This window comes from Patiria miniata, unplaced genomic scaffold (assembly GCF_015706575.1).
Source record: "Patiria miniata isolate m_02_andy unplaced genomic scaffold, ASM1570657v1 HiC_scaffold_15, whole genome shotgun sequence".
In the NCBI taxonomy this organism is placed as follows: domain Eukaryota; kingdom Metazoa; phylum Echinodermata; class Asteroidea; order Valvatida; family Asterinidae; genus Patiria; species Patiria miniata.
Genome location: NW_024037053.1, coordinates 4390127 through 4671598, shown reverse-complemented (window position 1 = coordinate 4671598; position 281472 = coordinate 4390127). Strand labels below are relative to the sequence as shown.

The window sequence follows — 281472 nt, the reverse complement described above, 5'->3', positions numbered from 1 at the left end:
TCTCTTTTCAGATTTGTTGTTGTTATTAATTCCTTACCAAATACAATGCAACGCAATGTCAGCTTACGCGGAAATATTATTATGCAAGTTAAATTATAAATGGCAAAGTAAACTCGATAATCTGAAACTGACGAATTCGGGAATTTTAGGGGTAAGTCTTACTTGATGAACAGAGAAAAAACAGAAAAATTAAGCAATTCAAACATTAAAAAAGAACGGGTATTTGGCCTTAATTTAAATAGCCTCGAGAGTCATATATTGAGATTTATGACGATGTTATTCCATCATCTTTAAAACAAAAACAAGGGTAGAGGATTTGTTTTCAAAATTTTATGACGATTACTATTCTTTGATTCCAACCAAATAGGAAATAACGACGATTGTATATCATGTCGGTATTCATTTCCTGTGTTGAAATTTTGTTTGTGGACAAAATTTAGAACCAAAAGCTATCAAAATTAATAGTTTCCGTAATTGTTATTTTTTTACAGGTACAACAGACTATACTCCCACACACACGTAGGCCTAAACCTGTGTTTTATATTTCCAGCCACCCACACAAGTCAATATTGTGCAGGCATCTTCCAGCGATATCATTTGTTTCTGAGTGGAAAATGGAAAGACAGATGTCACACAATCGGAAGCATAATCTCCGGTCCAAAAAATATACTTTTTGTCTGAGATTACATTCTTTTGGGTGTGTTTATCGTTTTTGATTTTTGTGTGTGGACCGGCAATATCTTGGAAAGGGAAGGAATATGTTATGGACTGTGTACACTATACTGCCTTAAGCTATTAAAAGTTGGGCACCTGATTTAAGTGGAAAGAAATGCGTTTTCATATCAGGTTTTTTTTTAAATTTAATCTGAACTTTAATTTTAACTGGATTTTTTTTATCACTTTGAAGACATATTCAGACGGAAAACGTTTTATGATGTGAAAGTATAATAATAATTGCACTAGCAATTCATTTGCACTGAAATTGTACATTTTCAAAAATAAGTTTAGGAATGAAAGTAGCAATCTGTGTATCTTATCGCGAGAAGAAAATCTTGAGTCTCAAGCAGAAGATTCAAAGTTTCTTCACTAAATTTTATATCCTTTGAACTTTCAGCATGACAAGACAAATACTCCCACAGACGAAAGACTATACACTCAAACATTTTAATACAATTCTATATCCTTCTATCACAATCATGTGACCAGGAAGTACACATGACAAAACTGCAAATCACATTACAATGCTCTGTGAAGGTTTGTTTCAAGCGGATAAACTCATTATACTATATCAAGACGAAATGCCAGCCCCGCTAATTCAGAAATTGGATAGAACGCATTTTTTGTTTTCAATTCCAATGGCAAGGTCAATCTTTTACATCGTTCACACATGAATAATTCGTAGACATTCAACTGTACAATTCCTCCTTATGGTACATGTACATCCTATTGATTTATTTATGCATTTTTCATTCACGTAGGCGCAGCCGAACGCATGCAGATGGCGGGAAAATGAATAAAGCGGAAGTTATCTCTCGCGTTCCCGCGCTCAATCGCTTAGCGCAGACGTCAATGGAAAGAAAAGACAACGCTGTCTATTTTTAGCACCGTGCGAGGATGAATTAACGGATCGTCGACTTTGCGCGTAGGGATGGTAATAAATTACTTTTCAATATAACTCATCATTTTCGCATTTTTTTTCAGGAATTACCGACTAGTATATGTCTTAAATTAGGGACAAGCTCAAATATGATTTGGCAATAAGCTTAAATATTTGTATCCTTACATTTTTTTTCAGAGAATATTCTTTATTTTCTTTTTAGAAATAAATAGTTGAACCCCGAGGCCGAATGGACGAACCAGTTATGCCGGCGCGATGTAAACATTCCCGCCCCCACAATTCTGTGGTTTGGAATTTTCAGACGTAAATGTTAATTATGGTGAATCGGATATTTTGAGCTCTGTATTTAGAAGAAAATAAATAGATATTTCCTAAAATATTGCCTCCAAAAAAGGAAATCCGTTGAAAAGACAAATTATACATTATTCAATAGCTTATCTTAAGTTCCCTCATAAACACTTTTTTTTATAGTTAATTCATAAATGTTTGTAAATGTACTCTTTCAAATAAAATGTTTTGAACAGGTGTTGAGCCTTTTAGTTTGGTAGGACTAATATTATGTTTCATGTTAAGTTCCATGTTTTCAAATGGTGAATTATAGTGCCTCAAAATTTGGCGGTAAATATCATTACTATATATACATCTTCAGAATGCCCGGAATATAATCATTGGTGAAAATATGGCTGAAAACGTCATTACATTTTCCGTTATTGACTGAAAACCTTTTTATGGATAGGCATCGATTGTATATCATCAATATCGATATTTGCGGAGGTCATTATGCGTTCAATAAAAAAAATAGCGGCAAAAAATGGGCAAAACAAGTCAGCAGACAGTAAGCCTAAAATACGGTTGAAGAAATCTTATTTGCCGTCTCAGATAAGATACTTTATTAAGGTAGAGTGCTCAAGATTTTAACAGCTATTTAGTTACTTTCGTAACTTTCGTTACATTTATGACTTTCGTTACATTTATGAACAAAAACTTCGAGCTCCAAAACGAGTGCATTGGGATTTATTTTGGGACTGAATAACAAACAACAGAACTGGTTTCGTGGAAATGACTCAAGACTATTTTATTTGGCAGTTTAGCATAGCTATATCAACTGCAATGTGCATCAAATTTAATAATACTTCTTGCAGATTGCGGGGATGATGCCACGAAAAGCAGGTTGATTTCACCCATGCCATGTAATCCTATCCCACACCTCCCCCTTCCATATGTGTTTACGAGTCGAATATTCACCTCTCCCCCTCAAAATAGCCATTGCGAGGCCAAAATTACGCTACGTCGCTCCCTCTGCTTTATGGTATCTAGAGGAGTGATGGTCATCAGATGCGTACCACATCTTGGCATCGGTCCAAAAATCACGAGACGTCTGGGTGTTAAGAATGCGACGAGAGAGACCAAGACGGCACGGGAGATGATAATTTTGATTCTTGAGATTTTTTTGTATACGATCTTCTCGGGCCGTCTGCTGACGTCATACGGCGCGCGCGCCCTGGACAAGACTATACGACTGTTTCCTGCAGTGAATTTACATAAGGATCAGGACAGATGAGAAAGATGAGCAGACGTACTTTGAAAGATAACCCGCGATTCATCTTCGTTACTAAGCAACCGATGTAAAGAAAATGTCCCTACTGGCGCGCATGTACAGATTTTGTTTCCCTAGTCTGGACATTATGTGATGGCTTCGTTTTGAGCGAGAAATTTCACACTTTTCATAATTGGTTATTAGATATACGGAGGGGGTACTGGACAGACAACTCTCGTTAATGACGATGTTGGAATGGTTCCAGCACTGCACTTTACTTCCACGTTCCAGACAGCTTTAGGGTCACGTGCTGCATCAAAACATTGGACAGAGTTCAAAGGAAATACAGTCAACGACAAAAGCACACATCGGAGTCACATGAGTATAGAGGAGTGGGCGGGGATTGGACATAAGAATTAGAAGGGCGGGTGTCTTTTTTAGGGGGGGGGGGGGCGTTGGGGACTGGGTACAAAAATTATGCAACTTGTAATAATGGCCAGATATATGATTCATGTTTCGTTGTGCAGCACTGTTATTATCGATTTCGCTCCAGTCATCGAACCACGCAGCATTTAGCGTTGCAGGCTGCATCAGATCAATAATCTCGCAGCGACAAGCCGATAAAGATGCAGAGAATTATGGACATCTGGCTGTAAAATCTGTCGGTATTTGTGGCATGATTTAAAGGCTAATGAGATCATTTGCATACCATTTTTTGTACCAATTCCGGGAATATAACAGCAGTCAAAATATTATGCAGGAAACAGCAGGATGTTGACAAAATGACCTGATGGAATTTTAACACAACATTGATATAATATCCGGGAATTATAGTTTTCAATAAAATAGTGTCCAATAATACCAGTTTCCAACTTTGAGACCCTGGATCAGCTTTTGTTTTCAAGAAAAATGTATTCAACGGGGTGTGATTTCCTCTCAATTTCAACCACATGAATTTGACTAAACAAGTTTTATTACAACCTATTTTTAATTTTTTGTTTTACTCTTTTTTCATTTTCTACCCGAGAATCTATTGAACCGATTAATCTATTGTATATACAGCGCACATCTCCCTTGAATATTTTACTTTCCATTTCTAAATTCCTTAAACAAAAATCTGACGAAATTATCTCTTGAGTTCTCTTTTTCACACCCATACAAGTATTATCTCTCACCTCGTGGAGCCCTGCCATTGCACTTTCACATTCAGTGTAAACCTTATGGCTTCATGTGTATATGTAAAACACCACTTATTATACCACCAACATGTAAAGCATATTGGACAATGCATTAATAACCCGCACACAAAGAAACATAAATCTCCCGCACCATTTTGTGGTTTTAGGGGAGTGGAACAGCGGTTTGGCATGGTAGATGTGTGAATTAAAATTCTTGGAAAATACCCATAAAAATTTGGTCGTAAAAGGTCACATTTTTTTTGGAGCACAGATGTTGAGGATTTTTGTATTAATTGCCGGAAAGCTGTGGCATTATATGATGAATGTCAACGGTTATTCAGAGGTTAAAATCGCAGGCCTGAACCGAACCATGAACAGAGGATTATACCAAACCTCCTTCTTGAAAAAAATAATCACGGGGCATTTTTGGCTTTAGTTTGATTAAATTTTGAAGTTCTGTAACTGGATAAGCCAACCCGGTTTTTGAAACAATACGTGGACGGAATGCAAATGATGTAAATGTTCCACCCACGTCTAATGCCTGGTTCAATATCTAGAGCTCCTGACTATTAACCCAAATCATATTAACATTAGATTTGAAATGAAATATTATCACTAAATGATAAATCGAGTGTTGCAAATGCTTGATAATAGAACCAGTATTTTTTATGAAGTAGTTTAATTGCTACATAGGTTGTTCTTTTGTCAGTTTTCTACGAAAACACTCCCATCTCGAATGAAATTTATGAATGAACTGGTGTCTCACTGTCATCTTTTTGAATAAATATTCTATGCGCATCACGCGGACTTTAGCTCTTGACGTCATTTATTTACTCACGTGATCGTACGATGTAACACCGGCTGAGTCAATCAGATATCGTGACGAGTTTCTCTTTAATGAATAACCATGCGATAAGTGTGAGTGGTGGCGACATTTTGAACGGGGGGACCATCCACTATTTTCATCTGGGATACTGAGTGACGTCACAAGTTTCTGAGTACTAATGACACGCGCGTGAAATCAATAAGCATCTTAAAATGGCTTTATTTTGAATTTAATTTTCACTTGATTCATTGTATTTGCCTCAGTCCAACATACCAATGACTGTACGCTGAAAGTATTACCGACTATCACTTACTAAACAAAATGCAGAAATGAAGACTTACTTTTGTATCAAAGCATGTTAAGACATGGTTCCAACAACGAAAAGTGTTACGCAAGAAAATGGGTGCAATAAAATTCATTTCATCTGAGCCTTACATCTTCATTGTTTGCGATTTTTGCTCCAGTTGCAATCAAGCCAGTATTTCAATATTTTAAAATAAATGAATTGTATAGGATTAAACAGCTTCAGATGTAATGCTTTAACATATTTCGACAGTATTAATTTGAATATAAGCTACAATTATAAGCTTATTATAATCTCATCGACATACCAGCAACTTTTCACAAACCTTGCGCCAACTTTCACAGACAAATTTCTAATTGATGTGTCATTGACACATGACCGAGTGATCATAAGCACGTGTGATTGATGTCACTGAATAAAAGAAATCAACCATAAATGTGCCAGGGCCTACCGTCTCGAAAAGTCTGTCTTTAACAACCAAAAGACAACGGATTTTACGAGGTAACAAACAAGTACAGAAAACACACAAACGCGTGATTAATGGAGACAATTTACAGGGGCTATCTCGCAAGTCGATTTCAAATGCAAAATGACGAAGGAACAGTGGCAAATAAGCGAAGCAAACACACGATGAACAAGAAAAAGAGGGGAAAATTGTCATTGTTTTAGATTTAATAACGGTCGCAAACACATTTCATTTAATTTATTTTAAGATATATTCAGTCATCTTTCAGGGTCTTTTGATGGACAAATTGCTCAGATTTCTGTAAATTTTCAAATATTGGAATGACAATCACTTACAAATCACCTGTAAATTTCTAAACAGTACCAAGAATTCAACTCACGTATACCGAATTGCTCGTAGAAGCAATGCCACAGAACTAGCGCATAGTATAGCGCATGGAGGCGTCCCCTGAATGGGCTATAATGCCCCCATCACTCGCTCGGATCCGCCCCCTAATTACCTACACTTCATCACTCAGTAAATTGATTATTCATGTTTACTTTGCATACAGCAATAGTGCGTATACAATAAATTATATTACTCTTTATTGACACCAACGATAAAACCTACTTAATCTATCTATAAAACGAAGCCTTACGCTAACTGGACCATTGATATATTAAATGACTCAGAATATTGTTGAGCACGCGCGTTGTTGACCTATTTGCAGTTAGATCACGTGATGATGCTGGCGTGATGTGGTTCGATTTGGCTTTATACTGTCAGGCGACATTTCAGTTATAGTAGAAACCCTTCCGACAAAGTAGATTCAATAAAAAAAAGTATGATCGAAATACAAATCGCTCAGCCATTTTCTAAAATTGCAAATAGTGTGTTATTGATTGATAATTATGAGACTTGCCAATGCATTCCTGGTCTATACAAATATAGTTTACACAGCATTTTCTTTCAAATAACAGATTTTTGTTTATTTGATGAAGTTCAAGCTAATTATGGGGGCTCAGTTTAAGGTGAAAAAACACCTAGGTATTCTGATAAATCACTAATGAAAAATTGCACTTTTATCTTAACAGAATCTTGTTCCAAAATTGAATTTATGAAGAAATCAGAAATGACTAGATTTTCGATTTTGGTTTTGTGCTATTCGAGATTTTATTCATACTGTGCAGTTGCAAATTAATTTTTAATGAAAGACAGGTTAGTTTGTCAAATGTAATCCATACGTAAAGGCGTTATAATCCATGCACCATGAACTTCAGCAATGACCTAGAAAAAAAATTGGTCTGTTTTATTTAGGTCTCTTTGTCTTTAGGGAATTAGAAATTTCAGGGTACGGGAAGACGGTTTATAAATAACCTCTTACTCAATGATTGAAATCCTTTTAACACAAACCATCAAAAGTGGTTAAATTTAGAAAATTGGGGACTTCAAAACCCTGACTCATGCATTTCAATTATTGTGATTTGCGGCCCCGTCCGTAATGTATAACTTCCCATTTGTTTTGCTTAAGTGGCACCCCCGTTTCGGTCATTCCCGTTCCCTGGCCCAGTTTCCCCTCCCAGACGGGGGACCCGTACTAGTCTGTGCCAGGCGCCCCCGAGACGCAGCACCTTATACATAATCGCAGACTTCACCCGGCCCAATTTTCTTGAGGCCCCGCGTGAACTGTTGAAGAAAATGATAACTTATGATGACATTTTGCCTTGGGGATGACACCTCCCCCCCCCCCCCCCAATATTGTTTTTGTCCTTTCACCAACGATCCGAATCGGATGTCGAAATTGTTAACGCATGGGGGAGACTTTTTCAAAATATCTTGCAAAAGCTATAGACCGAACGGTGCAAGAACCGATAATACGACGAACAGCCTTCTTGCAATGACATCCGTTGAAAACAGTCGCATACCAACTAGAAGATGGCTAAACACCTCATCTTTTTTTCTCAGATATTTGTTATATATTATTCCCAGATATTTTTGAATTAGGCCTATATATATACTTTTTAAATTAAGGTTTTTCTATACATGTACATGCGGAACATTATGGTCATGAATAGCCTACGACTATAGTGATGCTCAATTCAAAACGGCCTCTTTAAAAAAAAAAGGAAAACAACATTCCTACAGACAAACAAGTTGTTTGTTCTAGAAGGATCGATTTAGTGATGGAGAATTGAGATTAAGAACTCGAGACAGTTCGTCAGGCCCCGCAGCATCTCGGGATGAGACTAGGGTATCGAATCAAGGATGACTGAGGACAAGACACAAACAAGACGTCAATGGAGACGAGAGGGTGTCTTGAGGGGATGTGGAGGGGTGTGGTCAGTGCCGAGACTCATCCTCCAAGAGGCAAGGTTAAAGGAGAGACGGGCCGTGGAGATGGAGACGCGCTCTCGGTGAATCGAAAGTCGTAATTAAGACCGACGTGGTTTTGAACCTTTTGATGTGATTTTGCGAGATCAGATTTCATTTTTATTCGATGCCGAAGCTGTTCTTTTAAGGAAAACAAAACCAGTGTCGTAAACTTGTTGAGAACATGAAGGGTTTGACGATTTAGCAAAAACACATCCCACAATATCGCAAGGATTTCGAAAGGCAAAATGTTGTGAATCACCTTAGACTGCAGGCCAACTGACATTATGAGACGTCAGGCCAAGCTCGAATCCTTCGTCCTGTGATTGGATTGACTTTTGCTGACAAAGGCAAGTCAATGTCTGGTTGCGGCTGTTGTAATGATCACATTCATGTATCAGCGATGACGGGTAAATGTACTATCGCATTAAATGTTAAAAATGCACGCCATAGCTGATTTGTTAAATTTGCACAGCGTGCACACGGATCATCAATAAACTTGGCCTTGAACCGCGAGGCGAAACTGTACCGCGCGCTCCATCATGCGACATGCACCGAACGGCAATGACAAATCAACTTATTCATTCCATGATGTTCGATTTGTGTGCAGTGACAAAGAGGCGGAAAGGGAGAATATTGCTGCATGTACTGCAAAGAAAGAAAAAGGCAGACGGTCACGCGACGATAACAGCAAACAAAGGTGTCAGCAAGGGCGAATTACAAGTGCATTCTTGTCTGCATATTATGAATTATGAAAAGGTACTTTTGGAAAGGTTTGGTATAATCTCTCCTGAAGTAGTTTGGGAATCAATCTATAAAAACCGAGAGTATTTCATTTTGGTAGGGCCTATACTGATACATTTTGCATTTAACTCAAGCAGACCACTAATTTATAAAACGTAAAATCACCAACTGTCAAAAAGCTGTATCTGCTCGGACGAAATAACGAGAACGCAACGGCATCCTTGGGCAAACTAAAGAGGGCGATTTTTTGGGGGGAGGGGCTTTCGCCGGCCCACGCTGATCCCTTTACTTCTGGACACACAAAAAAGAAGCATAACAGGCAAGGAAGGCGAAATGTGCGTAGGTTGGTTACCGGCTCCGCAATTTAATACGTTGTAGACTGCAAAATGCGGCGGGTTCTTGTCTGAAAGTTCAAGCTCATACCACTGACTGGTTCGCGCGCGCTATTACTGCACGTTTAGTATCATTGCATACCAGCGAAGTGTCCTACATTTACAGAGAGATGTTTCGCATCATTCTTATCGCTGAGGGAGTTCGAGCCATCAGAGTCCACACATCTGTCATCAGCTCGTTTAATTTTTGTCGGATCACATTGGTCCTTTTTAACGCATATTATTACTGCCTGGTGTGGCCGCAACCTCGTCCCCAGGGTGTCGAGCAGTACGCGCCCACCACTACCTGCTCTCTCACCCTGGTATTGGATCATTTGCATGTGCAAGATTTTTGAACACGTATGCAAATGAGGAACAGTCTGGTGCCTGGATATGCGTTACACATTAGCGTTTGTTTTTGTATGCGGTGTCTGGGGTAAAAACAGAGTCAATTCGTAGCAGCGCGAGCACGGCGTGAGTTACGAAAACACGATTTTTGAAATCAAACTGTAACGATCTTATCGAGACAACATGCAGTATCATATTTCATATCAATATGAGCAAATTGGAAAAGAAATTAGTATTTTCAAGAAGGCGTGCACGAATGATCGCGAAAACACGTACTGCACGTTGGTGAATAATAGCACCAAGTACACGATAAAAATCCATTACTAGCCAATTGCGGTATCCAATCAGGATACAGGAAGAAAGTTTCCTATCCAGGCTTTACTATTGGAAACGCGGTTGGAAATAAAGTAAGCACTGGGGACGAGGTTGGTGTGGCCGTGAAACTAGGACATCGTCCCACAGAGGTCAAATGACGAAGCGTCATATGACATGACATCCTGGCGGGCAAATTACGGAGTTGTCAAAACAATTGACATAGGGAGACTCTGATGGTTGACCCAGGGGCGAGTTAATGAGATGGACGCCCTGTGACTTTACTTGATGAGGTCATATGGCAACCTCGTCCTCATGGCGTCGAGCAGTACGCTACCATCAGCAGCTGCCCTATAGCTCTCTTTACATTTTCAAAGTAGCAATGAGATAATTACGCCGTGCGTCCATGTTGCTGATATCAAACAAATTGCCATGGCAGAATTTGGATTGATGGCATAATAAAAGTCAAAATACATAATTCACGATTAAAAGTAAAGAGCAAAAGTACAATTATTCTACTGCGGCTAAGAATTTAAATGTAAAGCTTTATAGCAACCATGCCAGGGTCTACTACAGAGGTTGATATGGAGTAGGACCTGGGAATGAGGTCACTTTTATACCAACTTGTACTGCAGAACTCACAGACCGTGCTCCTACAAAACGAACATTCCAGTCACGCCTTGAATACCAAAATAATAAACACGTGACCTCTTGAAACTCGGTCAGCCTTGCCCTCGCCCAGTCCACACAATCATCAGATCATGCATTCATAAACCTGAAATATTTCTCAAGACATTTGACAAGCCTCAGGAATGTGTGATAAATTACCTCCCTGGGTGAACAGACGCCTACAAAAAAAACCCTGCTCCCCTGCATATAAAAGAAGAGTTTTAAAGGGATATAAACTAATTTTTTGGGGGGTGTAATAAAATGGGATTTAATTTGTCAGTTTCGATTCATTTTCAGCACTGGGAAAATGGGCCCAAACTGTGATTTCGGTAACTATTTATAACGACTGATGGCATTTGACCTGAAGTTTGTTCTGGGATTTAGGCCAAATCAGTTCTATTTTGAAATTTCTATTGATGCACATCTGCTGAATTCTTGGAGAATGTTAAAAAAGGTTCGTGTCCTTTTTTTAATGAAAGGTATTCCTATCGATCTAATTTTTATTTTTTAACAAAAATTCACGAAAGGTCTATACTCGTGCCATAGATTAACGTTATACGGAGCTAAATTATGGCGCAGGATAGTTTTAACCCCACTTTACCCAAAAGATGGGTCTCTGTATTTTGAGGAGACGAGTCCCCTTCCCCCGTGCCCCGGCCCGTACATCACTTTTCGCCGCTGGCCTAACCTTTAAAATTCGATATTTTGGGAAGACATTCATGCCACTCATCCGAGGCAGGCACGCGCTGGCGACATTTTCCTTCGATGTTGCATCATTCGGCCTAGCTCGCCAGTGGCTCAAGGGCCACAGACACTATAAGTCGACTCAGCAGTGAGCCTTAAAACTGACCTTTCTTGTCATTTTGTGTCCTCGGGTTATGAGTGTAAAGTCTGAAGATTTTACTTGCTGAGAGCGTTTGTACCTAATTTGGTTGATACTGAAGTTCATGCTGTGCGTGTAGTAGGGAAATAATTCACCGACAAAAAAACGCGCCATATCACACGATGTATACAGTATCGAGTCACGTCAACTTGAACTTGGCCGTCTGCCAAAAACCGCCTACGCACGACCCGAATGCGCATGCCCAACGGCGCGTGGGCGTCACGTAAATTGGAAATTAGATTATGCAAAATGAGCTGGTTTTCAGTCATCCCTGCCGCGGCTAGGCTTTGGCGCATAAAGCATAGCGGGGAGCATAATGTGCAGTCTGCTTGGGTTGAAAAGTTCAATTCGGCATGCCTGAATGATTCACAACATATACAAATTGATGAAAGCCAAGTGCATGCACAATTCGCAGGTGCCTATTTTGGGTTCGTACAAAATATGCTGTATGTGTGAACTCTCTGCGTGAACCACAAGCTATAGCTATTTTGTCTGAAATCGAGATGGGAAAAAATGCCGCCAAAAATGCAGACGGCATGTTTATATCTTGATATACGTTCTAGCTTTGATAAGGTTTCAAATCGCACATACCGCTATAGAATGCAGTCTGAATTCTGGTATACCCGGAAATGCATTGATCTGTACAATATAATGAAAGCATAAATTCTGAAATATATTTATTTAGAATTTATACAGTAAGATGTTCCTTCATAAGCAGTTAATTTTAACTGCATTTTATTCTATGCAAAAGAAACGCAATCTATATTTAATATTTTGGTATGAAATAATGCAATCATTGATCACAAAAATGGCAGTAATTGGAACATGACGGAAAACATATATTGAGAAAAAAATCGCTAAAATAATTATGGCGGGATTATGTGAACTATATTTAGATATTGTAGTATCCGTATATGATCAAGAGCAGACGGCTGGAGACGATCTTATTCAGACAGTCGAGACTATATGGAATACCACAAATTACTGTCTGTGCGACCGGGGGAGGCACTGCCAGAGAAATGTCGGGTACGACTACAAATACATCGCGCGTGCATGCAGGTTCTACAAACAAACGCGCGGTCTTGAGACCGCACATGTGCTTGACTTTTCCTTTCTTAACATGGGTTATTTGAGGTGGTTTGAAAGAGGAAATTACAGCGATATTAAAATAATATTCACTGCTTATTACAGCATTGAAACATATAATTATTCAGCAGTTATTAAAATATTCGGCGAGTAACATCAGCATACGTATGGGTTGTGGTTTGTTTTTTAATCAGGATCCTTTCTTAACTTCGACAAGAGTAACTTAAATTTCACAAAATATTGACAAACCAAAACGAGAAATTATATTCGACGTGGAAAACATAGATGACAACATTTAAGACATCAAACGAAATAAGGTAAATAAAAATAAATAATATCTAAAACAAAAATCAAACCTTAGAAGAACATAAAAGAGCAACGTAATTTAAATTTTAATCTCAGCAAACATTACAAGTGGAATCGAGTGAATGACGTTTTACTTTTCTTAATGTGACCATTCACGTCAAAATATTAACGACGCACATAAGCAGCCAGGGCGAGCTTTTTTTTGTGTACGGGGTAAAAACCAAACGACTATGAATGGGGCCGGGGACGAGGTTGAAAATTGCAGGTACGTCTCTCGAGATATCTATACATGTACATAGCATTGATAGCATTAGCCTAAGCCTACTCAGTCTGAAATAATGTCTTACGCCGAACGTCTCCTTGGCTATGGGTACATTAGAAAAAAAAGTAAAATAGTGAGCATTATTAAATATAAAGTATGATGCACGAAGCCATCAAACCAAAAGAAAAACAGATTGCGTTTACTGATTTTGTATGGTTTTGTGGTTTGTTAACGTATTTATGATTCCGCCTTCGATGTTAAAATTAACTATGTATCTACATGTACATTGTATTTATAACGCGTTTACACTTTCCACCGCTGGAGGGCGTACCCTCCGTCTGGGAGCTGCGAATTCGTTGTCGTGCCTTTTTGAGTAAAATTTTGATAAATCTGGTTAACACAGCTACAGTTAGCTACATCACCGATGTATATGCACATAAATGCACTAACCAGAAACCCTTGAAACTATAATATAGCAGGTACCCTCAAATAGCAGCTTGGCATCACTGTATAAATTAATGAACCCCAACAGTTACCATAAATATTTTTTTTCGATTGCGTAACAGTTATAGATAGTATATATATGCCTTAGTGATGGACGATGACCTCCCTAGCAAATAATGTATTATTTCTCCACTTTTGCTTTATATCTGTGAGATCCAACATGAGCATTGGATCGTCCGATTTGATAGTCATTGACCTCACACAGTCGGATATTAGCCTTGGCTCAAGACGCAATTCGATGTCGAGGTCATTGATGGTGCCCAGTGTACCGGCATTTTGCCTCGGATCTGGGGCCCGGGACAATTACATCATGCGGCAGCTAGTCTGTATGCTATATTTGCTTAACAAGAACAGCTCACCAGCCAAACGGTATATGCTTGTTACTGGTACCGAGCTTATTCGTATGATTATAATGCTTAGCACTCAAATTTGTTAAGCAAAATTTTCTACCAAAGCGGGCATGGAATTGGACCTTAGTGCAGTAGGGGATATCTAAAATCTGGTCTCGAACTAAGACTAGCTAGAACATCATACGATCATGGAGGCCTGCTGTGGCCAAATGTCGCCAGCCAATATTGTCGCTGCTATACGGGTCACTCAACCCGTGGCGCAAGGTGGTCTGATCCCGACCCTGGACACAAGCCTAGCAAAGCAGGGTCACGAGGGTGTGGTTGATCCATTCATCCACTGACACAAGGTTGTCTGACATCAACGCCGAAGTCATATTAGTACACGATACAAGGGTATATTTTTTGTCCGCATGGGCCTTTCCGGCAATTGACCATGATGATTATATAATCCCAGAAATCGTCAACTGACCGCATTTACCCTTGAGTATTTCTTTTCACCCATGGTCCGTTTTAGCTTAGCAAATTAGCTTACCAAATTAAGTGTACATTTTAGCATGTCCGATGAAACATGTCCCTGCAAGCCTGTTCCTAATATAACTGGAATCTGAAATAAAGTTTGCGTGCACGATGTGCAGGCTAATTTAGCAAGTTGCATGATTAATGTTATTGGTCAAACGAGCAGGGAGTGCGCGCGAACAGCCCACGCGCATGCGTTGTACCACCTCATTATGGCGTCCGTCTCTGTGATGCAAATTTGACTCCGACTGCGATCAAGTCTATAAATGCGTTCATCTGAGCAGCTGTTGTTCAACTTTTCAAGCGCAGCCGTGGGCTACCAGTACCACCTGTTACAACATCCGCACTGACGTCATAAAGACGTCATAACTCTTGTTTTTTTGGAAAGTTTTTGTCAACACGGTATTATTGTTCAATAAATTACACGAACGATTTATTATGTGCAACTAAAATGTGGCTACGGGCCGCGCCACGTGCGGCGCCCAAACGCCACCACACCCTCACAATAATGTGTATGATTAATATTTCAACAGAGGACGCTGTTTACAATAAGATGGATGTATTTAATCGGGTTGTGTGATTCAACCAAATGTTAATTAATAATTAACATCGTTAATAGTGACATTTTGATACCGCGATAATATGGTTTCCTGGCCAATATGTGCATGGGTTTTATTTATAAACAATCTATAATCAGCATCGGAAGTTAGTCAGATAGCGAGTTAAAATTAAATTCCGGCTATTGGTCTTTTGCGTTATGAGTTCTATTAAACCTTTCTTCTCGATTGGGATACTATTTGATAAACGCCGGATATTTGAAACCCGGCCATGAACTATGCCACGTGGTATTGATATTGAGAATTCAGTGTAAACGGAGTTTATTTATTAATTATATGTGTGCTGTTCTAAAGCTTTCGAGTTATTTTTTTTTGCGGGAAGAGTTTCAAAGGCCATTTTTATCCATTTATTGTACGCAATACAGCCTGCCAATTATAACATTCCTAAACAATTATTCCTAGACAAAATTAACTGGGGCGGGGCTCGAACTTGCGACGTTCGAAACACCATAGGCTACAGAAGTGTTGCCAATTTAGTTTAAGCATTTTTTTTTGGTTTATATGAAAAATAGATGATTCGTAATACAAAGTACAAGTGTAATTTGGCCTTCCTCCAAATTTATTTTTCTTCAAACTCTGTGGTTGGCAGCGGACCAAAGTTGTATTTTCGCACGGCAATTTGTATCAATAATCCTTAAATAAATGGGCAAATTTATGTTAATTGGTTCTACTGTTTGTTCTGCTAATGGGTATCTAGAAAAATCGGCCCTCGTAAGCCGCACTCCAATCAGTGTCAACTGATATGGTAGCCAGAATATTGTACATGAAAAAAAAAAATAATCCCATAATTTGTGTAAGGGATTTCCGATAAGTAAGTTTGTCACCGTTTTAAAATGCGATTATTTTAAGACACGGCCCTTTTAAAAGATACCGACAGATAACAATGATATTTACTCTTCCCGATTTAGTGAACGGTTTGTTTTGTAAACAAATTATAAGTGTTTGTATTTTGATGGACGACTTAATAATGGGGGCACCACTCCCGGAAAAGTTCAGTAGATAACTTGGAATATAAATATTATGAACAAAAACCCAACATAACTCGGCCGGGGCAATGCACTTTGTGAACATTGCTCTTCTTTATGTGTTCTAGTACTAGGCTATCATTTATGACATTTAATATAAGAATTCGTAATATCCTCTATTTCAACTTGAGATAAGCCTAATTTCACCATGGAGGTAGAATTACATACCTTTTGGTTTGAAGATGTCCCTTTGTGGCGTTCGTCGAAAGTCCTTGTCACTTTCCAAACAGTTCAATTCAACTCGGGTCTGTTCTTGCTGACGAAATTGCAACAACGAACATGGCGGCTCCGTCTTCACAACACACTAGAATTCCAGAGATTTTTTTTCCAATTTCATGGGATTAATTTTCAACCATTCCATTATTTCAGAGGTGCACATGATGGTAGTTTGTGGTTCTCATAGGTGGAGGGAACACACTTGCAAAATGTACCGCCAAACATGACGCCCTAAAGGCATAACACTACAGGATTGAAGTTTTTTCGTGTCAGGACATTTTTTTGAATCATTCAAAAATTCAAACAGGCAGGGTTCAAACTACGGTGGCCTATACATGACTTGGGGAGCGATTTTTAAGTAAACATTTTATCAACAAATTGATGGATTGGAATTTGAAAACAAACATAACACATGAATTTTCTTTATAAGTTGCTACAATACATCTTTATTACGCAAACGAACCATTGTAATGACATTATGTTCAGATTTTGTAAGTAGCTGCAGCACAATGTTCATAATATTTAACATCATTTTACATTAAACTAAAATTGGTTCTTGTTGTTACCCAATTAACATTTTAATTATGTAAAATAAACAAATAAAAGAAAGAAAATGGAATGTTTTTGATTGGAGTATTTTGACCACAAAAGTACTGGCCTCGCATACGTATACAATTAACTTTAAACAAAAAGTCAAATTTGATCTGAATACATTCCCGGCTTGAAGACAAATGTAGTGGCTTTTTATGACCCTTGGAAATTTGAAAAATTCTTCTTGAAACTCAGAAACCTTTCATGTTTTTTTAAAGAGTGTTTTTTTTTGGGGGGGGGTAGGCGCGTGGTACTATACAGACTTTTTAGAGACAACGGCATGTCATCGCGATGAAAGTACAGGCAAACGACCTTTTTGGAGGTCATTGTTGTTTTACTCCCAAACCACATATAATATTGCACAATTTGGATTTTATTTGGCGTCACAAGCTCCTAGAAAGCACAGGTATACACTGTTAGTGTTCGGAGAAGAAAATCCTGTTAAACGGTTAAGAATCATACGTACGTGTCTTCAAGTGACTGCAAAAAAAAAAAGAACCAGACAAAAGTAACACGACACAATAAAAAAAAAATGACATCTGCTAACAGCAAATGACAAAACTTATCAATATTACCTTCTTAATATTAAGAATTTGGAGGAAAAATTTACGGTATTTACATATTTGGAATAGGAATACACTAGGGTTTTCCCCAATTAATACTGATTAATATATAATTATACACCGTTAATAAGTCAGTGCCATAATGTCCAATTCAAAAATTTGAGTTAGTGAAAGTTACGGTCTCCCAAACCCCAGAGTGACATTACTTCGTCTCAGGCCTATAACTACTTACAAAGAACCAAATTTGTACAATTGAATCATCTGTACAAAATTTCATCATTGTTTTAACGTCTGGTTTTATTGCTCTAAATAAATACTAGTGGTGCCGAACAAACATATATATGAAGTGGTGTGTAAATACTAATAATAAACAACTTATTAAAAAAAATCTCCACTTCCCAATACAAACTAAAGATAAAATATCTGTAATAAATTAAAATAGAATTCTTCAACAACAACTACCATTTGAACACACTTTCTTTGTGTTAACCAGTTCACGTCAGATGATGTGCATACACACAAAGATTTTGCAGTATTCGGAACGGATGATGGATAAACACACAACGAGCAAGGCCAGAAAATATCTGTCAGCGACCCGCTCGCAGCGAGTGAGGCCGGAAATATCAGGGTGTGCTACCCGCAGATGCAGCCTGAACCCGTCTGGCATCGAGGTTCGTGAAAACAACCCCCGCCTGGGTCCGGTCAATGTCAAAATAAGCCTGGCGCAAACTGGTTGAGGACTTCTGAAATTTTTCTATTAATTTCAACGTGCAGTAAAAAAACAAGGAATTTCAAATCCCAAAGAAATATCGAGCCTGATTTGATCCAGCATGGATGTTTCCTAAACATATTTATAACTTCAAAAACATTCCCATGACTTTCACAATTCTTAAAAAAAAAAAAATTCCCACATGGGTCCTATAACTTGGGGTCCACATTTTGTCCTGTCCCTACATCTGACTTCTATGATTTTATAATTCTGATGACCTCCCTAACCCTAACCTCCCCAACTCCATCAAAATCGAGGACAGGAAAAAATGTCACACTTTGGACCCTGAATTTCGAGAATGATCCGTACGTTCATTTCTTTACAGCTAACATTAGTTTGCACTAAATCCCTTTTTGCTAGGAATCCTCCAAAATCATCCAATACGGAGGAAGCAATTGACTAATTCTTTGCACTTCACATGCAGCAGACATCAAGCATTTACACTGGGCTCCGTGCCCGAACAAGAGAGGGGGCGCTTGTTGCCACTTTCTCAGCCCAGATGGGTCAACCCAGTGGTTTCCCCCAACTCTCCCTTTCTTACCATTGAGGGGGTACTTCAATCCAAGGACACAATATATGGCCAGCAGCTGGATTCGGACCCCTGCCCCTCGGATAATGAGTCACAGACCCCAACCACTTGGCCTCGCTCCTCACCCGCCTTTTAAACATCATCAAATATTCCCTTCGCCCCTCTAGGTTTGCCCAAGCCCATGCTGCGCCCGATGGCCGTGTCTGATGAGTACCCGCTGGTGCTACGACCGCTGCTTGTCCTTCTGCTGCTGTAGTCCGGTAGGCTGTCCGTGAATTCTGCTGCACTCTCTTCGTTGTAGTCAATGGGCTCGCTGTCGCGGAGTAACTCCACACGGGAATCTTCTGGCTCTCGACGACTATACTTGGCTGTAAGGTTGTTTATATGGTTAATTAGTCTCAAATCCTTATAAGAATATCCATTAGCCCTTTTGAGATATGGTGGACACAATATAGGGCAAATTTATAACATTTTACCAAAACCAAACACATGTACTACTCTCCTACTCGACTATCTAAATGACTCATGATATATTTTACAAACACACCATGAAGGAAAACTGACTAATTGCATATTATAATAGTTTTTCAAAGTTGAACAAAGAAATTGTCTGGAGGGGGGTTTGAACCTGCGCCCTCCGGATTGGTAGAGCACTGGAACAGCAATCTGGAGGTCGCAGGTTCAAACCCAGCTCCAATCAAATTTCCATGATCAACTTTGAAAACTTAGACTCATGATATAGTTAACTTCAAATCAGAAGTGAGTAATGCAATGTTATAATGTCAAATGCAGCTCTATTTCATGGAACTGCCAATCAGGAGATATTGCAAATTTATGTTTTGAGCAAAAATCAGCTGGTAACCAAATCAGAAGCCATACACATTGCTTGGAATTTCAGCTGGTAACACATTTTCTGGTAAGCAAATGTTTTACTCGCTTAGCGGATTTCTGAGGGGGTTAAAAGTACATGTAGTCCCATCAACAGTGCTGTAGTCAAGGAACATGTGATGGATCATTCAAGTCATCCAGTCTAATGTTGAGACACAAGCTATAGACCTTTCTCAGGGTAAGCCATCTTGAAAACCAAAGCGAGGCATACAATGCAAACAAACATGGCGGCGTAAATAGTGCAAGTGATGAACGAGTGACTCTTGCAAAGGGGCGGCAGATTGGCAATTTTATTAATGGAGGGATAGCTCAAATTCCCCCAAACAGCAAACAACATTCTAGGTACATGTAGGTCACATCTCCCTGTACTTTTAAGAAGGATCTCATAAATATACAGCCCAAAACCAGTATTTTCGCCGCCATGTTTGTTTGCATATGCCTTGCTTTGGTTTTCAAAATGGCGTACCCTGAGAAAGGTCTATAGTTGAAATAAGCTTTGACAAAGGCATTTCTTTGTTATTGTTCCTCCCCTGTTACTTGTGACTGGACTTGTGATCGATCACAAGTACCACAACAACCAAGTCTGCTTACCTTTGGTACTGAATGAGCCAGTGCTGTGCCTGCTAGTGTCGCTATCACTGCCCCGTGGTTTAGGGCCGAAGCGACTCCCGCTGACCGGTGCTGATCCGTTCTCCCGAGATGGAAACTGCTCCCGGAAATTCTTCCTTCTGAGTTCACCATCAATCTGTCGTTGTCTGTTTCTCCTTTCTGAAAAGGAATTTTTTTCAATGATTCAAGAAATGTAAGAGTTTAAAGATGTATTGGTTCATACATAAAACTATTGGGAGTGCCCAAAGTTTATTGAAACTTTTAATAGTTTTGAGAAAGATTCAGCCTTTAGGAACGATCTTACTAGTTTTGAAGCAGGAAGCCCTTCTGATTTTTATCATCTTTTATTTCAAGTCAATCCAGTCGGTAAGTAGTTTGTGGCAGTCTTTTAACTACCTGGGTTTCCAGGAACCATCTCACATTTAATAAATATGACAACCTGGACACTGAAAAGTATTAACATGATTAAGGCAGAAAAATCTGAAGTATTTAATGTTGAGACCTCAGATTATTTTATGCTTCAATTTTCTAAATTTATGTCAATTGTTTCTGGTAATGAAACTCCAAAAAGCGCACAGGCACTATAGCTCAGACTGCTTTTGAAATCCAGAATGAGGAAACACCTGGTATGATATTACAAGAGTAAGAAAGGGACTCAATACCAAATCTGGGTGGGATCGAACCTGGGTCACAGAGAGATATGCCAATGCCCAAAAAATGTCCTCATCTCCTTCTTAGGAAAAAAAGATTCTACCTCTCTTGACGAGTTGTAAACCTTCATTCATGAGATCGGTCGTCATGTCCTCATCCCCCACAAACTGCTGAAAGCCAAGGAAGGACAGACACCGACTACCGAGATGGAAGTAAGTCGCGATGCAGAGAAGCACCACGGTGATTGGGTAGTAGATGTAGAAACCCGCCTCCATGAAGGGCAAGACGTCTATATGACGACCCATGATCTGTGAATAGAAGAGATAATGGAACAAGTTACTCCAAAATATGAACAGAAGATCTGCTTCATTTACCCAATAGCAACTGTGCTGCATGGTACTACATTGATAACATGTCTGCACTAGTAGCCAGGAGCAGTGATGTAGTCGAGTACATCACAAGTCCAGTCACAAGTAGATCACAGGTCCAGTCACAAGTAGATCACAAGTCCAGTCACAAGTAAATCACAAGTCCAGTCACAAGAACCAGTGGATGAACAATAACAAAGAATTTTGCTTCGTGGTGATGTAAATCAAATAAGGTTTTGCCCTTCACCAACATTTAAACGTCGGTGAAGGGCAAAACCTTATTTGATTTACATCACCATGAAGAAAAATTCCATCTATAGTTAATGCGGTACCCGCTGCTGTGTACATCAGACTCAAACCAGCCAACCGATCCCTTTAGCTCGGTGGTCGAGTGGTAAGACATCTGCACTAGAAAGCAGGAGGTCGTGGGTTCGAGTCCCACCCGAGTGATTTTTTCCAACTTTCACTCGGGAGGTAACACACTGAGTATACAGTGTTTAAACGTCGGTGAAGGGCAAAACCTTATTTGAATAACAAAGAAATGTCTTTGTCAAAGCTCATTTGAATAGCTTGTGAGTTGAATTGGGACTGGAGGACTTGCAGGGACTTGAGATGGACTTGACAACATCCTTGAGCAGGTCATGGGTTGAAGTCCCATCTCATAGCTTTTTCCCCCGCAAACCCTTAAAAAAACACTTAGTATGCAGTCCCTATGAAAAATTATTTTGGTGCAGGGTAAAACCTAAGATAGAGGATGAAATATAATTTTCTTGACTCACTGAAGTGTATGATGTCTCAATCATGTCTTCTTTTCCGGTCACATGACCATCCAGATGGATGAGACCAAGGAAGTTGAGGCAGAGAGACGGAGTGAGACGGCACAACATCCTATGGAAAAATACCGGAAAAAAAAAAAAGGAAAAATCTTTCTCAGTCAGAAGTCTAGTTTGGTTATTCTTAAATCGTTTGGTATTGTTGACAGAATTCAAATCTGACTGATGATACTATGTTATAGCCTCTTTGAAACTAAAAAAAGATAAGTGAGCTCATATATATTTTGATAAATTCACTAAGCTGTTAAGCATGTAAATCTGCTTATCACAAGAACATTTTGCTTAGATTTTTAAATGGTTCTTTGACAAATTGTACTTAGCAGAGAGAAGATAAGTCCATCGGCAAAATTGCTGCTTTGCATTATTTCTGACTTTGATGAAATTGGAAATTTTATTCAATATAAGAGGATCAGTTCAACTGATGTATGGTAACCAGACTCACGTGCCACAGAAGAGGAGGCTGTTTTCATCAGTTTGGTGGTGAGGAGCCAGGTAGTAATAATTGAAGACCCGGACTTTGAAGACGGTGTAGTAAGCACACCAGCAGAGATAGGCGATGATGATACAAGATAGGAGCTGAGAAGAAATATACAATGGCCATCAATAATGGCAAGCCAATACTGCGATCCGCTTTATTCCACTAGGGCAAATTGCAATCCTTTGCTATGACTTTTTGATGGTTTTGGTTATTAAAACAAATTATGCCACAAACTTGATTAACAGGAAAGCATACTAAGCCATTTTCTGTTGATATCAGCTACAATAAACAAACGTTAAAGGTGAATTTGATATTGCAACACTTTCAATGGTTGAGACAGAATTTCGGATCGACACATGAAAAATCCAAATTTTTGAAGGTGAGGTTTGAGTGCCTACTCCAGATTAGTAAAAAACTTGTTCAACAAAATTAGCACAATGTTGGCATAGAAAAGCGCTTGACAGATCAAATTCCAGCAACGTCTCACAAATTGAATGCATGTGCGGAATGCCACTAAAAACATGTAATGTAAAAAGTTTTTAAAATGAGCTCGAGAAACACGCATGTTTATGTTAAAACATTGAAGACATAACTATCAATTTGCAAAGGAAAGGAGTACAGACCTCGATGCAGAGATAGTTGTAATCTCTTGCAGCAGCATCGATGACGATTGCGAATAAGGAGAGTTCCGGCTCGATGCTGAAGAAGGTGACTTCCGACCAGACGACCACCAGAGAGAAAAGAAGAAGGAGAATGGCGACAACTTTAAGCACGGTGGGCATCAACCAGACGTACCAGTACCACTCCACGGTGGGGGAGCAGATGTAGCTGGGTAGGAAGGAGTAGTTGGGGTCAAAGGAATGCTTGAACTTCCTGTAAGGAGTGGAGAAATAATAAAAATATTCATTACGATTATTTTAATTTTTTTAACAAATTCCCCAGAGTTTCCCCAGTGCATCAGGCCATGAGATAAATTCTGATGCAGCAGCTCAAGATCAGCGCAATCTGGTCTCTACCCTCACAGGTATTCCTGGGTGAATAGGGGCAATTGTAGTAAAGTGTCTTGCCCATGAACACAAGCCCCACACACAGGCAGACACTGTAACTGAAGGACCAAGATTTAGGAAGGTAGAACTCGGAAGCCTTAACCTGGGGCTTGATCCCTCTCGATAGTTTAAAACAAAATAATAGGTCGTTGGCTTGCCAGACAGTGCAGGATTTCGAAAAGAAATCAGGATGGTTCCTAGCAAAATTTCTAAGGAGATATATAGGGTAACAACATTTCCCCAGTAGGGGTGGGAGTGGGGTTGGGATAGGAATGGAGGTGGGGATGGGTCAGGGATGGTGGGGTGGGGTCAGGGATGGTGGGGTTAGGGTCAGGGATGGTGGGGGTGGGGTCATGGTTAATGGGGTGGAGTCGGAGATGGTGGGGTGGGGTCAGGGATGGTGGGTGGGGTCAGGGAAGGTGGGGTGGGGTCAGGGAAGGTGGGGTGGGGTCAGGGATGGTGGGGTGGGGTCAGGGATGGTGGGGTAGGGTCAGGGATAATGGGGTGGGGTTGGAGATGGTGGGGTGGGGTCAGGGATGGTGTGGTGGGGTAAGGGATACTGAGGGTCAAGTCAGGGATGGTGAGGGTGGGGTCAGGGATGGTGGGGTGGGGTCAGGGATGGTGGGGTGGGGTCAGGGATAGTGAGGGTCAAGTCAGGGATGGTGAGGGTGGGGTCAAAGATGGTGGGGTCAGGGATGGTGGGGTGGGGTCAGGAATGGTGTGGCTGAGGTTGGGGTGTGGGTGGGGGAGACAGGTTTTGGGGTTGGATTGGGGAGTATCTCTCTGACCTTGTGTGATTATTCTCGTTGATCTGTATGTCTTCCAAGTGTAGTGCTTTCTCTATCAGCACGTCCCACTGTGCGTCAGTCCTCCGCTTTGCCAACGAGGCAAAGATGAGTTTCTGATGTAAACGGACCAACTCTTTCTCTGTAGGAATCTAAGAGAATCAAAAATGACACATATTGAACCAGGCACCATTCTTGAATGAAAATTTCAGTATGCAACACAGTGTCCGCTAAAAAAAAAGAAGTTATTCATGAACCATTAAAAAAAATGTATTTACCCGAGGTCTATTGTCAGAATAGTCCTTGAAGTCATCCAGATGTTTGGAGAGCGATTCCTGGAAGTTCTCAGGACATTTACTGATGATGGTGTTGACGTGTTTTCTGATTGGTTGATTGTAGCGTACCGAGTCCGAGGCTCGCCGAATATCCTAACAAAAATTAAAATCAAGAAATATTCATCTCTGCCCATCTCAAACAATCAGACAAAACATAATTGAAAACTAATGTTTTAGTTCACAATTCTTATTTTTTCCCATGTTTAAATTTCACAGGGAAGATGATATATTTCTAATTAGAATGGCAGTGCTCTGAGTGGAATGGTCCAAACTTTCCACATGTTCTGATATTCCTTTCTAAATATTGTCCCTGACACCACAAACTTACACCCTACAAACTGTTGTGTGCATAATTTTTATTAGTGTACGATCTTCATGCACAAGAAATCAAGAGGTCATTGGTTCGAGTCCAAACCGAGGAAGCTTGTAAATTTTTCACATAAGGTCTTGGACAACACTATTTGCAAAGTGAAAACAAATGAAGACAGCCGGACGTTGTAACTTGAGAAAATCTTCCTCAGAGGCAACAATGCAACGTGAGCTGCGTTAATTATTTTTATTTATATATTTAAGGTCAAGAGGCAGTTTGCAGCCATTTCATTCATTTTAACAATTGCTTATCAACTGATAGTAGTGAAGGGGAAAAGTTGCAAAATCTGAATTAACCTCTAAAAGATCTTCCAGTTCTTCAGTAGCTTCGGACCGCTCAGTGCTCAGCTTAGCGAGCTGGAAGTAAGTATAGTTGAGGAGGTAACCCTTGCGAGATTGCGCCCAGAACTGACGAGGGACTTCCACCAGGCCGTAGCCTAGAAGCAGGACTAGGAGGAACAGACCCCAGGTGTTGCTGGCTGTGATACCGATCACTTGTAAATTGTCACTGAGGGAGGAACATGATTTCAAGAATTCTTCAGCATCAATAGTTACTATTTACTCAAAGATGCATGCCCCATACCCTTAAAAAAATTCTTCCTCTTACATATTTTCAGTGTACATGCATATGATTTTGTTTTACCCAACAGTAATTTTTTCTTCCGATTTTGAGTGTCTGCAACTCTCTCTGTCGGGACAGAAACATTCAAATTATGTAGAGAAATAATTCAATAACTAAACGATGGCGGATTTTTTGTTTGATGTTGAAAAAGCATGGGCAATACATCTGCAAACTGTGTAATGTAATAAAGAGATTCGAACCAGCTAGCCAACCTAAGAAAGCTTTGTGATCGAGTGGTAAGACATAGATCTACACTTAGCATGTGATTTTTCCTCGCAAATTCTCAACTGTTCTGAATATACAGTGCTTTTCAGGGGGAAAAACAATCAAATATTGAAATAGCCCAATGTCCCTGGGACTCAACAGCACATTCTTTGCAAGTATCAAAGTAAGTGGCACAACAGCCTTGCGCCATCTCAGGTATGCCTTTCCATTGTTGTAGCATTTGTCCAGACCAAGGTCGGGTTCTGTAATGGCTAAACCTGATGATTTGGTTGAAGAACACTTACCCATCCAGCTGCAAGTTTGGGTTAGCGGCGACGTAAATCAGTAGCACACCGAAGATGAGCAGGTAGCTACCGTACCAAATGGCATTCTGTATGATAGCCGACTTGAGCTTACCGCTTATGGTGAAGTCGCCGGCATTGGCGTAGGACTTCATAAGCGGCATGATGATCCTGAAAAAAGAAGAAGAAAATATGAGTAAAATTCAAGTAGATGAAACTTTGGGAATGACTGTATTACCTGCAGTAACACTTCTTGAAGATTTCCTAGTAAACTTCAGAAATCACTATGAAAACTACAAATTTGTCAAATTTAAGCAAGTCCATCACAAGTCATCCAGTCCAAATCAATACACAAGCTATTCAAATGAACTGTGGCAATTTTGTCCACAAACTCACCATGTCAGAATGAAGGTCGTCCAATAGACGATCAGCCAGATATCGGGTAAGATGTTCTCTGGAATATAACTCCACGGTTTCTCACAAGGCACGTCATTCTGAGCCTCGCGTATTGTACGTGAGGCTGTGGCGTTCCTTATAGGCAGACTCTTGGTCGCGTTCACTACCGCGGCTGCCGTCGTGTTCACCGAGTGCGACAACGCATCTGTGCTTACGGTCGTTGTTTGGAATGTGGTCAGGGGTATGCGGGTGTGTTCATCTATACACTGCTTGTAAAATGTCTGCGGATATAAAAATTACATTCATGCATTTATAAGGGGAAAAATAGTAAAGTATTATTTTCTAACACAATTCATATATGTCTGTACATGTTTCCTTATATTGTAGGACCGTTTATGCATGAAATGGAATAAATTGTGCATAATTTATGCCCATTATGATAATACATGTCTATCAATGTAAACAGTTAATAAATTTAATCTGCAATCTAAATTTCAACAATGTTTTCAACTGCAAAGACTTATTAGACACCTGTAAGAATGTTTTGATTTACACCCTGTACTAACATGATTATGCATGTGTACCAGGGAATATAACGTACATGCTGCATGGTTAATGTACATGTACATTGGTACATGTATTATGTAAATCAGAATCTGCACGAGTATATGAAATTACGAGAACCATACAGGGTGTGAAGGAATTCTGTATATTCCCTTAATTAAGAAGCCTTACAGAAAACTGCATGACACCTGTTTGTAATTAAAGATCGCTGACATTAATTTTGGATTAATATTTCAGAAGAGAGGAACTATTAAAACCCTCTTTATTCAAATTTGTTTTAAATTTTCATATCAAACTCAGTTCCTCATACATAATTCCTACAAGTCTGACCACAAGACAACATCAAGTCTTCTTTTCTTTCCGACGTTTCTCGTTGAAGATGTCAAATCTGCCACTTGACAGTCTAGCAATCTTAAGTATTCTTATATCGCTGCGGGGATTCATAAACCCACAGACACTGCCGGTTAGATGAAGGAAAATGGGCAGAAATTATTCAGAGACTTTCAGACGTGTTATGCTTAGGTCACAAGTAGGGTTGAGCAATAGCGAATGTCTTGCAGATGACAGATTTGCAAGAATTGCAATTTTTCCTCAGGCTGTGGCATTATAAAAAAAATGTGTGTTTGCTGTCTGCATATAAAGGGCCAAACACTATCGAGTCTGCATATGAGTATCTGTAAGAGGGGTAACATTTTCTTGTGGTTTTAATTGAGTCTGTTGATTTTTGTGGTGCAGGAAAGTGCAGGACACGAATGGTGACAATCTAATGAATTATAAATCTCAGACAAATTATTTGTGAGCAACATTTCGTCTCCAAGAATAAATCAACCTCATTTGTTCATTATTTGTTCTAGATGGAGTTTGTTCCGAGGGATTTGGCCAACATAACTTTTAAAATTTATTTATTTAAGAAACCCAAATGAAGCTAAACATACCAGTCTTCATTTGATGAAAACAATTCTTCAAGAAAATTCTTAACGACCACTTTAAATTAAACTCCATGTGTTCCATATTTGTTCTAGATGGAATCTTTTTTTTTTTTTTTTTTTAGAGGACATGTATGGCCAAGATACAATAATTATTTCAGAAACTTAATGACCCAGTCTTTAGTTGCAGAAAAAAAATTTCTTTCAAACCTCCAGATTCCTGTAAATATATTTTTTTAAATCAATTGAAAATTATAACAGTAAGTATTGTTTGGTTCTTTTAAGGTTTGGCTGAGCTTAATTTTCTGTGCATTGAAAAATATTCTGCATTCGCATCACGTGTGCCTGGGGCAGTCCAGTCACTTATTCATGTTTACAATGCACAATTTATTCCCCTAATCATGTCCGGGGAGCTTGGTGAGTTGTTTACCGTTACGCCACGTCAGTGTCCTCCCTCGGGGCATTCATTAAACAGTCTCAGCAGCTGGGATTGCTGGCTAGAACACTTTGCATGCATCTACATTGTAGTACACATTTAGCATGGCTGTCTTCTTGAAATTCAATTTATTATAGCCGGTTCAGACTTAACCCAATGCGACATATTTATATTTTCATAATTTGTGGTTTTTCTTATAGAACTTCAATCAAATTTTGAAATGGGGCAATTTTAATCACCTAGCTCCAAAAGTATTTTTTTAATAGTGAAATATCAAGTGAAGCGGTTTGTTGAGTGCTGGTTACAAATTTTTTTTTTTAATTAACAAGTAAAGACGTTATAGCACAAATTTAAAATAACAAAATGATTATAATTTGAATAAATCTTCATTAAAAAAAGTTTTATGGCGAAAAAAACCTGGAAATAACATGTCCAATTTTGCAGCCAAATGGCAAAAAAAAATTGAGTCATGTTTCAAAAGGTAAAACAGGTCTTCAAAGTGTTAGGCTAAGTGCGACATTTGGGACTCTCGATACTGTGTATGAGAGTCCCAAATGTTAAGGTATAAAAAACATGCAATACAAGAAAATAGACTGGCACACGAAACAACCAGTCCAATACCCCTTTAGTACTGCTTCAATCAACTGTGTCAATAGAAACATCTGGTACCTAGTCTCTATTCTACACATCTCTCCATAGTCATGCCACCATGGCCAGCAGACTTCTGAATGGTCAATTGTTTAAAACAGTTGGACATGTACCAGTCTAGTCTTAGGCTTCAAATTGAAATCATGTGGCTTCACTCTCAGGTGCAAAATGTTGAAAAAAGTTTCCTTTAAAAAATGAAATTAAGACTTCAAACTTGGCTGGTGAAATACTGAGGACCTTGTCTTTGCCTCATGAAAATTGTGGAGAATTTTGTCTGTTGAGTGAGTAAAGTTGGCCTGAAGGAAAGATTTCCATATACGAAGTTCACTCAACACCTGTGTACAAACCCTATGAGATTGGACTGAAAAATTCTAAGTGTTTTCTAAGAAAATGCTTGTATTTTTTCACTGCTCAAATTGACTTTGATGACATGAAATTGCTATCTGGGGGCTTGTTAGTAAATACAGAGGAAAAAATAGTGAACTTGTATATGGAAATCTTTCTGGCCTGAAATTTCAAGGTCACAGTCTAGGTCAAGCCTATGATGTAACATACATACATTTTTTTGTACCACAAAAACCAACAGATTGTGATGCCTATGTTATGTCCCAACTAGACCACAGGTCCCAACTTAAGATGGGACTATCCCAACTAAGTGTTCCATAACTATAGTTGGGCCAATGGTCTAATTGGGACTTAACCATGCTCTCTAGCACATTAGCAAATATTTAACAGATTGATCGATAGAAAAACAATGATACCAACCGAGGTTACATCGAGGGGGATCATAAAGATGATGATGAAGGAGAAATACCATGAGACGAACGTCGTCACGGTAACCAGGACATGTTGCTTGCGCCAGTCTCCGTACTTGTGGAGCAAGTAGACGGAGAGCAGAAAGACGCAGGCGATCTCGCCGATGAGGGGCCCGACGCTCATGATGGTCTGTGTCAGTGACTTAGAAATCTCCTCAAGAAATCCTTGGTATTTTGAAAACCAATATGGTTTACATCACATAATAGGACAGGATTTCTGCAGTGATGTAGAATATGTGCAGAAAGCGTCCTGCAGTAGAACTAGGAGCCAAACTTGGGCAGATGATCAACCATGGTCAACATCGTGCTTGGTGATCGTGAAAGCTGATTTTTTAGCAGACTGCAGGATCAGGTTGGGCAGGCAACGAATCAAAGCATCAAGCAATCAAGAGTCAACGGCCCATCAGCGGCTATTTGAAGGAAAGAAACTGCAGGACAAATAGAAAGGAATGAACTTGGTTAAAAACCACTAACATTTAACAACCAATTCTCATATTAGTTTCATTTGTAAACAAGTTCTTCAATAAAGAAGAAAAAGAAATGTCGACAGCAGGATCCCATTATTAAAGATATCATGACCGAGCTTACTGTGACTTAAAAAGGATCATTAAGATTGAGGAATGTGTCTTTTGGCTTTGAATCCTCTTTTAACACTCCTCAGTCCTCACTGACGCAAAAATAGGTAGGGAAAAAGGAAAGATTCCCATATCTGGCCATCATTAATTTTTCCCTTAAATGACCTATCAGCCATCAGAGAGTGATAATATGCCCTAAAAAGTCAAAATAAGCAAGGACAAATTTTGGATTTTTACTGAGAAAACACTTTAAAATTTTCAGACCAGTCCCATAATTTATAGGGTCTGTGCACAGGGTGACAAGTGATGGACAGATATGGGAATCTTTCCGGGAAAAAAGGCAGTCTGAGGATCATTGACATGAAAAATCACCTTTTTTTAAACATTGGCATTTTTAACCAGGTCACATTCAAATACTTCAAATAATAATAGACTTTGAAGAGTGCACATTTTAGGAAAAGGGGCGGGGCAATTTTTTGGGGGGAGGGTCTTGGAAATGACTCAGAACTGGAAGCCAAAAAATTGGGTGTTCATTTCAAATTTCAATGCAGAGTTAATCTCAAATAAAATAAAAAAATCATAGGAAAATTGAATCAGGATTCCAACAAAAGTGTATTCTTTGCAAAAATCACTATTTTCCCCAGATTTAATTGACAATGAGTTGAATGACTGTTCACAGTTCAGCAGAAAATAAACATGACGAGATAGCTTGACAATTAATGACGTGGAACCGGCCGGCCAGCTCCGAAAAAATAATAATAAAATTTCGACACAAGTTTCTGCGAGAAAAGAAGGGTAAAAAATACGCTGTACTTGCAACAAATTGCCTAGCAACACGTACAATTAAATAGATTTCCGAATAATTAAATGAAAAATGTATAATTACCTCCTAATTCGGATGAAAAATGATTGAAATCTGTTCGTTCTCGTCACGACTTGCCTGGCCGAAATGCAACATATGCGCAGTATTGGAAAATGAATATTCATTACCACGTAAAGCTTACGTATAGATGGCAACAATGAACAATAAACTTGTCTTAGATTTTTTGGTTATATTTCGTGAAAAGAGAATAAAATGATTAAAATCAAGTTAAAAATTTCAAAATGTATTTGAAAAGATGTGATTCAAAGTTCAGATTATTAACAAACCCTAATTAAACCTGTTTTCTGAATAATGAAGGAAAGGATTTGCCAGAATTGTTCTAAATTTTATTTTTGCACACCATCATCAAATGCGAGGTCGAAGGTCAACATGGAAAACACATGTAGTCTGGTCCCGTTTACTCTTGATAAAATTATCAGCGTATGTGTATTTAAAATTTGGAAACCAGACTCCTCCACATGTCATGTTCAAAACAGCAATCTCGCACTTTTCCCCTTACTTTCCTACCCTCAGAAATGTATATCAAAGATCTATAGCAAAGGGTTTCCTAACAGAAGCAGGGAGGAGACACATGTGCGACGGCGGGACGAACGGAATGGCTCTTGATCGGAAGAATGATATGAAAAAGCGACTGGTTTGGGTCGATCTTGAGATGACCGGTTTGGACCTGGAGACTTGTCACATATTGGAGATGGCTTGCCTTGTGACCGACAGCGACCTCAACGTTGTGGCCGAAGTGCGATTCTTCAAATAAATATGGATTTTATTTTCCTTTTAAAGTCCAATTTGGATTGCAAACTAAGGATTACTTGGCTATGTCTGTTTTGAATCTGACATAAAACCCAAAATCTTGTAATTTGTTTATAATTTATTATGAATGAGGCATTAATAAATAGTCATACACTTGTCCAGAGTAATTTAATTATATTGTTTTGAAAAGTGGATAGCACGTACGTATCAAATATTTCCCAGAAAATTAAAGATTTATATTTTGACGCAATATTTTCTTCCTGGACAGATTTTGTTGAATGGAAGCTTACCCTTGATTTAACTTCCTGAAAAAAATCCCCGTAAAACAAGTGCAAAATGTCAACAAATATAAGGGAAGAATTCCATACAACATGGACATCACTAAATCTTTCCTGCAGTGACCTATCATCCATCAGAAAGCAATAACATGTCTTTAAAAAGTCAAATGTAGCAGGGCAAATATTGAAGCATTTTACTGTGAAAACACTTGGAATTTTTCAGACTGGTTTCATAGGGTTTGTGCACTGGATGTCAAGTGATGTCCAGGTATGGAACTCTTTCCAAATGTTCTCGATCTCTGATTACATCTGAACTGAGAGATTTGTGTTAAAATTCAGTTCTTGTTTACATTGCTTTCTTTGTAGGCTCCTAATCTCATCATACACCAGCCAGAAGAGACATTAAAAGCTATGAATGAATGGTGTGTCGAACATCATACCAAATCTGGCCTAGTTGATGCAGTTAGAGCCAGCAAGGTAACTTGTTCAACAAATGTTCAGTTTCTTTCCTTCTAATTAGTTTTTAAACATATTATTTGTATCTTTTAATTTAAGAAATATTAAAATTTATAAAATGTGAGTATCCCTCCCCCCCCCCCAAAAAATCTTGTATTGAAGTGAAACTCCGCAGATATTGGGTAGAAAATCCTAGTTGAAATATTAGGTTTTTGAAACTTGTTATATTTCCTGTAACAGTGGTAAAGATAATCGTTTGTGTGTATTTTATAGTGTGGCAAAATCTTGCAACTGTTGCTCAGAAAATAAATTAAAAGTTCCGTCTATGTAATTTCATATTCAGGTCTCCATTCAGCAAGCCGAGTACGAGATGTTGGCCTTCATTCGCAAGCACACTCTGCCTAAAATCTGTCCTCTGGCTGGCAACACTGTGCATGTAGACAAGGAGTTCCTGGCTAAGTACATGCCTCAGTTCATGGATCATCTGCACTATAGGATCGTGGATGTCAGTACTGTCAAGGAACTTTGCAGGTATGTTAACCCCGCCCACTTTGGGGCGTAAACCTCCAATGGACTGTTCCAAATCTGGTTTTAACTCCACCCACTTTGGGGCGTAAACCTCCAATTGACTGTTCCAAATCTGGTTTTAACTCCATCCACTTTGGGGCGTAAACCTCCAATTGACTGTTCCAAATCTGGTTTTAACTCCACCCACTTTGGGGCGTAAACCTCCAATGGACTGTTCCAAATCTGATTTTAACTCCACCCACTTTGGGGCGTAAACCTCCAATGGACTGTTCCAAATCTGGTTTTAACTCCACCCACTTTGGGGCGTAAACCTCCAATTGACTGTTCCAAATCTGGTTTTAACTCCACCCACTTTGGGGCGTAAACCTCCAATGGACTGTTCCAAATCTGGTTTTAACCCCACCCACTTTGGGGCGTAAACCTCCAATGGACTGTTCCAAATTTGGTCATAACCCCGCCCACTTTGGTTTGTGAACATTTCTCACAGTGCTCGTGACTGATTTTGACTGGGCTACTATGGTCACCTGATCAAAAGTCAGAGTCTAATTGGTCAGTGCGCACTGTGTTTGACAAGCAGGAAGAGTTCATTTCTTTTTCCTCTGTCAGTGATGCTGATATAATATCCTTACTGATAGTAACAAAATTACAAAGGCTTAAATTCTGTCAAGTAGTTCTCAGAAGACTGAAACACTTTCATTTTGTAATTTGCTTTTTCACTTAGACGCTGGTACCCAGATGAATTCAAAAACGCCCCTCTGAAGAAATTGACACATCGAGCTTTGGACGACATCACCGAAAGCATCAAAGAACTGAAATACTACAAGAAAACAATCTTTCAATGAATCCATGAAAGTATTGAGAGCAAAAAACTCTTTAAATACTTTTAGGAAGATTTTGCGAGGTTAACAGTTTGACTTTTTGGAAGTGTTTTCTTTTATTTTCCTTTTTACACCTCCAACATTAGTTTTCTCAGTATAGGAAAGAAATTAAAAATTGAGCTATTAAACTCACCGTGACCGCTAAATGGTTTAGCTTTTTCTGGGGAAAATATGCTTTGAACAAATAAATGCCATTCGCCAAAGCTTTACCATGCAAATTGAACTGTTTTGCAGTGGTTTCAGTCAATTTACTATTAAAGATTTGCATTTCTACATTCATTAATATTCACTCATGACTGTAAGAAACACGGAAAACAAGCAGAATCATACAATTTGAACACTGTTAACTTTAATTTGTTAAAAAGGGATTTATAAAAAGCAGTTACACTCGATAATTTTTTACAGTTGAAATGAGTTGTGATTTTGTAACAAACCAGAGCGATACATCAATTGGAAAAAGAATTCATGTGGTACTAGTTGCTGCAAGCGAGATTTAGTACTAGGGCAACAAAGACCAACAGGGGTACATACTGATAGAATTAGAAACTTTAGCAATGTATAAGCTTATGTATTATGCATATTGCCTTAAATGTTTGCATAGAAAGAAGTCACAATATGTAACAATTGAAAAGTATCGCTGTTGTATGCTAAATGTATTAAAAATGTACTACATACAATTTGTATTGCAAGCATAAAAGGTTATAAAATGAAAAACAAAATTGAATGAAACATTGGATGAACATTTTGGGAGAACAATATCACATCAGAATGAGCTTTAATAATAAACTTTGTTCCAGAGGAAATATTTGATATTGTGGTTTAGTAGAGTTATAAATTGACCTATCGCGGTAGAATCGCGTTAGAATTGCGTCAATGCAGCTTGTGAAATATTGTCCAATGACATGATATACAAATGGACGCAGAACGCGCAGAATCTGAGACAAACAAAACCTAGTGTACAAACAATCCATAGGGTTGTCTAAGGGGCGTGGCTAACTCGCAAACGGCGATAGGTCAATTGAGACAAACTTAAATATTTTCTTTGAATAAGAAATTATATTACTTCACACTAGTTCCCTGTTGATTTTTGCAAAGTGAATGCATAGATCAGCCGAATGTAATCGGGCACCAGTCGTGAGTTCGAAATAAATGTCTGCATATCTGTGAAAGGCACTGTTAATAATGTGAAATGTTCACTCATTTAGTTGTACATACATATACTGTCTGGGAACCAGACTGCAGCAGAAAGGACTAGATCACATCCTTTAGCAGGTGATATCAATCACCCTGTCAGGCAAATCCTCATTGAGATCCATAATAAACATCCTTTTTCAGATCCATTCTGTTGTAAACTTGACCCACCATGGACTAAACTGAAACCTGTCATTAGAGGGCGCACTTCATTTACTGAATAACTTCATACAATATAACCTCTTTAAAATCTGATATAAGGCACTGTAGTAGTCTTTTTCAAGAGTTTTTCTATCTGCGTTTTCAAATCCAAAACGACAAATACTCGAGATGGAAGAAAGTGGTTGATAACTTTTTGAAAGAAAAACTCACTCGTAGCACATAATTTCCCATATATTGCTGCGTTTTTTGGTGGTCGTTGGTCTCGCGATGGCCGAGAAGAGATAGATGTTGATCTTGACTCCCGGAAGGAGTTCCTTCATAGATTCCAGCATCTCGGATTCCTGCACCAAGCCGAAGACATCAATCGCTCGTAGCTGCTTCAGGGAGCCAAGTTGCCTGTTACAGAGAGAAATCGAAAAGACATTTTTTTTTTAATCTTCTGATGCAAAATCAGTCACTATTGTTTTTGTTTTTTTGGCAACATGACCAAGACTTTGTTGAAAATGCATAGGCGCTGTAGTTTTCAAGGCTGCAGTAACCTAAAGAGAGCAAATTTTTAGAAAATGTTTAGTTTTAGTGTCTGAAAGAAAACTATCAAATGAGTTTCCAGGGAAAACCTACAGAATATGACAGAGACGGAAAACCTGTTTTGGACCGGGCGGGATTCGAACCCGGGCCACAGTGGTGGATGGAGAGGAAAGTATCCCTGCACCAACTCCACTCTCCTTCTTTCGAAACAGAAAAAGAGGAATTTATTTCCTTTTCTGATATAATTTTGGTAGTTGTTGATTAGAAATACTCACACGAATGATAATCTGGGAATGCTGTAGCAACGACTCAATGCAATATGCTGTAGTTGGGTCATTTGTTCCGTGATGCTGTCGATGGCTGCAAAATCGATCGCTGTGGCGTCGCTAAGGTCCAACTCCTTCATGGTCGGGCATCTACACGCCAGTAAAACAACATCTGAACAAAAAAACCCAAAAATTGAAGAATTTAAAAAATGTTTCTCGGCTTGGCAGCGGCTTAAGCCCTTTCCCATAGACATGTGTGTTACTGCTAGCCGTAGCCTACCACAGCGACTGTCCCCTTCCTTACCCACAGATCTCAGCATCTGTCTGCAGCCACTCAGGTTGAGTTTCTCCAGACTCTTTGGCACGTTCTCCACGAAGACGTCCATCTCTTTACGGGACAGGTTGGCCCAGCCAAGATTTAACGACTGTAATCTGCAAGTAAAAATGACACAGTAAGGAAGATGGACCATATATCAGTTAGCAACTTAAGAGAAAACATTTGTTGGTTTTTAAGTTTCAAAACTTCCTGAACTTCCAAATTCCACCAAATTTCATGTTCTTTGCACTCAAACTTGGTTGGGGTATCGACTCCTGTAGTAACAGTGGCCAGGTTCTACATTCCTAAAACTTTCTAACTCCTACAAAATCATCTTATGGATTTTGATGGATTTGGGGGTGAGTCTAGAAACAAGGAAGAAAAAGTATTTTTGAGTAAAATTACGTTAACGATGAGTAATATAATCTTGTTTCAATTGCCTGCATGCTTTCACAATGGTAACAAAAATATTGGAAATTGATTATTTTACTCATTTTTAAAAACTTGACTTACTTTGTGCAGTTCTTCAGCACTGCTTTTAGCCCCGCCTCTTTAAGGCCGCTAACCATACACAGGTTGAGTTCCTCTAGGCTCCGCCCATGCTTAGCAACCAACTTCATGACGTCATCGCTCACGGTGCAACTCTCCAGACTCAGTTTCTTGATCTGGTTGCCAGGGCAACGGTCGAGAATCTCCACCAATTGTTCTGGTCTGGTGTCGGCTGCTGTGAGATCGATGTATTGCAGATGGAGGGTAGGCTTCAATGACGATTCAACTTGGCTTTTTGAACTTTTTGGGGGGGAAAAAAATTAAGTATGTCTCATAAGTTACACGGCATTATTCGTCCTTCCTGAGCACTTAACATACAATCATGGAATTGCTTTGTGGAAATGTTGCTTAGAAATCTTTTTGCCAAGTAAAGATCAGCTGGGAACCAGTCATATGTAATAAACATTACATGACATTTTGGTTGGCAACCGGTTTCAGCTAAGCAAATAGATTTCATGCTTAGGTTTCTGTGCTTAACTGTTTCCCAAAATGTTTGGACTCTACAGTTTAGGACAAGCAAATAGGACTGCAGGCTCAATCAGTCTTTGTTAAGCAAGGGTGCAATTTGCAGCCAATAAACGCATCTGAAAAACTTGTTCCAAAACTTGTTTGCGAAGGGAAACTTAAGCTATCCTAGCGGTGGTAATGTTGGCCAATGTCATATGAAATTTGGACTCCTATGAAATCTGGTCGCTTTTACCTTATATGGACTGTAACCAGTGACCCGTCACTGCGCTAATTATCTTCACTAAAAAGATGTGCAATACAATCAAGGAGTCTATATCTCTTAGAGTCCAAATTTCACATTGGCCTAATTTTATACTGGCACTGCTAGCCCAACAGAGTGAGAGACAAATGAAACTGACATTTCATTTGTAAATTGACAAGACTAAAATCTTGATGAATTTTAACTTTACTAATTTTTGAAAGCTGATGATAACAAGATTTTTACTGTTTGGCTGCATTTGAAGTTGGTCTTGTGACTTTCAGCGGCAATTCTGTGACGACGTCATCAAACACTGGTCCCTGTATGGCGCACCGGGATAGCTTGGCAGCTGTAGTGCCTCTCTGAAGAATTTGCCCCAGAATCCCGGAGGCAAAACTCTTACTAGAGAGATCAATCCGTCTCCAAAGGCTGTCATCAAATCTATAACGGAAAAAAGGAAAAATGGATTATGATACACTACCAATCTAAATTTGTTCATTATAAAGCAACTATGAAATAAGGTTAGGTATCAAACGATTGTTAAATTTTACTTCAACTTACACAAGATGACTCCAGCGTTTACAAACTCTTGCGCAGCGGGCGAGCGTCGTCATCGGCAACCACTGGAAGATACCTAGCATAATCTCGTCTGACAGGCAGGAGAAAGGATCTGTGTAGCCAATGAGAGACAAGGGGCATTACATCATGATTTTATGACAAAAATGGCACTAGGGCATCAGTGCCTACCAGGATAAAGCAGGTTTTGTAATGCATTTACCATTTTTTAACCAAAATTTTAGCAAATTCTGTATTGTTTTTGAGACAGCTGACTAATAATTGACAGATTTTAAAGATGCAAATTAAGGCTTATATTCTTCACAGAAACTTTTAAATCAAGCGTTTAAAGTGGCCGTCAACAAATATTGTGTCATTTGACATCATGGACCTTTCTCGAGACAGCCCCCATTTTTTGTGATATTCGATTTTGGTAAACTGCTCTTCATACGTTCGGTGTGTGATAGAATATTTGGACATTATTATTCGGTACATTTTGCACAGCCCTACCATACCTGATGGTTTTTCAAGTTGTAGTTGTTTTTTACAGCTGCAGGAATGACCGTTGTGGATATGAGGCTGCTCGGGCTTGAACTGATCGGGCGAGACTAGGTGACCTTTAACCTCAGCAGAATTGGGATCCTGGAGAATGGGATAAGAAAAGAAAAAAATTACTAGTTTTATTTTGGATGAGACCAGGGCCAAACTTACTAAAGTAACACAACCATTTGTGTCGTGTTGTGTTTTGCTTACCACCGACCGGTTGCCAGCTGACATCTGCTGAGCAGAAAAAAAAGAGCTTCCTTAAATTCTAGCCACATGAAATTTTCATTTGAGGAAATTTTTTGTCTTTCCAATTTTCAATTTTTTAGCATCGAAATATGCCTTATTTTCTGATATTATCACCATCAGAAATATCTTGTATCCTAATATTTGTTTTCAACATGAATGTGGGTTGCCATTTTGAGGTGAAAAAGCTTAGAAAAAAGATGCTATGGCAATTTTGAGAAAACAGTCGTCTTGGAAAAGAAATTGCTTGAAAGCGGTGGATGTTTTGTAAAAAGACCATCCGCCATCTTGCGTCTGTTGCTTGTAAAAAAAAAAAAAAAAAAAAGGCCCACATCCGCCTTTTTTTCAAAATGTTTGGACAAGAAACAATATTTTTTATTAGGCCCAATTGTTCCTTTACTATGGCACGCACTCACCTTTATTTGTTTCTTTGTTCTTTTGCTATTTGCTCCCTTGTTTGCTATCAATTGTTGCCCATCAACAGTGCCCTCTACGTTTATTTCTTTCACCCCGAGGTCATTGTAGATGCCCTGCTTATGGACTTTGGGAATGTCCCACGTGAAGGTCGGGGTTATGAAGTCATGTGACTGACGCGAACCACTTTTAGATCTTTGAGAGGAAGTTTGAGACTCATTTGTTCTGCTGGGTTTGGTTCCGGGCTTGCTTGGGACCGATGCCAGACCTGTTGGAGCTGTGCCAGACCTTGTTCTGCGCCTGCTGGAAAAAAACAGGGCAGAAAATCACAAGCATTTCTTAAATAGGCCTAATTATAAAAACTTATTATGCTATATAACAAGCTCATGTTTTGAATACTTTCATCATATGAAATGGGACTGTGCTGGTATGTGACTACAGTGGCGTAGCCACGGGAGGGGGGGGGGCCAACAGCCCGCTGCCCCCCCATGAAACCTTGTCGCCCCCTAGTCCGAGTAACTTGGACCCAACTTATCGCCTTTTTTAACATTTTGGATATGGTCTGGCGATCGCCAGACCATATCCAAAATGTTAAAAAAGGCGATAAGTTGGGTCCAAGTTACTCAGACTAGTCGCCCCCCCAGTCGCCCCCCCCCACTGAGATTTTGAGTTTCTAAAAAAATTATTATTGATCTACATGACGCCCCCCATGAAATGTTCCAGCCCCCAGCGCCCCCCCCCCCACTGAAAAATTCCTGGCTACGCCACTGTGTGACTATAAATGTCAAATCACATTACATGTATGAGGTAGGCCATATGTATAAAAATGTATCAATTCATATAGGCCCAAACCTTCCGATGATTTAACGCGTCATGACACTCAGCTTAGTTATTAAAAATATTAACCATTGTTAACTTGAAAAACTCCATCCCAAATATCGAAACTCAACACCCAATATTATGAATAAATATGCCAACCTGTACTCAACTTAACTCGATGTACACTGTGTAACTAGGAAGGGTTTTGAGATTCTGAACAGTCAATAATCTGATAATATTCAAATTAAAAGCCCATTAAATAAATTCAAGGTGTAGTTTACATTTACATAATTACAAGTACAAAATCTAATAATATAAACATGATAATGATATAAAGTAGTGTAGTGACGTGACTGCACCACTGCTGCAAAACACTTTCTCAGCACAGCTTGATGTCAGCCAAAGTTGTGCACACAATTGCCATGATTGCCTGTCATTTTTAGTGTCAATGATTTGTGAATGAACTACTTACATCATTTTACAAATCACAGACCGCCTTTCGATCAAAACCCTAGGTCTAAATCTCTAAGAAGCATCTGACACGGCCCAAAGGTATAAACCCGATTTCTGGTGAAGATCGTGGGAAAATGCGTACAGCGTGCAACCTCCTCCTATGTTCTGTACATGTATTTCGCGTTTGGCGGTAAACTGTATCAACTAGCCAATCACGCGCCTCGAAACCCCGGAAGTACAAGGCAAGTTGGCGGAAGCGCTTGAATATATACGACTGTTTTATGATTTTAATACAAACATGCATAAAACAGTTAAAAATCTATGTTTACAACCGTGAATTCTGTGACTGTTGTATGACTTGCTAAATTAAGTCGCCAAACGGTCGTCGTATTATCTATTTATAGAACATATGTAATCGTAAAGGGAATTCCCATTGCACAATCGAATGGCAACTCAATGTTGATTGGATTGCCGGTCAATATATAAACCAGACTCGCCAACATTTTGTCATTTGAAGACTTTAGGACTAGGAGATATTGTGTTCAACATGCCTAAACACAAAACAAAACCAGAGACAAGTAAAACAGAGTCGTTGAAAAAGAAATCGAAAATGACTTCAAAACAAAGTGAAACGACGTCCCAATCTGGTGGTGCAACCGTTGGCGAGATTGAAGAGAAATACACATTTTTCTACACCACGAAATCGCCGTTCAGCCAGCACCATCCTTCAAATTTCACCGTAGACGGCGTCAACTATGTGCATGCAGAGCAGTACATGATGCACCAGAAAGCAGGTACGTACGTGGAGGTATACATTGAATTTGGTCATATTGCTAAAACTACAAGTACAGACAAGTATTCCATGATATGCTATAGCCTGGGTCATGGGGTATTTCCCCGCCCCGCGTTTTTAAGGGGGGGGGGTGAGGGAATTTTACATTTGTATGCTTTATACTACTACTAGTGTCATAATTTGATTTTATTTTTTAAATTTGACAACTTAACTTCAAAAGCTTGTTTGAATTAATTTGAAACAGACACTAGCAGAACTCAAAGGGTGATAGGAGAGGAGGGACCCCCCCCCCCCCCTGTGCCCCCCTAGTATTTTTGTGAAGGCAAACATGGGCTTTTCTATACTAAAAACCCTTTGAAAAAAAAAAAACACCCAAGATCTCGATCCTCCCCCCTCATATTGAATAAGCACATTTTATTCAGTGATTTTCATTTAATTTTTTTTCACAGTATTATTTGGAGATGGCCCGACAGCTGATCAGATTTTGCTAGAAACCGACCCTAAGGCAATCAAGAAACTCGGACGGCAGGTGAAGGATTTCGACGAGCAAATCTGGAAGGAAAACAGAAGCAAAATTGTCAAGAAGGGCAGTTATGCTAAGGTATGAGGCCTTCTAATAACTTATTTGTCAATAATTCTTTTAAAACTTATCTTGTCTCAATAATTCTTTTGTTTCTTCCTCTTCCGATCAATAATCTGATATGAAAGGTTTTTTTAAGAGTGCACAATAGTTTCTCATTAGTGCAGATATCTTTGCACCCTTTGAACATTTGCTCTTTGAAAAAAAAAACATGTGCAGCTGAACTTGATAATAAAAAAAAATCCTATTGGAAAACAAGTGTTGCACACTAGGTCACATCTGTGGTTGGGTTACAATTCTTTCACAAGCAATTTGAGAAACATTCACAAAAACAAACTTTGGCAAAGCTTATTGCCAAATCCGGAGAGATAATGCAACGGAATATGTTTCTTCAACAAATTCTCTAATTTATACCTTCTTTTATCCCTAGTTCTCCCAAAACCCAGACTTGAAGGAACAGCTCCTGTCAACAGAGGGCAGTATTCTGGTTGAAGCCAGCCCCAGAGATACTATCTGGGGGATTGGCATGGGGGCCAACAATCCCAAAGCAAAGACCAAGAAAACGTGGAGGGGGTCCAATTTGCTTGGGTACATCCTAACCGAAGTCCGAGACCAGTTGATACAAGAAAGCTCCACAAAGGAGGAAACAAAATAGTTGTATAGACTGTTTGCGTTAGCAGCCATCTTTGAGAAAAAAAAGAACACCCCTCAAAATGACTGAGTTGCAAAGTACCTATTACTTACCAACAAAAGATGTAAGGTTTGGAAAATTTTCTTGCATTGGCGTATAAATTATTTTAGGAATAATTTGTTGTGGATGAAACAATAGACTTTATGCGTAGCAGCCATATTAGAGGGCAATGCCTTTGTTGGATGTGATATGCTTGAGTGAACCTTTTGTGTATTCATTGCTACTGAATTAAAATAACAAAAGACGCCCTCTGAAATGGCCGATATGCAACATGTCTATTTGAGGCCACTTTTTAATGTGGCTGGGTGATTTTTTTTATGGGAATGCAATTTTCATCAGCTGAGGTAAATAATATTTGATAAACTGAACTTTTTAAGGTACAATAAATAAGTTAAGACGATGATTTAGTACAAGTACTTTTGTAACAATAGCCAGTTTAAACGAACTCTGGATTCAAGCTGATATAGGAGACTGCAGGGCATTCATTAATTTATTGGAGCACTGCAAATTAAAAGTGTAAAATACAACAAATCTTTTTGAGTTGACAAGTAAGGAAGTTTGTGTAAAGGACTGTACATTGCATCCAAAAGAAGCACACAGTTCATGCAAAAGAATCACACAAAATCCTGGAAGATCAAATATATTTAAAATTCCTAATGCAGTGTTTTCCAAAAAGAAATATTACCAGTTATTTTCCCTGATTACAAATAAAGATAACGAAACAATTATAACTACCTATCAATTATAAAAGAATACATCTAATTCATTTTTACCATATATATTTATTCATCTTTATGTAAAATTAGATACTTTTAGATTTGATGCAAAACTTAAGCCCTGTAACCTTAATGACTAGTTTTCCAAAACCAATTTTTTGACCCAAAATAAATTGTACTGAAACTAAGTGCAGCATAATGTGTGTGACTGAAAAGTTTACTGTTTAAATCTTGCAGTGCAAATACCTCATTTTTCTTTCAATTCATGACTGTTTGTGCCTCCAAATCAGAACACAAAAATCTGAATATTCATATTTCACAGATGACTAAAAAACAACTTGAACCTCTTGGAGTTTTATAAAATTAATAACAAATCAAAATATTTAGAATTTTGGTTGTGAAATTTCCTCAGAGTGAAATTGTCTTTGGTAAAAAAAAATGGCAGTAAATCTTGTCATCAGATTCCATATTTTGGACCTGTTTTCATATATTTTTCACATTGTAAAATGCTTTAATCAAATAAACAATTACATTTTTATATGCCCAGATAAATAAAATAATGCAATGATCTGTCAATTTACAAAATAAACAAATCTGATTTGTGAGTTTAAAAAGAAATTCAACCAGGAAGCCTACAAAACACAAACAGTACACACAAAATAAACGAACAGTTATATTGCTTTAGAAGGAAAGACTATATATACGTACTTGAGTATTTTGCGCATTATTTAAACTACATACAAAAGATAAATCTCTACAATTTAGATCTTTAATATAACACTATAGCATTTGAAGCAATATTCCAGTAACAATCCTTTTTTATAAACCTAATCAGACTTTTGCATTAAGAAGTCAATTTGCAACTGCATTCGAAACATTCAAGTTATTAACTACACATTCGTGAGTGGTACATAATTGATAGAATCTCTAAAAGGTAATCTATGTACAACCAAAGCTCCCACAGCAGAAACTTATCAATGACAATCCTACCTACATTCGCAGCTTTACTAAATCTTTCACTGTACTTACATGTATTTGTACTTAACTTTCTAGGGACATCAAGTTCCATGTAAAGATATAATCGCTGGGCAGCACCTTTCACAATCCTAGAAAATCCTTCAAAATTGCCAAGTGAGTTTTGCAGGATTTCTAGAAATTCTAGAGAATCCTTCAAAATGTCCAAGTGGGTTTTGAAGGATTTCTAGAAATCCTAGAAAATCCTTCAAAAATCATTAGTCCAACTGGGTTTTGAAGGATTTCTAGAAATCCTAGAAAATCCTTCAAAAATCATTAGTCCAACTGCGTTTTGAAGGATTTCTAGAAATCTTAGAAAATCCTTCAAAAATTCCAACTGGGTTTTGAAGGATTTCTAGAAATCCTAGAAAGTCCTTCAAAATTTCCAAGTGGGTTTTGAAGGATTTCAGAAGGTTAGGTATAGGGAAACACTGATCTTCAGAAAGCAAGGTTATTATCATTAATTTTACATACAATATTAATATCACAAAGTTATCAGGGGCAATCACTCTTATAAACGCTGCAGTCCAATTACGTGGACATTTCTTGTGTTCACAAAACCAACTCAAGAGTTGGAACTTGAGCCAAAACTTTCAACTCTGCTTCACAACTTGTGGTCACAAGCTATGAGACATTCCCACCACACGCCAGGAGTATTGAGGGTAAAAAAAAATTGTGAACGCCTAAAACATTACACCTTGGGGGGAAAAACCAACATAAAGGCAGTGATCAGTGGTTACTTTTACACACTTACTTCAACCCATCTACGTTTTTGAAAAGCTACGCCATGTACAGTATTTCATAAGCACCATTAATTAGACACAAGAGGAAGGAAAAAATATTTGCCTTCAGGATTAGACAATCTATTAAGAGTTTAGCCACCAGCTCATCACATACCAGTAGGCCTATACTTTCCTTTAACAGTGGCAATATTAGTCAAAACACATCTGTCAACAATTCGTTCAGTAAATTGATTAGTTATTTAAGCTTGTTATTTCAAGTTCTACCTCCAAACATTTGACACACCTCGCATGATTTTATTAAGATATTCTACAGTTTCTACATTCAAGGCTGATCTAAAAATTTATGTCTACGTGAGAGTCGACACTACAGAGGGGCCAGACGTAAGGTATTAATCTTTAATTTCTCTAATAACTGGACAGTATAAAGCATGAAGTATTTCGGAAACTTGTACTCGCTAGTAAGTTAGAGGTGACAAAAGCTGTGAATTGGCCAAATAAAAATGGACATATTTTTTTTATAAAATAATCGTGGCCTCCGTACGTAAACAACAGAGGGGGCTCAGTAACCTATAAACCTATCCCAACATTTGAACTATGCTGTTTAATGCATGCTGTTTATCATTTATAAAATCTATGGCTATGGCTGGCAGTAACGCACAAGTCTATGGGAAGTGGCTGCAGCCACTAGCCAGTGGCTTCCATAGGTGTTTGTTCAGGCCATGGCCATGTGATTAGGAAACGGCCTAAATTAGGGAGGAAGGGTAGTCTGGTTCCCAAGATCTGCATCATTCACTTATACAATGAATGCAGGCAGGAACCAGTCTAATGAGGCGGGTTTACCTAATTATTGACCGATCACGTCAGTATTGCAAAAAGATGGTCCTTCGCGCTTTTTTCTTTTTTACTGTTGCGGGGGTACTAGTATGCGCATTCCATCCTCAAGGTGACCTCATTTAGCTGTATCTTCTAGTAACTTGTCGCAGTCGTTCAAGACCTCCAGTATGCAGCCCATGGACCAGGCCTGAGTCGGGCAACCGTCCTTACAGAACTGACCGTCAGAGTTGGTCAGTTCCGGCAGACCCTTCCACAGGGATAGCTCGACCTCGGTGTGGTGTCGCGTCAGCGTCTGACGGACAAAGTTGACCGTGGATTGGAAGAGGTTGTCCTGAGGCTCCGCCCCCGATGGGGAGGGGTCAGGGGTCAAGCGACGGGCAAAGTGGAGTTTGGCGCGGAGGAAGTAGCCAATTGGCCAGACCCATTCCTGGAAGTCGGCAAAGATTAGGTGATTACGTTAACTGGGTATTAAGCTTCTGCCGTTTTGTCCCAAGTGACTGTGACAAAAAAGTCACAATCTACTCGGGTGGGACTCAAACCCACGACCTTCTGCTAACTAGTGCAGACGTCTTACCACACAACCACTGAGCTTGTCAGGGTCGGCTGGCTGGTTCAAATCTGATATAGCAGCAGGTACCGCAACCAAATTATTCGTAAGATGGAGTTTGCGTTGGGGTGATGTGAATTTTATTTTCAGGGACACCTTCTCAAATTGCAGGGAAAAATCAATAAAAAAAGAACAATATTTTGTTCACTTACCGGGCCTTGGTGATAGTTGAACCCTCTCGCTCTCTTAGTCTCATGTCCATCGTAGGAGTTGTCATAATCGCCCACATATCCCCAGTCCCTAGGATGAAACCCAACAGAATTCAATTTTGATGAAAAAAAAAATAAAATTGTCTTCTTTTTTCACAAACTTAAAACATGCCATGACACTGCTTGTTCCAACCAAACTGCACCATATTTCAAATGCTGCATTTCGAAAGGAACAGAGACTTTCCTTAACCAGTTTATACACGCAAAGATTTTGCGGTATTCGGAACGGATGATGGATAAACACACAACGAGCGAGACCAGAAATATCTGTCTGCGACACGCTCGCAGTGAGCGAGGCCAGAAATATCAGGGTGTGCTACCCGCAGATCACTGCCTGAACCCGTCTGGCATCGAGGTTCGTAAAAACAAAATCCCGCGCTTGGGTCCGGTCAATGTCAAAATAATCCCGGCGCGAACAGGTTAATCGATTGGCTTCATTTTTGCTATATCAAGTGTTTGGGTGTCCTTAGCAATGTAAAGGGTATAAGTGTAACTTACGATGGATCCAGCGTTTTCATTCCCAGCGGCCCCAGCAGGAACTCCTCAGCCATTTCCAGTGCTGTCCAGGCTCTTGAGGGGGTAAACAACTCTGGTGCCTGTCAAGAAGGAAAAAGGAAACGAAAATGTCATCACAGTCTTAAAATATAACTAAATATACACAGAAATTGAGATACAAATATTTTGTGTCATGGGTTACCAACTCACCACCACCATTGCGATAGGGTAGTTTGGCCTTAGCTGGTAGTCCGCCCAGAACTGCGTGGCGCCTACTGAATCCTTGTAGATCCCCCGTCGGTTGATCAGCTCGTTGGTTTCTTTGTTGGCGTCGGGAGCGATCCAGAAGTTCTTTTCAAAGTTGGCCTGGAGTTTGGCATCCCATTCCTTGTAGCTCATCTGGGTTAGTTTGCCTGAAGGAGATAAGGATCCAACAGTTTTAGGAATGTTAGCTTCCCGCATCTTAGCCAGCCACCTTACCTCACATGAACTGCAAGATTACATAGCGCCCTCTATCGTGCACGCACAGAGCCATTAGGGTACGAACCAATCAAATCACTTACCATCCGGTCTTACAGTGACTCCACTGTGTGGGTAATGGCCAGCCTCATGCATCTTGGCCAGCCACCTCAACTCACATTGCAAGATTATATAGCGCCCTCTATGCTCATGCACAGAGCCATTTAGTACGAACCAATCAAATCACTCACCATCCAGTCTTACTGTAACTCCGCTGTGCGGGTAGTGACCAGCCTCGTGCATCTTGGCCAGCCACCTGACTGTCGCCTTGCAAAGTCCTACGATCTCAACAGCAGAACCATCTCTGTCAAATCAAACAAAAACGGATGTTTACGAAATCATGGCTTAGGCTCTGGCTTCATGACTTAAGTTTCCTGACTTCACAAACTTTGGAACACTACCCATCTATTTTCTGCCAAAGAGATACCAAATCCTGAGAAACAAGACAAATGGTTGATGTCGTTTGATTTGGATTTGAATGTACCGATACCATTATGAATCTTTGTTGTTATTGCGTACCTTGGGGTCGCCGGTGTTCCACGGTTCCCTGCAATATCCGACTCGCCCACTTTGTCCATCCACGTCCCACAATTCCACTTACTTCCTCCAAATGGGAACCCGGTCTCGTGGTCCACTCCGATGGTGACATTGAAACCTACAAGCCAGAAAAATATTGATTAAAGAAAAGAAATGACAGGGATGAAAGTCGTAGGACTTAAAAGATTTGTTGAAAGAATAAGTTGAGACACGAACCTTCGTGTGACATGTTCTGGTCGAGACCCTTTCCAGCATGCCTCTCTCGATATGAGATGCCCTCAACGTGACGCTGCATTGCTTCCTGGATGACGTCTGACAAAGGTTGATCCTGCAGACATAAAATCACAAAAAAACTTGTGTTTTGTATTATCACGATTGAAAACAAAGTGTAATTTACCCATGTTCGTGTTGCCCCTCCCCCCTCCACTAAGAGTCACTTTATTCTTTTGCCAATTTTTTTTCCGATCTCACAGAAACTCACCACGAATCCAGCAGGCTGGGGCTCATCCTCATCCCCAGGGAAGATCCTAGACACAGGGCATTCCAGTATGCTATATCCATCCTCCATCCCTTGGCAATAGAGTTGTATGCAGTATAACCACCACCAGACCGCGTCGCGGCAGTTGTAGCGGGCGTGGGAACCCCCGCCCAGGAGGTTAGGGATGACGCCATGGCGGAGTGTAGCGGCGTAGGCAAGGATCAGGTATCTGTGGCAGTAGAGAAAAAATGTTATGAGGATGTTTTTTTTTAACTGTCATGACGCGCTGAAGTTGTTTGCGTGTGTTCTGCTTGTGCGTTGCATGTAGAGTACACTTTCAAAATTCAATCCATCTAATTACATTATGTTCTACAAACACGCACATGAATTCAAAATGTCTGCGCCCAGGACGGCTTCAAAGCGTCTCCAGGCGCAAGAATGAGGAGTTAGCGCTGAAGTAATTTAATACAGCTCTATGGACAATCCTTACTTAGCATCATCCATTCTCCCCGTCACGATCAGCAATCCCGGAACCGCAATGAACGTGTCCCTCCCCCAGCTCCGCATGAACCCCCCAGAAAAGTGGGGCAGTCCGGCTGCCATGGTGACAGCGCACTGCTCCCTGCGGTTGGTCTCTTCGTCTGTCACCGTGGGAACGTCGGAGAGTTTAGGGGACAGCTCGGGCAGTGGGCACGTCTTGACGATGCCACACATCTGAACGGAGCCCAGGGCCAGAGCGCGGGTGAAAGACGATCCCTCAAAAACAAACCTGTAGTCAGGAGGAAATGGGAAAATCACTGACTAAAAACAAGCTTTTCTTCAGGATTTTGTTTAATAAGCCTGATCTTTATCCTTGATTCCAACATATTATTCTTAGGACTTGTGATCTTAGAAACATATCAAGATTTGGCAGAAAAAAGTTTCAGTGGCGGCAGGGTTCATTTCATCAAGTTTACACTTTAATTTATTTTCACCAGTTTTTGGACTCACATAAGTTTCAAGTCTACTTTCATGTTTTGGCCAGGAACAAAAAAGATTTGAATCCCCCAAAAAACCCAGCGTTAACTTGATAAATAAAGTGGCTCTTCAACTGACCATATGCAATAAGAATCTATCAGCTAACAATCATGTTGTAGTGTTGAATTTGGACTCTATGAAATGTTGACTCATCAATTGTGCTGCACCTGTCTTAGTGGACAGAATTAGAACAGGCAAATCTCTTGTGACGCTGAGAGTACATATTTGGTAAAACAGACCAGATTTCATAGGAGTGCAATTTTGTTTAGGACACCGGTACTGACTTGGACATGGACTGCCAGCAGAGGTCAAGCAAGGTCACGTAGGCTCCCACCAGGATGGCGTCAAAGTAACAAGGGATCAGGTAGCGCGGGATCAGGCTGAAGTTGGAGAAGGCTGCCTCGAACCACTGGCCAAGCTGGGGGAAATCAAAGAGATTATAATGTCAAAGTATCTTGCTTATGAACACAAAGAATGGGGTAATTCTTATAGAAGCAAAATATAGATTCAACAATGAAAGCAAGTAGATCTGAATAGTTTGTGTCTTTGTCAAATGCTGCCTATAAAAATCTGCCAATCTTTGAAAAATAAAAAGCAGTATTGTGTCAAAGTGCACTGCCTAGGGACACAAAAATTCTTTTTTTTCTCAGAGAAGCAAAATATGATAGATTCAACTATGAGAGCAAGTGGATCTGATAAAGTATTTTACATTGACAAATGCTGCCTACAAACATCTGCCAATTTCGGAAAAATTAACAGCAATATTGTGTCAAAGTGCATTGCTTATGGACACAAAATCGCTTGCTCCCATACACAAAAGTAGACGTGAACCCAAACGTGGTAGATGCAGCTTCATCAAGGCATTTTTTTTTCCTGGATGATTCCTGGCCAAAGAATACATTTCAAACAAACGACATGGCAAATAATGTTGTACTTTGTTAGAAATTCACAACTGAACATCACAACAGTCTCCCATAAAAAATGAAAAGTCTTGACGAATTCTTGAAAAAAAGAAAACTTCTCACTTGTCTGGTGCTGGCATGTAGCTTTAGTCTGTTCCCTACATACTGCGCCATCCAGTCTCCTTGACGTAGATTCTCACACAGTGAATGACCCAGGTCATTCTTGCTTCGAATTTTGTCCAGTGCCGACATAAAACCTGCAACAAGAAAGGTAGATTTGCACATCAGTGTTATGAAGTCCTGTTTGAATAGATATCTACAGCTATTGATGCAAGAAGTGCAACATCATTCTATCCATAATGCTCATTTCTATTTTTTTTTTCCATATAGGGAAAAACTTTCGCTAATGATCTTTGAGAATAAGTTCAGTGTGGAAATCAAGTCCATAACAAATCTGATCTTAATTTAATCACAAGTCCATTCACCAGTTGGATCACATGTAACAGAAGATAAACAATAACAAAGGTTTGCCTACGTCACAGTTCATTGGAATAGCTTGCGAGTTGACTCAGCACTGGCTGGCTTGTGACTGGCTTGTGACTGACTTGTGATGACTTGTGATCACTTGTGATCCACTATGATGACTTTTGATCCACTATGATGACTTGTGATCAATTCAAGATGACTTGTGATTCATCTGTGATGACTTGTGATCAATTCGTGATGACTTGTATCCATTTGTGATGACTTGTGATCTATTGGGATGACTTGTGATAAATTTGTGATGACTTGTGATCCATTTGTGATGACTTGTGATCCATTTGTGATGACTTGTGATCCATTTGTGATGACTTGTGATCCATTTGTGATGACTTGTGATTCTACTACAACACTGATCCAAATATTTTTTCCCTCCAAAAACCGAGTTGCTCAAGTTTTAACTTGTTTACCTTGCAAGCCGCAGTAGACCAGACTACCGTGCTGTGGGATATGATACCCCCCAGAGCCTTTGCCGTCATCGCGTTCCTCCACGTCGCAACGATACAGGACTCGATTCAGATCGGCCAGGGAGAGTTTCCTCGCGATGGTATGGAAGTTAGACGTGACTTGGTTCTGGTTGGGCGGGTTGCCGCTCAGAGTACGCACACGGTAACCAAACTGAGAGATGCAGGCTCGGAGCGCCGATAAGGCCTTGCGGGAGGCTGGGTTGAGAGTGACCCTGGAGTTTTTTATCAGAAAGAAAAATTAAGCAGACTTAATGAAGTTTTATACTTTGAAAATGTAATTTTCATGTTACTGATGATGAGATGAAACAACACACATGGGTCGGTGGTACATACATGAACAGATTAGTCGCTGTATTGCCCAAAACCGTCCTGCCTATAACTCCTAGAACCGCCCGAAACCACTTGAGCACTGATTTGATTAATTCTTCAGTGAATACAAATGTAATACACCTGGAAATGGGTAAAATACTCCTCCACCAATTAAAATCAAGGCTTCTATATTTGTTCTCAGATGAGATAGGACTTACTTGAAAGCAATGACGCTTCCTGGTGGGAAGTTAATGAAATCAATCTCCTGTACCGAGGACTGTTTCTCTGATCCGTGGTCAGCTAGCTCGACCATCTGACTGCTGTACAGCTGAATGTTGCTCTGCAGGTCCACGGTGAAGTGACCCAGACCGTTGATGTGGGTGTCACTCTTTGGGGGCGGGGCCTCTGCTTTCTGGACCATGCGGGCTTCCAGGATAATCTCTTCGACGACCCCTGTGGAGTTAGAAGAAGAAAACATGTGAAATATCTCAAAAGTTGGAATACTGTTAATGTTCCCAAAATATAGCTGTGTCTTCATATCAGGAATTTTTGCTGTGGATGTTGAATTTAAATTTCTGATGATGAGCCTTAAACTGGTTTAAATTCTAAACTGATTAATCAAATAAGGGAATTAACGTGTGCTCTGGAGGTTTTTATCACTCTGTTTAAGACCACTTAGAGTTTGGGTGCTGATAATTACCCCAGCCGGAGGCAAGGGTAATTATCAGCACCCAGACTCTAAGTGGTCTTAAACAGAGTGATAAATACCGACGGAGCACATATTTATTCCCATTCATAAATACCTTTTCGGTAAGAAAAAATCATATAATTCGTTCAAAACATCCTGATTTTGTTCAAGAAATTCACTTTATGCTTTCTGAAACATCCCTCTTGCAAAATAATGGAGTGTTCAGCTGGCGAGTAAGATGTAAACAACCCTTTTATGGAGATTGACGCGCGCGTATCGTGTTCTGCGCGATGTCGCGCAGAACGCACCTGGCGCGTTGCGTTTTGAATTTAGAACTATAAAATTCTGACTCCCTGGTAGTGTTGCGCATGCCTACGTGAGGATTGTGAACGTTCAACCAATGAAACGATAAGAGGCACTGGATTTTTAGGAGTCCACATTTTATTGTGACACTGGAAAAGTGTTTAAGACCAGCTAGCCATGTCTTTATCATCCGTTTAAGACCGGCCACGTGACGGGCTCTCGACCAATAGGAATAGCTAAACTGTCTGAGGTATTTATGAATGGCGGTTATAACCAGAGTAACATGGATTATATTTGCTACTGATGAAGATGCAAGACTGGAAAAGTAATTATAGCATGTACCAGGTTGAATGCTTAATTGGTACAGGGAGAAGTGGTATGTAACCAGCATAACTTGGATTAGTAGGATGACTAGTTGAGATTAATGAGTGTTCTCAACTGGTTTAAATCTTACCTGGTACAAAAAGAGTTACCAGTGTAACTCAGATTAGAGGGAAGTTTGAATGCTATGAGTGCAATGAGGATAACTGACTAGTTAAGTATTATTAAACTAGTTTAATATTTACCTGGTACACAGAGTGGTGGTATGTAACCAGTGTAACTCGGATTAGAGGGATGTTTAAAGGCCGTGCGTGCCATGAGGATAACTGACTGATGCGAGACAGGGTTGTGCCGAGTCACAGCTACGATATTCTCGTCGACTTGATCAACGTACACCTGCAAAACAAGACATTCAAGTGATTGGGTTTCTTGTGGCCATTAACAACTTTGTGTAGGGGCCGGTATGACTCTTCAATGACTCACTCTTAATCTAGGTGTATGCCGGACTGAAAACCTGGCTTGAAGCTTTGGTCCCTTTTTTGGGGGGGGAGGGGGGAGTTCGGGGGGGGGGGGGGGAGTGGGCAAGACCCAGTAATATTTTGTAAAAGCCTGTCAAGATCTGTTGGTTAATCACTCTCTGTTACTTAGGGCCTTAAAACTTCCAATTTAACTTGTAATTCACTTCACTCTCAAGTTTTATTTTCTAACCTGAGTGTAGCCTTTCGCTCCCAGTGTCTGATGCAGTTCGTTCAGGACTCGCTTGGCCTTGATGATTCCGTGGTTGTGACTGACTTCCTCAAGATGACAGACGTCTGCATCTTCTTTCCACGAGGTGTAGAGACGGTTCTCCTTGACCACGTGAATCTGAAGAAATGGAAACAAGATTTCTTTAACACATACTGGAGGTTTAAGATTTATACTGCATTCCAGGTTTAAGAATTATACTACTGTACATTCAAATTTCAAAATGAGTATTACTGAAATCTCAAAACACCTCTCTGCAGGAAGACATTTTTTGTCTTCAAATTAACTGTATTTCAATTAAAATAGCTGGTGTTATACTTACATGTTCTGGCACCAGTTCGTCATAGCCTCTACTGGAGCCGACAGCACAGCACGCCATGCAGACTAATGCAGCTGTAGGCAGTAGGTCATACACGGAGCGTGTCTAGATGACAAAAAACACCATTAAAATGCAGAGCATCATTTGCATTTTGTGTATTTTTTCTGTTTAAAGCAACAAAATTGCTCAAATCTTTAAGTAGGGTGCATAATAAATAATCTGTTGAAGTTTTAGCTCAGTAGCTACCGTACATTTTGAGAAACAGCAAAAACGTATTACGGGTCTCGTAACTGGGTTCCTTTCAAGGGCGGATCCAGAACACAATTTTGGGGGGGGGGCTAAAAAAAATGTTGGTCCCCCAAAAAAGTGGGTCAAAAAATTACGGCGTGGGGTTCGGGGCCCGCTTTAGGGCCCCGAAAAATTTTTGGATTCTAGATGCTCTGTGGTGCGATCTGAGGCAATTGCTGACCACTTTAACCAATGTTTTTTTGAGGAAAAGATGGTGGTGTACTCATTGCCTGCCTTTATTGCGATGTCACATAAAAAAAAAAAAAAATTGGTTTCGTTTTGGGGGGGGGCCATGGCCCCCTTTGGCCCCCCCCGGATCCGCCCTTGGTTCCTTTGCACCTAAAAAAGTGTGCCCGGTGGCACACGTTTTTAAAACCACCTTCAGTGAGTGTTTTCTTCCGAACTATATCATTTCAGGCAGAATACTTTCACAGGGTGTTTGGGATCAATCCTATCTTCACTTTCAGTAAGGTTTTTCCAAATTTTACTGGTACATCCGAATCCAGGTTATTACCAATGTTCCTATGTGTCTTTAAATACAAGAGTCTTGAGTACGTCACAAGCCATCACAATCCCTTAACAAGCCATCACAAGCAATCACAAGCCATCACAAGTCAGTCGCAAGTCATCCAGTGTCAAGTCTAGTCGTAGGCTAATGAACTAAGACAAAACTGACCAATCCAGCTTACCATGACGGGGCTCTGGTTGTCGTGGGTGACGTCCATCAGCAGGGCGTGGCTCATACTAGGGGTCAACGGCCTGACACGAGGTTGCAGGAAGGACCCGACCGCCTCCCCGCCAAACCGGTGAACGAGACGTCCCAGGTCGTGAGCATTGTAAGCATTCATTGCCTCTGCGGACAAGAAAAGACATCAAATAAAGCTGTAACGTTTAGTAAACAGGACGAGGCCTGGTAGATCTTGTCCCAGAATGCACCAAAATTCTAGTCAATTGATTCAAAATGGCAACTCACACAATTGACGTTATGAGGTAATCCTATATGATAGCACTGCCCGGCTCACAAGTGACAGACAGTCAATCAGTCAGTCAATCAGTGTGATAGGTGCAAAAAGGACACTAGACTGCCCCTTATCTGGGACCAGGGAATTCTCAAAATATTTCTGATTAACCTAACGGCCAGTTGGGGGAGACCCAGTCTGGTTCCCATTCCATCCACTGCTTAATTCAAATGATCCAAAGTTATTGGGAGGGGGGGCGGGGGAGACCATCGCAAGTTAATTTTCGAACGTATTTGCGCGCTGACGATGCCTGACGCTCACGCGAAGACGCTGTGGCTAATAGCTTTGGCATGTGCACATTCAGAAAGTCGCGCGTACTTCGCGCGCGAATCAGTACAGTACAGTATGCGCACGCTGTGTGTCTCATCCACTGGGCTCTCAAAAGTGGTAAAAACGCGCCCTCTTTTGTTGGCGCACGGAGCCCATACCGACACAGGATTCTTTTTTTAATTTGGGTTACAAGTGTTTTGTAGTCAATATTACGCTCCATATGGAAGGATTTTTTTCTTACCTCTAATAAGTGTGTTGATTCCAAGTCGATTGATGAACATGTTGTCTACGTGCTCTGACTGTGTGAACAACTCCGCTACGACCAAAAGGTCTGGACGTACCCTGCGTGCCTCATCAAGAAAGTACTAGATACAAAAATATTTTTCAAAACAAAAAGGAAATTCATAAATAACTTGAGACTAACACAAAAGTTTTGCTTGCAAGTTACAACCAACTGATATGAAGATTTATGTGAAGAAAATTTACGAAGTAAGACTGTCAAAAACTGGATAATTAGATTTTTTTTCAAAATTTTAAAATATAGGATTCAATTATTTCCTCACTTATTGTTTTTTATTTTTTATTGTTTTTTTTTTTTATAATATTATTATTATTTCTGAAAATTAAACCAAGAGTTCCCATGAAATCACATACCTCAGCAACGTGTACCGGAGTACTGTGGCAATTATCGATGCGTAATCCGTGAAACATACGCGCCATCGTCCGAGAGTATTCCAACATATGATTCCACAGGTAGGGGCAATCTTCCGGAGTCTCCCCGTACCGTAACTTGACTGAATCGCCCCAGACAATCAGCTCTCTGCGTAGGTAGACCTTGGATCCAGGCTCAGCAAAGTTCTTGAGAGGGTCGGCGTCCATGACCCAACCGTTGCCGATCTGGAGAAAGGGGGCTTTGTCGGAGTCCATGACCTTCTCCTCGGTGGTAGGGTCCGTATTTGGGCCGAGGTGGATGAAATACCTGTTTGTGAACACAAAAATGAGAAATTATTTGAACGATAATAATGTGGGGCTTATTTTATCTATTTATTTTATTTCTTTCTGGTAATGAAACCAAGGATTCCTCAAAAGTGGTAGGGACTGAAAACCCAATCCACATATTGGCCAGGGGGGATTTGAACCCGGGTCACAGCGGTGGAAGGCGAGGAAAGTACAGCTACGCCAACCTGACACCAAATGTAGAACTTTACACGCTGACAAAGTGTGACGTCACCTCCTCCCCAGGCTCATTTCCTCGACAAAGGTTCATGTGCATTCCATACCGACAAATTTCACATACGTTTAACAAACACGATCACCGACACAATTTTATGTCCAACTTTTATACAGCATTTTCACAAATTAGTACCAGAAAAGGGTTCACTGCCTTTCAGCAGATTGTCACCACACCAGTTACAACAACAGTGGTACTTATTTTCGCTTCAAAGAGGATCGAGCCAGTTATGAAACGGATTCACAACAGCCATGGCGAAACCACAGTGTTCACTAGGCTGTTACAGTGCGGGTGAACCAGTGATCACTGTTGCATTGAGTTGACCTCCGAGTGATGTCACAACGCATACAGAAGCGTTTTGCAATCGTTACCCCTGCTCATCAGGCCACAAGAATTATTTTCTGCAGCAGCTTCAAGATCAGTGCAATCTGGTCTCTACCCTCATAGGTAACCATTTAAACTCCTGGGTAGAGAGAGACAATTGTTGTAAAGTGCCTTGCCTAAGAACACAAACACAATGTGTCAATGGTAACAATGTGTCGCATAAGGGATCAAACAGCGCCCTCTATTGGTCCTACACTGAGTCCATTACAACGTTGGACTTACTTGGGTACAAGTGGATCGTTCTTGGTAACCTTCTCGCAGCGTGGCCCGTGTTCGTCCACGCGATGGTAGCGTACGTTGGCGCAGACATTGTGCAGCGCGTGGCGGATGTCTTCCGACATCTCATTGGCTGCCCGGTTGTTCCAGTACAGGAGGTGTTTCTTGAAAGCGTCGCAGGATTTCTGGAGTCTGTCTTCCTCATCTTCGGCATCTTTCCTGGGTTCCCAAGTTAACGATAGTCGTTAAAAATATATGATTTTTCCTTAGTGTAAAATTGTAGTTAAGTAAGCAAAGTCTGTCACGAGCCAGTGTGGCCCATCAGACAGGGAAATGTTTCAAAGAGACATTAGTTTCTGAAACCTTGTCTCTTCAATTTCAGAAAGCATTGGTCTATACCTCTGTATGTTGAAGCACTGTAGAGCTTTCTCCATATTCACTGAGCCACCTAATCTTCTAAACTTTGGATCTTTGATCAGCTTGACGTCATCTTCCTTGGAATCCTCAGCAGAGGAAACAGTCTTTGCAGCTGAAAAATTAAGAAAAGAAAAAAAATGTTAAAACATTTTTTAAAATTTATCATTTGGAAACAATTAAGGTTAAAGTCATCTGTAAATTAGGCGCAAAAACTGGAGGGACAAAAGTAATGGCACAGTTTTTATCCAGAAAACCATTTTTTCCAGACAGATTTGATAAAAATTTGGAAGTCGTCCAATATCAAATTTTAATTTCACCCTCTGGTGTATCTGTTTGAACAATGTACTGTACCCACATGCGTTGTTGTTTACCCTCATTTCTTTTGTTTTCCGAAATGATGTGAACAAAGTAAGGCCTTTTCTGTTTTGCGACAGGGTGAGGTGGAAATGTTGCTGGAAGAAATCATACCTTTAGCTGCCGTCTTGAACTTGTCTAGAGTCGCCGCTACATCTAGCTGGTAATATTCCTCCAGCTTGTACTTTGGTAGCACCTTGTCGACGAGAACACTGCGTATATTCTGCACAAAGATGTTGACAAGATGTTAAGGACTATTTGCACCTCTTTGTGCACCATTGACGATGCAATGCAAGACATCACAGTTGAAGGGAGACTTCAGATCAAGGAAAAAGGAATATTCTTTGCAAAAATGCATCAGTGGTTTTTTCAAACATCATAGTAAAAACACATACTGGCTAACGCATTTCACACTTTCAAGAAGTAGTTTAAAACGAGAAGTGATAAAAAAGGGGCGTGGCTTTACCTCAATATGTTCTTCAGATTTGATGATTGACGGTACGCCATGCTTCGTCCATTTCCCATCGATGACTTCCAGCGTGAAGTGCCACAGAACACGGTCCAAGACGTAGGCCGGCCGGAGATGCGGGGAGTTGTGGACGTTATAGGCGCACTCCGGGTGCTCGATGAGCCAGGGACTGTCAAACGAGGTGTGGTTCCAGACCACATCACACAGACTAAGCATGCCCCAGTCGTATTGGAGTTTGACCACCAGGGCTGAGATGTCGTCGTTGCTGACGGGTTGCTGGCCCTTGCTTGTGAAGAGGGGGTTGAGTTTATGCTGTAGAGTTGGAAAATTAGAAATGATGTATGCCATTACATTTTTGAGTCTTGGAGTTGTAAATTTGAATATTGGTTGTTTCTCATCGCCAATGAAATTTTACAGAACACGGTAAACTCAGAGCTGTTTGAGAGCTTGTAAGCATGGTGAGCAAGTTGTAAGGTCTGCACGAGTAACCAGGATGTCTTGAGTTCGAGTCCCTTCCAGGAGAACTTTTTCTTGCAAGCTCATAGAAAGCACCAAGATTCATTATTTTGTATGATGGAATTCCAAAATAGTAATTGATTGTATTTCCTTCTGCTGTATCAGATTCAAACCAGCCAGCCAAGAATGGCAAGCTCAGTGATCGAGTAGCAAGACGTCTGCACTAATAAGTAAGCAAGAGGTTATAAGTTTGGGTTCTACCAAGCAAGAATTTTTCTTGCACAGCTTCAGACTGCACACAGTAAGCAGTGCTTATCAATTTCCTTCAGTAAAGGGCACAGAACTACAGAGAAAGGTTTACAATCATCGTACCTGATCCCGAATAGAGTAGGAAGAATTGGAGGCTCCCAACTCCTGGATCGGAGTGAAGTGAAGGAAGTTGTAGCCAGTCTCCCTCGCTGTGGCTAAGCGCTGCTCCCATTCCGATAAGGGACCCAGACACTTCGTCAGTACGGTTTGTAAGGTAATGCAGTCCAGCTCCAAGATGTCTGTGTCGCTGGTTAACTTGAGGGTTGGGTCAACGACGAAATAGCCCGAACCCTGAGGTGCATTGCTAGGGAAAACAAAAAGAAGTTAGTCCTGTGGTGAGATGAAAATTGTTTTATCATGAAGAATTCTGATATTTACAATTACTGTTTACAAACGGTGGTGGACGAAAAGTGTGAACAAATTACATAATGTGGATCATCAAAGTGCTCCCATACTGCTCCCATGAGTACAACATACATACTGCCCTCTACAGTTCACGCACAAGCCTATTAACAATTTCTTTATCCAACAAATACCCATGTACCTCGTTCCGTGAGTGAAGTAATACTGAAACGCCCCAGCTAAGTGCAGACGCACTTCGCAGTACTGGTCCGACTTGTCCAAGCGCGAGCTGGACTCTGTCTTCCATTCCAACTCGTAGAACTCGCCGCGGTTGAAGGGGCGCTGCACGGGGGTGTGTCCAGGGGGATGGTTAGTGAAGACGTGAACCTGTTTGGATTGGAGGGACGGGCCCAGGACGAAATGTAGTTTCCATCCTGTACAGGGAGGTATGCCATGAACGCACATTAAAACCTGTTCATTGTACAAAGGTTATCGGTGTTATTCCAATGAAGGTACACTCAGCAGTCAATGCAAAAATGCAACTTTGAAATGACACACTTTCAATAATTTCTGTTAAGTAAATTTTCTGTAGCAACTAGACAGTTACAGATACACTGGATGGCTGCAGTGCAGGAATGTTTTGCAATGCATTGTGGGATATTTTGCGGTACAAATTGGAATTCTGTAAATTGCAGACTTTCCAACAATGCAGCATAACGTGCATATTCACCCACATTTCTGATCTGGCTGCTTTCCGTAAAACCTGGTTCTATGCCCACGCTCGATCATCAGCCCCAAATGAAAGTCTTGACCTTTGACCTTTGAAATCCTCGACCCCTGACCTACCTTTCTGAAGTCTGTGCAAGGTCGTATCTTTGTGTTCTTTGTCTCTCAGCGTCAGCTGACGAATCTCTTCCATCTTCACCTTTCATCAAATTTGAAATGCAAAGAAAACTCCAAAATTATTGGAAATATTTGTCCGTGGCAAATGTGCACAATGCTTTGAACATTTAAACATTTAAACCGGAAAGAATGCATGTTGGGAAAAAATGTTGCAACCTGGCACCACCTTTTTTCTTCATATATCATCTCAGTGAAGGTCAATCATTGCAAAAATGATGATAAGAAAACTGAGAAACCTTTCCAATTTTGAAAATACTTAGAACATGTTCTTGACTCTCCATAGCCCCATAAATGTGGCCTATTTACTGGACTGCCTCCGTAAACATAGGCCACACATCCACATGTACAAAAATCGTGTCGACTTTGCCAAATTTTGATTTTCACATTTAGGCTTACTTTGTAGGTTTTTTTGCTTTAGAAGCATTCTCACCCTCTATATAGGCTAATCAGAAAGTGCTGCCTTTTTCAGATGTATATTTTTCGTGAAATTTCCAGATTCATTTTTACACGTTTGCGTATCAAAATTTCAACATGAAATTTCACAAAAATTAGACATCTGAAAAAGGCAGCACTTTCTGATTAGCCTATATAGAGGGTGAGAATGCTTCTAAAGCGAAAAAACCTACAAAGTAAGCCTAAATGTGAAAATCAAAATTTGGCAAAGTCGACACGTTTTTGTACATGTGGATGTGTGGCCTATGTTTACGGAGGCAGTCCAGTAAATAGGCCACATTCATGGGGCTAGACTCTCCGTAGACTTTGTACACAACCGCTGAAGTGGCGTGCAGGTCATGAGGTTGCAACATTCTTTCCGGCCAATTTGAGTTTTCTGACTAACACCAAATCACGAATATATAGCTTGATGAAAAGGCTCATGACATAGGGAGATTCGCAAATAGACCTAGAAAGTGAAAACCGCATTCTAACTAAGTCATGTAAGCTGGTAAGTCGGCTGGATAATTCCAGCTCAGAGTCCAGTACTGCTGAGTGCTGTACAGTAAATTAATGGCGAATCTGCCCATTCCCGGCCATGACTCTGTCACGCCCCAACTATCGCATCGGTCCCAACTATAGTTGGGACTGTCCCAACTAAAGTGCGGCAGTTGGGTCGGCCCAACTATAGTTAGGACTGGAGTTGCGCCGGATGCTTCATGCTTGATAGATCTTGTTGGATTAAAATGTTCCGCGGCGCTGGCACCGTGTATTCGTCGTGCATGCATGCCGCAAGGCTGGCCGGTCACGTGGTACTGCCTAGTTGGATGAGTTGTCCAGCTGCTGGGTTTTATTATCCAGCAACATTTTGCAAAATTCAAAGATTGCCATGGCCGGCCAACTATAGATGGGCCCCACCCATAGCTAATGTCAAAGGTCCCAAGTCGGACATGTAAGCAGAGCTGTAGAGAATGTTTTATAGTCGTACATCAATGTAAACTATAGTTGGGACTGCCAAATAAAAATGTTGCGGTGGCCCAACTACAGATGGTCCCCACCCATAGATAATTTCATTGGTCCCCAGTAAAGTCAGATGTGTATTAGAGTTGTAGGGAATGTTTTATAATCGTACAACAATGTACACTATAGTTGGGACCGCAAAATAAAAAGATTGGGGTGGCCCAACTATAGATAATTCGCCCCATCAATAGCTAATTTCAGTGGTCCCCAGTAAAGTCAGACGTGTATCAGAGCTGTAGGGGACGTTTTATGGTTGTACATCAATGTAAACTATAGTTGGGACACCGCAAAATAAAAAGATCGGAGTGGCCCAACTATAGATGGGCCAGCCCAACAATGGAACTTACAGTTGGGACCGTCCCAACTATAGTTGGGACAGGCCCAACTATAGTTGGGCCAGCCCAACTGTGGAACAACAGTTGGGACAGGCCCAACTATAGTTGGGACAGGCCCAACTATAGTTGGGACCGATGCGATAGTTGGGGCGTGACAACTCCACATGCTCCATGAGCATTAAGCTTCCATTCCAAGCTAGAATTGTTTTCCTACCTCCATTGTCAAAACAAACGCATGCAAGTCGGCAAAATTACGAAAGCTGTTACTAAAAAAAATGTTAACCAATATCTGATATTTCCTATCTGTACTTGCCAGTGCAAGAATACGTACTTTTGGAGACAATTTCCGTCCGCTTTCACAGCAAAACAAGCTGCATAGCTTCCTCGACAGCTGATGAACCTAAATACGCGTGCGCACCAACACGGAAGGCGTGGCCACGCTATTTTCAGGATACTAGATAAAATACCCTAAACAAATTATATCCCGATCGAGGTATAATATGTAGCTTCGATGTACCACGGCTCCTGAAAATGAGATCGTTTGGGTGATATTCCTAATCGGAGTTTTTTTTTTATCGCGGCGTAGAGCAAGGACACACCTCCAGGATTGGCCAATCATAATTGATGTAAGAATTTTGCTTGTCATCTCACCCTGGATAGCACTTGATGAAATTAATATCACGTGAAGTCCAAATATTAATATTAAAATTACCTATTTAATAACTTTTACCTACCTTTTTAAAATTACATGAGGTAATTCGGGAGAGATTCCGTAAACAGCAATTGGGATACCAATAACGGAATTGATGTAATTTAACATATCAAAAATATCAACAAGAATTTTTATTACGAATGTATTTTTATTATTTATTTATTTATTTATTTTGGGGGGTGGGGCACTTTTCTTTATCGATAATATCAAAAGACAATTAAGACGCCCTCTATCGATAAGGATTGCATCAAATTTGTAACCATAAAAAAATATTGGGAAATATTTTGGAAGGGGAAAGTGTCATAGTGTCTGCTGAAAATATGGAAACTCTGAATTTCTGGCAAAGTCTGGCCACTTACCTCATATCCTATTTCCACACTTTTAAAACCAACCAGAAACTTTGTCCTTATTCATTATACCCAAAGCGATTTTTTTGCGAATTTTATTTTCACAAACAAAAATCCATGAACCATTGGATCCGCCACTGATCAAACCATGATTTTTTTTCATATTCTGACTCTTAGTAAAATTTAGAAAATAATTTGCGAAAGTTATTACCGGTAATATCAACACAAATGTGTAAATCGTTGTCAACTAATGGATAAAAAAAACATAGATCGGAATGAACAAGGTTTTACTGAATAGTTCATTACGGTTTAGAAAGTGTTTAACCCTAAAGGGGCCGGGGGCGGAATCCGCCCCCCCCCCCAACATTTTCCGTGATAGCCTCTAAAAAAAAATTTCGCGACCCGAGCTGTTATGACTTTTTAGCCTCGAGCTTTGCGCATCTTTTGATACCAAAAACATAAAAATCGGACCACGGGTTGCCGCGTAGCGAAAACTTTTCCGGCGCTACGCGCCGTAAAAACTGAATGTTGGCATATACGTCGTGTACACAGAGCAGAATTGCCATTCGTACATATGAATAATTAGTTAGCAATAATTCCAAAACCCTTTGACCTATAGTCATGAAATTTCTTGGGTATGTTTAGGAAGAGTTGCTCTATGCATGTGCCGAGTTTCAAAATTTTTCGTCACTCGATGGCCGAGATCTTAGGGGGGGGGCGGAACACCCCCCCCCCCCCTGAGAGATGGTCAAAATAACCCGGCCCCTTTAGGGTTAAAGCTTCAGAGTTTTATTTATGATCACCTGTTTTGAGATTTTTCAGACTCTGTAAAAGAAGACCGGGGTACTTAACCCAGCTGTTTTCATTGTAGGGGTATAACGCTCAAACTATTGTTCGTCACTAGTTTGTCACGTCGCATCGAGTAAAACAATTTTAACAATTTTCTAGCAGTACAAAGGAAAAAAAAAGGTCGGTATGCACTCGCAAGGATAATGTAGGAGTAACGGCATAAGCCGTCTGAGCCGGCATACCAAAATGTCATTGGGATTAAAATGTCATTGGGATTACAATAGGATTAAAATGGATTGGGCGCGATTGAGAGCCGATAAATGTGAAAACCATTGGAGAAAATTCCTTAGAACAGTAGTAGTACGGTGACGGCAAATGGAACGGCCGAGGTTAGGCTTCAGATGAGCCCATTTGGGCGCCTTTTCGTGACGCATTGTTGGTGCGCGTGGCCCAGCAATGTATTTAAACCCCTGCGCTACTGGCGGGAAAGCCTCTTTCACCGACGCCGTCTCTCTCCGGGGATCGTTGCCGCGAGCCACGCTTCAGACTCTAGCTGTAAATTCTGCCGAGTTGTGCACGCTTGGATCGTTCCTCACCAAACCTCGACAGGAAATTTTGCACTGGTTGAGGACCGAATCAGGTAAGATAAGCATGGTCGTTGATAGTGAAATGGGTGTGGTTGTGGGCGTGGTAATAACGATATATAATGGGAAAATTGAAGCTCTAGTTTTAAAGTTCCCTATTTTTTGGACGTTCATCCCAGAATTTCCAAGTTGTTTTTATCGTAAGTCAAGGTCTACCTTCAATTGGTGATTATAAAAGTATAATGTCTCGAGAACATGTTTGGAAAGGGTATCTCGTTTTTTCCCTTACAAGAAAAGAACCGTTATATTGGCATAAATTATGCACACGGCAATGAAAACAATTCGTATGAAGAGACCACAAGTTTCTTTTTTTTCGTTACATGTATTAAACTTTTCCCAAATTATTTATAGGAAGTAACCATGTCTCGGAAAGCCGACATCATCCTGTACGGAGGTGATATAATCACCATGGAGGAGCCTGCAGCCAGCCCGCCCAGCGGAGCCGATCCCCCGCCCAAGATCGAGGCCGTGGCTATCAGCGGAGATGCCATCCTGGCAGTGGGTACCATGGACTCGGTCTTCAGTCACGCTGGACCCAATACTGAAGTCGTCTTCCTGAACCAACAGACCCTAATGCCGGGCTTCATCGAGCCACACCAGCATGCTATCCAGTGCGCTCTCATGCGGAGCCAGTACATCAACATCAGTGCCATCAATTACAGGTATTTTAGGCAGTAAGAATGGAGGGTCAAGTGTCCAAAAAGTTAACTGCATGTCGTATTGGATTCTAAGATTACCACGACAAAGTTTAAGAAAGATTCCCATATCTGGCCATCACTAAGTTTCCCTTTAGTGACCTATCACAGTATCGGCCATCAGAAAGTGCTAATATGCCCTTAAAAAAAATCAAATTCCCAAATCTTTCCCTTTTCTGAACCACCTCAATCACTTTACATGTGCAAATTTATCAAGTTGTTTCACCTGCAGTTGACCTAGGGGTAACTTTGAATGTTGACTTTCTCTCCATGTCATATATTAACCAACATAGTACCAGTTTACTTTGTAGAACGTTGGTAAACATTTTGCCATCTTATTTATTTTCAAATTTTCAAATTATTTTTCAACCTTCTGTAATCCACAGATCCTACAATGATATCCGCACCGTCATGGTGAACAGGATGAGCGAGTTGGCCGCGAAGCCCGACAACAAAGACTGGGGCATCTTCTTCGGCTGGGACCCTGAGCTCATCTCCGACCTGCCAACTCTCAGCGCGGACTTCCTGGATGCCAACTTTTCCTCCACCATTCCGATTGTCGTGGTTGGCCAGAGCGGTCACGTGGCTTGGGCTAACCATCCAGCACTCAAGGCACCAAAACCAGAGGCAAGATTTTTAGAAGCTTTACTTTTCATGATTAAGAACTTGCTCTGGAAAAAGAAGTTCAAAATTGGTCAATTTTGAAACTTGGAATCACTTGTTAATGGAAAAGTCTGAAATAGATGGACAGTTAGTAGCAACTTTGCTTTACCCTTCCTTACAACTGTCCCAATTTCGTTTCTCAGATTGGCCCGAACTACCAGAGTCCATCCGGAGGTACCGTGGTCCTGGATGCCGAAGGCAAGCCCACCGGTCAACTCTTTGAGGAGCCGGCCATCATGCTGGTCGTGGGTCAAGCCCCACTGCCCAGTGAGGAGGCCATGGCCGAGTCATTCTATGAGCAGTGGAGAGCCTACGCCTCGGCTGGACTGACTACCGTGACTGACCTTGCTTACATGCCGACTCCCGAGATGGATGAGGTTCTCAAGAAGGCAGCTGATGCACCCGACTTCCCTGTTCGCCTTGGTGAGTTGATTTTCTCCAATCTCCAAAAGCATTCTGCACCCGGATTCTTCCAAAATTTCCCCCACAATCAAATCACTGTGCAGAAACTGCATCACATTTTTTTAACTTTTTAATTTTTTTAACTAACTGGGCTCTACCCTTTTCTTTGGTCTGTAGGTCTTTATAAAATGACCCATGCCGTAAAGGATGCCGACGTCAAAACCAAATCGGTTCCCACCACCCAACAAAAATGTATCAGCCAGCTAGCCCGCGTCCGACCCCAAAAGGAACAGCGCTCCAGCGAAGGCGGAGTTGGTAACCACAGCGCCCGTCTCTGGGAAGTTGGTCTGAAGCTGGTTGCCGACGGCTCCCCGCACTGCGGCACCTCTGCTGTCCGTGAGCCATACTTGTTTACCCCGCTGACCGAGACCCTGGGCTTCCCCAAGGCGCCCGGCTACGGCATCTTGAACATGGAGACGGATGCTCTCTTCGATACCGTCAAGAGACATCACCAGGAGGGGAAGCAGCTGGCAATTCACTGCCACGGGGAGCGGAGCTCTGAACAGGTCCTCAAGGTGTATGAACAGGTAAGCAATAGTTGAACTCTTGGTAGCCCTGCTGTTCACATTTGCTACTGGAGGTAGTCTTAAACTCTTCCTTTACTATAAAGACTTCCCTGAAGAACTTTTCCTTGAAGAAAAAAAATACCCTGTGTTTACTGACTGGCCAGAGGTGAGCAGCTACACTCCAAAGATCAAGTTAATCTTCCAACAAACAAAAAATGAGTGAGCATCACCTAAATCACTCCATTTCGAGTCGTTCCCAATTGGGATTTGTATCCAATACACGAAGCACGTTTGTGTACTTGGCTGACTGGCATACGAGTTAATAACCACTACAAAATAATCCTGAACATGCAATGCTTTATATTTTTCCGGTGAAAGCATTTTATAATTTGTAGAACGTCAAGCTAATGGAATAATTATTTTGATGTTGATACAGATCCAGACCCAGTTCCCGGACAAGAAGAACCGTCATCGTATGGAGCATCTTGGCCTGATGACAGTGGATCAGATCGCCCGTGCTGGCAAGATCAACCTGGCTCTCTCCTTCTTTGTGGACCATCTCCGTTTCTACGCCAAAGTCTACAAGACGGACATCTTTGGTGAGCGAGTCAACCGCTGGACTCCGCTATCTGAGGCAACCAAGAACGGGGTGACCTGGACAATACATCAGGTAAGCGGCAATATTATCTGGCCACACCCGCATTTGGCATATAAACTGTATTTGCTGTAACATATACAACTTCAAAACAAATTTCTAATTTTTTCTCTTAAAGGCACATGCCTTAAGAGACATTAATCTGACAAATTATATTGGCAGATACAGAAGATTGTAACAATGGGGAACTCATTATTTCAATTTCAATAGGATCATCCGACCTTCCCTGGAGAGGCCAACCCTTTTGCCAACATGAAGACGGCCATCACCCGCTGCACCAGGGACGATCCTACCACTCCCTACGGCCCAGAGTACCGCGTGACCATCCACGAGGCTCTCAAGTCCTACACCGTCAACGCGGCTTGGCAGCTCCACCTGGACCAGACGGTTGGAAGCATCAAGGTCGGCAAGAAGGCTGACCTGGTGGTGCTCTCTGCGAACCCGTACCACGTGGATCCGTTCGACTTGGAGAAGATCCGCGTCATTGAGACCTTCGTAGACGGGCGCCGCAACAACCTTGCCAACGTCAACGCCATTCCCAATGTCAACGTTAAGGTACTAGACCGGCCTGTGAAACAAGCAAAATCTGCCACCAAGTAAAACAAGATGACGTTTCTCTTCCAGTACCTAACCAGTTTCGTAAAAACAGTATTTTCAAACCAAGTGATTTAGACTGTACAAGTGATACAGAATGCAATTGTTTGTGACAAGCTATATTGAAATTAATTATGACAATTGTTTGTAACAAGCTATTTTGAAATTAATTATGACCAAAACAAAACTGAAGAAGTTCTTAAACAGGTTTATTTGCCAATTGATATTGCACTTGATTTGAAGATGGCATACGAGAACTATTAGATTTTTCATTTTCAAAGTAATATATTTCTTTGAAGGTTTGAAGTTTATCCTATTTAATAGGCCAAAATATATATATATTGGGCATTAAAATTTAATTTACCATGAGTTGAACAAAAAATTGAAAAAGGTTCAAATTAATATATTGGGATGACTTTTCACTGAAATCAAGTCGAAAGGATTTCAAATCCTGAAGCCTGCATATTTTTTCATCTTTAGAACTTGTTATTCTTTCGCGGTGTGGAAACTAATGAAAGGTTCGGCAAGATTACCATATGCGAAGTTCACTAATTTTCCTCTGTATTGACTAACAAGCCCCAAGATAGCAATTTCATGTCATCAAAGTCAATTTGAGCAGTGAAAAAATAAAAGCATTTTCTTAGAAAACACTTTGAATTTTTCAGTCCAATCTCATAGGGTTTGTACACGGGGTGTTGAGTGAACTTCGTATGGAAATCTTTCCACAGGATTTTCAAAGGAAGTGATTCAAACTGTACAAGTGATACAGATTGCAGTTGTTTGTAACAAGCTATTTTGAAATTAATTATGATCAAAAACAAAACTGAAGAAGTTCTTAAACAGGTTTATTTGCCAATTGATATTGCACTTAATTTGACGATGGCATACGAGAACTATTAGATATTTCATTTTCAAAGTACATGTGTAATATATTTATTTGAAGGTTTGGAGTTTATCCTATTTAATAGGCCAAAGTATATATATTGGGCATTAAAATTCAATTTACCATGAGTTGAACAAAAAGTTCAAATTAATATATTGGGATGACTATTCACTGAAATCGAAAGGATTTCAAATCCTGAAGCCTGCATATTTTTTTCATCATAGAACTTGTTATGCTTTCGTGGCGTGGAAATTAATGAAAGGTTTGGCAATTGAATAAAATTACAGTGCAAAAAGAACCCTTGGTTTTGCGTTTGTTTTCTTCTTGTCTGTCAATGGCACTAAGTGAAATGACTTATAATTTGTGGCAATAACTACATTTGAGTTACAATAATTACATTTAATATTTCAGTTTCCCCCATACCAGTATATATTCTAATTATAGAATAAAAATCCAACTGATGCATTTCATAAAGAGTTGTTTATAACAAACGTTGCCAGATAGATAAATATGAAAAAATACTTGGATTTTCCTCCCAACTTCTTCACCAAATGAGATTTCAACTTCTGTCTGCAGCATTGGTCTGAGCAGCTTGGCTTGAAGTGGAGCTGTCTAATGAATTCTGAGAATAATCATTGCATCTGGAAAAAAAAACATCAAATTTTTTTTTCACTTGTGTTATGTACACAATGTCGTTGGTGAAATATGCAACCAAACCTAAAATACAGTTGGCCGCTCACTGGGCTCTGTAAGCGTCTTTTTTTTTTCTTCACACCACATTTGCAATGGGCACATATCCAAGCATATCGAGTTGCAACTTGGGTTCTCGGACTTTATTTTCCCTTAAAAAACAAAATCCTCCAAACCACAAATCGGCAACAACAAAAAAGTTCCAAATGACTAAAAACCTTTTAAGAGTTAAAAAGAAGTAAAATAAAAAAAACGAAAAATCAGTGGGACTCGAACCTCTAACATATGGTCAACTCGTGAATATAGCCAATAGTCGCTAATGTGTGGTATGGAAAAAATAGGACGCCCTGTTACCTTGTGAGTTTAGACGAGTGGGCAAATAGTCCATGTTGCGGACTGCAGGTGAAATAGCGGACACTGCCTACTGAACCATCGTTCTTGCCTTCTGGTCGATCCAACTCGATGCCGTACCACCAACCTATGGTTATATCAAATGTGAAAGAAAATATTTCAGACTCAAATCGTAAGTTCAAATCGGCACCAATCAATTGATGACAATTGATCACTAACTAATTGATACTTTAAACCTTTGTGCTTTATTTCAACAGTTACATTTCTTTGAAAATTTTAGAAAAATCTACTAAAGTTGTGGGAAAGATTTCCATACCTGGACATCACTTGGCACCCTGTGCACAAACCCTAAGAGACTGGTCTGAAAATGTCTAAGTGTTTGCTCGGTTAATGCTTCAATATTTTCCCAGCTCAATTGGACTTTTTAGGACAACTTATCACTTTCTGATGGATGGCTGATAAGTCACTAAAGGGAAAAATTAGTGATGGCCAGGTATGGGAATCTTTCCAAGTTGTGCAAGTCAAATTTAATAAAATGAAACAATTTTGTTTGGATAGATTTGTCTTCGCATTTTTTCAAGTCTTGTACCTTGAGCAAACTGTGTTAACCCGCTATATCTCACGATGCCATGCCTGGGTACCTGACCAGCTATCGTTACCCTGTCACCAACAGATATATCCTCCTGCTTTATGCTGGCCACAGACAGTGTTCTTGATCGAAGCCCTACAGATGGGAAAATATAAATTCATGAAAAGTTGTTTCTGTTTTCAATTTCGGAATTAAAATTGCTGAAAATGAAGGTTCAAAGATGTTAATTCTTTAGGTTCAAAAGGGTTAATTCTTTACTTTTGTAAAATGTTGCAATTCCAAAGTTACATATCAAGTCAATTTATCAGCTTTGCAATTCATGGCTTACCCGTATCAACTTTGGGTGAGACATGAGAGACATCAATTTTGCCGTGAGACACCGCGATTGCACCTCCCCCAACAGACCTGGGTGTGCTTGGCCGAGGGCTCGTCACAAACTTGGACACTTTGGACAGAGGCGCAAAGATGCCTGTAGATTTGCAGAGAAATTGAATTTTGCTGAGAATAAGTTACGGAATTTTTTTTTTATAACATTCTTACTGTTTTAGGTGTCAGCTTTAAATATCACTCGTTTATATTTTGATTTTTATCTTAAATATGAAAAAGGTCCCCTAATTTCTTGACATTTTGTTTATGAAGTGCAAACCTTGGCAATTCCAAACTTAAGCACAGTTTTTATTTTTAAGCAACCTTCTTTCTCTCTCAATTTAGTGGGATATATCAACAAAAAGTTCACAAAACAATAATAAATATGGATCTTAAAAGTGGCATATAAGTACAACATGCCTACAAGCTGTTTTTTTTTTATTTAGAAACTCTACCCCCAAAAACTACCCAGAAAACAACTAGAAGGTTCTGTTAAAAGTATTAATCAAGGTGCTGCACTCTACTAATAGGCATATTTTGTACCATGATTTGGAGGGCACTTGAAGTACGCCACGTCCTCAACCGTTCCATCATGTTTCCCTATTGCTTCATCCAGCTCAATCCCCGCCCACACTCCGGGGGCAAACTGGGTGGTGCCGTAGAACCGCAAAGTTCCTGCCTGAAACAAGAAATTCAACAGATGAAATTTAGGGACTAGGAGAGGATGGAACTTTCACCCTGATTTTGGAACAGAGCATTTATCAAAATATTTGAGTCAAAGTGTCTGTTCATTTGCTAAAATTCCTAAAACTTTTTCAATGAAGATAAATTTAGATAACGCTTCAAAGTCGTGGAATATCAATTCAGTAAAGCAGCAGGTGTCTGTAAAACCTGGCCAAAAGTTTTCCACCCAGACAAAGCCGTGATCTTAGGGTATTAAACAAGAAAAGATTATCAAGAAAATGAAAGTAAAACGCAGAGGGCATCTTGAAATAAGTTGAATACCTTGGAGTCTCCAACGTACACCCTGTCTCCAAGTCCAAGTCCTAGGGAAGTTAGAAGAACCCTGCTGGGCACATCGTCGTAGTTCTGTGGCGAGTACCTGGGCCGTGTGAACTGTGAGTCTGGATGCAGCAACTGCCGGAGTTTGCCTGCTGTAACCTCCCAGCCGGACCGGGCGACATCGCTGGCGTCGGGCACGCAATGGAGTGGCATGCGGCCCTGCGCATCCCTGGCACGGCAGTTTGCTCCGAGTTGCAGGAGGCAGCGTGCCGATTCTAGGCAGCCGTTGCAGGCAGCGATGTGGAGCGGGGTGCCATTCTCAAACTCCCTGCAACTGGATTCCAGATCTGTTATACAAAAATTTAAATCAATGTTCTAAGGTGTTAAAATTCTCAAAGAGCAAGGGTTAAAGATCTATGATTTGACATACCAATGATTTAATTTATTCCTGTGAAGTTATCAGGGAAGGGAGTTGGGAGCAAGTTTAGACAACGTCCCCAAACTCAAAATTGCTTACCTTTAAACTGAGTTGCTTTCAAAAGGAGTCTGATCAACGGTACCACGTCAAAGAACACAGCGTAGTGGAGCACCGTCATGTCTGTCCATCGACTTCTCAGCTCCGGTGAGGCTCCACGCTCCAGGAGAAGTGATACAAGCTCGACGGCATCTGATCTCTCACCCACGCCCTCACAGCCGGCCTTGGAGGCGTAGTGAAGGAGGGTCATGTCTGTTAGGCCATCGCGGTCGTCAATGTGAAAGTCTCGTTGAAGTATCTGTGAAGCAGAATTTTTTTTTAGAAATATGAGGCAAGAATTTGACAAAGACAATTGCAAATCTGCAACACAGTTTTGCATGTTTTTTTGTTAATTGAAAATTGTAAGGACTGGGAGTCTTCAGTCCCAAGTCAAGTCACATGCTATTCAAATGAACTATGACAAAGGCACGTTTTGCTGTTTTTTGATTATGTTACTTTTGTCTGGACTTTATATCTGACATGATTTTTGTGTGATTGGACTTGTAGTGGACTAAACTACAAGACTTGTGAGTGATCTTAGTATATTCTCACCTCCTGGCCGATTGCCAGAACGCTGCGCTGTACCTGGGGCACCCATTGCCTCAAGACAGCAAACAGCTCCCCCACGGTGGTCCGTGGGTCCTGGGCCAGGGACCAACACCCTGGGCAGTGGGGGTCAAAGAAGGTCAGCCTGAGGTCCTTACACTGGGTGCAGAGGGGCGCGTCCCTGATTGGGTGGATTATGGGATGGGTGCGGCCAGAGGTACTACCAATGATGGGAGGTGACGGTGATGACACAGGATTCTTGTGTTCCAAATATTCAAAAGATTTGTCGTCTTCATCCATTTTCATGTGTACCTAGGGGATTTGAATCAGTTTAAAAAAAGTTGTAATTTTGATCACAATAATTCTTGAAGCACACATGGTGGAAAAAAGTGCCTCGCAAGTTGAGCACGTCATATGTTCATAAACGGTATAGTGATTGAAGCTTTTTTAGTAAAGTTTACGGATAGCCAGAAGACTGGAAATGTGCAATGATTATTTAAGATACAAGTCGCAGTTTGCACTGCACAAAATTCTCATTTTTAGCGCAAACTATCCCACAATGCAACGCAAAGTATCTTCATTGCTTCTAATCTTTCCCAAAAAAAGGTTGAGGGCCTAAGCCGGACTAACACACAGTAACACCATAGCTCCATGGTAACACTACCAACACCCCCCCCCCCCCCCAGCCAGAAGCATGAAATTTGTGGAAACAATTTTTTCTTTGACCAAATTATATTAAAATTCAATTATGCAAATCTTCAATACTCATATTCTTTCAACAATGTTCAAAAATGTAACTATTTAAATAACATTTTTTAAAACACATACCACCCATCTGTCAATATTCTACCCGACTGACCACACACAAAAATGCACAAACGCGCAGCAGCCAGCAACAATTTGTTATTATGAATAGCGCCACCAGCAGCCCAAAATGCGCCAGCTTATCTAAAAAATAATAATAGCGCCACCAATTGTTGAATAATTGCCAATGTTATTTACCCGAATGTCACGGATCGGATCGATCGGAGCGACTTGATTGCAAGACTTCAGCTTAGCGAAGTAGCCGCGTCTTGCATCTTTCTTGATCTGTGCAATCTCAAGGATGCTGCTCCTATGGACGGTTGCACTGAGTAACTGAGACTTGGGAGGACTTCTTGGTGTTTCGATCTCTGAGAATAGAGTGAGTTTACTTATCTCTTTGATGTCTTCGTGGATAGTCCGTTGATGCTCTTAAAACTTAATGAGTGTTTACAAAAGTTCTGTTGACCAGTTGTTTTCAGAGCGGAAATTTGTTCATTTGTTCATGTGGTGAAATTGAAAATTATTGCACATTATAAGTGTTGATGTAGGACTAAAAATTCAGTTTAAAAATAAAATAATTTAAATCGAAATTTTCAAATAAAAAAAAAAAAAAAATTGAACGCACAACACAAAAATTAAAATTGAGCTTTTTTTTAAATTTTTTATAAATAACATTTAGGCCTACATAGAATAGGTATGTGGCAACCCCATCACCCCTGCCCATGCATTGCCACTAATCTCTTCGGCCTTGGCCTCAATTTCGGGATCAATCGCAGTGGCGAAGACTGTGTAATTGTATCGCTTTGTTAGGTTTCACTAGAGGGCGTTTTTTTTGCTCAACCTAGGACTCTTTGTTCGATGACGTAGCTCAGGTATTCTTCCACCTCGTTTTCGAAATTTTTGTGAATTCGACAACTAGAATTTTAAAAATTTTTGTCTCGAATTTTGGTTCGTTCCTGCTCATCAAAACCATCGACAAGTTATACCCAAAGGTGATTAAAATACTTTACTAAATCACAATAATAATTTTTCTACATTTGTTTTCTAACTTTTGGCCAATTTTGATGGAGATTGGACGATTTGCAGACTTCATATTTTTTATAAAAATAAGATGCTTTCCTTTGTGGAATGAAAAAAAAAATATCGAAGTGAAAAAAGTTCAATTGTTAAAAAAAAAATTTTCTACCATCAAAATTTAATTTCTCTTTTCAGAATAATGAGCAAGAAAACCTGTGACTGACATTTAGTAACGGACGTCACCCCTACGATATCTTCCATGGAAGGCCTTCCTTCATCAAGCTCCAACAAGCAACAAGCCACAGACTCCAGAACGATGCTGTCCCAAGCCACGCCCCTTGGACCACACCCTTCCCCTTTCACCGCATCGACTAGTGCTCCGTTTTTCTCCACGCGGCGTGAACGTGAGCCGGCATTTGCCGTGGCTGCGTCAGAATTTGAGAAGCCCAACCTAAGGTCGTCGCACATTTTACAGGGTTTGGCGCGACTGGAAGGGGCGCGTGGTCACGTATCCGGAACGGGGGCCTTCCATCCTGTCCAACCGCATTCCGGCCAATGGAGCTCTGAACTGAACGGGAGCAATCACATGACTTCGATGGCCAATGGCAGCCATCCGTTTCCAAACCAGCACAGGACCATTGACGATTCGACAGAAGATAAGCGATTACCAAGACGTAAGTTACTTGATTCTATAATATACAAAAAATATCATTTTTGAAATATTCTGGCTTGTCTTATAATCTTGTTTTGGACATGATGGATTGCATTTATGTTTTTGAGAACCACCGCGTATAAAAACATGTGAAACTGAAAATTAAAAAAAAAACCAATGAAAATAAAGCGACTTTTCATTCATGTCATTCCATAACAGATTTCAAATGCTTGAAATGGTCAAACTCTTGCAAGATTTACCTGAGGCAAAAAAGAAAAAAAGTGTGAAAATAAATCTAAAATGTGTGAAGGTAAAAAAAATCCAAAAAGGACCCCCGTGTACCATCAGCGGCAGCATGAAAAGGACAAAAAAAAAAAAAAATCACCAGGATTTTAGAACAAATTTCACCCACCGACAAAAACACCACAAGCCGCAGGACAATTTCAGCTGGTCGTCGACCCTTAAACACAGAGAGAGAAACGTCTTGAATTAATGGCAGATTTTGTTTCACAAATATGTCCCCGTGGCCATATTGGACGAGCGGTGGTAAAACTGAGTTAGTTAAATGGTTAGCCTCTGGCAGTATTGTCTCATTTCTGCTGATGGTTTTTGTGTAGTTGTCTTGTTTTTTTATATGAATTTCGCTTCAGATTACAAGTTGTGTTTTTGATGTTGGTGTTGAAAGACGTGACTGTTAACTTCATTTTTACCACAATTGCCTGCTTTTTGGTTTATTTTCTGTTGACCTAACTTCCTAGGCATTTTGCTAGGATGCAACCTCAATCCTGCAAAATCCTCCAACTGCCTCTGTGTAAAAATTGCATACAGCCCCAAATTCTGCAAAGTTATCCGATATTTCTTGAATGTGGTCCTTGGAGGGGTGACCACTGCCTCAATCCTGCAAAATCCTCCAGCAATCACTGTCAATATGTTGAGGCAGAGCCAGTGACATCCTGAAGCAGTGCGGAGGATTTCAAGTATAATCCAGGCCTAACTTCGGCACAGCTGAGCATAAACAACACAAGGTCCGGCCCAAGACCTTGACACAGTGCATCCTCCAAAATCAACCACACATTTTTGCCACATAGCCTCAATCCTGTAAAATCCCCAATTTTGCAAAGAGGATTTTTTGAGGATTTTGGAAGGTTAGGGTTAATGTCTTACTTATGTGATAACTTGTTTAGATTTGCTAATCCGTACTTTGTCGTGGTTAAAAATATAACATCAATATGATTAGGACCAATCAGGTAAAATCCAAACAATTCCCCGATATTTAATTGAACCATATGTCATTTGATAAATGCAGTATCGAGTTTCCAACTTACATCTGATCCTAGTCGTGTTCTTCTTTTTTTCCCTAAAAAGCAGACTCATTTACCAAAAATCCTTCCGACAGCCAATTACCAGATCACAACCTGAGGGGGAGTAGCTTTCCTCTGGGGAATTTCACAATTACTGCCACTAACTTTGGGCCAGTAATTCCCCCTGGAAAAGCAGAAACAAACCCGTCATTTTTTCCTTACAAGTCGTACATCCCTTGAGGCATTCTGTTAGATGATATGTTCCTGCGTGGTGTAATTTGCATGTTAATCGGCTTGGAGTGTGTCGTTTCAAAGTGTGGATTTTGCGCTGTCGCGGTCACGTATTAAGTTTATTAACAGATCCAAGATGGTCTTGGACTTTGTGGTCATTTCGGAGCTAAAGTTGCTGCCAAAATGTTATGCAGGTTATTTTTGGCTGTAGGCTTAAAAACTGGAGAAAACCTCAATTGTAAATTGCCAATCGGACCTTTTAATGAATTACTAATGAAGAATTAAAAGCAAAAAAGTAGCAAAACACAAACCTTACTTCACTTAATAAAGTAATGATTGAAAGGAATTCAAGTACATAAAACTACTTCTTAGTTATAAATTGCCTAAGAGCTGATTGCAAATACTTCTATATTAATTCTGTTACTTAATTAAAAAAAAACACAAAGAAAATCAAATAGTTACAATTCCTCTTTCAAAATCCAGACGATTTTAGTCTTTATTATTTTACCCTGGGCTTGATGTACAATCGAATGTTTAATCTAAAGTGAAGCTTGAAAATATTGTAACCATTGAAGACCAAAGTTGTTACACATTTACCAGTCTAAATGGCTCAATTAACAAGCCCGCTTGCCCGGCCCCCCGTGGGTGCCGTTTACCAACCGAGCGGCTTTGTTGATGTTTCCGCGTTTCCTCTCGGAGTGAGCGAAGATGCATGGAAATGAAGTGTTGAATCTCGAGGGGGTGGAGGGGGAAAGATGCCCAATGAACTATTTTTTTTCTTGGTAATTTACTTTCCTCCCAGTGACATGTTCTGTAATGAAGATCGTTTCTCAAACCATTTTTAAAATGACGCCGCTGTGAATGTCTTTAACAACTTTTCACGAAAAGTCACGGTTGCTGGAATAGATTTCCTTTCGATGTCAAAATTCAATTTTCGGAAGTGTTGATCGGAAAAACTTCATGCAATGTATATTTTTTCGAACATCTTGATTTATTGATTTTAATAGTCAAGAAACGTGTAGTCGTTCTGTGTCATTGAGGCTGAGGTTTTGTTTCTACCCATAGATCTGTGCAGTGCTGTTCTCCACAACACTTTTCATTCTAACTTCCAAAAACCTTAATTTTTTTTTTTTAAGCCATATGACACTATTTTAATTTTTATATATGACAATTATTTGCTGAATAGTGCTTGAAAGAAGGTTTGAAATAATATGATAACTTAGACATCAACAAGTGTAAATTGCAAAGACATAAAGTGAGCGGAAGTTTCTTTTGTGACTTCTGAAAGAATTTTTTTTTTTGAAAATTGACATTTTCGGATAGTATACTCTACCTATCATCAGGACCAAATCTTATAAAACTTTGTCAATTGTAAATCCGTTTTCCATTTTTTGTCTCCTAAAAAATTGACATTTTCGGATAGTATACTCTACCTATCATCAGGACCAAATCTTATAAAACTTTGTCAATTGTAAATCCGTTTTCCATTTTTTGTCTCCTAACTAATGGAATAAACTCACTGTACCTCAAAACAAAAAAATCTTCGAAAAAGAACCAGGTAAATAGGTAATTATATTTTGTTAATTATTTTTAAAATTTTGTAGGAAAGCGTAAAGCCAGTAATCACGAAGGGTCAGTATGCACCATATGCGGAGTGACGGTTCGACCGGTAGAACTACCAGCTCACTACGAGATTGAAGTGGAGAGACTCAACAAGTTAACGAGGTCAGCCAAAATTTCAGAATAAAAGTTAAGGGGATTCTTAATTAAATACACGTACATGTACTTCAAAAGAAAAGTTGTCAGTTCAAGTAAAATTTTGTGCTGGTTTGGTTATTATTGACTCCATTTGTGAACATACGAGGGCGGTGTGCATCTGAATGTGGACGACACTTTTAAGTGAAGCTGGTTCGCATGCTGTGTTCACTGTTTTTATTATGTGCATAAGACAATGTATACCAGCGTGCGCAAGGCAAGATGGTCTTTAGTGTTGGTGCCAGTTCTTATTTTAATGGTTGACGGGATCGCTCACGAAGTTTTTTTTCTCATATTTTCCGTTTTCTCACCAGACCAGGAAAGACAAACCGAGAATCTTCCAGCCATTCCAAAAAGGTAAATATTGCAAATGTAAAACTTTATTGTTATTCATTTTTCTTTTTTACACTTTGGTAGCAATAAATAAACTATTTTGTATGTGCTTACTAGTTGGAATCCCATCTCACAAGATAATTAAGTCCTCTGTTTATGTTGTAGGTAACTCCGGCAACCTCCATCTCAAAGAGGAAGAAAGAGAATGAAGATGAGGGATTGGAGCATCGAGAAAGCCGACGAGAGGTAATCCAGTCAAACCCTTTACTTGGACATCCTTGTTCAGCAGCATGCTTGCTGCTTAACTCCTAACTCCTGATAATTATGCTCAAAACCCTCCTAAATTCTCCAAAGTTGATATCAACACCGAAAGAGAATAACCATACGCACAGATTCTTTAGAATTTCATCAGTGTTGAGATTTATTGTATTGAATATTTCTTTGTCAAATAATGGGAGAATCTTGGCTCTAGTAAAATTGTATTTTATTCACTTTTTTGTCATTTTCAGGAATACAGGAGAGTCAAGCGCAACAGGTTGGATAGATTAAATGGTGAGGATTTTCTCAAAGAATTCATTCTCCAGTGTAACTTTTAATACATTTTTCTTTATTTTCATGTCTTCATGAAAACGTGTTTGTTTCTTGGCTGTACCTTCCTCAAGCCTGCAAAATCCTCTTCAACTTCCTGTTAGATTTCAAGTGTGTGGTGGTTATAACCCTTCTATTGTTTGATCAGTCACAGAGAGTCAAAAATTTCTTCCAATTCCCCTGCCACGCATTTGTATACAGGCTAGTAAAAAACAATCAGATCAAATTCATGTTAACACTGTGACTAGTCAAATTCCATCAATAATAAGAAAAAAAAAATGACTTTGTTGCTTACATTTTTTTTTCAGCTCGCCTTGGTCGATGCCGTAAGGGTCTCAAGAAGCCGTCAGATGAGACGCCCAGCAGCGCCGCTCTCTGCCCCATCTGTCATGAGGTGTTGACTGGGTCTGTTGAGGAGAGGAACACGCATGCTGAAGCTTGCCTCAGAAAGGTGGATTTGGCTTTACTCATTGTAGACCTATCAGTGCTGTAGTACTCATACTCGAGTACATTTTTTTGTACTTCTACTCGTACTCATGAGAATGTACTCGTACTCTAGTACATTTTCTTGGCACTCATACTCGTACTCATTGAAAAAATTGCCTTGTACATGTACTCATACTCGTCATACAACTGACAAAGTACCAATACTCATAGCACCATCTCGTACTCACAAAAATGTACTCGACTAGTCCACTGTGACATATAGATCCTTCCTGTCTGTCAATCAAATGCACTGTTTGAATGACAGACTGCACATTAACCAATTAGATCACAACGTTTTGGTCAGGTGACCACGGTACCTTTGTCAAATTGGTCACAAGCATGTGAGAAATGGTTATAAAAACCCTTAACGGATAACATTGTCTGTTTTTTCTTTCGTTTTTTTTCTGGATAAAAAGGCGACCCCAAGTCAGGCCGACGTAGACGAGGACGTGAATGTGGACGGAGAAGACGAGGAATTTGAGGAGTACACCTGGTGTGGTCAGACCAGAATCCGAGCCACCTCAATGCTGGACTCCAGATTTAGAGGTAAGCACAGAAATCTGCTAAGCTGAGAAATATATGCTTAGCATAGCTAGGTTACCAGTGATTATGTTGTTGGATGGATGTTGATTGTGATGAGTTCTTGACTACAGACATGGACGAATCGGCGCAAGTGATACTGTACTCTCACGAGGTCCCCTTCAATGGAGAAACCATTGTGCATGCTATTGTACAAAGCAACTACCCCATGATTATCTGAACAATAGCTAGCACAATGCTTTCGCCATTGAAGGGGGCCTTCTTGAGGAAATTAATAGCTGCCCCGATTGATCTACAATATCTGTAATACTCGGAATTTAACTGCTCACTTTTTATCATCCTTGCCCTTTTTCAGAAGCTGGTTTTGAAGTTGCCCGTAAGGAGACCGAGTGTGACACAGAACTCAACGTTGACGATGACGACACAGCTGAATACGGCCCGGAGCAGTTCACCGAGGCAGATATAATACCCTGCCCGTCAGACGACTCGACGGAGGATAAACAGCGTCAGGCATTGCGGGATGCAGTCGTTGGGTAGGATGACTGGGATACTGACAAGAGAATCGAAGCAAATTGTTATCATTCCTGACAAGCAGGATATTAAAATTCTGTAATCATTTCAGCGACATTGTGTCCTTACTTGGTTCAGTGACAGCAGTTCAGTAAAAGAACTGAAAAATGCCTTTAAAAAAAAATTAAACGGCATTTTTAAAACACAAAGTCTTGGGGAAAAAACAAAGTTTCGCTTGGAACTCATAACTTGTTTTAATGGGAACACGCCTTGTTCTTAATTGGGAAAGTATGCTGTATTTGGAAATACGTTGGGGAACAAAATACTTGCTGTTCACCCCTTTGGACAATTTGCTGCCTAACGCAATGAATAATGTGAATCCGCAAAATTATTATTCAGATTTTTAAATTTTTTGTGTGCACAGGAACGATGAGAGAGCAAGCCCACCAGATTCAGTGCCAGGTAACTATTGGGAAAGACATTTTCTTTGGTTAAAATAGATTTGTGAAATGAAATAAATTGTAAAATCATTGAGGAATAGAATCACAGAAGTTCGTTTCTTTTTGCTCTGTCCTTTCAGATCCGTGGCTACCTTCCACAAGTCATGCACCAAGCGACACTAAGCAACCGAACAGGTAAGACTAACAACAATTATTTTTGTCTGTCATTTCAATTTTCGACAATCATACTTTTTTTTCCCAAATGCAAAAGTCTGTTAACACAGAATCTCTCCGAGTACTAGTACAGGAAAAATGGTACGCACAAAACATGTGCTGCTTGACTCCGAGAAATGAGTACGAGATTCCTTGACAATGGTGGTAGTTCACATGCTCCGTTACCAATGGCAATCAATGTAAAAGAAACGGGAAACTTTCAAACAATTTTCTTTTGTTTTTCTTTTTGGTAGGACTGAGGACGTTGCCCAAGTCAAGTCAGACACGGTCATGGAGTGTCTCAAGACGAGAGTACGAGAGTTACAGGAGCAACTCGACGCTGCTGCTGCAGTCCGAATCAAATGCCTTATATGCATGGTGAGTTAGTATTGTGGAAAGGAAGGGGGTGGGGGTGGGGGGAGCTTAAACCCCCTTTCACATTTGGGGAAAATTCCATTGAATGTAATTTCTGTGTCCATTACTTCATTAGACTTAAGTCAATGGATAAAACTATGCACTAGCAAGCAAGAGGTTGTGGGTTCGAGTCCCATCTGAGTAAGCTTGCAGTTTTTTCTCATCAGCACTTCGAAAAGCACTTGGCATACAGTACTTGTAATATAACAATTCTATCAACGTCCTAGGTTACGGAATCCTCTTATTGGATTCAATTCAACCAACTGACCCAAGCAAAGTCAGGGGTTGAGTGGGTTGTTAGACCTGATTAAGGAGGTGGTTGTTTCAAGTTGTTTAAATATCAACTAAAACTCTCTTTAACTTTCTACCGTTGACAGGAACCATTTAGTGTACCTCTGGTGTCCATCCAGTGTTGGCACGTCCACTGTCAACAATGCTGGCTCAGGACATTGGTAAGTTAAGATAAAATGTGGGCAAAACAGACCACTAAGTAATCCCCAAGATTCAGAATAATAAACATTACTAAAATCTTAAAAACAATCTTAAAAGTGTCAAATCATACTTGTAGAATAAAAATACAAATATTGGCTTAAGAATTTGAATTTTCCCATATTTTCTTTTACAAATAATATGTACATGTATATATTTACTTTTGATACACTGTCTTGTGTAATAATGATTCCTTACCATGTTTTCGTTTCGTCTTTATCCAGGGAGCCAAGAAGCTCTGCCCACAATGCAACATGATCACATCCCCAGGGCAACTGAGAAGAATCTATCTTTGAAGCCAGCATGAAAGAAGCCTTAACCCAACTAAGCTATCATGGTCACCTGACCAAGCCCAACTGAGCTATCATGATCACCTGACCATGGTCACCTGACCAAATGTCATGATCTGATTGGTCAAAAGACCCTGAAATAAGCTTTTTATTTGGTACAGCCTGAAACTCTGTGGAAATTTTATCTCTTGACATATTTTTCCTTGTGTAAAAATTGGCTACAAAAATTAGGGGTAGGTCAAAAACAAATAGATATATATAAGAGTTAGAATTAGAATTTCAGCCAGTAATATGTTCAGAATTTTTGTTATCCTGTATTTAGCAGTATCTGAACTCAGTTTTTTTTAATTTATCTACATTTCTGTCATTTTGCGAGAAATATGAATTTTCTTTTGGGTTAACTAACATTAAATAAAACAAAAAGCAATTGACCTATATACCATGAACACTTTTTGTACAAAGAATGTGAATATTTTGAGATCTGGGTAATAATTTGTTCGAATGAAATAAAACATTAAACAGATGCAGAGAAATTGTATCTTGATTTGAGGTGTTATACTTGTCATTTTAAATCGAATGCTCTCGTGAGAGTTTCACTTACAGGTGTAAGCTAATCGAAAGCACCCTATGCCGTCTTGGGATTTTACTCTTTTTTTTTACTTAACTGAGAATAGACAAGGGAAAAGGAAAATACTCTTATAGCCACCGCTGATAAAACTATTAGAAATCAAAACTAAACAAAAATTATTAAAAATGTTCCATTACAAGTCGGCAATTTAATATGTTACATGAAATTTAACTTTACATGATTTGAAAATACAACCATGAATTTACATGTCTCTATACGCTTCGTTCTATGTACATAGAGCACAGATTAGGTTTTTCATCCTTCATAATGCTGATACCAAAAATTTAACCGGCTGTCGAAATTTTAAGATAACACTTCTAATGATGATTTCCAAAATTTCGGGACTGTAACCTATTTTAGAATACATGTGATTAAATAAACATTTAAAATCCAGTTCAGTAAGAAATTAATTTCTAACCCCTTGCAATAGACAGACCACTTCCACAAAAAAAAAATTGAAAACAGAAAAAGGTACTTAAGGCCAGTAAAATACATTTTTAGGTTTATTAACGCCGCCTCGATTTTCACGCCCACTCCAAATTTTTAATTTTTTTTCCCTGAAAGTTTTTTTTTTCTCCAACGAGTCTTTTTCAGACAAAGTTCTCACCAAATCTATAGGCATGGTCCCGTTTACTTGCATGCAAACAGTGACACGCAATTTTTGATTTGGTGCACAAAATATGCAGGTAATGTTTGCTGCATCCTCTTCTAGGTTTAGTACTATATATCGGACTTTAGCTCTCTCAATTCACTTTGGACGTGAAGAAGTGGAATTTCCCCACCAATTTTGTTTTCAATGTGAGTGATGAAAATTTGAACATTAATTTTAACTGGCCTAAAGAAAAAAAAATAGTACCACTTTTTGAATGCAGGACCTTCAAATGTTAGTAAATAAGGGATAACAATTTGGATAAGGGTAATATTTCTGAGTTTTCAAAACAAAATCCCAGGAAAAGTTTTTTATACACAAAAGGGGCATCGTTTCGCAGCACTAGACGGAATATGAGTTTGGCCTTTCCCAATCCACTGAACTCCATCTTAACCAGGGTTCGACGACCTTAGCAGTAGTCTGCTCGCCAAATGCGAGTAAAAACAGCAGCAGACTAGTCAAAACCATTCCCTAAGTAGTCCGCCTGGCCAGTCAAAATTATTGTAAATAACATTGTTGTTTACGACATTCTGGTGCAAAAATTAAAAAAGTTCTTTTGCGGACTAGTGAAAAGGCCCGTGGACAAGATAAGAGTCTGTTTCACTAGTCCGGCCGGCTAGTGAACAAAAATTTAAGGGCGAACTCTGATCTTCACATAAATGAGATGGAATTTGTAGCCAATTACAAACTCCTTCTATCCGGGGAAACCTAAGGTAAAATATCAAATGATATGACATTTACAAAATAGTCTCCATCCAGAACACACACAAAGTAATCTATATCGCCCTGACAAAAAAAAAAAATTCAATATCGGCAACAGTATGAATATTAAAAGAGAATATAACATGTACACAGTAATTATATAGTACTGGATGGCTTGGAAAGGAATACAAGAATATATTGCACGAGCTACATGTGCCATATAACATTATTGCATGAGTCAAGGCCGAGTGCAATATTGTTATAGCGAGTGCAATATATTCTTGTATCCCTCGGAAAAATGCCATCCAATATTACTATTATTTATATCAGGCTGACTTCATCTCAAAGAAATACATTTCAGGACACTGTCTTTATTTTTCAAATTTCGTCTAATATTCTTCGCTTACTGAAGCAAATTTCGCGTCGCTCGAAGCTGCGATTGTGGTTGTTGACAACAGTATGCGTATACCCTGCTGCGCACTGCGTCCGCGTGCGGCGGCACTGCGCGCTAAACTCTGTTGATTGGTTGACTATTGTGAGTTTCTACACTCTTAACTGCAGGAACCAGCAAAACTTGTTAAAATGCCCAGATGAAGACAATATCAAAAGTAATATTGCAGTCATCCGGGAACTTCTTCCGATAACCATACAATACGCTGAATTATTTTAGTACGTGGAAGCCTGATATAAATAATAATAGCACACACATGGTAAACACAATATTACGCGAACATAGGAAAACCATTAGGTTGCTTAGGCATTCACCCCTAATGCTACTTGATTATTGCCACAACACAATATTTGATTTGTAAACATATTCAGACCACATAACTCCATGTGTTAACCTCATGATGGAAACCATGGCACTACATTACACCACAAGTTGTAATGTAGCAGAACGAAATTAGGCCGTGTGTCAGATTAATAGCGACAGAGAATTTTAACACCACAATTTACCACAGTTAACAGTTGTATTCAATGCTTAACACTCAAAAGTACTGTTATTTTTTTTAAATAAAAATTTGTTTGTTAATATTTTTACACATTATTACATAGTTATATACACAAGGAGGGACAAACCGTCTTGTTCAGTAACAGTGGGGACCACACACTTGTTGAGCGATAGTTATTATGGGAACCGAAGACGCTGTGGGGACAGCAGAAAGTCCCCATAACTTGGTCCTAATTTCCCTAACAATAAAAAACTACACCATAACGCGGTGCCGGCTCACCCATAAGCGTACAGTAACAGAGATACGGTACCTTTGAAGTTTGCATTGTACCAATAACTACTTGCATCTAGTAAGAACTGGACTAAACCAGTTGGATCCAGTTAGTAACACAATTTTGGAACCAATCCAAGAGGGACAACAGTCTGTACTCTAAAACTGGTTCTCACTAGTTGGAACCGGATCAAACCATTTGGAACCAATTACATTACTCCTTATAAACCAACTTAGACCACACATCATGAATATTCATACATCTAGGTACAAAAACACATATGATTGGTCAATGGAAGACTACATGAATACCTAATTACTAGTTTTTAAAAATTTATTGCCTACTTTCTAAACTGGCATTTTCTGGTTTGATGCAAACAAAAGACCCAAAGGAAGACGTACTCTAAATTGCATCATGACAAATTCCAGAAAGCAATTCTAAATTTGGGGTGAGCTCTTTTTTCTCTGAGCAAGACGAAATTTCAAGCTAATATATGTCTAAAATTTTATTCCAACAAATGGAACACGATCAACCTAACATCAAAAGTGAAACTCAAAGAACGGAAAACCGAGGATCACTCCACACGTTTACCATTGAATCTGCAGAGACCATTCTGAGCAAAGTATCGATCGATTTTACTACAGCCTATTGACAAGTCAATAGACATTGGATACCACTGGGATTAAGTCGTCCGAGAAAGTTTTTTCTTCCAGCAAAGTTGCTGACCTTGCAACTTCCTGAAATCGGCCACTTCCCAAAAAATCTAATTTTTCAACTAGTCTGAAGCAAAATCTAGTAGAGATTGTTCTATAACGCCAAACAATCTATTGACTTCTCAACTTCCTTTTTAAATCCTTCAGTTGGGACATTAGCACAAGTCCTTTTCTTAAATTGTGCCTAAAAATCAAAACTAATCCTGTTTTGTTTCTCCAATCCTTGAACACCGAACTGCATCCTTTCTTCTTCCAAAAAGCCAACATCTGCAGTTGTCCATCTTTGGAAATGCTTTGCTCCTTTCAAGAAAAGCTGGTCTGAGCATCTTGAGTCCCCTGTCCATATGTAAATAAATTACTACTAAACTGAAAATTATTTTATCTACCAGCAAGCACCAATTATTCTTCGGGGAATCCTAGGGCCGTCCTAAATTCAGCTAGATCCAGCTTATCGTCCTGGTTCTTGTCAAACTTCATCAGCTGGTCTTCTGGAGGTGTGGCGGGTCCAAGGAAATCACTTAGCTCGGAGTAAGTCAAGAAATCGTCGTTGTTTTCATCCATGCGAAAAAAATTCATTTCTACATCTGCCAAAACAAAATTAAAATTTGCAAATTATGGCAAGTGCCGTAAGGACATTAATTAACCAAACTTTCTCAACACAAGTTCAGATCTCAGTTATTCATCCAAGGCCAAGTTACTTACAATATTGATTTCTAAGTTGTCAACGAAATAAGGTTTATGGTTTCTGATTAGCGTCCCTTGAACAAAGCCAAAAGGGAGCCACCAGCATAGGGCTGGATAGCTCAGTTGGTAGAACACTGGAACGGCAATCCGGAGGTCATAGGTTCGAACCTCACTCTAGTCAATGCAAACTTTAAAATTACTGTAATGCACTTCATCAGCTTCCCTTTGTAACTTATTTGAAAAAAAATACTTGAAATATTGTTATCATCATGTCAAGTATTTCAAGCAATGAATACAGTGTTAGACCAAGTCTTGTAGACTATACTACAGTACCTTCTGCTTTCGATATCTCAGGTATTCTGACCGGCCGCTGTAAATCGCTGGTCATTTGCGTGGACGACTCTGATGTGGTGGTGTCTTCAAGTGAGCAACAAACACGGGAATTTCGATTAAAGAGCAATCTATTCTATTTAGGTTAACGCTAACCTGCCCAAATCCTCCAAAATGCTCTTTGCAAAATGGAGGATATTGCAGGATTGAGGCTATATGGCAAATCTGTGTGGTTGATTTAGGAAGGATGCACTGTGTCAAGGTCTTGGGCCGGACCTTGTGTTGTTTATGCTCAGCTGTGCATAAATTTAGGCCTATATTATATTTGAAATCCTCTGCACTGCTCGATGTCACTGGCTCTGTCTCAACATATTGACAGTGATTGCTGGAGGATTTTGCAGGATTGAGGCAGTAGTCACCCCTCCAAGGACCACATTCAAGAAATATTGGATAATTTTGCAGGATTGCGGCTGTGTGCAATTTTTACACAGAGGCAGTTGGAGGATTTTGCAGGATTGAGGTTAAAGCTTTTCCAACTCTCCACTGCGTTATACTACCATACTCAATTTTGATACAAAACATCTCTAAGCTTGCGTTTAAATCCACAGGATTTTTGCTGAGAACTTTCCATAATCATCAAAAAACCCATCAGTATGTAGAGACCAGTGGCAGCCAATTCGCAGCCAAGAAGAACAGTGGTTTTTATTAAAGTTGGGCTCTGTTATTAGTTTTAGCTAAAACTTTATAGCAACAACAAAAAATAAATTGAACAATTTCACACACCTGTCAAGTGGAAAGCAGTTGGCACATGTCCTAAAACAAAAAGACAAATACATGTATCAAAAAAAGGTAACTTCAAATGGCTTCAAAAAGCTAACTTATTCCAAAGAAACCGAGGTTATTTTTTAATGGCAATTGTCTATAGCAAGACTGAAATTCACTCAAGGTAAACAGGCTACGACGAAAGATGTAGAGGATAAACAGAAAATGGAAAGAAAACAAGAGAGTCACAGATTCGGAAGAAAATAATCATTATTTCTCTTGGAAGGAGACCAGATCACTTCTAGTATTATAGTCCTTCAGACGTGTGTCCTGCTGAGGTACCAGTCTAAGCCTATTCACTATTACAGTTACCTGTCTCATTCTCCAGGTCTTGTACCCTGACTTTCAAGGCATCGACCTCCTTCTGCAGTTCAGCAATATCGCTGTGCTGTTGATACACCCTGCCCCAGATGGCCTGATTGTCCTGTTTCAGGTCGTCCACCGATTTCAAGTTTTCTTTCTTGAAGATGGACAGCGACTGCTCTATCTGATGCTGAATGCCACGGGTCGTGTTGGGGTTCAGGAGATTGTTGTTGAGATCTTGTGGATTGAGCTAGAAAAGAAAGGGAAGAGACGTGATTTTAGGATTTTTTTTTAACGGTTATCACCAAAAAGTTAAGATTTACTCAAGGTTTGGTTAAACTTAATAGTTTTTAGACTTATTCAAAGTTAATTTGACTTGCCTGGTCTAATCGTTTCTGTATTGCTTGGATCTCGGATTCGATGTCATGTCTCCAGTCTGTCGGTGTGTCACTTTCTATGGGATTTGGTGTCTGTTGCCCCGTCTCTGGATCATGCGCCTGACTTTGAACGCTGCTCATCTGCACAAACAAGGCATATCAATAAAATTTTGTTTAAAAACCCCAACCTCAACGTAAGAAATTAAAGACCATTTTCACAAAGCGTGTCCATGAAATAATTCACCCAAGATCCACAGATCTGCACCTACCAAAGTGTTAACTTGTGACTGTAGTTGGTCTACTTTTTCGGCCAAGGCACTGTCGGACGGATCACTGGTGCGAGGCGTTGATTCTAGAGCTACTATCCGCGGCATAAGGGCTTGCTTCCAATGTCCAACAGAAACCAGTGTGCTGTTAAGCTTTGTGACGACAGAAAACGTTGCCTCTTGTTCCTAAATATGAAACATAATTTCAGAAATTCTTTCATTTAGCACCTTAACGTTAGAAATAGACTGTTCCCGATTTCATCTTAAGCCCTGCCCACTTTTGGTTTGAGGACATTCCTCAAAATGCTTGTGACTGAGTTTGATCATGGTCACCTGATCAAAGTCCTGATCTAATTGGTCAATGCACACTGTTTGACTGACAGCCGGGCCTCAAACCTGCTAAGATATCCATATGGTAAGGTCTACTTACCTGTTGTAGTGACTGGACTGCTGTTTCAATATTTGAGAGTCTACTAGGATTATTGGTGCCAGAAGCGGGATCGTTGGGTTCGGGCGTAGGCACTGAAGGTGCTTGCTGCAACTTGCCCACATTGCCTTGCAGATCTGTGAGGCTTGTCTGAAAGTACAAAAAAATAAGACAAATTGTCTGATTTGGCTCGATTGGATAAGTGCTTTTTGTGGATACAAGGGCCTACTGAAATATACTGAATCTATCATGCATTGTTAATTTTTTGGTGGCAGAAGTGGGATTAACTCTTAACTCTTGCTTCAAAGTAGGCAAATGGGACACGATTGGCATATACCTACTTGTCAGGTTCAACTGGTTGGGCCCAAACCAAAATTGAGGGATACACTGAAGACATTTTCTTTGCATAACTTCTGAGGCATTTTTTTTTGACAAGAAACTTCCCAAATTTGCCAAAATCTACCACTTTGCATGAAGCAAATGGCACACTCTTTGCACTTCAAATGTCAAGAGGCAAGCAGGCTTCCCACGGAAATCTTAAAATGAAGTTTGATGACTTGTCCATGACATTCCATGGTAGCTTTGATTCCAGGAACTACCAGGTTTTTTTCCTTGACTGTGGGGACCCTTATCAAGCCGTGTGTGAAGTAACAGTGCCTGGGCTCTACCTTCCTCAATCCCGCAAAACCCTTCAAAAGTTGATGGATTTTGTGGGATTTGGGATTAGTCTATGCCTCCTACCTGCAGCTGTTGAAGGGAAGTGGTGAGTGTGTCTATCTGCCCTGTGTGTTGGGTCTGTAGGCTCTGTACTCCCTGTAACGTACTGCCGATCTGTGCTGTTGACTGTGTGGAAAAAAAAAGTTACGAAGATGAGTGCTTCTAGTACGAAAGACAATGTTACAGAAATATCACAAAAGGGTTGCATTGAGCCTAGAACTTCATCCTAAAAGGTAAAAATAAAAACTGAGATTTTGCAAGACAGCTTGATATCTTGGCATGCAGTCAAATTTAAGATACAATTTTGGTCTTACTTTGCTCAGTTTGTGAACTGTAATTCATTGGTTTCGTGAAAAAGAACAAGAAACGTTGAAACTCTCAACATCAACATCAGACAGGTAATAGGAACACAATTTGGCATTGATATTTCATCATGCATTCTGCTAATGGGATACAGATTAAGTAAAAATGTATTTAGCTCCAACAATGCACGGTTGAAATTAACTGCACAATTCTGCTTTAGAAGCAATATTCTCTCGAATATTGCGCCTTCTTACCTGTTGTAAGGCTTGTAAGCTCTCACTACCGACAGCGGGTTGATTATCGATCTCGTTCTTGACTGCTTTCAATTTGGCCTGGAGCTGGCTATACGTTAAATTCAGGTAACCAATCTGAAATCAAATTCATAATTCAAACAGTCAAACTGAAGCAAAGTTTCAAAATCAACCTCTTTCCCAAAATCAACTTCTTAATAAGGGAATAAATATGTGCTTGGCCAGTTTCAAACGAGTATGTTTAAAACCGGCTTGGAGCCTGGAGGCCAATAAAGTTTAACACCAACCAAGAACGTATTTATTCCCATTTATAAATACCTTTCGGTCAAAAAGTCAAAACTTGTAAATTTCCAATGATTTTGTTCGACAGATTATTTTATGTTTTGTGAAATGCCCCTCTACATATGTAGCTATGTTCATGGTATTTGCCTCTCGCGAGTAGTACTAAAAATCCCCTTATATGGAGATTGGCGTGTGTGTGGTGCGTACTACGTGATGTGACACAGAACACTGCGGTGCGGAACACAGCGGTGCGAAACACAGCAGTGCCAGTGTAGTGTGAATTTACCTGATTAGTAATACTGCTTATCTGCACTGGGAGTCTTTGTAACTGTTCTATCTTCGATTGTAGCGTGCTTACTGTCGATGCTAGGTCCTTCGAGGTGTCCAATTCAGATTCCACTGAAACAACATACAAGAAAGACCAGTTATTCCTGGGCCCAACTTTACAAAGAGGCTAAGCAGATTAATTAATGTGCTAAGCACAAATCAGTGGGGTACCAGTCACAAGCAATGTTAATTCTAGGACACTTTGGCTGGTATCCTGTTCTGGCTAGGCAAATATTTTCTGCGCTTAGTAAATTTCTAACAGAGGCATCAATTTCACAGAGACCGCTGTCAGTACGGCAAAATCTGCGTTAAATGGTGATGTGACAACGGAAATCGACATACAGGTGTGATATGACATTCAATCCATTAGCCTATTTCATGGCGGACATTATAGGAGGGCGCTGTTTGATTTGGGTAAAGTCTTTCGTGTTTACCAAAACCAAATAGCGCACTCCTATTGTGTCCGCCATATCTCAAATAGGCTGATACAAGTTGGACTAAATTGTGCATCCACCTAATGTTTTTGCCATATGGCACTTAAACTAATACTGTCTGTACTTAATACAATGTAGCACATGTCAAGTTTAATCAAACAGTTTATCTTTTACCAAATGTAGCCACAACGCACAGTGTGTGAATTTGGCTTACACTGATGCCTCTTCAAAACTGATCATTTCCCTCAAGCTTATCATGGTATTAAAATTGACAGCAAAGATATCATGACATTATTTAGGCAGCTGCAGCTCTGTTGAATTTAGTACAACACAAATCCATGATCATGTAGACACAACAGATGTCATTAACTAGTCAATTATTTACAATTCGACAATCCAAATAATTTCGTATTTTTTTTAAAACATGCACACATATTAGAACACTTAGCATGAATAAATTTGATGAAAACAAATATACATGAATGTATACATTGTTATATACAAATGAACATGTCTTTGACTGAGCAGAGGTACAAAGTCCTTCTGTTTACATTGAAAAGCAACAACTGTATTAAAACTGCATCAAAACATTTTTATAAAATCATAACTCGCGATAGTAAAATTTTATAGACCCTGAAGTGCAGATATTAGACTTTGACTAAAACGAGACAGGTTCAAAAAATAGCCTGGTACCCGAGAATTTTCATTCATTTACATACAAAAACATATGTAGAGTATGCAATTTACATAAATCAACATAAGTTAGCATAAGGTCAAAGGTCAAACTGCTTCAGGTCTATAAATAGAACACTACAAAGCACATGTACAAAGGTTGAGAAGACACTTTTAACACGGACGCCCGAGGTCGCATACCACACTACATTTTTGGCTTGTGTCACACAGTGGCATAACATACATAGTACATACAATGCATTTACCCCATACAGTCATCTAACGACAAGGAAATTGGCACATTAGGCCACAAAAAAATTAAAAATAGTTCTGACATGGCATTTGAAAATCGGGTAGGTAGGAATTTTTTTGGGGGGGGGCACTTTTTTGTGTACAATCATATGGAGGTGTCCACGTGTAGTCAAGGGTAAAAGGTAGTAATTGATGATATTCAGGTTTTTTCCCTCGTTTCCCCCCCCCCCAAAAAAAAATTTAGGGTAGGGGCGGTCAAAATAGGGTAGGTAGGCTAACCGGAAGCAGAACTATTTTTTTTTTTTGGCCTTATGCTATCAGTTGTTGCAAGGTCATGTGGTATTATTACATAGTGGAAATTCAAAAGTAACCATGGAATTACGAGCAAAAAGGGTATTGTACAAAACACACGCAAACCAAGTCGTCGCTTAAACCATTGCTTAAACAAACAGCGTGGATAAACGTGACAAAGAATTACTGAATAATGTCTCATCGCATGCCTAATTTTCATGCATAATTTGTCAGTTTTTGGTATGATTTTCTCCACTCTAGAAAAAGACATTATGCACTTTTTGGGAATTTGTCTATCCGTTTTTGAACTTTCACAGCGATTTCCCCCTCTTACTGTAAGTTAAAATAAAATACTTGGAGGGTTAAGGTTGTTAAAAAAAATTGTCCCTATTGAACAAGATCACATAATGGACTTTTTCACAAGGATTAGGGGTCACCTTTTGCGATTCGCAATCTCAACTTGTCTAAGTCTTGCTTGAGATCAAGATGCATCCAGACCAGACCGCCGGTGACGACAATACAAGCCACCATGACAACAAAGACGCATAACTGGATACTGGTGGCACAGAAACGCCATCTAGGAGGTCTGAGGGGGAAAAAAAGTAAGAAAACAAAATTCATAAAAAGGAAATTTATTCCGGAAGAAAAATAATGTGTTGCACATGTATGGCAAATATATGTTATCAGCAATTTAATTTTGGAGAATAACTGGTTTGAGGTTTCTCGATTCACATAATGTCTTACTTTCTTATTGTTAGCCTTCTCGGTGGTGAAAAGAATTCGTCATTTTCCGTGGAGTTGGAGTCCCAGCTGTCCTCGTTACGCAGCAGTTCATGACCCTCCTTACCGCTGCCGGAACCCTTGCCGAGCTTCTTAACGTTCATGGTGTTCATGAGGAGGGCGTCTAGCTCCTTCCTCTTTTTCATCTTCTTAACGCCATTAGTCCGGCCCGGCACCAGGCCGGGGTTGGAATTCTGTAGCTCCAGTTTCGCGGAATGATGATACAGCCCTCGGTGCTGGAAAACCCCGACTTGTGCGGTTCACCTTGGAAATCTGGAGAATCCTGTCACATGATGCACCTAGTGGTTACAAAACATGTCATTAATGGAATGCCTCACCACATATGGACAAAAAAATTAAAAATTTAAAACAGACAGGCCTAAAATCCTAAATCAATGGCAAAATTATCTGAGTGACAGAAGATGGTTAATTAAATCAAATTTCATCGTTAGTTAAAAATTACTTTGTGTAGGTTTTGAGTGCTTAAGATGGTTAATTAAATCAAATTTCATCGATAGTTAAAATTACTTTGTGTAGGTTTTGAGTGCTTATAAAAGTCACCACACATTTTATGGAAAGAATGTAGTATTCAGAATCCACTTTGGTGGTAAGTTAAGGATATCAAGTCTAACTTTATGATGTGGGACTCACGAAAAATTGCACACACCCGTAAAAAAATGAAAAGTGAATAATGAATATGTTTCCTTGTCACAAATTAACATTCCTTCTTCTCGATATATATGCAATGACTGACCATTAATGTATTTAAATATGATGAACAAAGACGTCGCAATGGTGTTTTTTTTTCAGATTCATAATATTTTTCATGACGTCAACCAGTAGCCCCACTTGTGTGGCCTCCATATTGCTGCGCTGTACATTAGGCCACACATCTGGTTTCCCAATCTACTGAGGAGTTTAGTCCAAACACTGGCGCATATGGACTCCAGAAAGATGCTAAATTACTCGAAAAATTTGAAGAAAGATTACCTTATCTACCCGGAGGGCAAAAGATGAGAAATCATAGAATACAACCATCATGACCATACACTGGTATGTAAAAAATGCCAAAAGAAGGGTGCGCCAGTGTTTGGAATAAACTCCTCAGTAGAACTGGAGGACCTGGCATGTGGCCAGAGATACAGCGCAGCAATATCGCGGCCACACAAGTGGGTTAGTCAACCAGGTAATGACGTAAACATTACCATGTAGGTACATGACCTGCCCCTTCAATCACGTACAACCCCCCCCCCCCCCCCCCCCTAGCTGGAGTTACCCAGCCCTGAGTTTTATCACTGGGTTGTCATCTAGGGCTGGAGCGCATTTTTCTCAAAACTTGTAGTATTTGCAAAAAAAATTTGGAAAAATGTTCAATTTTGTCCCCGTTACACACTAATTGCAACTGCAACTCACCCCAAACTTGCCTGGAATAACCATTACACAGGTCCTTGAAGTAAAAAACGATCCACGATGAAGATTCAGCCTACAATTGCAGTGAAAACAGGAGGAATAACCGCTAACTTGACAACCTTGCTGGATTGGCCAGGACCGCTATTGGTTTGTGCACACAAAAAATTGTGTACAATGAATGGCGGTCGATTAACAGGCACAGAGAGCGATCGCTGTCAACTACTCGGTTTTGCCGGCTGCGCTGGCTGTTGGCGCGTGACGTCACGCGGAAGCGTAACACCCGATGACTGTTTCATGCACTATTGGTTGCGGTTCCAGTACCAAAGCTGTGATGCGAGTGGTAAACCTTATACTAGTGCATGAAACAGTCATCGGGTGTTACGCTTCCGCGTGACGTCACGCGCCAACAGCCAGCGCAGCCGGCAAAAACGAGTAGTTGACAGCGATCGCTCTCTGTGCCTGTTAATCGACCGCCATTCATTGTACACAATTTTTTTTGTGCACAAACCAATAGCGGTCCTGGCCAATCCAGCAAGGTTGTCAAGTTAGCGGTTATTCCTCCTGTTTTCACTGCAATTGTAGGCTGAATCTTCATCGTGGATCGTTTTTTACTTCAAGGACCTGTGTAATGGTTATTCCAGGCAAGTTTGGGGCGAGTTGCAGTTGCAATTAGTGTGTAACGGGGACAAAATTGAACATTTTCCAAATTTTTTTTGCAAATACTACAACAAGTTTTGAGAAAAATGCGCTCCAGCCCTAGATGACAACCCAATGATAAAACTCAGGGCTGGGTAACTCCAGCTACCCCCCCCCCCCCCCCCAAGATTTTAACTGGACTTCATGATCTAATTCAAACGCTCACTTTATCCAAAATTTTCGTTACAAATATGATCTTAAATCACCCCCATCATGCACATTAATTAGCAGCGTACAGCTTTTAATCACACATAATTTGACTCACCATCATTTTCAACAAGAAAATCGTGAAAATTGGCAGCGAAATTTTCCACAGCACAATCGATGGGTAAACTCCTCTGATGTCACATAGGCACCAATTATGACCGTACAGTTTGTGCTCCTTCAGGTGAAACGGCGCGCGAAATGCACGTAAAAATAACATTATCGCGATCATGGCGATCGAATCGACGACTGGTCGAATAAAATACCGCCCTCTGTCGATGGAATGAAGCCAAGCAAAACTTCACTAAAGTTCTGGTGGATAATTTTTTTTAGAGGATTGATTTTGTTCCTCTCCCCAAAACTAACAAAATAAAATTGAAGGAAACGAACTATTTTAATTGGTCCTGTTTTTTTTTTAAGGCAAGATATTTGGGAGCAGAAGGCAAGCATTTTTTATCAGGAAATGTAAGGTCATGAACAAAAGGAGGAAAAACTTGGAGAGATTTTTAGGGAGCCAAATTTGGTGCATATAATTCTTCTTTTTGTGCAAAGAAATTGTTGATAGATAATGCCAAAAAACAACAAAAAATACCCAAGGTTTATAAGAAGAAGGAAGGACTATGAATTTGATGGGAACCTTGAAAAAATAAAGTTTACACAAACACCTTACAATAAATTACACAAAAAAGCAACATTAAACATCTTTTATTTCATAATAGTAACATTGTATTTTACATACAATTGCACAAAACAGTTTAAACACAAGCATTAAAAAAAATCAATCAGTAAAATTATATTTTGATCAAAAATTAAAACACATGCAACACAATGAGTAGATAATAAACTGACTGTATAAAAGAATTGACTGCCATAGTATGTTCTCCATGTTGGCGCTAACAGCTAAGCATATCGCTAAGTAAGCCAAAAATACCATAGGATGTAGGGTGCCTGTGACTAAGGGCAAATAGTGCTTAGCACATGAGCAACATTTCTGCTAAGCCAGACCATAAAATAAGGGCCAAAACATCCACTTCAAGTTCAATTCATATCCAACTTTTTGAACCACAAAATTAATTTTTAAGTAAGTGTAGTTAAGGACACCTTTATTTTATTTTACTAGTTCCATTCAAAAAATGACTTTTTGCAAATGACTGTCAATTCCAAAATGACTTTGAAGCCTCAAGCAGTCGTATTTTTTTTTTTACAGTAACTCTAGGTTTTTAGATTTTTGGTCAGTACTTTTTGGGGAAAATGTGATTTTCTAGCCTGTTTTGGCCAATAGAGACGCGCAAGTCCAAGCATATGTGGAACAGGGTCCCAAACTACACCTTTGCATTAGTTTCATACTTACAACTTGTCACTCTTCCGTTTATGCTTTTGAGGTCTTCCTTCAGTTGAAAGACAAAATACCCGAGGGTCCCGCAGGCACAGCCCATGAGAAAGAGAAGACAGACCATCACCACGGACTTGCCACTACAGACACAGGTTTCCTGTGGTCTACGTACCCGAACCTTTCTCCTATGATCAAAAGGAATTTGGGGATAAACCACGATTAACTTCTTATAAAAACTGGAAATTTAGCAGAAAGTTAAAAATACCAAACTTGCTTTTTTGTGACAGATTTTCAGTCGATTCTCTGCCTTTGGAAATCATTTGGGAAACGATTCCTTTTGTTTCCCTCATTTGAGATCCTTGAAAGATGCTTTAAGTTTGAAGGAGGCAATATGAAGTAGGCAATAATTACAATAAGAAATAGAAGCATTTATCAAAGGGAAAAAAATGGAAATAGGAGAAAATAACCATTATTTTTCCTATTATTACACAGACGGCTTTGTAAGTAAATATAATTATTAAATTATTATTGTTCACATTTTAAAAGTGTTGACACATAGTTTTGCTAAAGACATAAGAAATACTCTGATACAATGGATTTTTAAGGGAGGTGAGTTGTGGGGTAGGGAGAGTTAAGGGATGGGGGGCAGGAAGGGGCGGGGGGGGGGGGGGAGAGAGAACTGGGTGGAATTTCTGGCCATTGTCTCCAGCAGACTTGCTACAATAACCTAGAGCAGATGTCAGCTTCATCTTTACCTTTTCTTTCCTGATGGCTTCGTCATCTGTGTCTGGGTGAGAGGATACTCCTCTCCATCCACCGAGTCGCTATCATCAATCACTAGCATCTTGGCAGCATCCTTCTCCAAACCTGACATCTTGGGAGGCAGCAAACAGATGGCAATGGGCACGATAGATGTTGGTATGCTCTATGAATTCCTCAAGTCACATGCTGCTGTCACATTCAGGCTAAGAAGAAAAAAAGAAGGAAAATGGCCAAATTTTTCTATAAGGTATTAGCCTCCGTTCAAGTGAATTTGAAAACACAAAGAATTTTCAATCGGAGCATCTATAGCAGTATGAGAGTCCCAAATTTGCAGATACTTTAGCCATGATTCCAGTAGCACTGGAATTCCATGTATTGTTATTATTTTAATAGGCCTACATGATATGCCGCCAAATGATAAAATGTTTATTAAATTTTTATCCCCATGCCATCACGGTCATGCATGGCAATTCGAATGACACTCGTTATCATTATGTGTATGATGATATGAATTTCAATACTTTTTATGACAAATTATAATTAACGTTAGAATAAATATAAAACAAAATATGCCAAGATCTGCGGGGGGGGGGTGAAATCCACGCCCCTCCCTGCCTCCCAGAACCAAAAAAAGTAAGCCTGCCTCTTTCAACTGTAATTCCAGCATGTTATTGGTTTAAAACTTGGCATTGGGTTTAGGGAACCAATAATGACATTGAATCTGAACTCGGCTCAGCCGGCTAGGGGCCCTACCTTCGTTGTTACAGACGCTCGCTCTGCATGCAACAAGTTTGTTTTCATGGTTTTCATGCATGAAAAATACGACTTCCGGGTCACCGTTAACTGGACATAGCGCCCTCTCGTGACTTCTTCCGCCTGGAATTATATTTTTTGTCTGAAACCCAAAGGTAATTATTTTGCAATATTATACTAATTTCGTCATCTGATGAAGGGGCCAGACTACTTGTTGGTTCCCCTCATTTACTCACTTGAAAGCGCATGAAAGGATACCAGTGTTCTTCCTCATTGGTTTTTTTTACCTGCAAACTGTTCCATTTCCTGCCTGAGAATAGGCAGTTTTTACACCTGAATTTACATTTTATTTGAGCTGACAGACCTGAAACGGAAGAAGAGAAGATGCAGGAGATGTCTGGAGGATCCTACTCTCCCGTTTGAACCGTTTCAGTGAATCTGATGAGTGGTATGTTTCATTGAACAAGTGTGATGATTTTTGTCCGAGCTGCTGTGCCGTGTACGTGTGCGGGGGCGCGCCGGGCCGGCTGTGCTGTGCATACGGTACGGCGCGCACCGCCAGCAGCGAGGGGATACCCCTTCAGACTTGAAGTTATCTTACTCTTTGCAGCTGATTTTTTGCATTGGGAAAATCGGCCAGTCTGTTGGAAAATTATGCGGAAAGATTCCCATACATGGCCATCACCATAAATGATCACTAATTTTTCTCTGCATTGCCATTGCATTGACCTTAAAATGTAGATAGTGGATATTTTGCCGGAGGTAATGACGGCAAACTAACGTTTCTAAAGGTTTGCCGGCGGCAATCCATATCAACAGAGGGCGCTGTACTCTTTAAGATAGGGCTGAATTATAAGATGTATTACATTCCCACCAAAAGTTGTGTAGCACGTTTGGTGTAGTGGTTAAGCAAAGGCTCTGGTAAGCGGGATGACTCGGGTTCGATTCCGACCGCAGCACATTTTTAAGTTTTTTTTTCTCATCCCCAAATAAATAAGAATATTCTTCTTTTATTATTTTAACATGTCTCAAACATTTTTTTGCAGAGTATTACATTTTCTTTTTCAGATTTGTGGCTCTGGAGGAATTTTTTTAAAAGGGAAATAAAGTCCGAAATTATAAAATGGTCTGAATCCCATCTTGTGAATACGAGGTTACAACGATAATTTTGGCATGGAGCCAGACTAAAATTTGTCACAGTTTAAGTACAAAAAACCAGTCACTGCGCATGTTCAGTGCATATCTGGCAAACTAACGTTTACTAAAGGTTTGCCGTCTCCGGCAAAATATACACTGCCTAAAATGTACTAAAAAATCAAATTTTTAGAAGGGAAAATAAGCGTTTCATTTAGATAGTGGATATATTGCTGGTGGCAATCCTTATCAACAGAGGGCGCTGTACTCTCTAAGATAGGGCTGAATTATATTAAATTACCACCAACGATTGTGTAGCACCTGTGGATAAGCAACGAACCTCATGAGCGGGAAGACCCGGGTTCGATCCCCGCTGGCGATATTTCTAAGGTTATTTTTTCCCATCCCCCCCAAAATAATAATATTCTTCTTTTATTATTTTAACATGTCTCAAACATTTTATTGCAGAGTATTACATTTTCTTTTTCAGATTTGTGGCTCTGGAGGATTTTTTTGGAAATGGAAATAAAGTCCGAAATTGTAAAATGGTCTGATCATGCTGATTCCCATCTTGTGAATACAAAGTAACAACGATAATGTTGGCATGGAGCCAGAAAAAAATTTGTCACCGGAAAATGTCTAAGTAAAAAAACCCAGTAACTGCGCATGTTCAGTGCATAGGCCTATGTGAATATTGTGAATCTATGACCTATATAACTGCCCATCCAACCAGAGCGCTGTAGCTCGATTGGTTAATGTTGGACTACCATGCCAAAGTTCCTGGGATCGATTCAACTCTGTAAAATAAAAAAATAAACAATTAATTTATAAAGCCTTTTTGCAAATTTTATGTTTCACAATTTTGTTTTGAGAGAACAACAAACTGCCACATACATGCAAAATCGTAGCTGGGTACCAATGAAATCTGTGACAAGTTCTTGTTTTGATTGAAGTCAATGCAAAATTTTGATATGTTTTGTGGCATTATGGTTCAAGATGTTTGTATGCTCCAACATACGTGCAAAAAGTTTTTTCATCTTCTTTTTGTTTAGATGAAACATTGCAGAATGCGGATTCAGTGACCACATTCCCCGGCATAGAATTGTGTGCATTCATCTGCTTTGTTTTATCTCCCGAAACTAACTCACCTGAAAGTATGACTCATATTGAATCTTATTTTTGTCAGAAGGTGAAAAAAGCTCTGTCGAAAACGATATGCAAATTTGATTAAGCTTGAACTGGGTCGTACTAAAATGAAGATTTACTTTTTCTTTTCTTTTTTCTTTCAGGAATACGCATGTAGCAAGAAAAACAGTTTGAAAAACACTAAAACTGCTTGACAGAATCAAGGCCTGGATAAGCACAACTTCTGTTCCTACTTCATCAATTTACCTGCTGTTGCATGGTGTAAAATTGTTTTACAGTACCCAAACCTGATAACATATATCAGTTGTTTGAGCCTTCATTTTTTTATGTACTTGTGTTGAACAAACCCCTTGGTTTGAAATACTGCACAAGAATCGTTTGTGCTTATTGAGAAATAAAGTAAGCAAAGTTTGCTGTGGGATTTACATGTACAAACTACACCGCCTCTGCATGTAGTGTCAAATTAACGTAACGGCAAGCCAAGATGGGCGAACGTGTGACCTACCAGGCGGTGTACGACTTCGAGAAGGCGGCCGCCCAGGACGTCGAGATGAGAGTTGGGGATATTATGAGTGTGGTCAACCCCACCAAGATGCCCTACTTCCAGGGGACACGAGAGGAACCCACGGGGTGGTTGGAAGGCATCAACGAACGCACGAAGGAAAGGGGCAGCTTTCCTGGCACTTTTGTCAAGTACAGGGACTCGAGGCATCCCCCTGGTTTGAATTATCTGCCAGCTCAGCCCACGCGAGAAGACGTCAGGACTTCGCCTCAAACAAGTAAGTCGACTCATCTTCTTTTACTCCAACTTATTCTTAAAAATCACCCACTCCAGGTACCTAAGCACTTGACAATCATGGAGGCCCCCAGTAATGGCGGAAGCATGGTGCCATTTACTGATCAGTACAACTGTCATGGAGAAGTTACTTGGTACAAGACCTGGTACAATGTTACCATCCTTACTGAGTGGCCCCATTGGTATAAGGTTTAAATTTATTGACACGATCACTCTTATCACTGTAATCATATTACTGTAATAATAATCACTATAATCATATGATGTTTTGACAACCTGGTTGAGAGGACCTGATATTTCAGTAGTCAGTAATCAAAACTGAAGACCATCGTATCCTTTTCAACTTACAAACTTCATATTCATGTACACTGTACCAAGTCAAATCTTAGGAAAAATTTTGATTGGTGCATGGATTTTGTATAATTTCCGACACACGGGACACCAAGCGCCTATGGACCAGTATTTTTGTTTGACCTTTAACCTTTGTACCTGTCCATGTTTAACCTAGGTCCCCTTCCCCGGAATATAAGGCAACAGCAGGAACCGGTTCACCAAAGTGTGTCCCACCGCCCCCCATCGTCCTCTGTGACTGGTCCGCCCCCTCCCCCTCGTAACAAACGATTATCGCGAGGAGGGCAACGGTTTCAAATGCAAGCCCAGTCATACATGACCTTCGCTGGTATTGTATACAAACCGTTACTCCGTGGTGTCATGGACAAACTAACTCTAAAAACAAAGTAGCAAGCAGTTTCCCTTGCTTTGCTTGTAATTTTCTTGCAACATTAATGCTATCCTTAACAACAACAAATAAACAACAACATCAACAAAAACAACAAACGACAGCAAAGCAACAGCAAGCAACAACAACAGATTCACGAAAAGCTGACATTTTATTCTGAAATAAAAACATGTGCTTAGTTTTTGGGGACACATAGCTGTTACAGTGGACATTTGCTTTTGTCCAAAACTTTTTCTAGATACATGCCTTTTTTCTGCAAAACTTGCAAACAGAAAAACCATGAAGAGCCACCAAGAAAAAGTATGAAAACACAAGTTTTCAAAACATTTTCATTTTCCATTTCTGCAGCGATTTTCCCTTTTGTGACTCAATTTCATCTCTGTTATTCCTTCTACTTTCACTACGTTTTAACAATAAGAACCTGGGTCGTACCCACTGCGGTGCTTTGAACGTAACAAAGAATCACCAATTAGCATAACAATGCCAGGCTTTACCATTTAGGCGGCTGTATTGTTAGGACTAGAAAAATAGCATACATGTACATGCATGTACAGTAGGGGTACATGTACATGTACATGTAGGGTTCATTATTCAGTATAAAGGGTGCAGGATTGAGCACTGCCAAAAAACATGTACAGTTACATGTACATGTACACGCAGACAATTTGAGAAACAAGAAATGTGTTTCAAACTGCAACATGTACTGAAGGTAGCACTTTTAAAGGGAACATACAACATTTGCAAACATCAAAAAACAAAAACAAATTATTACGAATACCTTACTGGACTGTTAGTGAATGACAGTCTAAAGCATCCTGTAAATCATGGCACCTAGTGTGCTAACATTTTCAAGAAAAGTGGTGTTTTTGTATCAATTTCCAATGCTGGTCGGCCGACAAGCGGTGGAAATATGGCTTTTTTAATATACTGCCCCCAATTTACCATATTTAGTTAGCTCAATTTTGTTTGCAATCAATTACACACCTATGAACGGGTACAAGCCAGCTAGACTGGTTCCCTGAACTTACAATTTCCCATTTCATCTTAAGTGGGGTCAGGGAACCAGTCTACAAGAACAGCATTATTTTCTTGGTTTTTTCAGCATCTACGAACACAAAACTTCAAACAAGTCAGTGTAACAATATTGAAATAAAATACTAGCCCCCAAATCCATCCATTTCTGAAAATTAAAGCAAAAGCAATTGTTATATATTTCCTTGAAAGATTAACTAAAATAAAGTTATGGCGTAAGCTTTCGTAGCTACAGCTTCATCAAACTGCAACATACATCATGTTCATGTGCAAACCATACTTCAGAAATGTTGAAATAGCTGAATTGTTTCATGGCTCATCTTCACCCAATAGTTGTGCTAAAAGTATCGGTACATGTTCTTTGCATTGAAAACCCAAATATTTTTGTTGGAATAAAATGAACCAAAAATATTGTGTAAACCCACAATTAGGAAGCTGTACAAAAAGCTTGGCATAAGAAACAATTCATATGACATACATTTTGTACAAAAATGCTTAATGGCATTATTTGAAATACACATGGGAAGGTGTTCGTACACTGTACATGTATGTCCACACAAATTTAGGTGCTCTTAAATGGCATATAGTGCTCTAAAGGGCATCATGTTTATATGCATATTTTGAAACCATACAAATTCTTGCTCAGTTTTTTAATTTAGATTATAGAGCAATTTATAGTTACATGTATGCTACTTTGTGACCTCAAAAACTGTTCATTATCTTGCAAATTATGCAAGTTACATCTTTCATAAATCTTGAAATAGTTTTTAAATCACTACATGTACAAGTCCATTTTCTTGGAACTTTTTGGCTGATTCTTTCGCTTTAGGCACTAGAAGATTTCACAATTTTCTTTGAATATTGTACGTTCCAAACATTGCATTTTTACAACATGCACTAGACCTATATTTCAGAAATAGGATACCCCTTAGCTTTTTAAACTAACAATTTATCTTTTAGTTTCCTTATGGATTTCCCTGTTTCTGAATGTAAAATGTAAACAAAACTCTTCGCCGGTACACATAAATGAAAAAAATATTGCTCATTATTTACATGTACATTATTTACATATATGTACTTTCTTTAATTTAATGAAACACATTGAATAGTTGAAGAATGAAATTAAGAAAGTAAGGCGTAGTATATACTGTACATGTACACTGGTAATTGTAAGCCTACGTGCATTGATCATATTGTGTACATGTACACGTACCTATTGACGTACGTATACCGTGCACGGACATTTGACACCTGTGTGTTAGTTTGCCTCGTGAGGAAGTCAACATGTATTTCACTTCCTGGTTGTGTCTTTAGAAACTTTGTAGAAACCCTCTTTTCAAAAACATGACCGCTAAAATGATGCTTCATATTTTTTGCCCAGAAGTAAAGCTAGGACCCAATTTGTTTAAATTTTTCATCATTTTGTCTGGAGCGATTGTTTCCATCGCATGCTTCCAATGTTGCATTTCAGTTTGAAGATACAACAGATGAAATTATTATCTTGACTAAGATCTTTAAATCGGTAGTATACTACGTGCCATGGCATCATTAAATTTACCCTTTTGACCTGTCAAGGAAATATTCTGTTGATGAGATTTTACAGTTCCGGCTTTTTTTTTTTATCCCTTTCAGACTTGTAAGCAGCTTTTGTTGAGGGATTTACAAAAAAATGTACCTTTTGATCGTAACTTCTAAAAAGATTCAGGAAATAAAATTTGACATTCTTTTTTGGTAAATTTTATTGAAAAGTCCTCATCTTTTAAACATTTCAAAAAAATTTCCTTGATTTTCCGGACAACTAAGGGCGCTTTTACTGTGATGTCATTTAAGGAAGACACTCTTCAGTGTTTTCTGTTCAAATTGTGAATCCCCAGCAAATGCTCATTGAGTACATTTGTGAGAAAAGTTTGACACAACAACGAATCACAAGAGAAAAGAAATTTTACAACAGCAAAATATCTGAAAATTCTGGAAACATTCAATGCTGAAATAGCTGTTACATTGAGTTTTCTGCATGAAATTACATCACAGTATTGCTTGAGAAAATGGAAATTTGGTTTAGCATAAAAACCAAAAAGGCACCAAAATACCCTTGAATGCCAAAAAGAAGATTGAAAACAAGGTTAAATGGGGCGCAAAGGTGCATTTTCACGGATTGCATTAAAAAATTACCTTGCATGGGACCTTTAACCCCACAATATTCAGTCCTTGGTTTTTCACTTTTTTGTTGGATTCAAGATTCAACCACTATCACCCTAGATGAACACTCACTAACTTCAATTGAGGTTTACCATGTAGCGTTCACATCCAACATTAGCATCGAAAACAAAGGTTGCAAGAAGAACATCTTTGGGACATCTTCACTAAAATGGATTATTATTTTTGACAATGATGAAGAGGATCCATAGTCATGGGTCTCATGTCTCATTGGAGTTAATTTCACCTAGTGTCATTCCCAGTTGGTCTGACTCATGTCCACCCTCGGATTGGGCCTTCAATGTCTGCCCAAGTAAGGCCACATCCAAATCATTTGTACGGCTAGAATTTACATTTGTTTATATTGTAGCTGTAGCCAAATAATTCGGATGTAGCTGGTTAACAGAACAGTTTTTGTTGCAACAACAGAATAGTTGATTCAGGCACAGCCTACAAAAATGTACGTACCCGGAGGTACATGTAGATGAGTTTTGAAAAACAGTTTTTCCTGGAAACTGTTGAAATCTGCTGTAAACAACATGTCTAGTTGGGAGAGAAATTGTTCCTGTTGTTGTTTTTGTGGGCGAACAAAGGAATATTTAACTCAAATTAGAAGAAAATGATTTGTGATATCTTGAGATTCGAGATTTGTATAATTTATAAAACAAAAATATCATGAAATGTGGTATTTATTTATTGCTTTAAGTTTAAACTCAATGTCTCAAAGTGCTGTCCCTGTTCATCAGGCCATGAGACCAGTTTTGCAGCAGCTCGAGACCAGCGCATTCTGGCCTCTACCCTCGCATGTACCCATTTATACTCCTCGGTGGAGAGAGGCAATTGGAGTAAAGTGTCTTGCCCAAGGTTCGAACCCACGTACCATGGCACGTGAGTCGAACACCGTAACTATTGGACCACAACACTCCACATGTCCCACGTACATGTACTTCTAATCCACAAACTTTCAAGAACTCAAAAATATATGAACCCAAAACTGGGTCCCTGATCAATGGACGTAACAACCTCCTAAACTATTGCATACTTATACGGAAACTATCGCTGCACTACAGAAATCCATTGAGAATAACAAGGAAATACCTTTGTCGCTATTCATAATGTATCCAGCACCGTGTTTATACAATGTACAATGTATGTGACCTGCATTCATGCTGTATTGATATTGGAAGCTAGTTGCTTTCCAAGCCCACAGGAAACTGCAACAAACCAGGAAACATCGCAGTCATACAGTCGCCGCACAAACTTTTCATCTAAAGTTCATTTTTCATTTTTCTCAGAAGAATATGTGGTGTGTGCTGCAACGCACGTCAAGCGCAGTTACAGCCAGTATTTTCCATTAGACCCTAGTCATTTTCCCTAGTCATTTTTGCTAGGATGCAACCTCAATCCTGTAAAATGCTCCATTGCCTCCATGTAAAAATTACATAGCCTTAAAGGGAAAATACAACATTTGCAAACATCAAAAAATAAAACTACCAAATCATTTTGAAATACCTTGCTGGACTGTTAGTGAATGACAGTGTAAAGCATCCTGTAAAATCATGGCACCTGGTATACTGTCATTTTCAAGAAAAGTGTTATTTTTGTATCAATTTCCAACACTGATCGGCCGATCAGCGTTGGAAAAAAACTGGCTTTTTTTCAAATACTGGCCCCAATTGACCATCGCACTTGTTTGCAATCGATTACACACCTATGAACGGGTGACAAGCCAGCTAGACTGGTTCCCTGACCTTACAATTCCCCAATGTATGTAAACTGCTCTGTTTCTTCTTATATGGAGTCAGGGAACCAGACTACAGGAAAATGATTGTTTTCTTGGTTTTTATAGCATTTTCGAACCCAAAACCTCAAAAAAGTCAGTGTAACTATATTTGCTATATATTTACAACCCCCCAATTCCATCCATTTCTGAAAATTACAGCAAAAGCAAATGATGTATATTCCCTTTAATCATCCAAAATCATCCATTATTTCTTGATTTTGGTCCTTGGAGGGGTGACCACTGCCTCAATCCTACAAAATCCTCCAGCAATCACTGTCAATATGTTGAGGCAGAGGCAGTGAGGCAGTGAGGCCTCATAAATCAGGCACACATTTTTGCCATAAAGCCTCAATCCTGCAAAATCCTCCATTTTGCAAAGAGGATTTTGGAGGATTTGGGACTTGCTTTGACTGTAGGTGATTGATAAGCCAGCTGTGCCTACTTCTTGCCCGCTTTTGTCTGTTGACTGAATTTGACTAGTCACAGTGCTTGCTTGAAATATGATCTGACTGTTGGTGACTAGCCTGTGTAAAAGGCATGGCAGGGGAAGAGGATTGTTTTTTGATTGTCCGTGACTGTTCAAACAGCAGGAGGGTTAAGATATTCATGCACATGTATTTTTAGAGGAAAAACAGCAACTGTAGGTTTCAAGTTCTTGTCATTTTTATGATACATGACTCTAGTTGTCATCCCCCAGTGAAGGTATACTCGCTTGATGGGCTTCGCTTGGTGGAGAGTCAATAACAATAAATTTAAAAGCACCAAACGTTACATTTTTTAGTTTTTTGAATCAGTTAGCCTTGATAGAAGTTGTTTTTCTGCTCACTTTTTGTTTCAGGTACAGGTACCTCTGAAGGTCATGAGCTCTCTGGGAAAGGTCTCGTAACACCCATGTTGTGCCAGCATTGTAAGTCCATTTTTTTCTTCATCGTTCGCAATATTTCTGGTGACCTTTTTTTTCTCAACATCGCAACACCATCTCGTCTGACAATTGCACCAAAAGCCCTCAATGGATGCATCGCTGCTCCAATCCTGCTACGGGTTTGAAATTGTGAACATTAAGAAGAAAATTTCGTGTGCACTTCATGCCATTCACGCATGCCACATGAGTCAGTGCCCGAAAGCATGTATGGACCAACCCAGGCGCGCTGCCGCTTGCACCACGAAGGCCCCCTTCAATGGCTGAAGCATTGTGCTAGCTATTGTTTACAAGATCCGTCATGGGTCAGAGACTTTGTCTTACAGTATGCGCAGCAGTTTTGCCATCGAAGAGGGTCTTGTGTATGTACGTTGATCGTGTGCCAAGATTCATCTACACGGAGCTCTCATATGTGGTCACGAGGAGTCATCTGTCGTTTATGAACTATGCTCAGAGTATTGCAATATCATCCTAAATTTTTGCTCAGAGACAAATGTTACTCTTTTTATATTTATCCATATTTTTTTACTTGTCTGGTAGGTAACGATTATGTATGGGGCTCCGGAAACATCGCGTTGCAGTGCCTAAACTGCAACTACGTGTATCACACGATGTGTGGGCCATACGCCGCAAACGTGGAATGCGATCAGCTAAGTGGCGGCTATATACAAACAACGAGGGATATGGTAAGGTCAAGGGTCATAGATGTGTTTTCTGTTTTGCGAAGGGGCGGACTTTGAATAAAAATTGGGAGGCGGAGTGGTTTTGGCTTTAATTATTGTAAATAATAAATAGGCTGCCAAGGATTTGAAGAGGTCAAAGTTTACAGAATTCTTTTCCATTAGCAAGGGGTGGGGTTTAAATCAAACTTGTGGGAGGGACGCAATTTGGGCTGTAAATAATGTTATAAATATTATGTTATACAATGGGAGGTTTTAGAGACTTCAGAAAATTTGACTTTTTTTTAAGTTTGAGCATTTTCTTCACTTTAAATGAAAGGGTTTGACAAAATGTTGAGGTTAAATCTGCCTTTTTAATTTTGTAAAAGTGAGAGCTGTATTTGCATGTTCTTATGCAAAAGATTGCTGAAGAAGTTTTGGTCACATCTGGGCATAATTCTACGTGAATTTACTTGAATATTTGCATTTTTCTGTCGCAGCCCGTCTCAAAATGGTCGGTGGAGGATGTCTTGAACTGGATGGCCGTCACGTATCTGTATCGTTACGCCGATCTCTTCAAGAAACATCAGATAGACGGACAGCAGCTGGTGAAAATCGATCAAGAAACGCTGGATGTAAGACGGATTCAAATAATTCTTATTCCTTATGATCATCGTAGGCATATTCCACAGTAACCTCAATTTACAGCAAAGCGAAAAACTTTTGCTTAGGACGTCTATTTGCTTAGCAGAAATCAGCCAAGTACCAGTCACAACCAGTATAAAGCACATGACATTCTAACTGGCAACCTGTTTTTCCTGAGCAGAATTCTTCCATGCTTAGCAAATAATGCACTTTGTAACTCAATTTGCCCTTTTTTAACATCAGATTCGAAAGCCTACAAATTTATGGAATTTTATTTGAAGAAATAAAGTGAAGAAAAACACCCCTAAAATAGTTGTCACACTTAGGCATTTTGGGCAAGCACTTTTTAACCCTAACCACCCCCAACCCATCAAAATCCAACTGAATGTTCTGTTGGAATCTGTTGGAGTGAGTACTGCATTAGTAAACTGATTATGCCTTACATGGGGTCAGGCATACCACCATAATCAGAGTCCAACAGTTTGGGTGATGAGTTTACCATATGGTGTTGGATTTTGCAAGAGTGAGGAAGGTTCCTAGTAAATCACTCAAGAGGTTAGGGTTAATGAAGACAAGTAAAAAGAAATGAAAGTTATTACACTGTAACACTTCTAAGTACAGGCATGAGCTTGTGAAATTATTAAATCCATCATGGCCTAAGATTCTTTATCCCCTTTCTTCGTTTATTACAAAATTCAAACTTTTTTCTCCTTACAGGCAATTGGAATCAAAGACGATTTCAACCAGCAGTGTATCCTTTACACAAAGAATGAGCTGGTACACGGAGACTCCAGGCAAAGGGGTTCGAGGCAGGAGCTGTCATTGCAAGAAGGTACTCAGTTTTTCTCTCGAAATATAAGAAAATTACTTTTTTGTCACAAATTTTGCACTGCTATGTCACATACATACGTACGAGGAATTTTGTGAGTGTCAGACTTTAGCTGCTCCAATTTCTTTGTAGCTATCTCACTGACTGACTGACTAGCTCCCTGAATCCCCCGTGTGAGTTAGACTAGCTGTAGACTGGTGAAGAGAGTCGGGCAGTGCTATCCTATAGGATTACCCATAACGCCAATAAATGGACTAAAACCAGCCCATTACGTAAACCAGATGCATGAAAAGACTTCCAGTGAATAGTCATTCTGAATCAATTGGATAGAATTTTAAGCGCTCTGCGCAGCGTAGTGTCCTCTTTGTATAAGTCTTGGTGGTTCTGAAAAAATGGCGGATGAACGCTCCAAGTTTCAATCAGTAAGCTGTAATCATCTTCAGAACTGAAGATGTTTAGTGTTTACCCAGTGTATGGGCTCCGTGCGCCAACGAGAGAGGGCGCCCTTTTACCTAGCAACGACGTCCCATGGGCAGGACATTTAGCTGGTTGACATGCACCGTTCCTTGTGTGTGACGCACGTACACCAGGGGATTTGTACTATGTACACGCAGTGGTACGGCCGCGTGTCGCAACCCCCAACTGTATTTTCTTTGCCGGTGAGGGGGTACTTGTGAACAGAGCGGATACCTACTCGGAACCATTTTCTTACCACTCACAAATATACCATGGGCAGAATCTTGCTTAAATTGATGTACATCTTATGCTTAAGGGTAAACTTCTTGGTTTATTTGAAAAGAAATTCCATCTTCGTGGTATTTGTTATGATTTATTGTTTCTTTACAGCCGTGTACCCTGCTAAAATGCACTCGCTACAAGAAGTCACGTTCTCGACGCTACAGTGGTGCGGCAAGTGCCTCAAATTCATGTACGGATTGACGCATCAAGGCTTACAGTGCAAAGGTACAACCAGTGCCATTTTTTGTGACTTTTAACTCTGTCGTTTTACTTCATTAGCCCTGCTATGCAAACATACATTCTATGCAAAATTGTCCTCTCAGTCAAAATCAATCAAGTGACTGTTTTTAACAGTTAAGAGCTCCCAGCCTACATAAAGCAGGATTGACTGGCTGTGACTGTTTATGTAACGTGTTACAGCTTTGCTTTGACTGTAGGTGATTGATAAGCGAGCTGTGCCTACCACTTGCCTGCGTTTGTCTGTTGACTGAATTTGACTAGTCACAGTGCTTACTTGAAATATGTTCTGACTGTTGGTGACTAGCCCGTGTAAAAGGCATGGCAGGGGAGAGGATTGATTTTTCTGACTGTCTGTGACTGTTCAGATAGCACAAGGGTTAAAAGTAGACATTTGACCACTCGGGCAGTTAGTGTAGCCTGGATCTTTGTGATTTGCCCTGAGCACATGACTGATCACATGACATAGTTTTTTTCCGTCCATTTATGAAACTAACTTAAGTTCTGTGATTTTTTCTTGCTTAGCCTGTGATCTGGTTTGCCATCGAACCTGTGCAGCTACGGGATTGCCCAAATGTAACGGAAACCAAAGAAAATCGAGTGTGGAATACTTGTCAATCAACGGTAAGCTTGAAACTAAGACTGAAGACACAGATTAGACTGGTTACCTGACCTCATATCACAAGCAAATATGAGGACAGGCAACGCCCTCGGCGATTCTGAAATCTGATTGGTTGCTATGGGCCTTTCCTGTAATGTGATTGGTCTACTTCTCCAGTACACTCCGTGTACCATGTCATGGAAAATGCAGTGCTCTATTCGTGTTGCTTGACTGTTTAAATTAAGTTGACGCCTAGGAAACCAGTCACTCTGTCAACGATGCGCTGACCATTCTCAGACTAAACACACAACCGTGAGAAATGTTGAGGCTGTGACCAGACCGGTGACGTCCCAAGTCCTCGGATTGCTTTGGTTACTATGCACTTTGCTAGTCCTTCCTTCCCTGTTGAAAATGGCAGCGATTTAAAAAAGATTCTGACATGATTTGATTGTTTTGCAGAGAGCGCCTTTGGCTCGGATTTACGTGAGCAGTTCCCCCTATCGCAACCAGCACCGACAATAGTCATCAAATGCATAGAAGCCATCGAACATCACGGTAAGTGCATTTGTAACTTTTTAATAATAATAATAATAAATGTGGCGCTTATATAGCGCTTTATACCAAAGGTCTTAAAGCGCTTTATTATCCCTGTTCATCAAACCATTTTTTTTTTGCAGCGGATCGAGATAATGCATTCTAGTCTCTACCTTCACAGGTATATGTTTATACTCCTGGGTGGAGAGAGGCAATTGTAGTAAAGTGTCTTGCCCAAGAAAACAAGCATCAGCGCAATCTGGTCTCCACCCTCACAGGTACCCATTTATACTCCTGGGTGGAGAGAGACAATTGTAGTAAAGTGTCTTGCCCAAGAACACAAGCATCAGCGCAATCTGGCCTCTGCCCTCACAGGTACCCATTTATACTCCTGGGTGGAGAGAGGCAATTGTAGTAAAGTGTCTTGCCCAGGAACACAAGTACAATGTTCCTGGTCAGGATTCGAACCCACGTACCACGGCACATGAGTCGAACACCATAACCATTGCACCACAGCGCTCCACTTTTTCAATCCCATTCTGGAAAATTAAAATCGAAATATTTTTTCACAGGAAATACCTGGGACCAATTTCTGATGGAAAAACATTTTTTCTAAGCAGGAAAATATTTGATTAGCCAAAACTGGTTACCAGCCGAAATGTCATGCATTGTTTACTGCCTTGCGACTGGTCCCCGGCTGATTTTAGCTCAGCATGAACATTTTTCAAGCAGAAATGTCTCAGCAAGTTAGGTTCAAGCCGCCTCGTTTTTACTTTCTTTCAGGTTTGGAGCTGCAGGGCTTGTATCGTCTCCCCTGCTCCATGGCCGAGATTAACGAAGTCAAGAACCAGTTTGTGGCCAATCCAGAAGCCGTTGACCTTTCCAGGGTCACCAACGTGCACTGCATCACCGGCGTACTAAAGCGGTACCTGCGAGAGCTGCCCAATCCGGTCATAGAGTTTGAGATGTACGACACCTTTATGTCGGCAAATCGTAAGTCGTGATCTTTTACTTTCAGCAGGTTTGCACTTTTAGATTTTCATAGAGATAAATTAGGGAAAAAGTGTGCTTCTCAGCTGTTGAGGCGAGTTTTCAAGAAATTTGGTCGAAAAACGTTTTGACCAATCACAGCCATGCATGTATGCGTGTCTTCATGTCCATGTGCAAAGTGGGTGTGGCTTATGGCCAAGTGTGGAACGAGAGCTTAAATTGCATTACTAAGTTACAAAAATGCGTAATGGAAATAAACATTTTTGTTTTTCTCAAACAGTTGAGCCGAAAGAAAGTTTGCGCATCACCAACTTACGGGAATGCGTGTCGCAGATGGAGTGCCACCATCACAGCACCCTGGCTTACATCATGGCGCACCTTTGTCGCATCTGCCAGCTGACGGCGGCCAATAACATCCACGCTAAACACCTAGCTTCAGTCTTCTGTCACATGCTATTACGACCGCCCCACAAAAAGATCATGTGAGTATTAAAAGTCATGTCACTGAATTGCAAACCCTAATAATTAAAATCAGTGAAGAGCAAAAGCCAACTTTAAAATTTCTTTAGAGGTTAGGTTGGGTTGGGTCGCACCTCAAATGGGTTGTGTTGGGTTGAGAGTGGGTTGTGTTGGGCTTGGGGTGGGTTGTGTTGGGTTTGGGGTGGGTTGTTTTGGGTTTGGGGTGGGTTGTTTTGGGTTAGGGGTGGGTTGTGTTGGGTTTGGGTTGGGTTGTTTTGGGTTTGGGGTGGGTTGTGTTGGGTTTAGGGTGGGTTGTGTTGGGTTTGGGGTGGGTTGTGTTGGGTTTGGGGTGGGTTGTGTTGGGTTTGGGGTGGGTTGTGTTGGGTTTGGGGTGGGTTGTGTTGGGTTAGGGGTGGGTTGTGTTGGGTTTGGGGTGGGTTGTTTTGGGTTTGGTGTGGGTTGTGTTGGGTTTAGGGTGGGTTGTGTTGGGTTTGGGGTGGGTTGTGTTGGGTTTGGGGTGGGTTGTGTTGGGTTTGGGGTGGGTTGTGTTGGGTTTGGAGTGGGTTGTGTTGGTTTGGGGTGGGATGTGTTGGGCTTGGGGTGGGTTGTGTTGGGTTTGCGGTGGGTTGTGTTGGGCTTGGGGTGGGTTGTGTTGGGCTTGGGGTTGGTTGTGTTGGGTTTGGGGTGGGTTGTTTTGGGTTTGGGGTGGGTTGTTTTGGGTTTGGAGTGGGTTGTGTTGGGTTTGGGGTGGGTTGTGTTGGGTTTGGGGTGGGTTGTGTTGGGTTTGGGGTGGGTTGTGTTGGGTTTGGGGTGGGTTGTGTTGGGTTTAGGGTGGGCTGTGTTGCAGTTTTTGATATTTGTAATTTTTCTCTGCAGGCATGTGATACATAATACAGAGGCTCAAAAGCGTCTACTAGCGACGTTAATAGAAGAGGGGGAATGGGGTGTGGATGATACTCGAAATGATGATAGCCCACCAGGTAGGAATGGGTTCAAATGGGTGGAGTTGGGTTGGGTTGAGTTTTGGGTTGGGTTGGGTTGGGTTGAGTTTGTTTCTGCATTCAATAGGGGACGTTGAATAATAGAGGACAATAGGGTACCCAATTCCTGAGAGGTCCCCAATTTGGATTTGTGTACAAAACATATAGGAGCTCTTCCTAAAAAGTTACAAACAAAAGGGGGACAATAGGGGGTCCCCGATTGCAGGCAAATACACACTTGCGTGGGTTGGGTTGGGTTGGGCTGGGCTGGGCTGGGCTTGGTTGGGTTTAGGAAGGGGATGGGCTGAGTTTGGGAAGGTGGGGTTGGTTTTTGGTTGTGCTGGGTTAGGATGGGTTTGATAAAGATGGGTTCATGGTCGGAGAACACAGTGTTTACCATGCCATATTTGGAAACTAATTTCCATTAAACACATTGATACATTCCTTGTTTTTTTGTTTTATCCCAATTTCTATCTAGAACCTCCACCTAGGCAACCAAGCAACGACTACGTGAATGAACCGAGAACAGTGGAAGAAGCAGACTGGTATTGGGGAGATATATCTAAGTAAGGTTTCATTCCAAATCACTTTATCATATTGGGAAATATCACCAAACATTAGTTTTAATTATTAGTCAATTTATTTTAATTCCTACACCAAAGGTTTGTACAAAAAAAAACATTTTTTAGTTGAAGGTGTTTGATGACTGTTTGTCTTGCTTTTAAAATATTTATATCCTCGATTCCCTTTCTTATTTTTTAGAGAGGACGTGAACGAGAAGATGAAGGACATGCCTGATGGAACGTTCCTCGTCCGAGACGCTTCTAACAAACAAGAGACGGGTGACTACACGCTAACACTCAGGTACTGAAACGAGGTCAATCAGAAGTCAAATCACAAGTCAATCGCAAGTCAATCACGAGTCAATCACGAGTCAATCACGAGTCAATCACGAATCAATCACGAGTCAGTCTCAAGTCAATCACAAGTCAATCACGAGTCAATCACAAGTAGATCACAAGTCAAACACAAGTCAAACACAAGTCCATCACAAGTCAACCTCAAGTCAATCACAAGTCAATCACGAGTCAATCACGAGTCAGTCACAAGTCAATCACAAGTCAATCACGAGTCAGTCACGAGTCAATCACAAGTCAATCACGAGTCAGTCACAATTCAATCACGAGTCAATCACGAGACAATCACGAGTCAATTAAGAGTCAATCGCAAGTCAATCGCAAGTCAATCACAAGTCAATCACAAGTCAATCACAGCTTAATCGCAAGTCAATCACAATTCAAATCACAAGTCAGTCACAAGTCAAATCACAAGTCGTCACGCCACACGTAGGACACTTTTTATCCCTCCAAGGAAAGCTTCAACTTCCAAAACACACAATTTTTTTGTTTTGTTTACAGGAAAGGTGGCAGTAACAAACTGATCAAGATCTGCCATCGCAGCGGTCTGTACGGTTTCTCGGAACCGCTGCGTTTCGCGTCCGTGGTGGAACTGATCAAACACTACCGGCACGTGCCGCTTGCTCAGTACAACGCTAAGCTGGATATCAAACTGACCATTCCCATCTCCAAGAAAGATGCGGTAAGTCAGCCAAATTTATTCATGATAAACAAATTTCAATCATAAATGCAAAATTCATTCATAATATGCAAATTAATTCATAATATGCAAATGTATTCATAATATTCATTATTCAACAAAGAAATTGCCTAGAGTGGGGTTTGAACCTGCGATCTCTGGAACACAGCACAGGTGTCACATAAACACATTCTGCTAAGCGTGAAAGAGATTTGCCTAGCAAAAACAGGTCACCAGCCAAAGTGCCATATCATTTATAGAACTATTAACTGGTACCCGGCTAAATTTTGCTTAGCACAAAAAATTGGTAAACAGTGTTGTCAGCTTAGTACTTTTGTGAAATTGGACCGTGGTGGTGAATCAGCTTAGCTTTCCGGCGCGTTGATGCAAACTTAGAAAAATGGCAGTCGGGGTCACTCAGAGAGGATGTGGTCTCTGCCACAAATCGTCAAACAAACCACAACAAGGAAACTGACTTAGGTTGGATGTTAATCACGGCACTCAGATTACCGAGGCCTATTCATGGATTTATACCGCTTCATTTTTGTATTTTCTTGTTCGAGATTCACGCACTCACTTTTTTTTTTACACTTTTCATATTTTTTTAATTGTATTTTAGTTTGTAGAAGACATGCCGGAAAGCAACATTGACATTGTCATCAACAAGCTGAAAGATAAGAACAAGGAATATCTGGAGAAGACCAAACAATATGACGAGCTATACGAAGAGTACAGTAAATCGCTGCAGGTATGTTACTCAGTCGGACTTGTATAGGGTGTGCGCTTGAACCATTGAGGGCAGTGTGTAACCTACATGCTGTACAGTACACTTGATTTTTAGACTGAATTGGCTCCATATCTCAGTAGACCAATGGCATGCTATCAATTCCATCACGATGGCCCCCTTCAATGGCGAATGCATTGTGCTAGCTATTGTTCAGATAATCCATCATGGGGCAGTTGCTTTGTACAATAGTGCACCCAATGGTTTCTCCATTGATGGGGGCCTCGTATGTGTACATTTATCATGTGCCCTGATTCGTCTACAGACAAACTGTACTACACGTCTGCAAAATCATTATTCTTATTTATTTTTAGGAATAACAATCTCTGGCAAATTTAAAAAGCATGACAGTTAAATTAGTGACCATGCTGTCCATTCAAGGTAGCATAAGTACCTGGTACTTGGTTGGTTCTTCTCCTAAGGACTTCCACAAGGGAGAATAACTAGGAGGCCAGAAACACCGGGGCAAACCCCTTCTCTTAGCGATAAGTGTTACTAGGTTCTTTTACGTGTGTTAGGCCTTATACAACACACGGGACCTCCGGCTTAACGTCCCATCCGAAGGACGAAGCAATAATGGTTAAGTACCTTGCTTAAGGGCACAAGTGTCTGGGCCCGGGCTCGAACCCATGCCACTGTTGCCTCTGAAACACCAGAGCATGAGTCCGGTGCTCTTAACCTGTAGGCCATGACAATCCACAAAGCAGTTTGAATTGGTTCCCATTGCTTATTGGTTAATTTTGTTCTCATTTCCCCCCCCCCCCCCACGACCCACCCACCTTCCAACAGAGCATCCAGCTACAGCGTCAAGCGCTCGAAGCCTTCAACGAAACCATCATCGTCTATACTGAGCAACAAGAGCTCCACGAGCGCTACCACAAGGACTGCCTCCCCCAGGAAAGGGAACAGCTCATGGAAAACTTCCGCTTGCTCCAGCAACGCCTCAGGGACATCGTCTCCAGGCGCAAGGCCCTCGAGGAGGAGCTCAAAGCAGAGGTGGATAAGAACCGGGAACGGGACCGGACTATGAACAGCATTAAACCTCTCATTCTTGACCTGCGCAAGCTGCGGGACCAATACGTCATGTGAGTGCCAAGAAACTTCTTCTTCCTTCTCCCTTTAGCGACAGACAGTCACCTCTAAATATCTTGTAGTTCTTTCGTGGTAGTAAAAAAGTAGTGCCCCTAGTAACTGTGACAGTTTATGTTTTCTGTGAATGAATGGAAGCAAGATTGCTTGCCCAACTGTTGCCCCAAAATGAAACTATTTTGCTATGGTACTCTTCACTACCCCCAAGCCACCCACAAATGAAATCCTCTTTCGTTAAAATATGAAACGGAGTCAGTAAATATATAATTATTTTGTAGGTTTCGATCATTGAGCTAACTAAGCTCCTTCCCTCCCTTCGAAAATGGTAGAAATGCGCAATTTCTTTGAAATATATCTTACATCAACATCTGATGCTTGTAGTACATTTGCTTGTTGCCCACATTTTTTGCACTACGCTATTAAATTTCTTTGTATACTCTGCGTCATACGGTAAGAGTAGTGTTACGCAAAAATGTGTTGTTATGACAACAGCTCAGATTACACAATGGGGGAAGGAGGGGGAATAGAGTTGGAGGATGTTAGGGAAAACGATTTGAAAGTTCTTGAGATACATTTTGCAGAAACCAATATTAAACTACCACACTTCTTTGTGTAATGTACAAAGTACTCTGTGTTTTATTTTGCAATTGTCAGGAGTTCCGTCCAGTTCTTTTCAGAACAACACATACTCACAACAGAGATTTACCACATGGTGCTACCGCAAACCACTTCGTATTTTAAAATTGTGTCGATGGCAAAGTACCAACATAGTGCGGAAGTGGGAACGCAGTGGCTAATTTTTTTAACATTTTTTTCGGTCCAAGTTTGACAGTTGCTTGGTATATCTGGCAAAATGAACATGCAGCATCCAGGGACGTCAAAAGTGCACAAGACCCCTTTCTGATTCAGTGTGTTCTCTTCTTTGAGGTTTGGCGTTGTCAAACCCAAACAAATATCTGACAAGTTTGTTTTGAATTGATTTCGGCACCGTTAGGATGGAATAGACCATTAAGGAATTTTATATACATGTAAACAAAAAAAGTAGAGAAAAACTAGGATGACAAATATATTACTATCCATAAAAATATAAAAAGATTTAAACAATGAAAAATACCATTTTACTATTAAATTATTCACAAGATACCACTACGCAAAATTAATATACATGTACATGTTTGCTAACAGTTTGGGAAACAAGTTAAAAACAAGGTTCGTGACCATGTGGGCAATGAAGTTAAATAAGCTTGCTTAAAAAAATGTGTTTTGAGCCCTGATTTTGCTGACACTCAACTTCTCCGAGGGTAAATATGAAGTTTATTCCACTCCTGTGGGGCAACCAATAAGAAGGCTCTGTTACTGCACATGGACAACTTAGTCATAGGACAGTGCAACCTCATTGTGTCTTGAGATTGGCGAGTGGTTCTGCGGGAAACATCTCTCGTTAGGCAAATGATTCCATTCAAGTAGTTAGGACACTGACAGTTGATACATTTATAAACCAACAAACATAGCTTACACATAATTCAGTACTTAACAGGAAGCCAGTGAATTTCCTTGAGCACTGGTGTAATGTGATCAAACTTCCTGCTACTTGTGAGAATCCTGATACATGTATCATCTTACAGGCTTATGGGTATAAATGCCCTTGAAACATTGATACCGACTTTTGCCAACTCATTGCCTCACATTACAACTGTTGGATTTGGTATTCGACCAGTATTCCTCTTCATTTCAACATCCAGATTCATAAAAAAAGATTGGAATTTGTCACGGTCTTTTTGGTCATTTGTTACTGCCAATTTTCATTTATTTTTAGACTAGGATATCAAGGCTTTTGCTTAATCCCCGCCACGATATCGCCACAGAGTACCAAGGACTAGGCAGTGGGCCAACACGTCCCCCCTCCCCTGTCTCTCTTGCCCCCTCCCCCTGGCTGTGACTCATTTTATCCCTTCAAGGTCCTTAGGCTGCTTCTGCTAAGCCTCAGCATAGTCCGGATATGTCAGGTGCTGCCGGTTTTAATACAGCGAATCGTTGTGGCCATTGGGCACGAGATTTACGCATGCTTAGATAACCCTCCAATTTGTGGTGACACCATTTGGCACACGTGCGCGAGTCACTGTCCAAACGTCACCTAGCTTCTTTGCAATCTTTATAAGCTTCACAAATTCCAGTGGCTAAACAAACGTATAAAAGGCGACAAATTGATGTGGTTTGGCAGTATTCCATTATCGAGTGGACTTCAAAGAACCGAGTTGAATGTGAACTTTGATTTGCTGTGTGTGTTCAATAATAGTTCCGTGAATAGTTGGAGTAAGGTTTAAATTGCTGTTTACTGATTCTGGAGAGTACCTGGAATTTCTAGAAATGGTTTTAAAAATGCATCTTTGGAAGAAGTGACTTGTGATGAGTACATGTAAGTTTCCATATTAGGCCATGGTAGGAAATGTGGACATTTTGCCTCATGTGGCTGTCCATACAGTTTTAATTTACATCACTATTGTCTGCATTACGTGTTTTGTGTGAGTTTCAATGTAATGGTTATGTACAATTTTTATTATCTGTACCCCGGTAGCTTATGTCATTTTTTAGGGGTGTTGTATTACTATGGATGGATTTACCATTTTTTTTCAGTTTTTAATATTGTTTAATCAACTGTTCGGTCATTAATTCAGAGAGCTTGAAATTCATCCCCCCCCCCCCATTTTCTGTGTTTTACATCTCTACAATACAATCTTTCCCGTTTGTGATGATAGAACACCGGTCTGGTATTGTGAAGGTTGGAGGTTCGAACTCCTCTTGTTATATTTGTCTCTGTTTTCATTGGTTAATCATGCAGGTGGCTAGGAGCTAAAGGCGTCAAACAAGAAAAGATCAATGCATGGCTCAGCATGGAGAACTTACAAAAGTGAGTACAGCTAACAAAAAACACCTGCAAAGTATGGCATGCAAAAATGTACAAAATACAAAATAGTATTTTTGTCTAGGTCTGGACAAAAAAATTGTTCCATATCTTGAGGAGTTGCCTAGAATACAGTGCCAAACCTTTTGTAAAACTGGAAGATACTAAACATATCATCACTTTATTTTCAAAAAAGCCCTGTTCCACATAAATGGACTGAAATATTTCAAGTATTTTTTTTAAAATTATGTTTATACTATTTATACATACTAAATATGTTATTTATTTGTGTTAGGACAAGGATGAGAGAAACTTGGCTCTAAATCCGCAAAGTAACCAAGTGAGCCAAGTTGTGTTAAGAATATTCACATATTACCAATTAGTTATCACAAGGATCACATCCAAATTAGCATTTTTCTTTTGTTACCAGATGTTTATTATTTTCTTTGCACTTATGTTCCTTCATTGTTCAACTAGAATTGTGAAGCTATGCACATTTTTGACCACCCCCTCCTTTCTGTGACTTGGGATAATTACCTAGGCTATTATTATTCTTTTTGAATTGTTGTCACAGTTTTTAACGAAAATCCATTTGGAAGTTTGCACTATTTGACCCAGCACTGTTGATACCATCTGCAATACAGCACTTTGGCCATTTGTAGAAAAGTTTAACATAATTTCTATGCCCCCCCCCAAAAAAAATGAAATTTAAAAGAATTGAGAAAAAATTAAAAAGGCAAATGTTGACCCAACTAACACTTCATACACACTCAACTCATTTTGAAGGCACTTTTGTATTCTTGTTCGTGAATTGTTATCAGTAGGGACTAGGACAGTAATAAATAACTGTTATTTAATAATACCAAGTCCGTCATGGGTTGAAGTTGCACTTTAGAAATATTGTAAACTCTTTATTGTAAACTCACAAGCTCTTTGACAGCTTTTAGTACTCACAAAACTTAAATTTGTTAAGAACAAAATAATGTTTCAAAATTATACTACAATTTGACTAAAGTTTGCTGTTATATTTTCGGTTTTCTCATCACAGTGAGCAGATGACAGATTCATCCTCCCTCCCACACCATAACGAGAATCTCTGGTTAACTCCATCAGTATCGAGAACAGAGGCTGAGAAGCTACTATGGGGTAAGGCCAAGGGAACGTTCCTGGTTCGTAACAGCAGTCATCCGGGCGACTGGGCATGCTCTATCGTGTAAGTACACGCGGAAATGAAATCTTGCATCGTTAATTTGGTGTTCTTTAGCTTAGTACCATACTGGGATATATAATTGAAGATAGGACTTGTACCAAATACCCTGTGAAATTGAAATTGTATCATTCATAAGAAAACAGTAATTGCAGGTCGTTTTTTTTTAAATTTGCCTGCGGGCACAGTTTTTGTTACATGTATTAGCAACGGAATAATACAAAACCCCAAAATGTATAGTAAAGCTGAAACTTCAACAAGTTAATTATACACCCTTAAAATAGAAAAAAATTGCGGGTAACACCATGTGGAAGAAATATCTTCTTGGAAGAAGTGTTGTTCTGAGGATGGGCAGAGCACACTGTCCGAAACGTCCAGTTCTACACTCAACCAACTGGTTCTTTTCAGAACCACATTTCTTCCAAGAAGAGATTTCTTTCCACATGGTGTTGCCCGCAATTTTTCTATTTTATCTCATCCGCCATGCAAAGCTTGAAGTCATATATAATTATACACCCTTCTTAAGATTTGGAGCAGTTTTGTTGCTTCATACGAAAAAAAAATGAACAAAAAGCATGATCCTATAGACCTTTAAGATTTTAATATTTGTTGCTAAAATTTTGTTTCCATTTCAAAGGCATTACAATTTAAGGACAAGTTTTACTTGTTATATTGTACAAAATGTGACAATTTTAAACATTTGTATTACGATGTTTTGTGATAAGTAATGGCAATTGGAAAAGAATACATATTAAGATTTTGAATTTATTAAGGGGTAGAAATAGGATCGCAACAGGAATATTTGAAGCTTTGGCCACATTTTGAGATTAAAATTTGTATGGATTTGTCTTTTTTTGTTTCCCTAGTGCTAAAGATCACGGCGAGGTTCGCCATTGCAAGATCAACCATACTCAGACCGGCTACGGCTTTGCTGAGCCGTACAATCTCTACAGTTCACTGAAGGAGCTAGTCCTAGCCTATCAGCAAAATCCGCTGACCCAACACAACGAAGAGCTGGACACGAAGCTATCATATCCGGTCCACGGTCCCCAACCCACGGACGTCCCACGGTGATGCTTAGAGGTCCAAGGGTAAAGGTTGTGATTTTTATTGATGTGCAAGAAAAATGTCGTGTAGTATCTGCCTGTTGTTATGTGTAAAGATCTTAAATTGGGGATAGGATGGAGTATCGGAGAACAGTGGTATATTACTTATTAGTGACCCAGAGAGGTGAACAATATGTTAATATTGTATGGCAATTTCTCCAAGCGTGATTTCTGTCAGATATAATGAATGAATTAGATTATTTCCAAATGTATTAAACTTTCTTTTTTATTCGAAGGAGCAACATAACCGGAACTTTTGGAAGAATATTACCAAATGTCCCTAAATATTCTGCTACGTCTAATGGGGGGAAAAAAAAACGGTTTTAAGTTGACAATCAGCCTAGAGTCTTGTGCCCAGACCCATTATCAGTTACCTAACACTCTCCACAATGGCTCTCCAGGTGCACTAGTCTTGAGGTCAATGCACTAGGCATACGCTGTAATTCGATAAAAGTGTTCAGTGCACATGTCCTCTATGATACACAGTAGTTCTCTGATTAGAGAAAAAAAATTATATGGACGCTAGCTTCAGCATACAGTTATCGCAGTTGTGTTGCACAACAATCAAGAATAGAGCGCCCCCTGGAATTAGCGCGCAGAGCAGAATCGCAGAATCCACCGGTTTTACTCTTCGACTGGTTTATTTAACGTTGCATATCTCTAACTATTGAGTTTTTGAAAGTCTTTCTTCGCCGTTTGGCACTTATTAGCCACATCTATAAGCTTGGTTTAGAGATGTAAAATCAATTTTGGGGGGATATTTATGTGTAAATGTTGAAGATGTTGTCAGAAGTTAGCTCAGCGGAAAAGAAAGAAAAAACCTGGTATTGAATTTTTATGAAAGAGTGCTTGGATCAACAGTGGAATGCCTTTGCAAAAAAAAAGACTTTAAAGGCAATTTGTAAATTGGAGTATATCTGAAGTTTTAACAGTTAATACTCCTGCAAAAACTTTGCATCAATGGCCAAATGTGTTTTCGTTTGAGGCAAAGTAAACCCCCTTTCAAAAACCTGGGGTTGGGGTATAATTATGAGATGGTGTTTACAGAAACGCAATTTTTTTTTGAAAGTGGAGTGATTGCAGCTTAAAAGCAGATTGGAGCTTAGGAGACTTGGCCAGTTGAAATTAAGGTCTTGTTTATTCTTTATTGTTTTGTGTTTTTTTTACAAAATGCCTCAGATTATCACCGTGCATTCCATACTGAGCGTACATGTACATGTAATTAAAAAAAAAGTTACGTAACAAAAATTCCAGGTTTTGTTTTGTAACTAAAACCTCTTGGATTGTATATAAAAGGGTAAAATTGATGATAATAATAGTCGTAAAAGTGTATATTTTTCTTGTCTTGCTCTGCAAGCCTTTATTGTTTTTTTTCGTAACCCCTGTCTTTGTTCCTGTCTGTATATTGCAATTGTAGTTAGAATTGTAAAAAGGTCTTCAAAATGAAATTTGGAAAAATTACAAAAAGAAGGTGCTCTTGATAACGTTAACAAATACTTCATATTATTCTAACGACCAAAAGTTGTGTATTTAAACGATCTGTTGGAGAAAATTCAACATTTGGTCCAGCTTATGTAGAAAATGTAGAGGGAAATAATATTTGTACCCAGTTGAAAAAAAAATTCTTTTTTTTCTAAAAATCTAAAAATGAAATGGCATATAATTTAAGGCTTACAAAAACCTTTACACTGGTTCCCCAATAGTGGCTGTAGAAAGCTTTTCAATTTGGCAGGGTACCAGTTTGCAAGTTTCTAAACAGAGACAAACCATTCAAACTTGTATTTGTACTTAGCTATTTTTTTGTGAGTGACTGTTCACAACTTTATTTTTGTATTTTCCCCAAAAGAGGTTATCTAATAACCAGACTTTAGGAGTTTGTACGAACAGTGTACTTTTTTAAAGGGATTTCTTTCAAACGTCCTATGGGCGGGCCGTCACTGTTTTATGGGGAAGCATTTTATTGTCAGGCCAGGGAACCAGACTAGCTGGCTTGCGCCCGTTCACGGATGTGTAACCAATTGCACAAAAAAAATGGGGACTCATTAAATTTGGTAAATTGGGGGCAGTATTTGATGTAAAAAAAGTCCACTTTTCTTGAAAATGACAGCACACCAGGTGCCATGATTTCACAGGATGCTTGAGATTATTATCACTTGCAGTCCTGTCAGATATTTCTTAATATTTATTCTTTTTTGATGTTTGCAAATGTCATTTACATGTATTATCTTTAAAACAAAAGAACAGAGTGTTTCCGTTCAGGAAATTACAAATTAACGCCAGCCTTGCTTTTCTAGGAAACCAAACATTAAAAAAAAAAAATTGAGAAATTGCAACTATCAGTTTTGGCAGTTGACCTCAACCGGGGAAGTTTGAACTGAACTGAAATATGCTAACCAGCATTTTGCTAAGTACATGTTTATAGAGATTTAATCAGCATTAACCGGTTACCAACCAAGAAGTGTAATTCACAACGCCTGCAACTGGTACTCGGTTGATCTTCAAAAAGCAAGTTGTTTTTTAAGCAGTATTTTCTATGTACAGATTTCACGATACTGCTGTTCGCACTAATCACGTTGAGCTCTTTGTTCTTAAGCAGCAGCTCATGTCATTAGTTTGTCAAGCTTTTCGTGTAACCACGTTTTTTGTACTTTATGGGGATAAGCATGCAAGCCCAACGTTTTAATCAATGTTCTGTCATCAGATACTCAGAAGACACATTCTTCTATGCAATTATTTTGTGCATAGTGTAATTTCGCAATGGTTGTCTGAAAATATCTTTTCAGAAGTGGTTTATTTTTGTGTGTATAAAAAAACTGACTGTATAAAAAAAATGTTTGTGATATTTAAAGATGAAGATCACATGCGCTAATAAAAAGGTTTGTGATATGTATATATTTTCCCCAGGGTCAGTGCGTGGTAAAAAGCTCGGAAAAGTCTTAGATTGTCTAGGTGTTTGCAGGAGTGCGAGAATTTTGTAGAAAAAAATCAAATGAAAATGTATGATTACAATGAAATCAGATATGAAATCAAATCGAATTATACTCACAAAAGTTGTAAAGACTCAAACTGAAAAGAATATTTTGAGGAACTTTTCAATTTTGAAATAAGAATCTTCATTCAGATGAATATCCAGTCATCTGTGGAGTTTAGATATTTAATTTATTTTGAATTCAGGTGATTAAAAAATATGAAATTTAAATGATCGATTGAAAAACTTGAAGATAAAAATTGTTTTAGTTGCATTAAATTTAGTATACTGGCAACTTGTCTATTTAACTTCATTGTTTGAAATGGGCAATTCCATAAATTTGGACGTACATGTCAGACACTTTAATGAGCTGCTGTTGGAAAAGTGAATGTGATACATCACTAATAATGTGACATCTAATTAGTAGAAAACAGTTACTAATCAAACTAAGGTACCACCACCTTAACGACCTTGTACATCATGTGGTCGGATGCATGCAGAGAATTGGATTTTACGGAATTGCCCAGATGTAAACTATGAATGGAAAGGGTTTTTAACCCGTCTTCTTTTCACTGACAAAATAAATCAGGCAAGAAGTTTCATGCTTTAAATTATTACAAATGTTATTTAAAAAATAAAATCAGTCCTAACAAAGAAATGCAAGAGAACCCCAAAAGTGTAAAAAAAAAAATGAAAGTTTTACAAGTCGTTTCTGCCAGCAATGGCCCGAAGTGTTAAATTAATATGTATAGTCATAGTGCTTAATATTCTGAATACAAACTATACTTTACTAATAAAAAAGTCCATGATTTCGTACAAATGTGGAGATGGCTGTGTTTCTTTTTGTAGTTTTTCTTGACTTTCTTTTTTAATTAAAAGTTTCTTGAAATAACATTCAAGTAACCGAGGCTAATTTATTGAAAGGCATTGAAACTATTTACTGGAGAGTCTTAAAAGTTCACGCACTGAGTCCAATTGCACTGTAGTCTGTTCTGGTGTTAAGGTCGTCAGTCTAGGGTGATATTACCCAAGTTGCCTTTTCGGAAGGATTTAATCATGTGCGCAGCCGCTGCGTTTATGTCGGGCCTTGGGACGACCGAACCTGTGAGAGCACAGAAAATGGGAAAACAAACATGATTATTTCTACCGGAATAAAGCTTGTCTCCTATTTATGTATCAAAAATCCTTTAGTGTTACACAGCTTTACTATATATCATCGAAGGATTCAATTAAGGAATATAGAAATCGATATCACCTTCGGCTGTTTTCATGCGGGTAATCTTGTTCAGTTTCTTAGCGATCTGTGTCAATACGTCCATGATGTCATCGCTTGGGCCTCCCAGCTCATAAAATTCTACGTATCTGCATGAAAAGCACACCACCATTTATAGCGAATAATTCAACAAGTCCAACTGTAGTTGGGAACACTGGAGCTGGGCACAATCTGTCACTGTAGACGGATCTCTGAGTGATCCCCATTTGCTATTTCCCAGGTTTGCAGCATTGCCAATGTTGCTAGCATCGTGACTTTGGGCGTGATCCCTGGCTACATGGCATATACAGGTTTATGGCTTCTGACTAGCACCCCTTGAACAAAGACATTGACAAAATGGGGAACCGCCAAAATAGGTCTGAAAAGCTCAGTGAGTAGAGCACTGGAATAGCAGTCCACAGGTCACAGGTTCAAACCCCACACCAGTCAAAGGGTGGTCAAAGTAGCCAACCTGATATGAATCGTACCTGTTGTGGTTGTATCTGTTGAGAACGTACAGCAGGTAGTCTGCAATGATGTCGGTTCCCACAGCGTGGTCTTGCAATGTTCCTATAGGAAAGGTACATACTTAACTCGTTATACCCTCCTTTTACAGACTAGTCAAAGACTTAATCACAGAAACAAACTCTTTGAAGTTGTTACTCAGGTAGCAAGCAATTATGTTCTTGCCAGATCAGCAATGTTTCCATCAAACTAAGTTTATGATTTTTTGGGGGGAGGGGAGAGGCGGAGTTTGGGGGAAATGGGGGGGGGACTATTTCATTGATTGATCTTACCACACAGTGCCAATTTCATGCCGACCTCAACGTCTTTGACAAACGGGGTCATGATCCCCGGCGTATCAAGCAACCAGATTTCTGGCCTTTCGCTTACCTTGAAGGAAATAGAGAAAAAACAGTCACTGCTTCAACAGATTAACTGTAATGTTACACACTTTCAAAAGTATGCAATTGCAATAATTATTGGCATTGGCAGTTGAACAAAACCTTGATACTTTAGTGGCACTAAAAATTCTGCTTTAAAGACTCATGACTTACTTTGATTTTGTGCATGACAGATCTAGTCACTCCAGGCCTTACGCCTACTGGTGTCGCTTTGCCTGTTGGTAAAAAAAAAAAAAAAGTCGAAAACAAATCAATTTTCTCGTTAACCCCTTTAGTCCCTGCACTGCACAAACTGTCCTGCCTGTTACTCCCTGTACCGCCCAAAACCGCCCAGCACCGTGTGGTTTTATGGATTCAACAAGGAATAAATACAATGTAATACAATGTAAAACAATGTAATACAATGTGATATAATGTAATACAATGTAATACAATGTAATACAATGTGATATAATGTAATACAATGTAATACAATGTAATACAATGTAATACAATGTAATACAATGTAATACAATGTATACAGTGTAATTCAGTGTAATACAATGTAATACAATGTAATACAATGTAACATTGTAGTACAATGTAATACAATTTAGTACAGGTGCTAATTGTTTTAAGGAATTAAGACAATTCATAACCACCTTTATTAAGGTATATCCTTCTCATAGCATTGATGAGGGAAGATTTTCCGACGTTAGGAATACCGATGACCATCACTGACAATTCCCTTTCCTCACAACGGTGATAACGATCGCTGCTTTCTATCAGTTCAATCACCCGGGGAACCACCTAGACCAGAACCCAATACAACAGCAGAATTAGAAGTGAGTCAACCAGGACTGGAGCCAGAGACCCGCAGAAATGGTGGCCAAGTGCTCCAGCAACTAAGAAATTATGTGTTCCATAGGTGGCTTTACTGGAAAACTTTGAACTTTTGAATGGCTACAACCTTAATGTTAGGTTGAATATAAAATAGTATTTCATACTTACATTTTTTACACTTGGGCTGCGTTGTCCAAGGCACTCCGTGTATAAGATATTTTCGACCCCCTCTTCTTTTAACCGGTTTCGAATTTCCTGAAGATGAAACAAACAATACAAGTCAAAAACTAGAACTTCTACAATTCAAAAGCTTGATGAAGGCTGGGGGGGGGGGAGGGGTGTCCTATAATGGGACTTGTCATTTGTTTGTGACTGACTTGTGATTGACTTGTGACTGACTTGTGACTGACTTGTGACTGGCTTGTGACTGACTTGTGGTTGACTTGTGACTGACTTGTGACCGACTTGTGACTGGCTTGTGACTGACTTGTGATTGACTTGTGACTGACTTGTGACCGACTTGTGACTGGCTTGTGACTGACTTGTGACTGGCTTGTGACTGACTTGTGACTGACTTGTGACTGGCTTGTGACTGACTTGTGACTGACTTGTATCTGACTTGTGACTGACTTGTGACTAACTTGTGATGACTGCGACTCACTTGTAACTCACCTGTGAGGACATTACTACCAATCTGGAAATACTCACGCTTGTTCTGTGTGGTGTGGTATCAGCCAGATCTTTCTTGTTCAGGATCAGGAGATGCGGCCTGACGGCAAAGATGTCCTTAAACATTGGGTTCCTACCGGCAAAAGGGATCTGGGTGAAAAGAAAAAAAAACAGAGTCAAAGTATGGACCATGTGATGCATTTCAAACATGTTTTAAAATTCACCTCTAACTTCTTGGGTATACATTTTTGTAAAACGTCATAAATCCTCCAAATCCACACAATGCAGTAATCATTTGGCACAATGTTTGTACTCTTGAAATGTGATTGTTATGTTATTGTTAAAGCAACATTTTTGGTATTATTATTTCTCATACATACCCTGGCATCATGAACTTCAACAATGCAATCCACATTCCGTAGTGAACTGCGCATTCGCTTGAGTCCTACCAGAAAAAAAAGAGGACAATAAAAAAATAACGCAACACAACTCATCGATCCAGTCATAAGTCAAGTCACAACAAGCTAAGCAAATGAACTATTATTGTTGATCCCGTGGAAAAAATTCCATACTCGGACGTCACTTTTTTCAATTAATTTTCTAGCGCCAAAAGTTACATCTTTTATGGTTATTCCTCCACTTTCCCTCCTCCACTCTCACCCTCTCCTTTCCTTAATTTCTATTTATTAATCAGTCAGTTACTTCATCGGGATTCGAACCTCTGACGCTTGCTTGACACACGAGACTCTTAACCGCTAGGCCGCGCACGATCGCTGTTGCAATAATCAATCTTTGGACGTATTTGAAGTATCCATTGAAATAAACTAAATATTCATGAGAAAATAAATATTCATAATGACGTATTGCACTATCATTGGCAGGCTCATGCGACGTCATGGTTGTTGATGTCACGTGTATAACGTACCGCTGTCTTTCAGCCACTACAATCAGTTTTGACCGGCTGCTTCAAGTTAGTTCTGCACGACGTATGCATCCAAAATGTGCTCTAAAAACACATTTTGAGTAAATTTTTTTCACCTTAACACAGCTTCCTGGATTTCTCTTGGTTCAAATGACAAGGTGAGGTGACAATTAATATGTTTGGCAGCAGATAAATTGGCATCCGAGTATGGAACTTTTCCCGATCCCGTTACTTGAGACCAAACTTCCGCTGTACTCGTGATCCATCACAAAAACAAACATCAAAACATCACTGCTGTTTGTTTGTTTGTTTGTTTACCTCTGGCCATGTGTGACGGGAACCAGTGAGTCAGCTCCTTACTCCCAAAGTTAAAGAACTCACGGAAGAGCCGTCCCATCGAGTTGGTTCCCTGCCCTGCCATACCAGCGATGCCGGCCGGGCAACGGAATTGATGTTTCCAAGTCTTGAAGATTTACATGCGGTCCACATCTAGTTAAATACACAGGTGTCCATGACTGTGAAGAACATAATGAAAAAAAGAGAAAATAATTATAAATTCAAATAAGAATGTTATGCAAATATCCATTTGTCCACCCCCCATCTATTCTAATCAATGCCTCTCCCCTTTGTTTACAATTAAGCCAACTTCAGTCAGCAGCATGCTTGACTCAGTTGTCAACCAGATTTACATATTTCTGAAACATATCGACAATAGTATAATTCAGCTTCAGTCCATAATCCACAAATGAAAGAATTAACAAAAAAGCAAAAAAAGTTATGCCATCAATGCATCATGCTACCTGCCCAAGTTTTCAGAACAGTAAATGTGCTTGTTTCTACCTCTTGAGGGCGTCACCACATAATAACACACCCAGTTGCGAATAGCTTGCAATTTGCGAATGGGTCTTTTCGTCCTGTGTTCGTGGGAGTATTAAAATTTGCAGCACCATTTCACTGGTACGTTGCACTCAATTTGTACGCTTTTTGAGGGGTAGCGTACCAGCGAAATGAAGATGAGACGGAAATTTCCGAAGCGCACCGAGTTTCAACATGGATGGGCTTTCTTTGTCATGACGGGAAAGTGAACATTTCATCGTCATTATTTCACGTAAGAATGGCCTTTTGATATTGAAAATGCATGTGTAAAAAAAGTTGAGTAAGCAAAGTTATTCGTGCAGATAATATCTGTTGTTCATATTGAATTTATCGAAGGGAAATTCAAGTTTCTTTTTGAGCTCTGCAAAAGTGCAATTCTTTGTTCAGTGAGGCCGACAAGGCCGATATGCAATACGTTGTGCATGCAGTCAACAAGGGAAGAATTCATGTTTATTGGTTTATTGGTTTAGCCATGTAACTTTGTACGAAGTGGCTATCGTTACGGCACTCGTTGTTTAGCGCCCTCTACGATATTTTTTTGATACGCACGCAGGTATATAATTATTTGTTTCCCCACGTTTTATCGAGCAGTGCGCCAGCTCAGCCGATAGAGGGTAGAATTTTGCACCGCGAGGTTGCGGGTTCGAATCTCAGTTTTGCACTCGAATTTTTTTCCTTTTCTAACCTGAGGCTTTGGAGGATTTTTTTTAAAAGGGAAATAAAGTCCGAATTTCATAAAGTTCAAATTCACTTTTTTCCTTCTAATTTTATATTTTCTTGTCATGTTTTTTTATAAAAGTTGCCAGGTTGCAGTCTACCGTAACGATAGAAAATGGGAAATGCGTTACGGCTGCCGTAACAATAGCCACTGCGAACTTTGTAAGAAGGGCATGGATTTGAACAATAATTGACAGACATGACAGTCAAAATGTTCACTTCGGTCATGTCAGTCACATTTTAAATGTTATGATTTGTTTTCATTAATTTTAATTTTCGCAGTGGCTATCGTTACGGCAGCCATAAAGCATTTCCCATTTTCTATCGTTACGGCCTACTGCAACTTTTATAAAAACATGAGAAGAAAATTTCAAATTAGAAGGAAAAAAGTGAATTTGAACGTTATGAAATTCGAACTTTATTTCCCTTTTAAAAAAAATCCTCCAAAGCCTCAGGTTAGAAAAGGAAAAAACTTCGAGTGCAAAACTGAGATGCGAACCCGCAACATCGCGGTGTAAAATCTTAGTATCTTACCCTCTATCGATTGAGCTGTCGCACTGCTCGCTAAAACGTGGGGAAACAAATAATTATATACCTGCGTGCGTATCAAAAAAGTATCGTAGAGGGCGCTAAACAACGGCTGCTGTAACGATAGCCACTTCGTTTAATTTTTATCATTTTATTATCATTCTGACATTGTTTTTGTCAGACTGACAATGACTGAACAGATGAAGGCCTAGTTGATGAACTATTTTACAAATCCTAAGAATTTTTAAAATATCAATCACGTGAAAGTTAAATTTTCTGTTTTTCATGCCTCATGGTAATATTTCACACTCATCACAAACTGAAAAGGTGTTGTTCACAATACTTTCATTTTGTTTGTCTTGATATTTCTATTTTTATAGCCTGAACTTGATGGAAGATGTCTGATGAAGCCATGGCAGTCTCGAGTCCCATGCAGGACTCTCTTGCCGACTTAGCCTCAATGCCTGCACCAGGACAGATGGCCGAACAGTCCCCGCTGCCGTCGCAACAAATGCCGGCCCCATCACCGATGTCACAATCAGGCATGCCCATGGAAAGCCCCCGCCCCATGCCCACGCCTAGCCCTAGTTCCATCCATGGTGGATCGATCGCTAGCCCCATGGGTGGCCCCATCCAAAGCCCTATGGCTGGCCCTGTTATGATGCATGCTAACAGCCCCATGGCCCAAATGTCACCAATGCCTAACCCTAACACCATGCCAGGACAGTCACCGATGCCGCCCAACCAAAGCCCAATGCAGCACCATCAAATGCCCATACAGCAGCAACAGCATCAAGGCCAGATGCCTATGGGAAACCAGGGAGCCATGATGAGCCAAGGACCTATGGGCAGCCAGGGTACTATGGGCAACCAAGGCCCGATGATGAACTTGAGCGCGACGGGGAACCAGGGAGGCATGGGCGTACATGCACCAATGATGACTCAAGGGCCAATGGGGAACCAACCGCCTATGGGGACCCAAGGTGCCATGATGAGCCAAGGTACCATGGACACCCCAGGACCAATGGGAAGCCAGGATTCCACCATGATGACTCAAGGACCTATGGGGAGCCAGGGACCCATGGCAGGTCAAGGGTCAGTCGGAAGTCAAGGGTCGATGGGGAACCAGGGGCCGACTGGACAGGGCTACATGGGCAGTCAACCTTACATGGGCAGTCAAGGTCCCATGGGGAGCCAGGGACATTCTGGTACTCAAGGGTACATGGGCAGCCAAGGCCCAATGGGCAGCCAGGGACACACGGGGAATCAGGGATACATGGGAAACCAAGGCCCGGTTGGAATGATGCCCAATCAAGGAGGCATGCCAAGTCAAGGAGGACATATGCCCAGTCAGGGACCCATGCAAGGTCCGGGATCCATGCAGGGATCGATGTCAACTTCCGGCCCCATGCCTAGTGGGGGCCCCATGCCCAGTGGGGGTCCCATGGCTAGTGGGGGTCCCATGGCTAGTGGGGGTCCCATGCCCAGTGGGGGCCCCATGCCCAGTGGGGGCCCCATGCCCAGTGGGGGCCCCATGCCCAGTGGGGGTCCCATGGCCAGTGGGGGTCCCATGGCTAGTGGGGGTCCCATGGCTAGTGGGGGTCCCATGGCTAGTGGGGGTCCCATGGCTAGTGGGGGTCCCATGCCCACGCCAAGCTCCATGCCTGTCCCAGGACCCATGCCTGGTCCAATGCAAGGCCCCGGACCAATGTCTGGCCCAGGATACATGCCAAGCCAAGACCCCATGGCCAACCAGATACCAATGATGAGCCAAGGCCCAGTTGGGAACACGGGCCCAAATCAGATGCCGCCCTCGATGCCACCCTCGATGCCAGGTCAAGGCGGGAGTATGCAGGGGCCGACACCCCCACCACCACAGCCACCGTCGGGACCCATGCATGGACCTCAACAACAAAGCTCCACCTTCCAGAATCAGTACAACACATTGCAGAGGGTAAGTCTTGGCCCAAAACTTGTCTATGTTGACCACAGAATGCTTTACTCATGACTTTCACTTTGTGCTTACAAATATTGCTCCAAACTCAAAATCCTCAATAACAGGATGCACACGTGCGAACAAGTCAGAATTCCTTGCTTACTTATCATAGACCAGAAATTGTTGCCATACTTACCCTTACCCTGCCAGATGCAGGCAGGATTGGAACCCGAGTCACAGGGGTCACACAGGCATGCAACTTTTCCTCGGATCTGCTGATTTCCTCGTTTTTTCACTTCTCACAAATGCCATTACAAATTGGAAAAAAATGTACAAAGGCTTGTGCGGTTTGGAATTTCCTCGTTTTTCTAAATTCGCAGTTGCATGCCTGGCGGTGGAAGGCGAGGGAAGTACCGCTACACAAACCTGAATTTTGTGTTTAAGTCTCTAGCCAATACCTTAGAGGGTTAGTGCTAATCAATGTTATTTTGGGGGTGTTTATTTCCCTTCTTAGGCCATTGAGACGATGCAGGAGCAGGGCATGCAGGGAGATCCTCGCTACAGTCAACTGATGGGTTTGGCTAAGCGAGCAAAGCAACACCAACACCAGCAGCAAGCTATGGGAGGTACGGCAGACCAGGGTGCACTCATTACTAACAGAGCGATTGAAGTTTGACCCTCCATCAAAACCTAACACTTTGTTTTGCCTGATTGTGATCGATTCCGGACTATAGAGGCTCACAACCATACATCAGGCACAGTATCACTTTTCTTTAACCTAACCGAACTCAACCCATCAAAGTTAAACAGCAGGTTTTGTTTAAATCTGTTGGGATAGGTACAGTACCCCTACACTTATGGTCTTTTACACTGGGGTTGGCATACCTCCAGAAACTAAGTCCAACAGTATGTGTGTACAATTTCCCATGTGGGTGTTGGAATTTGCCAGAATGGGTATGGTTCCTAGTAAATTAGGCGGGGGAGTTAGGGTTAATTGTGTTGTAGGTTTCTGCTCGCTCTTTTTCTTCAACTGATTTAGAAAAATTCCAGAATAAAATGTATAAATATTTTGTTTCCCATTAAATGTTCTCTAATGTTGGATGTCTGAAGTTATAGTAAGGTTACTAATGTAGGCCTATATACAGCATTTGTGTTCTGAAAACTCTTTAAACTTTTTGGAATACCAATGACCGGAAAAAAACCTGGTATTGCAAATAAGTCAGAAATATTGAAAATCCTGTATATATGATGTAAATAGATTTCACTATTTCTAGAAAATTCCTTATTAACCTGAAGAAAATGAAATGGAAGGTTTGAATTTGCAGATTTTTGGTGCCCTTTTTTAAATTGGTTCCAAGGGGTCAGTGGACTAAAAAAAAAAAAAAAAAAAAAAAAATATTGAGTAATCAATTTAATTTTGGCACTTTTTTCCACAGGTTACGGTGGGCCCATGGACACCAACGCCCCTCCCCCTACCAGCAGCCAGGGCCCAGGGATGGGCCCCACGCCCCCCGGGGGCCCACGTACCACCCCCTTCAGCCCGCCCCAACTCCACCAACTCAAGGCGCAGATCATGGCCTACAAGCTACTCTCCAGAAACCAGCTCATACCGGACAACCTGCGGCAAGCCGTCCAGGGCAAACACCAAGCCATGTACCCACGCTCCGGTGGTAGGTTAATAAGTAGGCTGTGTGAGTATTGTGTTTTCATTATTCTTAAAGAAGAAACAAAAGCAAAGAAAAGAGATGTGAGGCAAAACACGGTAAAGGGGTCAGTCAAGTTGGAGGTGTTACCATAATGGTTCTAAATTGTTGCCATTACTTGAAAATCTTAAAAGCTATACAAGTACACATGAATCAAAGTACAGGCTACAAGAAAGGTTTTGTTTTTGATCAATTTTATTCTTGTTTTTTAGTGAGTGGACTTTTCTGCCTGTCAATCAGATGGCGCACATTGACCAATTAGATCACACGTTTTGGTCAGGTGACCACTTGCTCTGTCAACTTGTTCACCAGCGTTGGGAGAAATTTATGCAACCCAAAAGTGGGCGGGACTTTTAGCAAAATCCAGATCAATCAAAATCCGAACCCAAAAGTTAAATGAATTTTTATCTGAATATTGCTATTAGTTTTTATTCAAAAACAGAAAATACTCTGGATTCATTCTAGTTGTAGCCTGCTTGTTGGTCCAGTTTACAACAGCTTTTGAAATGTTCAAGTCATGGCAAAAAAGTTTGAACCGCCATCGGACGTAGTCTTACTTGGTCCTCTTGCCGTGTTTTGTGTCCTGTCGCGCTTGCGAATTAGCACTTGCTTTGTAACGGGGCTGAACTCAACTGCTGTCCAAACCACCGCTATTCTGCAACTGACCCATGCTTATCACGATGCTGCACTCTGCAATCAGGTATTTATTTTTTTATGTTCCTTTCATTTTTCGCTGTAAAACTGAAATTCTGTTTGTGGCATAATGGGCCTTGATTCTTCTTTTGGGATGTTTAGCCAGTTCACTCCGGGTGACGTGTATATACGCAAAGGTTTTGCGGTATTTGAATGGATGACGGATAAACAAGTGGGGAGCGAAGCCAGAAATATCTGTCAGCGACCCGCTCGCAGCAAGCGAGGCCGGAAATATAAGTGTGCTGCCCAAGGGTGACGGCTTCAAACTGCCTGGCTTGTGGTCGAGTGAAAAATAATCCAGCGACTCGTTCCATTCTTATCAAAATAGTCCCGGCACGAACTGGTTAGGGGTTCTAAATTGGAAGATATTTACCTCTATGTAAATTAATTACAGTTGAACAATAAAAAAATCTCCATATTTCACTGCTTAAAATCACTTGATCTTTGATTCAGGGCCCTTGAATTTTTTTTCCTGCTCCTCAATCAAGACTGTAGTCCTTTTTCCGTTTGCTGAAAACTTTCTACAAATTAAAGCTATATTGTTTGGAACTAGAAGTTTTAATTTGGCACAATTTTCAAAATGCATTCAAGCATGGCACAAGCTTCAACTGCACAAGGAATCCCTCACTGCCATTCTGACTAATACAGCTCTCCACGCACACATTTTGTTCTTTTTGTTTTCTTTTCCACATTGTTGACAAGAGTAGTAATTTATCAATTGAACTTTCTTGCAATAAAAATCTATTTGACATATAAAATGCTCACTGCATCTTTAGAAACAAATTAATGTTGCATTTAAAAAAAAGAAGAAAAGTAACCAGTTTTTAAAACTCCAGACATGATTTGAAAAATTCCAAAACTTGTTACCTGAGATTTAAATGGAGAAAGTCCGACTTCGGCTACATCCGAATTAATTACTACGGCTGGCAAGTATGCACAAGTCTATGGAAGCGGCTGAATACGATTCCCATAGAGACGTGTGAAGATGGTAGCCGTAGTCAAATAAATCAGATGCGGCTTTGTGTTAAAATGTCCGACTATCAAGCCACTGAAAATTAATTTCTTTGAGATGAATTTGAAGGAGTATGATTTTTTTACTGATGGTGCGTTGTTCTTGTTTCTATAGCAGGGGGCAGTCACGGTCCTATGGCTGGACCCCCGAGCAGTGGGCCAGGGGGTCAGTCCACCACAGGGCCTATGCCAGGCCAATGGCAGCAACAACAACAACAACAACAACACCCAATGGGTGCCCCGCAGGGGGTCCCCCGGCCCACCATGCCGCAGATGTCCCCACAGCAGCAGCAGCAGCAACAACAGCAACAACAGCAGCAACAGCAGCAGCAGCAGCAGCAGCAGATACCACAGCCGCCACCACCCAAGCAGATTCAGACTGTCATGATGCTGCAGCCTAAGCAGAATCGCCTGATCACGATGACTAAACCCCAGGGGCTGGATCCCGTGGAGATCCTATCAGAGCGTGAAAACAGGTACCTGAAATCTGGCTGCACATTTCCGTTCAATTTAAATAATGGATCAGTTTTGTAGTCGAGAATGTCAGAAGTCAATCACAAGTCCTCGAAAATCCATCGCAAGTCCATCACAAGTCCATCACAAGTCCATCACAAGTCCATCACAAGTCCTCACAAGTCCATCACAAGTCCTTACAAGTCCATCACAAGTCCTTACAAGTCCCCACAAGTCCATCACAAGTCCATCACAAGTCCTCACAAGTCTATCAAGTCCATCACAAGTCCTTACAAGTCCATCACAAGTCCTCACAAGTCCACCACAAAACCTCGCAAGTCCATCACAAGTCCATCACAAGTCCATCACAAGTCCATCACAAGTCCTCACAAGTCTTTTAGTTCCAAATCACTAGCTATTCAAATGGACTGCGACAAGAACATTCCCGTATTATTGTTCATCCCCTGGTTTTTGTGACTTTGCTTGTGGAAGGACTTACGATTTACCTTGTGATGGACTCAACTCAGCTCCAGAATGGAGACAAGAACAAAGTTTGCGGAAAAGCACCATGTCAATTCTCTGCATGAAAAGTGCTGCCGAAAGTACCAGTGGTGCATGAATGAGGAGCGTGAGTCTTTATTCCAGTTCATTGTTTTCACCATTGTAGGGTCACCAGTCGTATAGCCTACCGCATCCAAGAGCTACAGTCTCTGCCTGGCTCCCTCCCGGAAGACCTGCGCATGAAAGCAACCATTGAACTCCGCGCTCTAAGACTTCTCAACTTCCAACGCCAGGTAGGTCATCTCTTCAACGTGTACAATTAATTGTTGTAATGAGATGGGTTATGAAGTTAAGGATATATGTGCTCCCATCTCTAAGAGTCTAAGAGTCGATGTGTGTTCACTACCTAAATAGTAAATACCTTTTACAAGACGTATTAGTTGGGCATGCCTGCATGCTGATGATTTTGTGACATTTATTCTTTGACAACAGCTTCGGCAGGAAGTAGTGAGCAGCATGCGGCGGGACACCACCCTGGAAACCGCCCTCAACTCCAAGGCCTACAAGCGCAGCAAGCGACAGTCGCTGCGGGAGGCTCGACTGACGGAGAAACTGGAGAAACAACAGAAGATGGAGCAGGAGAGGAAACGACGCCAGAAACATCAGGTATGGAACTCAGAGGGCTATCCTGGGCAACATGCTTACCTTGTTGGATGAAGAATTTGTTGGGATCCGTTGGATTCAGGTTGAATCTTTTGGAATTTGTTGGGTTCTGTTGGTTTCTGTTTGGCTCTGTTCTGTTTTGTTTTGTTGAGTTCTTTTGTGTTTTGTTGAGTTCTGTTGGTACTATGAAGTTCAGTTTGGTTCTGTTTGGTTTTGTTGGGTTCGTTTGACTTCTGTCAACTCTGTTGGATTCTCTCAGGTTCTGTTGGGTTCTGCTGGGCTATGTTCAATTTATATTGATTTTGATGGATTCCATTTTAAGTTAAGGTTTCTTTAGGAAAACGGTAAGAAACTTAAAAGTCATCAGGATTAGTATGAAATCAGTTGTGAATGCTCAATGGACCTTTTGACCTGTATTGACCTTTGACACACATTGACCTTTATTGGACCTTTATTGACCTCTGACCCCATAGGAGTACCTGAACTGCATCATGCAGCATTCCAAGGATTTCAAGGAGTATCACCGCAGCATACAGGCTAAGCTCAGCAAGCTGAACAAGGCTGTCATGACCTACCACACCAACACGGAGAGAGAGCAGAAGAAAGAGAGCGAACGTATCGAGAAGGAGCGTATGCGACGACTCATGGTAAGTGTCTGCACTGTCAGTATGAGGATCATTCTTTAAATTTGGGGTTCACTGTTGCCCTGTCCCTGTTACATCTGACATGTACGATTTTATAATTCTGATGCACTCCTTAATGCAGTTGTCCCCCAAGAGTGATAAGAAATAGCAAACTACCTAGCCAAGAAAAAAGAAATCGTTAAAGTCATTCTTAATGGTACTTGAATGACAACTTAAACAGTAGCAAGGTAACATGGACAGGAAAAATGTCACACAGTGGACCTTAAATTTATAGAATGACCCATATGCTTATCGTAGTTTCAGCTAAGCACAGAAGATATTTCCTTAGCAGGTTACCGACTAAAACATGCAAAGTACACTGTTCTTGACTGGTGCTCTGCAGATTTGTGCTCAGCGCATACATTTTCTAAGCAACATTGAAATTGAATCTCATCCTCGGATTTCAGGGCCCAACTTCACGGAGCTTGTTAACACAAGTATTTATATGCTAAGCACTATTTTGCTGAGTACCAGTCACATGTAATGTCAATTGTGTGACCTTTTGGCTGGTAACCTTTGTTTGCTTAACAGATATTGTTTGTGCTTAACAAATTTAGCAAGGTGTCAAGTTTGTGAAATCTAGCCAACGGTTTGAAGCCCCAGCTTTTGATCGTTTTCCCCGGTCTTTGTTTTAGGCTGAAGATGAAGAAGGGTACCGTCGTTTGATTGATGAGAAGAAGGACAAGCGTCTTGCCTACCTGCTGAGCCAGACTGACGCTTACATCAACAGCCTGGTGGACCTCGTCAAGGCTCACCAGGAGCAGCTACGCAAGAAGAAACGCGAGAAACGCAAGAAGAAAAAGGTAGAGTTGTCCGTAACCTTCTTTGGCTCTTTGCATGTTTGTGTCAATGTAGGCCAATACGTATTTGTGGTAATTTTAACGAGCTACAAGAGTGCAATTTTCGGGGAAGTTTGTGCCCTGCACAAATGGGTACCCGTTTTAGAAGAGATCATTTTTAATTCACATTGACACTGAACTTGTTAGATTGAGGCAAAACTTGGAAGTTTGGCTTGTGTGGTGAAAACACTGCACAGAGGAAACTTTGCTTTGTAATCAACCTGAGCAACATACAGGGTGAGTAAAAAAAAAACGACACACAAATGTCAGGACCATTGTTTTAGTGACGTTCTGCATGTAGCACTTTCAAAATCTAGGATATGAAAGCCCAATTCATAAGCTTTCTTTTAGTACAAGAATCATTCAAATCACTCATGTACTTTTCAAGTTACGGGGTTTTAAACTCAACCACCGTTTTAAAGTTCTGTCCACGGATCACTAAAAAGGAGGGCGTTCTTTCAGCAAAATGAAAACAATTCACACACATCCCTATATGATTTCTTTTCGTTTTGCTGAAAGAACACCCAACTTTTTTGTGATCCGTGGACAGAACCTTAAAACGGCGGTTGTGTTTAAAATTCCGTAACTTGAAAAGTACATAAGTGATTTGAATGATTCTTGTACTAAAAGAAAGCTTATGAATTGGGCTTTCATATCCTAGATTTTGAAAGTGCTACATGCAGAACTTCACTAAAAACAATGGTCCCGACATTTGGGTTTCAGGTTTTTTTTTACTCACCCTGTACTGAGTCGCAGATTTTCAGTTCTTTTCACACACTACTCTCCAGTGTAGATAACTGTTTTTCTAGTTCAAATTAACAGAAACGTAATTTTACCAAGTGTGAAATTTGCTGCCAAACCAGTCAGATTTGAAAATGATACCTCTGTTTTCTTATCGTATACCAGTTGCTTCTATGTAAACATTCTTTTCAATTGCTTTATGCATGAATGTATTTTCCCCCTGGTAATCATTCAAAACTTCCAAAGTAACTTGAATATGCTCCCCGGCGTCCATTGCTAAATAAGAGCAATGTAATGTTCAATTTTGTGTAAATAGTGCCTTCATTGAGCCACGCACTTTTAGGCCAAAAAAAAAAGTCTCCAGTTTCTGGTATGGAGCTTGCCCCAAAAGTGGTGCAGCGACGCGGCTTTTTTAAAATATTTTTTTAAAAACTTTTTTACCTTTTCTTTTCTTCAAATGTCGGCTGATGACTGCAAATGGTGCCCAACTAAATTTAGTGCAACATATATGGGAGTCCAGAGAGGCCACATAAAGCTTATACTCGATCGTAACCCCATCTAAAAACACGATAAAAAATTGGGCAGCAGCAGGATTCCAGTCAAACCAGTGAGTTTGGCAGTTTTGAGACATCGTCTTACATTGAAAAAAAACCGCCGACTTGCGCGAAAACCAGAAACTGGAGACTTTTTTTATTGGCCTTACAAAACATGTGCAGCTTTTTTTCTGTGATGGGATTTTGTTGGCAGTTACAGTTGGATTACCACTCTTTAGCTGGAAAGGTATTGATTTATTAGCAGGACGGCTGATTTGTGCTTAGTTTCACAAAGGAGCTAAGCATATTGCTTACCAATTTGTTTGCTTATGTAACGTTTAAGGAATCAGTCACAATTGGGTGGTCTCCGCTTTGCTTGGCGAATCAATTGTTATTTATTGGTCGCACAATTTACGTGCCAACCAGTGGACCGATCCATTCTTAAGCCCCGCCAAATGACACTTCGACTAATCACGGCCGTGATAAATGTCCGACTTGCGACACAAAAGTCTGACACGCGTGCACGCACGTATGACGTACGCGTCTTGAACTCACAGTATGGCATTGAAGTAGCGCACATGCTGTTACCCCCTAGTGGGCGGGGCCAAGTGAATCAGTCTATTGATGCGTATTCATCAAGTTTGTTTGTTTTTTTAAATATTTTTTTTGCATGAAAGTGTTGGAAGGATTTTTTTTGTTCTGAGTGGTGACTGAAATCGTTTTGTTTTGCTTTTGTTGTGGTCTTGTTTGCAGGCTGAGGTAAGCGAAGCCTTGCAAGATGGGGTAAGGAAAAACTAAACTAGGAGAGCCATTCCACTCATGATCAATTAAAAAAAAGTTTTTGTTCGACAATCTGAAATTTTTGGAATTCGCACTCATGAACCGAGTTTCATTTTCAGAGTCGTATTTTGAAACACTGATATGTTCAATTCTGTGTTGTTTTTTAGTCGCATTGGCTAGCTATGGATATGGAGCAAAAGGTCAAAAGTCATTTGCAGAGGGTCAAAGGTCATTTATAAAAGGTCAGAGGTCATTTCCATAAGGTCTCAGGTCGTTTGCACTTCCCCTTCAGACCTCAACCTTAAACAAGCACTCAGGAATTTCAACAAGCAGTCTGCCTCATCTTAACTTGCATCATAAAGCTCTCATTCATCCACAGAATTGAAAATTTGGTGTTGATAACATTCAACAAATATTTAAGAAGTTGATGATGCGGAAACAAAAAATTTGATCTGTGATTCAAACAAAGCAAGACTGGAGTGGTTCTTGATATGTAGACGTTTATTTCCTGAATCCCACGCCTATAAAACTGTCCCATTGAGGCCATTTTGTTTCGATGTGAAGTTGAAGAGCACACTGAGACTATAATTTTCTCCTTCCTCAAAAAAAAAATTCCCAAAGATCAATGAATGCTGTGGCAAAGCTGAGCTTTGCTTTGTGTTGTCGTCATTGATCAATTATGCAAATGAGCATGCAACACAAGGCTATAAATGAACGATATCACCCTTGTTTGTTTACAGGCTGCCCTCTGTTTGTTATCATCGGCAGGCAAAAACTTGTCTTTACTTGTGGACAGCTCTCCCTTTCCAAAATGAAGTTGTTGTTATTTTGTTTTTAAAACAAATGTACATGTTATCATATTCAAAATTTGCCTGCCAAAAGTCAACACGAGGTGTTCCAATCAAATTTGATAATTTTGCAAGTCTTGTCTGTGCAAAACCTAATTTTCAATCGCTTCCATTCGTTTTTGCTACGGGCTCATCTCTTTCTTCTATTTTCCAACGCGTAGTTGACGGACGAGAGCAGCCAGATGAGTGATATGACCATCAGGGTCATCAACCGCGAGACGGGACACATTGTGAGCGGGGAGGAGGCCCCCAAGGCCACACAGCTGGAGGCGTGGCTTGAGATGCATCCTGGGTACGAGGTGGCACCGAGAGACGAGGACGGCTCCGAGTACGAATCTGAAGACGGATCCGAAGAGGTATATTACACATTTTTCAAAATTGGGTATTTGCCGTTCACTTTTCTATTTTTAACACCTTAGCACCTGTGCGTGGAGTGCTTTGGCCTCGTGGTCTGGGGCGTTGAGCTCGTGGTCTGCGGGTAATTCTGCAGGTTGTGGGTTCGATTCCAGCCTAGGCGGTTTGTGACTCAAGGGTTAATAAGCACTCTATGAGTTACCACCGTCCAAAGCTTGTAAGAATAAATGATTTGGCGGGACTCGAACCCACAACGTGCTTATTTGTGCACTTAGCTTCCGGGAGTTGGTTATTGGTTCAAATCAATATTTAGCAGGTACCATAAACAGATGCTCTGCAACGCGTATACTGAAATTTGTATCCTTGTGGAGACATTTCTTTGTTCTCATGCAGTAAAGTTTTCGAGTTTGAAAGTGAAGTTTCAAAATGCTCTTATTTTTACCAGAATTAATTTCCTTGGCTGAAATTCGGACTTAATATCCTTTTTCAGAAACTCTTCCATCTGCGACAGATCAACCCACCTTGGAAATTCCTAGTTTTTGAGTAAAATCCATATATCTACTTCGTGAAAACATTGTGGAGACGTATTCATCTATAGAAATTGCCCTGTGGAGACGTATACAATCTTTTGTTCCCTATTGTGTGCACATCTCCAGAGGGCACAGTGTATCAGATCACTTGTGATGTGTACCTTAAATTCACTATTTCAGTTCCACTACTCAAGGTGTCCAAATTTACAATTACTATTTGAGTGCCGTTTTATAAATCGTAAGTTTTGTTGTGTTTTTTTGTTGCTTCTAACAGGAGGAAGAAGAAGAAGAAGAGGAGGAACAGCCACAGCCGCAGCTTGAGCAAAAGCCATTGACAGAGCAGTCCATTCAGTGAGTATCAATCCTTGATGTTTGAAACTTTGTCTGTGGCTGTGGCTTTATCTCTGACTTCAGACTAATAGATAGTCAAATCAAGTTGAAAGTCTCTAAACTATTGCCATTTTCTGCGGTGGCACGAGGCTCGTAAGAGTCTCGCTCAGGTAGTAGGCACGCACTCCGGGCTCCCTCGACCAATAGGGTTACCAAGATGCACCCACGCCTCGTCTTTAAGATTGCGTGCGGCATGCCTTCGGGCGTGGCACCACCGCAAAAATGGCTTCTCATTTTGTCCCTGAAACAGAATACGGACCTACATTGGGATTGATTCCCCAAGTCGGGGCCTCAAAACAATGAATGGATAAAACAATGCATGGGTTTTGCTGGTTTTTGTTTTGTTTTCTGGAAAATATTAACCCAAACTCCCTACTTTTACCAAAGTAGAAGACCATGTCCATCAAAATCCATCACTCACTCTGATTCACAGAATGCTTCAGGAACAAATCCATTGAAATCCACCATTGGTGCTGGTGGATTCTGATGGACTTGGTACACATGGCTTATCTGCCAGAATCCCCCCAAATAGGGAGATGATTTTGGTGGAATTGGTAAGGTTTAGGGTTTAAGAACAAGAATGAAACCACTAATCTCGCAAATAATATGCTTCATTCATTTCTCAGGGATGTCCATGCTGCTGACGATGAATACAACACCCAAAATGCGGGATACTACGGGATTGCCCACGGCATTCGGGAAGAAATCACCGTTCAGCCGGAGATGCTGGAGAACGGAACGCTGAAGGAATATCAGGTGGGTGTGGCTTGGAGAATTGGGTGGGTGTGGTTTAGAGCATCACGTGGGTGTGGCTTAATACGGGATTGCCCACGGCATACAGGAAGAAGTCACCGTTCAGCCGGAGATGCTGGAGAACGGAATGCTGAAGGAATATCAGGTGGGTGTGGCTTGGAGAATTGGGTGGGTGTGGTTTGGACCATCATGTGGGTGTGGCTTAATACGGGATTGCCCACGGCATATGGGAAGAAATCACCGTTCAGCCGGAGATGCTGGAGAACGGAACGCTAAAGGCATATCAGGTGGGTGTGGCTCAGAAAATTAGGTGGGTGTGGTTGAGTATATCAGGTGGATGTTATCAGGGGGTAATTAGTGAATTTTACTTGGGGAGTTGCAATGTGGTTTGAGTATGAAAGAAGTTAGGACTCGTGATGGGCGGTGTCTTATAACAAGATGAAAAATGGCTTCTTAAAAGACTGTGCTCTGTTCCCACAGATCAAGGGTTTGGAGTGGATGGTATCCCTGTACAACAACAACCTGAACGGCATCCTAGCCGATGAGATGGGTCTGGGCAAGACCATCCAGACCATTGCTCTCATCGCTTACTTGATTGAGAAGAAGAACGTCAAAGGGCCTTACCTCATCATTGTGCCCCTCTCGTGAGTAATCTCTTCATTGAGTTTGGTGAGACTTGAGTCTCGGACTCTTGACCCAATTGTGACCTCAAATAGCTCAGCTGTACCACAGAAGAAGTAGCCTAGTAGAGTCTAAAACCCTTTGCCGAATTTGAAATGTGTTCCAACTTATGTTAGTCGTCAATTGAAAGAGTTATTATATTTTTGGTAATGAAACAAAGGATTCCATAAAAGCCAACCCACAATATGATGAACAAATGTTCAAATGTATAAGAGGTAGGACAAAAACCCCAGAAGATAATTGTAGGAAAAAACCCATGGAATCAGGCAGGGACTGAAAAAAACCCAGGCAGGAATCGAACCGGGGTCATACAGGAGGAAGGCGAGGAATGGACCACTGCGCCAACTTGACTCCCCTAATTATCGATTTGTCAAACTTTGTCAAAACGATCCAAATTTGTTCTGTTATTTTCTTCTAGGACCTTGTCCAACTGGGTGATGGAGTTTGACAAGTGGACGCCAAACATCTCCAAGGTGTCCTACAAGGGGTCGCCCAGCTTACGCCGCACCCTCGCCACCAACCTCCGCACGATGAAGTTCAATGTTCTCCTGACCACCTACGAGTACGTCATGAAGGATAAATCTGTTTTGTCAAAGGTAGGAATCCACCAGAGGTCATCACAAAACATTCTTTGGTTGCTTTTTATAAACCGGATCAAAATCTTTTCTGAGAACATTTCATTGTTTTGGTTGAAGAAGGCTTAGTGAAAAGCCTGGTGAAGTAAAAATAGTCCAAATTAAAAAATTAACAAACTCTCCGATTTTTTTTAAAAACCAGGTCCTTAATGTTTTTCAAAATAATTTCACACCCAAATTTTTTACCATTCCCAAAAATTTGGTTAAGAAATTCATCAACGGCCATTTTTCATGGAATGACCATTCTGGAAACATTCGAAAAATGTTTTGCTCAGAAAGCAATCTGCTTAGCAACTCGATGAAATTAGATCCTGATAATCACAGATGAATCAGCTTTGGTTGTTTTGTTGTATTTTTGTTAGATTCGTTGGAAGTACATGATCGTTGATGAGGGTCACCGAATGAAGAACCATCACTGTAAGCTGACCCAGGTGTTGAACACTCACTACCTCGCGCCTCACCGAGTCCTCCTAACGGGAACTCCTCTGCAGGTAAAGTAGCATCTTAAGTCATCACAAGTCCATCGCAATCATCACAAGTCCATTACAATTCCATTACAAGTCATCACAAATCAATCACTTCTCCATCACAAGTCTATCAAAAGTCCATCAGAAGTCCATCAGAAGTCATCATTAGTCCATCACAAGTCCATCACAAGCCCATCACAAAGCCAACACAAGTCAACAAAACACGAGCTATTTTGTTGATATGTGGCAAAAGCATTTCTCTGTATTAAAATGTCATCCTCTGCTTCTTGTGCCTGGACTTGTGAATTGACTTGTGAATTGACTTATGATAGAGTTGTGACAGAAACCTTAACTACAACACTACTTTATTATTTCCTGAGCTGCAGGTCATTTATGATCATTTAGAAGACAGCGTAAGGCCCGGCAACTTAAACGATTGAGAACAGTATCAACAATCACACTGTCAGTTCCTTGACTTTTAAAAATCGTAACTTGATTTTGTTTGCAGAACAAGCTACCAGAGCTCTGGGCTCTGCTCAACTTCCTGCTGCCGACGATCTTCAAATGTTGCAGCACCTTTGATCAGTGGTTCAACGCGCCCTTCTATTCCACAGGAGAAAAGGTACAATTGCAGTAAACAATCTTGCTCTGGGACATAAGCAATGTAATCCCCTGGCACAGTTTGACTTCAACCTATATTCACAAATTTTGCTGCAATAGTTATTTCTATGTCACAGGAGAATTAACAAAAATTAAATCTGGATGGGTACCGAGAAGACATTATTGATGTAAAGAATCCTGCTTATGGACAATAGCAGTAAAACTCATTGAGTGAAACAGTTGAGTCGAACCCATTCTCAAACTATGGCTACCTCATTCTCAACAGTTGGCTTCACTTTTTGATCGCTGATTAAGACAGAAATCATATTTTTTTTCCTGCTAAATGAGACACAGAACACCTTTCATTTTTGTTCTGTTTATGAAAGACTTTTTTTTTTCTTTTATCTTTTTTCCCAGGTTGAGCTGAATGAGGAGGAGACTATTCTGATTATCCGTCGTCTGCACAAGGTGCTGCGTCCGTTCCTTCTCAGACGTCTCAAGAAAGAAGTCGAGTCCCAACTCCCAGAAAAGGTATCCAAGAAAGTCGGCCCCTGTGACTTCCTCATTCTGGAAAAAAAAAATGCAATTTTGAAATCCTTGCGCAAAGAAATAGACTTTGTCAAGTTTTGAACCCGTAACCCCTGAAAAATCGTTGTGGTGCTCCACCCACTGAAATATCCAAATCCATTCATTTACAGTCTTCTAATTTTCTTACACTCCTTTGGAGCTCTTGTGCAGAGAAATTGATTATGAGGATTTGAACCCGTAACCCCTGAAAAGATTGTTATGGTGCTCTTTCAACTGAGCTATCCAAATCAACCAAGTCTTCCAATTGGTCCATATTTTTTAGTTTATGGAGCGCAAGTCCGTCTAATATATGTTATTCTCAATGCTGTCATGGTTTGTGATTTTTCCGCAGGTTGAGTACGTGATCAAGTGCGACATGTCGGCGTTGCAGCGGCTGCTCTATCGTCACATGCAAATCAAGGGAGTGATGCTCACCGATGGATCAGAAAAAGACAAGAAGGTACGTGACCAAATATGGTATTGTTGGCTCAGAGCCAAGGCCACATCAAAATTTAAATACGTTTGGTGTTCCTACCCATTCCCATTTGGATCGCCATCTTTTTTTCTTTTTTGTTGTTGAAGTGCAATGTTCACAGTTTAATTGTTACTGTTGCAGTTATCGGAGTGGATTTTTTTTCTCAGATGTGTCTCTGATTAAATTCTGAACTTTAACCTTTGACCCACAGGGTCGCGGTGGGACCAAGATGCTGATGAACACTATCATGCAGCTTCGCAAGATCTGCAACCACCCCTTCATGTTCCAACACATTGAGGTAAGATTTATAATCCTTTTTTAAAAGTAATGTGGTGTGTATATAGCTCTTTCTACCAATGCCTCAAAGCGCTTCACAATTATTACCCCTGTTCATCAGGCCATGAGACCAGTTTTCTGCAGCAGCTCAAGATCAGCGTAATGTGGTCTCTACCCTCACAGGTACCCACGTACTCCTTGAGGGAGACAGGCAATCATTGTAAAGTGTCTTGCCCAACGACACAACCTCCATGTTCCTGTTAGGGTTGGAACCCACGTACCATCACATGGGAGTCGAACAGCGTAAACACTGGACCATAAGATGATAGCTTTTAGAAAATCAAGATACCATAACTGTAATGTTTTGTGTTTTGAGAAATTTAGGATATAATCGTGATGAAGTAAGATTTAATCACGAATTGTTTTTATTTTTTTTTCTTCATATTTGTGGATCAGTTCTCATTCTGTGAACATCTGGGCCAGTCTGGCGGCATCGTACAAGGGCCAGAAGTCTACCGCGTGGCCGGTAAATTTGAGCTCCTTGACCGCATCTTGCCCAAACTGAAGGCCGGCAAACATCGAACCTTGCTTTTCTGTCAGATGACTTCCCTCATGACGATCCTGGAAGATTACTTCATCTTTAGGGGTAAGGAGAAGAAGGCATGAATCCTAGACTCCCCCCCCCCCCCTTTTACGATTCTCAAAAACCTACTTAGAGGATTATATGCTCCGTGCGTGAACAAGAGAGGGCACTTTATGACCAATTGAATTCACTTTTCATACCATTGCCTAGGTTACCGATACCTACGTTTGGACGGTACCACCAAGGCAGATGATCGAGGTGAACTGTTGGTCAAATTCAACAACAAGGGGTCCGATTATTTCGTCTTCCTGCTCAGCACTCGAGCTGGTGGGCTGGGCCTCAATCTCCAGACAGCCGATACTGTGATCATCTTTGACAGTGATTGGAACCCTCATCAGGTAACAAAGATTAGCAGTAGTAGTCCTCACAAGTCCTCACATGTCCTCACAAGTCTTCACAAGTCCATCACATGTCCTCACAATTCCTCACAAGTTACCACAAGTCATCAATGTCCTCACAAGTCACCAAAAAAACACCAAAAGTCCTCACAAGTCCTCACAAGTCACCACAATTCCTCCCGAGTTACCATAAGTCATCAATGTCCTCACAAGTCACCAAAAACCACCGAAGTCCTCACAAATCACCACAAGTCCCCACAAGTCAAAAGTCCTCACAAATCACTGCCAGTCCTCACGAATCCTCACAAGTCCTCACAAGTCATAAGCCCTCAAAAGTCACCACAAGTCCTCACAAATCACCGCAAGTCCGCACAAATCCTCACACAAGTCCTCACAAGTTCATAAGGACTGTAAAAAGCCGTTCCTTTGTCAATGTTCATCCCTGTGACTTGGACTCCTTGTGAAATGACCTACAATTATCTTATGAGAACTTTGGGAAGCAAAAACATTTGAAATTCTTGTGACGGGAACTTCTCCGGCAATTCAGCAAACTAAATGTTTTTGATGGTTATAAAAGGGAATATACAGTGCACCATACAAAACATTGGCATGGAATCATTAACGTTCAAAGACATGAATTTGAGACTGGTACCTAGACTCTCTCCTTTATTTGCCAGGATCTGCAAGCCCAGGACCGCGCTCACCGCATCGGTCAGAAGAACGAAGTACGCGTCCTTCGCTTGATGACTGTACAGAGCGTAGAGGAGAAGATTCTGGCTGCGGCCAAGCACAAGCTGAATGTGGATAGTAAGGTCATCCAGGCTGGTATGTTTGACAACAAATCCACAGGGCAGGAACGTCGAGCTTTCTTGGTGGCACTGCTCGATCAAGACGCAGATCAGGACGAGGTTAGTTGGGCTTATATCATTTTATTTTTTTGCATTTCTTCTCTGATTTTGTAATTTTTTTCCCTTCAAAATTATAAATGAAGGACACACAAACTGTTGGTGTTTTTTTTTTTGGTGAATAACAGGAAGAAAACGAAGTCCCAGACGACGAGACCATCAACCAGATGATTGCCCGCACCGAGGAAGAATATGAAAGCTTCCAGCGGATGGACATCGAGCGACGTCGCCAGGAGGCCCGGGACCCGAACCGTAAACCTCGCCTGATGGAGGAAGAAGAACTGCCGGGATGGTTGGTCAAGAATGACAAGGAGGTGGAGCTGCTGACCCTCGAGGATGACGAGGAGAAATTGTTTGGCCGTGGGTCCAGACAGAGGAAGGATGTGGATTACAGCGACTCGCTGACAGAGAAAGAATGGCTTAGGGTATGGAGGCATTCCAACCTATTTTTATTTCCATTCCTTTTCTTTTTGTAACTCGCCATGCCAAAATCTTTTGATTCCTGGTCCACCGAAAAGAAGTTTTTACTTTCACCTTCCTGTCATTAACTGTAATTCAGAATATGTTTGAAGAAATTATACAAAGAAGGTTACCCATGCAAAATGTAAGAGATCCTTTAAATTCCATTATGTTAGATTTTGAAAGATTCTGTAGGATTGAGGAAGGTAGAACCTAGCCAATTTTATTTTACAGTGGACTTGATCGTCGTATCTTCAAAGTTTCACATCAAAGAATGTACCATTGGTTTTTCTGCACAATAATGATTTTGAAGGATTCAGGCAGGTTTCTGACAAAAATTCTATTGGAGTTAGGATTAATCTTGAGAATTTGATTGACTCGAAGGCCATCGAGGAAGGCAACCTGGACGAAGTAGAAGGCCTCAAGAAACTGAAGAAACAGCGCAAGCGCAACTACGACTACGTCGAAGACGAAGACGAGGACGATGATGAGGAGCCGCCTTCCAAGTCTCCCCACAAGGCTGAGAAGCCAGCCGTTAAGAAGAGACGGGGCAGGCCGCCTGTGGAGAAACCACAGCCTAACCCGCCCAAGCTTACAAATAATATGAAGAAACTGGTCGAGACTATGACAGGTTATAAAGATGGGTAAGTAACTTGATGTTCTTTAAATATTCTTCTACATCCAGCTGTTACGGTGTTCTTGGGCAAGACACTTTACCACAATTGTCTCTCTCCACCAAGCAGATCAGGCAAAACACTTTACGACAATTTTCTATCTTTCCCAGTATGGTGTGAACCTCAACAGAGATTGTGATGTTTGTGTTCTTGGCTTGACACTTTATGACAATTGTATCTCTACCCAGTGGGGTTTGCAACCCTGGATCGCAGTGCTTGTGTTCGTGGGCAAGACACTTTACAACAATTTTCTCTGTCTACATGCTTTGAACACCACTGAGCATGGTTTGAACACCATCAACTGCAAAGCGATTAGACAGAAGCCTTTGTTAAATCTTATGTTAATCTGTACTAACTGCATACTCATCAACATTTTGATCACAAACACCAACCCTTGTTTTCCTCCCCAGCCAAGGCAGGCCCCTAGCCCATCCTTTCCTCTCTCTACCCCCCAAGCGAGAGCTACCTGACTACTACGAGCTCATCCCCAAACCCATGGACTTCAAGAAGATCAAGGATCGCATCCGGCAGCATCGCTACCGCAGCATCAACGACCTGGAGAGAGACGTCAACCTCATGTTCAGGAACGCACAGACCTACAACCTGGAGGGGTCACAGGTAGGTCAAAGGTCATGGTCAAAGGTCATGGTCAAAGGTCATGGTCAAATAGATTGAGAAATTGCTTTGATATCTATTGTGTGATGACAATATCACAAGTGAAGTCACTTGGGTGCCATCTTGGGAGGCCAAAATATAAAACTCTGTACTTTAAACCTGGATCCGTGCATACATTATTTACATGCCCTTCAGCTTTTGTAGACTGAATTTCATTATTCAGTTTTTTTCTTTAAAAGCTTGATTATTTTATTCACTGTTTAATTGGAACTACAGTATGCTGTGCCAGCTGAATGTAGTAGCGGCCATATTGGGGGGCCAAACCTGCTAGTCCTTATTCTTATTCTCTTATTTTGTTCGGAATTCTGTTTATATGACTCAACTGTGCAATTGTATACGTCATCAGATCTATGAGGATTCCATTGTGCTTCAGTCAGTGTTTGCCAGCGCTCGTAGTTGCCTAGAGACCACGGGACGGCTGCCAAATTGTGGCGATGAAGATACCGATGAGGAAACGGAGGCGACATCGGACTCTGAATGTGAGTGAATTCACCATAATAATGGCCTTGTCCAAATTACGTGGCTACATTTGGAAAAAACACCTGGGTCTACGGCTGCTTCCATAGCGGCATGTGTAATTTCTAGCCGTAGCTGTAGTAATTTGGACGATTGTGTAGTGTAAGGCCCTGTTCCCTATAAGGGAACAAAAATCTTCTTGTAGGTTATTGGACTTATCAAACTAGTTAGCGACATATCAAACCAACAGGTATTCCGTAGATAGATAGATATGACAGACAGAGGGCAGGGTTTAATTTTTTGGAGGGAAATTTTGGGGTAAAGCGACGATGAAGATGACAAAATGCAACACGAAAACAAAGATGGTGATCACCATGACGCACAGTGAACATGTAAAACCCGATTGATTCACTGCACTGTTGGTGCACACTTTAATGAGAAAAAAAATGGCGGCACATTTTTATCTTGTTCACACTTAAAACATTTTGGTGACCGTTTCTCGAACCCTCTTCTCCCATTGCATTGTGGGACACAGCTCGCTCCTCCATGAAGATGAAGATCAAACTCAAGCAAGGCAAAGGCGAGAGCAAAGGGCGCGGCCGGGGGAAAGGCCGAGCCCAGCCCGTCAAGCGAGGGCGTCCTCCACGCAAGCCCGTCGTCAGTGACGACAACGATGAGGATGAAGATGAGTCAGCGAAGAAGGACTCGTCCTCCAGCAGCAGTAGCAGCGAATCTGATGAGGTACGTTTTGAATTTCTCCAAAAATGAAAAAAATGGTTACGAGTTCTTAACCCCGTGTGTAAAGTAGCATTACATTTTTTCGGTATTTTTTTTTCTTTTTTCGTGTTGGTGAAGTGGTACTTTCCTCGCCCTCCACTTTTGTGACTGTGGTTCGAATCCCGCAAAGGCACATTTGTGTGTAGATTTTTATTCCCTCCCTGTTTTCATGATTTTCTTCCAGAATATCTGGATTTTCCTTTCCCATCTCAAACTTAAAAATTTCTTCTCTGCCTGTTTCTCCAAATGTTTTTTTTTCTTTCTCTGGCTTACGACTTAGTTCTATTGGCTCTCTTGAGAAATTCCTTGGTTTTCATAAACAGAAATGATTACATTTTTAGAAGTAAATAAAAACAACTTTTTTTTCTGGGTTTTTTTTTCCGCAATCCAGGATGATTCTGGCAGCGACGGTAACCCAACTCCCGAGTCATCTCGTCCCTCGTCACGCGGCGCCTCCCCCGCAATGGGCCATAAAAAGCGTTGAAGCCCCGCCCCCAAGCGGAAACCTAAAACAAGCTCTCATCAGGATAGTGTCGAACCTAGCACCGTCAACATAAATTTGAGTTGTAGAGGTTACCATGTACAAATATTACAAAAAAAGATTAATAATACAGTTTCAAAAAGTTAAGTTCATTTATTTAGTCCAAAATGCATTTTATAGTGTTTGTAAGTTCTTTCCTTTGATTATTTGTTGGATATTTTTCTTTGTATTTTGTCTCCATTTATTCCTCCCGAAAAAGGATAAAAATAATGTACTGTGTTTTTTTGTAAATATAAATAGAGTAGATATTGTAGCTATCAGAGTGCTTAGAAAAAAATACTCACGGCTTATTATTCAAGTAAGCGTGTGCGTCTAGCATATTTTGCATTAATTTCACACTCTTCTATGGGCCGGTTTTTCCATACATGTATTTCCAACAGCCTTTCTATTTTCCATAAATATGTAATCGGTATTTTAGTGATTTTGCTGAGTGTGGTGGTGTTTCTTTGGGTCCAGATGTACTAAGTTGAAGGATAAAATGATTTCTTTAGAAGGAAAAGGAATATGGAATACTTTGATAATTTGTAGGAATTGATAGAAGTGAATTGAGGGAATGTAGTAACAGTTTCAAAAAAATATCAAATCACATTTTAAAAATTTTCGAAGAAATAAACCGGTCAATAGTTTTGGACAAGTGATCTTGATAAGGTATCTGTGGTTGTGGTCAGAAGCTGAATTTTGTTGGTTTCGTCAAAGATGTTCAAAATTGTGACAATTGTCTTGTGTTTTTTTTTTGGAAGACATTGTACCCAAATTGCATTCTACATGTACCTCCTCGCAGCATTTGGTAGAAAAAAATAAAGATACTAAGTGTATGTAAATTATAATTGTGTTTATGTTCGTCTTTATGCTGCCAACTTTAATTGCAACAGATCAATGGTTCTATACTGTCAAAATTTGCCTGTGGTCAGAACGTCCCATGTAATGCTGACACATATTTTTTTCCGAGAATTTCTTAAAAACCAATCGGTAAACTTGTGCAAGATACTAGAGGCCTCCAAGGTTTTAATTCCCAGCATTATACAACCATAGGGCAAGGAACAGACATAATCCACATTCCCTACCTTTATTCATGTTACTCCCAGATACAAAGCCGACTTTTCAAGGCACAAACGTAAATATTGGCTAAATAACGGCAACCAGACGGATTATTATTTCTCAACAAAACCTACATGACGTAATGATTGCTTACTGCTAGCATGGAGAAATAAAACATTTCTCCATGCTGCTAGCGATGTACCAAGCACTGCATGGCAAGAACTTGTCTGTCAGCAAACAGGCGGTACCTAAATGCAAATCTTTCCTCCCGCGCCGAGCAACACACAGCAAAACTTCTCTGAAAATTTCACAACCCATTGAGTCTGCAGATAAGCCGAGTCTGCAAACAAAGAAACACGAGAATATAAGACCGCTGAAAGGCGAGGTTTCTCATCATACCGAGCTAAGACTTCAGCGCCGTACTTCTGATCAAAATGAAGAGCTCTACCGTGTTCGTTGGGCTGCTGTTCGCCGTGTTTGCCGCCTGCTGCCAGGCGCAAGTCTTCTCCTGGGGTAACTGCCCAAGAGTGCAAGTGAAGGAAGACTTCAACGCCACCAAGTATTTCGGTAAGAAACGATTTATATCGTCCATATTCCAGCTCACAAGCAGAATAATACGACGCGGACAAGACCTAAACCGACATGCAGTATTAGTACCGTAACAGTTTGTTTCCACTGGGAGATCCCTACTTAAATTGATCTGAATTATGTGAATACTGTCATTAAATTGTCTAAAAAAAAATCCAAGAATTTTCTTTCAGTATACAAAAAAATCTGAATACCTGGTCCTCAAAATAGTTAAGTACCCCTCTGAAACTATTGTCCCCCCCCCCCCAATAAACATCACAGTATCAAACCTATAATCACTACATGTGTATTTGGGGGAAAAACTGCATCATGATCATAATAATGGTCGATATTTCCTCCTGATTCTGTAGGAAAATGGTATGAGATTATGCGCTTCAACAAGACATCATTCGAGGAAGGAACTCGCTGCATCTACGCCGTGTACTCCAACGGCACGCGGCCCGGTACAGTGGGCGTGCGGAACGCCGCCCTGCGAGGCACAGAGGTGGAAACGGCCGAGGGGTACGCCTACGCCCCGGACCCCACCCAGCCCGGCAAACTCAAAGTCAGGCTCTGTAAGTATTCTTGCAAAAATAGAACAAGATCGTTGAACCACATTGTTTTATTTAACATTCAGTTCTGTGTGCTTGTATTATATAGTTAGGAATAAAGGGGTGGGCATATGGGCGTGCCTCCCCGGCTCGAGGCCAGAGCCCCCTCGAGCCTCACCCCGGCGCAGAATTTTGAGGAATTAAAAAAATGAGCTATTATTGCTCAAGCCCTAATGAGTGGTCCTCTCGTGAAAAAATTGAATCCCTATGTGCCTCCCATAAATTGGAACCTGGTTTAATTAATTAACACCAGTGGTTAGGAAAGAATTTTAGAAACGAGTACACAGTAAATACTTTGAAGGCTATCGTTCACTTATACTTAAGCCAAACAACTTTTTATTTTGACGTTTCTATGAGCTGTGTGGGTATAAAGTCATGATCCATTATGCAAACACTCTTCATTTTCATACGTCAACTTTGCCTAGCCTTCGAAAAACACGTTTGGTCTTTTTCGACCATGAAAGCCCTGATTCATGGCTTTTAGCATTATCCTGCTATTGAGGGCGTGGCGGCAGAACCTCTAGTCTGAGTATTACCCGTAATCCACGGAGCAAGTCTCCTGATAATGGAGTAGGCTTGGGCCATAAAATATTGGGATCTCGTCCCGCACAAGAAGACAAAGTACAAATGTAGGCCCTATCTCAAATCGTTGACAAAACTTACTTTACGGGCTTCGTTTTCGCATATGGGTGCAAAGGGGGCATCCAAACAAGGCTATGTTGCCCCCCCCCTCCCCATCTTAGGTATACATCACTAATGCGCTAGGCCTTCAATAATTCAGTGAATTAATGTTATTTTATTTTATATTTATTTCAAATAACAAAAATAGCTGAGTCGTGGTTCGCCGGCAACTACTGGGTTTTGGACACCGACTACCGTTCCTACGCCATGGTTCACTCCTGCACCGGATTCTGGCTGTTCAATTTCCAGCTGAACTGGCTCCTGAGCCCCATCCGGAACGTCACCAGCGACGTGGTGGAAAGCGCCCTCCAGCGGTTCGAGACCTCTGGCATCGACATCTCCAACTTCATCCGTGCCAATCAGACACGTTGTCCTGACTTTTAAAGTTGTAGGCGTGGGCACAAAACGCTCTACAAAAGTTTTTTGAATGATTTTCTGAGCAGAAATTTGATAAAAAACTACCTATTTGTTATTTTTTTTGGCAAGAAAGAGCAATTGGTTAATTCAAACTTAATACAAATTTCCCCACATTTCAAAAACCACCTTAACAAAAAGGGGAGAAATGAGAAAGGTAGAAATAATGAGAACATGTTATTTTGAGCGAGAAGGATAAGAACGTATAGGCCTATTAGGCCACAAAAAAAAATAAGTCGGTCTCTGGTCAGCGCGCGCGTCGATTTTAATCATGCGCGTCGATCTTTTTTTTTTACAAAATGTTCCGCAGTAGCTCCAACAGCGCCCTCTATTTCCTCACCTCCTCATTTTTTTTTAACCAAAGAGCACCAAGGAATGGGAAATTGCACCAAGGCAAATGATCGAAAGCACCAAGGCAAATTATGGAGGACACCAATGTACATGAGGACACAAAAAAAGCAAAATAGTACCCACCTTGTCTGTACAATCCAAGCTTGAAAAAAAAAAAAAAAAAGCCCCCCCCCCAAAAAAAAGCCGCGTGGCCGCGTCAATTCCGGAACTTTGGTCTGACCAGAGACCGAATATTTTTTTTTTTGGCCTTATACTCGGTTGTTCTTACTATGAGCGTCAAATAAAGCATATACACTGAAAAGATTTTGTGAGTGACACATAATTTATTTTACGGCATTCGAGAAAAGGCATTGCAACATTAAAGGCAGATAATGGAGACTAGATAAGACACTGTTTAGGTTTAGAGTAATTTTACTGGTTTTTTTCAAATGATAAATCTTACTTATTTTAAGGTTTATGAAGGTAATGCATTAACTTTAAAGCGTCGATCCATGAAAAGCGACATTGGTTTGGCGCCCTCTGTTGACAGTTAAGCCCATTGCACTAGGGGAAAAAGAGCCCCAAACTTGGGTAAACTTTGGCATATTGCCAGTTCGACCTTTGGCTTAAATCAGCTCCAGGATTTTAGGTCCCAGCTGAGGCCCTTCTGCTCAACAGAGCCTCGAATTTCTGACACATAGTAACCGAAGTATTTTCATTTAGTTCGAACTGGAGCACCGTAAGCCGGGGATGAAGCCGGAATGCAGACGAGAATTGGAAAATGGCCAAAAAACGAAAGCTAAAGTGTAGAAACACCTGTCGACCATAATGCCTACGGGATTAAAGCAGATCTAGTGGAATCATCGTGGATTTAGAATGAAGGAAGGAAGAAGATACCGGTCGAGAATAACATTTAAAAAACCCATAAGGTTAACCTGTCAAAACCAATTCAATGTAATTCGCACTGCATTGATACAACTCCCTTTAAATTACAGATAGTTACACTGCGATCGTATTAAGGCATACGCCTATCTTACTATACTGCAAGAATCGGGTCGGTCCCATGCAGGGCCATACAACTTATCTGGTTCGGTTTATTTCATACCAGGGATCGAGCAAAAAATCCAAGAGGTATTTAGAGAACTATTTGGATTAAAAAAGTCTCGGGACAAAAATTTGGAAGCCAATTTTAAGTAAAGACGTAGGCCTACGTACAGTTAGTTTGTCATTGAACGCCAAATTGTACCATTTCCCGCTAAAATCTGGTCAAGAGCTGAGAACCTGGATGCGTTCCAACAACATTACTCCGTTAATGCGCACCTGGGATGATGAATCAACGTTTCGATCTGTGCCGAATTTCCTGCTCTGTCAGCGGGACAAGTATAATTCCTTTCCGTGGGTTTACCGTGCGATGGGGAAATGACTAGGCCGTGAATAGGTACGATTAGACGGCATATGTTGCCACCAACATGCACGCTAGCAGAAGTGTCAACGACATGCTATAAACCACACCTCCAGAGTCTGCAAAAAAGAATAAATAAACATACTTTATATTTTAAGCTTTTGCATCTTCCAACAGTAACTAGCTTTCCCGACCAAAATTCAAATACACTTCTTATATAAAGCCTATTAATTACCTTAATTAATTATTAACTAGCATGGGTTGAAGAACTTGTTGCATTTCTTATAGAAAAGTGCTCAAATAAGTTTTTTTAAATCTGCCAATGGCACGATCGGATTCATATCTTATAGTGAGACCTACCCCATCCGATCGTCTCTCCGTTCTTCCTATTGGTCTCTTCCAACCACGTCATCAATGGCGCAAAGTAGTCGTTGATGGCGTCGGCTGACATTGACCTTTGACCCGTAATGGCTTCCATTGCGTCTGGCCACGGCTTGCTAGAGCCCAACTTCAACATGTGGCTTCAAAAAGAGAACGACAAAAATAAGCAGAAATTATAAAACATAAATGCATCATAATAAAAACAACATGTGATGAAAGTGGCATGTTAAAAATGCACGAAACGAATGCTGAAGGCCAGTGTGCCAATGATATAGTTTAAAACTTTGCAACACTAAATGATAGTTGTTTTAAGAATTTCCGTGCTGTCACAGTACAATGCTTACGCCAGTTTGTCTCCAGCCGCCGTGGATTTGTAGATATCACACCGGTGGAGCGGCCCAGTGTGCCCGGCAGCATCGCAGAGACCTTTGTGGAACTGGAATTGGATGATGGTTCGTATGAAATATCTAAGGAATAAGAATATGGAAAAGATTTTCACTTGTTTAAGACACCACAACCAATCAACAGATAATTCAATTCAAAACAACAGGTTTATTTCACGAGTTGTGGTATGGATAACATACCACATGGAGTACATGTATATCGTTTTTGTTCCATTCAAATTCGGATTGCATTTTTTTTTCGCGCTTGTTGTTTTGGTTGTAGGCCTATTACATTTAATGTTTAACACTTTAGTTTTGACATATCAAAGGTGTATTTAAGACAACACGACATATCAATAAGCAGAAGTTTTATACAACAGGTATTTCTTCATTTATCGTCTGGACAACGAGTGTATTGTTTTTGTTCAATTAATGTTGACATCAGCTGGGCAGGTGTTCCTTGTGTTGACAATAATCCTTTACGTTGGTGGCCATTTTGTTTCGCAATTCACTAGGCCTACCTGGAGACACGTGTATATTAGGGAACAAAAGATTGTATACGTCTCCACTGGGCCTTGGTGAATACGTCTCCACAAAGTTATGCACGAAATAGATTTATGGATTTTACTCAAAAAAACATAGCAGGAATTTCCAAGGTGTGTTGAATGTGATCAGTCGCAAATTGAAGTGTTTTATGTAAAGGATACTAAGTCCGAATTTCAGCCCAGGAAATTAACTCTGGTTAAAATAGGAGCATTTTGAAAGTAGATTTTCACATTCCAAATTTTTAGTACACGAGAACAAAGAGATGGCTCCACAATGATACAAATTCCAGTATGCGTGTTTGTGTAGCGCGTCCACTTTTGAAAGAAAATGTTAATAGTTGGCAAAGGAGTGCGGATAATGCTCTTTATTTTGAGGCAAGCGTTCCATAAAGATCTTCAAAAGAATGTCTCGCAAATCTGTATTCCAGAAATAGATATGTTTACCTGAGAAAGGAGTAGTCAACGAGAATGTGAAACATGGCGCCAGGTTCGAAATCTTCCTCAGTTCGATCCACAGGCGCCTTGACACCGACAAGATCATGTCTTGAAAAGGAACAAAATGTCAAAGAAATACAACCATTTCGTCATGACGAGCCTCTTTTTCAATTTGCATAAACTTCACTATTGACAAAAGTGCTATATCCCCGCTATATCCCCGCTATATCCCTTAAAGGCCAGAGACTTGCTGGAACATTCACGACATTTTTGGGTGTGGCAAAATTAGCCAAATCATTACGTCCAATATTATGCAACAAACGTCTTTCAATTTTACACAATTTGTATGGAACTATTTTTGTGGTCACTCAAAGGGTGCATAGACCGTGCACTATTGACCTCATGGGAAGTCAATCAGAGTTTTTCTCAGCACAATTGTTTTTTTTTATTGACATATTTGAGTTTTTTTTTAAATTAACATACTTGAGCTGCCACCACCGTTCGTTCCATTTGCCCTGCTCCACCGTACCGGCAAACGCGTCCCATCGCCACTGTTCTAATGCCAAGCTGAACGGTAGAGTACCGATGGTGTTCAGTGAAGTTTTCAGAAGAAAGTTGATGTCCGTTTCTGGAAACAAAAATCAAAGACAATTTCGTTGTGTTCAATCCCGTCTTAAACTTTTTAGTGGCTATGAAAAATAGTTCACTTTTTAATGTCGAACCAAAACTTTACGACAGTTAGTGGGGTGGCGGTATACAGGCCAATTTCGCAGTGACACCTAGCTCGCGTGCAGATTGAACGCGCACTTCAATGCTCCTTCAACCAATAGCCTTGCTAAATGCGCGCGCCTCAACTTCAGAAGCGCGCACAACATGCGTGCAAGCGCACGTGATACCACCTAGACCACGCCTATTCACTCACCTTGACTATCAACCTCGCCCATGGTGTCGTTCAACAGCCCAACATCCGGGTGTGACAGGTGAGTGGGCGTGGCTACCGACAAGGTAATGACCTCCCCAACTGCCTCATGGAAGGCACGATTGGCTCCATCACGGAAGGACGTGGGCAAGTCAGCGTACTGTAGGTAGTACTGTATATGCCCCATCTCATGATGAACAATCTGGAAATACTCCATGTTCACCTCTGTACACATCTTTATTCTGCCAAAAGAAAGAATATTTTACTTCTTAAACAAAAACATGAACCACTCCCAACATTAACCAACTATAGTCCCGCCAATATATAGACGCTTCTTGTCTGTTAATCAATCAGTGCGCGTTAACCAATAAGATCACGAATCTTGATCAGGTGATCACAATAGCTCGGAGAAACTCGGTCAGATGCATTGTGAGAAAAATACATGTGTAATTTATGAACACGGCACAAAATAATGGCCGAAATAATGGTCTATAATCAGCGAGCTATATAGAAATTTGTCAAACATTGATAAAGGAGCCGCTTGCGGTTGTTTGCATTATACAAATATAACATGGTTTGAGGGTCACGAATATGTATGAGGTATAGTAATGTTATTTGTTTGTTGGAGCCTCTTGCTGTTGTTTACATTACTTGTTTGTATGTCATCGGTTTTCTGTCACTGTCATTGTCGTCGTGTCATTGTTTGTTGACAACATTTACCTGACATCCTGTTCGTTGCCCATGTCCCAAGCGGAGGGGTGGCACACCACCTCCCGACCATCGGAGGGTTTCTCCAGCATGGAGTAGTTCCAGAACTTCTGGTTGACTCTCTTGAGTCCGCAAGACGCGAAGAAATCGTCGGCAAGTTGGAACATTCGCAGTGGGGTAAATCCCTGCCGGAGTGATCGGGAAAAATATTTATTTTAAAAATAAAAAAAATCAAATGAAGTTGACTTTTAAAAATAACGATGGGGATATCATAAACAGGGCTTCATTTACAAAACAACACAAAATGCATTCAGTTTCGTTTAATCATGTCGTCACTTGTGGGTATGTGTCTTTACTTTGATCATTGTTACCTTGGCAACCATAGTGTCAGTGACGTCAATATCTGGTGTGTCCGGATAAGGCAACACCTGTTTATAAATGTTGCCCCAAAAGCGCCCCCACATGTCACCTGTAAAACAAAACCAAGAAAAATCGTCACTTTGCGATTTACTTCCATTACCAGCTGCTCTAAAATTTGATTTCAGATGGACATTATTTTTCCCGTTGTACACAATAAAAGAATAGGGGGTGGGGTCATTGTTCCTTTATCGCACGATACCTAATAGGTTAGATGGAATACGCCCCTTGATGTCAACTTTATCCCCATGGGTTTTGTGCATGATTCCCCGGACGTAGGCATGGAGTTGCTTGTACAGCGGGAGGATGTCGTTGTATAATTTGTAAGCTTGCCCAACTAAATCCTCGACCTCGTAGTATGAACGCCAGTACGCTCCTGTATCGGGATATCCTGTAAAAATAAAAATAAATTAACAATAAAGAGTAAACAAAAACAAATTTTAACTATTTTCCCCTCATGTTCCATACGCACCCTCACCAAAATGGATCTGTCCCATACGTGGTTGGACTAGTTCCGCCCCGACGTCAAAGCGATAGTGAGGAACCGGGAACCAGTCTATTGCGTGACCTCTGCAAAATGATTGGCGCAAAGTAGTGTTAAACGCGTGACGTTGCGCCAATCAGATTGCAGATGCCTGAATAGTGGGCTGGCCCAGACTTACCATTGAGACGAGCTGCTTCATTGCTAAGTTCAATATAACGGGCATACAGAGGTTTGTTGGGAACGCCAACTCGGTCCCGAAATCCTTCCCATGCCCAGACCAGCTCATTCCAATCTCGGGAATTGGCCATTACTCGAGTCAACCCTAAAATAGTGAGAAAAAAAACAGGGGGAAAAATAATCGTCATTAAAACCAATAAACAGCACTCAGTACCGGTATTATATCTTCCATCATCAGACTGCCCATGATCCTCTATCTGTACGTTTCCTTTGGTGATTTCTGAGCTGAAGGGCCTAAACATTGCTCTGAAAAACTCTTGGGTTCATTTCAGTAAAGAGTTCGAATTATCTGAAAATAAAAACAACTTTTTTACCAGGTTCAAGTTGCAGACATACGCTCGCATTCTCCGGCCGGCATACCGTGCCAGTGCTGTAGTTATCGGTCATAGAATTGATCAATTCATTCAACTGTATAGCAGGAGAGATGAAAATCAAAGATTTGTTTGTGAAAATTTGAAACAAAAGAGGGTAACAAAAATCCAAAATATATAGAAGAATGTAAATCAAAAAAGATGGGGAAAATTGATGATTGTCAATATAGAGGGGCAACCCTTTAAACCAATCATGACGGTGGTCCGTTACGGGAACAGGTGAGCTTGTAATTTACAATTAAAATTAGAGAGTTAATAACCTCTTCCACTTTGGCCGAATCGAGCGCCGCCGTCCCAATGTCACGTATCTTGCTCAGTCGTCGTCTGACGTCATCGGGGAAAGTTGTATCGTCGAAACGGCTGGCGTTCTGTCCCGCTTCATTGATAAACGCCGCGTACACCAAATTCGCTTCCACCTTTCCCAAAACATATGGGTCAAAATAACAACTGTTTTAAAACTCACAGACTTTAAATTATCAAGAAAGAAAGAATACATCTAGAACGTTTCTTTTGTTGAGCGAGATTTTATAAATGTTGTTTTCAATTGATGCACATTTTAAGAAGGAATAGTTATGTCCTTGTTATTGGGTACAGATACTATTGCAAACTACTTTGCAGGAAACAGTATTGGTCCGTGTGTAATGATAATTCTGACCTCGAAAAGCAGTGTGACTTCACCGAGTTAGTCATCAGTCCAGTTAGTCATGCTGCGTACATATTCATTAGGGCTGATTTGAAACCATGCATGTCTTGGAGTATCCAGGTATTTTCCCCCACGGGATCGTCAAATTTAGTACCGAAGCCAGGAGTTCAGGTTGACGCAGTGGTTAGGCTTTCCTCGCCTTCCACGAACCACTATGACCCGGGTTTGATTCCTTCCCAGACCACATGTGGATTGGGTTTTCAGTCCCTGCCTGATTCCGTGGGTTTTCCCATCAGAATATTCTTCTGGGGTTTTCCTCCCACCTGCTAAAACTGCAATTTCTTCTCCTTGTCTCCTCTCTACAGGTTTCTTCAGGCTTTCGAGCCACAGTGCCCAGTGCACTGTTGAGGAATCCTTGGTTTCATTATAGAAAGAAATAACATAAATTAACAGACTAAATAAATTTCAAGTTCCGGAATATATTGAAGTCATCAATCTTGGATAACAGTATATCTGGAACACTAAAACCGCCGAGAGTGTCACGTGTTGGTCCTCTTGGAAAAAGTTCCCTCCTTATTTCGTTTGCAGGACAAACTTCGTTGAAATTATTTTTTCAGCAGAGCGCTGTCAGTACTAGTGACATAAATCGATGGAGAAAGGTGATTATTTCCTTTTCCCAAGGAAAATTTGAATAATATATCTTATGGCCTCCCTCAAACGTCTACAACCAAAACAAACTTGTGAGGGTAAAATCTTTTCTAGAGTTGCAGACATTCAATTGGCAACCTTTCACAAGATGGCAATTTTGAATTTCTCAATCATGAGAAAAATTCTCAAGCCTTGCGAGTTTTTGGCGCCGGTGTGAAAAAGGTTTCAGCCGACCTCGGACTATATGGACTATAGGCTACACTACCACGGATTTTCTCGCACTTGGGTTGAAAAAGATGACTGTACTGCCAGGCTTTTGCCCCTTGAATGAAATCTTACGTAACTACTCAGAAACGGTGCTAATATAGAGTCCTGGTTTTTGCTAGTTTGACCTCGCTTTCGTTACGTTTCAATATGACGGTATGCAAAAAAAAAAAGCTAAAATACACCCACCTCCTTCTGCTCGTTGTGATCCGAGATATTGGTGGAAAACTCCCAGCCAGCTAGAGTGGCTTCATACTCCAGCACCGATAAACTCTCGTTGTAGCTGGCTAAGAACTCCCTAGCCTGGTTCAAATCAGTAATAAGTTCCTGATGGTGATCCCCGCCTCCATGAGCAGTCGATACAGCTGGGAAAATCACGAGGAGAAGAACAAACGACCACATTTTGGTCACAAATTGGGACTAAAGTTCGCACGCTTGTCGTTTAGTGGATGCAATAAGACGAACTGTGCCTGGCTGAGCTTGCCAGATGTTTTGCCTTTTGATTCCACGGTCGAGTCATCATTACCAGACGTCATGCTAACATCCCCGCACTCATAGGTCAAGGCTGGTCGTACGAGTCTTATAAATTATTGGATGCATTAAAGAGATTTGAGGCTGGGTCCTTTCTAGATGCTTAGTCAAGGTCTTTCAAGTATGGTGGCTGGCCCCTAAGTTGTTTATCCCAAAGCGTTTGTCTAGCTTAACCCAGCTGACTTAAAACATGGTACCGATTCCTTTTTAAATAAATAAACAAAAAGTTCCATGAAATTTTTATATTGGAGGACCGAAAGTGAATCAACTAAACCTAGAATTTTATCATGATTTATGCATTTGGGTTATTGACATGCTTATCAGGTATTGACTGGATAACTGATCATCAATAATAAAACTTATCAGTTATCGATAGTTAATGCACAGAGAATGGGCCAATTAGAACAATGATTGGCACTGATTAACTGATTGATCAATTGATGATCTATTTGATTGCTGATTGATTGACTTATTGGTTGATTGATCGATCAATTGATGATCTGTTTGATTGCTGATTGATTGATTAATTGATTGACTAATTGATTGACTGATCAATTGGCTGATTTGCTTAATATTAATTACATTAATTGAGTGTATAATTAGCATATGATTGCTGATTGATTGATTAATTGATTGACTGATCAATTGATTGATGATTGATCAATCGATCAATCAATTGATTGATTGAATGATTAACTGACTGACCGACTAGTAAATTGACTGATTTGACTCACTAATTGGCTGATTTGCATAATATTAATTAATTACATTCGTTAAGTGCATAATTAGCATATGATTGATGATTGATTGATTAATTGACTGATCAATTGATTGATGATTGATTAATCGATCAATCAATTGATTGATTGAATGATTAACTGACTGACCGACTAGTAAATTGACTGATTTGACTTACTAATTGGCTGATTTGCTTAAAGGGAAAATACAACATTTGCAAACATAAAAAAAAAACCTACCAAATCATTTTGAAATAACTTGCTGGGCTGTTAGTGAATGACAGTGTAAAGCACCCTGTAAATCATGACACCTGGTATACTGTCATTTTCAAGAAAAGTGGTATTTTTGTATCAATTTCCAACGCTGATCGGCCGATCAGCGTTGGAAACAACTGGCTTTTTTTCAAATACTGGCCCCAATTGACCATCGCACTTGTTTGCAATCGATTACAAACCTATGAACGGGTACGAGCCAGCTAGACTGGTTCCCTGACCTTACAATTCCCCAATGTATGTAAACTGCTCTGTTTCTTCTTATATGGAGTCAGGGAACCAGACTACAGGAAAATGATCGTTTTTCTTGGTTTTTATTGCATTTTCGAACCCAAAACCTCAAAAAAGTCAGTGTAACTATATTTGCTATATATTTCCAACCCCCCAATTCCATCCATTTCTGAAAATCACAGCAAAAGCAAATGATGTATATTCCCTTTAATATTAATTAATTACATTCATTAAGTGTATAATTAGCATACGCAAATTTGCTAAAGACCAATTCAAAGATTCACACATGATCACAAGAGTAAAATGTCATGAAAAAGAATTTAATTCAAATTATCCCCAAAGTAAAAAATTTAATCACTCATAATCAAAATCATTTACCTGTAAATTTGTAATGATATTGACAAGAGAAAATAAATTTAATCCATGTACAGTTTTCAGTGTTTGAAAATGTTTTATTTACACTTTCTTTTGGTTTTATCAGGACTTCTTGGAAAAAATCTGATCCAGTTGCCAGTTCCTGAACAGAATCTTGCAAGGAAATGCAAAGGATTGTGGATTGTGGTGGAGTACTGTGGCCTGGTGGTTAAGGGCACTGATTCGTGGTCTGTGGGTAAAGCTGCAGGTTGTGGGTTCGAGTCCTGGCGGGGTCATGGTGCGTGTGCCCTTGGGCAAGGCACTTTGTCACTCATTGCTTCTCTCCACCCAGGAGTAAATGGGTACCTGTGAGGGCAGAGATGGTTATTGTGATTGAATTAGCTTCCTTGCGCCTAACAGGCTGCATCGAGCTGTATACTCCCCAGGGAGCTGAGATGGTATTTGTAATGTTTCATGGGCCCAATGAGCAGGGGTAATAATGATGTAGCGCCTTGAGCACCAGTCCTGGTGGATACGTGCGCTTTATAAATATCCACTATTATTATTATTATTAAGCCAACTGTTTGTCAATGGCGCAAACAATCAAAAATGATCTTTTTGCATGACGACACACTTGACAACTAATCAATGAAAATATTCCTGTCCAACAGGTTTCAAGTTTGGAATTCAGATATTCTGAATTTGGTGATATTTCACAACTCCTTATCTCCATCGAAATTTCTAATAAATATACAAGGATTTCAGGCTAAGTTGACAGAAACATTGTTGTAAGTCTCGAGTCTTAACTGAAGTCAGAGTCTTTTTACAAACTTAGGACTTGGAATTGGAGACAGAGTCTGATGTTGTGAACTGCACTACAACAGTATATGAGTGTTACTTATTCAGCTGAGGTACTTTAAAACATACGCAAAATTGACTGAGGGTTATTTGACGCTGATGCTGATTATTTTGATCTCATCCAGCGGCTTGTCTGTCTTAGAATGTGTCTTGACCTCGCTGATCTTCTGCGCCACCTCCATGCCTCTCGTGACCCGGCCGAAGACCGTGTGCTTGTTGTCCAACCAGGGCTGAGGAAAACAAAAAGAAAAAATTGTAACTTTCATTGAAATTGAAAACTTCTAAATTTGTGCTATGTTGTCAATCACCCATTTTACCATATGTAATACGAGATTATCCTATTTCAAATTTTGGGCCGTAGGCTTGCCCATCTATGACCAGCCAGAAAACATGAGTAACGGTCGGAGAACTTACACATGGCACGACCGTGATGAAGAACTGGGATCCGTTAGTGTTGGGTCCCGCGTTGGCCATACTGAGCGTGTAGGGTAGGTTGTGTTTTAACGTTGGATGAAACTCGTCGGCAAACTCACCACCCCAGATGGACTCACCTCCCGTGCCATCCCCTGAAAAGTGGAAACGATAATCAGCAGGTGCATGATGGGACAAAATGGCGGCTCAAGGCCGAGTTTGTATTGGACTTGGCTATGTGTTGTAGTTATACATGAGCTGGCTGAAGCAGCTGAAAGCCACTTCCCATTTTTAGATTGGATCCTGTCCTTACCTTCCACAGTCTCAACAATAATTGAGAGACTAGGTACCAGTTTACCTAGCTCCAACTGTTTAGCCGTGTCCGATTTACGTGGCTACGGCTAGAAATTACAAACACGCCTATGGAAGCCGCTGCAGCCACTTCCCATAGACCAGTGTGTTATTTCCAGCCATAGCCAAGTACTCAGGCAAAACATTCCCGGTACTCAAGCAGCCATTCCCAAAGATTTCATTGGATAAATACGTGGACCAGTGAAATGGAAGAGCCCTTCACTAGCCCTTGTTGCTAGGCAACAGAGCGCCCTCTTTAGGTCCTGCATAGAACCATTGATAGTCAGTTAAATATGAATTTATTCTCAAACTTTGCAGAACTTACCGAGAGGGTCGCCGGTCTGTATCATAAACTGCTTGATGACGCGGTGTATGATGTGTCCGTTGTAGTAACCGTTCCTACTGTGAACACAGAAGTTCTCAACCGTCTTTGGACATCTGTAAAAAGTTGAAATTTAGTTTTTTATTAAATATGTCAATCAAGAAACTAACACATATGAAAACATTCTGAACTTTTTTTTTTTTTTTTTTTTTTACAGGAACTCGATGCTGCGGCCAAACCTGGAAAGTAAGTACTACTCTTTCAAAATTCCCCCCCCCCCCAAAAAAAACAGGATAAAAGTAGGACTTTTGCAGGCTTTCAGGAGAAGTTTTCGTTGATAATCACCAATGTCCACAGCATCATAAGCCTCATTTGGCATGTTCTGTACTCACAACACTTGTGCTCCATCCTCAACAAAGCTCTTGGAAGTACAGTTGCAGTACTCCTGCGCCCAAGCCCTTCATTGTGTGATTTACATATGACAGTGTGTCGTCACATATCATTTTTTCAGAGTTGTGGGACAAAAAAGTAGGAAAAAGAAGGAATTTCAAGAAAAAAGTAGGAAAACCTGAAAGCCTAATTCTAACAACAGTAACAAAAGAAGGAGATTAACTCTCAGTATTGTAATAGTAAGCATTGTCAATTAGGGTCACTTTCCAAAAAAGATTTAACGTAAAAAGTGCATTTTGTTTTAACTATCCAACTGCATACATGTCTTCCGAAAAAAATTCTGACATTAAAATATTTGTTTTGTCTACATTTTTTAGAATGTAATCATAAATATTTGGTTCTTATCAAGTCGGTATCAGCGTGAGAATGACTTACTCTGTCTGGAAGAGCTGCACGGTGACATCTCCCATGGATGTGTGTATGCAGGCTTGGTTAGATAACCTCTGTGCGGTCGTACCCTGGGTAGACAAAACAGAAAAAGTCAAATAGAGCAAGCTTTATCACTGATGTCTTTGGATGGAATTTAGGTAAGGTGAAGTTATTTTTTAGTCCTACCCAAGTAAGATTGTGATTTTTTTTTCTCTCTTTCGGAAATATGGAGCATTGTATGCTTATGACATTACACTGGCACATTCCAATTTAAAAAAAAATATTACATTTTCAAACGGCAATTTGTGCAATGCATTTTTAATCACAACTGTTTGATATTGATTAGAATTATTGTCCACTTTGGTGGAAAGAATTTAAGAGAGCATTTAGCAATTCGTTTGAAATGCAAGTCAATATTGGGTTTTTGCCCTTCAGCGACGTATAAACACTGTACACTCAGTGTGTAACCTCCCGAGTGAAAGTTGGAAAAAATCACTCGGGTGGGACTCGAACCCACAACCTCCTGCTATCTAGTGCAGACGTCTTACCACTCGACCATCGAGCTAACGGGATCGGTTGGCTGGTTCGAATCTGATGTACATGGCAGCGGGTACCGCAGTTGGCTATTTATCAGATGGAATTTGCGTCGGGGTGATGTAAATCAATATTAGGAAATGCAAGTGTTAATACAAACCTGTGTGGCGGCCATTTGCTCTTCTTTGGACGGCTTTTCATTGAAAACGTCTCGCTCCGCGTCCGCGCTAAAACAAACAACAAAACAGTTTGTCAACATATTTGCAATTATTTCTTTTGAATAAAATAATACCACATATCAGTGCACAGAACAAAGTTATGCCAACTTGTTTAGTTGTATGATATTGGGCCCAATGCTTGGCCAAAATCAACGAATTTACAAAACTTGCAAAAATGACAACGAACCTTTTGGCGTCGTCCGGCCCGCGTAAGCTGAACAGGTAGAATCGATTTTTCTTGAAGGCAGTGCAGACCAGCGTGGGGTCCAAGTTCAGATTGATCAGAGCGGGGTTGTCTGAGGCTTGCATCTCCACTGAAAGGGCGGCCTTCGTGGGTTTGGAGACACCCTGGTGGAGGGCGAGCTGTAAGAAGCGAATATTCTCCGGCTACATGGGGGGGGGGGGGGGGAAGACAGATAACATGAATAATAATATGATGCTTAAAGAGCAATATTACCCAGTTTCATCAGGCCATAGGACTAGTTTTCTGTGGCATGAGAACACACGTGCAGATGAAGCAAACTGTCGTTTTTGTTTTCATGCTGTAAAAATATTTTCATGAATTGTTTTATATTTTCGGCGTTTCAGATTTCAACCCACCTTTCCCAACATTCTTGAGCACTTGTTGGTGTACAGGTTCAGGATCTTGATGCCCAGCATTGTAGCGTACAGAACAAAGTTTCCGGTCTCGTCAAAAACTGCCCAAAAAAAAAGAAGAAAAAAAATTCAACTTGAGCAAATTTGTAGCTTGGATATATCACGTTACATCACAAATTCTCGTTTGTGTTGGCCCTGGTAAACCCACCGATGTTTGCTAATGAGAATGACTCTGATTTCTGCAGGTCCCTCTCAGCCGCCATTCGACGACCAAACTCCATGTCAGGTAGCTGTTGTCTCATCTGCTGCAACTCACTGAATGTCTGCAACGACTCGTCAAAGACTCGCGTCAGTTTGCCTGTCAGAAACTTGAAGACCCGCACCTAGGAAACAACACCAAATTTGTAATAGGTTGGTGAATGTTTTCTTTGTTTGAGGGGGGTATGGTTTAGTGGTCAGAGTTTGAGAGGGGATTCAGGGTTTGAATCTTGCTACCGGACATATGTTGTGTCCTTGGGCAAGCCATTTTACCCCATTCACCCTCTATAGTGATTATATTGGCCTTTAAAGGGGCATGCGCATTGCATGGATAACCCACCCGACTTTTAAATAGAACTTTAATTTTGAAATACCTTCCGGTCTTTGGCAAGAGTGGCAAAGAGTTTGCCGTTGGGTGAAAACGCAACTCCCATCGGAACGGTCTTGCACTGTCACAATAAAAGGAAAAAAAGATTCCAGTTTATTAAAATCATTTGAATTTAGCTTTTAAACCAATGATGTAGTGGTCAGCATTAGTTCCTTAATAAACAAAAGTTTTAACAGAAATTGGGAGGGTCAGAAGAATTCTGGATGGGATTACCACCTATTCAAACTGTTTCAATTTTTGATGAAATGTTGATTTTAATTGCCTTGATTATGCAAACTAGAAGAAACACTTTTAATTGAGAAAAAAAAATATGTTCCGGTGAGTACAATGAATAGGGGCAACAGTTTGCTGTAGCTGTTTGCCAAAACACAATTTGTAATTCACACCATTTTCAAATGTTCCAAATAGTCCGAACCCTTGTAAAAGAAATGTTCTAAACCTACCTTAACAAACTCATAGAGGTCAGTATCTGTCTTGTACTTGAAGGCAACTTGTGTGGGAAACTTGTAGTCTTTCTTGGGTCCCGTCCAGTATTCAACAATGCCCTGTTTGTCGACTGACAACATCACCTCATAGATGGGGTTATACTGTAGAAAGTAAGGTACCAAAATAATGGTCATAAACATGTGTATAGAAAATGCTTACGACATTAAAACAATTTATTTATGCCTCATATTTATACTTTTTAGATAACACTTTTTTGTAATATTTAAATTTAGACGAATTAAGTGTTGGAAATCACGCCTGTCACTTTGTGACTTGAGCCAACAGAGGGCGTCATCTCTTGCGAACGATGTATCATACCTTCATGACGATGACGGGGCTACTGTGCAGTGAGCTGAGTGTGTGGATTGCAATGCTGCTTGACCGACCATCGTAGATGTGAATGTTGCCGGTATTTTTCTCCGAACTATAAAGTATTTAAAAAAAGGGTAAATTTAAAAACAAGAAAGTGCTACAAGTTTCTTACAGATATATTTATTTACTACTGCACTCTCTGATAAACCAAGAAAACTATGGCATTGTGGTTTCAAATAGGGCTAGGGTTAAATTTTCACAAATTCTTTTGAAGATTCAAGGTTGCAGAGAACATTTTTTCCGGCTTACCAAGCTAATGCAGAGATGGCGTCACCTGACCTATATACCCACTCACAACATCCCGGCTCATAATCAATCTTCATCATGTTGATCATATCTATCAATTAAACAAAAAATAATTGTGAATATTTGGCATTATACACTCTTAAAAATGACAACTTAAGTTTGGGTAATTGAAAAACAAGATGCAGAAATGCAACCGAGACTAAATTTTTATTACTTGAAAAAAATACACAACCTAAAATTTAAGCAAAGTCTCAAGGGAGTTTCACATTTAAAAGTTTCTGAATCTCGCAAAATTCTACACTACAGGTCTGCAGCCAACTAACGATCCGTTTTTTCTACCGAAAAACATTTGGGAAGATAAGCCCCTTATAGTAGCTGGGCTATACAGTCCTGATTCCATCAAAATCAACCAAAATCCAGGTGTTGGATTTTCATGGAATTTCAAGGGTTGGAGTTAAAGGTTGTACTCACCAAAATTGACAACATCAAATATTTTCATGGATTTGTCGTCAGCAACTGTGCAGAGTAGCATGCCGTCCACACTGACTGATATACTCCCAATCCGTCCTGTGCCAAAAACAAAAAAGTTTCAAATATGAAATTCACAAATATTCGCCCAAGTGACAAAGTGAAACACAATGGTGGACAAACAATATTGTTAAGATCTTTACTGCTTACCCAGATGTGCTCTGAAATGCTTCACAAACTCAATACCGAGGTCCTGTTTTTTCCAGAATTTCACATGGCCATCGCAACTCGCTGTGATTATATACTCTGTCCTGAAAGAAATCAAAGATGAAAAAGCTTGACATCCATTGACATAGGCCTAAATATTCAGTAAAATATTTAACGCTTAATAGTAGTAGCAAACTTGGGAAAGCCCCATATCTTTCGATGAACAAGAAAGGCTGTAATCATCAATACTCATGAAATTTAATTATCTTCAAAATCAACGAAGCTATTAATTTGGTTTGATTTCATCTGACCGGTAAGTGCTAATTATAAGCACATCTTAAGCATACTTGCTGACTGCGATGTGTGTTATGACGTCCCGGTGCATGTAGCTTTTCTCATACAGCTCTGCCGATGGTAGATTCCTTAGATACGTATCCTCAAACTCAAGAACTGTAATGAAGAAAAGCGAAAGTTGATGGATTTTCATAGACTTATGAAGATTTGGAATTGCAATTCCCTTGTCAGAAATTTTAAAATTTTACAAAATTTAGGCCTACTGTAGTACTGACTGATCATAAAGCTATATGGCTGAAAAATATTTGTATTTCCAAACAAAACCGTATCTTTTTGGTGGAAAATTTAAACTATACGATATCTTGATTCTTATTATTTTTATTTAGCACTTCAAAAAAAGTTCAAAATTTGTTCAAATTAGTATGGTGCCTACTCAAATTCACCTTGCATAATAACACGAGAGGTCTAGGTACAGCACCTAACAAAGCAATGAAAAAAACACACTGCCATATCTCCCCTTTTTTCTTTAAATTTTCCACTTGCCTTTTCGTTTCTTTGGTTTGACTGCCTCGGCAGGCATAGGACCAATCCATTCTTCATCTCCCTCCTCTTCGATCTGTCGTTTTCCTCCTGATTCTGACGATAGTTGCGCTGGTTCTTCCATGTTTGTAGTTGTCGACGGTGCTTTCGCGTTTTCAATGTTTTCAATGTTTCCCAATCGGGAATTTGACCCGTTTACGCCGCCCGTCTGCGAATAGCGCACTTGGTATTTTTTTACTTGTAAACATTTTGCTTGGTGACACCCATTTGCTTTTTAGTGGGCGGTTCGTGTGATCGTGGTGTGTGGGGGGAGGGACTTTGTTCTTTACCCTCTTTATTAAATGCAATAATTGACCCATTTTCTCTAGTCTTTTTTTTTTTATTATAAATTGGTCTAGAGGAAAATAAGGAATAGAACATAATTTCTAATCCTGCCCAAAATTGGTAAGAAAACACTAAAATTATAATAATTTGTGCCAGTCTAATCAGCTGGCCGTCCGGTGCCAATAGAGGGCGTAACACTACCGCTCCATGTTTCGCGTCCGCGTAAATGTGAATGAAATGTCACAGAAAAAAACTAGATTTAGGAGTAATATTTGAATTTTATTTTCACAATGGATGGTCAACCGAAAACACCCGATGGTAAGTTGTTACTTGTAGGAATTATGGTACGTTTTTAGTGGCAGTAAATGACTTTAGACTTCGGCTGAATAAAACTGAAAAGTGGCTTGCACTCGACTCGCTCAGTTGCAGATTAATGGCCACCTTTTGGGGGCGGGGGAATATTGGGGGGGGGGTAATAATGTTTTCTAACTTTTCCTTTTTTTAGCATGCAGGGAATCTATAATCAGAGCACACTGTCCGTACAAACATTTCGTGTAGAGTTATGTGTAATTAAACAAGTTTTGAAGCAATAAGATAAAATGTTAATTTTGTTAGGATATTTTGTTTCTCTGTTTTGTTTGTTTGGGTATTAAAGGGAATATACAACATTTGCAAACATCGAAAAATAAAACTACCAAGTTTTTGCGAAATACCTTAATAGGATGTTGGTAAATGACAGTCTAAAGCATCCTGTAAAATTATGGCACCTGGTATACTGTCATTTTCAAGAAAAGTGGTATTTTTGTATCAATTTCCAACGCTGATCGGCCGATCAGCGTTGGAAACAACTGGCTTTTTTTTCAAATACTGGCCCCAATGGACCATTGCACTTGTTTGCAATCGATTACAAACCTATGAACGGGTACGAGCCAGCTAGACTGGTTCCCTGACCTTACAATTCCCCAATGTATGTAAACTGCTCTGTTTCTTCCATTGATCTCCATATACTGTGTATATGAGATCAATGGTTTCTTCTTATATGGAGTCAAGGAACCAGACTACAGGAAAATGATCGTTTTTCTTGGTTTTTATAGCATTTTCGAACCCAAAACCTCCAAAAAGTCAGTGTAACTATATTTGCTTTATTTTTCCAACCCCCCAATTCCATCCATTTCTGAAAATTACAGCCAAAGCAAATGATGTATATTCCCTTTAAACCGTGTAGTTTCGGCACTTTATGTTTTGGGACTAAAACTTAAACATTAGGCTATGATACAAGTAGGAAAAGTGTTTGTGTTTGAATATCAGCTAGCTTGATTTTATGGAAAGACTAAAGAGGGCAGGGTTTTGATTTAGGCCTATAAATGGATCTTGTTGTAAAACATTAGATTATAATTTAGTAGCTCTACTGAGTGGAGCGTTGAATTACGGGTACCCCTCCATACAAACGCTCCACCGATTTGCCATACTTTGGTAGCACTTACACGGTCGTCATGACGGTATGCATTTTGTGCATGCCCTCGCGAGGACAAGGCCCAAAAAAACTGATAAAGAAAATGCAAATGAGAAAGACAGTAACCCTGGATAGATCCACACATTCATGACATTCCATATGAACCCTCAAATTGTTTCAAACAACCGGTAATTTTGAAAAAAGAACAAAATAGTCTGAACTTACCGCTCACAATTAAATGTGTCTGCTGAGTTGCACAGTCTATTTCACTGACATGACTGATGCATAATTCATTGCGCGCGTGTGTGACGTCACTATTGAAGAAAAACAAGTCGCGCTTAATCAATGACTGTTTCATGTACTGATATGTGCCCCGCACCAAAAACCCACAGTCAGATGGCGCAGGGCACATATGACTACATGAAACAGCAATTGAGTAGGCGCAACTTGTTTTTATTTAATAGTTACGTCACACACGCGCGCAATGAATTATGCATCAGTCATGTCAGTGAAATAGACTGTGCAACTCGGCAGACACATTTAATTGTGAGCGGTAAGTTCAGACTATTTTGTTCTTTTTTCAAAATTACCGGTTGTTTGAAACAATTTGAGGGGTCATATGGAATGTCATGAATGTGTGGATCTATCCAGGGTTACTGTCTTTCTCATTTGTATTTTCTTTATCAGTTTTTTTGGGCCTTGTCCTCGCGAGGGCATGCACAAAATGCATACCGTCATGACGACCGTGTAAGTGCTACCAAAGTATGGCAAATCGGTGGAGCGTTTGTATGGAGGGGTACCCGTAATTCAACGCTCCACTCAGTAGAGCTAATAATTTAGAGGTGTCCTAAACTACACGATTACCTTTGTTTGTTTGCTTGATTTTAACACATTCTTTACATTAAATTTGCAATTACAGATCTTCATAAAAATAGCTCAGAATGTTTTTTTTGCATTCTTTAAAAATATAATTTAGAAAAACGAACAGTGCCCATTTTTGTCCGAAGATATATTTGAGCAGTTTATTTTAACTAATTGTTTTATCCTGTTTTTTTTTCTCCAAAAACTCAGACCCCGAGCTCAAGAACATCATCGACAAACTGGCCAACTTTGTGGCTCGGAATGGGCCGGAGTTTGAAAAGATGACAAAACACAAGCAGATGAACAACCCCAAATTCAACTTCCTGTATGGCGGAGAATACTTCAACTACTACCAGTGTAAAGTTGCCACTGAACAACAGAGTAAGTTGAATTAAATCTAACAATTTCATAACCCTTACTTTATAGCCATAACCGTCCCAAATCCCTGAAACGACCAAGTTCTTGTTTGGTTCTATTTTGTTGGGTTTAGAAAGGGAAAGCAAACTATTGTCCAAGTATGACTATTTTTTGTGTGATTGTTACAGTCATCCGACAACGAAAAGAGAAGGTGGCACAGCAACAAGCGATCATTCAGGAAGTCATCACCCAGAAAGCCATCCAGACTGCACCCTGGCAGCAGCAAGCACAGCAGCAACAGCAGCATCTGCCAATGCCGCCGCAGCTTCCAGGGCCGCAGATGCAGCAACCCCCGCCACAGATGGCCCCACCACCCTGGCAGCAGCCCCAGCCGCAACCCCAGCCCCAAGCCCTACCACCCTTGCCCCACCCTCCCCAGCAGCTGCCCGGGCCGCACCACCCATCCTTGCAGCAGCAACAGCAACAACTGCAGATGCAGCAGCAGCACTTGCAGCAGCAGATTCAGGTCGAGAAAGAGAAGCAAGAACTGCTGCTGAAGGAACGGCAGGAGAAGGAGCGACTGGAACAAGAACAGCAGCTGATCCAGAGGGAGCGAGATCAGTTACAGGCACAGATCAAGGAGAGCGAGGAGAACCTACAGAAACAGCACGAAGTTTACCTCCTTCAACAACAGGTGCGATCGAAAAATTACTGTTTTTAAATTGATTTATAAAGCTAAATTCTTGAGTAATCTCATGACCTTTCACCATTTTTTTTCAGACAAAAGAGTCTCTGCTTAGCACTTTTCTTAGCAGGTTTTCTTCTATACAACTGATGCAAATGCAAAAACCTATCCATTGTTGAGATGGTCCCTTAGCACAGTATTTCATATCCTTTCTGATTTGTCTTAATTTTTTTCAGGAACAAATCGAGTTAGGGATCGCCTCGGCGCAGGATCAGCAGCTCCAGAATTTAGCCAAGGAACTGGAAGTGGACATCGGCGAGTTTGACAACCGACTACAGGTCATCATAGAATCCTGTACAAAGGACGCCATTTCGGTGAGGAAGTTTTAATTTCTTATTGAATTCGTGTATGAATGCTTCAAATCCTTGTCTATAATAATGTGTTGCATTTAATGCGCTTTATACCATGTCTCATAGGCTTCACAATTATTACCCCTGCTGATTGGGCCATTAGACCAGTTCTCTGCAGCAGCTCAAGATCAGCGCAATCTGGCCTCTACCCTCACAGGTACCCATATATACTCCTGGGTGGAGACAGGCAATTGTAGTAAAGTGTCTTGCCCAAGAACACAAGCATCAGTGCAATCTGGCCTCTGCCCTCACATGTACCCATTTATACTCCTGGGTGGAGAGAGGCAATTGTAGTAAAGTGTCTTGTCCAAGAACACAAGCATCAGTGCAATCTGGCCTCTACCTTCACATGTGTACCCATTTATACTCCTGGGTGGAGAGAGGCAATTGTAGTAAAGTGTCTTGCCCAAGAACACAAGCATCAGTGCAATCTGGCCTCTACCCTCACATGTACCCATTTATACTCCTGGGTGGAGAGAGACAATTGTAGTAAAGTGTCTTGCCCAAGAACACAAGCATCAGCGCAATCTGGCCTCTACCCTCACAGGTACCCATATATACTCCTCAGTGGAGAGAGGCAACTGTAGTAAAGTGTCTTGCCCAAGAACACAAGCATCAGTGCAATCTGGCCTCAGGCCTCACATGTACCCATATATACTCCTGGGTGGAGACAGGCAATTGTAGTAAAGTGTCTTGCCCAAGAACACAAGCATCAGTGCAATCTGGCCTCTGCCCTCATCTGTACCCATTTATGCTCCTGGATGGAGAGAGGCAATTGTAGCTAAGTGTCTTGCCCAAGGACACAAATACCACCCTCCCGTCCAGGATTCGAACCCACATTGAACCCACGTGGATCAGACATCATAGCCATTGGACCACTGCGTTCCACACCACAGTGCATTCCGACATGAAATGGATGGGTTCTTACCAGTTTTATTAAAACAATATTTTTAACAAGTTCACATTTTTTTTTCGCCAACAGAACGGAAAGCTTTGGATTTTTTCCACCTCCAAGTCCAACCGGCATTGCTTACTGGTTACCCGGTATCTCTTGCATAAGATTATCCCCGAAGGAACTCCCTTCGAGGCCAAGCTCCATCTTATATACCTCATCAACGATGTTACCCATCACTGGTAAGGCTTGAAACAAAAACACAAGTGAAATCTCACAGAGGACATATAGTGTTCTTGCAAAGGGAAATTCAAAGGCTTACATTGCTAGCCATAAACCATGCAAGGAATTTTTCCTCGGATCAGCTGATTTCCTATGTGTTTTTTTTCATATTCCCATGTCTGCCATTAAACATAAAAAAAAACACTTTACAAAGTTTTCTGAAGCCTTGGAATTTCCTCTTTTGTGGCTTTTCAGTTGTTTTGTACACATCAGGGCTTTCTTGTTCTTAGTCCGTGTAGTGGTCTTCATGGATATAGTCGTGTTCCCTAACGTGGCGCACTTCGAAGCTTACCCAACTTTCCTCGTGTAGTGTTGCCAAACCTCTTTGTTGACAAACCTCAAATTCATGCAGTAAAATAATGGTACTTTTACCTTATTAATGCTTGCTATTTAACCTCCGTGAACAATTTCGGTTTCATAAAATTTAAGCCGAAATTAAAAAACGGTGGCGTCCGGAAATTGGGCACAAATTGGCGGAGTGTTCCCTAACGTGGCGCACTTAAATAAATCTCAGAAAATTCCAAATTAACATTTAAGAATTTCTGTAAACTTGATCAATTCTGATAAATCATTATTATTTCTACTTACATACCCAGCCAGATGTTTGTCAGAAAATTATTTTCTTATTTTTCGGGGCTTTTTCAAAGGTTTCACTTTGCACTCGAAAATAAAATCGGAAAATCACGCCAAAATAAATTTTTCTTTTAACTTTGTAGCGGGTAAATAAACTCGCAATTTATGAACGGGAGTGTTTAGAACTTGATGAAATTTCACTTTCTGTGAAATTTCAGTTAAAACTTTTGCTCTAGCTAGGCGCTACAGGCAAAAAATCAAAGTGCACCACGTTAGGGGCCGCGCCACGTTAGGGTACATCAACAATACAAACATTGAAATGCACGTCCTTTTTCATAAAATTTCAAAATGGTTAAAGTTGCTGGGCCTTATATTTTGAACTCAACAGATATTTATGAAAGCCAAACGACACGAGATGACATGTTGCAATAAATATTTGTGCATGGTTTAAAGGGAATATTGAGTTTGAGGGCATAGATTTGGTGTTAAATTTTCAACGGACTTTTGACTCTTTTACAAATTTTTGTAGCATGCGCAGAGGTGCGGAAGAACTTCAGTTGGCCTTGGGGCAAGTGGTGGGCCCCATCTTCTGCTCGACATACCTCCTTGCAGACGAGGGAAAAAAGCAAAAATTGGAAAAGGTATTCATACAGCACACAGTAAATTTATCAGTGACACACTCCAATAAATTGAGAGTAAAAAGTGTCTCATTGAAGGCAAATTAAACACACAAACTGCATGGATAAAAATCAATCATTTTGAAATAAAGTTTCTTCATTATCTTAGAGTGCAAATACAGTACAAAATTTATCCATATTTGATCGGACAATACCGGTAAGAAAATATCAGACATCTGGCCATAATTTCATCGTGTGTTTAAGCATCCTCCATTAACTTCCTGGTTTGTTCACCGGTCTTTTGTCTTTGTGACTTTCTTATCGACAGGTTCTGAAACTGTGGGAGACAAACAAGTACTTTGACGAAAGCGTCATGACGGCACTGAAAAGTCCCAAGAGCTCCATGTCTGCATTCCTTGTAAGAATTTGTTGGATTTTTTTTAAAACTGTCTCCATAAAGGGCTTTACATTTGCTGGCACTGCGTCACTATTACCCCTGCTCAGCAGGCCATTAAAATATTCCTGAGACAATGTCAGCTCCTTTGGAAATAAACAGCTCAAAGCTGCCTTTGCTGAACGTTTAACAACCATCGCTGCCCTCACAGGTACCCATTTACTCCTCTCAAGGAATAGCAAATAGGACAAAGTGCCTTGCCCAAGGACACACGCCACAATTCCACAGGCTGGACTTGAACCCGCAACCTGCAGAATAACCCACAGATCTTGTGCTAGACACACCAGCCAGTGATAACCTTGATGTCCCTTGAACCTTGGTTTTCCCAGAACCTCAACAACTCTAAGGAAGGAACACAAATGGTTCTCCCTCCTTGAACATTTTCTTTCAAGCTTCTCTTCTCTTCCCTGTTTCAGGCCGGCCAACTGGAAGAGTTCTCCGAGGTGGTGTCCCACGTCCGTGAGAGCATCGCTGAGCAGTTGTCTCGTCTGCAGAAGCAACACGATGAGTTTGTGGAGCATGTCGAAGGCATGATTCAGACGCTGGACGCCCGTCTAGAGAAGTTGGCCAGCGAGGAGCAGAAGGAACTGGAAGCTAGACAGGTAAGCTACAAACAATTTTAAAAATTACTAGTTTTGTAGCTGTTCTAAAAAACCTGAAAAAGTCATGGAAACCTGTAAAACTCATGGAAAACCTGGAAAAGTCAGGGAAAACCTGAACAAATCCTGGAGAACACCAGAACATCCTGGAAAAGTAGTGGATTTCTAGAAAAAAATCCTAGAGAGCTCTTAAGAAAAATTTTAGTCCTGGAAGTAGTATGAGTAATTTGTCCAAAATTTTTCCCTGAATTTTTAGGACTCCTACAAAAGTCGCTGATAATTCCAGGTCAGATCTAATACGATTTGGATCATTTTTAGAATATCTTGAATGATTTGATGAATTTTCTGAATGTTATTAACTGAAGTATTCTGACCGTTTTGTCTAATGCAGGAATCTGATGAGCAGAGACCAGAAGACAATGATGTCCCAACATCCATGCCGCCAACCAACATACCTATCATGGGTAGGTACCAAATCTGCTTACCACAGACACATGACTACAGCATGCAAATTTGCTAAGCACAAAAAAAAAACACCTCGGAAAAATCAAAAACGTGACTTCTTTCAATTTTTGTTTAGGAGCAGGTGGAGTGCCAGGCATGATGCCTGGAGCCCCAGGCAACCTACCCTCAGGTCCCGGTTTGCCCCCTGTCACTGGCATGCCCCCAGGTACGTACCGACAAAAATTCAAAACTTATTTGGATGTAAAAATGAAATTTCCACTGAGACAAATATTGAGTTTATTTTGAGAACATTGGGCATACTGCGTTTTTTTTATATCACACTTGCACATTAACCAGTTCGCGCCGGGATTATTTTGACATTGACCAGACCCAGGCGCGGGATTGTTTTCCACAAACCTCGATGCCAGACGGGTTCAGGCCGTCATCTGTGGGTAGCACACCCTGATATTTCTGGCCTCGCTCGCTGCGAGCAGATCGCTGACAGATGTTTCCGGCCTCCCTCGTTGCGTGTATGCACGTCATCCGACGTGAACTGCTTAACAAACATTTTCTTGATTTTTCACTTTTCAGTTCCCATGGATCCAAGTGCCATGGCAACCATGTTCCCGAACTTCGACCCCTCCGTGCCCCCGCCAGGATTTGGCGGCATGCCAAGAGTTCCTTTCCAACCAGGTAAGATTGTGAAGATGATGAGCTCATAGTGATCGAAACGTCGAATGTAATCCGTAATTAGTTTTTGTCACAACTTTCTTCTAACCACTCAAAAATATAATACTATTTGTGACTAATTATTACATTTTCCCCCCTCTCCCATAGGTATGCCTCCCCCTAACTTCCCCCCTCCCCAGCCCGGTATGCCCCCACCCCCAATGCACATGATGCACCCCCCTAACCACCCCCGCGGGCCGATGCCCCCCATGCCAGACTTCTCCAAACCCCCTCCTGGTTTCGGCGACTTCCCCCAGGACTTTCCGCCTGATTTCCAGCCCAACATTCCCCCTCCTGACATGGAGATCATGCCGCTAGATCCCAACGACCCTTCCTTGATGCCAACGGTGCCGTACTACGACCTCCCGGCAGGACTCATGGCTCCGCTCGTCAAGGTACAGTTTCTATTTATTTTTCGTAATTCCTTCAGTTGTCAAAACTTCCTTTGTATCCTAAAAGTGCTGTTTTTTTCCTTTCGTTTTCATGGCCCCGTAGATGTTGGATTTGATTGAAAAATGATATTTTGTAAAAATACTGTTTGCAGTACATCCCTTTTTGTTTTATTGAAAGCTGTTCACATTATAGTCTGTGAGTCAGCACTTATTCTGTGCACAGTCAACATAAAGTCAACACTTTATTTTTACCCCCCAAAAAATCAAAAGCGAATCCTTCAAAGTACTAGAGAGTGGTCAACTCTTAAATTTGAGGTACAGTAATATGTCCATTGGTGTCTAAACCACCATCACAGCAAATAGGAAGAGTCTAAAAACTCAAAACAATTGGAATGGTCCACATGAAGTCTTGCACAAGATTTCTCAAATGCCAAAAATAAAGCGACGTCAAGTCGTCAACATCTCTGTAATCAGTTTCTGTGGATCATCATCAATGGCTCTGACAAGTTAAGCAGTTCCAGAATTTGATACTAAGCAAAGTTTCATTATCCTCGACAACTTGCAGCTGGAAGACACTGAATACGAACCCCTGGATGCAGAGGACATCCGCTTACCCCCTCCACAGCCCCCCAGCAAGAGACTCCTAGCTGCTGTGGAGGCCTTCTATGCTCCGCCGTCCAGAGAAGCACCAAGAAACAGGTACGAGAAAAGTCGATAGTCTCCTCACAGAGGATGGTGCTTATGACTACACCTAAGAGATCTGTAGAGGAGACGTATTGTGTGCACCCATGCACTGGTTCACATGTGAATTGCGCGAAGTACACATGATTAATTTTATTTTTAATGTTATAAATCCGTATCCTGCTCTTGGAATTCAGAGTGGGATGCCTCAAATTGATAATCGAAACTTGATTAATATGTTACTTTAACTAATAGCTGATTTTGTGTAAAGCTCATAACTTAGCTAATGCTTGAAAATTAACCTATTATTCCCTATAAATACCGCCCAAAACAACCTTGTCTGTTGCCCCCTGTAGAACCTAGAATGGCCCCAGTAGTGTATGATTGTATTAGATTGTATAGATTCATCAGAGAATAAGTACAATGAAATATAATGACGTACGGTTGCTAAAATTGTTCGAAATAATGCTGGTTATTCGGTGATTGTTTCAGCGAGGGCTGGGAGCAGAATGGTCTATTTGAGTTCTTCAAAGCCAAGCAGAAATACTCCAAACTGAAGAAAGAAAGACTAGAGCGTGACGGTCTGCCCAGAAAAGTCCACGTCCCCTCACCCATCCGTCGAGAAAGCTCCTCGTCTAGATCACCATCCCCGCAGAAGGAAGAAGAGATGCAGAAATCCAGAAGAAGATACAGGTAGGTTCAGACAAAGTAGTGTCACATCTGCCATCTTGGTCTTGTGCCCTTTGTCGGCATTGCTGTAAGCTGTGGAGTTTGTGATGCCGACTAGGCACCAGACTATTCTGGTTGGGTAGTCCTGCTGCTAGCTTGGAAGTATGGTTGGCAGTGTTCATGTTCTTGTTTGTGCCCTCATGCAGTAAAAAACCTCAAAACTCTGCTGCAATGAATATCACTTTAAAATGTTTTGTTGAACATATGGATGCATGCTACCAGATAAGTTGAATAAAATTACGTAAAAAAATACCATTTGTATTCTTCACAGGTCAAGATCCAGATCACGTTCCCGTTCCAAGTCCCCGGTTCGTCGCCGGCGTTCCCTCTCACGGTCCCGTTCACGGTCCATGTCACCCCTTACAGAAGGCGGAGTGACTCTAGATCTCCGCCCCCACGTAGGAGGAACAGGTCACCTGATGGGTCACATGACAGGTCACGTGACAGGTCGCGATCTAGGTCACGCTCACGGACGCCGCCGCGGAGACGAAGAGACCGGTCTCGGAGTCCGTCACCAGACTTTGGAATGTAAGTACAGGGATTACTCAGTGTAGTATGTTTAAGGTTACCACTGAAAAAGTCACAGGATTTATATTGCATGTAACTGGTACTCGGTTGTTAACACATAAACTATTCCAAGTAATATTTTCTGCTATTAAGGAGCTTGATTAATTTGAGTTTTCTGTAACTGTTTTATGAATTGTTTTGGTTGCAGACAACCTTTTTACCAGACCAACACCAACACCAGGCTAGGCGATGAAAACAAAGGAGCTTTGTTGATGAAGAAAATGGGTAAAGATCCAAACTCTTAATTAATCATTATATTAATTTAACCCTTGCCTGTCCAGACTTGTGCTTCACATGTAAACTCTGTGACATTACAGCAATATTCAGTATTAGGTTTTGCCCTGCACTGACATATTTTATAAACACTGTCTACTCAGTGTTGCCCCCTGAGTGATTGTGAGAAAAAAAATCACTCGGGTGGGACTCAAACCCACGACCTCCTGCTTACTAGTGCAGACGTCTTACCACTCAACCACTGAGCTTGCCGGGGTTGGCTGGCTGGTTCGAATCTGAAATAGCAGCGGGTACCGCAAGGATGTTATTCAAAATTTGGAATTTGCGTCGGAAGGATGTGAAGTCAGTAGTGGGTTGTGGCCTACACCTCTGTTCTCCAACGCCACCAATTCCTTTTTTTTTTTGCTTGGCTTTTTAGGTTGGGGAGGCCAGGGGCTAGGAGCCAGAGAGCAAGGCATCGTGGATCCAGTCTCGGGCGGTGAGGTCCGAGACAAGGTGGACATGTACCGTGGCGTCGGCGTGGAGATGAACGATCCGTTTGAGAGCTTCCGCAAGAACAAGAGTAGCAGCTTCATGACCAGGATGAAAGCTAGAGGTGAGTTGGGAGGAGGGTCATACACCGATGGGAGAGGTTCGAGTCGGGTAAAGAAAAAGACATGAGCGTGGAGTCCAGTTCCTTCAGGATTTCCAGAGTTAGTCCAATTGATTTAACCCTTCCTCTCTGGCTGGCAATTACAACAAGACCAGCCCAGCAGTCAAAATCAATCCAGTGACTGTTTTGAACAGTTGAGTGCTCCCTGCCTTCATAAAGCAGGATTGACTGGCTGTGATTGTTATGAAGCCTGATATAGCCATGCTTTGACTGTAGGAGATTGATAAGCCAGCTGTGCCTACCAGTCACCTGCTTTTGTCTGTTGATGGAATTTGATACAGTGCCGACAAGAAATATGATTTGACTGTTGGTGACTGGCCTATGTTAAAGGAGTGGTAGGGGAACAGGATTGAATTTTTGACTGTCTGTGACTGATAAAATAAAAGAATGGTTAATTTACAACTGTAAAACTATAAGGCACTAGACAATCTCTTCGGCTAGCAGTGTTACTCAAAGGTCCCGACTTTTTAATCATGTGACAAATAAAAACTTATAAAAAAAACCCACAAACTATTTGGGGTCTGTGGCTTTGCTGCATTTTTTTGTCGGGTTTTAATTTTTTAGACTTATTGTGTTAAGATCTTGATTTTGTCTTCATTTTTTACAGCAGCAAAGTCGGCAAAATAAACGGTTACCAACAGCAACGAAGTACTAGCAGTCATCAGAACGATTGAAGAAATCCAGAACAGGGGACACTTTTGGAGGAATTATGATTTACATTTTCATTCTCTTATTCAGATATCTTTCCAACAATGGCAATTATCGGCTGTTTTACAATTATGTACATAATATGGTTAATACAAAAAAACCAAGCTAAGTTGATTAAATCAAAGCATAAGGACTCTGCGTTTATATGCCCTGTAGCCATAGTGCACCCATGGAGAGAATTTTTGAAGTAATTTTGTGAAGTCAATTTTTTACAACGTCATTACGATACAACTGCTATACCAGACGTCTGCACTAGCAAGTAGGAGGTCGTGGGTTCGAGTCGAGTGGTGATTTTTATTCTTCGCATGGTCTTGGAAAACACTAACCGAGTGATTTGCATTACATCAGTGTGTAGCAAAGTCAGTGATGAACAATAAAGATATTCCTACCTTTGTGTAAAAATCATCAATTTTTGAAATAAAAATAACAGTTTTGACTGATCTTACCCCAAATTTCCGATGCAGTTCTCCTTTCTAAAGCATGTCTGTTCAGAGGTCTCGTTGGAATGTATTCTAGGGCCCTTTAGGCATATTCCTAGCAAGTTTCAAGCAATTCAAATGTACTTTTCTCAAAACAACAAAAGAAATGCCCTTTTTTAACCGATTTTACCCCAAATTCTCAAATTTCATTTTTCCTTTGAATAGCACAACGCTCCAGCTATGAAGTTGGAATGTGTTCTAGGGCCCTTTAGGAAATATTCTCCAGCAAGTTTCAAGCAATTTCATTTTAAATCAAAAGTGAAAAAAATGCCTTACATTTTCATCAAAATTGGCCAAAAATTGACTTTTCTCCAAACATTGCAGAAATTCTTTTGAAAGTCAGAGGAGCACCAATCTATACTCAAACACCTAATATTTAGAAGATTTTGGCAAAAAACCATCTATTTTGTGAGAAATAAATTAACGTTTTTGACTGATTTTACCCCATATTTTCGTCCAAATTTTCTTTGGCAAAGCAAATCTTTCTAAAAATGGAATTGGAATGTGTTCTAGGGTCCCTGAGGCATCTTTCTAGCAAGTTTCAAGGAATTCCATTTTTCGGTCAAAATTGAAAAAAATGCAAGGGGTTAGCCTTGCATTTTTCATCAAAATTGGCCAAAAATTGACTTTTCTCCAAACAATGCAGAAATTCCTTTGGAAGTCGGAGGAGCACCAATCAATACTCAAACACCCAATGTTTTGAAGATTTGGGCAAAAAGCATCGTTTTTGTGAGAAATAAATTAACATTTTTGACTGATTTTACCCAATATTTTTGTCCAAATTTTCTTTAGAAAAGCAAATCTTTCTACAAATGGAATTGGAATGTGTTCTAGGGTCCCTTAGGCATCTTTCTAGCAAGTTTCAAGGAATTCCATTTTTCGGTCAAAATTGAAAAAAATGCATGGGGTTAGCCTTGCATTTTTCATCAAAATTTGGCAAAAATTGACTTTTCTCCAAACAATGCAGAAATTCCTTTGGAAGACGGAGGAGCACCAATCAATACTCAAACACCCAATGTTTTGAAGATTTGGGCAAAAAGCATCGTTTTTGTGAGAAATAAATTAACATTTTTGACTGATTTTACCCAATATTTTTGTCCAAATTTTCTTTAGAAAAGCAAATCTTTCTACAAATGGAATTGGAATGTGTTCTAGGGTCCCTTAGGCATCTTTCTAGCAAGTTTCACGGAATTCCATTTTTCGGTCAAAATTGAAAAAAATGCAAGGGGTTAGCCTTGCATTTTTCATCAAAATTGGGCAAAAATTGACTTTTCTCCAAACAATGCAGAAATTCCTTTGGAAGTCGGAGGAGCACCAATCAATACTCAAACACCCAATGTTTTGAAGATTTGGGCAAAAAGCATCGTTTTTGTGAGAAATAAATTAACATTTTTGACTGATTTTACCCAATATTTTTGTCCAAATTTTCTTTAGAAAAGCAAATCTTTCTACAAATGGAACTGGAATGTGTTCTAGGGTCCCTTAGGCATCTTTCTAGCAAGTTTCAAGGAATTCCATTTTTCGGTCAAAATTGAAAAAAATGCAAGGGGTTAGCCTTGCATTTTTCATCAAAATTGGGCAAAAATTGACTTTTCTCCAAACAATGCAGAAATTCCTTTGGAAGACGGAGGAGCACCAATCAATACTCAAACACCCAATATTTTGAAGATTTGGGCAAAAAGCATAGTTTTTGTGAGAAATAAATTAACATCTTTGACTGATTTTACCCCATATTTTCGTCCAAATAATCTTTAGAAAAGCAAATCTTTCTAAAAATGAAATTGGAATGTGTTCTAGGGTTCCTTAGGCATCTTTCTACCAAGTTTCACGGAATTCCATTTTTCGGTCAAAATTGAAAAAAATGCAAGGGGTTAGCCTTGCATTTTTCATCAAAATTGGCCAAAAATTGACTTTTCTCCAAACAATGCAGAAATTCCTTTGGAAGACGGAGGAGCACCAATCAATACTCAAACACCCAATGTTTTGAAGATTTGGGCAAAAAGCATCGTTTTTGTGAGAAATAAATTAACATTTTTGACTGATTTTACCCAATATTTTTGTCCAAATTTTCTTTAGAAAAGCAAATCTTTCTACAAATGGAATTGGAATGTGTTCTAGGGTCCCTTAGGCATCTTTCTAGCAAGTTTCAAGGAATTCCATTTTTCGGTCAAAATTGAAAAAAATGCAAGGGGTTAGCCTTGCATTTTTCATCAAAATTGGGCAAAAATTGACTTTTCTCCAAACAATGCAGAAATTCCTTTGGAAGACGGAGGAGCACCAATCAATACTCAAACACCCAATATTTTGAAGATTTGGGCAAAAAGCATAGTTTTTGTGAGAAATAAATTAACATCTTTGACTGATTTTACCCCATATTTTCGTCCAAATAATCTTTAGAAAAGCAAATCTTTCTAAAAATGGAATTGGAATGTGTTCTAGGGTTCCTTAGGCATCTTTCTACCAAGTTTCACGGAATTCCATTTTTCGGTCAAAATTGAAAAAAATGCAAGGGGTTAGCCTTGCATTTTTCATCAAAATTGGCCAAAAATTGACTTTTCTCCAAACAATGCAGAAATTCCTTTGGAAGTCGGAGGAGCACCAATCAATACTCAAACACCCAATGTTTTGAAGATTTGGGCAAAAAGCATCGTTTTTGTGAGAAATAAATTAACATTTTTGACTGATTTTACCCAATATTTTTGTCCAAATTTTCTTTAGAAAAGCAAATCTTTCTACAAATGGAATTGGAATGTGTTCTAGGGTCCCTTAGGCATCTTTCTAGCAAGTTTCAAGGAATTCCATTTTTCGGTCAAAATTGAAAAAAATGCAAGGGGTTAGCCTTGCATTTTTCATCAAAATTGGGCAAAAATTGACTTTTCTCCAAACAATGCAGAAATTCCTTTGGAAGACGGAAAAGCACCAATCAATACTCAAACACCCAATATTTTGAAGATTTGGGCAAAAAGCATCGCTTTTGTGAGAAATAAATTAACATCTTTGACTGATTTTACCCAATATTTTTGTCCAAATTTTCTTTAGAAAAGCAAATCTTTCTACAAATGGAATTGGAATGTGTTCTAGGGTTCCTTAGGCATCTTTCTACCAAGTTTCACGGAATTCCATTTTTCGGTCAAAATTGAAAAAAATGCAAGGGGTTAGCCTTGCATTTTTCATCAAAATTGGCCAAAAATTGACTTTTCTCCAAACAATGCAGAAATTCCTTTGGAAGTCGGAGGAGCACCAATCAATACTCAAACACCCAATGTTTTGAAGATTTGGGCAAAAAGCATCGTTTTTGTGAGAAATAAATTAACATTTTTGACTGATTTTACCCAATATTTTTGTCCAAATTTTCTTTAGAAAAGCAAATCTTTCTACAAATGGAATTGGAATGTGTTCTAGGGTCCCTTAGGCATCTTTCTAGCAAGTTTCAAGGAATTCCATTTTTCGGTCAAAATTGAAAAAAATGCAAGGGGTTAGCCTTGCATTTTTCATCAAAATTGGCCAAAAATTGACTTTTCTCCAAACAATGCAGAAATTCCTTTGGAAGACGGAAAAGCACCAATCAATACTCAAACACCCAATATTTTGAAGATTTGGGCAAAAAGCATCGCTTTTGTGAGAAATAAATTAACATCTTTGACTGATTTTACCCAATATTTTTGTCCAAATTTTCTTTAGAAAAGCAAATCTTTCTACAAATGGAATTGGAATGTGTTCTAGGGTTCCTTAGGCATCTTTCTACCAAGTTTCACGGAATTCCATTTTTCGGTCAAAATTGAAAAAAATGCAAGGGGTTAGCCTTGCATTTTTCATCAAAATTGGCCAAAAATTGACTTTTCTCCAAACAATGCAGAAATTCCTTTGGAAGACGGAGGAGCACCAATCAATACTCAAACACCCAATATTTTGAAGATTTGGGCAAAAAGCATCGTTTTTGTGAGAAATAAATTAACATCTTTGACTGATTTTACCCCATATTTTCGTCCAAATAATCTTTAGAAAAGCAAATCTTTCTAAAAATGGAATTGGAATGTGTTCTAGGGTTCCTTAGGCATCTTTCTACCAAGTTTCACGGAATTCCATTTTTCGGTCAAAATTTAAAAAAATGCAAGGGGTTAGCCTTGCATTTTTCATCAAAATTGGCCAAAAATTGACTTTTCTCCAAACAATGCAGAAATTCCTTTGGAAGTCGGAGGAGCACCAATCAATACTCAAACACCCAATGTTTTGAAGATTTGGGCAAAAAGCATCGTTTTTGTGAGAAATAAATTAACATTTTTGACTGATTTTACCCAATATTTTTGTCCAAATTTTCTTTAGAAAAGCAAATCTTTCTACAAATGGAATTGGAATGTGTTTTAGGGTCCCTTAGGCATCTTTCTAGCAAGTTTCAAGGAATTCCATTTTTCGGTCAAAATTGAAAAAAATGCAAGGGGTTAGCCTTGCATTTTTCATCAAAATTGGCCAAAAATTGACTTTTCTCCAAACAATGCAGAAATTCCTTTGGAAGACGGAGGAGCACCAATCAATACTCAAACACCCAATATTTTGAAGATTTGGGCAAAAAGCATAGTTTTTGTGAGAAATAAATTAACATCTTTGACTGATTTTACCCCATATTTTCGTCCAAATAATCTTTAGAAAAGCAAATCTTTCTAAAAATGGAATTGGAATGTGTACTAGGGTTCCTTAGGCATCTTTCTACCAAGTTTCACGGAATTCCATTTTTCGGTCAAAATTGAAAAAAATGCAAGGGGTTAGCCTTGCATTTTTCATCAAAATTGGCCAAAAATTGACTTTTCTCCAAACAATGCAGAAATTCCTTTGGAAGACGGAGGAGCACCAATCAATACTCAAACACCCAATGTTTTGAAGATTTGGGCAAAAAGCATCGTTTTTGTGAGAAATAAATTAACATTTTTGACTGATTTTACCCAATATTTTTGTCCAAATTTTCTTTAGAAAAGCAAATCTTTCTACAAATGGAATTGGAATGTGTTCTAGGGTCCCTTAGGCATCTTTCTAGCAAGTTTCAAGGAATTCCATTTTTCGGTCAAAATTGAAAAAAATGCAAGGGGTTAGCCTTGCATTTTTCATCAAAATTGGCCAAAAATTGACTTTTCTCCAAACAATGCAGAAATTCCTTTGGAAGTCGGAGGAGCACCAATCAATACTCAAACACCCAATGTTTTGAAGATTTGGGCAAAAAGCATCGTTTTTGTGAGAAATAAATTAACATTTTTGACTGATTTTACCCAATATTTTTGTCCAAATTTTCTTTAGAAAAGCAAATCTTTCTACAAATGGAATTGGAATGTGTTCTAGGGTCCCTTAGGCATCTTTCTAGCAAGTTTCAAGGAATTCCATTTTTCGGTCAAAATTGAAAAAAATGCAAGGGGTTAGCCTTGCATTTTTCATCAAAATTGGCCAAAAATTGACTTTTCTCCAAACAATGCAGAAATTCCTTTGGAAGACGGAGGAGCACCAATCAATACTCAAACACCCAATATTTTGAAGATTTGGGCAAAAAGCATCGTTTTTGTGAGAAATAAATTAACATCTTTGACTGATTTTACCCCATATTTTCGTCCAAATAATCTTTAGAAAAGCAAATCTTTCTAAAAATGGAATTGGAATGTGTTCTAGGGTTCCTTAGGCATCTTTCTACCAAGTTTCACGGAATTCCATTTTTCGGTCAAAATTGAAAAAAATGCAAGGGGTTAGCCTTGCATTTTTCATCAAAATTGGCCAAAAATTGACTTTTCTCCAAACAATGCAGAAATTCCTTTGGAAGTCGGAGGAGCACCAATCAATACTCAAACACCCAATGTTTTGAAGATTTGGGCAAAAAGCATCGTTTTTGTGAGAAATAAATTAACATTTTTGACTGATTTTACCCAATATTTTTGTCCAAATTTTCTTTAGAAAAGCAAATCTTTCTACAAATGGAATTGGAATGTGTTCTAGGGTCCCTTAGGCATCTTTCTAGCAAGTTTCAAGGAATTCCATTTTTCGGTCAAAATTGAAAAAAATGCAAGGGGTTAGCCTTGCATTTTTCATCAAAATTGGGCAAAAATTGACTTTTCTCCAAACAATGCAGAAATTCCTTTGGAAGACGGAGGAGCACAAATCAATACTCAAACACCCAATATTTTGAAGATTTGGGCAAAAAGCATAGTTTTTGTGAGAAATAAATTAACATCTTTGACTGATTTTACCCCATATTTTCGTCCAAATAATCTTTAGAAAAGCAAATCTTTCTAAAAATGGAATTGGAATGTGTACTAGGGTTCCTTAGGCATCTTTCTACCAAGTTTCACGGAATTCCATTTTTCGGTCAAAATTGAAAAAAATGCAAGGGGTTAGCCTTGCATTTTTCATCAAAATTGGCCAAAAATTGACTTTTCTCCAAACAATGCAGAAATTCCTTTGGAAGTCGGAGGAGCACCAATCAATACTCAAACACCCAATGTTTTGAAGATTTGGGCAAAAAGCATCGTTTTTGTGAGAAATAAATTAACATTTTTGACTGATTTTACCCAATATTTTTGTCCAAATTTTCTTTAGAAAAGCAAATCTTTCTACAAATGGAATTGGAATGTGTTCTAGGGTCCCTTAGGCATCTTTCTAGCAAGTTTCAAGGAATTCCATTTTTCGGTCAAAATTGAAAAAAATGCAAGGGGTTAGCCTTGCATTTTTCATCAAAATTGGCCAAAAATTGACTTTTCTCCAAACAATGCAGAAATTCCTTTGGAAGTCGGAGGAGCACCAATCAATACTCAAACACCCAATGTTTTGAAGATTTGGGCAAAAAGCATCGTTTTTGTGAGAAATAAATTAACATTTTTGACTGATTTTACCCAATATTTTTGTCCAAATTTTCTTTAGAAAAGCAAATCTTTCTACAAATGGAATTGGAATGTGTTCTAGGGTCCCTTAGGCATCTTTCTAGCAAGTTTCAAGGAATTCCATTTTTCGGTCAAAATTGAAAAAAATGCAAGGGGGTTAGCCTTGCATTTTTCATCAAAATTGGCCAAAAATTGACTTTTCTCCAAACAATGCAGAAATTCCTTTGGAAGACGGAGGAGCACCAATCAATACTCAAACACCCAATATTTTGAAGATTTGGGCAAAACGCATCGTTTTTGTGAGAAATAAATTAACATCTTTGACTGATTTTACCCAATATTTTTGTCCAAATTTTCTTTAGAAAAGCAAATCTTTCTACAAATGGAATTGGAATGTGTTCTAGGGTCCCTTAGGCATCTTTCTAGCAAGTTTCAAGGAATTCCATTTTTCGGTCAAAATTGAAAAAAATGCAAGGGGTTAGCCTTGCATTTTTCATCAAAATTGGGCAAAAATTGACTTTTCTCCAAACAATGCAGAAATTCCTTTGGAAGACGGAGGAGCACCAATCAATACTCAAACACCCAATATTTTGAAGATTTGGGCAAAAAGCATAGTTTTTGTGAGAAATAAATTAACATCTTTGACTGATTTTACCCCATATTTTCGTCCAAATAATCTTTAGAAAAGCAAATCTTTCTAAAAATGGAATTGGAATGTGTACTAGGGTTCCTTAGGCATCTTTCTACCAAGTTTCACGGAATTCCATTTTTCGGTCAAAATTGAAAAAAATGCAAGGGGTTAGCCTTGCATTTTTCATCAAAATTGGCCAAAAATTGACTTTTCTCCAAACAATGCAGAAATTCCTTTGGAAGTCGGAGGAGCACCAATCAATACTCAAACACCCAATGTTTTGAAGATTTGGGCAAAAAGCATCGTTTTTGTGAGAAATAAATTAACATTTTTGACTGATTTTACCCAATATTTTTGTCCAAATTTTCTTTAGAAAAGCAAATCTTTCTACAAATGGAATTGGAATGTGTTCTAGGGTCCCTTAGGCATCTTTCTAGCAAGTTTCAAGGAATTCCATTTTTCGGTCAAAATTGAAAAAAATGCAAGGGGTTAGCCTTGCATTTTTCATCAAAATTGGCCAAAAATTGACTTTTCTCCAAACAATGCAGAAATTCCTTTGGAAGTCGGAGGAGCACCAATCAATACTCAAACACCCAATGTTTTGAAGATTTGGGCAAAAAGCATCGTTTTTGTGAGAAATAAATTAACATTTTTGACTGATTTTACCCAATATTTTTGTCCAAATTTTCTTTAGAAAAGCAAATCTTTCTACAAATGGAATTGGAATGTGTTCTAGGGTCCCTTAGGCATCTTTCTAGCAAGTTTCAAGGAATTCCATTTTTCGGTCAAAATTGAAAAAAATGCAAGGGGTTAGCCTTGCATTTTTCATCAAAATTGGGCAAAAATTGACTTTTCTCCAAACAATGCAGAAATTCCTTTGGAAGACGGAGGAGCACCAATCAATACTCAAACACCCAATATTTTGAAGATTTGGGCAAAAAACATCGTTTTTGTGAGAAATAAATTAACATCTTTGACTGATTTTACCCCATATTTTCGTCCAAATAATCTTTAGAAAAGCAAATCTTTCTAAAAATGGAATTGGAATGTGTTCTAGGGTTCCTTAGGCATCTTTCTACCAAGTTTCACGGAATTTCATTTTTCGGTCAAAATTGAAAAAAATGCAAGGGGTTAGCCTTGCATTTTTCATCAAAATTGGCCAAAAATTGACTTTTCTCCAAACAATGCAGAAATTCCTTTGGAAGTCGGAGGAGCACCAATCAATACTCAAACACCCAATGTTTTGAAGATTTGGGCAAAAAGCATCGTTTTTGTGAGAAATAAATTAACATTTTTGACTGATTTTACCCAATATTTTTGTCCAAATTTTCTTTAGAAAAGCAAATCTTTCTACAAATGGAATTGGAATGTGCTCTAGGGTTCCTTAAGCATCTTTCCATCAAGTTTCACGGAATTCCATTTTTTTGACAAAATGGAGAAAAAAAACAAGGGGTTAGCCTTGCATTTTTCATCAAAATTGGCCAAAAATTGACTTTTCTCCAAACAACGCAGAAACACCTCTAGAGACGACTGGAGCATGAATCAATATTCAAACACCCACATTTTGGCAATTCTGGGCGAATATCATCCATTTTTTTTGGGGGGGGGGGAGGGGTTAGGAAATACATGAAAATACAACTGCATTTTTACCTCTTGGGTGTGTACGTCTAGGGGCGCCCGTTAATAATCGCCCCCAGAGTAACGTACCGCTAGAGGCGACGTACCGCTAGAGGCGATCGTACCGCTAGGGGCGACGTACCGCTAGAGGCGACGTCGCCCCTAGCGGTTTCGGTACCGCTAGAGGCGACGTACCGCTAGAGGCGACGTCGCCCCTAGCGGAACGGTACCGCTAGGGGGGACGTACCGCTAGGGGGGACGTACCGCTAGGGGCGACGTACCGCTAGGGGCGACGTACCGCTAGGGGCGACGTACCGCTAGAGGCGACGTACCGCTAGAGGTGACGTACCGCTAGAGGCGACGTCGCCCCTAGCGGTTTCGGTACCGCTAGAGGCGACGTACCGCTAGAGGCGACGTACCGCTAGAGGCGACGTACCGCTAGAGGCGACGTACCGCTAGAGGCGACGTACCGCTAGAGGCGACGTCGCCCCTAGCGGTTTCGGTACCGCTAGAGGCGACGTACCGCTAGAGGCGACGTCGCCCCTAGCGGAACGGTACCGCTAGGGGGGACGTACCGCTAGGGGGGACGTACCGCTAGGGGGGACGTACCGCTAGGGGCGACGTACCGCTAGGGGCGACGTACCGCTAGGGGCGACGTACCGCTAGAGGCGACGTACCGCTAGAGGCGACGTCGCCCCTAGCGGTTTCGGTACCGCTAGAGGCGACGTACCGCTAGAGGCGACGTGCCGCTAGAGGCGACGTGCCGCTAGAGGCGACGTGCCGCTAGAGGCGACGTACCGCTAGAGGCGACGTACCGCTAGAGGCGACGTCGCCCCTAGCGGTTTCGGTACCGCTAGAGGCGACGTACCGCTAGAGGCGACGTGCCGCTAGAGGCGACGTGCCGCTAGAGGCGACGTGCCGCTAGAGGCGACGTACCGCTAGAGGCGACGTGCCGCTAGAGGCGACGTGCCGCTAGAGGCGACGTGCCGCTAGAGGCGACGTACCGCCTCTAGCGGTTTCGGTACCGCTAGAGGCGACGTACCGCTGGAGGCGTCGCCCCTAGCGGTACCGTACCGCTAGGGGCGACGTCGCCTCTAGCGGTACCGAAACCGCTAGAGGCGACGTACCGCAAGAGGCGACCGTCAATAGTCGCCCCCAGTTTTAAGGAATTTCATTTTTTGGCCAAAATTAAAAAAACAAACAAGGGGTTAGCCTTACATTTTTGACCAAATTTGGCCAAAAATTGACTTTTCTTCAAGCAACGCAGAAATGCCTCTGGATATGAGTGGAGCATGAATCAATATTCAAACACCCACATTTTGGCAGATCTGGGCAAATAGCATCGGTTTTGGGGAAAGGAAATATGTTAATAAAACCTAATTTGTACTGTTTTTACCCCAAAATTTCGGCCAAATTTTCTTTTCAAAGGCACATCTATTCCCAAATCGATTTGGAATGTGTTCAGGGTTACCTTAGGCATCTTTCCTGCAAGTTTCAAGGAATTTCATTTTTTGGCCAAAATTGAAAAAAAAACCAAGGGGTAAGCCTTACACTTTTCATCAAAATTGGCCAAAAAATAATGGACTTTTCTCCAAACAATGCAGCAATTGCTTTGGAAGTCAGAGGAGCATCAATCAATACTCAAACACCCAATATTCTGGAGATTTGGGTAAAAACCATCGATTTTGTGAGAAATGAATTAACATTTCTGACTGATTTTACCCCATATTTTTGTCCAAATTTTCTTTTGGAAAGCATATCTTTCTACAAATGGAATTGGAATGTGTTCTAGGGTCCCTTAGGCCTCTTTCGAGCAAGTTTTAAGGAATTCCATTTTTGGGTCAAAATTGAAGAAAAAAAATTGCCAAAAATTCCACCAGATACAAGGGGAATATCAATCAAACAAACAACAATATTCAAACAAACACACAAGACAACAAGACAACGTTTCTGGATATTTTTTCATCAATATCACAAATAAAAAAAACCATATTGTCAACGAAGCTGGTCAAATATATCTTCCCAATAAAATACATACTTTATTTTAGTCATTTATTTCTCTATTTACCTTTAATTTCACTAGTTCCATTATTGAACATTCACATACAGATTCTGATTGCACAGTAGAAAAGCTAAACTAAACATGGTTATACTTGTTACACATTTTTGTTGAATGTGAAAAATATGAAATAAATCTTTGTACAGTGTGTGCAACTTTTTAAATTTTTAATGAAGTATAATTACAATTACATTTGTGTTTGTGAAAGAAACTTTATGAACTCACACGTTTACGTTACATGCCTAGTGGGGACATTCCTTTGTTTTTGTGTAGTCAAGAAAAACCTGTGAAAAAAACTCATTTTACTCAAACTGTGAAAACTCTTTCAACCCAATTTTTTATTATGATTCCCTTGAGTGTTTCTCTTCATTTTGCAATGAATAAACCCAACCCCAAAATGCCTCTAAACCTTTTTTCCAGAGAGGGGGAAACATTGTGTGGACGTGGGCAAGTCCACACAATGTCGCTGCTACCTGGTTTATGTGGACCTCTTTTGTTTGGAAGTCCACACAGTGAATGTAATGCTTGTACATGGGTTCAAAATCAAGGGGCTAATTCCACGAAACTGCTAAGCTGAAACTGTACCTTAACAAATCAAGCTTGGTACCAGCCACAGGCAATGGACAATGCACACACTTTTGGCTGGTAACCAGTTTTTACTAAGCAAATATGTTCTGTGCTTAATAAATTTCTGCTCCATGTAATTTAGTCCTTGGTCTCAACACAACAGATTTACTTCCATATTTTGACCACACCATCCTGTGAAGTCGTAGCCACGGCGGCGCTGCTAGGCGATATCAGAAAGACGCCCAGATCCGTGATGACGTTACGATGACCGACGGGAACCTGCTCCGTGCCTTGACGTCCTGACTCGCCGACGTTTGTCGCACCGCGGTGTTTGTCGTAGGTCTCTACAATCACCTCTGTTCCGTCAATCAATCTCCGCCTACAAAAAAGACGCAGACACAAAATAATTTTCCAAAATAGAACTTCACAGCATTTTTGGCAATCTCTCCCGTAAAAAAAACCAAAAAAACAATTATGGAGCACAAAAATTTTGGTATCAAGACAAAAAAATCAAACTATTATTCAAAATGATAACAAAATACAACAGATCTGCTTTCAAAATGATATGAAATACAAAAACATTTGTGCTTTCAAAATGATATGAAATACAAAAAAAAAAGATGTGTTTTAGAGAGAAGCATTGATTTGAACTCTCTTTGGAGTCTAGGGACCGATTTCGCTGCTGTGCTTATCTTAAGCAAACAATTTTCGCTAACTAATGCAGAAAATGTCTAAAACCGAAGGGACTACCTACTTGTACGTGACGGCTGGTTGGATAGGCGGATCGTTGACAGACCCGGCTATGATACCGGAGTGCTCAGGATTGGTCAGACTCCAATAGCGCAGTCGCTGGTCCGAGCCCGCCGTCAAGAAACTTGGGGAGTGTTCGTTGGATGGGATGCAGTACATGCCGTGAACGGCGTGGTTGGAGGTCTGAAAGTTGAGATTTCAAACAAAAACTAAAGATTAAAAAAGTTTGTTACTGCCTTATGATTAGGATATGTGTGCCTCATGATCAGAGACCCAGGGGATTGAATTTCTGCCACTGATTAAAAAAAACCGAAACCCAAATGTTGGGACCGTTGTTTTAGTGAAGTTCTGCATGTAGCACTTTCAAAATCTAGGATATGAAAGCCCAATTCTTAAGCTTTCTTTTAGTACAAGAATCATTCAAATAACTCATGTACTTTTCAAGTTACGGAGTTTTAAACACAACCGCCATTTTAAGGTTCAGTCCACAGATCACAAAAAGGTTAGTGTTCTTTCAGCAAAACGAAAACAAATCACATAGGGATGTGTGTGAATTGTTTTGGTTTTGCTGAAAGAACGCACACCTTTTTTGTGATCCGTGGACAGAACTTTAAAACGGTGGTTATGTTTAAAATGCCTTCACTTGAAAAGTATATGAGTGATTTGAATGATTCTAGTACTAAAAGAAAGCTTATGAATTGGGCTTTCATATCCTAGATTTTGAAAGTGCTACATGCAGAACTTCATTAAACAATGGTCCCGACATTTGGGTTTCATTTTTTTTTACTCACCCTGTATGTTGTGTCCTTAGGCAAACCAGTTTACCCCAATCTGCCTCTCTGCACCCAAGGGTACCAGCATTAGCTGGTGACTAACCTTTGACAAACTGGCATCTTATCCAGTGGGAATAGAAAGCTTCCCAGTAATTACATGCCACAGAAACCGGACATAAACACTGGCCTAATGCACTGTAATATTAAACTTGAGACGGAGTTTCCTTTTTTATTCAATAGAGGGCGCTGTACCTGTGTTTGGGAGAGGGGAGGCGAAGGGCTAGCCCATAGCGTGAACTGTCTGGCCCCGGTCTCCATGTCCCACATAGACACTTCATTGTTGCCTTGCACTGCGGAGATGATCCAGGATGGGTGGTTGGGGTGCAGACTAATCCGACGCACATGAGAAGCTGATAAAAAAAATATAGAATCTTCTTTTTCAAAATTTTCTTAATTTGAATCTTAACCAAATGTAAAGCTTCACCTTTTTAACTGATGCTTCTATAAATGTCTAAAAATTCTGTTTGCGTCAACTTTGGCTGGTATAACTCACCATTTCAGAAATGGACTTATGATCCCGGACTATTTATTTATTTATAAATTTATTAATTTCATTCTTATTTTATAAGAATTTTTTTCATTCTTACTGGGTAGCCCATTCGGTCACGGTGGAATCCACTGGTCTCCCATAGGGACCAGTAAAGAGAAGACAATGTGAAGAAATTACAGTTCAAGAGGTGGGAGGAAAAGCCCAGTAGAGTATTCTGAGGAAAACCCACGGAATCAGGCAGGGACTGAAAACCCAATCCACATATTGGCCCAGGCAGGATTCGAACCCGGGTCACAGCGGTGGAAGGCGAGGAAAGTACCGCTACGCCAACCTGACTCCCTCGATCTTATCGATGCCATCCGGTTGGATGTTGTAATTTGAAAAAGACAAGGGTCAATCTACCTGTGGGATGATGCAAGGTGCTGATCGGCAGCTGGAAGCGTAGATCCCAGCAGGTGTGTGCTCCTTTGCTGGTCCCCACGGCCATCCAACACTGATGGGGGTCCACAGCGAAGGAGGTGATCAACCCTGCCAAGGAGAACAAAATAACAAGCTATATCCTCTCTGAGTGATCCCGTTTGATATTTCCCAGGTTTGCAGCATTGCTAATGTTGCTAGCATCGTGACCTTGGCATGATCCCTGGCTATCCGGAAAACAGGTTTATGGCTTCGGACTAGTGCCTCTTGAACAAGGACATTGACTGGGGAACCACCAACACAGGGCTGGATAGCTCAGTTGGTAGAGCAGCGGAACGGCAATCTGGAGATCACAGGTTCAGACCCTGCTTCAGTCAAATTTCTTTGATCAACTTTGATTAAAAAAAAACCGGAAAAAAGATAATTGAAAAAATACCCATCAAATTAACTAAATCACAAGTAAATGTTTGTAAATTCATAAAGCAAATCACAAGTCCAATCACACATCATAAGACTGTCTATTTTCAGATTTGTGTTCAGTCAAATCATAAGCCCAGTCGCAAGTAACAAGGGATAGACTTGTGATGACTTGTGATAACTTGTGACGACTTGTGATGGACTTGTGATGGATTTGTGGTGACTTGTGATTGACTTGTGATAACTTGTGATGGCTTGTGGTGACTTGTGATTGACTTGTGATAACTTGTGATGGCTTGTGAGGACTTGTGATTGACTTGTGATAACTTTTGATGGGCTAGACTACGACACTTGTTGCTTACCGTGTTTTGATTGGTTGCGGAGCCTCCATGCTATCCCTGGTGCCCTGAGATCCCAACCCACTAAGTAACCCTGGACTGTCGCGTAGGTTACCACTGACTGCGATCCTGAAGAAAAAAAATCAAACCCCCAAAAGCTGTTAAAATGATGAAGACTGATCAAGAATGAACCGACATTATATTACAGAAGATGCGCAAAATGATGTTCAGCAAAATTAATATGACATACTAGCTGGTTAACTAATTTTGATAAGCAAGGTCCTTCTGTGCTTAGCACGGTTCTACTGAGCTAGACGCTTACCTGTATCAAAGTGGGTGATGTCGACAGCAAATCCTTCCTCATGGATGTCCAGGTTAGTCTTGTGTAGCAGGCTGAATCGCGGTGCGCCGGCCTCAATCCTGACAAAGAACAATTCCAAAGTAAGTTTAGATATTGGGTCCACCAAAGTGGTAAAGTATAATGCTTCAAACTTTATTCTGTGTTGAATCAGAGATAAACTCCTATGTTGAAATATTTGCAATTTCAATCAATATGGAGTGGATTCACTTCCGTAAAATTAGAAACATCACAACAACGGGGTAACTTTGAGAATGGAGCCAATATTTTGACGTAATGAAACTTCAAATTTTTCAGTTTTCAATTTTTGTTTATTTCTTGTAAGGCAGCTTCAAAAATATTGAAGATAAACTTTGAAAGAAAAGTACCTGGACAGAAGACAACAAAAATACTTAACAGACGACGATAAATTTTCAAAGAATTGAACGAATTAATTATCTTGTCAACATGGCAACAACAAAAATACTTAATAGACGACGATAAATTTTCAAAGAATTGAACGAATTAATTATCTTGTCAACATGGCAACCAAAAAAAAAAGTTCCTCGAACAGCAGAAACCAGTTTTGCAATTGAAAAGTGTCACTGATGTGGTACTACAAAAATGAAACTGGCACAAAATCATTTTAAGGAAAACTGTGCCGAAACTTAGAAGCTTTTATTCAGAGATCTATGAGTCACCTATTGACATGTATGGAGCCATCGTCTGATGCCGAAGCGATGCTATGCGATGACTGGCAGAACGTCAGTGCTTTTATTCGTCCAGGTTGGCGGTTATAGGTCTGGCGAGACCGATTGGTGTTACTCTTGCCGAGGAGTCGCGACGTGTCCCAAACTTTGACTGTGCCGTCGCTGGAGCATGTGGCGAAGAACATGTGATCGTGGCTCAACTGAATCCTAAACAAGGGGAAAAACATGGGAAGACAGTCTGAGAGAATGATTCTACTAGGACGTTCGGCCGTGTCTAAATCTGCTGGGTAATAGAGGTATCATTACAACATCTGTGCTGATGGCCCCGTTCTTGACCGAGTGGTTCTTCGTTGAACACGATCTGTTACGAGTCCCTTTGTGGATGCTTTCAGATTGTAATTTGAGGAGCTCATCGTCCTCGAAGCAGATGCTGAATTTCGAAGGATGCATTATTACAAATAAACTTTACATGGTGGAAATAAACTAACTACCAAACTGGACTTCTGGAGTCGAAATATTTTTTTAAAATTATGTGTGGTTTTGAGAACCAAAACTTTGACAGTTTGAGTAAAGTCCCGTAGACTTTAATCACAAACCTGTTGACGGCCGCCTTATGTTCGTGCAAGTGGGCCACCAGAAGACCCTTAGGTTTCCATGACGATGGTGGAATCTTGGTCTCAATGGCTGCTTCTTCTATGAGTGTCTTGCGCGTCACGTCAGCCACGTACTGCTCTCGCTTCTGTTGAACAAGGCGACTCAGTTCCAGCTTACAAGTTGCGACAAGAGCTGAAGAAAAAAAGGAAAACATTCTAAATTTTCTAAATGTCTGGACTTGTGATTTGTTGTGTCTGGACTTGCGATTTCTTGTGTCTGCACTTTGATTTTTAATGACTGGACTTGTGATGGACTTGTGAAAAACATTGTTTGAATGCACAAATTCTTGAAGTTTAGAATTGAAAATCTTTACTTTGGATTGGCGGTAGCCTGTTCTCTTGGACCGGAGCCAACGGTTTCTTCTCCGGAATACCGTCAGCAGCTGCCTGGAGTTGAGACATTGAGATGGGGCCCAGAGTGGATAGACCCGTGGGCTGGGACTTGCCGCCTTGCTGGCTGGTCGGTCCTGGGCTCTTGGGGCCAGCGTTGAGGGTAGCCATGGCGTCTTGGGCAGGGTGGACAGGGCTGGTGGGCTGCTGGGGTGCCTTCGAGGTCCTAGCTGGCTCGCTCGTGCCAAACATGCTCTTCCATTCCTCGTTCTGGAAGGACAGAGAAAACGACTTCACGGCTAAGACAGCAGAAAGTTGATCATAATGTGGGTCATTATTTGGAGTCTGCTTTTTTCTGTGTCCATGTTACATCAGACATTATGATTTATCATAATGATGCACTCCTTAATGCAGTCGTCCTGGAAGAGTGATACGAATAGCAAACTACCTACCCAACAAATAAAAAAAAAAATTTAAAGTCGTTCTTAATGATATTTGAATGGCAAATTACAAAATACCAAGGTAACAGGGACAGGAAAAAGTCACACTTCGGACCTTAAATTTATAGAATGACCAATGTGCAGAATTCTGATTAAATTCTGTGTATTTTCTACTTTTAGTTTTGATATTTCAAGTACTATTGACATTTATTGTGTTTAAATTAATTTTTAATATGTAATTTTCAATTTTGCCAATTGGGCCCTATTTAACAGAACGTAGTATAGATCAAGGAGGGTAGTTTTACAAGGATGTTCTAAATTCACTAAAGTAATAACTTGTCAAAAAATCTTCAACTGACCATCATGGCAGGCTCAATATTGCTGGATCTTTTCTTCAACTTTCTAGGAGCTTTCTCTGAGGCGTCCGACCGTAGCTCCGGGGGTTTGATCAGATCGGCGTGGTATTTCTGGACAGGCGATTCCTTCTCCAGCGCCAGAATGTTGATGATACCTGGGATGTTGGGGTTGTCCGGTCCGGGGGAGGGCGGGGGTTGATCATTGGGACTGAAATCATCAGAAGAGGAAGCCAGGTCAAAATAACTAGAAGTTTGTCGGATTTTGTTTTGAAATCTTCCCAAGTGACCTGCTGCTGTATCAGATTTAAACTTGCTAGCCGACCACGGCAAGTTTGGCGGTACCTAACCTAGTAAGCTAAGAAAGAGGAATCTGTCGGTTGGGGAGTGAGCAAATGTTACGGATTACAGAAACAAAAATTAGTGAATTAAACAAGTTTTTTTTAAATATATTTTCTTTCAACCTACTTTGACTTGGCTTGTTGTTGTTTCATCATGATGTCCTTGAGTAATAACAGCTTGTCCTCATCAGGTTCTGTCATTCCTTGAGATTGGAGTTTTCTGAGGAGCTGCAGAGGTGGAAAATATTAATGAGGTTTGAGGTGTTGATGTTTGAGGATTTGAGGTTGTGGACTTAAGGTTTGAGGACTTTAGATTTGAGGACTTTGATATTTTAAAAACTGAGGTTGTTGGACCTTAGATTTTAGTACTTGAGGTTTGGGAATTTGAGGTTTGAGGACTTGAGGTTTGAGGACGTGAGGTTTGAGGAATGGAGATTTGAGAAATAAAGGTTTGAAGAAGAGGCGATTGAGGACTTGAGGTTTGATGACTACAGTCTGAGGACATGGAGTTTCAAGACTAGGGGTTAGAGGACTTGATGTTTGAAAACTTTTGAGAGTGGAGGTTTAAGTACTGGATGTTTCAAACATGACATTAGAGGACTTGAGGATTGAGAACAGAAAGTTTCAGGACTTAAGGTTTGAGTACTAGAGATCTGAGGACTAAATATCTGAGGGCTTGAGGTTTGGTGGCTGGAGGTTTGAGGACTTAAGGTTTCAGGACTTGAGGTTGGATGTTTTAAAGTTTGAGGACATGAGGTGTTCGAGACTGGAGAATTGAGGACACAAAACAGAATCGCACAAGCAGACCTGTGCCAGGCCGGGGCTGTCCGGCTGACTGTAGCTGGGCTTGTGACCAGGACGACAGAGATTCCTCAACAGCTGACGATCCTGCAGGTTGTCAAACAAGCTCTCGATCAGCGAGGATCTCAGGATGTAATCGTAGACAGGGCGGGGAACCGGAGGCTTCAGAACGTTCAGCAGGATTGGCTGAAAATGCAAAAAGTAAGGAAAACATCGGCTCAATTTCAAGATCAACCACAAGTCAACCAATGATTCGGAAATAAACTTGCTCCAATATGAATGGCTAATTGTACCTCCTTATCCACTTGTATGATCGGCTGCTTGATAAACGGTTGCAGAAGTGGGATCAGGTTGCAATGCACGTCGGCGATGTTGAAGTTGCCTGCGATGACGGCGATGACACCGGCTGTGCCTTGTCTAATCCACAGATTCTAAGAATCAGATCAATACAAAGACATAAATCATTTTCCTTATCTATACCTATTTTTATGAATCGGGTACAATCTCTGAGATCAGGGTATTCTGACTAGGACTTACCGGATGGCAGAGGTTGGGTACTATCTCTGAGGCTAGGTCTAAGATTATCGGTTTCTGTAGCAGACCCAACTCTATCAGACTTGTCAGGGCAGTCAAGGCTTTACAGATGACAAACTCTTCTGAGTCACACAAGCCCTGTGCAAATCAACAAACACAAATGGAATTTAACTGACAGATTAAATACAACGAACATTTTAAATACATGGTTTGATCTTCCCTGGTGATGTTCAGGATGGATGTACAGGGAGTAACAGGAAGGGCTGTTTTGGGGCAGTACAGGGAATAACAGGCAGGGGTGTTTGGGGCGGTACAGGGAGTAACAGGCAGGGGTGTTTGGGGCAGTACAGGGAGTAACAGGCAGGGTGGTTTGGGGCAGTACAGGGAGTAAGAGGCAGGGGTGTTTGGGGCAGTACAGGGAGCAACAGGCAGGGTGGTTTGGGGCAGTACAGGGAGTAACAGGCAGGGCGGTTTGGGGCAGTACAGGGAGTAACAGGCAGGGTGGTTTGGGGCAGTACATGGAGTAACAGGCAGGGCAGTTTGGGGCAGTACAGGGAGTAACAGGCAGGGTGGTTTGGGGCAGTACATGGAGTAACAGGCAGGGCAGTTTGGGGCAGTACAGGGAGTAACAGGCAGGGTGGGTTGGGGCAGTTCAAGAACTTAAGCATTTGAAAATAATCTGTAAGACTTGTACCTGTTGGATAAGAGGTTTGAGAATGAAGGAGCTCTGCCAACCGACATAAGCTGCGACTCCAACGATACTGTCGAAGAAGGATCCACGAAGATGCCAGTCATTCTTGAGACAAAAAGACAGAATTCTGATCGTCAGCAATTGTTTAGATAATTGGAGCATTTATGTTCCTTTAAGAATGCTGCTTTTGGATCACAGAAAATGAAACGCAGTTGCTAGATTTGATACCTTATCATTGAGGAAGGTGATCATATGAGACAGCAGGACGTCGTTAGCCTTCTGTCGACCGAAGAACACACACAGCCTTGTGATGCCGTTCTCCAAGAGAGTCTGCTTGACAATGTTCTCCTGTTTGACGAATGTACACAAAATATGCTAGCTCAAAGAACTCCATTACAAAAAGAAAAAGAAAATGACCTTAGCACAAATTGAACCAGTAACATTTGGGTTATCATAATACTACTCTATAAACTGAACCATCTGTCTAGACCTTTAGGATTAGAGCCTGCATCATTTAGAAATCACACTGTTGCTCTACCAACCAAACGATTATTTCAAGACTGTTCTGAATTTTACCGTGTCGCTGAGCAGGGTGACGACTTTCTGCTGGATCATGCCGTGTAGATTCTGTAGTTCGTCATCATAACTGGCCTGAAATAAATGAAAAAGTGCCCAAATTACAGTTCGAACTTGTGAAGATTTTTGATGCCGAGGCATGTAGCCAGGATTTTGGACCCCTATTTGAAAGTTTCAAGAAGATTCCTACCAAATCGGACAAAAAAATACACTGCATCTGAATGACATACTTGTATATTGTTCCAGGACTTTCAAGTCCTGGAAGAGAGAAAAAAGAAGTGTTTAGCTCTTTTAGAACTGGGAACAAAATAACTGCATATTGGAAATGTTTTTCAACAATTCTAAAAAAATTCATTCCGACTTCCTGACCATATCTAGTTTTTAGACTACATCTGTATACAAAGCATAAGAAATGTCATCACATTTAGTGACACAGACTCTGAGCAGACAATTACGTTTCGTGCTGTTTGTTGTACCTGATATTGGACGTTAGGGTCTGGCACAGAGTCGGCCTGCGCATCTTGCGTTGATGTGTGGTCTAGCTGGACCATCTCCAGAAATCGCAGTGCTGTCTCTGCCAAGACGGCAATGTTCTCTGCGTAGGCTACGCGGACTAGGACGATGTCATCCTGTGGTAGGTTTGCCTGGAACAAAATGAAAACACAAACAAACTTCATTGATAATCCACAGTTTTCTTGAAAATCACAAGCCATTTCAGGTAGCTTTACACTCTTGTAAATGAATCTGCCAAATTAGAAGTGACAATACTCACCAAGTTCGGAAGAATATACTCTGGAAAAATATTGGCATCGCTGCAAAAAATACAAAATATCCTTTTATTACAATTTCAAACACTAATTTTTCCACAAATTTTTTTCCAACATAATTTTATTTTTTACCAATTGTGAAAATTAAAGTGACCGAAAGATTTTCAAATTTGTGAAAAGATCCAAAGTTACTTAGGATTACCCCCAAAAATCAGCATTAAATGCAACGATTAGTTTGGAATACTACTTATCTTCTGGGTCACCTAAATGCAGAACATATTTAGCATAACAGATTGTCTGCAATCCTGCTTACCTTCTGGGTACTGAGTTGACGATGGTTAGTGTTTGGCTTAGAGTTCGGATGGCCTCTGCTCTCACTCTGGGGAAGGGATCGCTAATAAAATGAACCTAGGATGGAAAAAACAACATCTTGAGTCGCTCCATTAAGCCAAGATGGTAACATACAGTGTAATCTCGATAAGTCAAACTCTGATAACTCAAAAAACTGTTAAGTCAAACAAAAACTCCATTGCCTTCAGCAGTATAACAATGATATACAACCCTGCTTAACTCAAAACTCTGCTTAAGTCAAATTTTGAACCTTCCCCTTGATGTTTGACTTATACAGATTTCTCTTTTTGTACATTTTTAGAGTGAATTTCCCAGGGTTACAAAAAAATTTCATAATTAATCCACAGTTGTAGATGGTATGAGTCTCATTTTAATTTCTTTCAAACTGTTCTTTAACTATTTCAAGACGAATACCTTGCAGTGACGTACTGTTTTTCAAGAGAATATCTAAAATTACATACAATTACAAACAATAAAACAAGCCTTTGCAACATCAAAAGGAACATATAAAAAATTCTTAGAATGGCTTAAAACAGAACAAAACTGCCGGCTTGATAATTTGGGCCGAGTTCATGCAAATAAGCTTGTAGATTTGTAAAGAATGAAGATCATCTCACCATGTGTGGAATGATTCGGTCCAGTATGAGATCGTCAGGGATATGATGAGCAATCATCAGTAGGATCTCCAACGCAGCTAACTTGGAGATGCAAAACTAAGAAACACAGGAAAAAATCAAGAAATACTTTGAATTCTACTGCCAATTAAACAGCCATGCAGCAACTGTAGTGTACTGAGTAGTGTGGTAGAGTAATGTTTAACCCTAACTCCCTAGGTATTTTTGCTAGGAAGCAACCTCCATCCAGCAAAATCCTCCAACTGCCTCCATGTAAAAATAGCATAAATTCCTGCAAAATCCTCCGTTATTTCTTGAAAGTTGTCCTTGGATAGCTGACCACTGCCTCAATCCTGTAAAATCCTCCAGCAATCACTGTCAGTATGTTGGGGCAGAGCCAGTGACATTCTGGAGCAGTGAGGAGGATTTCAAGTATAATATAGGCCTAAATTTATGCACGGCTGAGCATAAGCAACACAAGGTCCGGCCCAAGACCTTGACACAGTGCATACTCCAAAATCAGCAACACAATTTTGCCATGTAGCCTCAATCCTGCAAAATCCTCCATTTTGCAAAGAGGATTTGGGAAGATTAGGGTTAACACAAAACTTAAAAACATGATGGCACATTTACCTTGAGCGTTCTGAGGCAGGAGGTGACAAGAGACAAGACGATAATCAGCCCGTTGTTGTTGTCTTTGCATCCGTCTTGCTTCTCATCAGAAGAAGAGAGTGTCTCAATGATCTTACCCATGTCTCTCTTAAGCCTGGAGAAAAAAAAGAATATGACAAGACAATGTCGGACTTTTCTTAATGAACTGGGCCTCAAGGAAGAAGCATCATTACATGTAGATGGTTTAGGCAAAAGCCTGCAATTCTGAAATATGCCAGTGAATTTGAGCCACAACTAGGGCCAAAAATGGCTCCGAGGTCCGGCTTTTACCTTGCGATTTTCTCGTCTGATGGAAGGATGGGGATACCAGCGAAATCTCCCAGGAAGACCTTGAGATAGCTGTAGAACACATCGGGGAAAGCCTTGGTCTTCCACTGCTTCAAATACTCCTCTGCAGATAAGCGCTTGGATGGATCCTTTTGTAGCATGTGTTCTACAAGAGCCTGAAAAAAAGCACCAAAAAGTTGATTCGCTCCTTCAATTTGTCATATATTTTACATACAGATAAATTTCCTTCAACAAACTTAATTTGTCTCTTTATGAAAACAGTGACGACTTCCTTTTCAGTCTCATACCTTAATGCTGGGGTCCTCTATTTTATTCAAGACGGTGTCTGGACTGTAAGTTCCGTTGCAGTAGGCAAGAAGTTGCGACAGGTCGAAGGGGGCGTGGCCTTCCGTGAACAGCTCGGCAATCACGCAGCTGTCAAAAGAAAAAAAAGCTGATGTGATATAAGACAAGATAGAACAAGGTTTCCCTAAAAGTTCACAGGTAATGTGTCTTGGAAGCTTGAAGAAACCTAGGGACAAGACGATGAAGAATGGTCCAATTTTATAGGCGGGAGAAAAACACTGAAACATATTCACGGAAAATTTTCTGATTCAGGCAGGGACTGAAAAGCCAATCCACGTGTGGACCTGAGAGGGAATTGAACCAAGGCCACAGAGGTGGAAGCATGAGGAAAGGACCACTGTCTATTAATATTAAGACTTCTAAAGTTTGGTGGGAATTTGTGGATTCAGTATGCAAATACTTCACAGAAAGTGTAGAACAGGTACGCGTAGGTTCAAATCCAATCCAATGATTGCTTTGTGTCCTTGGGCATGACACTTTGCCACAACTGCATCACCCTATCTAACTGCAAATCGGGTACTACGCAAATTGGATTGCGTCGATATGCTCCTGAGCAAAAACTCAGTGATACACAGTAAACTCTGCCAACGATCATTGGCCAGCTTGTCAGGGGTAATAATAACGTTACCCTCACATCCAAATTAAAATTCATTGAGATTTTTCTTACCCAGTTGAGAATATGTCCATTTGCGGAGTGAGTTCTCCTCTCTTCAAAGACCCAGCATCCAGAAGCGAGGTGTCCGACGATTCAACGGTCTCCGACTGACGCATGCTGCCCTCTATGAAGCGTTCTGGGGCAATGTAGCAGGTGCGACGCCGGGAGGTGTCAAAGAAGAACGAAAAATCAGCCGGATTGTCCTGGGAAAATGTCAAACGGCCAAAAAAATGAATCATTAACAATTTTAAACATTGGGTAACCTATTAGAAAATCCATCCCCAAGACAATTCCATCAATGATAATCAGGGTAAGCCTCGTCCGACTTACGTGGCTACGGCTTGAAATTACACACGGGTCTATGGGAAGTGGCTGCAGCCGCTACCATAGGGGCGTGTGTAATTTCTAGCCGTAGCCATGTAATTCAGACATGGCTTTATACTCACGGCTGGCAAGAAGGTGGGCTTGAAGCTGGCAAAGTCTGTCAGTAGAACCCAATTCCAGCCGGTAACCATCACGTTTTCGCTCTTAATGTCACCATGACACACCTGCAAGGAAAGGAATTGAGATGGACTTGTGATTGACTTGTGATCGGCTTGTGATGGACTAGTGATGGACTTATGATCGACTTGGGATTGACTTGTGATGACTTGTGATTTGCTTGTGATTTACTTGTGATGGACTTGTGATGTACTTGTGATGGACTTGTGATGTACTTGTGATGGACTTGTGATTGACTTGTGATTGACTTGCGATCGACTTGTGATTGACTTGTGACTGACTTGCGATTGATTTGTGATGACTTGTGATCAACTTGTGATTTACTTGTGATGGACTTGTGATGGACTTGTGATTATCTTGTGATTTACTTGTGATTATCTTGTGATTTACTTGTGATGGACTTGTGATGTATTTGTGATGGGCTTATGATTTACTTGTGATGGACTTGTGACAGACTTGTGATTTACTTGTGATTGTCTTGTGATTTAATTGTGATGGACTCCACTTGTAGTTGGTCAGTCCATCACAAGTAAACCACCGGTAAATCACAAGTCCATCACAAATCAATCACAAGTCATTTACAGAAGCAAAGAATTATATTCTTAAAGATTCTCTCAAACAAAACTACAAGACAGATCCCTGAATTTTCATGAAGACCTCTGGGGTTTACTTGCCTTGACGCGATGGGCCTGGTTGATAGCACACAGCAACTGGAACGCTATCCATTTCTTCTCGACGGTGTTGAGAAACGGACGGGTGCTGATGCGATCGTAGAGATTGTTGCGGATGTACTGCCGGAACAGCAAGGCTGCTTTGTCCGATAACTGTGAAAATAAAGACCAATCACAATGAATATGTGGCTGGATCAAGCAAAACAAGTCTTTTTTCACTGAGCCATTTTATTTTGGTCTTCATTTGGACATCTTCACTCAGTACGACGAAGGTGCTGTTGGGTTCCAGGAGAGTGCAGAATTTTTTATTACAAATTCAGGACCATCCTAGGAAAAATCTCCAGGGAATGAGGTGAAATCTGACAGGTTTACCGTGCTCCTGAGGAAGGGAAGACAGTTGGAGGAACTACTCAGCCTATTCTTGATCTCCTCCAGCTTATCCTTGTAATATTTCAGGGGCAGCGACGGATCGTGGATGGCGAACACCTTGACGACAGCAAGACCCTCTCTGTTAAAAGTAGAGAAAATATAACGATTGTGAGGTAAAGGAACCATAACAGCTGCCAAAGTGTCAGAATACTTCGGGCATTTTGAGGAATTTTGATTCCGAGAAACCTACTTGTACTTCGCCCGTGCGACTTTGAAGAATCGGGTGCTTCCGAGGCTGGTATCAAATTCATAGTCTGTGACGTCCGTCAGGTAATGCTCCACAGGAAAGATCTGTGAGGGCGCTATACCAGTCAGCTGATTTCCCATGATGCATTTCCGACTGATAAAACTAAAAGACCAACTGGAAATATAAAAATATAAGAACATCGTGATATAGGCCTACATTTTACAGTTTTTTTTCCCCAACACCGTTTTTAGGACTATGTGGTAAATAAAATCAACAATTTATACCTGAATATTTGAAGTTTTGAAATGTGAGATAGGCCTACTATAAAAGTGATAAAAGCCTAAGGCAAAGGGAGAAAGTACATGTACTAGGTTTTTGTGTGTGAATTTTTAGGCCTTGGCACTGGGCGTACTGGTCACTGGAAGATTGGGAAAGATTTCCATATACGAAGTTCACTCAACACCCTGTGTACAAACCCTATGAGATTGGACTGAAAAATTCTAAGTGTTTTCTAAGAAGATGCTTGTATTTTCTCACTGCTCAAATTGACTTTGATGACATGAAATTGCTATCTGGGGGCTTATTAGTCAATACAGAGGAAAATTAGTGAACTTCGTATATGGAAATCTTTCCGGAAGATTGTTATTTGTTTAGTACTAGGCCTACTTAATATGGGACCCCTAATAATATTATAAACATTCATTATTTGGAAAGAATGTTGCAACCTGACGCTACTTCAGCGGTTGTGTACAAAGTCTATGGAGAGTCAAGAAAGATTTCCAAGTATTTCCCAACCGAATTGGAAATGTTTCTCAATCCCAGATTCATGTTTTATCATAATTTTTGCAATGAATGACCTTCATTGAGATAATATATGAAGAAAAAGTGGCGTCAGGCTGCAACGTTTTTTTCCAGGACCCCTAAAAATAATAATTGTATTCATCGTTTAATTTCTTTGCAAGACAAAAACAAGAGAAACAAAAAGATAAACAATGAATGAATGATCACGATGTCTTCCGAGTTCTGGTTCTGCAGTTCCTGGGCTAATCAAAATCAGTGGCGCCTCAATTTCTTAGGTTTCAATATTGTAAACTCAGGGATATATCAATCAAAAGATCACACAAGACTAACGACTACAAGAGGTAAAAACAAGCCCCGTTTTTTTACAGATTCGTTTACCTTCTGAAGTTCTGTTCTGATTTTACGCAGAACCAAACATGCACAAAACAAACGGGTCAGATTCCCTGTTCATCGACTACGAGTACTGAGTTCATCGTTGAGGGATCTGCCTACAAGATGACAGTGCTAGCGCCCTCCGTTGTCAAGCTATGCCCAATCAAGACTTTCGCATTCCTCCCCACTTCGCTCGTACCCCCCGCCCCCCCCCACCCTTTCGCTCGTACCCCCGCCCTCATGGGCGTCGCGGGGGGGGGGGGGGCAAGGGGGGCGCTTGCCCCCCCCCCCCCCGGAAAAGAAAAAAAAGGAAGAAAAAAAAAAGAGAAAAAAAGAAAAGAAAAAGAGGCGCGAAGTCATAGTGGTGTCAATTTAATGAGTTGGAGGGGGGCAAAATGTCCCTGCCCCCGTGTAAAACTGAGAAATCGATAATTTGTTCAGAAATACAAAAATTTTTTGGGAAAAATATGTTTTGCCCCCCTCTAGAAAAAATCCTGGCGACGCCAATGCCCGCCCTGGTGGTCTCGATAATTATCCACCACCAAACTCGTTTGGGGGGCAGCAACTCCAGAAACACAAGATGTTTTAAATTGAATTTTCGTCTAGTCTTTTGTCATTATGTCTTACATTACAAAATTAAATTTCATAAAAAAAACGGTCAAACAATGAAGCAATATTGACCGTAACAATACAGTGTTTTAAGCGCGACAAATGCAATCCGAATGAAAATCACTGTGTATTTTTCGCGTGTAAAACACTACATTGTTACGATCATATTATTTTTATTACGGGTCGGTTTCTCATGATATTCGATACACCTCTGTTACACATTGTGGAAAATACTTGCACAAAATTTCAGGTTAATACATATTTTATTTCTTGAGTTATAAATCGGAAACTGAGTGGTTATTTTTGTTCAATAGTGCAGCATCCGCACCAATATTCTTTCAATAGAGGGCGCGCCACATAAATAGTGGTCTCGATAATTATCCACCACCAAACTCGTTTGGGGGACAACAACTCCAGAAATACAAGATGTTTTAAACTGAATTTTCGTCTAGTGATTTGTCATTATGTTTTACATTACGAGATTTAATTTCACAAGAAACCGTCAAACAATGAAGCAATATTGACCGTAACAATACAGTGTTTTAAGCACGACAAATACAATCCCAATGAAAAGCAATGTGTATTTTTCGCGTGCAAAACACTACATTGTTACGATCATAATATTTTTATTACGGCACTGTTTCTCATGATATTCAATACACCTCTGTTACACATCGTGGAAAATAATTGCACGAAATTTCAGTTTAATACATCTTGTACTTCTTGAGCTATTGATCGGAAACTGAGTTGTTATTTTTGTTCAATAGTGCAGCATCGCCACCAATTTTCTTTCCATAGAGGGCGCACCACATAAATAGTGGTCTCGATAATAAAATTATCCACCACCAAACTCGTTTGGGGGACAACAACTCGAGAAATACAAGATGTTTTAAATTGAATTTTCGTCTAGTGATTTGTCATCATGTTTAAACATTACGAGATGTAATTTCATAAGAAACCGTCAAACAATGCAGCAATATTGACCATAACAACACAGTGTTTTAAGCGCGACAAAAGGAATCTGAATGAAAATCAATGTGTATTTTTCGCGTGTAAAACGCGTAGTGTGCAGGCAGTTTACACGCAAAAGAATGATATAGTACACTTCTTGAAAACGCGTTTTCCGGTTTTGACCCATTAAGTTATAAACTTTAATTAATGTTAATTAATATTTTGACAAAACTCATTAACTCTGTGTAGAATAATTTCTTGAGGTGATAGATTATGTGTAATTGATCACAATTATGGGGGAAAAAATCGAAATCGCAAAATATCGATTTGTCGATTTTAGTGTCACTTCGTAGTGACGGTGACGAATATGCGCGCACTGTCTAACTGCGGCCGGTCTTAAACAGTTGCAGCCAGATGCTTTAATATAGGGCCTACATAGGTTGTAGGCCACTTCCTTCACAAGATTCTGTGAAGCTCATCAGCGTATCCCAGCGTCCTGTTTGCAGGGCGGGGGGTACGAGTCAATACTCCCCACATCCCCTAGTCTATGTAGTAGACCACGGCGAATAAGTCTTGCTCCGTGGATAACGGGTTATACTCAGACTACCCATCCCCCAGCACCCGATTTTTTTCCAGAAGTGAAATTTAAGATTACTTCAAGTTAAGCGACGAGGACGGGGGGGGGGGGGGGGGGGGGCCTGCTGGCTTCAAGGGCTAGTTTAATTTTGTCACCAAATCAAATCTTCTTTCTCTGTGCTCTGTCATTTATTTCGATCGATGAAGAAATTCAATTTCCTGTTGAAACCCTCGCGTTTAGTGAAGGTCGGCCTCATGCACACAATTCAGAACATGGTTGATTTACACATCAGATGATTGCAACGGGGGCCTAATGCGTTTCCTCGACGAAAACAATCAACAACATTAAAATAAAATCCATTGAAACATAATCACAAGACGACTGCACATCAATCGATTAAAAAACGGCAAAGCACATTGCAAAGTCTTGTGCCTTGTGCATGTGTTGCTGCAATACACAATTCCTTGTAGCGAATCTACGGTGGAACTAGACTGGGGGTTGAACCCCCTCCCCTCCCCCCCCCTCCCCTCCGTTCAGCCGCTGATTATGGAATACCGGTATTAAAGTTCCTATATTTATTCTCTAACTACTTTAGTATGCAGGAGAAAGCATCGTAGATTTCAACATTTTTCCGGGGCCACCGTGACAACCCAGTTGCAGCCGAGGGCGTGCCTTCGACACGCCTTAGACCCCCCCCCCTCCTGAAAGCTAGATCCGATCCGTCCCTTAATTCAATCTGTTTTTTCCTTTCTTTTGGCGCATGCTGTTCACGATTATAATTTATGTGCTCTGTCGTGACTCGTCCAGCCAATGCAAAATTAAACTGATTATCGGCCGCCATGTATACGCTCAAACATTAAAACTCTTGTCACTGGAAAACCATGCATGTCGCATGTGGAGTAGAAAACAAACATTCGTAGTCCACGAACCTAATAACCGATGTCGCCAGGCACTGCATGCTCCACATAAGGACGTCTAATTAATGTTCTAGACACGACATTTTAAAGGAAGGTTTTCCCCGGCGATTCTTTCGAAATTGGATTTACGGTCAATGACATACAAGCAATCCCGCGAGCACAGTGACTGTATTCAGATCATTGCTCAATTTCATGTCTTGACTTTCCAGAAGTTGTTTTTTAGTCCGATGCCTGTCGCAGCTATTTTCTAATTAATTCGGCCTCCCCCCGAACGTTTGAAACTTTGTTCAAACTTGCTCAAACACATTTTGAGGGGATAGGTCTCATTTAAGTTAAGCTAAGTTGGACCACCTTTTTTATTAGGCCTAATTTCTGACACCAGAGGGCGCTGTTGCTATGACGTATTTTTACGCGCTCACCATAAGGAAGTCAGAAAAATGGAAAGAGAACATTTCTCGTTTGCTCTTGTCAGGCCACAGAAGCATTAAAAAGCAATAATAAATAAAAAAGGGGAAAAATATAGAGTCGAACCGATCTTTGTAAAAACAACTTGCTTAGGCCCCAAAAGTGGTGCGGCGACGCGGCTTTTTTTTTTTTTTTACCTGTTTTTTTTTTTTTTTGGGCTTCAAATGTCGGCTGATGACTGCAAATGGTGCCCGACTAAACTTAGTGCAAATATATTGGAGTCCAGAGAGGCCACATAAAGCTTATTCTCGATCATAACCCCATCTAAAAACACGTTAAAATTGTGCAGCAGCAGGATTCCAGTCAAACCAGTGAGTTTGGCGGTTTTGAGACATCATCTTGTATTGAAAAAAAAACTTTTTCATTTTGCCGACGCGCATGGCTACGGCGACGCGCGCACATACCAGAAACCGGAGACTTTTTTTGTTTTGGCCTTATTATGGAAATTCACAAAATCAAATAATCAACCACACTGTCGTGATCCCATGGCTTCCAAAGAATCCCCAAAGAGTGAAGCAAAAAAACCTAAAATGGAGAGTAGGCACAAGTCATTAAAGGAATTGAAAAGAGAAAAGAAAGTACCTTTAAATTCGTTTTAGTCGGCCTATGTTACCGAGCGGAAGTGACCATCGCGACGCGACAATGAAACTGAGCAGTAGTTCTCAATCGATCAAAGCCGCTACTACTCGTGCAGAACGATCGCTTCTTATGTTTGCCACAGTATCTATGTATCCGTTACGATCGGTCCATTTGCAAAAACCTATAATAGTGTATTGCAAAAACAAACATGAACTTCAAAGGCAAGAAAATACACGAAGTAGGTCGACCTGAGTGCATACTCTGCACTTAATGTTCAAGTCCCACGCGCGGGTTTGATTAGTTGAAACTGATCACGTGACGCGCTTTTTGATCTCTTAAAGGGCTCTTGTAATGTTTGTTAATGCAGTACTTGAAAATGCACCTTTGTGTCCCATTTTATCTGATTTTCAATTTTCATTTTGCCATTTTTAAGGGCATTTTTGGTGAACTGTTTGGTTTTTTTTTTTGGTTTTTTTTGTTGCTTATTTCCATATTCATGAGCAACAGTGTGATGTCTTTTCAGGCAGAAACCTCAATGTTACAGCTATTTCAGCACCAAAATTTGCCAGAATTGTAGATATTTTGCTAGCGCAAATTTTATTTTCTTTTCTTTGGGTGACTACGACAAGGTGACAAGATTCGTCGTTTCAGTATGACAGTAAGCCAATGAGCAAATTAGATTTCTCACAAATGTTTTCAACTGAGCAAATTTTGGCTTGACAATTTGAATAGAAAACCTTGAATTAAGTGAACATTGTCTTCCTGAAATAACTTCACAGCAACAGCGTCCTCATGATGTTGTCAGGGAAACCATGGCCAATTTGTAAAATGTTTAAAGACGTAGACTTTTCAATAAAATTACCCAAAAGGGGATGTCAAATAGTGTTCATACATTTAGTAAGAGAAGTACTGGAAAGTGGCCTTCAATGTCACAGTGTGTTGACCGACTAAACATGAGGGTATAGGCCTAAACTGGGCTTTTTTCCGACTGCTGTGGACTAAACGAAAAGTCGTTTTCGACTATGGCACAAAGACAAGATAAGTTTGCGGTAGCACCATGTGAATAAATCTCTTTTGTGAGTATGTGTGTTTCTAAAAAGAACCAGAAGGACTCAACGTTTCGAACAGTATGCTCTGCCCGTCGTCAGGCAGAGCATACTGTTCGAAACGTTGTCTCCCTCCGGTTCTTATCAGAACCACACATACTCACAAAAGAGATTTATTCACATGGTGCTACCGCAAACTTATCTTGTCTTAGTATCTTTCCACCATGCAAACCTTCAAATCTCATCTGACCATGGCACAATAACATTTTGAACAAAGGAAACATCAAGTAAGTAGTGAAGGGACTTCCCAAACGTCCATGTAGGCTTTCAGACAAAACAACCTTATATAGTAACACTCTGTACTAGCCCACGGGGAGATTTCTAGCGGGATGTCAGTGTCTTGCCATGGGTATCACTCACTCGCCGTGAAAACAATTCGTTTCGATTGAGCAAGACAACCGTGCCTAGAATTAGAAGTGTCATCCGTCGTCCCAGTGTAAATTGGATTCACGTAGGGCTAGACTAAGTGCAAACTAATTTGATTTAATAAGGTACACATCCGGCCGCAGGAAGTCTATGTAAATCAGCCGTTCTCGTCTTGATGTCGTTACTTTCACAAGACACATCTTGTAATGCATGTGTTTTGGTAAGTCGAGTTCAGTTGGTCCGAGTCCTAGACCAAAACAACAAATTATAGCGTACGCTTCGAGTATACCCTTGAGTCCAAAGTTACAAAATGAAGCGGAGCTACGCCTGTTCATTAACAGATGCGTAAAGATAGCCTAACCTAAATCTGGGCTTGAGATATAATAATGAGCTGCGTGCGTGACCAAGAGAGGGCGTATTTTGCCTAGCAACGGTGGTTAATTAATTTTTTGGTGGGTATAGTATGGGGCATCAGTTCGCTGGTACACGCACGCTCTTCCTTATTTACCTCCGCCAAGGAGGTTATGTTGTCATCGGCGTTGGTTTGTTAGTCTGTTTGTTGGTTGGTTTGTTGGATTGTCTGTAGTAACAAGATAACTCAAACAGTTACGGACGGATTCGCATGATTTTTTTTTAGGGGTGGTCCTTGGTACAAGCTTAAAGTACAAATCCATGAGATTTTGGAAGTGATCCGGATCTGGGTCTGGATCAAGGATTTGTTCAGGATTCTTCACCATTTTATGCGAGTACAGTTTCTTTTAGGTGTACCGTGGCGGGGAATTGTTAAGTCTTGGCGGAGGTTTGCGCTCTCTGAGTGCTTTCTAGTTAATGTACGGTATGTAATGCCAGGATGCGTGTAGACTGATAGCTTTCATGTGGCTCTGACTATAGTGGAGGCGGAAACCAGTCTCTAGGGGCGAGGTATTGTTGAATACATATTGAGCTCCATTAGAAAATAATGCAGATCAATGGTTGAATGTTGAGCAAAATTATTAAGTCTTGGCGGAGGTTAGCGCTCTCTGAGTGCTTTCTAGTTAATGTACGGTATGTAATGCCAGGATGCGTGTAGACTGATAGCTTTCATGTGGCTCTGACTATAGTGGAGGCGGAAACTAGTCTCTAGGGGCGAGGTATTATTGAATACATATTGAGCTCCATTAGAAAATAATGGAGATAAATGGTTGAATATTAAGCAAGATGGCGCCCGATTGGAACCGAAATGAACCACTTCACGCCGGAAATATTTTGGCATAAACGGGACCCAGGCGCGGGATTATTTTCACGAACCTTGATGCCAGGAGTGAGTGAACAGTCAACTAATAAAATGGGATGAAAATAGCTTTAAAAGATGTTTGACAGAATAAAAAAAATTGGAGAAAGGTAAAAGATGACTTACAGATTACGGTTCACCTGGGGAAAAAATGACGTTCCCTTTCAAATTTTGGCTTTGTCCCACTGTATATGTACTGCAAAATGGCAAATTTCTGACTTTAAGCTCATTTGGTGATGACAGGTCACATAATAGGGACTCAGGCATTATAGATTGAAAACATACTTAGAACATCTGTCGGCAGCAATATCAAACCAGATTGATGGTGTCGACCTTGAAGCTAATAAAAGGCCTACAGCAATAATTTATGTTGACATTGGTGAATCTCGGGTATTGGGTAGTATCTAAAGGATTTCATCGTGACTATATTAATATTGTTGCTTTTAAAAGTCCCGAACGATTCATTTTGTAAGATACCGACATTAAATATAACCTTGGTAATCCATTATGATCATATACCGCTATATACAACTTAGTCACCAAGAAGTATATAGGCTGACATCGAATTTTTTCCTATTTGGTGATTAATTACACATTAATATATCACCTCAAGAAATTACTATAAACAGAGTTAATTAGTCTTGGCAACATATTAATTACCATTAATTAGCGTTTGTGACTTAAGGGTCAAAAAAGGAAAATGCGTTTTCACGAAGTGTACTGTAATCTTTTGCGTGTAAACTGTCTGCACACTACGCGTCAAAACGCAAAAAGGGGGTTTGCGTTTTCACGAAGTAATACAAATGTCACGCAATATATGCGCGACTCGATCACTAATTCAGGGTTTTCACGAAGTAACGCTAAGCCCATACTATAGCTAATACACACGGGTATAGCGTCACTTCGTGAAAACTCGAACACAGCGTTATTTGATTTTTGAGTTTTCACGAAGCGTACTTATGATTAATTAGTTTGATAACTCATTAATAGTTATTTTGTTCAATACAAATCATACATTAACGTGTCATAACGATATATATAACGATATTCAGATCACCGTTTTAAAACATCGTCAACTTAAATCGCTTGTATCTCGAAACACACATTTTCCACTTTGCGGGCGTTAAGGTCACTTGGTGGTGATTTTTTTTTTTTAGCATGATGCTAGCTAGTGAAAGAACTGCAACACAGCAAGCCTCATTCAGTCAATGTTATACAATACAAAAAAAGATACATGCGAGTTACGTTAGCGGCGAGCGACTATAGGTCCGGGATATACTCGTCTTGATTTTCGAGATACGGACAGACATCATCCCTGATTTTGATTAAAACTGGTGATAATTATCGGACGATGAACCATGATGAAAGTAAAACCCACGCAATGTAACTAAAGTTCTACCTAATGAACTCCGAAATCAAACATCTCTAGTATACGTTGTGTTTGCCCAAACGACCGTCGATCGTAATTGAACACGCAGCACGCGCTGTTTTCATGTCTCGATCTTCTCTAGGGAGGTATCCTATTCCTTGCTTGGGCTGGCGGTCGTCCGCTCGGAAAACGCGTATTTGCTAATGAGTAAGTTCCTTTAACTTTTTTATCTGATGGTGGAATTTCAGGCTACGGTCAAAGTTGCTCCTCCCCAAAAAGGAAAGATGACACTTGTAATAAAGAGTTCTTGGCACTTACTCCTTTAGAATTAAGATCAAGCAAAATTGCAGTGCAAAGCTGTGAGGAATGAAGTGTTCTCTGTTTTGTGTGTGTGCACATTATTGAGTCTAATTATGTACCTAGGCCTATTTGTTTTTACTTATATGGCGGCATGAAACTCACACAATCCACGTGCGTTCCTACTTATAAGAAGGGTTTCTTCCAACAAAATGGTCCCCAGTATTATTTCCCGTTACTTCAAAGTACAAAAAGTCAACCATCGTCGCTGTGACAAAAGCAATGCATTCATTAAACTCTGAAAAAGCTGTAATGGCCCGCCTGAGTTGTTTTGTGACGTTAACAAAAGCCAGCAAATTTCACACATATCGGGTTTTGAAGTTACTTTGTGCGTTTGCTTTTTTTTTTTCAGACCTAATCGGCAGGACAAGGTACGCAGTTAAATAAACTGATCATGGCTATCCATTTCCAATCGCAATCGGGCATGTGATTGCGACCGAGTGGATCGGAAAATGAAACCTCGACTCACCGATGGTGACTTAAGTTAATCAGCCCGTCCGTCCGATCACCTGAAAAATAAACGTTCGGGAAAAAGTCTACCTTAAGTGTATGCATCAATTGTGCATCAACTGTTCAATTCGACAGGAAAACACGCCTCTTAATTAAGATCATCTTCTTTGCGGAAAACATGCGTGTGCTACACAGGAAAAGGATTAATTTAACACGCGCGCGCGGTTGCTTTAATTCGTCGGTTCAGTGCGCGACATCGCGTAGCTGCAATGGACCGATCCAGTCAGCACCGCCCCATGGTGTACTGACCAATCACAGCCGTGAATTATGTCCGACGTGCGTGCACAGAAGTCCGACATGCGTGCACGCGCGTATGATGCGCGCGGCAGGAAAATGCAGCGTGGCATTGGAGAGAAGCACGTGGTAATTTGCCCACGTGCGCAGTGGGCGGGGCTTAGTAGATCGCCTCCATTGGCTAAGTGAGAACGTGTCTCGAACACTGAATTCGGGCCAGTTCAAAACGTAACTCGTCAACTTTTGAATTGAAAACGAGATCCTAGAATATTGTTTTCTCGGAATATACAGCATTCACTGAGCTGAAACTTCACCAGCTTAGTTGTTCAGCACCCTTCTTTTGATTTTGAAAACTTTTGTTGCTTCAAACGAGCATATTAGGCTAAATGCACAAATTACAAACGATGGACACTATCTTTAATACGGAAACGCAAAGGACATGGTTTTACCCCGAGCATGTACTCCACTGTACTCACACTTTGTTGACTGACCTTTTTGCAATGACGTCACCAAAAACTTAGCAACCAATAGATCCCTTGCACCGAGGGCACCCTCACTTGACTTTCAAAATCAACATGACGGTTTAATTACATGAGGACGAAAATGACAGCTCAGGTTCGCAATCATCTGAAAATGTGCACATTTGGAAATAAATTGTAATACCATCCTTCACTTTATGTCATCATGTTTCAGCTGTTCAAACTAAATCGATTGAAATTCTATTATTTGGCGTCTGTTTGATAGCTGGCTTGTCCGTGTTTTCATCTGCTAGTTCTGGGATCACTGTCTACATCACGTGCCTGTCTGTCAGTGTAATTCCTATGTTGGCCTGCTCGTGCGCACGCGCAGGCCTTGCATTCGTCCAAACGCTCACTGCAAGACAGTATCAACACGTGTGAAAAGTGCAGGATTGGTTCCACAAGTTAAGTGTTGAAACCGCCATATGCTCCAAAACAACCGTGAAGAAAATCGCCTTACATATTCATATATTTCTGCAGGGGGTGTGAAAGTATATATGCTCAAGCTCTGCAAGGAAAGGATCAACCTTCGCAGTATCGCCTTCCTGTTCCCATGTGGTACGGTGCGAGCACGAAGCGTGATCATCTGCCGAGTGTCTTGCACCCACATCGACTCTTCAAGTCTCAGCGGCTGAGATTGAGCAGATAGGCCGCACCTATTTTTCCATCTCGAGGTACCAGCGCTCTTCAGTGTGTCCAGCTCCTCACGTTTGTTGTTTAATTGATGCTGCTCATATTGCTTCTTTAATTTTCTGCATCCGAAAAGTAAGTACATGAAAATGCCATTTGTTTTCTGCTTTATCTACTTACTATACCTGTAGGAATGAATTGGCCACGGTCGTTAATAAAAAAAAAAAAAAACCGGCTGTTGAGATATGCGCACTGTGGGTTACGAGTTTTATATTAAAACCGCGAGGGGAAAAAATCAATACTAGATTAAATTTTGCCAAACTATAAAAATGTAGTCTGCGCGTTCTGAGTGCTCGGTGGACTGCGAATATCGAGCAAAAAGCAATTACACAGCTTTCCAAGTCCGCCCAAAATAATATCTAAAATGCTCAAGTTCTTCAATGAAATTTTATTCTCAAATTGCCTTACAAAAAGGCGAAAGCATAGTAGATTTCAACATCTTCCGGGGGTGGGGGTGGGGGGGGGGGGCATGCCCCCGGACACCCCCCCCCTCCGTTTGAGAGGCAGTACCTCCTAATACATTGACATTGAAGGAGTATTTACTAGTACTGTGTATAGTGCAGCGCAGAACAAACTAATGCAGAATTGTGTACAATTTGACAATGTTTGTTTGCGCGGACTGAAGCTGATGTGAGATAAGCTCGTCAGTCCCACGACTTTCTGCCGGTACATTCTTCTTTCCGCCATTCCTGTCATATTAGCTCGTTACTTCCATCGACAACCCTCGACTTGCCAGTTTTGTTCGCTCGTGTCGAGAGCTTTCGCTTTGATAGACAATGTGCCTCAGGCTTCATTAATGTCTCCGAAGTGAAAGAAGTAGAAGAAAACGGCAAAAAGACACGGAACGACATTTATGGTTACGATTTAGCGACTCGGCGGGAGAAAAAATCTGCGCTTGCATCTAATCAAGACGATTACGATTTCCACTCGCGATCTTTTCACTATTATACTTCTTTCAGTACAGGCGCTACCAGTGGTGTATCAAGCGGGGAGGGGGGGGGGGGGACTTGTCTCCCCTGGCGGCATTTTTTTTAAAGGCGGTTTGAAAACGGTTCAGGCGGCGATACAGTAAAGTCTTAATTTTGCCTCCCCCGGCACAAAAAACACCCTGGATACGCAACACTGGGCGCGGTATCCCTTGTATAACCCTTTCAAGACACCTTAAAATTTCGTACCCACGAAACTCCGAATACAAAACGTAAAATTTATTAGGCCCCACCTGGCCCTAATAAAAATGTATGCGTTTCCAATAAGTGCACATTATATAACATCATTGGTGCATAAGGCATACCTCCTTATTACCCCATGGCACATAAACCATTCCAAAGACCATCTCAGCTCCCTGGGGATGCTTCCATTTCGACGCCAAAACATCATAACAAAACATAATCTGCCCTTACAATAAACCTACTCCATAATACTTTCGTGTGGGGAGGAGCAAATACCTTGCCGGTTGACACGCGCACCGCAACCCATCAGGACCCGAACCCACAACCTGAAACATTACCCACAGAGTTCGATGCAATCCCTGGATGCCGGCCAGCCAGGGTGCTCGAACTTCTTAATCTACCGACCATTCCCAACTCGCCAATCCAAACCTTGCGATCAGACGTGTAGCCTATAACGTTTCATTTCACTGATAATTGCTGACACTTTCCAGCGTGTACCCCTAGCCTGCGTGCTCGAGCGCGAATACGGTGCACTCCGTCAAATTCATGTGAATCGCATGAATCGTTTCATAAGTCGTCTCAAGTGTTTAAAAGCTTATACCAATAGAGACGAATTAAGGTACAGTTTCCCCTTTCCGGACGTACAAACAAGCAAAGGGAAAGGCATTTCTCCACCTCCTTACTGCTGCCTGAGTTTCACTGGAAATAGTTGTTTTTCCTCTAACACTTATTTTTCTTCCTCTAAATGGAAACCCAAATGGATATGTGTTTGAGTTAAGCCATCTGTACTTTTGAATCAACACGATTTCAAACTGGCCACACAAAGGTTTAGACTGTCATTCTAGTCGCTATACAGGAACAAACACCGATCGTAATATTTCGACCTGGTTCCCTTGACCGTAGCTGCAATGCTTCGTTTTCTTGTGGGGGTGGGGTTGGGTGGGGTGATGCGACACAGAATAAATCATGAGTGGTTTCTACAGTTTGCCAGGTGAATGCTAATGAGAGCGAGGTTGAATTAAACCCCTGTGTTATCAGGTTTTACTCGGAGGAACATCTAGCGGATATGAAACCAGTGTGTAAACATGCAGGTGGCAATTTCAATTCACTGTCATGGAAACTGTCTGACAAAATGCGAGTGCATGCACTTTTAGCATCAGGCTGTATACGAGATCGTGGCAAAGACTAATACATTTGGACACACATAATATGGCTGTATACGAGATCGTGGCAAAGACTAATACATTTGGACACACATAATATGTCGTGCCCAATGCAAACTGGTGAACATTACCAAGGTGTTATCGCACTCGAGCGTGAGCCTTACATGCGTCCAGTATCAAAGTAATTGTCAAAGTAAAACTGAAATCTAAATCCTGACAGTCCTTCAATTGTAATATGGTTATTCACAAACCCCGTGGGTGAGGGTTAATGATGGAATGAAGACTGATAATAACCTGTCCATAGTAATTGACGGGAAGAGATATACTGATAAGAACCTATCAAATTTCAGAAATATACCCTCGATTTGAATTCTAATGAAGTCGTGGCAATCCAATTAAAGGCCGACGCCTTGTCGTCGCACGATCTGTGTTTTGTCCCACGATAATTTCGACGGAAATTGAAATGAAACCGGCGGAGCCACGTTCTTACCAGATTAAAATCGACTCTCATTAAAGGGCCCATGCAGTGGATTTTTTTTAATGCGATCCTTGAAAATGCGCACCTTTGTGTCCCATTTTCGTTTTGCAAATTTCAAGGGTAGTTTGGTGCCTTTTTTTTTTTATGCTAACGCAAATTGAGCAAAAGTGTGATGTCATTTCAGGCAGAATCATCAATGTTACAGCTTTTTCAGTACCAAAAGTGTTTTTATATTTTTGCTGTTGTACATGTTCTTGTCGTTAACTTCACTATATACGTGTATGTGATTGTGCATCACAATGAAACAGTCTGGACTAATTAGGAGAAACGCATCTCTTGTTTAAAAACAGCAAGTCGGTGTTTTATACCAACACTGTTAACCATCCTGTACACCATGAATGAAAAAACCTTCATCATTCAATTCACAAACTGATATGTAGAATAGTAAAATCTACGACGACTTCTTACGAAAGATCAGCCGCACACAACTCTAGCTATGCACATTTTTTTAGTGGTATAGTTCCGGCCATACAGGGCGAACATAATTTTCAATCAGTGTTCTCAGCGCAGACAAATCATACGTAAAATCACTTGGGGACGCAAAGCCATCGCTAGGGTCTTCAATATTACACTCACGATTGAAAACGGTGTCATTTCTTACAAGAATAGCACGCTATACTGTCTTCGGTTTTGCTCACACCACATTTCGTTTTCAAACTCAAGAGGACGCTATTGAAGAAAGAACGACTGAAGGTTAATGAAGACAATGTATCTGTTGACTCCCGTAATACTTTGACTCACATGCTAATTTACTACTCTATTTGCACACGCAGTGAACACTGCGAATATGAAAATAAAAAAAACCCGTAGAGCGATTTTCTTTCTACCAATTATTAAAAACGAACAGTTTTGAATGATAATAATGGTCTTTTACCCTTTTATAACCACATTCCGTAATATTCGCTGCATTTGCAGTTGCTATTGCCATAACACGTTAATCATGGTACGTATCACACGAACGCTTCACATAGGGGCTTAGATATTAAACTTTCAATAATTGAAAGAATGCACCTGTTTTCGTCCCTACCATCAAGCCCGCCGCATACGGGCTACGTGCTGAGCAAAAAGTCATTCCACGCCGTTTGCTCGTTTATCAGCACGTAGCTCACAGTTTAGCCGTGAGTTTTTGCTGAGTTTTCTGCCTCTATCGCGAGGCCGTGAGGCAAATATCAATCCTGTTTGATTTCTTTCGCCTCGCAAGGGAAAACACTCACTTTGTGTGCGGTCAACCTGAGCTACGTGCTGAGCAAACGGCCTCGATTTCCTTTTTTTTTGCTCAGCACGTAGCTCACTCCATGCGGTGAATTTTTGCTGAGTTTTCTGCCTCTAATGCGAGGCCGTGAGGCAAATATCAATCCTGTTTGATTTCTTTCGCCTCGCGAGGCAAAATACTTACTTTGTGTGCGGTCAACCTGAGCTACGTGCTGAGCGAACGGCCTCCAATTACTTTTTTTGCTCAGCACGTAGCTCACTCCCTGCGGTGGATTTTTGCCGAGTTTTCTGTCTCGCGAGGCCGTGAGGCAAATATCAATCCTGTTTGATTTCTTTCGCCTCGCGAGGCAAAACACTCACTTTGTGTGCGGTCAACCTGAGCTGTGCTGAGCACGTAGCTCTCGTATGCGGCGGGCTTTACGAAATGGCATATCAGCTGACTGCTAAGCAACCACATTAACCTATCCGTAGGCCAGTTACGAGCTCGCAACATTATTTCGATTCCCAGCGGAAAGGTCGAGCTGAGAACATCACAATATTGAGGTGTTATAATAAAGAAAAAACCCATGGCGTTATCGTAACCACAATCAAACGCAGGTGTTTCTACGTATAATGAATTGTTTTCGTGAGGAATTGCTGATTAGCGCCTTGTTTTTGTAAGAATTATACTCTGATACCTCATCTGCAAAACCTTTTTCCAATTAAAATTTCTTTCGGCAAGGACACAAAAATATATTATTTTGTTACCCAGCCGGCAGATAAGCATATTAGGAAAGTGCTGTCGCCTAGACTCGAAAATAATGATATTAAACTTTGTTTTGTTAGGCTCGAAAACGACAATTCGATTTGATATGATCAAAACGTGGATGAAGGAGCCTCATGAAAAGATATTGTCAAAATATGCAAACAAAATTTTATCAGAAATTCCCCTTTAATAAGTCTTGGAATAATAGTGGTTCATAGACGTAGTCATGAATATGCATGTCTGTGTCCCCATTAGTACCTCAAGGTCGATCATTAGTGCAATTATATGGTCGCCCCTATAGACTGAGGTAGTCATGTATATCCACGATTCTCATCAGTACCTCTAGGGACGATCATTATTGCAATTATGGTCACCCTAAAGGTATGCATGTTTGTGTCGTCGTCAGTTCATCAAGGTCCGACCGTCATTGCACTAATGATCACCCCTATAGCTATAGCAGCGCTATTGAAATGGCGTAGCCACGCTGCGCGGAGTGGGGGGGGGGGGGGGGGCACGTTCCTCCCACATATTCCCAGTGCCCACAGCTGCCCAGAGGTGCCCCACGAATAATCGGAATTTGCCCCTCGCCAAAGAAACGTCTTGTTTAAGTATAATTAAAACCAAGACAAGAACGTATATGACTAGTTTTTACCTTATACTAAAATTCTCTTACGGGTTTATGAACTTATGAAAAAAGTGATAAAAAACAAAGAGCGCTCTCTAACGTCAAGAGGTCCTATCCATAGCCCTCTGCTGGCGGTTTGTGTATTTATAATTATGTCTGTGGTCCTGTCGTTTACGTTAGGCAAATGTTATGCAGTCATTTTCAGTTGTGTAGGGGTTCGGTAAAATGTTTGCCAGAAAAAAAAATAGATATCGGTCCAAAGAAAACAAATATTAAACTGTTTTTTTTTAAACTTTACATTTTAATTGCCCAGGTTGTAGCTTCTGCTCGACGGCGATATGTATTTGGATGCCGTGTGGTGGTTTAGGGTGTCTCTGGAGGGCGTTGTCTTCTTAATTGGTGTCCCTGGCAACCTACTCATCATCCATGTGTACGCGTCCAAGAAGTCAAAGGTCACACCTCACGTCTTCATCATCGGATTGGCTGTTGCTGACTTCACAGTTTGTCTACTGCGGATAATTACCCTGGTCCAACTTTTCCCGCCAATGGACAAGTTCAGCGCGTCCAGTCAGTTCTTCTGCCGCGTGCCGCCCAGTATTGACGTCTGGCCGAAGTATACCTCCATACTTCTGACCTCGGCCGTGGCGGTTGACCGCTATCTGGCCATCTGCCGACCGCATGGGCGTCGGATGACCGTGCGACGGGCCCGCCATGCCGTCTATGCCTGCTTTGCTGTGTCTGCGGTCTTCACGCTTTCGTATCTGTTCATCTACGGAGTCACGCCGCTCAAGGACGGCACCACGGCTTGCCAATTCGTCGTTCCGCACGCGGTCATCACTGCTGAGTTCATCCTCCTCATGATTTCCTTTCTTGCCTCGCTTGTAATGATCGTGGTGTTGTACGCTAAGATCTACCGGACAGTCAACCGGATGGCTAAGGTGCGTCCGGGGAACACCGTCCACCGCGGTGCCTTGCATGGACTGTCCCGTGTAAACCGCGACGATTCAACGGCAAGGGCGGAAGGCATCACACCCAACCAACTCATAACCGTGGTCTCCCGTAAAACCAACCCCGAGATTCAACAAGACACATCGGTAGATGAGCTTGAAGCTCAAGTAAAGCCCCATCAACCACAACCCGAACCGAGAACCTCGACCGATCCGGTAAGGACAAAACTTGCGTGGAACGCCGATCATCAGATTGAGGAGTTACCAATTCTGAAACCGCCTACCGAAGCCACGGTACCCAGCACCAGTAGCACAATAACTCGTCACAACACCTCACTTGCGAGCCCATCATCTCAAGCCACAAATGAAGCCACGGGGACCGAAAGCGACCAATCAAATGCCCCACAATTCCACAAGAAAACCACGCTGATGTTGCTTCTGTCTACCATAGTCTTCGTCGTCACACTCTTACCAGTGTGTATCGTTCTGATAGCCTACCCGCTCATCTTACCGCTGTTGCACATTGAGGCATTTCGGTTCCTAGTCAACGTGGCTTCCTACCTGAACCTAGTCAACAACGCGGCCAATCCTGTCCTGTTCAGCTTCGTCAACCGCCGTTTCCGTGAAGACATGAAAAGATCGCTTCGGAAACTAAGCCGTGGGGGCTGCCGTTTTCGCGACTAGTCGCAATATTCCCACTTCACAAGGGCTTCAAAATCTCACGGCGTTCTCACTCATAAAACATACTGGGAAAAGATGTTCCAGAAATGGAAGACTCCATTTCCCCTAAAAAAAAGGAGGGGTTGAACGAGAGGACAGTACGTACAAAGTCATAGCACACTACGTGATATCCCACAGGGAGTGTGCCATGACTTTTTATAAACTTAACACGTGATCGTTCTAGGCCAATGAAAATACAGTATTCAAGACAGAGGTATAACAATATTATATGATGCACTGGAAAGGTAAATATTGAACCGAACTCCACATGTTAGTGGTTGTATGGTATGTGTATATGGAGGAAATGCTATTTTTGTTTCGTAAATCTGTAACCTGTCAACTTCTCACTATGCACTTTATAAAAAAAAAAATCACTTAAATTTTATTCATTTTAATACATAAAAAATCTCGCTTCACAATTCTTTCTCACCTCCACCTTTTTATTTAATTTTAACAAATGACGGTGAACTATTTTCTAACTTCATTTAATTATGAGTTTTACTAATCTTATAATTACTTGCACTAATTAAAAAAAATCTATATCGCAGGTTATTGATATCAATGTTATAAATTTGGCCCAAAATGAGTTTAAGATGTTCTCAAATCATGCTTGAAAAAAAAAACTGTTTCTATCCGGAATTGAAAACTATCTTGGGTGTACGTAAACGTCACGTGATGAGAAAGTGACTGATTCTGGATTCGAACCCTCGAGCGCGACTGTCATTAAAAGGTGAACGGCGAGTGAAACACCACTGTACCAACCTCGTTCTCAGAGAGGTTACCTGTTGGGCAACTAATGTTAGATTATCACGTGAAACATCCAGTAATTATCAAAAGGTGACAATTCAAAGCTTACTAATCTATATTGAAGTAATGAATAAACTGAGCAAGAATTACGCACGTCACGCTTTATAATTGCAAATTGCTGTAATTTTTTACAAACTGAAACGAATTCTGTCCTTGACAGTAGCAGTTCACAAGTAAACCAACGCACAGGTCGAACAGTTCTCTAAGTTCAGTGTCTCTATAAAGACAGATTGCTCTAATGTTTCAGCTTCTAGTACACTGTACAGTATTGTGGACAGTTACGATCTGCCTTCTAGTCTCCATGAAGTAACGGGTGTAGTTTGATTTGATCTATCTTTACTCCATCTAACAGCAGGTGCAGTTCGGCTCTCTCTTCCTACCTCTTGATGATGTTCTAGTGCACTGTACATTGTAGTAAAGGGTGCAGTTTGAATCGATCTACCACACTCCATGCAGTGGTGAATGCAGTTTTGATATACTGCCTCTTACTCCATGTGATAAAGAATGCAGTTTTCTGACTCATAAAATTCATCAGAATCTTCAGAGCCGTTGGAGTCGTTCAGTTCACACATTAATTCTTCTCCGTAGCTCAAGACGTTGAAGGAGAGACACCCGGGCAAAGCGATGCAGCGTGCGGCACAACCATTCACGCTTTGGACCGCAAACTCATGGATGACGTGACCGGTGAGGCACCGAGACTGGCCCGTCGCGGTCCCATCAGCTCCGGTTCCGGTGAGCTGGATGCGAGTATCTTGACGGATGCGGCGATGTTTTCTGCATGCTGCTGGCGACGCCTGAGAGACACAGACGACTGGTCGAACGCAGATAGCTCTAGCATCTTTATCGCATGGTTGGTCGCGCCACTTTGAATGGTTATCACCTAGTCTTATTGCAACGCAGGTGCTGTTGGACTCACGTGGTGGTTCATTGCTGTCCCATCCACGAAAGTCCGTCTGTGTGCCCGGTTCACGACCATCGCACACCCAAACACCCAGTGAATTCATGGTGCACGCTATCCAGGCCACACCGGACTCTCGGAGTGTCGAAATGAAGTTGTTCTCCTCAGATGACTGTGGAGCTGCCATTTCCCCTCCCAGATTTCGACACACGTCAATTGATTCCTGCCAGGAACCTTTGTGCTCATAACGAGAGATGCGAAAACAGTAATCGCCGAATACCTTCCAATCTGGAGGGCAAGCGAGAGCCTCATCTTGTACCGGCACGCACACCTGTGGGCCCAAATACGCTCCCACTATTGCAATGGCACTCACGACCACGAAAACATTTACCAAAATCATGTTGTAATGTTTGCTCGATTCGTACCAAACAGTGCCGTATTGCAGCAACAGAATACCCTGCCAAACTGAAGTCTTCTGTTCGGTGGACCACATTATATACCTGATGAGATAGAAGGTGGGTACGAGGGGACATCAAATATTGATACCTTTGGCGGAAAGCCGCCAAGAAACCGAAAAAAGTCTCACGCAAAGAAACACATTAGAGCGCCACAAAAGTACTCAATAATTAAATCAAATGGATAAACGAGCATGTATATCTATACTTTAATAAGTCATCATAGACTTGTTTGAAAGGCCAGATCATTATCCAGTTTTTACAGAAAACATAGAAGTATGGGTAGGCTAATGGGCTATTGAGAAAGACCCTCCCTCAAAAAAAAAAAAACCTTTACAATTACTCACCTAGGCTGACAGAGTTTTGCGTGATGTGTCCCTTACAATAAAATCGGGCGAATAAGGTAGAAAGAAGATTTAAATCAATCCTTCATTTTTTCCTGATGACTTTTATTGTTCATCGTTCTCCCCTTTGGCTTTGGCTTCAAACGGAGCAAGGGTCGGGACAATAACAGCAAAACTCCACTGTGAAGGAGATGAATATCTGCTTTCCTCAACAACAACAAAACAAAACGTTTTGAGCTACTTAAACTTGACCTGTCCTTGAAATGGAAATTACTTGACCTAGATGAAATATTCCAATAAGTGCTGGAATGGTTCCCAACACCGAACTTGGAGGCTTAAGTGGTTAGTGTAATATTAATAACATGTGCAACAGGTGAATTAATAAACGATAGAGAGAAGTAATGGTCGCTTAATAAATAGAGTCTATACCCAGTGATAATGGCTACTTGAGTCGATGTAAGCTTTTAGCTCTTACCTTTCAAGGTTACGGAGACAAGTGTGTTACTCTTTTATCGGTACAAGCCTACAAGGTCACTGCACTTTCACAAAGGGTAGTCAGTCGCAAGTGAAGTCCATCACACGTCATTCAGTTTCAAGACAAGTCGCAAGCTACTTACTCCTTTGTCATTTCCTTGTCATTGTTTACATACTGGTGACCTGGCTCGTATATCAACTTGTATTTTGACGCGACTTATTCAACAATAGTTGAACCCGTATTTCGACTATACAGCTTTACCTTCACCAACATCACTAACTATTTTTTTACCATCATCAACTCATCCTACTCCTGTTCATAGTCATTGCCCCCACCCCAAGTTGCTGACGTCATCATCATCGTCATTCAATTCAATTCAATTCAATTCAATTCAATTCAATTCAATTCAATTCAATTCAAATCAATTCAATTCAATTCAATTCATTCACATTTATTTCCATTTTACATTTCATAAAATACAAGTAAATATAGATAAACACTCGGTGTTTAACAAGTGGATATCAATACTTGAAACAAATGGTGAAAATGGAGGCATGTCCCGGTAATTAGCTAGTCTTATCGAATACATCCGTGCCTTCAGTTTTTTGAGAAAAAAAATACAAAAGTAACAAGTTGTCAACATTCATCAAAAGGTATATACAGGCTAACTCGAGCTTTTCTCTTTGTGTTTGCTATGTTCATGACGGCTAACACATGGGTTTTGTTTAGTTTCTTTTGCTTTTCCTATTTTGTAATGTAAAAGTCATTGGGTGGCTGTGTCGGAATTAGTTGGCTACGGCTAGAAATTACACACGCGCCTATGGAAACAGCCGCAGCCACTTTCCCATGGACCCGTGTCACCAATCGATTAGTGATCGGGGGACGAGGTTGATATCGAGAATGCGCGTACGGGCCGTTTGTTTGTGGCAGCTGCGTGCCGTGCGCGTTTTCAACGCGAACGGCGTAGAACAAAAAAGCTGACATAGACCTACTGTTTCAAGCCTGTTGGTTTGTCAACTGGTGCATGGCTATTTGACGGGAAAATACCATTAGATCTATGACTAGTACGCTTTTCATCTTGAGAAAGGGAACCCTTAAACCATGGTAAGTTAGATCAATTATTTTTCTTGAAGATTAAGGTTATATCTGGAAGGTTAAGGTGATTATCGATAAAAAATGTTGAAATATCTAGTGCATCAAAGCACTTCGTGACAATTAACTAAGGCAAATTACTAAGGTCATTTCCACATTCACTTCATGCCGGCGAGTCATAAGGTCAAAAGTTGGCGTGGTATTCTTGAGTGAATTTTACCAACTCAACATGAACCAGAGCCAGCAGGCCGTCAGGCTCCGTCGTAAATCTGTATCGAAGACGCTGAAATGGACATATTAAATATGGAACTAAAAATACAAACAAAGCTGCGCCTTGAAAACTATTTTGGAATGGGAACTTGGTTGCCGAAATACCACCCGTCTATACATGTCTTTATTCAAAACTATACGACACACAGTTTGTCTGGAGGTGGTTTCATAAGAGGCGAGTGCGAGAGAAACGCCCCAGCCGTCATCATCGGCCAGGAGATGACAGCGCCGTAGACCGGGACAGCGCGACCGAGTCACGGGGAGAACAGACGGCTGGAATCCCGACTACCAAGCCGCCGGACTCGCCTGGCTCTGACGCAGAGGATGTAGTTGACGACGGTGAGTTAACGGTGAAATCAAGGTCTATATAGAGAAGGCACCTTTCCAGAACAACCAATGCGACGTGACATCGTCACACCTCATGAATATTCAAATTGCTCCCAAGGCTTCCCATACCAACGAGAAAAGCACTGTTTGCTTTTGAGAGGTATCACATTTGAATATTCATGAGCTGTGACGATGTCCTTTCAGGTTTTTCAACAAGTGTTTACCGAAACAATCCCTAGTCTTGGCACAGCCTCACTACTTACAAGTATGACGTAGACCAGGTCCTCAGTCTACCTCAAACGGACGGTGTGAGAATAAAGTACTACTCGACGCTTAGTGGCAGCAAACTCGTTCTCGTTCGAATAAACCGACATACCAATTTCTACCAATTTCTAACCTAAAAAAAATCACTTCTCGTTTTCACATACCTTTGCTTTTGCAGTCACGAACTGTACTTCAAATTGCTGTGTGGTTCATCCGACTCTTAGGTATGAGTCAAACCTCTGTGATCTTCCAGACGAAATTCTCCTTCGCATCGTCTCCTTCATCTACCCCATGGACAGGACCTTTGCCAGTCTCAAGTTGTCCTGCAAACGGCTCCACGCAATCGCAGAAGATCTGTCACTATACCACCTCCGCGCCCTAACGGTGCCACCAAAGTCCATGTTCTCTTTTCCTGTCCTGCAGCGTGTACTTGATGTCTCCGGTGGAGCGTTGGTCCGAATGGACCTGTCTGGATGCGAGGACATCACCGACTACACGTTGTTCAGAATGGCAGTTCACTGCGGGAAACTGAACAGCTTGAGCTTGTCGGGGTGCAAACAGATCACCAACGGTGGACTGAGGGTGATCGGTAGCTATCTGATACACCTGCAGGAGTTAGACGTTAGCTGCTGTCCATTCATCACGTGTGCAGGTGTGGTACACCTCTTCAAGATGATCGGTACTTCGCTGGTCTCCATCAATCTCAACGACTGTTTAGGTTTCAGGGAAGATCCTCACCGACTTGTCACGCTGGCGTTCTTCTGTAGCTCTCTGAGACACCTTTCTGTAGGCTGGTCCCGGGATCTGGTCAAGCTCAACCCGCTCCTGGACATGGATCTGGACAGGCTGACTCAGGGATGTACGGAGTTAGAGTACCTAGACGTCAGCTACAGCCACTCCTCTAATGGCAGCATGCAGAGTATAGCCCGCAACTGCCCCGTGCTGACGACACTCATAACAAGACAGTGCTTCCTGCAAGATACCGGTCTAGAACACATTGGCCAGGGGATGGGTAAACTTGAGTGGCTGGACCTCACGGATTGCTGGTACGTCACGGACGCGGGGCTAGGCAGCCTGGCCAATGGCTGTCCGCGCCTGCGTGTCGTCATCCTGACGCGCTGCCACGAGGTGCGAGGAAGTGGCGTGGTCAATTTGGCGACCTCCTGCAACCAGTTGGAGAAATTCGTCCTGAAACAATGCTTTCGAGTCGACGACCACGCCATAAAATGCGTCGGTTTGGGCGCTAAGCAACTGCGCCACCTCGATCTCAGCTGTAACCAAAACGTCACGGCGGAGACGGTGAGGAAAATACGAGAGGCCCGGGGAGGAGGACTGCGGATCGTGACTAATGGCTGCCCCAGGGTGCCGAGAGGTGGTGCTGCGTCAAGATTTCTCTTCTTGAAGAAAGACACCAACTCCTTGATGGTCTGGGAAACAGCCGTTTGATATTTCTGCATCTTACCCCAGCAGAAGGCATTTAGAGGTTGTCCCATCGAAAGAGCGACGATGTGCCGAATGACGTCCCACGACGAAATATGTCGTTGGTGAAAGTGTTCATGTAACAGTGCATACGTCTAGGCATTGAAGAGTTTGAATCAGTCAGAGTCCTTGGATAACACCAAGGAATAACTGCATACCTAATTCCCAGAAGGTCTTTTCAGTATCTAAGTATGATTTGTTTTGACAAATTTGAATAACAATGTTTTTTTTATCAAATGACTGCCGTTTATCAAGGTTGATGACCAGTACAGTGCATGTTTTCATTGACTGTTGTCCTAAAAAGTATAGACGGCCGTAAGGAAATAATTTTATATATAACATGTGGTGTAGAAAAGTTACTCATTGGAGAAAATAAATGTATTTACTGTATAACTTTATTAATGTACATATATAATAATATTATATTTGCATGCACTATGAATGCAAAGCGTTTTTTTTCTGTTTTGGAGTCATCATATTAAATTGCTTTAATTAACAAAATACAGTCGCTACTCCATTTCACTTATATTAGGATTTTGGTAAATATAGGGGAAAAAGCTAAAATGAATAGACTTTTCTTTATTAGTATTGTAAAGTTTTGGCTCTAAACATTTAGATGATGACTTTTGCGTGTAAAAATTCGAACACAGTTTTGGTTGTGGTAGACTTGCTATTAATCAACGTTAACTTTTTTGTTGTAAAGCAGATACTCGTCGTCTCATGTTTTTTTATCATTTCTGTTCCCAACCCATATAGCACGCCCTCAAGAGTTCACAATGTCTCCTATTATAGAGAGCGCAATCCAAACCCCAATTTGCAAAACGTAGTTACATTATATATGTATTTATCTGTACAATGCGAGATTCCATCGCTGGTTTCCGCTATAAGTTTGGTTTCTGTCACTGCCGATAGCTGGTAAACTGAATGTTGCTGAAAACCCTGGCCACAGACTCGAAGCACGGATCGCAGAATGTCCGGATGAGTAGCGTCCACAACTTACTGGCCCAATGGAGAACGATCAAGCATGACTTGATGCAGGGAACCACGTACCAGATGTGCAGAAAAGTGAGGCAGGCAAAGTACACACCTGGGAAGGAGGAAAACGTATAGTATTAATGTCAATGGTACTCCTTCAGGTACATTGGTGTGGTTATTTTTCCTTTCAACTCGGTGATTAGTAGAATTAATTATGTTTAGGACGATGTTCGATTCGAATTCCTCGTGAAGACTTTGAAGGAAATAAACACATTGTATAATATAAAGAAGTCAAAATTAGTCGTGGCATAGTGTTTCGCCCAAAACTTAAGTTTTAAGTTGAGAAATTTTCACGGATGAAAACAACCTTGCTTGGAATGGAAATAGGCATTTCTACTTAAACAACACCTAGTTGAGCTAAGACCCGAAAGTCTCAGATTAGGTAAACTATTTAAGCATGTACACATAACAATCGGTTATTCGGGGAGTCAGTCAGTCATTTCTTCAGTCAGCCAGTAAGTCGTCAGTGACTCGGTCAGTCATGGGACTGGCCTTTCGGATCCAGCACAAATGGAAATAAACTGATAAAGCTTGGTACAAGCTTTTTGTCTAGCCTCACCCCAGCAGACAGAGAAGGGGATACCGCACAGCAGCGTGCAGATGCGGTAGGACCAAGACTTGACGAAGGTGAACGTGATGAAGCTGTAACGCCAGACCCTATCGAAGCTATGCATGCCGTCTGGTTCCGCCAAGACATCCTCAAACCATACCTGACAGAGAGTTGCGTTTTAATAGTAGAAAACCATTTCGTTGATCTAGCTAAGCTCAGAATAAAACCTGCTGAGCAGATATGGATTACCTGTTAATAAACCATGTCATGTGAATGGATTGTGTTGCTGGAGTTTGACAGAATTTTGCTAAGCACTTTTTTATATTTAGCAGTTTTGAGCCCCGGTTACGTAACTGCGTTTCACTCGAGTTAGGCGTGGTATCAGACGGTGACTTCAAAACCTGTTGCACATAAAGGCAACGGAACGGACAGACACGAGCGTGAGTTGCTCACTATTTTCTAAATTCAATGGAGTCTGCTGCCACCAGGAGGCTCGAAATGTCCACTTGCACGTGCTCAAAGGTGCGCATCTTACCCTGACATGTTTATTCATATCAGTCGGGTCCCTGTCCCGCATGTCTAGCTGCTCCACCGTCTCCATATGCACCCTCGTGTGCTCGAACTGGGGCTCATTCGATATCGTCACCTTGAGGTTATTCTCACGTCTGATCGGAGGTCTGTCGTGTTCAGCGTCTTGGTCCGACATCAGTGGCTGAATAAACAAGAAGGAAACATTTCGACAGACTTAAATGTCGAAGGCTGATGTCTTGTGTCTGTAAATGCTGCACGTTTAAAACTGATTTTGGCAGAAATTAGTCACGTAAATGAAACCTTGGCAGCTTCAGGTAAATACAAGAGAAAATGAGAACTATATACATGTACCAACAATTCTGCAGCGACAGATTTTTGTATCCATCCATGCATCACAGAATACCTACGTATACATTGTGTGGTACCTTCTTTATTATGAATGCCAGATACCGACTTTAATAGTCATAGATAGAAACTCTATCGAGTGCAAGTAGTTCTTTAACATCAACAGCGGAAATGAAGTGTAAATATGTGCCTCAATCTATTTTCTTTCATACATTCACAAAATCGTTTGAAACAAAACATTTGAATGCAAATTTAAGTCCCTTGGACACACCCCTGGGCGGGGCATGAGGCGTGGTCTTGTTACCTACTGCCTTCTGTAGTTCTTTGCTGTTGTCAGGCTGGTGCTCATGGGCGGGGTTTGGCAGCTCCTCTCTGGCCGGTGATTTGACGATGTGGAGGGCTTTCTCTGCTTTGGCCTTGCATTTCAGCCACACCTGGTTTCCTCATAGGGTGGGGTGGGGGTGGGGGGTCGGTGGAGGCAGCAGGGACGGGGAGGAGTAGTAGGAGCAAGCAAAATCACATAGAGTAGGGGGTGCAGGGAACAAACATGAGATGAATAAAGATAAATAATCAAAACAAAATTACTCACTCTTGAAATTTTAGCGAAGTTCATGTAGCACTCTGTATTTTCCATGTCCTTCAGGTTTCATTGATAATAATCCAGCATAGTCCGGGACATTTTGATGGATTTCCCAGCGGTGGCTTTGCCCAGTGTGAATTTGAATCGACGACAGAGGATGTGAAGATTTCTAGTGAAGTTCAAGGAACTCTGATACAGGACTTGATTTATTCCCTCCCAGATTAATCCGCGCGAAACAAAAATAATCCTTGCAAGGCCTTGGAGATTTCGTCTTTCACAGGTGGCTAAGCTCGTGAAATCACATCAAAAGTAAGTTACCAAAACGGAACTGATCAACAGCATGAGTTTTCAGATTATCCATCATTATTATCTCATTTATTTGATAAATGTCAAGTTGAAAAGGAGAAACAGGTGGTAACGGAATTGTTGACAACGAACTTGACGAACTCCCATCATGCACCTATAGTCGGCACCCTCATTCACTGGCAAACATTTCCTTTTCTGTATGGCTAGTGAGTACAGGGAACTAGACGACATTTAACTTGGACAACTAACTGGTACCCTAGTATTTTGATGTCGGTATGCATAGTACCGACATGCAGTACTACTCGGAACGGAGGCCAGACTATTTATGGCCCTCTGACTAGGATGGTCTTAGTCACATCCGCTTGTGGGTTCTAACAGTTGATTAAACAGAAGTGCGGCTTAAGCCTTGACACCCGCGCGCTGAGCACAATATTCAGCAGATGGGGCGCTCACTTTGAGTTTAAACACAGCTCTAACTGGATTGTCAAAATAGGACTAGGGCTACGCTGGGATAGCAATAAGTTTTCCCTCAGATAGTGGCTCTCATTTTTTTGGAGGGGACATTTAATAATGCGTCATAAAGCGCACATAATCCACCAGTATACTCAAGGCGCTACATCATTATTACCCTGCTCGGTTGGGCCAATTAAATGAAACATTCCAAAGACAATCTCAGCTCCCTGGGGAGTACACAGCTCGATGCAGCCATTTCGACGCAAGTATACCATCTCTGCCCTCAAGAGAAGTGAGTGACAAGTGCCTTGCCCAAGGGCACACGCACCACAACCCCAGTCAGGACTGGAACCCACAACCTGCAGCAGTAGTGCAGGATAATGCTCCAGGCCACGAGGCCACGGCACTCCACATTGCTTTTCAATAATTTGATGCTCATTTTTGTCTTCCCCAGCTGAGCGGGGAGGGGGATACACGCCACCACGACATGTGGATACGTAAGACGATATCATTGTGGAAATGCCACGTTTACTGAAGCAAAGTGGGAACTTTAAGTTACTTCAATTTAAACAGTATACAATCTCGTAAAAATTGTTATGAACGGGAGGATGCAAACTTTAAACGTTAATGCGGCACCACCAGAATGGTATCATAAATTACATCGCCCCCAAAATGCAGATCGTAGGTTTTATGTATAAACACTCGATCATCATGCCATCTGTAAAGCTTAAAACATTCTAAAAAACAGTCTTTTTTTGTAGAGAACACAAAAATCAAATCTAAGACCTGGTTAGATTCCAGTACTTACCACTCTGTGAGGGTTACACTTCTCGGACATGGTAGAAATGGTGTCAGGTTCCACATTGACATCTTCATCATCATCCGGACTCACGTAGATATCCATCATGTCCATCCTATGAAGCCTAAGTTAGGCTGTGGGAAGCCTTTTATTTTCTTAAGGACGCTCACAGCTGTTAAGGCTCATTACACCAACGTGCTTGTGATCCAATGCGATAAGTTGAGGCGTCATAGTAACTCTTGGCCGATTTCCAAACTCGTATGTGCGTGCAACATGACAGATTTCAAATCGCTGGTACCGGTACCCTACACTTGCGGTTATACATACGCACACAGTGCGGCTTGGAGCCATCAACATTTTAGTCGATCGTCGCAACTCCACTGTCACAAAGTGTACCCCATGGATATATGATGGATCTCGTGGACCGGATTTGCGTAGTTTCAAAGGAACAACACTGGCCCACTTTGCAGTGAGTAAGCCAATGATTCACTGAGAATTTCGACAAATCCGAGGTACGTCCCTTTCCTTCAGGCTGCGATAGTCTATGATCTTACCCGTTTTACATTTACCCGCACAAACGTATATGGATCTGTGTTGAGTGTGTTCAGTGCTGTAAGTTGACGTAAGTTCGGCGTCTTAAATGCATTAAGTTCAACGGCCCTCTATAACATAAGAGGAAATCCCTGAGTATTAGTACGATTGACATCTCTCATGACAGATAGGCAAAAGTTAATGCACATTTCCCCACTAGTCTGGGACATCTCTGAGTCATCTGTCTGATATTGATACAACTTCTGGAAACACTTTTTTCCGGACGTTTCAGTCTTTCAAACCCTTCTTTTTTCTAACGACGTTAATCATTTCTTTCTATCGCTTGTTGTTCACACAGACCCTTAATATCCAATAATATGCACAGTAGATACTGTGCAAATATTCGAGGGCCTATACGAAAAATTCAGTGCCTACGAAAAAAATCGAGGGCTTATGAAAACACCACACGTGCCATAAAATATGACACGCACGTACACAAGAATTTTTTTAAAGAGTTTAGCGTCAAGCTCTCTCGTCTCTGAATTTTCAATTTCACTGACGCTGAGGTAGCTGCATGTACATGTAATCGAATGCCACGTACGTAGCACTGGTAGATGATAAAATGTGCAAAGTAGTTGAAAAAATTCATAAGCCATTGCTCAGCGTGATTGCTTTTGCCAAGCTTTTCACAAAGCCAAGCTTTCGGTGTACTACGACTTCTTCAGGGTAAAAATAGCCACGAAGAAGGTGTTGTACATGAATAGAAAACTTGGCTACCAATCACGCTGAGCACTGGCTTCTTTTCACTATACTCAGTTTGTATATGATTGTAGGCCTATACGTACAGAATTGACGTGCAAAGTTTGTTGTTCTGAAGCACACGGTGCCAGCAGGTTTTAGAAATACCTGTTTTTCCTGGCTTGCTTAGCTAAGCTTCATCGCTTACCAGTGCCTGTGGCCGGGGGGGGGGGGGGTAGGGCCTACGCGACACTGGTACTGCCTATACGGAACTCTCCGTCTGACCCTATTACTAGTTTACATTTTTGCGTTCTAGCGTTAACAGACGATATTCCTACACGTTTTTTTTGTGCACGGTACATTAATTAAAAACTCCTTACGTACCGTTGTTTCTGGTGTTCGTTGAAACCGTTCATGGGAAAAGTGGCAAGTTTTTTTGCACCTGCGGAACTTCATCAAAGTTTATCGGGCGCCCTCTATGTTCTGAGTTGGATATTCGGCAACATGGCGGCCATCATGTTTACGTGGATTGCTACATTCTTGACGCTTGTCACGCTACTCCCCTTTATCGTGCACGCAGGCACTGATGGTGCGGTAGGAAATGGTAAGATTTTGTTTGATAAATTACTGAGGAAACGGTTAAATTATTTGCCTAGAATAACTCCAAAACTTCGGTCAAATTTGGTAGATATGTGTGCCCAAATTCCGGACATGCAGTTCTGTGTAGTTCGTGGCGTATGGCGCGTCCCATGGCCATGCATCCCCTATCAAAATCATGCCTGTCATGTTGTAGGGACGGTAGGGCATATAGCGCCTTGCCCGAGTAAGTATAAATTTCTTTTTTTTCTACCCATTTTCCTCACTCGTATTGATTGAAATCCAAATCAAGATTAAAATCGTTCCCTTTTCTTTAATCATTGTTAATCATCATGTTATTGTTAATTCTTGTTGTTGAATTGTTTATATTCAATTCAGGTACATGTATTGGCTTTTAAACTAAACCTTTTTTCTAATATGGCTTACTTTGTAGGATTCGGTGATGATATAGAGTGGTGGTCATTGCCAGATGGTTTATCACAATCTAAAACCTTGTAAGTATTTTTCTTCACGTTGTTGGGGTATCAGAGATTTATGGTTTTGGGTGTTTTTTTTTCTTCTCATTTTTCCCATAAAAAAGTAGGGTAGGGGCTGTCAGATTAGGGTAGGTAGGGAAACCAAAAGCAGAAGTATATATATTTTTTTTGGCCTTAACTATGAACGTGGTCTTTGTTATGATACTACTTGACATGATATAGTAAGTTCTCAATCATTGCTAAAAAGCTTAAGATTGGGTAATTTGTAGAGCACTTTGAGCCGCAAATCCAACAATGTTATAAATTCTAATTACCATTCCCTATTTTTTCTCCACTGGATCATTCCCATCTCGTTATTTGTCCTTTTTAATTCCAGAGGCAAACCACTGATGCTGATTATACACAAGTCATGGTGCGGTGCATGCAAAGGTAGGTTAATAATAGTCATAATACCTAACTAGATATCCCACTAACGAATAAGTTTCTGGTCCAAAAAACTATAAGGGTGCTAAAACTGTCTGTCACTGTTTTATTTGTGTTTAGATCTTGTAATTTTGTTGATCTTGTATTCTTGAGTTCGCTGTCTGTTACGCCACTGATATCTCTGGAGTGATCTGTACTTTCATTTTTTTTCTGATTTCTTTCTCTCTTTTGTTCTTTTTGTTTTGCACAAGACCACAATGCTGTTTTTGTTGTCTGATTTGTGTTCTCGCTTTCTGATTTCTTTTTCTGTCGTGTTAATTTTAGTTTTGGAAAAAAACCACAATGCCCATTTTTTCAGATTTGTGTTCTTGCTTTTTTTCATAGCTCTGAAGCCCAAGTTTGCAGCCTCAGATGCAATTAAGGAGCTCAGCAAGGACTTTGTCATGGTCAACTTGTTGGTAAGAAATCAGAACAAAGAAATCTCTTCAACATCAACCTTAAAATGGGTGCAAGATTAGGTATACATAAGAGTTTCCCCTAGGCACATGAAAAGAAGTAGACTGGATTCCAGTGTAATTCGTTTCTGTTAAAGATGTACTTGTGCACAGCTTCCATAGAATCCAGGTTGAATGTTTATTATGTTTACATTTTATTGTGTACTGAATTATCTTCTTCTGCCATTTGTCAGGATGATGAAGAGCCTAATGAGAGTAAATACGTCCCAGATGGTGGCTACATTCCTAGGATTCTCTTTCTGAACCAGGCTGGGGAGGTTCAGACTGATCTCATCAACAAAGGAGGAAATCCCAAGTACAAGTACTATTACCCCGATGCAAATGGAGGTAAGGTACCAGACTGTTGAATACGGAGACGTAATCGATCACAAGTCAAGTTATAAGACGGTCACAAGTAGCAAGGGATGGAGAGCAAGTACAAGAATGACTTGTGATTTACTTGTGATTGCCTTGTGATGAGTTGTGATTGACTTGTGATGACTTGTGATAGACGTGTGATGACTTGTGATGACTTGTGATTGACTTGTGATGACTTGTGATTGACTTTTGATGACTTATGATTGACTTGCGATACCTTGTGATTGACATATGATTGACTTGTGATGACTTCTGATTGACTTGGGATGACTTCTGATTGACTTGTGATGACTTGTGATGACTTGTGATTGATTGTGATGACTTTTGACAATTGCTGATTGACCTATGATTGACATTGGATGATTTAATTATAACTCTGCTGTTAAGACATTTTTGCATATTTCATGTACAATTATATCAATCGTATGTGATAAAATGGTTTAACTTTTTACTGAAATTTTTTTTTCTCCAGTTTTAGACTCCATGCGATCAGCCCTGAAGAAACTTGGTGGCAAGGGCGCCGATGAACTTTAACCTTTGACACATCAAGGACATCTTTGACCTGCCTGTTGTGGGTATTTGTACCATTTTATTGCAAATATTATACAAAGGAAGATGTACGTTTCAGAGCAGTGTCTTTCATAGCTGGTGTGGTGCAAAAAAAAAATTCGCAAATTGTAAATTAGTTACTTTGCGTTTCTTAATATCGTAAGTGCCTTGCTATATGTGTGTTGATTGGGTTGATAAAATCATGATGAATGGAGAAACTTAAATCTTTATTCTTGTTTCATTTCAGGAAAAAAAGATGTGAATATATTTTCATATTTTGCCATATTTGCTGGCAGGGGTAGTAAAAATGTATGTCCTTTTCTTTTTATCAAGTTATTGTCCAGTGAAAACTTTGTTTTCAGAAGTACAGAAAAAAAATCATGTTGAATTTTGGTTTGTATATATCATAAAGTGAAATGTGTGTTTTCTTACAATTTTGGCAAGCAGTATTTCCCGCGAAAACTGACTGTGTTTGTACATCATGGGTGATGGGGAAAATAGACTTGTGCAAGTCCTTCAAGGGGCCTTGGTCCAAGCTTCTAGAAATATTTAAACACATTGGTTGGATCTGGTTTTGTTTATTTAGCAACAACCCTCATTTCAGATAAATAATATATTGAGAAAATATAGTTAAATTAATGAGGTTAGTACATAAATAAGTGTAGCATAGACCTGCAAATTAAGAAACACCAAGATGTGTTTCCATATTGCAAATATGCTATCAAAAATCCCAACACCATAACAATTTAGGGCCTAAATTTGTTTTCTTTATTATAAGTCGCAAATAAATACTGTCAACATTTGGGGTTTTTCCAAGAAAATAAATTACATAATTTTCAAGCGAATAGATGTATGCAGAGATTTTTTTAATCTTCAAAATCAACCCTTCAATTTGTCGACCCGAAATTTGAAGTGGAACAACTGAACGTTTGTCAAGAATTGTTGAGTGTTAATTCTTCCCATAATGCCTCCACCTTCCGCTGTGGGGTATCCCATAATTCCTTGAGCAATTGCCATCCCCCGGCCCTCTCAATCCGCATGATGTATTCATCTGAGTAGCCAGAACGGCGGAAATATTCTTGAGATAAGACCAGTAGTTGTGCCAAGCGCGCTGCCGTGGCCACGTACAGTGACTGACGCTCCGTACGGGTTAGCTGAATTACCGAGGAGTAACCAGCGAGGAAATACCCGCCGGCTACCAGCGGCTGTTGACCCCTCTTGCCCACCATCATGTCTGCCAAACTGCCCGCCACGTCGTAGACCAAACACTCGCACGCCATGTCGTTGAAGTCGATGATGCCTGTGACCACGTGGCTCGCTGATTGGCGGATAGTGCGCGTGACGTCATTCGAGCAATGTTCCCGATTGGTGGGTTCTCGATTGGGCGCGACTAGAATGTTGGCCCGATTCATGTCGACGTGGATCAAACCTGTCAGAAAACATCCATTGAAAATTGAAATTATTATAGTTAGTGTTAAGTTTTTCGCCCACAAAGAACGCATCGTTTGCCAATAATACCTAGGCAGCAATTAAGAGAAAACACTGCTTACTCTTTTTGCTTATTTGAGCAAAAGTCACGCGAGAACCAGTTACCAGTAAATTTCAACACATTGGTAAACTATTTCTAAGCAGAATTTCTGTGCTAAGCTAAAAAATTCGGGTACTTCAGCATTCCACATTGCCTGCTCACCTTTTTGCATCGTGTTTTCAATCGGCTTGACGTCTCGTACGAACCTGTCCAGCACGGACTTGGCTAGTAAGCGATGGTCAGTGTCCGGCACGCCGTCAATATATTGCTCGACGTCAGCAACGCTGGTCAAGCACCACATGTTAGTTTCTGCGCGCTCTTTCAGATGCTCAAACGGACCTTTCAAATCCTGCAGGGAAGAACAATCGAAATTTATAATGGGATTGTTTAAAGTCGAATATTTTCCCAAGGATTGGCAGCTAAATCGCCCCCTTGACAGCTAATCACCCCAGTAACTTGATCCTCTCAGACGGTAAAATTATGTAGGTAAACGGCCCCTAAACCTTAACTCCATTTGCTAGGATGTCGCCTCAATCCTGCAAAATCCTCCAACATCCTCCATGTAAAAATTGCGTACAGCCTCAATCCTGCGAAATCCTCCGTTATTTCTTGATTGTGGTCCTTGAAGGTGTGAACACTGCCCAATCCTGCAAAATCCTCCAGCAATCATTGTCAGTATGTTGAGGCAGAGCCAGTGACATGGAGCAGTGCGGAGGATTTTAAGTACTAGCTAGGCCTAAATGTATGCACGGCTGAGCATAAACAACACAACGTCCGGCCCAAGACCCTCACACTGTGCATCTTCCAAAATCAGCCGCATGTGTTTACCATAATAAATCTTGCAAAATCCTCCATGTTGCAAAGAGGATTTTGGAGGATTTGGGAAGGTTGGGGAATACGGTATATATAAGATAACATGTTTAAGGGATTAGGGGTTACGACGGAACTTTGTATTTTAGGAGTGGATATTTTCAAAACAAAAAAACCCAAAGTTATACCAAGACCAGGCTAGACTTTCGTACCAGTAGCTTTTTGTTGAGGCGCGCAACAGCTCTCCCTACGCCGTACAGAACTTCGTTGGACAGCTTGACTTCAGAAAGGATTGTCCCAGGAACGTAGGAGAGTAGAAGGACTAGGAAAAGTCCACGAGCGCCGTCTGGTTCTATGGAATCAATAAAAAAAAAAGACGAATGCGACTCCGAAATAACCGGGAACACACGTACATGTTGTCACATCATCTAGTTGCTGGCAATCATTTCATGGGACGTGATTGAATATGATTTTATGGCATTTCATACAAAATGTTTTTGACCGAATTAATAACAGTATGTGCGCGAAAAGCAGTAAAGCGATTTTGCTGCAAGATTTTCTACACCAAACTAAATGCGAACACCACGTCCTCCACATTTTTATGCTCAATTTGTTCTTTTCCTGACCCCGAAATCGGTCACAGACCCTGGTGCCAGCGACAATCGACGCTTTTGAAAAGTTGTTTTCTTAAGCTTTCCGTGTGGTTGTGTGCGCGTATTGTACAGGACGCGGTGTTTGCATGCTGCGCTTGCCTACTCTGTAATTCTGTCGTTCTTTTGACGACAATAATTATGTTAGTCATTCAAAGTTTTGAATAGTCTCCAAAATGTCCATAGCATACACACCGAGCTGCTTGTCAATGGATGGTCGAGGTCGAGAGAACTACTACAAAGCTTCATTCAGTCAATGAATTATGTTCCCTTCAATGCGCCCAGATTCAGATTGGAGAATTGCATGAAACCAGTTTTATGAGAAGGGATGTGTATCACATTCTGTAGTTAAATGCACAGGGCAATAACAGATAAAACTTTACAAAAAGTGAACGAATTGGGGAAATCTAAAAATATGGGCACGGTACACTTTCTGCTAATAGAAAGTAGACAATGAAGACAAATAATTCAGTAAAGTAAAGTAAATGAATAAACGAGTAAATAAATAAATACAAGAATGGATAATTGCACATATTTATAAAAAAAAAAGTGTGTGCATGTAGAACGATAACATAGAGACATAATAATGAGACATTCAACCAGCTACACTTTCTACGTATTTCAGTGCTTTTAAAAATGAGGGCAGAGAAGTTGTGATGGCAGAATTTCAAAAAGACCTAGGTTATTCCTGCATATACTTTGCATACATTGGGAGGAAAACCCAATGCATTCTGCATTTCCAGATACCTGTCCATGATTCGAAATCCAAAGGATAATGTACGGACCGGGAACCAGTCTAGGTCCTTCCTCCGGCATCCGGGCCTCGTTATCGGGCTAAACAGCGCCCTCTTCAATCACGCACAGACCCAAATAAGTCAACTTGAGTGGTATATATTGCGATCAAAATTATAAGTCTTACCGCGATGGAATCTCTGTAGGCTTAGATAACCGCCATGAAGGTTCGTCACTGGCAACGGGTACGCCACGCCATCGTCTCCCCGTAGTGAGAGGAGCACCGTCACGATCTCCCCGTAGCTCCCGGCCTGCCCCAGCGAGTCATCCCCGCTGATCACCTTCAGGACAAACTCGCTGTCCGCCCGGGGCCCATCGCGCTTCTCGCCCGCTGCCGGGGCCCTCGCGTAGAAGTTCTGGTCGCAGTAGCTGGGGAGTTCCCGCAGACATTTTGCTTCTAGCCCGTAAAGTCTCACCAGGAGCTCGCTGGCCATTTTATTGGACAGGAATGGCTTGTTGACAAGTTCGGCGCCATCGAAACAGTTGTCAGCATTGTTCATGGTCATGACGGACGAAATTACACGCCCTACGTGTTCACGTGTGTATCTTCACTCGGCCCACTGAGGCAATTTTACTAAACCACAGGTGCGAACAAAGGCGCGCGATGAAAATAAACAAAGACCTCCTTCTCAATGTCAACTCCGAAACATTGGCTTGAGTTAAATGCTCGAGCATATTTCAACATTTCCTGTTTGAGCATGCGTGACCCAAATATCGTGCCGTTCGATTAGCCACGTACACAGCAACTCTTGTTGCGCTATGGTAACACCAGTAGAGTTCAATTGATGACCTCTCGCATTGTGCGGGATGGGATTGCATTCGCTCTTTTCACACTTCCGCCATAGGCATTGGGCATGCAGAGCCTCGATCTGGCAACTTTACACAATGAATATAGCCGATTCAGTGATTCCCGTGTCGGGGTTCAGATCACTGAACCGGCTATTTTGCCCAATAGCGGAGCGTGAAAAGAGCGAATTAGTGTCCGTCTCATTTTTATTCCGAGCTCTTCTATGTCATCATACAATCATTTCCCTCAGTCCACATTGGTATAGGCCTATTTACGGGGTTACTTTTACAAAAGGAATTGGGACCGTCCGCGTATTTTTTTTTGGCAGCATACATCGTATTTTAACCATATCACATCACGCATACTAGCATGAATATTTATCACGCTGTGTGGATGGAATACACTTAGGTTCTCGTTGTGTTTTCCTTCAATTAAACCTATCCCAAGCAACAAAAATATTCCATAAAAATGGACATTAGGTTCGAACCTAATTAATTGCGATCCATACTTCATTCCACTATAGGCCACTGCGGCAGCTCGACAAAAGCCGCTCTTGGAAATGCTTTAATATGCATGCGTGACTGAGTAATAGCAATGATGTGACGTCCTGCTATTTTCTTATGAATAAACATCGAATACGGCTGAATAATAGACGAATAATTTTAAAACTCTATCAAAATAATATCGAACCAAAATTCGCCAGGGATAAATTTCAGATTCCGAGCTTTAAAATTACATAAAAAGAGTGGCGGTACGTGTTTCCGCGCCGACGCTAGAGCCCCGCAAATATGTTGCTGATATTTTGGGACGCGCTGTAGTATTTAAGATCTCTGTATAATTATAATACGCTTCTAATTAAACATTTTATTTTGTGTTTATATGAGACTGCTAGGTTACACTCTGTGAAAAATGGCAACATCGAAATACTGTTCTTAACTTTAGAATTAGGGATGCAAAAGTTAGTTTTTGTATTGTCCAAATCCCATACCCCGCTGAAAATTGGACCCCACTTTTACGCCACAGCATTCTTCGACAGATGAACAGTTCCTAGATGTGACGTCATAATTTACAAAACCCATAATTTGGGAAGTAAAACAAGTCTTCATTGTTGCCCATCGCCGAGACCTTCATGACCACCAAACTGAAGATTGTTTTGCGCCATACGGTTGGTATTGATATAGAAATGATAACTAAAACAGAAACTTGAGATAATTTCAAATTAACTGGAAATGACATAGGGACGTATAAACGACTTTGTATGACCATCTGGCGGTATACATTTTTGGTTTTTTTAAACATCTGATAGCTTCATTTGTACAATTCCAGGGGATCAATAACATCTCTGAAGTTATATTACTGACACATGATACAGTCATGAACTTTGTTGGTGAAATTCGACTCCAAACAGAACTATCCCTTGCTCGCAAGTGCACGTAGTCGAACTAGAAAGTGAAGAGGCCATTTTGAAACGGCATCATTCACTCAGGCGTTTTCGAAATGTTGGCTAGTTCGTCGGCGTCGGCTTCACTGCAAGTTTCAGAGTCATTTTAAATAACCTCAATTGTAAAAAAAAAAAAAATCTGAACGTTCGTTGACGCTCCATAGTAATTCATTTGATGTTCCTTGGGTAGATTGTGTTCCGGTATTTAGCTGGAGCTCTCCATGTCAGGGCCTAAAATCTGTCCGAGCCTAACTACGAAGACGAAGCCGTGGTTTCGAAAACCTTGGACAAAGCAAGAGACAACCATGCACATGTACTTGTACAGGTGACTTCTATAATAATCTTTGGTGCAAATCAATAGATTTTATTTGTGGTGACAATTATTAATGAACTCATGATCAGTAAAATACTGTATTATTCTCCCTGTCACATAATTAGGCACAATATAGATTCCTAAAAATCTCTAACAAAAAACATCAGAATTTTGGAAGTATTAAAATAAAGCACGACAGGCCTTTGTTCATATATGTGTCAAATTCTTCCAAAAGCTTTTAACAATTTTGAGTAAGTAATAGTTTAGATGACATTCATATGCCCTATTTCGTTCTTTTGTTAAAAGCTGCATGTACGTACGGTAAACATGTATTTTAGTGTATGTCCATTGTTTAATCTCAGTGTTTTTCGTACGATTTATGTCTCACTGGAAAGCTCGGAGTATTGCTAGTCAGTTCAGTTGGAATAGATTGTTAGGGGTAGGCTACGGGTGCAACGTAAAAATGTATTCTCTGACACATGGCGTACGAAGTAACTTTTGATAGATTGTTTATCGTGACGAGGGAAGTTTTGCCACCAAACTCTTGCCTTTGTCCAATAGTTCCTTTATGGATCTGACTTTGAGGTAACCAAGATTCCTCAGAGTCTCCCCACACAACTTCTGCATCCTCAGCACCACCTTGAGCGGTACTTGATGCCGCCAGGCCTCCGGAACCTGAGACGCATTTTTAGTCAAGGAGTACTGAATGTCCAGTTCCCAGCTAGGTTTGACGGCTCTCTTAGTGTTGATTTTGATCCACCTGAGAACCCTTGACGGCAGTTGGCCAAGCCCGACAAAATCGTAGATCTCCTGGGCCATCTGTTCAGGGTTTTGCGCAATGTCTTCGTAGCGAACCAGTTTGTATTTCCCTTGTAGCCACGCCGGCCGACTGCGGACGAACTCCAAGTTGTGTCTGATGCGCTTGCAGAGGTACGAAACAGCGCCATCTAGTGACGCTCCAATCTCCAGTGAGACATTGGCGCTCGGGATGCGGCTTTTCGAGTAGTGGCTGGCGCGTGGATCGCGCACCAGGTGGATTATCTTCAAGTTGATGTCGCGACCCATAGCCATAGCCTCTAGAGATGATATGTTGTAGAGCCTGATCAATTTGATAGCCTGATGCTGCTTCCTTTGACAAGCCTGCATCAGGGGCACCGTTTCCAAACGACGACACTTCATGACCGTATAATCAGTGAGTGGTTTGGGAGACCCCCTAAAAAAATCACACAGCGGAGGGTCGATCATAACTTTACTGTTCCTCCGATGGAGCGGTTCGCGACTGTAAAACTCCGCCAAGTAGGGCGTCCGGGTGAACTCGCACTTGACTAACCGGCGCAGGAACCTGATTCTTTCCGGGTAGAGTTCCCGCTTCCATTCCGTCAACTTCAGCGGCTCGAACTGGTAGAATATCTTGGGGTTCTGATTGAAGAACTGGCCTAGAAAACTGGAGCCGGAGCGCCGGTTAGTCACAATCACGATGTGGATCTTGGAGAGTTTCGCTGAAGGTGGTTTGACGGGTAGAACGGTTTGATCAATGTCCGCTGCGGCGATATCTAGTACGGGCTTGACCACTCTACTGGGCCTATCCACTACCTTGGACAAAGGTAGATCGACTTTGCCAAGATTATCCAGTTTCTCAACCGGGGAAAGCCCCTCATAATCCAGCGTCTCAGACCCGTGCAGGGACACCTCTCTCATCTCACGTACCGGTCGTCGTTCAGGATCCTGAAGCTCCAGAAGTTCCGACGGGAGTTTTCTACCCTGGTGCCCATCCAGAGACTGGACTCCCAAAATCGGCCGGGCCTCGGCGGAGACCAGTTTCACCAGTCTGCTTTGGGATTCCAACAACACGTGATCCTCGTCGACTACGACCCCCAAGCGGCGAGAGGGCTCGATGCCCTCGTCCTCGGTGCCCGACGGAAGACTCCCATCTCTGAGGAAGTGTATTTGGAGCATGAAGAAGACTAAAGAAAGTATCCAAAGAAGTGGCAACCAACTCGAGCTGGGCCTAATGATGACGCACGTTTTCTCTCTTCCACTGGCCATTCTTCGTTTTGTTCTGAAATATAATTGTAAAAAGAATGTTTTACCATACTTCCTTGCTATTTTGTTTTACATATACAGCAGAGCAAGGGACCACAATACCACATGACGCGAGACACCAACGTGGCATCTTCAAGCGCCAGACATTATTTACCTACCTTGTACTTAACCTAAAAATGACTCTCAAACTGACGCGTGACTTGTAACTTTTAATTTTGTCCAGTCCTAAGACGTGCGCGCGCAACACAGCTCTGTGGTACTATTTTTTCATGGGTCAAAATTGCACACTTCACCGGTGGGTACGTCCATGCTCAAACGAGTGGGACAAAAATTTCCCGCCGTTTGGGGGTGGAGGGGTGGAGTGGAGGGGGGGGGGGTTCGGACAGGTGTCCACAAAAAACGAAGTACATGTATGTTGTCAAAACAATATGCAAGTTTCATGCATGCACAGAACCTGTTCACATGCAAACAAAAGACAAAAATAAGTATCTTTATTTACAAAATCGGTATAGTACCATGCAACTTTACCTCTCTTATTAACACGCTGACGTTTGGAGAAGTGTTAGGCCTATGTAATTCTCTCCAATTTTGCATTAGGGGCACCAAAATAAAAATCTTACCCAATTTTCAAACAACATTCGGACTTTGCAAAGAGCAGAAATTGGTGTTGTAAGAATAGTCAATACGTACCACAACCAACCAAAAGACCAGTTGTTTAATAATTGAGTTTTAAGTTCTCCATTTCCGTTCAGCGGCGACAACTGGTATACAGCAAAAAAGTGTCTAGGTGCGGGTACCAAAATGCTTCAACAGGGAATGAATTGTACGAGCGGGTACGGTCCTTCTAACCAAACCGCTTTATTAGTCCGGATCATTTATTTTACATTTACACCAGACGACAAGTACAACTCTTGGATTTGTGCAGGATCAGAGTATGAACAATATAAATAGCGACGGGTGTTTGGACTTTGAAAGTGTTCAAAGCCCGAAGTGCAGCGGGGCATGTATGTAAACAAAGAAATGTGAGTTTGTGCCACGGGGCTACGGAAAGGGATATGGCCTCGAAAAGATTAAAGATGAAATAGAGCTCTTGAAGTTCCTGCGATTTTGGAAATATAACTGATCTATAACTAAACTAGGAAAGAACGTTGCATCCTGACGCCCCTTTTATTTTTTTTCATCATATGTTATTTCAATGAAATTCAGTCATTGCAAAAAAATGTTGAAAAGACGTGAATCTGAGACTGAGAAACAAGTTCCAATTTTGTTAGAAAATACTTTGAAAATGTACTCGACTTCTCCATACACTTTGTACACAACCAAAGAAGTGGCGTCTGGGTACTACTTTCTTTCCCTAAACTAAATTGCAGTTTGCTGCAATAGCCTACTTGTGTTTTTTATTTGATAGTTAACGTTACAGAATAAAAAATAACGAACATTGATTACCAAAAATACTTCTGAGCAATCACTAGAGGGCCTTCAAGCCCTCCTCTCCTCCTCCCCCCTAAAAGATCACAAACTATAACCCCGCCCATTTTTTGGTGTTCAGGTCATCAAAAACAAAATGGCGGACTCCGATGACGACTTGGAAGAAATGCGACGGCTTCGCAATCGTATGTTGTTGTAAATTCGAGTCTTGAATTTCATTTTGTAAATTTTTCGTGTCTGTGTTGGTATTTGCTGTTGCGTGACTTGATTTAGAAGTTAAACTTTTCGTGCTTCGTTTGTTTTGCTTGTTTTGGATAATGCTTCATGATGACAATTAACTTAACCATTTTCGTGATAAAATTTAGTGTGGCAATTTGTGAGACTCGTCTAGCCCCATACCATAAATGTGGCCTATTTACTGGACTGCCTCCGTAAACATAGGCCACACATCCACATGTACAAAAAACGTGTCGACTTTGCCAAATTTTGATTTTCACATTTAGCCTTACTTTGTAGGTTTTTTTTGCTTTAGAAGCATTCTCACCCTCTATAATACTAGGCTAATCAGAAAGTGCTGCCTTTTTCAGATGTCTAATTTTTGTGAAATTTCGTGTTGAAATTTTGATACGCAAATGTGTGCAAATGTATCTGGAAATTTCACGAAAAATGGACATCTGAAAAAGGCAGCACTTTCTGAATAGCCTATATAGAGGGTGAGAATGCTAAGTTCTAAAGCAAAAAAAACCTACAAAGTAAGCCTAAATGTGAAAATCAAAATTTGGCAAAGTCGACACGTTTTTGTACATGTGGATGTGTGGCCTATGTTTACGGAGGCAGTCCAGTAAATAGGCCACATTTATGGGGCTAACTCTCGTCGTGCTGAGATAATCATGATAATGTGATGTGCATAAAAAAATAAGAAGATTAATATTATAGCTATTAGCTATTGATAATGGATTACATAAAAGGGTAAACACATCCTTTTTAGAAAAAAAAGTTCATAGGCCCTATTATTTTATTAATATTAATTAGCCATAGGCCTAGCGGCTTAGCCTAGGCTGTTGATGTTAAAATTTATTTATTTCATATCTTTTGTATTTATTTTAAATTTAAGTTGCGCGGGGCCAAAGTAGTACAACTGCAATGAGAAGAGATCAGGGAGATGACTCCGAGGAAAGTTTCGCAAAACAAGAGGATGATAATATGGCAAGCGTGATGGGATTCTCTGGATTTGGTAAGAACGTGTAGATGATGTAATGGATTCTGTGCATGAACCATAGGGGGCGCTGTTGAAGAATTAAGCCAAGTGAAAACAAACAACAGTTTATCGTCCCCACCTGCTTCCTTTTTTCCCGGGAGCTTGTTTTTTTAAAAAAATCATACATTTGCAATATATTTTGTATATTTATAAAAATAGGGCCGGCTCCTCCCTTTGTTAAAAAAGCCCGAATGAGAGACTTTTTTTTATATTTACTCTGCTGGAGGGACCCTTTCACAAATTAATAGTTTCTAAAAGATTCCTTCAAGTACACAAACAGCACTCTGTCACCGTAATATTTTGAAGTGGTTTTTCCTTTCTTTGAACATCTAGGTAAAAAAGCAAGGACATTTGACGTGAGTGCGATGTTTGAGCAGACGCGACGGACAGCTCAACAGCTGACAGTGAAGAAACCAGACGATTCTCCAATGTCGGTAAAGCATACTGGGAAAAGAGCCGAGCGTGCCAACAGTGCCGAAAGCAGCAACAGCGACGATTCTGAGGACACAAGTGACAGTGATACTGAGATGATCGGTAATGAGAAACTCCTTAAACCTTCAATTTCTGAGGATATTCAAGTTTTATAGTCTGATCAGTGTTTCAAAGTGCATCCCAATTGTTACCCCTGGTCATCAGGTTGTAAAACAATTTTCATTACACGCCCTCACAAGTCGTCCATTCAAGTCACAAAATATTGAAATAAATTGCGACAGAGGAATTCCTTTGTTATTGTTCATCTCCTGTTGCGTGTGACTGGACTTGTACAACGACTTGTGATATAATTACTTGTGACGGACTTTTGATGGACTCGACAACGTCACTAGCGGTGGTTACACCTTCTAGGTTGTGAGACGATTTTGCATCACAGAATGCTTTCTGAATCACTCAGGTCCGCCGATGCCACCAGGTTTTCAAGCGCCGTCTGCGGCTGAAACATCCACATCTAAGAAGAAGCAAGCCAGCCTTGATGATGACGACGACGATGATGATGATGAGGATGATGAGGAAGAAGATGATGACGATGTAAGTTTATTGTTTCCAGTAAATGATTTAATTACTTTTTGCAGTTTTTTAGTTGAACCAAGAAAGTTTACTCTAAGGATTTGAACTTGTGACCTCCAAAAACTGTTGGAACCGTAAAATGTCAAAATGTTGCAGAAACATATTCGAATTTAGTCACTTTTCTGACTGAATTGGGAGGGGTGGAAAACACTTTTGTTCTATGGATTAACTTTGAATTACCTAACTTATTTATTTAGTTTTCTTTTTTTTTCTTCAGAATCTCGTCAACAGAATTCCTGCCTCTCATGAAATTGTACTGAATCATGGAGCTAAAACAGTAAGTAAATCTTTTGCATACCTACACATTGCATTGTATGATACCGCAGCCTTTTGGTCTGGAGCATTGAATTCGTGGTCTGCGGGTTATTCTGCAGGTTGTGGGTTCAAGTCCAGCCTGGGGTTATGGTGCGTGTGGCCTTGGGCAAGGCACTTCGTCACTCATTGCTTCTCCCCACCGAGGAGTAAATGGGTACCTGTGAGGGCAGAGATGGTTAATTGTGGTTGGTTAAGCTGCTTTGGCCGAAATGGCAGCATCGAGCTGTATACTCCCCAGGGAGCTGAGATGGTCTTTGGAATGTTTCACTGGCCCAATGAGCAGGGTAATAATGATGTAGCGCCTTGAGCACCAATACTGATGGATATCTGCGCTTTATAAATACACATTATTAGATAACACTCAACTATGAATAACTAACTGTTCCTGGACGAGGCTAGGCTTATCTATTCAAGCTGCACCAAAAGTGTGAAAGCGGTCCAGGCAGTTTAGGACATTCTTTTTATTCACTGACTCAGTCATTCAGTGTCACAGTCAGTGGACAATATGCCGGCTTTCTGGGTCCAGCCAAAAATGACGACACCCGTCCAACCATTGTTGATTAGAATCATCTCAGTAAAAGCAAGTCACTCTGTGGTTTAGCATAGTTTTTGATCCACTTTGCTCTTGACCTTCCCATTCAGGTTTCAGCCATCAGTCTGGACCCGTCAGGTTCCCGGTTAGTGACCGGCGGCTTCGACTACGAGATGAAGATGTGGGATTTTGCTGCCATGGACTCTTCATTGCACTCCTTCCGATCGTTACAACCATGCTCAAGGTAAGCTTATCCCCTGACTACAGTATGAATACACAGCATTGCAGTCCAGGTACAAGTCTGGTCACAAGTAATCACAAGCCCTTTCACAAGGCCAGTCACAAGCCACAGGGGATGAACAGTAACATAGCAATGCCTTTGTCGGAGTTTATTTGAATAGATCGCTGAGTTGACTTGTGACTTGACGACTTGTGATGGACTTGTGATGACTTGTGATGACTTGTGATGACTTGTGATGGACTTGTAATGGCTTGTGATAACTTGTGATGGACTTGTGATGACCTGTGATGACCTGTGATGACTTGTGGTGACTTGTGATGACTTGTGATGGCTTGTGATGGACTTGTACTGGCTTGTGATGACTTGTGATGGACTTGCAATGGACTTGTGATGGACTTGTAGTGGACTTGTGATGACTTGTGATGGGCTTGTATTGAACTAGTGATGGACTCGTGATGGACTTGTTATAAACTTGTGTTTGACTTGTAATAATCTTGTGATGGACTTGCAGTGGCTTGTGATGACTTTTGATCTGCCCTATGTTGTTGGTACAGAGCCTTTGCATTGCATCCATTTTGAAGGGGCAGGCTTGTGTTCGACAGGGAAATACATGAGAACTGAGAAGACCTCATTGTCACGTATTTAGAATAACAAACCACCTCATTGATTGCTCCTGATAGCAATCTGTCTTTGAGGTTTTTGCATATTTTTGCTGGCAGTACTTTGACAGTATTCCCTTTTCCTCCCTTGTTTTCTTTGAAGTCATCAGATCAAGACCTTGCAGTACAGCATCACCGGTGACTGCATTCTAGTGGCTGCGGCTAAGGCTCAGGCTAAGGTCATTGACCGGGATGGCTTTGAGGTCATGGAGTGCGCCAAAGGTGACCAGTACATAGTGGATATGGCTAAAACAAAGGTATGAACACGGAGGTAAAACGTTTAGGGCACTAATATTTACTCTATTTTGGAGGATTCAGGAAGGTTGTTATCAAGCAGGCCTAGGAGTTAAGTTTAAAGAGATTTGTCATTGAGGTTCCAAGTGGAGAATAATTTATCCTTAAAACCAAAACTGTTTCTGACCTAAATTTCAGTTTCCATTGTGTTTTAGACTACTTTTAGCATAAGTAAGGTATTCAGCATAAATAAGCTATTACTTTATAGCTATAACATCCCTTGGAATCCCTTCAGTCTTCTGACGACTGTTTGAAACGTTGAGTTCCCCCGGTTCTTTTCAGAACCTCAAAAACCGACAAGAGAGATTTGTCGCATGGTGCTACCACCTTTACCGTATTGCTTCGCCATGCAAACCTTCAAATCTTATTTCATAGTCATTTGTTTTTTTATTTCTTTGACTGGTTTTTTCTTTAGGGTCATGTTGCATCTCTGAACGGTGCTTGCTGGAACCCTAAAGTCAAAGAGGAATTCATCACATGTTCTGATGATGGGTAAGTGCCCCCTGTAGACTTTGTTCACTCAGTTTGGGTGAGCTGCTAAGCGGGAAATGCTTAACCAATGTATTAGCTAAGTAAAAGTAATCCGGGTACCAGTCACAAGCTGTACACATTGCATGAAGTCTTGACTGGTAACCTGTTACAGTGAAATCTCAATAAGTCAAAACTGTTAACTCAAAAACCCTTCTAACTCAAGTAAAAACTTATTCCTGTCAGTTGTTGTTGAATAGAAAATCCATTGGATAACTTAAAACTCTGCTGAACTCAAAATTTGAGCCAATATCGAGATTCGAGGTTTGACTTATCAAGATGCCACTGTAATTGAAATAATCTATGAAATAGGTTTTAAAGATGTTTAACACCACAAAAAAATTGGAGAAAGGTAGCACAGGACTTACAGGTTGAGTATCACCTGAAAACAAAACAATTGACCACCCTTCAAATTTTGGCACTGTACTGCAAAATGGCAATTTTCGGCTCTAAGCTCATTTTGTGAAGACAGGTCACATGATGTAAGATTCCTTCCTGCGCGACTAATTTATGCTCAGCAAATTTCTGTTGCTGAAAAACTCCCTGAATTTTGCCTCTTCTCCAAGAATCCTGCAATTTGTTTCATTTATAATTACTTTTGTGACCTTCATTCCCTAGGACTGTGAGGATATGGGATTTCAACCAGCCCAAACGGCAGAAAGAGGTCATCAAGTTTCGGTCAGTAGGCGGTCGGAAGACGGTACCCACGTGCTGTACGTTCAGCCGCGACGCCAAGCTGATCGCAGCCCCTTGCCAAGACGGCAGTCTACAACTCTGGGACGTCAAAAAACCATTTGTGAGTTTTAAAAACTTTCCGACAAATCAATCAGAATGAGTCGTAATGTTTGACTTCTCCCCTTCACCGATGCAACTTTATTTTCCAACAGTGATACAAATTTTCCAACTAGAACAATATTCCTGATTAACGTGGGCATCACATCTCCTTCGCCCTACAGCGATAAATTGTAAAGGCCACGGGGAAGGAAACTACATTCGAAAATTATTTCAAATGTAATTTCAGTTTATTGTTTAAATTTGCTTAAAAACATTTTCTATTTCAGATATTTTTGTATTTTTTTGTTGCCTTCAGATAAGGCCTACGTATCACCAGAAGACGGCCCATGCAGTAGGCAGTGACAGTACCTGTATAGCATTCTCCTATGACAACAGCGTCTTTGCTACACGAGGAGGTATAAAGGACACTTCAAAGTCTGTCTCACAAAAGGAAATTATTTTTTGTAACTAGTTTTTGTTTAAAATACTTAACTATACAAGGCTTATCCTCGGTAGTCGACTGAACCAACCATTATTCACCAGCGTGTATTTGACAAGTTAGTCAAACTACGATTAACCATAGTTGTTAATCAAACTTGCTTAATTTGCTACATCCAAACCAAACTAAAATAAGACATTGACAAAGATGAAATCTAACTTCTGTGCCTAATGACACACATGTTACTTCTGTTGTTTCAGGGGATGACACAATGAAGTTATGGGACCTCAGAAACTTCAAGAGACCGATTAACGTCACAACTGGCCTCACAAACTACTTCCCAGTGTAAGTATGCATATGCAATTTTTCATTTTCAGTTGAAAATTAGGAATGTAGACCTTCATTCACTGCACTTGTCTGCGATTACTGATTGAAGTGGTCGATGTATTACTACCCCCGATTGTCAAGCTTATAATATTACCCAGAATCCTCGGAATCCTCCATAGATTGCATACAGCCCTAGCAGCTGTTTTAGGACTTGTGTCTAGTAACAGTAACCAGTTCTGCACTCATAGGAGCTCATACATTTTGGCCAAGCTGAAGCAATTGAGGTAAAATGTCAAGCTTAGGGACACAGGATTTGCTTGCTTGATGCAGACCCTGGTTAAGCAGATTCTGCCACAAAAACGTTTGATTAAAGAACCAAAACCTTTAATTCAGAAGATTCTGCAACCAAAATTATGAATTAATATCATAAGCTTTGACCTGTGACCCATAACCATTACCCATAATCCTCCGCTCTTCCCTCAGAGGACGGATTGTGTTTTCAACCCATGGTCAAAATTTTATGTTTTTGTATCAAAAAGATGTGCAAGACTCGATGCTAAAAAGTCAGGAAAGCATTGGGTCGGGAAATTTTTTGTGCAAGAGTACCACGAAATAAATTGAAGGGGGGGGGGGGGGGGGAGGCGGCTGTATCCCCCTTCCCCAGGCCCTTTTAGGGTTAAGCAGATTTTACCACCAAAAAAAGACCCATAACCATTACCCACAATCCTCCACCTTTTCCTCACAGGACGGACTGCGTGTTCAGCCCGGACGACAAGATGCTGGTGACATGCACCTCCGTCAAGAAAGGCCAAGGGGAGGGTAAACTCATCTTTCTGGATCGAGAAACATTTGATACGGTCACAGAGATTCCGTGCGGTGACGTGGTAAGTCTGTCTGTGTTCCTCTTCAAATTTTTACAATAAGAGCAAAAAATACTGCACATTAACCATCATCATTGTGGCTTATTTTAAACAGCTAAGGAAAAACATTCAATACACTTACACTTTTTAAGCCTTTGATATTTGCTGAGCATTTTTTCCTAATTTTTTCTTTGGTCGTTCATTACTGATTACAACTTTGACTTGTTATTGTAGGGTGTCGCCAGGTGTTTATGGCATCCCAAGCTGAACCAGATCATCGTTGGTTGCAGCAACGGAGATGCCAAGATTTTCTACGACCCAAACAAGAGTCACAGGTATCAGCCTAAAGCTTAGCTTAACCTAAACTGAAATTTAGAGGCCCCCCCCCAAAAAAAAAACCAAACAAATTAAACTAAAATTAAAACAAAATAAAAGAGATACAGTGGTTAACAAATGGAACTGTACATATGATGGAATTTTGCGTAGGGGTGACGTGAATCAAATTAGGTTTTTGCCCGTCACCAACGTATAAACACTGTATTTCGGACCAGCTTCGAACCAGCCAACCGATCCCGCTAGCTCGGTGGTCGAGTGGTAAGACATCTGCACTAGAAAGCAGGAGGTCATGGGTTCGAGTCCCACCCGAGTGATTTTTTCCAATTTTCTTCACTCGGGAGGTATCACACACTGAGTATACAGTGTTTATACGTCTGTGAAGGGCAAACCTAATTTGATTTACATGGAACTGTAGTCATCATCATGTCAAACAAAAGACAGGCCAACCTTACTCACAATTTACCCAACAAAATTCTCAGACTTTCCTTAAGGCAGAGATGAATGTTGCACACCCCCATTTTGATGTTTTAACATTTTGCCTCATGTTTATGGTAGGGGTGCCAAGCTTTGTGTGGTCAAGAAGAAGAGGAAAGTCAAGGAGCTAGACATAGTCAGAAACGAGAGCATAATCACACGTAAGTTGACGTTATTATAAAATTGAATGAATCCATGAATTTCAAGCTATCAAATTTGCATTAAATGAATTGTTCCTATAGTAGTTAATGGCGCCCTGGTCGTGTTGTTTTCAGCCCACATGCTGCGCATGTACCGCAAGGACCAGCCTAAGCTACTGATGTCATACAAGCAATCACAGAAGGACAGACAAGATCCTGTCAAGTCACACAGGCCGGACCTGCCCCTCAAATCAGGTGAGTTATTTCCCTTAAAACCCACCCCAACCCATCCCCCAGCCCACCCCCCACCCCCATCCCATCCCAGTCCCAACTGTTCTCATTCCCTCCCCTTCCTTACCATTGACTTATGATGACTTTTGTTTTCTTGTGATGACTTGTGATCTATTTGTAATTTCTTGTGATGACTTCTGATCGATTTGTGATTTCTTGTGATGACTTTTGATTGATTTGTAATTTCTTGTGATGACTTTTGATCGATTTGTATTTTTTTTATGATGACTTGTGATTGAGTTGTAATTTCCTGTGATGATTTGTGATTGATTTGTAATTTCTTGTGATGACTTGAGAGAGATTTCTTATGATGACTTGTGATTCAATTTGTAATTTCTTGTGATGACTTGTGATCATCTGTGATTTCTTATGTGATGTGACAACTTATGATTTCGTGTGATGCCTTATGATGTTGTATGAAGACTTGTGATTTCTTATGATGACTTATGCTGACCTGATTACAACTCTTGTACTTTGCTCCGTCAGGTCGTGGAGGCCGGGTAGGCTCAGGTGGGGCTAGCCTCTCGTCCTACGTTGCCAAAGTCATCGCTGTCAACAAGAAAGACGACAGTAATCCTAGAGAAGCCATCCTACGTCATGCCAAGGAGGCTTCCGATAATCCGTTCTGGATCTCCCCAGCTTACTCCGAGTGAGTTCAATCTCATTAATATTCATTTATGGTAATGAGATCAAGGATTCCTCAATAAATACCCAAGGCACGGAAGAAATCTTTGGAGAGAAAGCAATGGCAAAATGCTGTTTGAAAGATTGGGGGGGGGGGGACTTGAGAAAAATATTGTTGGGGGAACCTGCAGAATTAGGCAGGGACTGGTTGCCCGATCCATCTGCGTGGGTGGGATTCGAACCAGGGTCCCAGAGGTGGAAGGCAAGGAAAGTATCACTGCACCAACCTGACATCAAAGGTCGGAGGTGTTTGGTCAGAGACGCTTACGATGGGCACATTGATTCTCTCGTCACCATCCACCTCTGAGACTCGGGTTCGAATCTGGGCTTGGCCAATATGCAGATCAATTTAAAATGGTTTGAATTTTACCTGAGACACACAAGTGAACAATTTGTTTTGCCAGTTGTTTGTTGTGCAATATCTCTGCCAAGTCTTACATATTTTCTAACAATTCCTTTTTTAACCATAAGACTTCAAATTTTTCCCTTTCAGGACGCAACCTAAAGCCATCTTCCAGGAGGAATCCGATGAGGAGGTGGAGGACAATACCGACGTACCTCACTGGGCCAAGAAACAGAAGCTAGATACCGATAAAGACTCATGAGAGAAGAGAAGACTGCCCTCTCTGATCCTGTAAATTCCCTTGGAGGTTTTGGTGTCCTGCAGTGTTTCTTACAAATAGAGCTCTGAACAGTGGTCACAAAGTGGCATCTTCTGCCCTCATGCAAGAACTCCAAACTGAGATGGGAAATGGTCCTTCGTGTGCCTTTGTTGCGTGGCTAGAACGCCCTCAATAGTTTGCTTACAATGTTCTCGGGCCATGACTAGCTCAACTGTAAACTGGAGACCTGACCTCATAACACAAGTGTATATGAAGTCAGGCAACAGCCTTGTACTTCTGATATCTTATTGGTTGCTATGCTTCTTGGCCGTGTGCCCCCTCCCCTGAAGTTTGATTGACCTACTTCTCTGCATATGCGTCATGCTACTTTGAGTCTGTGTTTAGACTTGTACATGGTTAGTGTGCACTGGTCATTGAGACTAACTCTGTTGCACCAACTGAGGTGAAGGCAAAGCCAAAAGAATAAATAAATAAATTGTAATGCTTATATAGCCCTTTCCATCGTATCAACAATCTCAAAGCGCTTTACAATTATTCCCCCATTCATCAGGCCATGAGACCACGCGGCAGCCGATATCAGCGCACATTCAGTCCTCTACCCTCACAGGTACCCATTCATACTCCTGGGTGGAGAGAGGCTATTGTAGTAAAGTGTCTTGCCCAAGGGCACAAACACCATGTTCCTGGCAGGGTTTGAACCCACGTACCATCGTACATGAGTCAAACACCGTAACCGCTGGACCATGGCATTCTACTATGACAGTTATGACATTGATTGCAAACGGGACACACAAATTGAAGTACTTTCATCAGTTTTATTTGTTCCAGTTTCATGATTGTACAGGGCTCATGTACGCTTTAGTAATACTTGATTAAAATATGTAAATTCTATTTGGATGTTATTCAGTGATCTCATTCTCAAGGTCAAATTTAAATTCCATAGCTGCAGTATTTATTTGCCATCTATAGACAGAATTTCTTGGTCAATACCTTTGCTGCATACCAGCTAGAAAGAATAATTTGGCTTTGTAAAGAGTAAAATGTCAAAGGCAAACATTTTTACCAAAATATAATTTTCAAAACAGTATTTGTTAGCTGAAACCTATATTTGTCTGGCATTTTAAAAAGTGGTTGTGGAAGCTATCAATGGTTATGATTTTTTAAGCTTTCGAACAAGTCTATCAAGCTTGTTGCCGAACGCTTTGAAAGAGAAGCTACTCACAACCCTGGCTCGGCCAGCTTTGCCAAAAATCTTTGTCAGATCTTTTTTAGTGACAAACTCTCTCATGGCCTCGGCGAAGCTTTCAGCGTCAGGCTCGCGCAGGAACCCTGTTTTCCCGTCGACGACGGTCTCTAATGGTCCGCCGCTGTTGACTGCCACGACCGGACGGCTCATGTACATGGCCTCGATTGGCACAATGCCAAAATGCTCATTGCTGGGTGTGTACAGGAGGCAAGAGCAATTGCTGAGGAGGCTCAGCTTTTCAGCGTCGCTGAACGACCGCTTGAAGGTGATGTGGTCGGCGAGTTGGAGTCTGTCCACAAGCTGTCGGAGCTCCAGGTAATGCTCGCGATTCTCGGTGACGCGTTCGTCGTAACCGCCGGCCATGACCAAATGCACACCCTTTCTTTCCTTCGCTGGGAGGTTTTCAAGTAGCTTTCCTGTCAGAAGATGAAGTAACAGAAACTTTAATTAACCCTGACATTCCTAGATCTTTTTAGATCATCTAGGAGGTTTTGAAGGACTTTGCAGATTCGAAGAAGGTAGAGCCCAGCCCTTACTAACTTGATACATCTTGAAATGCCACCCCAACCCTTCAAAATCCAACTGCATGTTTTGTTGGAATCTGTTGGAGTGGGTACTGCACTAGTAAACTGATTATGCTTAACATGGGGTCGGGCATACCACCATTATTAGAGTCCAACAGTTTGGGTGTTGAGTTTACCATGCTGGATTTTGCAAGAGTGAGGAAGGTTCCAAGTAAAAACACTCAAGGGGGTTAGGGTTAAAGAGTTGAAAAAAAAAATCGCTGAGGCTTCCAGTATAGTGTTGGATTTTTGAGGATTCAGGAAAAATCAAAAACAGAAACATTGTAACAAGTGTAGAGTTTGACATGTAATCACATTTATTGTTTATCGTTCCTTACTTGTGATAGGACTTGTGACTAGGCTTGTGATGTGCTTATGATTTACTTGTGACCATGCTTGTGATGTGCTTGTGATTTAGTTGTGACCAGGCTTGTGATTTACTTGTGACCAGGCTTGTGATGTACTTGTGATCCACCACAAAGTACCTCCAACTCACCCAGAGCCTCGATGGCCAATCCCAAGTTCTTCTTCCTCTCAAACCGATTGATTGACAGGAAGAGGGTGTCGACGTTCGGTGGCAGCAGGTCTGTGGGGGTTTGGACTGGGCCGTCGAAGGCAGCAAAGTTGAGGGAAGGGTAGAGAACATCAGGCTGTATGTGGCTCAATGAGGGGAACGTTTTGGCAAACGTCTTGGCTGGGGGAGGGGAGAGGAAATACATTTAACAGTGAACATAATCAACAGGTTTAATATGGTTATTTTCAAACTGTGTCATAATTTGATCCAGTATTGAGGTCCAATTTGCTGTGGATACTTTGGGGACTTTGGTTTTTTGTTTAATCAATAAATAGATAAGGGTTTTATTCTTTAAGGGGGGGGGGGGGTGTCAAGTTGGTCAATGACTGGACTAAATCACTTCTGCGTATGAAATCTAAGATCTTGCTCTGTTTACCTGTGAAGCTGCTGTTGACGAGAACGCAGTGAGCCATTCCGGTCGTCTTTTCTTCCAGCCAGTCGATGGGTGCGCGGTAGAGCCGCTTCAAGAATGTCAAACGCTGGGTCAGAAGTTGATCCGGGAAGTGACAGTAGAACAGCACCTGAAAGAACCAGAAATGAGCCAAATTAAAGGTTTGCCTTGGGGGCCGATGGTGGAAGGGGGGGGGGGAGGGGTGTCTTTTAAATACAAAATAGGGGTTCTGAACTTCCTGTTAGCACTAAACTCTTTCTAATACAACTTACAAGTCATCCATGCTCAAGTCTAGCAACTAGCTATTCAAATAAACTTTGACATTTATAAGGCATTCCTTTGTCATTGTTCATTCCAGTTACTTGTGACTGGAACTGTGAAAGGACTTCTGATGAACTTGCGACAAGACTTGTGAAGGACTTGTAACAGACTTGACAGCAACCCTGCAATATCAGTCACGCACTCTCAGGAAGGTAGATGTTAACCTTTGGTTTTCGTCTCATCTTCAGGAAGGGGATGCAAGCCGATATCTGATCACAGAAGACGACATCGTACTGCAGACCGCTGAACAGAACCAGGTAGAGAGCGACGTATATCATCCTGATGTAAGCACACAGGGCGTAGAATCGACCACAGAAGCTCCTCGGTAACCAGTCACCGACTGCCTTGACATCCAAGGTGCCATCACTGGTTTCCTGCAAGTAAGGCGATATTAATCAGTACTTATACGCACAATCTAACTGCCACAATTATAACTGGTGATGTTTTATTTAATGAATATAGGCCTAAGCAAAAATAATTTTAATAAGATTAAGAGGGTGATGTTCTTAAAATTGTGGTAAAAAAACAACAGAAAACAATGTGCTTGGATAAAAGTGCAAATCAATAAACTCGCCAAACAGAGCTTGATGCACACTGCTCCAATGCCAACTGCAAAAGCTGGTAACATGAACATGTTTTATACCCAAATATTGTTAAATATAAAAACTAGATTTAAGCATTTCTTAAGCTTGCAAAAGTAATTTAAAATGATGCAACCTGTAAGAACTGACAATTGGGATGTCCTAAAAAACACAATCACTTTCAAGATTCTGTGCCATTTTAATTTTATTGTCAATCAAAATAAAGAATAAAGTAAAAGTAAAATCTAAATAGAATATCTGAATAATTTTGCTATATTTATTTTGCAAAGAATTTGCATTAAAAATGATGTGAACAAAAGGTATGACAAAACAGTAATTAACGGCTTTCTTTTAATGTTTTCCATCGTGGTATCCTCGATGCCCTTAGGGCCTTACCTTGAAGCAATGGCTTGGGTCGTGGTGTGCCGTGAGTAGCTTGACGGAATGCCCCCGTGCCTGCAGGGCCAACGCCGCGTCCACCACCAACCGCTCCGCACCTCCGATCCCCAAATCAGGGTGGACAAAAACTACCTTCATTTAGCGAGCTACCAACTCACTACAACAAGTAAATCAACAACGTTGGGGAAGAGATGGCTTTATCAACCTCGAAATACCAAGTTTGTTAAAATTCAGAGTTTGCAGACACTGGAAAACGAAGTTTATCTTACGAAGATTGCATCATTTTGATCGCCGTTGCACTCACAGCTGATCCGCCGCGTGTCAAAGTTCATCATCACAATGAACAGCGCCCTCTAGCAAATGAGCTGAAAAAATTGCTGCGCGCATCGCACCTGTAGAAAAGTTTCTTTTTTTTTTGTCACGTAATATTTTACTATTAAATATAAATTATTACCATGAATACTTCTTACAAATATGTTTTCAGTTCTAAAACTGTATGTCTGGAGCTTGTGTTGTTCTAGGGCGAATCCAAAACACAATTTGGGGGGGGGGGGGGAGGCCAACAAAAATTTGTTCCTTCAAAAACTTGGTCCAAAAAATTACGGCATGGGGGTTCGAGACCCGCTCCGGCCGACAAGGGTCCCAGAAATTGTTTGGATTCTAGATGCTCCGTGGTGCGATCTGAGGCACTTTCTGGTAACTTTAACCATTTTTTTAAAGGAAAAGATGGTGTTGTATGCGGTGCCTGCCTCTATTGCGACTTACCTTAAGACAAACAAAAAATTGGGTTCGGTTTTTTTTATTGGGGGGGGGGGGGGGGGGAGGCGGCATGGCCCCGTTGGCCCTTCCCCTTGATCCGCCCTTGGTGTTGTTCATTCGGAAATGGTGGAAGACTATATATCAACCATGGGACTTGTACCAAGTTTATGGAAAAGTGAAAGTTGAGTGACAATCGCGGTCACAGTTTTTGCCATTCAAGGCATGTTTGCGACCGCAACCCTGCATACAAAACAACAACAGTGACCCAGCTTTTATGCAAAACCATACCCAAGTGTACTTGTATAATTTACATTAACGGGTCAACGGATTCTGTATTGCGTGATAATAAAGTCAAAGGCGGTTTCAAAACCCCGGCTTCGTTCCATTTCGGCCTCGTCTCCGGTTCGTGAATGATATTGGAATGTCATTTCCAAACAAAATATTGAAATACCTAAAATGTTGTCTTCTTTTAATTGTCTTTAATGTTCTTGACGCAGCACGTGGAATGTTTTGAGCCAGAGTCACCAAATCAGGGTGTGAAAATATTTCACTGAAGCCGAACTGTAAATAAGAAGCTGAGTTTTGGAAAACTTGACCTCCTGCTACTTCCATCATGACGGTCATGGATGGACGCTTGGCTAGTCCCTTGACGAGTTATCAAGAAATATCATCCCGCACCGATCGCGAGATGGTAGAATTATTATGCGGGTCTGGTGTGGGACAGTATTACGTGACTAACAAGACTGTGTTGGATTTCGGTAATACGGGCAGACAACATACGCAGTTGGACTTGAACTAATATCTTCACTAGAACGGACTAGAACACATTGAACACAGGGGATCGCGTCCTGGGTGTGCCGCAGTACCACCACGCCTATCTACTCGACGATTGATATCATACCGGATGGGACCCCTGCCACAATTAGCTTGAAAAGTTACTGATGTGACACTCTGTCATAGACGGAGATCTCATTTCGTGTTGGAATATATTTGATTAGTAACAAGATGGTGAGTTCGTATACAATTTGCATTTCTTCTCGTTCCTATAGAGGCCGTGGTTGGGAATTAGGATGGTTGGGGACTGGTTTTTTTTTTTTGGGGGGGGGGGGGTGAATGGGATAAACATTATGTTGAATGTGCGCATCAACCTATTGAGGCACCTGCGGTTTTAGAAAGGTTCAAGACAATGCCTATTAGTTACACCTTCAATTAGCTTATGAGGATCTACTTGAGTGATTTGATGCTCCGAATATGACGAAATTTCTCTATGCTTCTATGCACGATTTCTTATCTACTTTTTATTCAAAATTTGTTTGTGCTACACAACTTCATTTTGTTTTTAAGATGAAGTCTTTAATTGCGAGGATATACTTCTTCAACAGTTTTCAGTGTGGATATCAAAGTAAAATCTGGGTGTTTTTTTTTTGGGGGGGGGGGTGGCCTAATTCCTTTTCAAAAAGTCGTGAACTTTCCAAAACGTGATTTCGTCCGTTCAAACCCGAGTGGTTTTATATGGTGTCAATTTGTTTGAGAGTACGTTTTGCTTTTTGCATGTTTCGTAAAATACACCATACAGCATTAGGCAAAAAAACAACATGTTTAGCGTCCTTCCTTTTTGAAAACAAGGAAGGAGGAAGCCCTTTTATTTCTTCCAAAATGGCCGCCCGACCGGGCTATTTTTCAAGATGGCCGCCAGCTTTTTTTTTTAAATGGCCGCCACTTGGACTCAGGAAATGACATACCAGCTTTATATGGGCTAGATGCAACAGACAAAGAGGCCAAAATTATGTCACTGTTTAAAATTTTTCGTTTTACGTGTACCAAAAAGAAAGAAAGGAGGCGGTCTCCAAAAAGAAGCCGACGGGGACGCTAAACATGTAAAAAATTTTAAATGGCCTTAATGGGTATCATTTCATCCTTGCTGCATCTAACTAATTTTTATTTCGGAGTAATTTCTCAAGTTCATCAAGTTCAGTACGCGATGCTGAACTTGAGCCCAAAATAGTTTCTGGTCGGGGGGATAGCGCCCCCTAGCGAAATGTAAACACAATTTTGAACAACCTTCAATGTTCATGTCATCTACATTCGTCTCGGCTTGGGAGAGATGATTTATAAACCGGTCGACCCAATTATGTACTTAAACCCCCTCTGGGCTTTGTACCCGGTGACCTCAGAAAAAAAGGTCGAATCTAGGGAGGAAAAGGCATGACCAAAATAGTCTGGATCGGGGGAAATAATCAGGGGTCGAGAACTCGTCCAATCAAAGTCTGTGTTATGCAGGCTCGTGCGCCCATGTGTTGACACGTAGACAGTGTGCACTTGTCGCAGTGCAGTGCAGTGCAGTGCAGTTCGAGTGCATAGCAATTTTACAGTGGTTGCACTGCGCACACAATACTCTTGACTGTGTGTGTGGAGCCAGTTGAATGAAATTCGTGTTCTAACCGGGGAGGCTATCGAGTGCATACCGCGTGCTCATTCAATCGGGAATTGTTAAGGCCTATTCATATGCATATCAACAACCATGTCCGTAATAGACAAGGTTTGTCCAGCTCTCTTTTCTTTGAAAAGTTTAGTCGAGGGGAAAGTTTGTTGTGATGTCAGTCGGGGCTGGTTTGTGTTGCGAGGACCCCCCTGTGTTGTCAGCGCATATTGATCTCGCGAGTTGATCCTATCAGAGTACGAGTGTGTTACCAACGCACCGTGTTTCTGCCTGACGGTTGTACCGTCCACAGCTCGCCCCCGCCCGCTGAGATCAACCGCATAGCCCGAATAACGCCGCCTGGTTTTTTTTTTAAATTGTAAACCAGCTCATCCAGATACCCCGCCAGTTATTTTCTCAGAGTGTCACCGACTGCAGAGATTCCGTTGGATATATAATCAAAGTGCCTGCCTTGGATGTATATATGCCTTCTCCATCCTCCAAAAAGGATCTAAATATTCATCTTTTCCCACACTCTAGATTCGTTTCCGCGTGACGCGCGACTCCAGCAGCGACATGTCAAAGTCCAAGAAGTCGGGCGGAGGTGACCATCAAGATTTCAGTAAGTTGCCAGACCTTTTTCTCCATTTTGCATTTTCATGTTTGTCATTGAGACGAACATCCCATCCAGACATTTCAATATTGTGTCATCATCACATCATCAATGCATTGTGTTTGTATCTTGTCGTCTTGAGATGGTTTTTTTTAAACCTTTTTTTGTCTTGACGAGCTCATGTCGTCATATGCACTAAGTGTAGTGTTTACGATTTTACGTCTTGAAAAGTAAGTTAAAGGGAATATACATCATTTGCTTTTGCTGTAATTTTCAGAAATGGATGGAATTGGGGGATTGGAAATATAAAGCAAATATAGTTACACTGACTTTTTGGAGGTTTTGGGTTCGAAAATGCTATAAAAACCAAGAAAAACGATCATTTACCTGTAGTCTGGTTCCCTGACTCCATATAAGAAGAAACAGAGCAGTTTACATACATTGGGGAATTGTAAGGTCAGGGAACCAGTCTTGCCGGCTCGTACCCGTTCATAGGTTTGTAATCGATTGCAAACAAGTGCAATAGTCAATTGGGGCCAGTATTTGAAAAAAAGCCAGTTGTTTCCAACGCTGATCGGCCGATCAGCGTTGGAAATTGATACAAAAATACCACTTTTCTTGAAAATGACAGTATACCAGGTGCCATAATTTTACAGGATGCTTAAGACTGTCATTTACCAACGTCCTATTAAGGTATTTCGCAAAAACTTGGTAGTTTTATTTTTCGATGTTTGCAAATGTTGTATATTCCCTTTAAGTTATGTTTTGAGCAGTGTCATGGGTGTCTTCCTCGATGTTATCTGTTTTGTTGAAAAAAAAGCTAAAAAAATAACTTTCTCAGTAACTTGAGTAAAATGGATTGTATTTTTTTCCTCCACGGAATTAAGTGAAGTGTATTGCTATGTACTATTGTTTTAATTATCTGGACAAATTATATAGAATACACTTTATTGTACCGCTTATCTAAGGTCTATATTCCACCAACGACTAGGATGATGTTGAGTTCTATATATATTTACGCAACATGTTTCATCTGGGGTTTTGATTCCTTCCATATTTCACCGTACATGAATGTG

At 40.8% G+C, this 281472-nt stretch overlaps 25 protein-coding genes across 35 annotated transcripts; 12 read left to right on the top strand and 13 right to left on the bottom strand.

The window, feature by feature from the left end:
- Nucleotides 1–18322: 18322 nt before the first annotated feature.
- Nucleotides 18323–31775, bottom strand: LOC119722520 (G-protein coupled receptor-associated protein LMBRD2-like). Its single transcript, XM_038192688.1, has 13 exons — nt 31676–31775; nt 30165–30642; nt 26826–27106; nt 26433–26600; nt 25599–25809; nt 24876–25025; nt 24601–24749; nt 23390–23639; nt 22731–22864; nt 22235–22343; nt 21191–21395; nt 20419–20595; nt 18323–19307 (listed from the first exon to the last, which is right to left on the bottom strand). The coding sequence occupies exons 2-13, from the start codon at nt 30336–30338 to the stop codon at nt 19072–19074; spliced, it is 2244 nt and encodes a 747-aa protein (XP_038048616.1). The 5' UTR covers nt 30339–30642; nt 31676–31775; the 3' UTR covers nt 18323–19071.
- Nucleotides 31776–32105: 330 nt separating this feature from the next.
- Nucleotides 32106–35372, top strand: LOC119722522 (oligoribonuclease, mitochondrial-like). The gene is made up of 4 exons (XM_038192691.1): nt 32106–32408; nt 33067–33177; nt 33500–33687; nt 34406–35372. Exons 1-4 carry the CDS (start codon nt 32136–32138, stop codon nt 34524–34526), a joined length of 693 nt encoding a protein of 230 aa, XP_038048619.1. The 5' UTR covers nt 32106–32135; the 3' UTR covers nt 34527–35372.
- A 327-nt stretch (nt 35373–35699) lies between these two features.
- On the bottom strand, nt 35700–41403 carry LOC119722521 (S-phase kinase-associated protein 2-like). 2 transcript variants are annotated; one of them, XM_038192689.1, is made up of 9 exons: nt 41330–41403; nt 40041–40341; nt 39351–39477; nt 38842–38950; nt 38527–38721; nt 37539–37814; nt 37014–37141; nt 36719–36881; nt 35700–36311 (listed from the first exon to the last, which is right to left on the bottom strand). In XM_038192689.1, the coding sequence occupies exons 1-9, from the start codon at nt 41332–41334 to the stop codon at nt 36122–36124; spliced, it is 1494 nt and encodes a 497-aa protein (XP_038048617.1). In that variant the 5' UTR covers nt 41335–41403; the 3' UTR covers nt 35700–36121. The 2 variants fall into 2 exon arrangements, with proteins under 2 accessions (XP_038048617.1, XP_038048618.1); XM_038192690.1 differs by having other exon boundaries at nt 40041–40338.
- A 337-nt stretch (nt 41404–41740) lies between these two features.
- On the top strand, nt 41741–43570 carry LOC119722524 (N-glycosidase Npun_R5314-like). The gene is made up of 3 exons (XM_038192692.1): nt 41741–42104; nt 42553–42704; nt 43114–43570. The coding sequence occupies exons 1-3, from the start codon at nt 41858–41860 to the stop codon at nt 43336–43338; spliced, it is 624 nt and encodes a 207-aa protein (XP_038048620.1). The 5' UTR covers nt 41741–41857; the 3' UTR covers nt 43339–43570.
- A 268-nt stretch (nt 43571–43838) lies between these two features.
- On the bottom strand, nt 43839–63873 carry LOC119722525 (glycogen debranching enzyme-like). Its single transcript, XM_038192693.1, has 27 exons — nt 63796–63873; nt 61738–61816; nt 61094–61325; nt 60613–60853; nt 59782–60096; nt 59430–59538; nt 58944–59073; nt 58551–58763; nt 57368–57692; nt 56955–57078; nt 56114–56277; nt 55140–55241; nt 54782–54937; nt 54319–54469; nt 52980–53214; nt 52396–52664; nt 51569–51702; nt 50828–50961; nt 50017–50295; nt 49530–49755; nt 49265–49376; nt 49031–49166; nt 48703–48815; nt 48203–48405; nt 47996–48093; nt 47441–47528; nt 43839–47108 (listed from the first exon to the last, which is right to left on the bottom strand). The coding sequence occupies exons 1-27, from the start codon at nt 63799–63801 to the stop codon at nt 46797–46799; spliced, it is 4686 nt and encodes a 1561-aa protein (XP_038048621.1). The 5' UTR covers nt 63802–63873; the 3' UTR covers nt 43839–46796.
- Nucleotides 63874–65909: 2036 nt separating this feature from the next.
- LOC119722515 (putative amidohydrolase YtcJ) lies at nt 65910–70829 on the top strand. Its single transcript, XM_038192680.1, has 8 exons — nt 65910–66069; nt 66425–66735; nt 67155–67395; nt 67575–67854; nt 68011–68420; nt 68836–69069; nt 69265–70039; nt 70673–70829. Exons 2-7 carry the CDS (start codon nt 66434–66436, stop codon nt 69652–69654), a joined length of 1857 nt encoding a protein of 618 aa, XP_038048608.1. The 5' UTR covers nt 65910–66069; nt 66425–66433; the 3' UTR covers nt 69655–70039; nt 70673–70829.
- Nucleotides 69898–75508, bottom strand: LOC119722517 (CAP-Gly domain-containing linker protein 4-like). Its single transcript, XM_038192684.1, has 9 exons — nt 75418–75508; nt 74596–74901; nt 74047–74302; nt 73533–73876; nt 73071–73206; nt 72490–72630; nt 72162–72296; nt 71576–71699; nt 69898–71172 (listed from the first exon to the last, which is right to left on the bottom strand). Exons 2-9 carry the CDS (start codon nt 74893–74895, stop codon nt 71091–71093), a joined length of 1518 nt encoding a protein of 505 aa, XP_038048612.1. The 5' UTR covers nt 74896–74901; nt 75418–75508; the 3' UTR covers nt 69898–71090.
- Nucleotides 75509–75568: 60 nt separating this feature from the next.
- LOC119722518 (E3 ubiquitin-protein ligase RNF220-like) lies at nt 75569–85196 on the top strand. The gene is made up of 14 exons (XM_038192685.1): nt 75569–75772; nt 76606–77084; nt 80199–80319; nt 80664–80706; nt 80848–80928; nt 81192–81234; nt 81579–81721; nt 82173–82302; nt 82652–82829; nt 83231–83268; nt 83387–83441; nt 83714–83837; nt 84251–84325; nt 84587–85196. The coding sequence occupies exons 2-14, from the start codon at nt 76670–76672 to the stop codon at nt 84656–84658; spliced, it is 1518 nt and encodes a 505-aa protein (XP_038048613.1). The 5' UTR covers nt 75569–75772; nt 76606–76669; the 3' UTR covers nt 84659–85196.
- A 2989-nt stretch (nt 85197–88185) lies between these two features.
- LOC119722516 (EF-hand calcium-binding domain-containing protein 14-like) lies at nt 88186–101375 on the bottom strand. 2 transcript variants are annotated; one of them, XM_038192682.1, is made up of 13 exons: nt 101245–101375; nt 100485–100694; nt 99748–99914; nt 93617–93729; nt 93052–93165; nt 92519–92620; nt 91781–91927; nt 91354–91536; nt 91088–91225; nt 90717–90957; nt 90366–90395; nt 89586–89669; nt 88186–89152 (listed from the first exon to the last, which is right to left on the bottom strand). In XM_038192682.1, exons 2-13 carry the CDS (start codon nt 100601–100603, stop codon nt 88968–88970), a joined length of 1623 nt encoding a protein of 540 aa, XP_038048610.1. In that variant the 5' UTR covers nt 100604–100694; nt 101245–101375; the 3' UTR covers nt 88186–88967. The 2 variants fall into 2 exon arrangements, with proteins under 2 accessions (XP_038048610.1, XP_038048609.1); XM_038192681.1 differs by lacking the exons at nt 99748–99914; nt 100485–100694; nt 101245–101375 and adding exons at nt 95744–95892; nt 96051–96385; nt 98458–98606.
- A 108-nt stretch (nt 101376–101483) lies between these two features.
- On the top strand, nt 101484–130129 carry LOC119722514 (phosphatidylinositol 3-kinase regulatory subunit alpha-like). Of its 4 annotated transcripts, none has more exons than XM_038192677.1 (21): nt 101484–101692; nt 103668–104303; nt 104829–104999; nt 110915–110977; nt 111530–111675; nt 112149–112283; nt 113011–113125; nt 113969–114085; nt 114623–114721; nt 115158–115253; nt 116016–116225; nt 116503–116704; nt 117558–117661; nt 118140–118227; nt 118424–118525; nt 119080–119260; nt 119877–120005; nt 120831–121126; nt 123970–124038; nt 125081–125245; nt 126106–130129. In XM_038192677.1, the coding sequence occupies exons 2-21, from the start codon at nt 104009–104011 to the stop codon at nt 126311–126313; spliced, it is 2991 nt and encodes a 996-aa protein (XP_038048605.1). In that variant the 5' UTR covers nt 101484–101692; nt 103668–104008; the 3' UTR covers nt 126314–130129. The 4 variants fall into 4 exon arrangements, with proteins under 4 accessions (XP_038048605.1, XP_038048604.1, XP_038048607.1 ...); XM_038192676.1 differs by having other exon boundaries at nt 110909–110977; XM_038192679.1 differs by lacking the exon at nt 104829–104999 and having other exon boundaries at nt 101487–101692.
- Nucleotides 128516–134758, bottom strand: LOC119722519 (mitochondrial ribosome-associated GTPase 1-like). 2 transcript variants are annotated; one of them, XM_038192686.1, is made up of 11 exons: nt 134684–134758; nt 134202–134398; nt 133342–133406; nt 133001–133111; nt 132461–132547; nt 132112–132259; nt 131624–131685; nt 131363–131459; nt 131054–131135; nt 130569–130675; nt 128516–130415 (listed from the first exon to the last, which is right to left on the bottom strand). In XM_038192686.1, exons 2-11 carry the CDS (start codon nt 134302–134304, stop codon nt 130321–130323), a joined length of 957 nt encoding a protein of 318 aa, XP_038048614.1. In that variant the 5' UTR covers nt 134305–134398; nt 134684–134758; the 3' UTR covers nt 128516–130320. The 2 variants fall into 2 exon arrangements, with proteins under 2 accessions (XP_038048614.1, XP_038048615.1); XM_038192687.1 differs by having other exon boundaries at nt 134724–134740.
- Nucleotides 134759–134856: 98 nt separating this feature from the next.
- LOC119722513 (probable global transcription activator SNF2L2) lies at nt 134857–159411 on the top strand. Of its 5 annotated transcripts, none has more exons than XM_038192675.1 (30): nt 134857–134991; nt 136385–137587; nt 137642–137958; nt 138455–138566; nt 139377–139631; nt 141463–141823; nt 142468–142594; nt 142794–142967; nt 143438–143611; nt 144283–144450; nt 146514–146543; nt 147550–147744; nt 148547–148623; nt 149289–149418; nt 149896–150059; nt 150515–150692; nt 151094–151222; nt 151707–151820; nt 152216–152329; nt 152718–152825; nt 153052–153138; nt 153573–153762; nt 153910–154097; nt 154775–155005; nt 155131–155427; nt 155846–156105; nt 156546–156753; nt 157157–157289; nt 157802–158007; nt 158435–159411. In XM_038192675.1, the coding sequence occupies exons 2-30, from the start codon at nt 136402–136404 to the stop codon at nt 158525–158527; spliced, it is 6006 nt and encodes a 2001-aa protein (XP_038048603.1). In that variant the 5' UTR covers nt 134857–134991; nt 136385–136401; the 3' UTR covers nt 158528–159411. The 5 variants fall into 5 exon arrangements, with proteins under 5 accessions (XP_038048603.1, XP_038048601.1, XP_038048599.1 ...); XM_038192673.1 differs by having other exon boundaries at nt 136385–137605; XM_038192671.1 differs by having other exon boundaries at nt 136385–137958; nt 139377–139610.
- A 428-nt stretch (nt 159412–159839) lies between these two features.
- Nucleotides 159840–162117, top strand: LOC119722512 (apolipoprotein D-like). The gene is made up of 3 exons (XM_038192669.1): nt 159840–160189; nt 160561–160764; nt 161630–162117. Exons 1-3 carry the CDS (start codon nt 160057–160059, stop codon nt 161863–161865), a joined length of 573 nt encoding a protein of 190 aa, XP_038048597.1. The 5' UTR covers nt 159840–160056; the 3' UTR covers nt 161866–162117.
- A 362-nt stretch (nt 162118–162479) lies between these two features.
- On the bottom strand, nt 162480–170583 carry LOC119722511 (angiotensin-converting enzyme-like). The gene is made up of 13 exons (XM_038192668.1): nt 170252–170583; nt 168768–168923; nt 168451–168544; nt 168078–168221; nt 167618–167806; nt 167370–167467; nt 167011–167183; nt 166294–166532; nt 165855–165999; nt 165381–165479; nt 164353–164475; nt 163988–164148; nt 162480–163746 (listed from the first exon to the last, which is right to left on the bottom strand). Exons 1-13 carry the CDS (start codon nt 170462–170464, stop codon nt 163670–163672), a joined length of 1911 nt encoding a protein of 636 aa, XP_038048596.1. The 5' UTR covers nt 170465–170583; the 3' UTR covers nt 162480–163669.
- Nucleotides 170584–172703: 2120 nt separating this feature from the next.
- On the bottom strand, nt 172704–179749 carry LOC119722510 (peptidylprolyl isomerase domain and WD repeat-containing protein 1-like). Its single transcript, XM_038192667.1, has 16 exons — nt 179561–179749; nt 179071–179173; nt 178727–178827; nt 178520–178615; nt 178052–178139; nt 177749–177854; nt 177388–177531; nt 176931–177005; nt 176507–176681; nt 176302–176399; nt 175889–176088; nt 175644–175710; nt 174956–175038; nt 174134–174246; nt 173461–173612; nt 172704–173276 (listed from the first exon to the last, which is right to left on the bottom strand). The coding sequence occupies exons 1-16, from the start codon at nt 179679–179681 to the stop codon at nt 173133–173135; spliced, it is 1866 nt and encodes a 621-aa protein (XP_038048595.1). The 5' UTR covers nt 179682–179749; the 3' UTR covers nt 172704–173132.
- Nucleotides 179750–179989: 240 nt separating this feature from the next.
- Nucleotides 179990–192652, top strand: LOC119722509 (calcium homeostasis endoplasmic reticulum protein-like). Its single transcript, XM_038192666.1, is given in 19 exon segments — nt 179990–180199; nt 182406–182576; nt 182741–183246; nt 183474–183611; nt 184630–184781; nt 185924–186035; nt 186340–186429; nt 186882–187067; nt 187456–187528; nt 187645–187734; nt 188100–188201; nt 188346–188632; nt 189195–189328; nt 189803–190003; nt 190311–190393; nt 190396–190567; nt 190755–190831; nt 191259–191435; nt 192100–192652. Coding segments are annotated over 19 exon segments (2799 nt in total). The 5' UTR covers nt 179990–180171; the 3' UTR covers nt 192120–192652.
- Nucleotides 192653–204316: 11664 nt separating this feature from the next.
- Nucleotides 204317–220170, bottom strand: LOC119722508 (phosphoinositide 3-kinase regulatory subunit 4-like). Its single transcript, XM_038192664.1, has 30 exons — nt 220075–220170; nt 218899–219069; nt 218652–218787; nt 218283–218432; nt 217554–217655; nt 217120–217310; nt 216395–216521; nt 216090–216262; nt 215781–215913; nt 215151–215246; nt 214496–214590; nt 214188–214227; nt 213892–214059; nt 213416–213490; nt 213068–213187; nt 212843–212944; nt 212152–212286; nt 211908–212045; nt 211621–211800; nt 210941–211041; nt 210479–210683; nt 209664–209949; nt 209293–209482; nt 208688–208903; nt 207972–208069; nt 207674–207778; nt 206880–207005; nt 206180–206337; nt 205159–205337; nt 204317–204783 (listed from the first exon to the last, which is right to left on the bottom strand). Exons 2-30 carry the CDS (start codon nt 219033–219035, stop codon nt 204570–204572), a joined length of 4176 nt encoding a protein of 1391 aa, XP_038048592.1. The 5' UTR covers nt 219036–219069; nt 220075–220170; the 3' UTR covers nt 204317–204569.
- Nucleotides 220171–236357: 16187 nt separating this feature from the next.
- On the top strand, nt 236358–237801 carry LOC119722279 (putative tyramine receptor 2). The gene has a single exon (XM_038192321.1). It carries the CDS (start codon nt 236377–236379, stop codon nt 237667–237669), a length of 1293 nt encoding a protein of 430 aa, XP_038048249.1. The 5' UTR covers nt 236358–236376; the 3' UTR covers nt 237670–237801.
- A 3866-nt stretch (nt 237802–241667) lies between these two features.
- Nucleotides 241668–244568, top strand: LOC119722504 (F-box/LRR-repeat protein 20-like). Its single transcript, XM_038192661.1, has 3 exons — nt 241668–241788; nt 242196–242385; nt 242816–244568. The coding sequence occupies exons 1-3, from the start codon at nt 241786–241788 to the stop codon at nt 244081–244083; spliced, it is 1461 nt and encodes a 486-aa protein (XP_038048589.1). The 5' UTR covers nt 241668–241785; the 3' UTR covers nt 244084–244568.
- Nucleotides 244569–244611: 43 nt separating this feature from the next.
- Nucleotides 244612–249274, bottom strand: LOC119722507 (caveolin-3-like). The gene is made up of 5 exons (XM_038192663.1): nt 248725–249274; nt 246886–247011; nt 246237–246413; nt 245711–245861; nt 244612–245203 (listed from the first exon to the last, which is right to left on the bottom strand). Exons 1-5 carry the CDS (start codon nt 248827–248829, stop codon nt 245016–245018), a joined length of 747 nt encoding a protein of 248 aa, XP_038048591.1. The 5' UTR covers nt 248830–249274; the 3' UTR covers nt 244612–245015.
- A 1124-nt stretch (nt 249275–250398) lies between these two features.
- Nucleotides 250399–253746, top strand: LOC119722277 (thioredoxin domain-containing protein 12-like). The gene is made up of 6 exons (XM_038192319.1): nt 250399–250588; nt 251015–251075; nt 251434–251486; nt 251865–251938; nt 252169–252322; nt 252825–253746. The coding sequence occupies exons 1-6, from the start codon at nt 250399–250401 to the stop codon at nt 252884–252886; spliced, it is 594 nt and encodes a 197-aa protein (XP_038048247.1). The 3' UTR covers nt 252887–253746.
- On the bottom strand, nt 253464–257509 carry LOC119722506 (hydroxylysine kinase-like). The gene is made up of 4 exons (XM_038192662.1): nt 256809–257509; nt 255452–255591; nt 254592–254778; nt 253464–254330 (listed from the first exon to the last, which is right to left on the bottom strand). The coding sequence occupies exons 1-4, from the start codon at nt 257185–257187 to the stop codon at nt 253834–253836; spliced, it is 1203 nt and encodes a 400-aa protein (XP_038048590.1). The 5' UTR covers nt 257188–257509; the 3' UTR covers nt 253464–253833.
- A 1648-nt stretch (nt 257510–259157) lies between these two features.
- LOC119722276 (carbohydrate sulfotransferase 1-like) lies at nt 259158–261253 on the bottom strand. The gene has a single exon (XM_038192318.1). The coding sequence runs from the start codon at nt 261176–261178 to the stop codon at nt 259733–259735; it is 1446 nt and encodes a 481-aa protein (XP_038048246.1). The 5' UTR covers nt 261179–261253; the 3' UTR covers nt 259158–259732.
- Nucleotides 261254–262772: 1519 nt separating this feature from the next.
- On the top strand, nt 262773–273043 carry LOC119722502 (WD repeat-containing protein 70-like). Its single transcript, XM_038192659.1, has 17 exons — nt 262773–262878; nt 263808–263927; nt 264285–264485; nt 264841–264974; nt 265231–265290; nt 265971–266104; nt 266864–267017; nt 267470–267546; nt 268201–268378; nt 268673–268772; nt 269056–269140; nt 269868–270006; nt 270217–270317; nt 270874–270953; nt 271068–271187; nt 271710–271872; nt 272401–273043. Exons 1-17 carry the CDS (start codon nt 262830–262832, stop codon nt 272510–272512), a joined length of 2007 nt encoding a protein of 668 aa, XP_038048587.1. The 5' UTR covers nt 262773–262829; the 3' UTR covers nt 272513–273043.
- Nucleotides 272672–276947, bottom strand: LOC119722503 (alpha-1,3/1,6-mannosyltransferase ALG2-like). Its single transcript, XM_038192660.1, has 5 exons — nt 276603–276947; nt 275790–275999; nt 275290–275434; nt 274836–275033; nt 272672–274192 (listed from the first exon to the last, which is right to left on the bottom strand). Exons 1-5 carry the CDS (start codon nt 276741–276743, stop codon nt 273681–273683), a joined length of 1206 nt encoding a protein of 401 aa, XP_038048588.1. The 5' UTR covers nt 276744–276947; the 3' UTR covers nt 272672–273680.
- Between the last annotated feature and the right edge of the window lie 4525 nt (nt 276948–281472).

Excerpts from the sequence above, each read along its gene's own strand:
- LOC119722520 (XM_038192688.1), bottom strand. The coding sequence starts at position 30,338 with ATGAGCGTCGGGCCCCTCATCGGCGAGATCGCCTGCGTCTTTCTGCTC. Across the intron at positions 23,640-24,600 it reads AACGAGAATAATCACACAAG|GAAGTTCAAGCATTCCTTTG; the intron begins GTCAGAGAGATA and ends CACTCCTTACAG. Across the intron at positions 22,344-22,730 it reads AGCCTCCTCTTCTGTGGCAC|GATGTTGTGCCGTCTCACTC; the intron begins GTGAGTCTGGTT and ends ATTTTTCCATAG.
- LOC119722522 (XM_038192691.1), top strand. The coding sequence starts at position 32,136 with ATGTTCAAAACAGCAATCTCGCACTTTTCCCCTTACTTTCCTACCCTC. Across the intron at positions 32,409-33,066 it reads ACCTCAACGTTGTGGCCGAA|GCTCCTAATCTCATCATACA; the intron begins GTGCGATTCTTC and ends CTTTCTTTGTAG. Across the intron at positions 33,688-34,405 it reads ACTGTCAAGGAACTTTGCAG|ACGCTGGTACCCAGATGAAT; the intron begins GTATGTTAACCC and ends TTTTTCACTTAG.
- LOC119722521 (XM_038192689.1), bottom strand. Across the intron at positions 38,722-38,841 it reads AAACGCTGGAGTCATCTTGT|ATTTGATGACAGCCTTTGGA; the intron begins GTAAGTTGAAGT and ends TTTCCGTTATAG. Across the intron at positions 36,882-37,013 it reads ACAGATGCTGAGATCTGTGG|ATGTTGTTTTACTGGCGTGT; the intron begins GTAAGGAAGGGG and ends TTTTTTGTTCAG.
- LOC119722524 (XM_038192692.1), top strand. The coding sequence starts at position 41,858 with ATGCCTAAACACAAAACAAAACCAGAGACAAGTAAAACAGAGTCGTTG. Across the intron at positions 42,105-42,552 it reads CATGATGCACCAGAAAGCAG|TATTATTTGGAGATGGCCCG; the intron begins GTACGTACGTGG and ends TTTTTTTCACAG. Across the intron at positions 42,705-43,113 it reads AGAAGGGCAGTTATGCTAAG|TTCTCCCAAAACCCAGACTT; the intron begins GTATGAGGCCTT and ends TTTTATCCCTAG.
- LOC119722525 (XM_038192693.1), bottom strand. Across the intron at positions 57,079-57,367 it reads CTCCGGTACACGTTGCTGAG|TACTTTCTTGATGAGGCACG; the intron begins GTATGTGATTTC and ends TTTTGTATCTAG. Across the intron at positions 50,296-50,827 it reads TGCTGGCAGTCCATGTCCAA|GTTTGTTTTTGAGGGATCGT; the intron begins GTCAGTACCGGT and ends TCCTGACTACAG.
- LOC119722515 (XM_038192680.1), top strand. The coding sequence starts at position 66,434 with ATGTCTCGGAAAGCCGACATCATCCTGTACGGAGGTGATATAATCACC. Across the intron at positions 66,736-67,154 it reads ATCAGTGCCATCAATTACAG|ATCCTACAATGATATCCGCA; the intron begins GTATTTTAGGCA and ends TGTAATCCACAG. Across the intron at positions 69,070-69,264 it reads TGACCTGGACAATACATCAG|GATCATCCGACCTTCCCTGG; the intron begins GTAAGCGGCAAT and ends CAATTTCAATAG.
- LOC119722517 (XM_038192684.1), bottom strand. The coding sequence starts at position 74,895 with ATGAAAATGGATGAAGACGACAAATCTTTTGAATATTTGGAACACAAG. Across the intron at positions 74,303-74,595 it reads TTCTGGCAATCGGCCAGGAG|ATACTTCAACGAGACTTTCA; the intron begins GTGAGAATATAC and ends TCTGCTTCACAG. Across the intron at positions 71,173-71,575 it reads CACTCGTCTAAACTCACAAG|ATGCAATGATTATTCTCAGA; the intron begins GTAACAGGGCGT and ends TTTTTTTTCCAG.
- LOC119722518 (XM_038192685.1), top strand. The coding sequence starts at position 76,670 with ATGGAAGGCCTTCCTTCATCAAGCTCCAACAAGCAACAAGCCACAGAC. Across the intron at positions 80,707-80,847 it reads CTTCCAGCCATTCCAAAAAG|GTAACTCCGGCAACCTCCAT; the intron begins GTAAATATTGCA and ends TTTATGTTGTAG. Across the intron at positions 81,722-82,172 it reads CTGAAGCTTGCCTCAGAAAG|GCGACCCCAAGTCAGGCCGA; the intron begins GTGGATTTGGCT and ends CTGGATAAAAAG.
- LOC119722516 (XM_038192681.1), bottom strand. The coding sequence starts at position 96,232 with ATGAAAAAGAGGAAGGAGCTAGACGCCCTCCTCATGAACACCATGAAC. Across the intron at positions 90,396-90,716 it reads AGACCTGGAGAATGAGACAG|GACATGTGCCAACTGCTTTC; the intron begins GTAACTGTAATA and ends TTTTTGTTTTAG. Across the intron at positions 89,153-89,585 it reads TGAGATATCGAAAGCAGAAG|ATGTAGAAATGAATTTTTTT; the intron begins GTACTGTAGTAT and ends TTGTTTTGGCAG.
- LOC119722514 (XM_038192676.1), top strand. The coding sequence starts at position 104,009 with ATGGGCGAACGTGTGACCTACCAGGCGGTGTACGACTTCGAGAAGGCG. Across the intron at positions 111,676-112,148 it reads TACAAACAACGAGGGATATG|CCCGTCTCAAAATGGTCGGT; the intron begins GTAAGGTCAAGG and ends TTTCTGTCGCAG. Across the intron at positions 118,228-118,423 it reads TATTGGGGAGATATATCTAA|AGAGGACGTGAACGAGAAGA; the intron begins GTAAGGTTTCAT and ends CTTATTTTTTAG.
- LOC119722519 (XM_038192686.1), bottom strand. The coding sequence starts at position 134,304 with ATGGCAGGGCAGGGAACCAACTCGATGGGACGGCTCTTCCGTGAGTTC. Across the intron at positions 130,676-131,053 it reads AACAGATACAACCACAACAG|ATACGTAGAATTTTATGAGC; the intron begins GTACGATTCATA and ends CTTTTCATGCAG. Across the intron at positions 130,416-130,568 it reads CCGCATGAAAACAGCCGAAG|GTTCGGTCGTCCCAAGGCCC; the intron begins GTGATATCGATT and ends GTGCTCTCACAG.
- LOC119722513 (XM_038192670.1), top strand. The coding sequence starts at position 136,402 with ATGTCTGATGAAGCCATGGCAGTCTCGAGTCCCATGCAGGACTCTCTT. Across the intron at positions 139,632-141,462 it reads TAGGTTAATAAGTAGGCTGT|CAGGGGGCAGTCACGGTCCT; the intron begins GTGAGTATTGTG and ends TTGTTTCTATAG. Across the intron at positions 150,060-150,514 it reads CTCATCATTGTGCCCCTCTC|GACCTTGTCCAACTGGGTGA; the intron begins GTGAGTAATCTC and ends ATTTTCTTCTAG.
- LOC119722512 (XM_038192669.1), top strand. The coding sequence starts at position 160,057 with ATGAAGAGCTCTACCGTGTTCGTTGGGCTGCTGTTCGCCGTGTTTGCC. Across the intron at positions 160,190-160,560 it reads CAACGCCACCAAGTATTTCG|GAAAATGGTATGAGATTATG; the intron begins GTAAGAAACGAT and ends CTGATTCTGTAG. Across the intron at positions 160,765-161,629 it reads CAAACTCAAAGTCAGGCTCT|CTGAGTCGTGGTTCGCCGGC; the intron begins GTAAGTATTCTT and ends TAACAAAAATAG.
- LOC119722511 (XM_038192668.1), bottom strand. The coding sequence starts at position 170,464 with ATGTGGTCGTTTGTTCTTCTCCTCGTGATTTTCCCAGCTGTATCGACT. Across the intron at positions 167,184-167,369 it reads CTGACACTATGGTTGCCAAG|GGATTTACCCCACTGCGAAT; the intron begins GTAACAATGATC and ends TCACTCCGGCAG. Across the intron at positions 164,476-165,380 it reads GTTGACTACTCCTTTCTCAG|ATATTTCATACGAACCATCA; the intron begins GTAAACATATCT and ends CTTATTCCTTAG.
- LOC119722510 (XM_038192667.1), bottom strand. The coding sequence starts at position 179,681 with ATGGAAGAACCAGCGCAACTATCGTCAGAATCAGGAGGAAAACGACAG. Across the intron at positions 177,855-178,051 it reads GCCATCTCTGCATTAGCTTG|TTCGGAGAAAAATACCGGCA; the intron begins GTAAGCCGGAAA and ends AATACTTTATAG. Across the intron at positions 176,682-176,930 it reads CTCTTGCCAAAGACCGGAAG|GTGCGGGTCTTCAAGTTTCT; the intron begins GTATTTCAAAAT and ends GTTGTTTCCTAG.
- LOC119722508 (XM_038192664.1), bottom strand. The coding sequence starts at position 219,035 with ATGGGAAATCAGCTGACTGGTATAGCGCCCTCACAGATCTTTCCTGTG. Across the intron at positions 215,914-216,089 it reads TCAGACGAGAAAATCGCAAG|GCTTAAGAGAGACATGGGTA; the intron begins GTAAAAGCCGGA and ends TTTTTTCTCCAG. Across the intron at positions 207,006-207,673 it reads CCGCAACCAATCAAAACACG|GGTTGATCACCTCCTTCGCT; the intron begins GTAAGCAACAAG and ends TCTCCTTGGCAG.
- LOC119722279 (XM_038192321.1), top strand. The coding sequence starts at position 236,377 with ATGTATTTGGATGCCGTGTGGTGGTTTAGGGTGTCTCTGGAGGGCGTT.
- LOC119722504 (XM_038192661.1), top strand. Across the intron at positions 242,386-242,815 it reads AGAGGATGTAGTTGACGACG|TCACGAACTGTACTTCAAAT; the intron begins GTGAGTTAACGG and ends TTGCTTTTGCAG.
- LOC119722507 (XM_038192663.1), bottom strand. The coding sequence starts at position 248,829 with ATGGACATGATGGATATCTACGTGAGTCCGGATGATGATGAAGATGTC. Across the intron at positions 247,012-248,724 it reads AGTGTAACCCTCACAGAGTG|GTGTGGCTGAAATGCAAGGC; the intron begins GTAAGTACTGGA and ends TGAGGAAACCAG. Across the intron at positions 245,862-246,236 it reads ATATGAATAAACATGTCAGG|GTATGGTTTGAGGATGTCTT; the intron begins GTAAGATGCGCA and ends ACTCTCTGTCAG.
- LOC119722277 (XM_038192319.1), top strand. The coding sequence starts at position 250,399 with ATGGGAAAAGTGGCAAGTTTTTTTGCACCTGCGGAACTTCATCAAAGT. Across the intron at positions 250,589-251,014 it reads TGATGGTGCGGTAGGAAATG|GATTCGGTGATGATATAGAG; the intron begins GTAAGATTTTGT and ends CTTACTTTGTAG. Across the intron at positions 251,939-252,168 it reads TTGTCATGGTCAACTTGTTG|GATGATGAAGAGCCTAATGA; the intron begins GTAAGAAATCAG and ends GCCATTTGTCAG.
- LOC119722506 (XM_038192662.1), bottom strand. The coding sequence starts at position 257,187 with ATGACCATGAACAATGCTGACAACTGTTTCGATGGCGCCGAACTTGTC. Across the intron at positions 254,779-255,451 it reads GCCTCAACAAAAAGCTACTG|GATTTGAAAGGTCCGTTTGA; the intron begins GTACGAAAGTCT and ends TCTTCCCTGCAG. Across the intron at positions 254,331-254,591 it reads TGAAAACACGATGCAAAAAG|GTTTGATCCACGTCGACATG; the intron begins GTGAGCAGGCAA and ends GTTTTCTGACAG.
- LOC119722276 (XM_038192318.1), bottom strand. The coding sequence starts at position 261,178 with ATGCTCCAAATACACTTCCTCAGAGATGGGAGTCTTCCGTCGGGCACC.
- LOC119722502 (XM_038192659.1), top strand. The coding sequence starts at position 262,830 with ATGGCGGACTCCGATGACGACTTGGAAGAAATGCGACGGCTTCGCAAT. Across the intron at positions 270,318-270,873 it reads GACCCAAACAAGAGTCACAG|GGGTGCCAAGCTTTGTGTGG; the intron begins GTATCAGCCTAA and ends TGTTTATGGTAG. Across the intron at positions 271,873-272,400 it reads ATCTCCCCAGCTTACTCCGA|GACGCAACCTAAAGCCATCT; the intron begins GTGAGTTCAATC and ends TTTCCCTTTCAG.
- LOC119722503 (XM_038192660.1), bottom strand. The coding sequence starts at position 276,743 with ATGAAGGTAGTTTTTGTCCACCCTGATTTGGGGATCGGAGGTGCGGAG. Across the intron at positions 275,435-275,789 it reads AGATGAGACGAAAACCAAAG|GTGCTGTTCTACTGTCACTT; the intron begins GTTAACATCTAC and ends TGGTTCTTTCAG. Across the intron at positions 275,034-275,289 it reads CGTCAACAGCAGCTTCACAG|CCAAGACGTTTGCCAAAACG; the intron begins GTAAACAGAGCA and ends CCCCTCCCCCAG.